The sequence below is a fragment of the Meles meles genome, chromosome 7 (genome assembly GCF_922984935.1).
Source record: "Meles meles chromosome 7, mMelMel3.1 paternal haplotype, whole genome shotgun sequence".
Classification (NCBI taxonomy): Eukaryota; Metazoa; Chordata; class Mammalia; order Carnivora; family Mustelidae; genus Meles; species Meles meles.
Window position 1 is genome coordinate 30,110,688 of NC_060072.1, and position 275,183 is coordinate 30,385,870.

Below are 275,183 nucleotides of genomic sequence, written 5' to 3' on the forward strand. Positions count from 1 at the left end.
GCTACTATGGATTTTCCTGCTGTATGCACCTGGACTTGATCTTCAGTGGTGCGGGAGCACAGAGATGACATTTATTGGTTCTTCATTGAAATATGCAACAGTCTCAAAAGGGCAGGTCCAATGGAAAAGCATATTTATTGAATGGAACCTCAAAAACAGCTCAGCTCTCCACTGAGATATACACCAAAGTTCCCTCCGGCCTTCTTGCCTACATCTAATTAAACTCATTCAAAATTCCATAATTGGTTTTTTTTTCCCAATCTTTTTTGATTATAGGTTGCATAATAGGAAAATATTTAATTAAAATCCTTTATGAATATTCTGTATGCTCAAATATAATTTATTAGCTTTAGAATAAAAGGTGTTATTAAAGTATTGTTTTCTGTCTTTTATTGAAAACATAAGATTTGAGCTCGGATTAAATCAGCTTTGGAAAAAACGGCTAAACTGAAAACGAGTCAGCATTTGCAAGACATTTTCTGTAAGAAAATTCTCTCTGAATCTCAAACTTGCGAGTTACAAGGAAACTTTTAGAAGACAACATATTTGTAAATTGGTGGGTAAGCCTACCTATAGATGAATCAGTACTGTAGTTTTTGGATTTGGGGTGACTATGAAACCTTGGGCTATTCTTTAAGCATAACTCATCAGTTCCACTTTTATAAATTTCCATCCTGTTAAAACACTGACTGTTGTTTTAGCATTCTTAAATAAAAATTTTACTGAACTCCGAGAGAAATCCGATGCATATTTTAGACTTCCATGTTACACAGGTTAAAAAAGAAGTAAGTCTTTATATATGTTAAATATATAGAGTGTAATATTTATAAAACCTCTGCATTCAAATAGAAAATGTTCATTAGTTCAGTAATATTTCTTTTGCAACTCTCACAGAATGATCTAAAAACATGTATTTTCAAGTTTTAACCAGTGTTGTCTAGTGCAAGCTTTAATCGATAATGATCGTTATTCAGAATAACAGAGGCAATGTCCATTGAATATTTACTATGTAGTAGGCAGCATTTGAAGAGCTTTACGCAGTTCATAAATAGAATGTCGAAATTCAAAAATAAGAGCAGTATGCTCCAAATGATACAAATAAGAAACAGAGAAGAATTTACGATTCAAATCCAAGTGAATCTGACTCAATCCAGTGCCTTTCCACAAGCATGCACTATGCTGTCTTCTGTTAATGACAGGGGGCTATAATTTCATTCTTTCTGTCCTTACATTATTTTTTCAAAGAAAAGTTAATCATGTTACTGCCGAAAGATTTGTCAGCTGATTTCCCAGAACCATGAGAAATTTTAAGTCTTACTAGCATATGGGTAGTACAGTCATTTAGTCCATGTAAGTGAGTAGAAAAGCTTGCATGACCCAAATATTGGGTTCTGTGTGATTTGACTACTTTTATATAAATGGAAAAATAAATTACTTCATTATGTAAAGACTGTACCATCACTATCATTATTTATCTTTGAGCTTCTCAAGAGCCAAGGCGTTTCAAAGCAAATATGATGGGCTATATAATTCTTGTATCAAGACTTTGAGATGAAAAAATTTCTCTGAAACCAAACTCTAAAATAAATGTATCGTATTGGGTTTATGGAGAAACATAACCAATAACCAACACTGTCTTCACTATCAGTTTTACAGCAAAAAAGAAAAGTGATATAATCTGCCTGGCTTTGGGGTCATGTCTCTATGAAAGCCAACAAGGCAACAGTAAAGTGTGGTTTGGCAATAGTGATTTTTGCAGAAGTATCACAGTTAATATCTGTAAATATTCTATAGGAATAACATTTTCATTTTAAAAAACAGTGACACTAAATGCATGAGGTCAAAATACCAAGTTAACTCAGTGAAGCCATAAAATAATGTAGTCATCCAGATTTTTCCATGATGTCTATTGTCCAGATTGGCTCAGCATTTCTTTGAGTCATAGAGTATGGCACAAAATTACACAAAGTCTGTGTATTCGATCTTCCCTTTGAGCTCAAAAACCTTCCCAGGTATTTATACGTCTAAACAAACCATTCTTTGGCCGCCCGGCACCATATTCCCTATACATAGCTGAACACGCAGTAAAAAATCATTATGTCTACGTGTCCATTGGTCCTTGCCAGCTCCCAGCTCCTCCCCAGGCCACAATCCCAGAGACCGGCAGCTATAAAGTGCAAGGACAAAGCCACCTGAATTGACCTATTTGTTGAAAGTGCTCCCTCTTCCCACGTACAGCCACAGGGCCCTGAGCGCACCCAGAAACCATCCTCCTGGACAGTTGTGCTAAGAACTGCCTTCGCCTGAGCATTTGCTCTGTGAATGAGGTCACTTGAACAAACACAGCGGAGTTGCTGTGATGAAGAGTGTGGTCATTTTCCTCATTAACACATCACAGAAAACACAGAATTACATATGGTCCCTTCTGAGGAGACATAATTAGACATTTTAAATTCATAGTTATCATTACATATTCAAAGATCAGCAGCAGCAGCCTTAGCCTGGATATACTGAGGCACAAAGGGAAAGCAGAGCATAGAAAATCGCTTACCTAGTTCACATAGGTACTGAGAAGCTTAATGCTTCTAAAGCACTTGGACCGAAGACGGAAAGCATTATCTTCTTACCACGACGCTGTCAACAGATGTCCATATGGTCCCATCTTCCATTAATTGGACTGAGACGTTGTATGCATTTGATGAATATGATAATGGGTGATGTGATTATAAAAGCCCTTCCATAGGGCATTTTGTCCACAAATAAAATTGTCCTTATCCTATAGGAGAGAACGTTTCTCAGCTTAAACAATTTTTGTCATCAGTGGATTACAAACCGTGCCTTAGGCTTGTGGTGTGCAAAAATGTCTTTGAGTCTACTGCCTGTCTTAAGAGGTTTCTTTAAAAAAAAAGGGGGAATGAAGCCTCCATTTGTACCACATGACACTATCTTATCTATTGTCTAGACTGTGTTACCAGTTCAGATCCTTTACTGTTGGGTGAACTGAGTTTAAAGGGAGATAAAACAAAGCTACAGTTACACTATGTAAGCTGATCTGGAAAAAAAAAATTAACAAACAGTTTACCTACCACGACATTGTGCCCAGTACTTGTGTTCATTTTACTTAGTTATAGAAATCGTATATAATTGATACTCAGCATGAATCTGTGAATTTTTGAATCACTTTTTTTTTGAGAACAACAAAGAATCAAAATTTTATGAAGCTTGTTATAGAAGTCCCAGATTATGCGGCGCCTGGGTGACTCAGTTGTTAAGCGTCTGCCTTCAGCTCAGCTCACGATCCCAGGGTCCTGGGATCAAGCCCCATGTTGGGCTCCCTGCTCAGCAGGAAGGCTGCTTCTCCCTCTCTCACCCCCTTGCTTGTGTTCCCTCTCTGTCTCCCTCTTTCTGTCAAATAAATAAAATCTTAAAAAAAAAAAAAAAGGAGGTCCCAGATTATGAAGTAAATAGAAAGGTCAAGTTTTTAGTGCTTTTTTAAAAACAGTAGTAAAAAATTCTTTAACAATCATTAAGGGGATAAAATGTGCAATATCTTATGACTTTTTCCTATTTAATTTTCCTATTAAGTTTTGTACTAAAATCTGAGAAAAATTGCATTGGTTGCAAATCAATTTCCGTATAAGAACTATATCCCATTCAAGCTTTTCGTTGCAACCTACTATTGTCGCTGAAGTATTTCTGTTTGAAACTTCAGCATGTCGCAGCAGTTGACTTCCCCAGCGCCACAGCCATTCTAATAGGAGGTTAAGAGTTGAATTTAGGTGTCCCTTTAAACAGAGCAGATATCGATGCTGTCCCATATATCTCAATGAATAACGGATGTAAAACCTCCTTGACTCCTTTTCTCAGCCACTTTTGAAAAGTGAAAGTCAGCCCCTTCTGAAAAGGTGATCCATTATCTTTGCACTGTAAGCAAAAGACAGATACAGAAACCCTCACAGCTCTCCCTTCACCAGCCATCAAAAGAGAGATGAAAGATCAAGAAGATTGATATTATCTACAGCCTGTTCCATTTTCCTCAAAATGAAAAAGACACAGTAGCTCAAAATGAGAAAAGGGTAAATCCTATTACTTTCCAACAAAGTAGCACACTACAAAAAGAAATGGAAGGGCTTTTTGTTCTGTTGTTTTGTTTTTGGAAAAATATCTGCATAAATCCAGTAAGATTCTTTCAAAGAGTTGGGCAAATTTGAAAAACTCAAGTTAGCACAATAATTAAAAGATACCAGACCTTGGCATATATGTAACTATCTGAGGACAAATACTTAAATTTTTCAGTAACTCTCATAACTTTGCCTACACTTCTTTTTTTTTTTTTTTTAACTTCAATCAGTTAAATATTCAGAAAGGAATCATGGGGTCAGATTGGAAAGGAAAGATTAAAATTGTGAGTGAGGGGCACCTGAGAGGTTCAGTAGGTTAAAGCCTATGCCTTCGGCTCGGGTCATGATCCCAGGGTCCTCATGGGGCTCTCTGCTCAGCGGGGAGCCTGCTTCTCTCTCTCTCTTTGCCTGCCTCTCTGCCTGCTTGAGATCTCTGCCTGTGAAATAAATAAATAAATCTTTTAAAAAATTTTTTTTAAATTTCATTTTAAAAATAAATAAAATTGTGGAGGGAAAAAGATCCTCATTTCTTTCAAAAAACTCTTGACTTGTGTACAGTTCTGTGTGGAATCTTCATACTAGTACTGGTTATCATTTGTCTTTCATTGCTTTTCAAAACATACCTGTAGGATCATTCTTATAAAATGTTTTCATAGCTATGGAATCTCTGTTGTTTTTTTTTAAAGATTTTATTTATTTATTTGAAAGGGAGAATGAGAGAGCAGGAGAGGCGTAGGGTCAGAGGGAGAAGCAGACTTCCCGCTGAGTAGGGAGCCCATTGTGGGACTTGATCCTGGGACTGTAAGATCATGACCTGAGCTGAAGGCAGTTGCTTAACAAACTAAGCCACCCAGGCACCCTCTTCATCTGTCTTATACTTCTCAACTAACTCAGCTTTATTATTTACTGTAGGTGGGTCCATAACTTATGAAATATTTCATCCTTTATGATTTTTTCTTTTTTTTTTTTACCTTTATCTCCTTTATCTCCCAACTTTATTAAAAATCCATCCATCCAACATTGTACTTACACAGACACCCACTGCCTAGCTAACCAACTGATCCCATTGTGTTGCTATAGAAGGGAGGTTTTAGAATTTATTAACGTTCCAAATCATGCAAATGAAGATTGTTTTACTTCTGGAAGGATCAATCAGTGCAGTCCTTATGTGTCATGTTTAATGAAAGCGGAAGCTCCAATTCATTTAAAAATGAATAAACTGAGCTTGGGATCCTAGATTACTTCCTTACCCATCAAAACAGACCACTATGATCTGCGATTCTAAGAAAATAATTCAAAAAATGACTTCAATATTAAGTTTAGTTTTCGACAGAAATCCACCATCCATCATTTTATTTTCAGGTTTTTAATCTTATACAGTGTGTCCCATAGGACTGTCACACCATTTGGATAGCAAGCAAACAGAGCTATTGTTTTGTCAAATTACTCAATTAATATTAGTCCCACAGATAAAGAACCAATGGTGAAAAAGGAGATAAACTTCAGTATCTACTGGTATACTTCTGTTACATTCACCATCAATTATTTCAGTCTTCATTAATTAGTTACATGAGACACAAACATGTGTTCTTCAAGGAGTTGGCCTCATTATAATTACATAAGTATGGCTTCATAGGGGCCTACTCAGCATATTATGTGACTCACATGCAAGATAGTTTGTAACGATTCCACTCTTTATTACAACCTCACTGTATTGCTGAACCTGAATCCCATCAGTCGGGGAATGACAACGGAGTAAAGTTTTCTCAATATAAGACAGATCACGTTGGGGACAAAGAGAAATGAAAGATTCCTGGGAGAAAGTTCAGAATAAAAGAGCATCAAGCGTGATCATTTTTCATCTGATCTAATGGCTTCGTCATAAATTTAGCTGGACGCTGACAAACTTTGAAACCTGACGGCAGGTAATTTTTATTCAGCCTTTAGTGATAAACTAGAGTCATCGCTCTTTTTCACTCTATTAAGTATACCCCAGATGTAGGTAAATGAGTTTTTAACTTGTCCAAGCACCCTTTAAGCTCTCAAATAAACAAACAAACAAATCGTAGGTCTTGCTTCAGTTTTAGAATCATTACACTGTAAGTGTTACCAGTTAATAGAAAAGGCAATTGGTATTTTTTAATGGGGGGGTGCTCTTTAAGAAAATAAGACTTGTCTAGATATTTCGCAAGTCACTCTGTGTAATCTAGAGTCTACTCACAACTTGTATTTAGAGTCCTGCCACAGTCAAAATCACAATGGTCCAGGCTATATCATGAGACTTAATGTCTTCCTGCACCAAAGGGAATGAAACTTTATCTCAGAGGCTGGGCTGTAAATGATATCAGCCTCCCTGACTTGGGATACAGCTCTACTGAATTGTTTTCTCTGTTGAGTATGACACACACCCAAGGATAAAATTGATTGGTAGCTTACAGGAGGGAGTTGTAAATTTCAGGTTGCTTAACCAAACCTCGGAAATTCTCTCTGGAGGTCAAAGCCCCTTTCATAGCCTCGGCTACCAATGATTATTAGCTGGAAGATTAAGATGTTAGTAAGTTGATCCTAGAAGACCAATTAAAATGGTATTTATTTTTCCTTTTTTGTCCATGAAACCAAAAGATAAAAATGGCTCATTTTGGACTCTCTCTCCATAGAAAGATTCATTACATTCTCAATTTATTTTAAATATTTTAAGGTGGTACCCAAAGATACTACTGTGTATACTATATATATCAGACAATCCACATAAAACAATACTCACGTAACCATGTTAAAAACACACTGCATTTTGTCCCCAAAGAGCAAGAGAGAACAACATCCAAACTCTTTAGCTCCCTACATGTTTTGACTTTTATCTTTGCAGGTTTGTGCTTTATTTCATGTTTTATTCCTCCTTACATAAAATCCAGTCCATTGCTATCTCATTCCTGCAACCATATGTAACCCTCTTTCCACCGTTCCCTCGTAGAGACGGAACGGTCACCTTTCTTCTCCTTGAATGGTGGGTTACTCACCTCTTGGAAGTCAGCTTAAGTACCTTCCTAGTTGGGCCCTTCTCCCGATAATTTTTCAGAAGTGGGAACCTTCCTTGTTAGCTTTCATTTCAGCCTCTTGGTCGTGTTTCTCTTAACACGTACCATACCATGTCCCTTTTCCACTTATTGCCCTTCATCTGATCACACGCTCCACGGGAAAGGAATCAAAATGTCCTGTTCTGTACTGTATCATGGGTACCTATCACTGCCCAGGCCCTTGGAAAATTCGTAATAAACATTCCTTCAATGATGCCGGAAAGGAGGTCGTAAGAGGAAAACTACCTTTTTCTTTATGTTGAGATGCCATTTCTTTTTTAACTCGAACGCTGAATGGTAAGTGGCGGCCTCTTTTACAACCATAAACACCGAAGTCATTCTGAAGTAGTTCATTCCATAAAGTTAGTATAAACCGTTTCAGGGACCACCTATCACCAATGAAATGAAGTTTGCGTTCCTGAGACCAACACAGAAGGCCTCCAGAACCAGCCTCTGCAGCCCTGCCCAGTGCTGTGTCCCTCCATCCCCTGCTCCCCTCGTCTTGCGCTGACAACGGCAGGCTGGGCCAAGCCCTCTGCCTGGGACACGGTGGGCACTGCACACCTGTTTGATGAATCAACTCCTGGCAGCTCGCTGCACACACGTGCCTGTTTTGGTGGCATCAGCTGACCTGGGGAACTAGTCAGAGACCAGGTCTAAAAAGATCTCCATATGGCATGTTAGGGATTAAAGTCTTTATAACAATGAGAAGCTGGAGGGGCTCTGTGAAAGGCAGTGACCTCAGGGGAGGACTGCTCAGAGGAGAGTGCCATATGCATCCCTCCCCTGTCAGCTTGACTTCCCATGTCTCTGTGTGATCAGCTCTAAGGGCGACTTAGCCCACCATGAGGGTCAGGAGCAGACTCTGGAAAAGATTTCTAGTTGGCAGTTTCCCCTTCAGTTACATCTTGGACACTTTCAGTTCTGTCTTTTATGGAGCACATAAGTTTTGAGTAACTTCCAAAGCCACCCAAGTAAAAATAAATCAAGAAGGATTGTGTTTTACACTCCACTTCCCTGCCTGTCCTAAGGCAGGAAAAAAGCCAGCTTGGGGGTCTGTATCTTTCCAAGTCGTTTGTCTGTGGAGCACCCCTGAACTCGCAGGGCTTTTCATTAAGTTATATTTTCCAAAGTAAAATAAACATAGGAACAAACAAACAAAAACCTCCCCTTTGGGGTACAAGTAGTTCTGAACTTTATGTCCTTTGTTGAAGTATTGTCTACTGATCGCATGTTTGCTAATGTTCGTGTTGGTAATAGTTACATGTATTTGAATAAGAAACGCCAGGGTAAATTTTATCATCATCAAAGAACTCAGGAAAAAACTTTTTTCTAAGAGTCTTTTGATAATTTCTTGATAATAAATATGCACTAAATTAATCATGGATTGCTTATTTCCTGTGTGGTAAGGAGAGTGACCTAATGTCTGGGCTGTTTTTTCAATAGCTTAGGTATTAAAACTTCTTTGCAACTGAGTGTCAGCTGGGATCAGTTTTGCTCATTTGTCAAAAATACCTCAAGCTAACTTGACAGCGTAAACACAGCATATAAAAAAGAGGAAGGTACATGGTTCTTTAGAGATATCAGGCAGCTATGCAGTGGTGATGCATTACATTTCTTCTTTTTTTTTTTTAATAAATTCCTACAACTTTCATAAAATCTGCATTAAAAATCAGAGCTTTCCAAAACTTCATGAAATAATCTGCAGGTGCGGCCATGTCGATATCCTCCAAGCCAAGGAGAACAAAGTTACCATCCAAACAGTTTCCATTTTGGAATGCTCTAACATCCCGGCATCCAGGCGGACACAGTATGGGTACACCTCAGCTCTGCACACTCAGTGCTCAGAAGCGGACCAGCATGAACGAGAACTAGAGGCAATCAGGAGTTTGCAGGAGCGGCCCAGGCACCATCTGGGCTCTGTAGGAGGACTGGTGGGGGAAAAGGAACATGAAGGCATATGCTATGAAAGTACAGATTGTAAAGAAGGGTGGCACCCTTGTTTTGCAGACAAGTTACTACATTTATGTTGCAAAACAGCCCTCTAAGCTTTGGGAGAAAGGAAACACTGTGGTTTCAGGTTAGCTGCGTTGCAATACTCTCTTAACACCCAGGGTTGGGGATGGGAGAGGGAGCGTGCATCTATTCTAGCCCAGGAGGTATAAATAAGTCTTCACGGGTATAAAATCTCTTAACCGTTGAGTAAAAACTCTTCGGGGAGGTGCCATGTCTAAAATGCCTCCTGCATTCCCCGCGGAAATGCGATGCTGGGCATGGGAGAGGGGCAGAAAGCACTGTGTTTGGGACTCAACATCTGGGTTTAATTACCATCTGTGTTTTCCTAAGAAAGTCAACCTCTCAGCCTAACTTCTCATCTGCAAAAGAGAAAAGGGGTGGTGGGGGGGCACTTAATGCCAACCCAGCCTGGTTGGGTTTTTTTTTTTTAGGGTTTTTTTGTCAGAATTCATAGATGAATGTATGTGAAGATACTGCATAAGCTGGAGAAAGCTGCTGATGTTACACCTGGAGCACGAGAGCTGCAAATACTTATTGATACACTGGTTTCTTGATTGGGATTTATTCATGACTCATCTATGGAAGGATTCCTTTCCATTTACTTCGGAGTTTCATAACCTCAGCACTATTGACTTCTCGAACCAGATGATTCCTCGCCAAGGGGGGAGGAACAAGAATGGGAGGGTTGCCTGTGCCAATTCCCAAAGTTTACAAATGGAACATCCTACTACGTCTACCCATTAGATGCCAGTAGCAAATTGTCTGCCCCACCCCCACCCCCGCCAGGAGTTGGGACAACACAAAATGTCTCCAGTCATGGCCGAATGTCTTCAGGAATAGGGGTGGGAGGGCAAAATTGTCCTGCAGTTGAGAACCACTGATTTAATTGAGAGACAAAAATCCAAAAAAGCCCTGTGAGTCTTGTTTGATCTAACCCCAACCATAAATGATAGCCAGTGGTAGTTATCCGTGATAACTCTATAAAAGGCACTCTGTTAAGCTATTTACCTCTGTTAACTCATTTAATCCTAGAACAATGAGGTGGTTCAAACAATCTTCACTGTACAGATGAAGAAATTGAGGCTTAAAGGGTTTAGGTGATTTGCCCAGGTTCAAAGTTATGCAAAGGACAGCTTTGTGTCTGGATCCTGCTCTGTGGGATTCCAGAGTCTTTGCTCTTAACCATTCCTGCTATGCTTTCTCACAAGAGATAAGATGATCAAAACAGCCTCACTCTCTGCCGAACATTTGACGACACTTGCTGGGGCAAACCTGACTTTAGACTTCGGTAGGATTAAGCATGCAGCCAGCTAAGGGCTATTGCTGCTTGGTAAGTATTATTCACATGAGCCATGGAACTAGGCAAGGCAAGAAAAAATCAGGCACGTCCGAAGGAGGAGAGGCAGCAAGTTCTAACATATTCATGCTTAATCATGTAATTCCATAGAAATGAGTTTTTTGTGAGGAAATTATATTTCTTTGTAAATACTTATAATTTTTACTTTCGTGCCATAGAAAGAGATGAAGCTGTCCAAAAGGAGGCAACCTTGGTAAGGAAAAGCTAACTAAAATAACATCCTTCTTGATATGAGTGCCCAAAGCTTTTCTATGGAATCAATAAGCTCAGGGAAAATTCTATTACTCATTAAGCACCTTTTGCCAGGTGCTTAACAGAAAGTTCACAACCAGGGAATTAATATGTGCAATTCAAACTCTTTCAAAATACAGAAGCTGCCACATTATTATTCCCAACTTCTGGACCCAAACATGTGGGCAAGGTAAGCAACACGTGTCAAGTCACAGAAGTCAAGAGAGGGCAAAAGAAAACTTTAATTACAGAATGATGTACACCTCGGATCATCCCACATGCCCTGTCAATCATTAATGCCGGTGGAAAGAGTAACCCCGGGAGCCGCCGTATTCGGTGTCTCAAGAGATCCAACACCAGCGGAGGATTCCCTCGTAGCTGACCGTGGACAAGATCGCAACTGCTAATTCACGACAAGGAAGCCTGATTTCATTTCCCTCTGACTTCCACCCCAAAACCAACCAGAATTCCCAACTTCTGCCATTTGACACACAAATGTCTTTCCTCAAGTAATCATCTTGACTCTTAATAACGGGGAGAAGCGGGGCACCTGGGTGGCTCAGTGGGTTAAAGCCTCTGCCTTCGGCTCAGGTCATGATCTCAGGGTCCTGGGATCGAGCCCCGCATCGGGCTCTCTGCTCAGCGGGGAGCCTGCTTCCTCCTCTCTCTCTCTGCCTGCCTCTCTACCTACTTGAAATCTCTGTCTGTCAAATAAATAAAATCTTTAAAAAATAAAAATTAAAAAAAATAACGGGAGAAGCATTTCTTTCTACCAGTCATAACACCTGGTGTTCCCACCAGGGGCAGAGGACCTGGCACATAACCCATCAGAGCTTTAGTTTGAGCACAGCCGTGCAGGGCACGGTTACCATCTTTTCCTCAGCTTCCGCACTCAGCCTCCGGTTGTCCAGTGGGTACACACCACGCCGCGTCCCTTGTACCTTGAGAGGGTGTCTGGGGAAGCGCCTGACCCTGTGCCTGCTCCCCAGAAGACGTTCTGAATGTGGTAGTTTTATTGAGCCGTGTGGACCACCAACATGTGATTCAGACCAAGCCTCGGGTGCTAAGTCAGGACTTTTTCCCTCACAAAGAATGGAATCCAATCCCATTTGTTTGGGGGAAACAGAGAAGTTATTATCTTCCCTACATGAAAAAATTCAGCATGAGCAGAACTAAAGTACACTGGGATTCTGGGACCCTCCCAAACCAACCACACAGCCCTTTTAAGTTACAAAGAACCTTCTCCTGTATTGTTTAAAAAAAAAAAAACTTTTTTTTTTTTTGAACCCTAAGAGGTAGGCAAGACAGGTGTTCTCTCCGTTTTCTGGATGCTAATTAAATGATGTCCCCAAGGTCTCTCAGCTAGTAAGTTCCATGGCTGGTTACTAATTGACCCCAGGAATCCTGAGTCCTAAACAGTGCATTTCCCGATATAGCATATAGCAGCAGGCAAGATCCTTATCCTCAAGACACCCAATTAATAGTGAAAAGGGACTAAATGAAACTGATGTCCTTAAAAGCCCTTTCTTGTGAAGAATTATTTTGTGTTTTAATACTACTACTTCATTACCTTAAAAAAAAAAAAGATTTTATTTATTTCAGAGAAAGAGGGAGCCTGGAAGGGGGGGTTGGTGGGGAGGGAGAGAGAGGGAAACGGAGAGGGAGAGAGAGAGGGAGAAGGAATCTTAAACAGACTCCACGCAGGGTCCAACAAGAGGCTAAGATTATGACCTGAGCCGAAACCAAGAGTCGGATGCTTAACTGACTAAGCCACCCAGGCGCCCCTGCTTTATTCTCATAAAAGGAATTCTAGGGGCGCCTGGGTGGCTCAGTGGGTTAAAGCCTCTGCCTTCGGCTCAGGTCATGATCCCAGGGTCCTGGGATTGAGCCCCACATGGAGCTCTCTGCTCAGCGGGGAGCCTGCTTCCTCCTCTCTCTCTGCCTGCCTCTCTGTCTACTTGTGATCTCTGTATGTCAAATGAATAAATAAAATCTAAAAAAATAAAAATAAAAAATAAAAGGAATTCTATAGGACTGTTTTCTGGAACTTCTACTAAGAGTATGTGCAAAGGAAAATTTGACGCTTTGTTTTGTCCCAGCCATAGTATACAGAAAAATGGACTAAGGACCATGTTGTTATGACCAGTATATTACCATCATCACATGCTATCACCAGCAGTAATCACAGGAATCTTAGCTAGGCTCTGTGTGTCTCAAAAGCAAGAACTCCATTTTGCTCACCATCATATCCCTGACACTAAGCATAATTTGGTTGAATTAATGGAAAACAAGTCCGAATGAGTCATAAAATCTGAAGAATGAGTAGAGAAAACAATGGAACTCTGGAGACTTTTAGAAGGGCCATGACCTTAGATATTATTCTCTTTGAAATTATAAAGAAAATGAATGATTTCTTGAAATTCTGATTGGATATAAATGAAGATGACTAATTGATGAAGGATTATGGTGGAGCTGAACGAGGTTTCAATGGAATTAACATGGAAAGGTACTGCTCTGTCACCTGTGCTGTGGATCCCATCCCCCCTCCCCCATCTTTGATGGCTTTCTGCCATCAAATATCCACTCTTCACTTGGAGGTTTACTCAACAAAAAATTATAGTTGTCAGCCCCAGTAATAAAACAATCCCGTGTCCTCCATGTGTCCCCCTATAAATAACTACTGCTGTTCTTCCTCCCTCTCAGAACCCAAAGTCTAAACTCGTGATCTCCCCACTCTTTGTTCCTCATTCATTTTTCATACTGACTCAGTTTTCCCCACCTCTATTCTGCTCCACTCCTCCTGATACCATATACCAATTTCAGATTCTGAAGCATTCTTTTTATTCCTTATCTTACTTGACCTCTCTCTGGCATTTGACATTACAAACTAGTCCTTCCTTAAAACTCTCCCCTCTGAAGGCCACATTCTCTAGATTTTCCCTGTTTACTCTTTCTCACATAGATTAGCTCGCTCCCTACCACCCTGCCTCCTAAATGCTATTATTCCCCCAAGTTCCATTGTCAATAACTTTTTCTATCTACATACTTTTTTTTTCTTAGCAAATCTTATCTATACTTCAGCCTTCAATAACTATCAAGGATTTAATGTCTCCCAAATCTTTGTCTCCACATTCCTGAGCTTTAGATCAATAAATCCAGCAACAATTCCGCTGCCCACAGGCGTTACAATTTCAACATGTCCCAAACCAACTGTACTGGATCAAATCGCACCAACCTTCACCTCACTTAACCCCTGTCCCCATGAAGACCATTATTATCCACTCCATTGCCCAAGTTGGAAAACTTCATCATTCCAGAGAGTTCTGCCAAATCCTCTCTCCACTTTTTTTGTATTTGGCCCATTTTCCCACGCTCACTGACAGCTCTCAAACTCTTTCTTCTAGTTGTTATGAAAAAATTCCTTACTCTGTCTGTGTGTAATCCTACCTGCTCACCTGCCCCTGTTTTCCTATAACCATCACAGATTCATCTCTTAAGTAGCTGCCAGAGTCCATTCCAAAAACCACATCTGATCAAGATATTTCTGTGCCTAAAATGTTGCAGTGGTTCCCCATTGTCTTCAGGATGAAATTGTAACTCCCCACCATGTCTCTGTTACAAGGCCCTTCATTGTCTGCCTCCAGACAACTTCTCCTGCCTCACCTCACAGACACTTACTTTATCTCTGTATATATAACTTTAAGACAAAACAGGCCTTTGACAGGCACCTACTGAATGAGTAAATGAATGAACGAATTCTGGGAAAGCTGTCTTTAGATCTGAAGAAATGTTATAGGGCTTCTTTTTATCTTCAACAAATAATAATTTTTATAGAAAAATTAATTCCATCTCTCCTTTGTTTTAAAGCTTAACACATATCATCCAAAAAGTAAGGTCTTAAATTTGCTACTCTTTTTAGGAACTACATCTTCTAAAGAGAGCATTTAATGAGGTATTTTAGAACACCCTCCCAAATATATGTGGAGTTCCTGAACTTATAGAAGAGCTGTGTTCCAAAAATTCTTTTATAGCTTGGTTCTGTGAAGTTTGGAATGCGTTTTCTCATAGAAACAATGTTTTATATATTTTATTTAATTTAGCCTTAAACTATTTTAAAAATGGTTTAAGTAGTACGTAATAAAATACACATGTCATAAGCTTTTAAAATAATGAAAGAAGGCCTGTAGCAATATATATGGCCCATGGAAAATAATTATATTATAAATCCCATAAATCTACACTATCCCAAAACCAAGTAGAAATTTAACTGAGAATCCTATCAGCTAATGCAGTATAAAACAGAGAAAATAATGAGGGCTTATTCTTCTTTTTTACCTCGTTTTTATTTTTTTAAGCCTCTTTTTTGCTTCTCATTGTCTAATAAAATGGCATATACTAATTCAGCAAGAGAGTTTTTTTGGTACGAAACTCTAAGAAGAAATTTTTGACAAAGAATCTTACATAAAGAATGTTTAATAACCAATAGGCAGAGATGGTTTAATAGAAGAGCAAAGTGACCCATCCTCAGAGCGACCATTGATAAAACTGATGACATTTGATTATGTTCCAAGAAGGCATTTGTATAAGTAATTCAAGTAATATATACCTATCTTTCTGATGCTCTAACTTGATATGGAATCAACACTAGTCATAACCAACACATGTCACTTAGAATACGTACATCATTTAATCTTCACCAAAACTCTATGAGGTCAGTACAATTACTGCCATCTCCATTTTACTGTTAGGAAAACAGGCAAAAAAGTGAATGACTTACAGAGTTCAGATAGCTATGTCCCCTTTTCTCTCTCATGTATTCATGATCTCATTCAGGATTTTAAAGGATGTTGAATAGGACAAATTTTGAATTTGAGCTTTCTGTTGACCTTAAAATGAGTTGGTCTATTCTTTCCCTTCCCAATGTTATCCTACTTTATGTTCCTCCTTGCTCACTGAATTTCTTTATTATGCATCTAACCAACCAAATTCTTTCCCCACATTAGGGTTTTACACTTGGAAAAAACCCTCTCTCAAGAAAATATTTTACCTCTTAATGGTACCTCAAAAGTCCTTATGTGACTGATGCTTTCATATAAATCAGGTCTCAGCTCAAAAGTCACACCAGTCTGTCCTTGGCCACCCAATCTAGAGAAGCCTACTCAGGCACTATCACTAGCTTTTATTTTTAACCATTTATTAGGAGTTCATTTATTCTCTTTTCCCAACCTCTAGAACTGTGCTAACAGAAATAGTTTGTGAATCAAGCCACTTATGCAATTTTAAACTTTCTCATTGCATCACTAAAAAAATGTGAAAAGAAACAAAGCTAACTCTATAAATTGTATTTAACTCACTATATCTAAAATATTACCATATCAATGTGAAAACAATAGAAAATTAATGAGATTTTTTCATCCCTTTTTTCATGTTGAGGATTCAAAATCTGGTGTGTATTTTTCACTGGCATCAAATGAGACACGTTTCAGGTGCTCAGTAGTTTCGCGTGGCTAGCAGCTACCATATTGAACAGCGTAATTTAAAATGTAAACTGTTGCTCACTGGTGTATTTCCAGAACCTAGCACAACAGTGCCTGGCTCTTCATGTATTCAATACATTTTTAGAATAAATGAATATTGAATGCGTGGGCTCTAAGTATTCTGTGTCTTAGATTGAAAGAAGACCCATATCCTATGGGTGCCAAATTTGCATGTGACAAAGATTAACATTTTCTTGTATAATCTTAGGTGAATCAGTCAAATTTACTTAGCACTTGTTTTTGTTTTTTGTTTTTTGACCAAGGAAACAAATATGTGATACTAGATAGCCGGACACGATCTCACAGGTGTCTCCCTGACACTATCTCACAGGTGCCTCTGGTCCTCCAAAAGCCACATCCTGACCTGAGCAACATAAAAATGTTGCCTTATATACTAGAACAAGAGGACTGGGCAGATGTAATTAAGTTTTAAGACTTCAATGAAGCCCTGTCTTGGAGATGGAGAAATTATCCTGAATTATCCAGGTGACCCTAAACATGGTCACAGATCTCCTTATAAGAGGGAAGCAAAGGGAACTCGAGCCATAAAAGAGGAGAAGGTAATGTGACCCTGGAAGCAGAACTCAGAGTAGTGCCGCCACAAACCAGGGAACACCAGTAGCCACCAGAAGGTGGGAGAGGCAAGGAACAGGCTCCCGGGGAGCCTCTTGAGGAAAATACAGCTCTGCTGACACTTTGATTCAACCAGTGAAACTGATTGCAGAAATCTGGCCTTCAGAATCGTACAAGAGTCAATATGTGTGCTTTTAAGTTCATGATAATTTGTTATAGCAGTCATAGGATACAAATACACCCGCCGATCTTTCAAGCGACCTCCATACTAGACAGAACTCTCTGATGGCTTGCCTTGCCAAGATAACCCAATCTCCACTCCTTCTGTATACCTGTCCCTTTGCAGTGTGAATTAGCAGCTGCTGTCCTTAAGAGATTTAGCTGGTTTCTCCACCCTATCTGTGCTTTGACTGATAGAATGCCATGGAAGCAACATTCTGCCAGCTCCTGGTCTAAGCCTCAGGAGGCCTTACAGGCTTTCTCCTTCTTGCCTGGAACTCTTTGCACTTCCGTGTGAATAAGCCTGTTCTAGCCTGCTGGATGCACCCAGGTGTTTCCCAACCTGACAGTGAACCATCTGTTGGACATGTCAGTGAGTCATTTTAGGCCAGCCAACTCCCAGTTCACCTGCCAACAACTGACCGTCGACAAATGAGCAATCTTTATGTAGACCAAAGGAACTTCCTAACTGAGGCTTGCCCCAATTGCCAAACTATAAAACTGGGAGTCTGTTAAACCCTTGTTGTTTAAAACTACTAACTGTTGATTGAGGTAGCTTGTTATCTACCAGTCATGAACAAATATATTCCCAGAAAGCACATTCCTTCTACGTGTGTTCAGGAGTTTGCCAATAAAAGAGCAGTTTGTAGTCTCCCCTGGGGACACCACCACCAACTCCATTTCCTACTGGAACTCTACAGAGCTAAAGTTTTCGTGCAGAAGCAACATGTCATCATATCGAGTATCTCAGTGAATACTTGATTAAGGTCATCTGCTCATCATGCATCACAGTAGAGGTAATACAGCCCTAGAATTTCAAGGTAGGGGTAGCTGACCTAATCATGTATTGTTTCCTGCCAACTAAAATTTTGAGTGACATTTTAAATCCCTTTTGCCCAGGAAAAACAAATTACTTATAAAATATACCTCTGATAACTGTAAGAAGTAACCTGTTGCATAGGTAATTAGTCTGATCAATCTGAATCCTGAAGAATAGCTATCAAAAATCACCATTCTAACATTGGTACATTTGATATGAAATTACATTTTCTGACAATAATTAACCACTCGTTTCAGTTAGTTCTTATTCTTAGTCCTAAATAAGAAGAAAACTATGTCACCAGAATAGAGGAGGATGCTAGTATCCTCTTTTCGAAGGCTGGGAGATATGCACGCAGCTTATTGGGGTGATATGGTGATATTCAGGTGGGCAATTAAGAGACACCAGGACATGACTTGTATACCAATGTTTCCAAATTGAAATCCAGTGAAAAACGGATACTTGACTATCAGCCCAGGCTGCAGACTATCCCAGCGGCTTGCTAAAACACCTATGAAGGCAAAAGAAAGACAAATTGATGGCAACAAAAACTATAACTGACAGCCATCCTACCACCAGAAACAGAAAATTCCATTAACTGCAGGGACAAGGGAGACGAATTGTAAATCATAATCAGCAGGCCACACTAAATAGAGAAAGTTGACAACATAAAGAATATAGGATGAGCTTTCTTTCACTGTTTATCATGCAGATCAAAGACTCCATATCAGTACTTGCCAGAATGCCAGGCAGCGGATGCCATTCAGGACTCAGATAACCTTTGGAAGGAGACATTGTGCTATATACCCCAACTGGCCCTCGTCATTACCTTCCTTTCTTTGGGGAATGAGACTCCCAAAAAACAAAGTGTGTGTGTGTGTGTGTGTGTGTGTGTGTGTGTGTGTGTGTGTGTAGAAAGAAAAGGAGGAGGTGGTGGTTACAATAGATAATACAATGCAGGCTTGAAAATATAGCGCCAACGAGGATAGGACTATGGGCAGAAATGAAGATAAGAACAATCCTGGGGGCGCCTGCTTGGCTTAGTTGGTTGAGCCTCTGACTGGAATTTTTGGTTCAGGTCATGATCTCATGCATTCTGGGATCTGGCTCTGCACTCCGCAGGGAGTCCGCTCAAGATTCTCCCTCTGCCCCAACTCGTGCACATGCTCACTCTCAATCTCTCTCAAACAAATAAATAAATCTTCAAAAAACAAAACAAAACAAAACAAAAAAAATCCTGTTGGTGAAATATGGGGATTCTAGTTTTGCTTTTCCTCCCTGTGTTAAACAAGTCTTCAAACACAAGATACTTTGAGGGGCATAGAATCCATCTCAATCCAGCCAACCTGCAGCACTTAGAATCTAGGACTTGTGAACATTAATTTGCTCCCCAACTGGATATCTAAAAAGACAACTGTACTGACAACCAATAAGTCATAAATCAGATAAGAAACCAGCCAAAGACCCTATCTATTGGCAAACACCTTGTAACAGGGTGAGTAAGCAGAAAACAAACATGAGGGCCTATGACATTGTTTAGCACACAGGAAATTCTTGTTACAATGAAAGAGAAAGAAAACTTCTAGGTGTTTTAAGTTGGATAACGGGAGATAAATTTTTTTAAAAAAATCCTTTGAATTAGGATTAGAATTCAAAAGGGATGATAAAAAGAGAATTGGGATAAGGTAATATTTAAATGGTACTAGAAATGAAAAGGCTGAATTTAAATAGAAGGCTGTAATAAACCTTCATCATTAGCAAAACCAAGACAAAAAAAGATACCAAATTCGTGACCTGAAGGTCAAAACTTAGGAGCCTTTTTCAAAAATAAAAGAAAAATTGTAGAAGATGATAGTGATAAAGTCCATAGAATAGAAATTCAATGAATTGCTAAATCAGTATTATTAAAGAATCCTGAACCAAAAGAGCAAAATCAAAATTGGAAATGTAACAGAAGAAAATTTTAGTGACTGAAATGAAGAACTCAGTCTTCAAATTTAAAGGATTTGTTTTGTATTATAAAAATAATGAAAAAGGAACCATGTCATGTCATGATAAGACATGTAGCAAATTTTTATTACAAAGGTGAATAAATGTCTATAATTGCTCACATAGAAAGAAACAGATTTATAAAAATGGAATAAAATAATTTGGCTTCAGAGTTCTGTGCAACATTGAATATCTTAAGACAACAGAGTGATATTTATAGTTTTGAGGGACAAACATTGTATCAGCCAAGGACTCATTCACATATGGAAGTAACAGAGGAAATACAGAAAATATAGAAACCACATGGCTTAATTTAAAAACCAAAAAAAAAAAAACAACAAACAAACAAAAACAGAGAGTGGGAACTAGCTATTAGCATTAAGGCAAATTAAATATGGATTTATTTAAATAATTATAATTATTGCATAAAAGTAAAAGCAAAATATCAAAAATACTTATTAATAGAAAACAACTTTTCTGACATTTAATAATCTATGTTTTTATTCTTAAAAAAACTAGGCAAGTTACTAATATGTATCCAGAGATATTCATAGTATTATCTTCTATAAAACCAAAATATCTGAATCAACCTGAATATTCATCAGAAAACATGTGGTTAAATAAATTATAATATGTCCATGTATTAAATATGAATGTATTAAATAGTTTAAAAGAAAATGTAGGTCTATCTATTTATTGAAATAGACATGTGTGCATAAAATTATATACATGTATGATTCCGTTTCTTCATTTGAAAATGAGTGTGTGAGAGAAAACAAGAAGCTATCTTAGCATATGTATTCCTAAGTGTTAGCAGTATTTATGTAGAATATGGATGATGATTTGTTTTCTTAGTCATTTTCTGCTTTCTCAGAATTTTATATACTGCACAGCAAAGCTACATAGACAAAATTCTTGAGAGTATCAAGAAAATCTCTCGGAATTTTTTCAAGACTTTGTTTACCACATCATGTATTTTGTAAAATCTACTTTTTCTAAACTACCAGCACTCAGATTAAAACTCTGTTATTTAAGAGACTATACTAAGAAGCAACCCACAACTTAAACAGATAGACACTTGGTAAATAATGAGAGTGAGAACCCACCAAATCAAAACATCAGATGCTTTCCATAATGTCACATAGAGGCAAATTCACTACTGTAATTTGTTATTTAATAAAAGAATAAAAAAAAAACAAGCGTTCAGTTCAAGAAGTTGGAACATACGAATCAGAAAAAATAAATAATAGATTCAAAATTATTTCAAAAATGATAAGAGACTAATTTCTTGTGAATATAATACAAGAAATATACAAACTGACAAAATTAAAAATGCAAAAGAGATACTATAATTGCAGAGAATTTTTGAAACTATATTATAGCATGTATAACTCTGCATTTGTTACTTATAAAATCTTGATAAAGTGAGGGGTGCCTGGGTGGCTCAGTGGGTTGAGCCGCTGCCTTCGGCTCAGGTCATGATCTCAGGGTACTGGGATCGAGTCCCGCATCGGGCCCTCTGCTCAGCAGGGAGCCTGCTTCCCTCTCTCTCTCTCTCTGCCTGCCTCTCTATCTACTTGTGGTCTCTCTCTGTCAAATAAATAAATAAATAAATAAATCTTGATAAAGTGAATTACTTTTGTGAAAAATATGAAGTCCAAGGTTAACCCAAGTTCATGGAGAAATCCTACCTAGAAGCAAAAGAAAGAAAATGTTTGAGAAATTGTTGATTTCCCAAAAACTTTGCTCGTTTTTTTGTTGTTGTTGTTTTTTGTTGTTTGTTTGTTTGTTTTTTAAGAAAAAGCTATCCCCATGTTATATAGGCTGCTTCAAATCACAGAAAAGTCTGGACCCACTTCCTCTTATGGTAGCATAACTGTCATAGTAGAATGTCAGTTTGTGAGCAGTTATTGTGACTCATCAATAAATATGTGTGCCCCCCATAACTCCTCTCTGTTGCATTGTACTCTGCTCTCAAGTGACCCAAAATTGACGTTCATTAAGTTATATAAAACCCAAAGTCATCATTGAGATTTATTATAATCCTTTTTAAAAAATATATGACGTATTTCTTCTACAGCTAGTTTTGGGTGACAGTTTTGTCACTGTATAAATTACTAAAATTCATTGATTTCCAATGGATGAATTTTATGTCTCAACATATAGTCTGCCTAAGAGAATCAAGCTAAATAAATAAACTGCTTTTTTAAGTTTTTAATTTTAATTCCAGTATAGTTAACATACCGTATTATATTAGCTTCTGGTGTGCAATCTAGTGATTCAACAATTCTGTACATTACTCAGTGCTCATCATGATATGTGTCCTCTTATTTCACCCCTCCCCCACCTACCTCCATTCTGGTAACCATCATTTTGTTCTATATAATTAAGAGTCTGTTCCTTGGTTTATCTCTCTTTTTTTCCCACTTTGTCCATTTGTTTTGTTTCTTAAATCCCACACATAAGTGAAATCATACAATATATGTCTTTCTCTGGCTTATTTCACTTAGAACTATACCCTCTAGATCCATCGATATTGTTGCAAATGGCAAGACTTCATTCATTTTTATGGCTGAATAAAATTCCATTGTGTATATATATCACATCTTCTTTATCTATTCATTTATGAATGGATTCTTGGGTTGCTTTCATAATTTGGCTGTTGTAAATAATGCTCAAAAAAATATAAGGGTACCTATATCCATTTGAATTAGTGTTTGTGTATTCTTTGGGTAAATATCCAGTAATGCGGTTCCTGAATTGTAGAGTAGTTCTATTTTTATTTTGTTGAGGAACCTCCATACTGTTTTACACTGTGACTGCCTCAGTTTGCATTCCCACCAACAGTCAACAGGGTACTTTTTTCTCTACAGCCTCATCAGCATTTGGTGTTTCTTGTGTTTTTGATTTTAGCCATTATGACAGGTGTGCGGTAGTATTTCATTGTGGTTTTGATTTGCATTTCCCTGATGATCAGTGGTGTTGAGCATCTTTTCGTGTGTCTGCTGGCCATCTGGATGTCTTCTTTGGGGAAACACCGGTCATGTCTTCTGCCCATTTTTAAAATCAGATTATTTGTGTTTTTGGTGCTGAGCTGTGTGAGTTCTTTACATATTTTGGATACTAACCCTTTATCAGATATGTTGTTTGCAAGTATCTTCTCCCATTCCATAGGTGGCCTTTTACTTTTGTTGATTGTTTCCCTCGCTGTGCAGAGGCTTTTTATTTTGGTAGAGTCCCAATAGTTTATTTTTGCTTTTGTTTCCCTTGCCTCAGGAGACAGGTTTTTTTTTTTTAAAGATTTTATTTATTTATTTGTCAGAGAGAGAGACAGAGAGAGAAAGATCACAAGTAGGCAGAGATGCAGGCAGAGGCAGAGGGAGAAGCAGGCTCCCTGCCAAGCAAGGAGCCCGATATGGGACTCAATCCCAGGATGCTAAGATCATGACCTGAGCAGCCGCTTAACCAATTGAGCCACCGGGGCATCCCAGGAGACAGGTTTTTTGTTTTGTTTTGTTTTAAATAAAAATTTTCACATTTGAGTATGTTGGTCTGCTCAGGCTACCATAACATAATGCCACAGACCAGTGGTTTACACACCAAAAATATATTTTCTCTCAGTTCCGCAGGCTAGAAATCCAGCATCAAGGTGTGACAGGGATTGTTTCCGTGGGACCATTTTTCCCAGTTTACATCCTGGCAGTGTCCCCACATGTCCTTTCCTCTGTGTGCATTTGAAGAGAGCAAGCTCTGTGACTTGTTCTTCTCTTATAAGGCTACTAATCCTATCAGGTTGGGCCCAGCCTCATGACCTCACGTAACCTCCCTCAATACCTGATCTCCAAATCCAGTCACACTCAGTTTTAGGGTTTCAGTGTATGAATTTGGCAGCAGGGAGAGACACAGTTCAGTTCATAACACTGGGTAACTTCCTCAAAACTTCCATTCTGCATAATAGACTTTTCTGCCTTCTCAGTGTTCTTACCAGACTAAGAGATAATAATGATGGACAGTCTCAGTGAACCCTGAAGCAGCTAGGAATCCATAGTACAGGCTTAGCAGAGAGCACGCTCCCCCTAAGTTACTATGAGTAACATATTACTCCCTGTTTGCAGAGAGTGACTCATTACAAGCCCCTCCTGCCATCTCAGCTTTCTCAGTCCCCCAGATCTGATCATGCCAGTTATGGGTAGTTTATATTAACAATGGTTCTGTTAAGGAAAGAAAAGTAAAGAAAAATGTGACTAACTACAGATAAGTTTTCTATATCCAAAAAAAAAAAAAGAAGAAGAAGAGGGGAGCCTGGGTGGCTCAGTGGGTTGAAGCCTCTGCCTTGGGCTCAGGTCATGATCTCAGGGTCCTGGGATCAAGCCCCGCATCAGGCTCTCTGCTCGGCAGGGATGTAATTGGGATTACACACTGCCACTTATGAAGTATTTCATCAAAAATAAATAATAATAATAAAAATAAGTAAAATTGGACTCAAATACAACCAATTTTCTAGATCCATCTACCAATATAAGAAAATGTGGGAAATAAAGGAACAGTTAAATGACATGATGAGGAAACAATCAGTCAAATTCAGATTGTGAAATAGTCTACAAAGCCAATGACGGTTTTTCCTCAAACAAATGACATTTTTAAAAAGGCAGAGGGGAAACAGTTGTTGACTTACAAGTGTGTGGACTTTGTTTGGATCTTGACTAACAAACCCCACTACAAACAGTCACTTTTGGGATGCCTGGGTGACTCAGTCAGTTAAGCATCTGCCTTTGGCTCAGGTCATGATCCCAGGGTCTTGGGATAGAGTTCCACATCTGGCTTCTTGCTCAGTGGGGAGTCTGCTTCTCCCTCTCCCTCTGTCTGCCCCTCCCCCTGCATGTGCTCTCTTTCTTTCTCTCTGACAAATAAATAAATAAAATCTTTTTTTTAAAGTAACTTTATTGTCAATTGTACCTCAATAAAAAATGTTTAATATAAAAAGTTATCTTTGGGGGCACCTGGGTGGCTCAGTTGGTTGAGCATCTGAGTCTTGGTTTTGGCTCAGGTCATGATCTCAGTATTGTGAGATTGAGCCCCACATCAGATTCTATGCTCAGTGGGGAGTCTATTGGAGATTCTCTGTCTCTGTCTCTCTCTACACTTCTCCCCACTGATGCTCTCTCTCTCTCTGTCAAGTAAAAATAAATAAATGTTTTCTAAAAATATTTTTTGAGATGACTAGGAAATTTTAAATATAAATTGATATTAGATATTAAAGAATTGCTATTTTAATTTTGATAAGGTTGATAATAACATTGTTATTGTGTTGAAAACAAAAAAAACCCCTCATATTTTAAAAATATATACTGAAGTATTTGTGTGAAATTATATGATGTTTGGAATTTGTTACAAAATACCATAGCAAAAATAAGTAGAAGGATGAACAGAGGAGTGAGATATAAATAAGATGTAAGGGACAAAATGCTAATGATTGTACAAGACAGACAATGGGTACATAGAGAGTCATTCCAGTCTTCTATCTATTTTTAGGTATGTTTGACATTTTCTATAATAGAGCTCTTTAATGCACATTTATCATGAAATGTGTCTGAGTAAAATAAACCTAAAAATATTAATAATGATTACCAGTAGATGATATCTCTGAATTATGGAATGACTAATGAATTTTGTTTCCTTCCTTACACTTTTTCCAACTTAATTTTCCACAAATATCACAGTTATTTCTATAAGCACAAAAGCAGGCAATTAAAAAAAACAAAATGCTGGGTTCTTGATTAGGGATATTGGCTAAGTCTCTTCTACCCCCTGGCATCCCACTGTCTAGCACTTAACAATATTACATCATGAGAAGTTATATTATTTTTCTTAGACTCAGTAAGCATCCCTGAAGTAGTGGCTCAAAGGAAAACCATCTTTCAAATTCAGATGTTTCTGATATTAGAATTTAACAAAAGTATTACTACCTGTAGCATAGAAACATCCTGCAATGCCTATGTGAATTAATAAGTATCTAGAGTATAAATATCCAGGGACTAAGGAAATAGGATCAGTCGTCCAAGAACTATGAATGTTTTAAATAGAGCAGAGGACAAATAAGCACATTATGAATAGGCTAGTCTTACTATTTAGCTGAGTTAAAATTGAAACTAATATTTATTATGGGATACTTCAGGTAACTCAGAAAACCACCTCCTGAAATTAACAGAATTTTATGAAACTGATCTGTATTTCCATGTCTGCTATTAAGTGTCTGGATTTGTAAAAGGGGCCAAAATATTAGAGTGTAAAGGAATCAAGTATTTACAGCCCAGATCTCTTATAAATAATGATGTTAAGGGAAGGGATTGGGAGGACAGGTGAAATAGGTGAAGGAAATTAAGAGGTACAAACTTCCAGTTATGAAATAAATAAGTCATGGAGATGAAAAGTACAGAATAGGAAATATAATCAGTAAGATTGTAGTAACTTTGTATGGTGACAGATGGTGACTACACTTACAGTGGTGAGCGTTTCATAATGTATATAACTGTTGAATCACTATGGTGATTCATTATATTATATTATATTATATATTATATATATTATAATATTATATTAAATGTCAACCACACTTTTCTTGAACATTTTTTAAAATAAAAAACAGTGGTCAAAGAACCTCCAATTAAATATGCCAAATAATAGATATGATTTACTTCTTTCCAACTCCCTAAACCTCCCTAAATAAAGGGAGTAGAAGGGCATAAATCTATAAGCACAGAGACAGCTGAAGCTGATAGATCAGTGGTTATTGACATAGAACAGTAGGAAGATCCAGCAATATGTACTTCAGGATCCCCGAAGGATTCAGAAATGGAGACACATGATACTTCTAGAAAAAAGGGTGTCAGTAGGGCTGACAAGAAAATTTGTCGAAAGTCTGCATAAGAAGGATATCTTCTCCTCAACTCCAAATATCCACAGAACCACCCCTCATTGACTCCAGGAAATAAAGTTTTAGTTATTCTCTAGAGAGGTTATTTAGAAAAACCCAAGTTTGGGGGCACCTGGGTGTCTCATGGGTTAAAGCCTCTGCTTTCAACTCAGGTCATGATCTCAGGGTCCTGGGATCAAGCCCCGCATCAGGCTCTTTGCTCAGCATGGATCCTGCTTCCCCCCATCTCTCTGCCTGTCTCTGTCCCTGCTTGTGATCTCTGTTGGTCAAATAAATAAAATCTTTTAAAAAGGAAAGAAAGAGAGAAAGAAAGAAAGACAAACCCAAGTTTGGGGGGATGGGGGGACCAGGTTCACCTAAGGACTGGGATACAAGGCATTGAATAAAACTCTAATTACCAAATGTGAGATTAGAATTTGACACCCAGCTAAACTATCATTCAAATAGAAGTGTAGAACAAAGAAATGTAAGGTCTCCCTGAATATGTTGATCTCAGAAAGCAGCTGGAGGAAATGTTTCATCAAAATGAAAGAATCAACAAAGAAAACTGAAGATGTTTGCTCCAGAAATGCAGCAGAGGAGAGAGCTGCCAATGACAGCTATGTGACACGCCTGTTCCAGACTAGAGCACAAGGTCTGTTTTAGGCTTCTTTAGGCTTGAAAAAGGATGTCTTACCTAGAAGGGGGGAAAAGAGAGAAGGAAACTAAAAACTGATCTGAGATGTTCTAATATCTTAGGGAAAATGTATTCTTCTGGCAGAGAAGCTGTAGATAAATTAACAAAGAGGTACACAGAAAACTAAGCAAAAGGAAAAGTAAGATAAGTATTACCTCTAGGGAATACAGTCAGTGACATTGTGATAGCATTGTATGGTGACAGATGGTAGCCACACTTGCGGTGAGCAGAGCTTAGCATATAGAACAGTGTGTTGGTCCTCAGCATGTTTGCCCTCACATTCATTCCTCATCTGTCCCCTCTTCTGCTCTGCTCTGTACTAGCCAACAGGCTATTTTTCCCAGGGTCCTTTGCTGGAGTTGACCAATGAGAAATATTTACCAGAGATGTAGGAAGTAGAGAGAAGGGATTGGACATTTCCCCTTCTCTGCTTTGAGGATCATTTCTTGCAGCAACTGTATCCCCTCCTTGACTCCATCTACCACTAAAAAAACCCATCCTGGTTCCAGCTTCCCTCTAGTAACCCAGGTCACTGGGCTCTTATAATACCTCCTGCTGTCCCTCCAGCAGTTCCTAATCTTCTACATGACAATTTTTATTTTCTTGGTTGGACTCTGACTGATAAAAATCATTGTGTTGATCTGCAGTTCTCCTTGGAGCAAGAGATAGTTGATATTTGGCCTATGAGACCTATGAAGCTGAGGTAATCAGCTTCAGTAATTTTTTGAAGCTTAAGTTTATTAATTTTTCCTAGGGAGATAGTGGCGAGGAGGCAGGGAGTTCATTTGAGGTGTGAAAAAGAATTTTTCATTGAGGTAATCAAAGGGCCTCTGTAAGTACCTCATCAGGAGATAGAACCCAGCCACCCTCTTCTGTTTAGGACAGTGGTCCTCAACCTAGTTGTCCATCAGAATCATCTGGGAAGTGTTAAAAATCACCCCCACCATGGAGATTCTGATTTAAATAGTCTAGGATGAATATATTTCAGAGCAGTAGTTCCCAGACCAGCAGCATCAGTATCACCCGGGAACTAGTTAGAAATGCAAAATGTGGGGCCTCACTCTAGAATTACTGAATCAGAAACATGAAATGGGCCCAGGCCTACCAGATAACCTGAGGTACACTGAACTTTAAGAACTGCTGTTTCAAAACTACCCAGGCAAGTCTAACGTTTGAGAACCACTAGTTTAGGCATAGACAATCAATAAAATCATACGTTTTATTAACTACATATTTATTAAACACCTACTGTGTTTTTTAATTTCCTGCTACTCAACAAAAAGCAGAAGTTGAGATTATTAAAATTTGAATCTATACAGAAAGATGATATAGTAAAAGAAAAAGTCTAAAAGTCACGAATCTTCAGCCATGCAGAACATGAAAAGAAAAATGAATCAAGAAAGTTCCTCTTTCTGAATTAAAAATAGCTGATTAGATAATCAATGTACTTCAACAATAAGGCTGAGATCCACTGCAGGATGCCTGGCCAGGCAGCTCACATTTCTCCAACTTGCCTTCAATTACACCACCTATTACCAGTAATAGAACAAAATCTTTACCGTCAGAAATGACCTTACATATCATGTAATCCAGCATTTTGCAATCAGTAATTCATAGACTCTAGGGCTCACAGAGGTTCTCCGCAGTGTAGCAATTAGGATCATTTCAGATGCAATCACAGCAACTCCAACTCAAGCTAGCATAAATAATCAAATATATTTCGTGCTCATTTAAGGTCAATAAGTAGTAACAGCTTCCGGTGCAGCTTCATCCTGTGGACTCCAAATCCATTTCCCTATGATTTTTTTTTTTTTTATTTATTCTCCTCCTTGCATCAACTTTGACTTCAGACTTAAGATCCCTCATTGTAGCAAAAGGCTACACCCATATCAAGCCTCACATCAGGATCCTGTACCATCCAGAGAAAGTGTCCCTCCAGATAAATTCTGAGGAAAAAAAACAAAGAGGAAAAAAAAATATATATATATATATATAATATAGATATAGATATTGTGTGTGTGTGCGTGCGTGTGTGTGTGTGTGTGTGTGTGTGTGTGTGTATCAGGTCCCATGAACCCGCCTGGTTCATATATGTAAATATATATACACACATATACATACACATATACAGATGCATATGAACCAGGCGGGTTCATGGGACTTGATCCTGGGGGTCAGGAGGATTCACTGCACTTTGATCAATCAGGGCCTATCCCTAGAGCCAGGAATGAAGTTTCTTCTTCCGAGACAAATGGAAAACTAGGATACTGTTGCCATGGAAGAGTGCAATGAGTGCCAAGAAGCCAAAAATGGCAAATGTCTGCTATGCGTGGGAGAAAAGGAGTGTTTTTAAATTGATAAGTGAAATAATTGTCCAGATGTTTTGCCTTAATTAGAAGCATCTTAGAGCCACTAAGAGTTTACTAAATGAACATTCATGGCACTCAATGGGGATCAGATGGATATTCTCATGACTCATCCTGTCGGTTTACTATCCAGATCAATGCTACTAGTTGAATGTTTTACTTGTTCTTCAGCTTAAATTATTTCTATTCTTAATCACTTGTTACGTAATATAACACCATGAAGAACCACTGATTAGAGACAGAAAGACATACATGTTGCATATGTTGCTCATGTTCACCCAGCACCCTCTGAGGATAGCCCCATCATTTCTTCTGGGAAACCATCTGTACCTCTTTCCTACAGTCTAGATACCTCTCTCTCCTAAAGCCGGGCAGGGAGCATGGGACCCAGATCCGGCCAATCCAATTCCCTTTCCTTGGACTTTGAATCCCACCCTGGCCAAGGACAGAAGAGAATGACAGAAGCTGATTCGTCTTTATGATGACACACTGATAAAACTATGAAGTAGCTGTGGTCACAAGATGGAAGAACGTCAAACACTCATGCTCTTTCTCATACCTGATCCTTGAGTCTCCTCTGATGTTTGAGTCACCCGAGGGCCTTCCAGTCAATTCTCTCTGCTTGAGTGTTTGTGAATAGGTTTCTATTTTTCGCATCATATAATCCTGATAAGAAGAATTAAAATGATAATTCTGAAATTTTTCTTCAGGATGGTCAACACTGAATTCATAAATTTCACGTCTGATCAAAAATTTTAGATGCAGGGGCGCCTAGGTGGCTCTGTGGGTTAAGCCACTACCTTTGGCTCGGGTCATGATCCCAGCGTCCTGGGATCGAGTCCCACATTGGGCTTCTTGCTCGGCAGGGAGCCTGCTTCTCCCTCTGCCTCTGCCTGCCTGTACTCGCTTGCTCTCTCTCTCTGACAAATAACTAAATAAAAATTAAAAAAAAAATTTTAGATGCACATCAGCATACCTCTAGTACTTTAAAAACCATTGTTGAAAAAGAAAAATATAGTATCCTATCCAATTTGAGGATCTTCTAAACTCTCAATGTATTGTTTGTGGGTAAGTGCTTGGAAATAGCAGCTTGAATCCTTCTCTTTTATCCCATCATTCAGAAACAAAGACAAAAATTACAAAAATAAACGAGCTCTTTTTTGAAGTGAAATGTAAGAATTCTAAGTATAGATACAAAAGCAATTTTTAGTTAAGATTTGATGCATAATGAGCAGTTGAATTTTACTATAGGTTTCACTATCCATTCACTCCAAAGTAAAACATAATTTTTTCGTTCATTAATAAATTATGCTTTTTCTCATATAACAAGATTCAGGAAAATTAAGCATTTTTTAAAGTGAAACGATATATTTAAATATATAGTGATGAATCCACAATGTGTATAAAAACAATATTAAGAAAAGGAATAGGGATTATTATTATTATTATATGATAATCTTTAAAGACAAACTGATCTGAAAGTTTCACATGCCTTTAAAATCACTTACCATGTATCACATAAATAATATATATATTTTTTAATTTCTAAGGAAGTTCGGTAGATTATATATTTCATTGAAAGGTGCTTGAGTCAAAAAAAAAAAAAGTTGGGAAACACTGATACACCTCTTTACTTGACGGAAACCAGAGAGGTCACATAGATAACCCTGAGAGGTGAGACAGAGGCAAGGTTCCTTAGAGTCTCAATGCCCTTCAGACGTCTTGCTTCCCGCCATCAGAAATCCTCTTCAGTATCATAGATTGGTGAATTCTCATCAGCTTCTAGGTAATCGGTTACTAGAGCCATCCCCAACCCATACATTTCTATGTCATTATATGTATGTCGGCTTATGTGCCTCCAGATGAGTCTTGAATTGCAGGCATTTTGAAGCTAAAATTTAGAGCAGTGACCCAGAACTCACTGCCTGTAAATTGGTTTTGAACATTCTCAATGTTGAATGATATTGCTAAATTAAGGGTTCCTAGATCTGAGTTTACAGAGATTGAATATCTAATATTCCATAGAGGTGGAGTACTGACTCCCCTCCTCTAATTCTCTGCTAAGAGCTTGCTCTCACACCAAGGCAGACACAATGGCCAGATTTAACTTTCCGTGTGTTCCCTTAGTTGTTTCTGTTTCCCCGCCTCGTGGCTGTTGAACAATTCTGCCATCTCCAGCTAACTCTGATGCCACTGATGTGTAAATTTCCGAGAACTTGGGACCCCATGACATTGAAAGACTGTAAGCAAAAAAGAATAATTCAGAGTCCCTAGACAAAATTGTTCCCCTTGTTAAATCAGCTGCCCTGATAAGCAGGGAAGGAATAGCATTAGAAGGCTGAAGAAACTATACAATCAGACCTTTAAGATACTTTGTAAAAGTTTTATGTTAGCTCAAGCTAGAGCCTTATCTGACTCCCATAAACATGGTAAATGTCATGTGGTTAAGAAAATCTCATCGTAGGGGCGCCTGGGTGGCTCAGTGGGTTAAGCCTCTGCCTTCGGCTCAGGTCATGATCTCGGGGTCCTGGGATCAAGCCCCACGTCCGGCTCTCTGCTTGGCAGGGAGCCTGCTTCCTCCTCTCTCTCTCTCTCTCTCTCTCTCTCTCTGCCTACTTGTGATCTCTCTCTGCCAAATAAATAAATAAAATCTTTAAAAAAAAAAAAAAGAAAATCTCATCGTAGACAAAGAGTTTCCATGTTGCTTCAAATAACCCAAGAATCCCAAGATCTTCAGCTACAAAAATTAATCAAGCCAGCAAGCAAATAAAAAGGGGAAGAGTTTTCATCACTGTCGTTTGTGCCAATGTGCTCCACCCATTCGGTTAGAGTTCCTGATGTATGTTGTTTCTGAAATCACAGCCAAAAGGCAAACATTTCTCTTTTTTTAAAATTATTTTTATTAACATCTAATGTATTATTTGCCCCCAGGGATACAGGTCTGTGGATCAGCAGGCTTACACTTCACAACACTCGCCATAGCACATACCCTCCCCAATGTCCATAACCCACCCACCCTATCCCGACCCCGCTACCTGCCAGCAGCCCCCACTTTGTTTTGTGAGACTAAGAGCCTCTTATGGTTTAAGACACACTTCTCTTGAACACTCTGCAGCCTGGCCTAACCTTGAAGCGTGCCTCTCCAAGTCCATGTCCTATCCTGCAATGCAGAGACAAGCCTCTTGTCCCTCTCTACCTGCTTCCCTTCTGATCAATAATGCCTTTCATTTAAATTCCAGAGCACTGCACTGGACAGTTTTTCACCCTTCAACAAGTCCATCTTTGTTCTTTTGTCAGCATGCAGTTCAAAAGAAGCCGCCAACATCCCCCTTTTGTGATTTATCCATGTTTTACCTGACAGTTAGGTCCTTATGGCATCTCACAAAAATCTGCTTAACAGATAATATCCCTGAACTGTGGTATTAATACCAGCATGCCTCTACACGCAGAGTTCGAGTTCAAGGTGCCAATCTCACATCTTCTTTGGCTACAGTGGAAGCATGAAATTCAAAATCTCTATGAAAGTATGCCTTAGAATCAGGCTCACGCTATAGGTTACTGTCTCTCCACTGTGTGTAAATACCATGGAGGAAATAAAATCTCCCAAGATTTTTCTGCTAAATGAGCTCTGTATTTAAGTTCCCTAAGACCACCAAAGAGCCATAACCATTAAAAGAAGTAGGGTTGGGTATGGTCACCATGGTATTTCCCCTCGTAGGGTGTTCATTCTTCAGTATTCCTATCTTGATGACCTAAGCATGGAAGTTAAAATGTTAATTGAACCCGCCTTAATCAGGGGATGTCTTTGCTTACTTTTTTCAACTCAAAACTCAGCTCTCTGATCCTGGAAGTTAGAGTTTTTGTCAGAGAAAGCAATAGGATAGACTCAAATTATTCATAAATATTGTGGAATGTCTGGAAGACTGACTGGAGCATAGGTAAAGCAAACACCATTCTAGAAGTGAAACCAATTTTTGGAAGAGGGAAGCTTTCAGGGAGCAGAAACTCACCAGAACACAGAAACTACAGAAAAGCAAGATAGAATATGCTTCAGACATCTGTGAATAGCAAAGTTAATGTCTGTGTTTCAGCAAACATTTGGAATTCCAGAATACATGCTTGTTTTCAGGCTCTACTATTTGTCCAGTTTTTCTTTCCTCCTCCCCTTTTCTTCCTTCTCTTCTGTAATCCAGGATTAGATAATGTTTTATTGACTTTGATCATTTCAAGTCAGTTCATGCTTCCCTTCCCTTGACTCTATGAGTATCAAAAACGGATTGCTTCTCTGATCACTAAATGGAAACTTTATCTTACAAATGCAGAAACCTTTTGAGTTTACAGTCTTTCACAAAGTCTAAAGTAAATGAGTTGTTTTATTCACCTAAATGCACTCAAAATAGTAATGCCGTTGAAAATCTTAACAAGTATTTTAAAATTATAATATACCTCTGTACAATGGAATGTCATTTTTATCAAAATGTTTCTGGATAATTAATGTATGAATTTGTTATATTGCATACTCTTAATCCACATGATCACCAAATAAATAAAATTATTTACCCAGGCATTTTGGATTTACAAAGAGAAAAACGAGCTATACCTTGGATACAGTTGCTAATAAATTGTCCCGGATACCCTATGTACTCAGTGCATTTTAGCTGATCAGCAGGCTGGTGGATGAAGGTCTATCTCTCTCAGACAGCTGGAGAGGCATAATGGAAAGGCACTGGTCTAGGAGCCAGAAGATCAGATATCAGCTCTGCTGTGGCCCTGGGAAAATCTCTCGGCCCTTATAACTCTCAGTGTTTTCATCTGTAAAATAGGGTAAAAATATCTTCTCGCCTGTCCTGCCGGATTATTAGAAGAGTCAGAGGAGACTGCATGGGAAAGCATTTTGTAAATGTCAGGCATTCGTAACATAATTTGACTTAACTAGTAATTGATATTCTCCTGCTTGAAAACCACTTTTTCAGAAACTAAGGCAATTAGTTGTGGCAGTCACATATATCCCAAAGCTAAATTTGACACAAAACCATCAAGTTCAAAGGCCCAAACTATGTGTCCTATCCTTAGGCCTGAAAATTATTCAATGGTTCCCAAAGCTGGGGTCAGTCAGTTGGTGCCTCAGGATGATAGTAGCAGCCTCCCAGTGACACTCTGCTCTATCTGGGGACCAGTTTTCCCCTGACCTCAATATCACCATGTTTCAGCTGTCATGTGTTAAAAGCTGGTTGATAAGAAAAATGAGGCAGGGGCAAAGACCTGGGGCTCAGATACTCTAGTCAGGTTAAGTCACTGTTGGGAGTTGGGAAACATTTTCAGCTATGGGTCTCATGTTTATTTAAATTGATTTTAGCCTTTAGGTAAACCATTAACCTACTTTAGGAGTGACCAAGTTAGAGTAGCAATGTAGTTTCTCAATTCTGTTATGAACTGGGCCCACTATGTACGTAGCCCACGAATGCATATGTTATCGCTTTGTCACCTCGGCGTTCAATCCGGGTGGAAGTTATTTTGCAGAAGGTCATAGCCTCATCTTATGTTTGTCCCATCTTTGATGGATGACGGGTGCAGCTCTATGAGAATGTGACTAATGGAATGGAACCGGCTTCAACACTAGCATCAGGAAAGCATTCTCATTTTGGGTGGTTAAAATTTGAACTTTCAATCTTCAGATATCAAACATCAAAGAGAGTTTTCTATAAATGAGCTGATACTTTTCCCTGCCACTGCCACTCCACAGCCACATTAGATCTAGAAGCGAAGACATGGGCACGGGAGTTTTGCTGTTTCCATTAACAGGTTGGTTTGCACCTCTAGATAAAGATGTCTGGGGGAGTCCAAATCTCATTTACCATGAGGCTCCTTTTTATTTTTCCACTTGCCTTCTATATTGTATAACACAACACAGGTAAACAGCATAGATTCCCAGGCTGAGAGCAAGCAGTAAACTAGCCCAAGTTTATAAGAAGTCAAGCAATGGAGAAGCAGGAATTGTAATTAAACCCAGGAAGCGGGAATGTAAAAAAATACTATGTTTTAATTAGCTCTACCTCTTTCAGCCTCCTGACAGTTGTCCAGTTATCCTTTACTTCATTACCAAGAAATTGTTCAAGTAAAACAATTAATAGAAATTGGCTTTTTTAACTTTAACTTTTTTTAACTTCCACTGATAATTCTAAAAACTAATTTTATCCATTTATTTCAGGCTCTTCTCCTAAATGTTTTCTTATTCCTCGTTATTCTTTGTAAGTGACCAAATAGCAAAGGTAAGTCAAATCAATAAATCAAGTAGCATAGACAGGAAGAGATGTAGGTCAAAGGGGACAAACTTTCAGTTATAAGAAGAGTAAGTTCTGAGGCTCTACCATACACCATGGTGAGTATAGTTAATAATGCAGTATTATTGAGAGTGGCTGAGAGTAGATCTTAACCATTCTCATCATCCATTTAAAAAAAAAGAGAGTGAACTCTATGAGGTGAGGGATGTGTTAATTATCTTGATGCTGAGAAACATTCCATAACATATACGTCTATCAAATCATCATATTATACACCTTAAGTACATACAATTATATTTGTCTGTTATTCATCAGTAAAATGGGGAGTGGGCGTGGGGGGGCAATACAGCTAACCTCTGAGTATTAAAGTACTGGCCCCATAATCACAACTCCACACAGTTGCTTATAAAATCTACTGAAAATTCATCCTGTATCTACCTTTACTTTAAGTACATGGGGCCTTACAACATTCTAAGTCAGATCCCAGTTGTTGCTTGCCTTCCAGCTAATGACTTTATTTAACATCTCTGATGATGTTGAGAGTTTGTTTCTTTCTTTTTTTTTTTTTTTCAATTCCACAGAATAGGGAAAAGATAGCAGTTACAGTTCTGTTCCAGTACATTGTGCTACTAGTTGGCCTCAATCCTGACCTAGACAGAGAACATCTAAAAGCTGAAAATTAATTTAGAGTCTATTCCAGGTCAGGCCTTGGCATCTTTGCTGAGAAGACCTATTAATGCCAACTTCAACAGAAATAAACACAAGCCCATTAAGAATTGGACTAAGACCATCAGTCATTTAACATAAGACAAATAGCAAAGCCTATCAAGTCACGAACTTACCAACTCAAAGCACAAGTACAAGTAGCAAATCCAAAATGTCACGGTGGGTAATAATCCATTAAAAGGTATAGAGTTTACACATTGCCAACAAAGAAGTCCATATACTATTAAAGTAACAGACTAGAAAACTCTAAAAGTAATGATTTTATGATACGATTTGAACCAAAATGCTTCTAAGTAACATATTGTTATTTAGGACATTTCATTAAAAACTCTCCTTTGTACTTGGCACAATTTAAGATACGCACAAAGATACATTTCTGGGTTATGTGAAAATGTTATTATCCTAAAAACAACGATAAACTAAAAACATTAAAACACAACTAGTAATCTACTAGCTTAATTTTTTAAACGCTTTCAAGTATATTCATAGATGGAGAACTGTATAAGGTTATCAAGTAAGTACAGGATTTTCTTGACAGTAAATCCTAGCAGAATGAAGCTCATTTATACTCATTTTTAAATATCTAAACCACTGATTTAAATTAGCAAACTATATTATAGAATCATGATGCAAGCATGTCCTTCGTGGTTTGTAAATACATATTTTAGACACATCTTTGAATCCACATGAGAACTGGATTAGAACACTACTTTTCTGGGGTCTGTCTACCTTCGGAAGGGGCAGGTCCAGACTAAAAGTCTGTTTATGCAGCTTAAAGATAGGGACACTAGTGTTTTCACTTGGGCGAGTGATGCTTCTGCTGTAGGTGCACTGATATTTCAACATGTGAGTAAATGATAAGGGGAATGAGGCCAGGACTGGGCAGGGACAAAGTTGGGAGAAACTGACCAGCTATAGGACTGGTGCCCAAGGAGGTAGTCTACAGTCAAATGACAAGTCCAAAAGGGCACAGTGATCTTCGTGCTTGGCTGCAGCAGTCATCGGTATCTGGGATCCACAGAGCAAGTAAAATCTGGCAAAATGAAGGTTTTAGGCACTAAGTGATCTGCTGAGACAGATGGGTCTGTCACCATAAAACCTGCATCAGTCAGGGTCCAAGAGGAATGATCCATCATACTCGGGATAATTCAAGAAGGTTTGATGAAGGAACTATTCTAAAATGTAGGACTAAACCAAAGGGTAAATGCAATACCACAATATCCAGCTAGACTGTAACCATCATAGGCCAGGTAGGGTGAGGAGTGGGAGCATTCCGTGGAATCTGGAAGCAGAAGACACCTAGAGAAGGTGTTACCTCCGCAGAAGGAGGTCGACAGCTAGAGGTAACCCCAGAGGGAAGGAACTGGTAACATAACTGCTCCTATCTTATCCAGTCCCTCCCTGGGACTGGAGTCCTCTCCCACCAGGGCTCCCCTTTGACCAAACCCAGCTAGGAGTTGGAAGACAAGGATCAGTGGGTCTACATATGTCAGTATGGGAGTGAGGGAGGGGGAGAGATTCGAAGTGGAAAAGGGTAAAGAGGGGTCTGGCAGGACAAACAGAAGAATGACAGCACACCTGGGAGGGCATTCTATTTCAAACAGCATCCCCCAAAATATCTGAGAGTCTGGGGATGAGGGTCCAGTTTCTGGAGAAAGGAGTCAGCAGAGTGAAACAGGATACTGGAGACTGAGTCAAAAAAAAAAAAAAAAAGAGAGAGAGAGAGAGAGAGAAAGAAAAGAGGAGAAAAAAAAAAAAGGTCAGGGGAGGACTCCACCCCCATAGGCAGTCAGGATGCTAAGCAGAAAACCAAGGCAGAAGTATGCAGGCACAAGTTATGCCAGAGGCGTGGGAGGAAGGAGAAGTCTCCAGGCATGCTGGAGGACTGCCTACAGAACAGAAAACTCTTTCTACATCGAATCCACTGATGTCTTTGGCATCAAGTGTCCATCCTTCCTGGGTCAGAATGGACATAAGGACAAGTCAGGACTGAGTCTGTCTGTGCCTGGGAGAGCACGGGGAAAAAAGGAGGAGACAGTGCCCTTGAAGACTGCATCACAAGGATCCTTGCAGGTCATGGATGGCACTTTCAAACTGGAAAAAGTGAGGGAAGTAAACAAAGGTGTGGGAAAAGCTGCAGCCAGAGAGATGTCCCTACCTTCAGCTGAGGAACAGCGCCTGGTGTAGGGGAGGAAACCAAGGGAAGGAAACCAAGAGGACATGTCCCTCGACCTCGCCCTCCAACCTGGTCACATCTCCTGGAGGATTCCCCGTTGAACAAACCCAGCCAGAAACCAGAGAACCAGGTGGGCATGGACCACGCTGGTCAATTTTGTGGGCCATCAAGCGGGATGGAGAAGGGCAAGCAGAGCGTGTTTAACAGAAGATATCCAGCCCAGACTTACAACATAATGTTGGTGGAAAATGACGAGGGCCTCCCCATGAGATACTTACTGATGACAAAGGAAAAAAAAATCATAATTTCACAGTTAGAGAAATTAGCAGACTCCACCTTGACAAAAGTAATCAAGTTGAATCACTGGTAATGGGGCCAACTGAAAGCACATGCCTCCCGACGGGATTTGCTGTGCAGAACACACATCACGTCCCTGTACGCTCGCCAGAAATGCATACCTGAATCCGATCGTGAGGAATCAGTGGACAAACCCAAGGTGAGGGACAGACCACACCATAATTGGCCTGTCCACGTCAAAAACGTAAATGTCATGAAACAGAAAGAAAGACTGAGGAATTTCCTGGTGAACGTTGGCTGGAGAGGCACGACCACTGTGTGCTGTATGTGATACAGGATCTTCTTCTGCTGTGAGCAGATTATAGGACAAACTGGTGAAACTTGAACTACATATTAAATCAAATAACTATTATATCGATGTTAATGTCCTGGTTTTGATTCTTGGACTGTGGTTCTGGAATAAAAGTCCCTTGTCTTTAGAAAATATACCATGAGGTATTGGGGGGTAAAGATACTCATGCCTGCTTTCAAACAGTTCAGAAAGAAATACATAGAAAGGAAGGGAAAAAATATCATAAAACATTAACATTTGGGGAATGTGGGTGAAGGGTATGTGGGAGTTCTTTTACTATTTTTCGCATTTTTTCTTTAAGTCTGAATTATGTCAAAATAAAAGAAAAAATAAAAATGATGAGAACTCTAACTGGACCTGGGGCTAGAGAGGAGGCCACACGCAAGGAGTATGTGGGAGGTAAACTGAACAAGATGTAAGTGACGAATTATATGGGAGGGGTCCACGGTGACCACGAGATTTATGGTTGTGTTCACTGCATAGTACAGATGTCATGATTTTGATACTTTTAATGTGCCCTAGCCATAGAATCCAAATATCTATTTCATAACTTACTTATTTTGTTGCATCGATGTTGGATTGGCATGGTCAATTAAGTATTAGTAAATCTAAAACAAGATCCTAAATTTCTATCTCATCAATAGTAATAAGAGATTAATGCTTTTCCCAAGAGAAGCAAGCAACTGTAAATTCGCCCAGCACAGAAAGAATGCCCCTGGCAAACCAGTCTTTCTTCTCCAATCTCCCCCGGGGTACAGGAGCCAGAGCTCTTTCAAAATAGCATGTGAACATTTAGAATCCAAATGTAACTCAGACCTATGAGAGAGCAGTTAGCTGGAACCGACGGGGGAAGCAAGCTGTGAGAGAGAACGTTCCAAACTCTTGATCCTCGTGGAAAACATTTTCTTCCAGTTCAGAGTTGAAAAAGAAGGTCACATATCTTATAGGCTTCCATCAATCACTATCGGGCCTCCGTGTAAGCAATTAACACCATTTCTCTGACCCTCCCGTGTGCCCTATTGCAGCAAACAAGATCCAGTTGTTTAAGGCATGGTTCATTCAACAAATGTGTACTTGGCACGACCCTTAACATCAGCCTCATCATCTGTGTCAGATAACCTACCCTCTGCAGGAAACAGCATTAAGCATACTGCATTTCTGCCGTATTTCTTAAGTTGGTATAAGCTTTGTGGGACTAATTGTGAATACGGATTTAAATGTTTAATGAATGTGTTATATCATGTCTGTTTTTCTTACTCACAGACCTAGTAAGATGTTAATTATTACTAGAACATCCATGGATTCTATTGAACAACTAACCACTAGTACCTAGGAAGCTTAGCCGCACCCACAATCAGCGAAGGGACTGAGAAGGGGAAAACACTGAGGTGAAATAGACAATTGGTCACTAACTGATGTTATTTTGAGAAGCTCCAAGAAGGTATCATTACCCATAAATTCTGCTGTTACCATTAAAACATCCCTGCCTTTGAAATAACTACACCTACAAAGGTCTCCATTAAAATACCACTACCTGGGTGCCTGGGTGGCTCAGTGGGTTAAGTGGCTATCTTCGGCTCAAGTCATGACCTCAGAGTCCTGGGATCGAGTCCCCCATCGAGCTCCCTGATCAGCGGGGAGTCTGCTTCTCCCTCTACCCCTCCCCGCTGCTTGTGCTCATGTTCCCTCTCTGTCTTGCAAAAACAGATAAATAAAATCTTTTAAAAAATAAAGTGTTAACTACCCTTAGGTATGTCGATAATAGAGGGCAAATCAGTTTTAATATTTTATGTTTATTTTATTTAATATTTAGTATTTTATTTAATATTTAGTCGATATTAAATACTGTTAAGGGCGAGGGTAACATAGAGTATTTTGGGGTCTGAGGGTATAAGATTTTGAGATAGAGGAAAGAGCCAAGAATAGGGAAGTGCAAAGTCCTAGGAAAAAGGAAATCTGCCTACTTCACAGCTTTCGCTCGGGGCCAGCCCTGGAACTAAGGTCATGAGTGTATGGGTGTGTTTTCTTTAACTTTGTCCAGCAATTTTTTTCCAAGGCCGCAATCTACATCCCCAAACTTAACACAAATACACTGTATCAGAAAAAAAATTGAGAAACAAGAATGTGGAGACTCAAATAGTTACTAAAAAATTCAGAGCACATGCCCACTGACATCATCCTTTGAATATGGAAAATAGCACGAAAATCATTAAGTAACCAAGGATATTTGCTTATCTTCCCTATTGCTTACCTTCCTATGACCTGCCATTTCCAGCATTCCTTCTCTATCAAAAACAAAGGTTTGTGAGGGTTTTTTTAATTACATAAAAAGACATCACTGAAGTCTGTGGTAGTTTGTAAGAATCCCTCCAAGTGTGGGGCTGAACATTTTCAATTAATTTTCAAAGGACATTTTCTTCCATGGAGATATGTTTGGGATTTCAGGACTCAAAGCGTTATACCTTCAGCCTTATTTTCAAACTGAGCATTCTTCTTTAATTTCTCTCATCATAGAGAGTGTGCCTATGACAGCAGTTCCCTGGGACCCGTGTCTGATCACAGCCCGCAGGCCAGCAGGAGGGATCTTCCAAGCCAAAATCCAGAGGTAAACTGTGCATATTCTCATGAACACCACTCTGGGAAAGAGCTCACATTTAATCACTTTCAAGTGCTGCATCTCTTGCACTCTGATAACTTCCATTTTCATTTTCTTCTTTAGTGATCAAAAAAAGAGCAAAGGAAAATTTACTTTTCTCCTCCTACTTTGCCCCAGGAACTCTATTCCTCAACATTTCCTATCTTGACTTTTTCCCAAAAGCAAGTAAACCCTTAAAAATATGCATCTTGCCTGAAACTAGTATAAAGTTATATGCCAATTCTACCTAAATAAAAATGTTTTAACTTTAAAAAATAAAGAAGAAAGATGTAAATTTTATAAAATCCAACAGAGTCCATTTCTGGTCAGGTCCTGTGTATATAAAATGGTGTGATGCTTTCTATCTCATAGGGTCATGGTACCAGTGAAATTATATCATACATGTTGATTATCTTGGACATAGTAGATGCTCAGTAAATGGTAGCTATTGTTTTCTAAGACCTGCATTTTTACACTTGGCAGATCAAAAGCAGGATAGAGCCTGATGATGGTGAAAACATCACTGATAACAGTGAGACTGTGTACACCGCTTTACAACGTACAATATATTTTTACACCCGGGATCCCACAATACCCCCGTGAGGTAGCTGGAATGGTATTGTTTTATTACTTTTCTAATGTTGCGAACAAATTGCCACAGATTTAATGAACTAAACAACACAAATTGATTATCTTACAGTTCTGTGAGACAGAAATCCAACAAGGGTTTCGTCAGGCTAAACAAACGCGTCAGCCAGGCTGTGTTCCTTTCTGGAGGCTCCAGGGGAGACTCAGTTTCCTTGCTTCCTCGGGTCTTTGGTAGATTTTAGTTCCTTGCAGTTGCAGAACTAAGGTCCCCATTTCCTTGCTGGCTGGCTGCGGAGAGCGGTTCCAGCTTCTGTAGGCTGCCCCATTCCTTGGCTCATGCCTCTCCCCTCCTCACAGCCAGCAACATTAGGGTCAGACCTCAGATTTCTTTTTGCCTCATCTGTCATTTTTCTGATTTCAGCCAGGAAAGGTTTTCTGCTTTAAGGGTGTATGTGATTAGATTGGGCCCACTTGAATAACCTTGGAGAATCTCCCCATCTCAAGGTGCACATCTGTAATCACATCTGTGAAGCCCTTTTTGTCATGTAAGTTAACATATAGACAGGTTTCAGGGATTAGGACATGGCCATCTTGGAGAGGGGCGGGGGGTTGATCATTAATTTGCCCTCCACAGTTATCATTACCCACATTTCACAAAGAAGAATGAAGATCAAAGAGTTAGATAAGAGTCTTGCAAGGGCACACAATAAGTAGCAGAGAAGGGATTCAAATCCCAAAATTGTTTTATTCCAAACCCAAGTCAGTGTTCTTCCAATAGACTATCTTGTTTCTGGAAGGCAACTCAGCATTTACCCTCTTGCATTTTTTTCCCCCTTCCCCACCCCCATGTAAACCCACACTTCCATTAATTATATCTTAAGCTGGCATTCTTGGGGAATTAACACACTTTCCAAAGCTTCATGGAGAAGCCAAAGTTCAGAGGCATTCCTACTCATTTTGTAATTTTTTCCAAGGCTTACACCATGTTGAAAGTGTTACTTGCCAGCAATTGGACACTTTCATCTACAACTGTAAAACGTTTCCTGATTGGTTGAGTACTAAAGAAAGTTTATATCATGGTATATGTGGGTTATTTCAATTTTTCTCAAAAGATGTACTTAGAAATTTGATACCAAAATGTTTAATATTCATTTAAGACAGTACCAGTCACCTTGCATTTCCTAGAAAATATCTCTAGCCTTTCTTCTTGTTAGTGAAATTTAGATGCATAACTTAAATTTGTTTTAGGAATACCTGGGTGGCTCAGTAGGTTAAGCTTCCAACTCTTGGTTTTGGCTCAGGTCATGATCTCAAGGTCCTGGGTCAAGCACCTCATCAGGCTCCATGCTCAGTGTGGAGTCTACTTGTCCCTCTACCTCCCCTTTTGCCCCTCTTTCCACTCATGCTCTCCTCTCTCTCTCTCTCTCTCAAATAAATAAATAAATAAAATGTTAAAAAATATATAAATAAATATATTAACTTTAGTGTGATTTCAGTCAACTAGTAAGTATTTATGAAGTCCATTAATAAATATGGAATGTCAGTCAGTAAATAATTCAAGGGAATACATGATTAAGTGGCAAATTGTGGGGCCCAGACTGTACTTTGAGAATGCCTTACTGAAATACAAGGAGATTCTTCTGATTTGAAGAGAAGATGCTCATTAAAGAAAGATGGACAATAAGTTCCGGTTGGTTGTATGCAGAAATCATAAGGGACTCTTAAAGTCTGATCACCATCAAACATAGACAAGGATAATCATAAAATGAAGGTTTTTATTAAAAAAAATCCTGAGCTATAAAAGTCATTAGCTTAATGCATTTTGAAAGAATTATAAATAATTACAAAATAAAATTAGTAAAACTCATTTTTTAAAAGGACCAGACCTAGGAGTAGATGCAGAACAAAGAGACTTTAAGATTTTTGAGACTTTGAGGAGGAAAGTGGGACTAAGGAAAAGTTAGTCTGACAACAGTAACTAGTCTGAGCTGTAAGGTCAAGAAAATAAGGACAGGGAAACAGCCAGATGCTTTCCCCCTATCTAAGTCTGTGATAATGAAGGCAGTGTAATCTTATAGTTGATGAGCTCTGGGAGCAGACAAATAGTTTAAATCCTGGCTTTGCCACATACCAACTGTTTGTCTTTGGGCAAGACACTTGATTATTCTAAGACTCAGTTTTTTCATCTGTAAAATGGGGGCAATAATCCCCCTCACAGACTTGTCGTGTATAAGCAGCACATAGCATCTGGCACATAGAACATACTCGATTTTCTTGTAGCTATCATGATCATCATGACTATTAAGAAGGGTAGCAACGGAAATGGAAAGAGAAGAGACAGAGGTCATTTTGAATGCAATGGGATGAGGACACAGTAAAAGACTCCAGACTTTCTAACTGATCATGGAAGCTGAATTATTTAGGAAGTTGGTGGGGCCTAAAACCTGCCTCAAACTAGACCTTCACTCCAAATGCATCGCCCTCAATCAGTTCTATCCACATAAGGCAAAATATAGTCAGAACCATACTCAGAAGACTTTGGATTTAACAGCATTGTCCAATAGAACTTTCTACAGTGAAAGAAGTAGTCTTTATCTAAAATGTCCAATATGGTAGACACTAGCCACACAAGCCACATGTGGCTCTTGAGCCCTGGAAGTGTGGCTGGTGCAACTGAGAAACTGATGAAGTTTAACTTCATCTTATTAATGTAATTAACAAATCTAACTATAATTCCATTTAAACAACTGCATGTGGCTAGTGGCTACCTCCCTAGGTACTAGCATAGCTGCTATCGTATCCCAGACAGTGTGACGGCACACTGGGTATTGCTGGCTGCTGGCTGTGAATACAGAAGATATATTTGAAGGATCTTCTCAAAAATAGGAGTAGATCACAACAAAAGCTGAGTTCAGCCCTGATCATCTCAGGGCTAGGAAGTTCAGCTCCGCATTTGACAATTCAAAGATAACTGTTGAATATGTTCACATTACCCAACAGTTTATATAAATTTGTGGGATGGGTAGAGAAAAGGAACTGAGTTAGGAGATAAGAAAACATGGGAGACACTGAGGACAAAAGACCATCTTCCAATCAGAAGAAGTTTGGGTACATCTGCTCCTCTCAGATTCTGGATAGAAACAAAGCTAATGGTGAAGCAAAAGGGAAGTAGTTCGATTTCACTTCCTCTTTTTGCCTTCCCTATCTATTCTTCTACTTCACTTCCAAACTTAACCGTTTGACTAATTGCTTCCCTCTCTTACCTCCTTCCACAGTAGTGATAACACAGAAAGAAACAGAGGCATTCTGGGAAGCTTCTTTTGTCTTTCGTAAGTAGAGTAGAAGAAACAGAACTGGACAGATCGAGAAAGTGAACTAAAATTTGCAGTTGAAACAAAGCCTTCAGCTGATCTCTGGGGGAGCACTTCATCTAGAATGGCCCCAGCAGACTTGTCCTGAATTGAGGCAGAGAGGCTGGTCCTTTGAATTCTCCTTGGCCCCAACATCAGTCAATCACTAAATACAGGCTCTCTCTAGGGTGGACTCATAGACTTGGACAAGACAGTTGCCTTTGACAGGGGACAATGCTCAGAGAGAGAGGGATTCCTGGAGAAGATACTGGCTGTTTGTCTCAGCAACCAACACTTCCACCAATGGACAGACAGAAGGAGACCACATGGTGGTGAGGGCCAGGGGTCCATCTGGGCAGTGTGCCACAGTAATCACGGAGGGTCTATCCCTGACTTTACCATCAGCAACTGCACATGAATAATCCACTGAGCTTTCTTAAGCTCTCATCTCTTATCTGGATGCAAGGGAAGTGGAAGAGCTGAGTTCTAACTGATATATTTGGCACTCTGGCTTTTTATTTTAAGATTTATTCTGATTTTCTATTTTATTTACAAATTTGCAGTTTTGAAAGTGATATTTTCAAGGCAGGGCAAAGAGGGAAGATTTATATGGAAATTTTTTCTGATTTTCATAGAAACAGATGGTTCTATCAATATACTGCTTCATTTAAAATAACCTCAAAGTCAGTACTTAGTTTCCATAAACTGAGGATTTCTGACTTCCTTCGCCACTCTGCATCTTCACAAGGTGTCTGAGTTTTACTATGCCACCTAGCTTTGTCACTGCACTGTGGAATCCATCACTTTATTTTGTGATCACGAGTTATATCTATTCACCTTTAAACAATGCATACATACACACACTTATACACAAAGACTGACTTTCACTGATGAATCTAAAAAGGACTTAGGAATAGAGTCTTACCAGTGTCACTGTGATTGGGTGGGACTGCTTTTAAACCATCCCTTGGGAAAAAGCATATACGCCACTCTTAAATGTCTCCAAGGAGCTCTTTAAGGTTGTAATATATCCTTTATTCAGTGATCGGCAGTCCTCACAGTGAGGAAGTTCTTTTTGATATCTAACCCAAATCTCTTCTACTACAATTTCAAACCACTTCCTTTTCCATCCCTACTGAATTAGGAAAGAGGCTGGTAATCATTGTCACCTGCTTCTTATAATTTTCAAATGTTTAACTTTGTTAGAATTTATTTAGACCTAAACATTCTCCCCATATGACATTTTATCCCACTTAGCTAATGTCTGCTTTTTAACTCTTGAGAAAAATCATTTAATCTTTTTAATGTATTTTCTAGCTTTATATAGTCCATAAACTATGGAGACCAAATTTAATGAGTCTTTAAAACACCATGAATGATGAAGTCTTTGTTATTTGGGGGGTTTGGCACTGTTACAATCTAACATGGGTTAGCTTTCACATTGCCTTGCACGATCCCTACATTAAAAATGTATATCAGATTGTTTAACCTCAGGGAAGAAGCAGTTTTCCCACAAGACCTATTTATAAAGTAGGATAGTATCTTCCCTTATATGGGAAGCTAATGTAAACTATTAATGACATGTATCAGGTGCAAAATGTTCTCGGTGCTAACTCTTTCCAAATAATCTTTAACAATAACAAGACTTGTTTGGTCTGTTAGAGTTTGGTTTGGAAAGGCAAACATTTTAAGTCTTACAAGTTCAACAATCAATACTGGGGGAGTAACTGTTTTCCCTGAATGCAGTCTGCATGCCATCATTGGCTACCATGGATTTCTTCACATGGTTCTTTGCATGTGACAGTCTGTGGCATGTAACATCTTTCCTGATATCTACAAAATCAGAAGAAAAAAATGAACGGAGCTGTTTAGCAGATTTTTCTCTTAACATATAAAGTTAAAAAAGAATTATCCACAGGTTCCTGGGTGGCTCAGTCAGTTGGGTGTCTGCCTTCGACTCGGGTTGTGATCTAGATTGAGCCCCGTGTCAGGCTCCCTGCTCAGAGGGCAGTCTGCTTCTCTCCCCCCCACCTCCACCCCCGATCCTCCTCCTGGATTGTGCTCTCTCTCTCTGTGTGTCTCAAATAAATAAATAAAACCTTAAAAAAATAATTATCCATGCAAAGGTGAAACAAATCTCAAATTATATATTTTGAAGAACACATGAAGAAAGTATAAAAAATTATAATTTACTTTCTCCCTGATATGCCAAATCACTGTGAAGACAGTGTTTAAATAGTGATTCCTGTATTTTATATAAAACTATACTGTATACTTCATAGAAAGTGAGGATATCATGTATGCTTGGGTTTTAGGATACAGCTCCCTTTTACAGACCTGTGCTTGGTCACTTTACCACCTGCTTCTAAAAGTTGGCTACCAACAAACACATGTCAACATGAGGGTCTCGTGACAGTGTAATTCAGGTAACCTCTGGTTAGTAGGTTTGATAACTGGCACCCCTGCCTCTAGGATTCTTATCACTTGACCTTCTCCCAGTTCTGACTGATGAGCACTGGGCTGACCCACCTGCTGCTGCTGTTACCAGTTTCCACATGTGCCAACTCTATCTACTGGATGAGAAGGGCAGCTGAATGGTTATGCAAAATCCCTTTGCACAAAAGTATCATCCCCATTTCCAACCAGCTGTACATCGACCCACGAAGAATGCTTTATACTTTGGTGGTAGGTGTTTATATGCATGAATTTATTTAATTCTACAATAAACTTTTGGGGTTTTACTATTGTCACTCTTCTATATCATAGACAATTAATTTCAGAAAACCACACAACCAGTAAGGGGCAGAGACAGAATTTAAATAGGTATTTCTGACTCCAGTGCACAGGTGTCTCCCATAATTCTCTGAATGTCTCCCCACCGCCATGTTTAGGGAGGATAGTTTGGTGGTTCAGAGTCAGGACCGCAGACTTAAACAGTTGGGTTAAAAATCACTTCTCCGTTGATGACCTACTTGGCATCTCTAAACTTCAGTTTGTTTATAAAGTGGATAAAATGATAGTATATAATTCATAGAGTTGGTATAAGTATTAAAGGCACTCGTATGTCTAAAGTGTTTATAATAATTCTTGTCATGTAGTAAATGCCATTAAATTAGCTCTTATTGTTTTATTTTTATCATACGGTAAGAAGATTCTACTGAAAAGCAAATGAGATACAGGGAGGAAGAGGGGTAGTAATATACTAATTCAATAGTCTATTGTACAGTCTCAAAATTGGCAACTAGTCACTCAGTAAGTAGATCCACAGAGAAATGAAGACACTGTGCAAGTGTGTTAGCCTATTGGGTAAGGGAGGTGCAGCAGGTCACAGTGAACAGTCACTATAGAGCAAAGGATGCTAGAAGCCTAAGGAAGGTCGAATCAATAAGAAGAAAGCACACAGATTCTGCTTTAAAATTTTGCTGAAATTCAGCTCTGGTTGTATTTTATAGTATGCTGTCACTGGCAGCTTTATAGCATCATTTTTGGTCCCCCTAATTTAGATATGACAATTGTCTTATGTTGATTCACTGCTTTCCCAGAATGCCCATTTAGTACCAAAACAACAACAAAAACAAAAAAACACCTCTTTAACTCAGGCATGCTTATGGAATTTTGAACATTACTATTCATTTGTATTAACATTAAATATATAGGGGAATAATTATAAAACTCCTTGGAGTTATAAATAGGACCTCTATTAAATCTAGGTCTTAAATATTCGCTAGTTCCTAATTTGAGTCAAGATCTGGTACCTGATAAAGCTCATAGTATGTTTGACAGCATTCCAAGTATCCTTTATTCTTCTTGATTTGATTTTCCACTTCTTTATTTAACATTCTACTTCTTTGTCAGTGCCTCAGAGGACAGTATCCTACCTAAGTAGCAGACTTCACGGCAACTTTCAACTCTGTATTGTGCCTGGTACTAAGATCTTAGAACACTCGAATCATCTTGTCACATTTTTAAAATTAAAGTGTTAGTGGCATGATCAAAGGCCGGGATTTCATTGAGAACTCTACCCAGGATTTACTCTGACTCTGAGTCTGTGTACGTACTAGTCACAAACATATAACAAACTTTATTAGTTAGCCATTCATTGTTATGCAAAAAATTGTATTACGCAGAGGAAAGGTTCATGAAAGTTCCTAAATCATAAGAGTAAAGATGAATCTATGTATAGCTTCAGTCCTCTGTTGCACAGAGAAATTCAGAGTTTCCACTACCAGTCCAAACAGCCAACTACTATGTTAGAACAGTAGGAACCTGAATGCCTACTTCACAACACGAGACCAATGGGAGTAAACCAGATTGTTATAAATGCTTCGTGAATGTTGAATGGTGTCTAATATTCACTCCTTTGTATCCTTCCAATAAAATAAATCCTAATACTGAGTATGCTATAATTGCATGTGTGTTTGTTAGTGTATCAAAGATACAATATTAATTTAATCCAATTTTTTAAGTTTATAGTAAGCCTCACAGTAATTATCTTTGTGCTAGCACTTTGGTAGATACAAAGAAATAAAAGCTAAAATATTTCAAGTGTATGTGGCTGTCACCATTTACAAAGCGTTTTCAGTGAAAAAGTTTCATTTGTCATCCATAAGAATCCTATAGGCTAGTTTGAACAGGATCAATATTATTTTCTTCATTTTAGAGATTAAAAATCAAAACCAACTAACCAAGGGGGGAAAAGTTACAATTATTTGCCTAGAGTCACAACTAATAAGGTACAGAACTGAGACCCAAACTTTGGTCTTCTGTCTCAAAAAAATAACCTGTGTTCTGTTCTTAATTGGCCTATAGCTTCATTGCTGTGGCAAGAGGTTCACAGAAACGTTGCCTTACAACGTCTTGAAATAAGACAGACAGTAAATAGGAACATAGTTGCCTGAATGAAAAGACAGCAGGCATTCATCACATGAGTAAGAAAAATCCTGGTGGCTTCTTTTGGTGGGAAAGGAACACCTTCCTAAGAGTTGGAATTTCATGGGTTCCTGTGCTTCGTGTATCCCTAAAATGTGTAGAGACAGATGAGGAAAACCCTGGATTGCACAGTGTGGCCAACACAGGTGAAATCGCAGCTTTAGGCATCTTGTGGCAAGGAGCTCCCGACCAGGCTGGCATGCCAGGGGAGAGGAAGGAACATATTGGAGAGTAACAGGTAGTAGTGGGAGATAAAGAAGAAGAGATGAAAAGGTTTTAGAAAGCTTTATGTGAGGCAAGAGGTTTGGCCCAGATCCAGCAAATCACACTGAGTTGGAATAAAGGGAAAGATAATCCAGCAGCATGGTGTCAGGTGAATTAGAAGAGTCATCATCAAAGTAAGGTAGGCACAGTGTGGCTTCACATTAGGAATAACACGGAGGCATTGATAAAGAAACCAAAGACTGTTCGGTACATGGTGATGAGTATGTGCTAAATGCAAAAAACAAAGGACAAACCCGGATGGTTCCAGTTACCTGGCTCGATGATGGTGCCATTGACTAAAAAGGAAAGCTGGTTGGTAAAGCTACCTAGGAGTGTATTGACTAAAGGGGAGTATATTGATAATTGATAACGTTTGCAAAATGGATTCCCTTTTACTGAAAGCAAGCAAGTCTTTTTAAGTTGAAGACAGAGGAATGATTGAGCCATGATTAGTTTGAATCTTTTATAAAACATCAGAGTTCCTATTGTATCCTTGCGCGATAACACAGAGGCATATTTTGAACGTTTTAAAATCTGCCATTGGCAATGGTTTCAAGAACATACGGACCGGACCAAGTACCCAGAGGCTCTGGATCAAACTATATTTCCAAGGATTTCTTCTTGCAGAAAAAAGAAGGAAAGAAATTCACGGATATCAAGGACTGATATGCGCAAGCATTATGTATGCGGGCATCTAAATTTTTCTTCCTTTCGACAGCTCTAGGGAGCTCTTACAATCACCATCAATAAGGATGTTAATGCTGTGGAAATGGAACCTGAAAGACGTTGAGTAAAGTCAGAGTGGATGGAAGTGTGGATTCAGACCTCAGTCTTCTGCTTTTTTTTTTTTTTTCCTTTTTTTCTTTGTATTTGGAAGAGTGTCGTTCTTCCTTAAATACGTAATGAAAAAGGGAAAAGGACCGGCTATAAAGTGTCCTTATAAAAGAGAAAACGAGGAAAAGGTATAAGATAGAAAAAGGACACCACTATCTTTAAAGTGCAAAATCATATGTAGAAAATAGGATTAATTTTAAGGTAAAATAATAAAATATAAGCTGGATAAGTTAACACTAGAAGGATATCAAAAAAAAGATGCATTCAGTGACATTATTTTTAATCTATTACCTGTCGACACAGAATCTAAAAATGATCTCATATCCTGTGATAACATTAAGGATACTTCCTGAGGTTAAAAAAAAAAAAGATTAAGTGATAAAATGTTTTCATCTGAAATTCTAATTTTCCCATATTACGTAGAAATTGTGTATGATTTTTTCCATCTCTAAGTGTCAGATGCCACATTTTGCCTCTTTGCCTCAGCAGACGTGTTACTCTCTCCAGCTCATACCTCAGACGAGCGCCATCATCAAATCATACCTCAGGAAGTTCAAGAACAAAAACTCAGGGAACTGCCCACACAAAGGAACACGCTTGACCCATCCAGCACTCCAGAAAACAAAAATGTTTCTTTCTAATGGATGAATCACAAGACAATAGGGACCTTCCCACAAAAGAGCCAGATTCTTTTCTAACTTGCAATTTTAAAGCAATTTCATAAGCACAAAAGATTTCAGTTAATGCTGGGTGTAGGAGAAGAAACACTTCACAATCAAATCCCTCCCTGAAACTTGACTCACTTTCAGGAGACTTCCACGTTGCCATGCATCAGAATCACCTATGAAGCCTTAAGAAAACACTTGAAACTCTCAAGGTACAGCCCGGGCTTCTTGACCTGGGAAAAACAAAAACAAAAACAAAAACTAAACAAAACAAAAAATAAAAAACTCCCCAAGTGATTCTAATGCATGAGCGAGATGGAGAATTCTGATATAAGCAATACATAAGTAGTTCTTGGTGAGCTTCCTCTGAAAGGAGTTAGTCAGGATACGGCCATACAAACTTAAAAAAAAAAAAAAAGTGCCCCCTGATAAGAAGGATTGGACCACTCAGAAGAGTTACCTCGGTTTCCTTGCTCCTCGAAACAGCTGTCGCTGTGCAATGTGCTCACCTCCGGGCTATTCCCCTTCCAGCAGCTGCAGTAAATTCCAAGCATATTTCCACTGCAAACCAACCCAACCTTTGAATCGAAATCCCTCCAAGTCTTTCCTAAAGTTTAACTGTAAATGTTCACTTCGGTTTAACTTTCCATTTGCCTTATATTAGTCAGCTGGTATGGTTTAAACATTTATAGATAGAAAAGTTCAGAGAGGATCCATATTTTATTGCAACCAAACGTTTACTGGATTGCTCATGCTACCTAGTATTTGACAACTATGGACAGTTGAAAATAATTGCTGTCAGGGAATCTTGGCTTTTTTCTTTTAAAAAAAATGACAGTGGAATATATCCAATATTTATCGGGACTCTGCGGTTGCTAGACGCTGGAATATGCACTGGGGATAGAATGAGGGCCTTAATTTGCTCGTATTCTGATCGGAAAGCACTCATTCGACAAATGTTTATTGAATGAGAGCAAAGTTGAACAGGATGAACTCTCCGCCTTCTGGGACACCGCAGTCTCCACGAAGAGGCAGACATAAACAAAAACTTTCCCTACGGTGTATGAGGTGTCAGGATAGAAGTAGTTACAAAGTGCCATGTGATCCCAAAGGAAGAGCAACCTATACGGGGAAAATGAGTAAAGGTCTTTCAGAGAAAGTCACATCTAAACTGGAAGAATGCATGGAATTTTCCAAGCACAGAAGAGAAGGAAGAGGATTCGAAACAGAAGTACATGCGCAAGTCTCAGAAACAATAAAATCATGGCACATTCGGGAAAGAAGGAAAACTTCATAAAACATGAACACAAGACCCACCGCCTTGGCACCTCTCTTGAGAACTTCATCAGACCCATAACTGTCCATCCCGTTGACTGGTCTCTAGGCAATTCACAGGCAATCACCAAACAAAAAGGCAGAGTGAGAGAGAATTTACTCTCTCCGCCTGCCTGTCTTCGAGCTGGAACATCCTGTCTTCTGCCTTCAGACTCTGAACTTCTATCACCAACTCTCATGCTTCTCAGGGCTTGAGACATGAACTGGGACGACGCCATCAGATCTCCTGGTCTCCAGCTTGCTGACTGCTGATCTTGGGACTTGGCCTCCATAACTCTGTAAGGCAATTTCTTATAATAAACATATATGTACATGTATACATGCATGTATATCCTATTGATTCTGTATCTGTATGAGACCCAGAGGAATACAGTAAGCAATCCATAAACAAAATGGATGAATTAAAATGTTCTGTGTAGCTCAAATATGTCAGGGGGATTAGAATATGAAGCTGAAGAGACATCAATAGTAATAACAAGAGGGGTGTCTCGGTGGCTTAGTCCGTTAAGCATCTGCCTTCAGCTCAGGTCATGATCCCAAGGTCCTGGGATGGACCCCAGCTCCACATGCTGCTCCCTACTCAGTGGGGAGTCTGCCTCTCCTTCTCTCATGCCTCTCACCCCACCCCTGCTCATATGCTCACACTTTCTCTCTCAAATAAATAAAATTTTTAAAGTAATAATAATAATAATAATAAGTTAAATATCCTATACCTTAATTATATGCAAAATTCTCTGTCAAATACTTTTTTTTTAAGATTTTATTTATTCGGGGTGCCTGGGTGGCTTAGTGGGATAAAGCCTCTGCCTTCAGCTCAGGTCAAGATCCCAGGGTCCTGGGATTGAGCCCCACCTCAGGCTCTCTGCTCAGTGGGGAGCCTTCTTCCCCCTCTCTCTCTTTGCCTGCTTCTCTGCCTACTTGTGATCTCTATCTGTCAACTAAATAAATAAAATATTTTTAAAAAGATTGTATTTATTTGACAGAGAGCGTGCACAAGCAAGGGGAACGGCAGGCAGAGAGAGAGAGAAGCAGGGTCCCCATGAGCAAGGAGCCGGATGCGGGGTTTGATCCCAGGACTCCGGGATCATGACATGAGCCCAAGGCAGACACCCAACCAACTGAACCACCTAGGCGCCCTGTCAAACACTTAAAGTGAACCCTCTCATGAAAGATGAGTACTTTGATTATCTTCATCCTACAGAGAAAGTCACTGAAGCTCAGGGAGATGAGGTAACTTTCTAAAGTCACATTGTAAATGTTTTGTCTTCATTTCCCAAATAGAAATACCTTTTTCATTATTTCTGTTCTTTCAAGTCAATCAGTTAACCAATTAAGCAACAAGAACATCGTGAGCTTGCTCCCAGGTGCCCTAGGTGATTTCTTCTGAGGAAATGAATCCTCTGATGGTGAGCGCAGGCATCTTCCTGGCTTCGAGAAACACGAGGTCAAACACATTCCAAACACATGATGCCTTTGGACAGCCATTCCATTCTTCAGTTCTGTAACTAGTTATTTGCAATAGAAAAAAGTAATTATAAAAGCAAAATAACTACTAATTACAAGCAACTGTAACTAAGGAAAACTGAGTTCAGTGAAGCATTTTAAACCATGTGTTCCAGTTCAGAAATGTGGAGTCCTGCTCATTAGTAATGTGGGAATTATGTTTTACACCAAAAACTAAAAAAATCTGTCCCTGGTAGACTTAATTAAGAAAAAACAAAAAACAAAACAAAACAAAAAAACAAAACCTTCCCCCCCTCACACAAGCTATCTAGATTAGCAACTTGGCAAACTTGTCCTATAAAAAGCCAGGTAGTAAGTTTTTTAGGCTTTGTGGGTTATATAGTCTCTATCATAACTGTTCAGCCCCCCTGCTGTGGCATGAAAACAGCCATAGACAATAAGTAAATGGACAGATGTGCTGGGATCCCATAAATATGTGTTTCCATAAGTGGCTGGTGGGTGGATTTAGCCTGACAGTTATAGTTGCCCAATCCCTGATCCAGAATCTTAAGTATCATATTCCAAGACTGGAAAACATAAGCAGGGAAAGATAAGCTACTTGCTCTGATGTGAATTACTTTTTGATCAAGTCTAACCTAGCGAATACTAGGACTTGAGAACAAGAATGGGTTGAGAAAGGTCGATGCATGCCATCGTAGTTACGAGATTGGGTACCAATATCTATCATAAATAAACAATTGCCAAAGATTGAGAGGAGTCACCACTTTACAACAGGAATCCACCATTTGGCTTATCATCATCCTTCATCGGCAGGCTCTTAAACATTATTTATTTATTTATTTATTTATTTATTTATTTATTTTTATTTGACAGAGAGAGCACAAGCAGGTGGAGCAGCAGGCAGAGGGAGAGGGAGAAACAGGGTCCTCGCTGAGTGAGGAGCCTGACACGGGGCTTGATCCCAGGACCCTGGGATCACAACCTGAGCCAAAGGCAGTTGCTTAACCAACTGAGCCACCCAGGTGCCCCCTCTTAAACATTATTATTTCCCTCACATAAATTCCATTTTCCTACAGGTATCAGCCTGCCCTGAACAGAGCGGTTATTTCCAGATAATTATGGTGACAAGTAAGCCCAGGCATAGAAAACCATTGGATAAAACTACCTGCTAATTACTTTTTAGGTTATTTCTAATTATTTACCCAACTCTTAGCTGGAACAATCCATTCAATGGGAAATTTTTCCAGCCCCAAATTTCAAGTTTGTTGATTCAAATTAGAGTACCAAATCATAATAAATTGCTTTGGGGAATCTACAGCACAAATCTGACAGATTGTCTTCCCAGAACCAATTTCTGAGAATCAAACCTCCACCCACCTACGTGGTTCCCATTGGTGCTACATAAAAAATCCCACCCCAAGCCCCCATTAGATAGTTTTGTATTAGTTTGCTAGGGCTACTGTGACAAAAATATTACAAAAGGGATGGCTTAAACAACAGAAATGTATTGCCTTACAGTTCTGGGGACTAAATGTTTAAGTTAAAGATATCAGCAGGGTTGGTTCCGTCTGAGGGGGTGAGGGAGAGTCTGCTGTATGCCTCTCTCTTGTGACTGGCTGCTGGCAGTCTTTGGCAGTCTTTGGCTCGTAGATACATCACTCCATCTCTGCTTTCATGTTCCTAGGGTTCTCTCCCTCTGTGCCCATTTTTCTCTGCATCCAAATTTCCTCTCTGTGTGAGAACACTAGTCCTGTTGGATTAGGATCCAACCCAGTGGCCTCATCTTCACTTGATTATCCACAAAGACCTTATTTCCAAATAGTCACATTCACAAGTGCTGGGCATAAGGACTTCAATATCTTTTGTGGAGACACAATTCAAGCCATAACAGGTCCCAACGTCTCTCAAGCTGGGCCAAGAAGAGCCCTTTCTGGGGATTTTTAGGAATAGAATTTAGACAGTCCAGACGGCTGACAGGGTCATATGTAAAACTCAAGAGCTATTGGCAAACATGTTTTCCACCACACGGGAAAATCTCAGCAGCAAGAGATAATAAAACTAACACGCACAAGGGCACCTGGGTGGCTCAGTTAAGCAGCCAACTCTTGATTTCAGCTCAGGTGATGATCTCAGGGTTGAGAGATCGAGCCCCATGTCAGCTCCCCACTGGGCATGGAGCCTGCTTAAGAGTCTCTGTCTCCCTCTGCCCCTCTTCACCCCATTCTCTCTCTTGCATGTATGTTATCTCTCTCTTTCTTTAAAAAAAAAAAAAAAAAAAGTAACTTGCACAAGAAATGAAAAACATGGAGTTGATGGCATTTGAGTCCCTGGTGCCAGCTAGGGACTGTGTCTACAGTTCAACCTCAAACCCGTCTACCTGGATATCCATATACATTCCAGGGATCCAAGTTCTTGTTCTCAAGTTGGAACTGCTGTATTTCATGTGACAACATATTTTAATAGAACTCCAGGCTTGAATGTAAAGTGATTTCATCCTACAATTCAGGTGTATCTGGACAGACCTAGAGAACGTGTAGGGCAGAAATATTAGCGGATTATTTGTTTGGGAAGTGAGAAGTCTTCAGGAAAAGAAATCATCCCAAGAGCAGAGAAAATCAAAGACCAATCAGATAGCAGTGCTCACTAACGCTTTTCCTCCAGGTCAGCCCCATAGAGTCCTGAGTATGGTGAAGGGTAAAAACTGAACAGAAGAGGCATTTTATTAACTGAAATCTCTACAGGTCATTGAGAGTACTGATCAACCTCATTACCGTTATTGGTGGCTTTCACAACGGCAGGACAACATGCCATCAGCTATCCACATTGAACAACAGCAACGTTGAGCAGCCAAAACAGGATAATAAGATTCCAACACCTGTGACTTTATGAGTAGGGGTGACATGATTGCCACTTTTGGTGGGATCATCCCAGTGAGCCCAAGAGAGAGGAAATAGAGTGCCCCATATGGTATTTGGGAAGAATAGTTCCCAGTTGCGTGTAAAAACATTTCCTAGGGATGCCCAGGACTATTTGAAGAAATGTATGAGGACTGGAATTCTACAAAGAAGAAAGGAAAAAAACAAAACAAAACAAAAAAACCAGCAACAGAGGATTCCTGTTTTATGACTGTTATTGTCATCTCACTCTTGTCCCTCATTTGGTTTAACCCAGACAAGAGTCAATGGAAAAAAATGCGTATTTTTCCAAGAAATATTGAAATAACTTTTTCTATATTTTCAACTAATCTAGAGCATTTATGCCCTTACCAGGTCCTTAAATATTTTGATGATAAAGTAAGACCATTTTGGCATCTAATTATAAAGAAGTCACAGTAATATTTGTTAATGTTTCATTTGAATGGTACCATAAGTTTCAAAGATAAGATCTAGACATCAGAAGATCTGCAATGGCAGCTTTTGACCTTTCATTGGTTTTTGATTACAAAAGACTACAAAAGAATGCTTTTAAAAATTATAACCAAAACATGAGTCATAAACCCAATAAATAGTTAGATTATAATAAAGTATTCTTTCAATTTAAAATGTCATTTTAAACCATACAATAAAATGTCATGTAACTAAAACTCATCGTTTTAATTTCCCTTAAAATTGTACTTACGTTAGTAAACAACACATTTTTTTTCATTTTACACATTCATTTTTATACATTTATAAAATCTATAATATCTTATTAACACTTCAGGTTGACCATGAGATCTTGTTAACACATTATACTGGAGTTTTATTGTTATAAGAATTGAAGGAACCTTCAAAAGCTATCTGGTTTAGGACTTAACCTCCAATACAGAGTCATTAAATTTTAACTTCCCAAGTGTATTTGCAGAATACAAGTGGCACCATTTTTTTAAAAAAACACATGTTTTTTGTTGTTTTGATTTATTCAGTAAGAGGAATAATTTCCAGTTTCAACTAAATTTGGAAAAGTCTTGGTTAATCTTAAACAGGCTTCATAGCTGATCTTCAGATCATCTGTTCTTCTGAAATGTAATTTATCCTATTTGCCCAAATTTCTAGCGGCAGAAGTTTTATGTAGGGAATGGGTTAACATTTGGAAGAAAGTAACATTCCTTTTCTGGAAAAACCACCTGGCAGATGCAGGCCAAGGATGTCCCCATAGGGCAGAGCAAACATCTCCCTCCGTTCTTTCTTTCCGAACTGCTGAAAGAGATCGACAAGCAGGTACATGCAGGAACTGCCAATACAGACAGACCTTCTCCCCCCATCCCTGCACAGATGCCTCAGCCTCAGCCCTAACTTTGTTTCAGAGAATTAAATTTAAAATCATATAAATCAGTAAATTGTGTTTATCAACTTAAAACTATGTCATACACTATAGTAGTGTTATTATTATTTTGCGTTATAAATTATTCAGGAAAGAATTTCTGGAACCTGGGGGATTTTTTTAAATAATAGTTAAAGTACACCGAGACAAAAAAAAAAAGAAAAGCTTTACTGTATTTAAATTACAAACTGGATCATTAAAATAATCTTTGAACAACCAAAGGGTTATTCATGGGACACATAAGTGCATTAGAGAAAAACCTATTTGTATTTCTTGCCATAGGAACTTGATGTTTGTTAAGTTAAATACATATTTTCTCAAATGTTTCACTTCTTTCCCTACCTCATAAGCATGACTTCTGTACATGACAACACTTGTCACTTGATTATCAACAACTGCTTACATGAAACCACTGTGTAAAATGTGGTTAGAAACGATCAAGAAAACAGGGGGAAAAAAACAACTTCCTATTTTTCAGTTTTATGGGGAAAAGAGTGTGATTAACAAAATAATGTATTTTAAAGTAACCAGAATATTGTTGAGACAACTAAGTCCATCAGTGGCTGTTTGAGAATGTACTATAATATTTTTTAAATGAGGATCTTCTAAAATCAGGTATTTTGTTATATGAAGAGTTGAACCTATGGCATCGTATGTCGTAACTTAAAATTGCCTTCTAACTTTTGAAGCCCTCTCTCTATCCTGAAGAGTAGGAGGGATATAGATCAACTAGGAGGAACGAGTGGAGACTCATCAATTGGAAGACGCAAACTGAGAAAAGAGATAATTCAGAGAGAAATTTTAAGCATATTATTGAAAAGAAGAAGGCTTCTGGAGGGAAGAGAAGAGAAACAAGGAGGAAGAAAAAAAAGAGGGTAGAGAATAAAATAGAAACAAGGAGGATAAAAAGAAAGAGGGTTGAGAATAAAAGTAAAGAGATTAAGAATAAATCTTTATCAAATATATGTTGTATTAGCTGTTCCCCCCCCCAAAAAAAAAGAAGAAGAAGAAAAGAAAAAGAAACTATTTCGAAGAGAAGGTTGGCTACATCATGAAAAACACAAACTGTAAGCACTCACGATTACAGAACTGAAACTCCTCTGTGACCACAGTAACCTTCTGCTTCACGCCAATACGCCCTGCGAGGCATTTCTGGAACATGGTGAGTCCCCTGTTATCTGATCTGCTCTGTGATCCCATGGCTCACTTCCTGCTCCTTCCATCATTTCATTGCCCTTGTCCACAGGGGACTACACTAGACAGAGTGGTCTCTGAGTACTGGAAATAAAGCTTCGGAAGTAGAAGTTTCCAGGTCTATATGTAGCATAGGGAGAAAATGGGAATTCTGTAGCCATCAGTGCAATGACTAATGTAAGCAGGTGTCAGTGATGGGGGATGAAGCCTCCCTCTCAAAGCGACATTCCACAGAGAACTTACTAATTAAAAAGGAGAAAGTTCATCTTTATTACGGAGAAATCTGGCAGTTGCCATCTCTGTCAAGTAATCAAACTAAGCATCTCTGACAGTGGGGCAACCTGACATTCACCTCTGTACTTTGTCCCTGCCCAAACTATTCTAACCTAAATCCAGTCGTGAGGAAACAATTAAACAAATAGAGAATTTGGGACACTCCGCAAATTCAGGACAAGTGACCTGACTTTTCAAAAAAGATAACAGCATGAGAAACAAAAAGAGGGAAAGCTGTCCTGTGCAAAGAGGAAAGATACAATACTCAAATGTCAGGCATGAGTCCTAGATCAGTTCCTAGATTAAAAAAAAAAAAAAAAAGCTATAAAAATATTGGGGGAGGTTACAGAAGTGTAGATATAGATATTATATTAGATGATGTTATTTCTTAGGTGTGAAAGATTTGTTACATAAGAGAATATCCTTATCATTAAAAAATGCAGGTTCAATACATTTGGAGGCGACAGGATGTCTGCGATTTACTTTCAAAATAGGTCACCAAAATCTGTACGTGTGCATGTCTGTGTGTCTCTGCGCATGCATGCGTGTGTTTAAGACGTAAATCAAATGTGGCATGATAACAATTGGTAGACTAGGTAAAGGGTATACAAGTATTCGTTACACTATTCTAAAATTTTTGGAGGTTTAAAAATGTTCTAAGTAAAATGTTGGACAGCGGGGGGCTATCTGGAAATTGTTGGCCTTGAAATCAGAGAACCTAGAGTCTCAGGCTGGTGTTTTCCCCTTGGGCAAACCATTCTGAGCATGAGAAGGGTAAACTCACTGAGGTACCCGCATAAGAGAGTTGTAAGGATGAATAATGTGCACGAAGGGGTGTTTGTAAACTCTAAAGCACTTCAGGGTCCTTACCCTGGAGTCCAAGGAGAGAAGACAGGGTTCCATGAATTTGGAATTGAGAAAAAATCTACACCTTTGCTTTCAGGAGACTCTAACTGAAATGTAACATTTCCTCCAAGTATACACATAAGCATGAGTGAACATGTCACGTGTCTAATGCGTGGTAAGAGCTCAACAAATGTTAGCTCTGTTATCATTATGGTTAATGTTTTTTAAGTTGCACAAATGCGGGTCATGAGAAGTATGAGTCAGTCACGGAGCTCTTACAATCCTGCATCCGCTTTTTCCTTCCACATCCAAAAAGACACACCTACTCTGAGCCAATACTATGGGACAGATGCTTTATCACTGACTCATGCTTTCCATGGCTCTCATTTGTGCAACTTTAAAAAATACATTTTAACAATAACAGAGCTAATTCAGTGTATCCAAAATGGAACTCCTGGTCTCCCCAACAGGACTGAAAAGAAAAAAAAAAAAAAAAAGAAAAGAAAAAGAAAATCTGTTCACTCAGAGCCTCTCCCAAAATGGTGTTCTTCCTGTCCAGGTGCTCAGGTCAAACATGTTGGAATCATCCTTGACTGGTCTTTCCTCCACGCCACCTCTGCTCCTGCAGAAAATTCTATTGGCTCTCACTTTAAAATACATCTAAAGGTCCAGCCTCTCTGACCGAAGCCACCATCCCCTCCCACCCAGACACTAAAGCAGGGGCTCCCTCAAAGTCTCCTTGCAGCCCCTCTTTCATCTGCTCTCTATCGAGTTCTCCTTTTAAATATGCTATATCATGTCATTCCTCTCCTTAAAATCTTGCAGTGCTTTCCATTTCCCTCTGAGTAAAAACCAAAGTCTTTCCAATAGTCTCAAGAACATATGTGATCAGATGTCCCCTCACTTCTGTGGCCTCAACTCCTACCACTCCTTCCCATCACCCCACCCACCCACACCGTCCTAGACACACTGGCTGGCTTCCTCGCGGTCCCTTCAACATACCAGCTGTGCTCCCAACTTGGGACATTTGCATTGGCTGTTCCCGCTGCCCTGGAATGCTTTTTCCCCAGATATTCATGTGGCTGATTCCATCATCTACATCTCTGCTCAAGTCACTTCCTTACTAAAAGCCTACTCTGACGTTCCTACTTAAAATAGCAACCCACTTCATGTTGCCTAACTGCCCTCACCCTGTTCTACTTTTTGTGTCTATAGTGCTTATCACCTTCTAACAGATGAATAATTTATTTATATGTTGTCTGGCTCTCCCTGCTGGATTATGAGCTCCACTTGAGGCAAAGATTTTTGTTGTTGTTTACTCATATATTTTTTTAAAGTTATATTTTCATTTTTAATTTTTGTTGGGTTTTTGAAATTTTACTGTGATAAATCCACATAACACACGATTCACTATGTTAATCATTTTGAAAGTACAGTTCAGTCATATTAAGTACCTTCCTATTATTACGCAGCCATTGCTAACCTAAAGTAGGAAAAGGTCAAAATGTCTAAAATCCATCCTGTGATACCCTTTGATAGTAGTGAGGAAGAAAACTCTTTTAGAAAGACATGGGGTTATGTCATTCAAATTTACTTCCTCCCAGTCTCTAGGAAACACCCCAAATTCTTTGGCAGAACTGCTCATAGGCTAAGAGTCAGGCTACACCGGGGTTCAGAGCAGAGCTATGAGCAGTAGTGAGGAGGGACCCCTCCATATGCCTGAGAGCAGCTGGGGGAGGGGAGAGGGGGAAGGACCAGAGCTAGTCGGGAATGGGAGTGGCAACCGGAGAAAACATTGGTCACTGGGGAGGCAGTATAAGCCAGGAGAGGTGGGAAGGTTGAGAGGTCCAGGAGCTTACATGGGTGGACTTTTTTTTTTTTTTTTTTTTTTTTAGGATTTTGTGTATTTATTTGAGAGAGAGAGAGAGAGAGAACACAAGCCAGGGTGGGTGGGGGGAGGTGGGCAGAGATGCTACAGAGGGAGAGCAAGAAGCAGTCTTTCCGCTGAACAGGGAGCCTGGCCCGGGGCTCCATCCTAGGACCCCAGGGTCATGACCAGAACCGAAGGCAGATGCTTAACCCACCGAGCCACCCAGGTGCCCCGACACAGGTGGTCTTTTAAGCTAAACCCTGGAAACCTCTATTTATTCCTCCTGCTCTCCAGGGCCATTATTCCAAGGAAAGAGGAAGCACAATTAGATCAACTCAATGGACTCTCTCTATTTTGAATTAAAGTTCCAGCCACGAAATGGGTCCTAGAAGGTCTGTGTGTCCTAACTCACAGATATCTTGTATTCCAACATTTCACACTGGTTGAATCTTTCATCAGACTGTGGGTTAAGTCTCTCCATATGATTAGATCTGAAAAGTTCAAACTGATTTCCGATGGCTGTTGAACAAAGTGATACTGTCTCCTTCATGTCGCAGACCCTTATTTCTCGTCTGGTGCTTCTATTTTTAAAAGCTTCTCTTGTGACACCTAGATGAAAAGCTGTAGGATTTGGGAGGGTAACGGAGTAGGAGATTATGTGGTGAGAAAAATGCTTCTGCTCTCATAGGCTCTTTCAACTGGCCACAGCCCAAACTCACAGGAAGCACACAATGTCTCAGAACCTGAACGCCATGGATCTCAGAAGACTCACCCAGTGTCCTCCTTCTTTCAACTGCTTCAAACCTCTGGAAGAATTGATACCTCTTCTTACCTAGAATGTGGTGGTGTATCTTCTAATTGCTTATTGACATCTCCAGGGGATACTTGTCCCCCGAGTTTCTCCCTTATCTTTGAGGACAGCAGCCTACACCCTGCAATCATGTGGCAAAGTAGGTTTTAGTCTTTAAGCAAATCAGGGAACTTCTCTAAGATTTAACACTGTAATCTGTAAAATGAGGAAATTAGACCAGATCAATGTTTACCATATTATATGCTAAGGAAATGGTGGTTTTGTGTGATGATTAACAGAGATATTTCACAAAGCAAGATTTCACAGCAAATGAAACTAGGTATATATTTGATACTCACAGCACATCAATTTGAACCAGGCTCAGTAGTAGCTCTAGTGTTCAGTAGCTAATTCCCATACTGGATAGAGCAACTCTAGAGCAATCACAGTCCATCGCCTGGAGAGAGCACTTTGCCACCCGGATCAAATCAGCTTTTGTTAACAGGGGAGAAGAGAGGTTGGAATGGATATGAATAGAGGCAACTAGCAATGACTATTACATCAATGCAATTACTAAAATTATTACTGATTATCTTGAATTGTCGAATAAAAGAGAAATTAGGTGGTTTCTGTTTAAGAATGCAGGGAAGTCCACAAACTATTATAAAAGTTTTCTGTACAATTAAACTAAAAAGCGTTTTTGTGTTCTTCAGAAAACTCAGCATCACACATGGACTCATGTCCCCAGACTGTACTCACTTAATAAATGTTTAGTGATAGCCTTATAGTATTTTTTTTTCAGTTCCTTCAGTAGCCTTTCTCTCTGACCCCTGGGTCTTTGCACATGCTATCTGCTCTGAATGGAATAGTCTCTCCTCTAGTCCCACTTTCCCATCCCTAAATCTGGTTGACTCTAAGTCATCTTTCAGGTTTCAGATTAAATGCTATTGCCTCAGGAAACCCTTTTTCTAACTCTCTGTAATTATATCATGTATTTTCATGGCTGCCTGTCATCTACCTATCATTATGCTCATTGTACATTACTATAATTATTTCTTTTATTGTCCATCTCCCTCACTATATTATATGCCCCACAAGGTCTAAGATCATGTCTGCTTTTGCATAGCAGGATCTAGTGACTATCTGTCCCATGTTTAATATACACATTCAAATGGATAAATGGAATACTGTGAAGAAAGGAAATTGAAGACAGGCCTAACATAAGTGAGTAATACTACATTGTGGCTAAGGGTACTACAGAAGCATGAACAAGATGCTAAGGAATACAAAAAAAGGTGAGTTTAGCCTTAAAAAATGTGTTCACCAGGCAGTCAAGGTGGGTAAGAGCATTTCAAGCATAAGGGATAATACTCTGGCAAAACAGAAACAAAGACAAACAAAACAAAAAACTAATAAAATCCTGAATCAAAGCAACTGCAGTGGAATAATGTGATTGGAAATTCAAGATATACTTTGAAAGTAAAATCAACAAGATTTGTTGAGGGATCGGTTATGAAAGTTCAGGAAGCAGGTCTTCAAGAGGACTTCTACAGCTAGGTTCATGATAATACCATTCATTAAGTAGGGATTAAAAGAGAAGTAAATGTTTCAGAAGACTAGAACATTAGCTAAGCTTAGTAGAAGCAGAGATTTAGGTTGGAGAAACTTTCGGGTGTAGGGGTAGGAAACCAGAAGTTTGACATAGAAGACATATTTGAGAGAATCTATGAAAACAAAGATAGTTGAAAACATGGCCACAAATGAAATCGGGCTCAACTTAATAAACATCCACAAGAACATGGCCTGACTATAAAGTAATACAATTGCTTCTTAAAAAAAAACCAGCGTCACTTAAACATCCAAATGAATGATGCTTCTTTCAAATGAGTCACCTCAGGAGGCCCTGAACTCATGCTGGCTCTGCTTCTATTATTGCTAAAAATATATTCAACATTCCTTTTTTGGGCCATCCTTTAAAAAGTGAACAAGATATTCTTTTGAATATCCTCAGTATTGGGAGGCCTTCCATGTTTCAGGATAAATGTGATGGGGGAACAAAACAAAATTCAGGGCCAAGTCTGATGAATAAGGGGAATGAATGATCGTATTGTATAAAATCACTTTGGCTCAAAGAGAAGAGTAGCAAGTAGCAAGAAAGATTCTTACATGACTTATATCTGTATCTTATAGCAATTTTAATTCAACAAATATTTCCTGCCATGTCTCTGGGCCAGGCACTGTGTTCATGCATGCACAATAGCAAAAGGGAAGCTCCTGATGTATTTTGAGCAATAGCACATTTAAATAAGCATAATTTGAATAAGTATGCAGTTCTACAGTTGACTCCTTTGAAAAAACATATTACTTAAAAAAGTATTCTATCTTCCTCTGCCTCCCAAACTCCACATGCATCTCTCTTTGGCAGCATATTCATGTGATGCCATTAGTAACCCTCCATGTCTGTTTGCCTCACAAGGCGATAGGATTATCTTATTCAGCACTAAGCACAGTGCCTAACACAAAGTACTGGTTAACCATTTAACTATTTATTGATTAGGGAGAGAGTGAGTAAGTGAATGCATCATTTTAAGACTTCAAATTTCCATTCGAATGAACTGTCCTCAGAGAGACCCTTCCTAATCAGTCTACCTAAATATCCACACCCACCTTCCCCTGTCAGTCTCTGCCTTTTCCTTCTTTTTTTTTCCCCATAGTGTTTATATATATTTTGAAATTATATATGTACTTACCTGTTTGTATTTTATTGTATGTCTCCCTCAGTAGGACATAACCTTCATGAGAGTAGCAGCCTTGCCTGGGTTTTTCACAGATGCATCCCCCAGTGCCCAGAACAGTGCTGATACAATAGTTTCTTTTCAGATAAATATATGCATGTTTCAGCTACACATTGCTATGTAATAAATTACCCCCAAACTTAGTGGCTTAAAACAACAATCATCTTATTGTGACTTTGTGATTGTATGGCTCAGGAATTAAGGCAGGGCTCAGCTGGAGATTCTTCTGGTAACTAAGGAGACTCAGTGATATTCAGCAGGTGGTTGCATTGGGCTGGGGTATCTAAGACAGCTTTTCTCACACTTCTGACTCCTTGGCAGGGATGACTAGAAGATTGGGCTTATGTTGGGCATGATGACCAGCGTGCCTACACATGACCTCTCCAACATGGTGGTGCCAAGGCAGTTGAGAGGTTCCAAAGTGAGAATTGAAAGAGGTACAGGCAGAAGATGCCAGATTCTTTGTACTTAGTTTCAGAAGTCCCACTTGTCATGTTCTATTCACCAAGCATGTCGCTAAGTCGCACCTGTGTTCAAGAGAAGGAGAATTAGACTCCATCTCTCAAAGACAGGCTTAGCAAGGAAGTTATGGCCATGTTTTCATCTTCTGTATTGCATGAAAGGAAAAAATTAATATGTAAAATTGGGTAGGGATCTAAAACAAAACACTGATTGCTAAATGAACCAGACATAAGTAGCCAAGATGAGAAGAAATTACAACCCAGAATTCTTTTCTCTACCCACAGAAAGTTCAAACTCCTGGAAAATCGTATCTACTAAAACTTGCAGTATATCGACCACTCTGCTGAGCATGTTATGTGCATTCTTATTTAGTCCTCACAAACCACACATCTGAGTGGATATTACTGTAATCACCCCCATTTTACAGATGAATAAGCCGAGACACAGAGACATCAAGTAATTCGTCAAAATTACACAATTAGTGAGTGATAGGAATGGGTAGTTCAACTCCAGAGCCCACATTCTTAACCCTCAAACTATAAGACTCTTGAAGCAGGCATCATAATGTATCGCAAGGTTGATATTTCTCCCTAAGAATGAGCAGGAAGGAATTTTTTTTAAGAGAGTGAAAGGGGCATGAGTTTTAGAATCAGCCATGTCATAACCCTACCTCTTCCTAGTAAAAACTGCAACTCTGGGTGAGTTATTTAACCTTGTTACTCATCTATAAAATAGGACTGGTGATATCTATTTTGTAGGGTACAGTGAAGATGAAAGTGAATATTTTAAAGTACCTAGAATAGAGCCATCACTTAGAAAGACTTTAAAAGTGTTAGTTCCTTTCTCAGCTACATAACGAGTGCCCTACTTATAGGGGAATCAATACCATCATATGTCACAATTTTTTCAGAATTTCTTCTGGTATAATTAAATATTTATACCAAGAGGAAAAAAAAAAGAGAGAGAGAGAGAGATACTCCAGAAATTTAGATCTGTCTCCCTTAGCTGGTGCCGTTTCTGCCCTATCTAGTGTGGACAATAGGATCGATTCTAACAAAAGCAAGGTTACCACTGACAAAGTAGTAGGGAGCTGTCAACACAATTTTTCATTGGCAATAGAAATAGTTTTAGAAAAGGCTGACTTTTTAGTTAAAATTAGAATGAGAATGGCCTATAAAATAATATTGGAAAGAAAAATGTTCTAGGTTTAGTATCCAGTTCCATGTTCTACTAAAGTATCACAGGATGGGGAGGGAATGGTGGTATTAAGGGCATCAACATTTCTAACTTTTGCAATCTTACCACGATGCTTAGCATGAATGTATTTTATTACCAATAGTATATAGCACAGTTTTGTAAGAAAATTTTCTTCTCTACAGCTAAAAGCACAAGATTGGCACCCAGCCATTTATGACTGTTATGTATAATAATTTACGCTACTATTTTAAGGCTTACATTAGCTACTTCCCTGACAAATAACAAAGAATATCGATTGCATTTCCCATGCTCAAATTCCATATTCTCTGAAAAACCTTGAAAAATAAGCTTGAGTGCAAGCATACAGCCCAAGTATATAGAACATAAGTGCACCATTAGAGTAGAGAAGAAGTAGGACAGCTTGCGGTAACCTATGGAAAAAGCTTGTAACTAATAGAAGAAGGAGGAGGGAACAGTAGCTGGAGGTCAAGTGCAGATTAATTTAGCACAGAGCCTGGACTAATACATGGCAAACACAGAAGATGAAAACATTCTTGAACTCTAACAATACTATATGTACAAGCACCTCATTTGAAGACCGGAACTGGGGTTTTGTATCTTGGAGTAGGAAGATATACTCTAAAGCTGTAAAATTTAATTGTAGAAGTAAGAGAAATGGGCAGGGAACAGAGTCTGATTATTCCGATCTTCTTGAAAATTCTGAAGCTATTTTTTACAAATGGGGAGATCAGCAGAAGCCTGGGATCTTGAAGAGAACAGATTTCAGAGATAACCTGAAGAGGATACATGGATGATCGAGGACACTGCTTAGACTCTGAGAAAGCAGTCTCTGAAGGTGAAATTGTGCTGTTGACACCGCGTTAGGTTGGGGGATGGGCAATTAGGAAATGAAGACTTCTATGGCCAGTGACTTACAAAGGCGGCACAGATCTCTGTTAATTATACAATGAGTGCATTTCTAAAAGCCTCCTATCAATTAACCAGTGGAGACAAATTAAAGGGATAATGGTTTACCCTTTGCCCATTAAGTCACTATCACTAAGTGTGGCAGCCAAACAAGAAAATAAAAATCAAAAGAAAGTGGGCTTTTTATCATGGATGGTATTCAAATGCTGCAAAACTCTATGACTCTTTATAGTCATGGAAAATTTTACAAATGATTGCACTAAGAATTTTTGTGATTAGCTCACGTGCTAAATGAGATACTGTGGAAAAGCTACAGGGAGGAAAGCCTGAAAGTCACATGGGTATCCATACCCTGAGTCATCATTGTGGCAAGAATGCAAACTGGCTGATTGCTACACATCCCGGCGGGGTTCTGCTGTTGTTGTTTTCCTTCTTTTGGGGGGCCAGAAGAGTGACACACATTTGTACAAGGGCAAATAATGAATGGCAGGCAGCTCCGGTGTAATAGTAGAGCAGGCGGTTTTGGAAGGGAAGTGTTATGAATGTAAATGTCCGCGGCTCCTTGTGTGTTCTATGATTTGAGACCCACCCAAAGGGGTGCCTGTTCTCTGACCAAAACTGTCTCCTACTTACTGAAGTGTGTACGGTTCACACCATCACTTACCGCTTTAGGTTTAGAGGTGGAAAGGAAGACCCTAGGTCTGTTGGTAAATGAAGCCAGAATGGAGAACCAGGAAGAAGGGGTCTGGGCAGCTCAGAAGGGCTTTGGATGCAAAAGATGATACAGAAAGGTCAGTAGGCAGGAATGGAAAGGCACCCCAAATAGTTCTTCCTAATATTGTCTAAGAGTTTGGTGCAAAGAGAATAAGAGTTTCATATTTTCTTTTCTTTTTTGAGGTAAGTTTATCTTATTATTCTTTTTTTATCCATAATAATAATAATATATTATTATTATTATTATTATTATTATTATTATTATTATTTTACCCATCCCAGGAGTTTGATGATTTTTTGTCTTTTTATCTTACTCACTGAATTGGCCATTTTGGCCTCAATTATTTTCAGTGCCAGAGTTGTGTTTTGTGTATTTATTATGAAGGCTTTGTTTCATTTTGGAAAGTAATTCTGCAGTTTGCCTCCTTTTCAGATCAATTCTTTCGAATCACCATTAATGGAGATTGACTTTGACAACTTTCAGCTTTAGATGCAGTAAATGCTTTAATCTACAGAGATTTATATCAAATCCACAATATATTTTTATCTAAATCTTTGGAGTGGTTCACGTAGAGTGATTATTAGAACCATATGTATATGCTATAGAAACTTTTATAGACGTAGAACTTTCAAATTTGTTTTATTCATATATGTATATGTATGTGAGACAGAAAGAGACAAAGACATACATTTGTACATTTTAAAATTTAATTTAATATCTTACGACAATCTGTCTACATGGCTACTCTTGTCTCGATGAGAACTTATATCTACAGGATTATTGAAAAATCCCCGTGGGCCTGTACAAGTTACTAAAGAAATATGAGGAACCTATAGATTTCATTTTTAGAGAAATTATTCATAGAACATGATTATCTGATAGTTTAACTTTCTAGTAATACAAATATAAATAGGACTTTTCTTAGAATTATAAGGGTCCTTAGAGATCATGGAATTCCAAGTTTCCACTGAGTGCAAAAATCTCTGACATAATCATGCAGATTTTGCTTAAAGAATTCTCATTTCTAGAGATGAGAAACTCACAGTTTTTTTTAAATTTTTATTTTATTTTATTTTATTTATTTTTTTGACAGACAGAGATCACAAGTTGGTGGAGAGGCAGGCAGAGAAGTGGGGTGAAAAGCAGGCTCCCCACCAAGCAGAGAGCCCAATGCGGGGCTCAATCCCAGGACCCTGGGATCATGACCTGAGCCAAAGGAGAGGCTTTAACACACTGAGCCACCCAGGTGCTCCAGAACTCACTGTTTTGTAAGCAGATCCATTCCAAGCCTAACTGGGAATGAGTTTGAATCCTTCTCCGTTATTTTTCTTCCCCTCCAATTTAATTGACTTTGGAATCCTATAGAGTCCAACCCCATAATATTTCCCCTCATCTCCACTCCCCAGGACCACTTCCTTCATTTATGTTCTCATCACTTCCACTTGTGTTCCTGAAATGGTCCAGCTTTCTAGGAGAGTTGTCCCCACTCCTTGCAATGATTAATTCGTAATGCTGTCAGAGTAACTTCTTAGAACACAAATCTGATCCTATCATCCACTGCTTAAAACCAGACTTCTTGGCACCATATTGAAGACTCTGATCCCAGCCAATCTCATTCTTTCCACCCTCATTCTCATATCAACCTTTCAGTTATATTCCACACTCCAGCCATTATGAATAACCTGTAATTTGTAAAGAGCTAGCATTTCCTCATACTTCCCTATCTTTGTATCTGTTATTCCTCTTACCTGGAGAGGCTTCTCCTCTTGCCTCCTACGGCTAAGTTAATTTCTAGAAATCCATGTTGATACAAAAGTTGGATATTCATCCTTCCTGATGGACACTACAGACAAAGGGCTGATATGCAAGCAAGAGCTATAAAGAACTCCTCAAACTCAACTCAAAAAACAGATAATCATGTCAAAAAATGGGCAGAAGACATGAACAGACACTTCTCCAAAGAAGACATACAAATGGCTAACAGACACATGAAAAAATGTTCACCATCATTAGCCATCAGGGAAATTCAAGTCAAAACCATGCTGAGATACTACCTTACACCAGTTAGCATGGCCAAAATTAAGACAGAAAACATCAAGTGTTGGAGAGGATGTGGAGAGAGGGGAAACCTCTTACACTGTTGGTGGGAATGCAAGTTGGTGCAGCCACTTTGGAAAACAGTGTGAAGATTCCTTAAGAAATTAAAAATAGAGCTTCCTTACGACCCTGCAATTGCACTACTGGGTATTTACCCCAAAGACACAGATGTAGTGAAAAGAAGGGCCATCTGTACCCCAATGTTCATAGCAGCAATGGCCACAATCACCAAACTGTAGAAAGAACCAAGATGCCCTTCAACGGGCAAATGGATAAAGAAGATATGGTCCATATAAAAATAATTTTAAAAAGATATGTAGAAAATTTCCCTTACATTGCCCCCTGCTTTCCTTAATCTGTTAAGTATCAATTGAATTTATAAATAGAGTATATATAATATGGGGATTTATTTGTCAGTGTGAAGCATCTATTTAGGCTGCTGTTGGTTTTTTTCAGAATGAGTTCTACCTGCTACATCACAGATACGCAAACCATTCAGCTACTCAAAAGCTGTTATTTTGTTATAGTGCTGAAAGTAATGTAAAGTAAGTGCTTCTCTCTCTGTTTTGACCTGAGTGGATAGGGTTGTAATGAATTCACTGACTTGCTACATGTCTTCTTAAATCCCAACAATAAGGTGCCTGAAATGATGTAACAGATTTTATGGCCTCCAAAACGTTTCCGGTCATTAAATGTCTCCATACCTTACTTCTACCCTGACTGGCTGCATGTAATAACTTAAATAATGAAAGCTTCTAGAATTTACTGATAAAGTAGTACTTCTGTTTATTATTTGGGTTTCTAGATATAAAGCCCAGTTATGAAGATTAATTAGAAAGAAAGTATTTTACTTCACAGTAAAATATTTAAATAAGCTATTCTTTCCTTACAAATTCCAATTATTACTGATTTATTTCTGAGTTAATGAAGTACAGCATTGCTATGTATTTTAGATGTATATCTAACTGTTAGCTCCCAGTGCATTAGCAGTCATCGGTCTATCTTTCAGAATCTTAGAAATCATCATATAGACTATAAATTTATTTTTGAAAGTGCTCTCAGGGTATCTACAGTGCTATTTTTGGATTTAATGTCAGAGGGCAATAGCCTCATTATTTTGCTTAGAAATTTGTGGCTTAGTTTTTGCATCTATACGAAGGATCTCATAGCCTGCATCTATAATAAACGGCTTATCCAGTATGTTAATTTTTTAAATGCTGCTCAGAAAAAGAGGCTGCCTTCTTCTGATAAACCCCAGACTTTAATAACACGTCCTCTGAATTAATTCTGTAAATGCAGTACTAAAGTTCAGCACAGCGGTCTGGGCTTTTTAATTAGCTCGCAGCTGCACGGCCGGGATAACATTTCTTGTTGAGGAGGTTGCTTGGTGTTCATTATTTCGGCCCCTGTTCAGAGTTCAGTGGTCATTTTCAGCTTTCTTAAAGAATTGCTTGTCTTTGTTTTCAGGGAAAGACCATATGTCTTTGCTTAATCATTACCCAGAAACACTTACCAGTGTTCTTGCCATGACTGTACAGCCATTGATTTGGCCTGAGTGTAACAAACGGTGGCGATCTTCTAGGCATGGAAGGATTCAGTAGGATCCAAAAAAATCATCTGAGTTACTTGTTTAACTAGTATATAAGTCACACAAATGAAACCTAAATCTCAACTCCTTTACCGCTTCAAAATTCTTTACTTTTTTAAATGTTCCTTTTTAATGATGAATATGGGTTATAAAATTTAAAAATTCTTTTGAAGCTGTATAAAACTTAACTATATTTTCTACAGTTTCTAGTCAATTGTATTATTTTTGCATGCCCTAGAGAATATGAAGACTTAATAGAAAGTGTAGCAGATTATATAGGACAATGAAGAATATTTAACACCTGTTCATTGAGTGAATGCCATAAGAAACTATGCGATCTAATTTCATCCTCATGGCAACACTAAAAGATTGTCCACAATGTAGTTTGTCACCAATGTAGATTGTCCCCTATGTAGTTTTATGTAGGGGGAAAACGAAAGAATCAGATCAGTTAAGGAACTTGCCCAAGATCACACAACTAGTAAAATTCAGAACTGGGGCTTGAATCCAGGCCTGCCTTACATCGAAACTTGGGCTTTTTCTAAATGTTATGTTACCTCCTCCTCAAAGCCAAGTTTAAGATTAATCTTTCTTATAATAATCTTCCCAGTGAATTTTAATTCCCTCAGCACGAAATTATGCAGTATGTACTATACCATCACATGTTTATATATTTCTTTAGAATTGTTTTCCTTGCTATTTCCGTAACGTGTCAAGGCTACCAGACATCTGTATTCCCTGAGTCCAGGCACCATATCCTCTACTTCCTTTTATGCCCTCACAGAAAGAACTACTTGGAACAATTTATACAACCTTTTACACTGGTTATATCAGGGTGTGATTACACAATTCTTCACTTTAAAAAAAAAAAGATTTTATTTATTTATTTGGGGGGGAGAGGCAAAGGAAGGGGAGAAGCAGGCTCTTCCCTGAGCAAGAAGCCAATGGGGGGTTAGATCCCAGGACCCTAGGATCATGACCTGACTCAAAGGCAGACACTTAATCGACTGAGCCACTCAGGCCCTCTTTCACTGTTTATACTGTACTTATCCTTATTGTTTGAATAAGAAAGAAATATACAGGGGCACCAGGGTGTCTCTCTCAGTTAAGTTTCCCGCTTGATCTTAGGTCAGGTCTTGATCTCAGGGTCATGAGTTCAAGTCCCACATTGGGCTCCATGCTGGGTGTGGAGCCTACTTTGTTTTTATTTAACGTTTTATTTATTTATTTGGTTCATCTTAACCTACTGAGTCACCCTGGGGTCCCTGTGGAGTCTACTTTAAAGAAAGAGAGAAAGGAAGAAAGGAGGAAAGAAAGAAAGATAGATAGATGTAAGTAATTATCTATTATCTATAACTAGTATTTAAAAAATCTAATGGTAAATGTTCAATGTGGGAGATATTAGGCAAAAAAATAATAGGAGTTTACACACTTATATGACACTACATCTGGTTTTCTGTTTGAATTCTTGTAGATTAGAAAGAGTTAAATGGGAGAGGCAGCTTTATTATTTTTCTGTTTATAATAGTAATGGATAAGATTCCAAATATCTGGGAAAAGATGACCAAGGTTCAAAACAGGAGGAATATGAAGCTATTAAATATCTAGCATTTTATCTTTAAAGATATGAAGGGAATATAAAGGATAGTGACAATATGTATCACCAAAAGGGATAGCGAGGTGTATGGAAAATAAGCATTAACATTGTGATGGAAAACAAAGATACACCATATTTAAGAAAATGGGAGAAATAAAAATGTTACAATCTGTAGTTAGACTAGAACTACCCCACAAAATATTATCATGAATACAAGTCATATATGAATGCTATTGTATCAGTAGAATAATGGTGGCTCAAAAAGAATTTAACATGACCAAATCAAAATGATTAAATCCTGATCCCCTTTTGGCAGATTTAGTGTAGACATGATCTTGTAGTCCTATAAACAAGGTACAATTACTTGGGAAAAACAAGTTTGCTCTGATAAACTCTTTGTTCAGTGGTGGCATGAACTCATATAGCTTGCATTGAAACGAGGCATTTGAGAAATATAAAAAAAAAATTAGATGAATAAAATAAGAAATAAAATGAAGTGGACAAACACACTAAACTGTATGTAAATGCTGGGATTATGTATGATAGCAGCAAAATAAAAAAAGGTGTTAGAATTTGGAACTGGGAAACCCAAAATTGCCCAGAAATTGAGAATCTTGACAAGACAAGGGAATTAGCCATTAGGACATTTTTTTCTGAAACAGGTATAATTAAAGTTCAAGATGAGCCGGTGAGGTCAGAAACTAAGCAACAAGCAAGCAGAAGTGAGTATAAATAGATGGAAGAAGTAAGTCTAGTCATTGGGTCAGAAATTAGTAGGCAAGCAGCAGATTAAGAGGACAGAGTTACTGGAGTTCAGGGCAAAGAGTGAGAACATGGAGGACATAAGTTCGCAAAGAGAAAGGCAAGGCAAATAAATGGTCTGCATGTGGTTGGTAGTCTGGAACCAGAAAACTCACAATAACCAGGCAGGTAGAGTAGAAAGAATTTCTACTTCGTCAAGTTGTCTCCAGAAGTTTCTCCATCATTACCATAATTTCATAAATTATTTGATTTTTATTTTTTATTTATTATTATTTTCTCCATCATTACCATAATTTCATAAATATTTAAGTATTTTTAAATATCAAGAGTAGAACTAGGAAGATGCATGTGACCAGATGTGGCTTATTGCCAAGTTTTCATGGTGATAATAATTGAGCAGTTTTATCTCCAAAATTGCAAAGTTGGTGCTCCATCCCTGTCTCTACCCCAAAAGAACTCCTTACCTGTCACCTCAGGCCTATATCTTAAAAACCACCTAAGCTATTTTTCATTTCATTTAACTATGACTTGAAATTGCTTTCTCTCTTTCAACTCCCTCACTTGATTATTCTTTTTCTGATGACATTTGCCCACCTACGCAGTTATGGCCTCAACTCAACTCAATGAGGTATTTTTCTTGAACTAATTTCAACCGTGATCTAATGAATCCCCCATACGTATTCCTTAATAATATCTGAAGAAGATTTTTAAAACTTTTGTGGACCTTTCAACTATACAAAGTTAGCCCACTACCGTTACAAAGTTGAATCTCCATCTGAGTCAATGGTAACTTCCCTCTCCCCATGACTCTGTGCATTTTTATTCCTCCTCTTCTCTCCCTTCTCCAAGCTATGGCTCTTTCAGTGTTGAGGACGGGGAGTAAGGAGGAGAAAGAAAGGACAAAATCTTTTTTCTTGGCTAGACTCCACTGCAAGCCTGTTTGGCAGTTGATGCCTTCAGCATGGCTGGTGTCCAAACACTCGCTCTCTTATAGGTACATGTGGGAGTTTTTGGAAAAGCCCAGCAAGGCTGATGGTAGGAACTGGTACTAGCACATCACTGTCTAGAAGGCAGAATTTTTGGCTTTACACAGGGTTCAATTCCAGTTCCTTGCTTCACTCAGGTCTAGCCACGTCCCCTATCATTAAAACTTCACACTAACGTTGATGACTTATTTCCAGGTTGAGTAGCCCCATGGGCTGATATCTGCTTATTATATACTGGCTATTCTATCTTTGAGGTCTGTATTCCCAGCACTGTAGGTTTCACTGCTGCTGCTGCTGCTTCTGCTTCTGCTTCTTCTTCTTCTTTTTGAGATTCTTTTTTTTTTTTTTGTACTTGTTTTGTACTGTATTTTGACATTGTTGGCTGTATTTCTCCCAGCATTGGTTGGCTATACCCACCCCCTGCCATGCATACACATACACACACATTTGAGGAGTGGGGTTGTCTAACACAGGAAATCTGATCCAGTAGATCTGAGTAGATCTGAGGAAGGACCCTGAGATGTGGATTCTGAAAAAAATGTTTACCAGATGAGTCTGTGTTATGAACTGACTTTGTCACTTCCTAATTCCTCTGTTGGAGCCCTAGCCCCTAATGTGATTGGATTTGGAGAAGGTATTTAGGGAGGTAATGAAGGTTAAATGAGATATTAAGTTTGGGCTCTAATCCCATAGGACTAGAGTCACTGTTTGGAAAGGATGAAAATACCAAAGATCTTTTTCTGCATGCATAGAAGAAAGGTGATATAAAAACACAGCAAGAAGGTGGCTTTCTACAAGGCAGGAAGGGAGGCCTCACCAGAAACCTATCCTTAAAGTACTTTGATCTTGGCCTTCTGGGCTTCAGCATTGTGAGAAGACAAATTTTTGTTGTTTAAGCCAACCAGGCTGTGGTATTTGTTAGGGTAGCACCAGAGAACTAATACAGCGTGGGTATCAATGCCATGTCCATCCCTACTGAGGAGCTCTGTTCCAGACTCTCTTGAATTCTTAACAACTGTAACCGCAATGGGAAACCCCAACTCTGAGTCACCAGAGAACATCATGCAAACCTCAATTGCTGTAAAATCATACTCTACACTTATTTGGGCCTCAGATAACATTTTCTCTATCCTTTGCTTATCCTTTAGTTTCTTTAATCTTCCCAATCCAGTCCTTAACCTTACTCAATTCTGGCTGATCACCATAAGCACTATTATATAAGGAATATTAGGATGCCATTTATATGCCTATGTCATCCTTCCTCTAAACTCCAATTTTTACTTTTCCTTCAGTTTTTTTTAATGCCTCCTTCTACATCAGAGAAAGAGATGTTCTTTTTAATTTCAAGGCAAATACCCTCTATCCACTTTAGATCCTACCTTCATCTGACCTCTGCACCCGCTCCCCAGCATTTTCATCTTATCTCCCATGCCCTCCTTTTCTCTGCCATCAAAAATACGTAAGTCAAAAAACAGAAAATTGGCTTTCAGTAGCTTGGTTTTTGGTGACTGATAAATTGGCTTCTTTCCAACATTTCTATCAGTAAGAGAAAAAAAAAAAATGACACTGAAAGAAGTTCCCTGGAGTCACCGGAATAAAAGAGCAAGGCAGTGGATATAAATTTAGAATTCATCGTTGGAGAGGTGACAGTTCGCTTGTTCATTCATTCATGTCAATCTATTTTTATCTTAAGCACCAACTATGTGCCTGGTTTCTGTTAGTTTGTATAAATGGATAGATGAACTATCACCCTGGTGCTAATGCCTCTTAAATAGACATCGTCTTTGTTTTCCTACCTTAGTAAGCTGAAAGGGCATTTGTCAGGGTCAACTACTGGTTAATGAATAAATGAAGGAGTGACACTGGTCTTGTCTTCAAGGGGCTGAAGTCATGAAAATAGGTGAGCTCTATAGAAGTTAGGATAGAGAAAAATGCTCAAATATAGGAATTTAGTATTGCAACCAGCAAGGGAAAGAGAAGGAAGAACTAATGTAGGACACCACAAAAGAACATTGTAACAGCGGAGAGAAAAAGATGATAAGGTGCTTCAAAGCTACCTAAAGGAACTGTCCAAACTGTGTTTTCACTGGATCCACTCTGACCAGATTTAGTCAGAAACTCAGTATGGCCCCGGGATCTGCACTGTTAAGCTCATACAGGTGATGCTTCTGCACATTCTAAAGTCATGAAAAACAAGAGTGTCCAAGAAGAGGTGGGCAACAATGAAAAACTGTAGAAATAGAAGCACTGAAAAACCTGGAAAATGTAAGATTCTCCCTGAATGTGAAAAAATCCAGCTGATTTTCTTCCTGTTAGCATAAAACGATAGCGAAGTAAGCCCATACCAGAGATGGTGGGGCAGAAACTTGTGAGCATGGATCCTTGATGGCTGTGTTGGGCAGCTGAATCCATCATACCATCTACCTCTCGACTTCTAATGTGAGAATAATAAACCCCTATTCATCAAAGTGAAGTAAGTAAAGTGAAAATGTACAGTTTAATTTGCAGTACATTTATTTAGTAGTAAGGGATAAAGAATGAATGCTTATGAGTACCAATGACAACATTTATTGGACATTGACTATGCATAAGCATTCTGTTAAGAGCTTTGTATAAATATCTCACCAAAACCTCACAACGGCACTGTGATACACCATAACTCACCACTATTAATGGAAAAATAAATGAGCTCCTCGTATGGAGGTAAAGAATATCAAAGGTAGTAAATATATGTTTCATGGCTAATGAAAGGATAGGAATATAATGGATGTGGTGTACTTGTTAATTGCCGGGTACTTTTCTGGACATTTCTCCTGCCCATATTCTTTTGCATTAATTTATATCCTATATGTCTTTTGTGGCACAAGTCAAGTCTAAATCCTCTTTTAGGAAAACCTCCTTAACATTTAAGTATGAGCTTTCCCTCTTTTGATCTTTGGGAACTTAAATTTAGGACCACACTCTATAACCTAGATTATATAATATTTGGGGTAGAAAAAATGCCTTATAACTAGAAGAGTACAGGGTGTTGAATAATTCCTGTCAAATGATGACAACTAACCATTTTGCATTTTTCACCTATAAAAATTTTCCATTATGTGACTTGAAAATGCTCATTTTAGGCTTACCCAAAGTCATACTTCATTTAACTCAGCAAACGTAATTAATTTGTTACTAATAGATAACAGTTCTCTGTGGTTTTCAGCTAAGTAATGTTTCTCTCAACATCTCTCTCTGGTGATCCAGGTTAATGGAAACTGGAGAAATACAACTACTTTTTATGAAGCATTTAATATTTCTTCTTTCCGGCCCCTTTATATGTGTCAATTCTCTTTAGCATTTTGCAATGCTCAGAATACATTCATATATGTATAAACTGGGGAAATTATATGCTTTTAAATACATGCTGCTGTTGGTAAATCTTTATTTTGTCCTACTGCTAGATGCATGTGACAGAATTCTTGGGGATAAAGATCTTAATGTTTCCTTTTACACATAATTACATTAAAGATTTTAGAAAACTGTCTCTATGAATTATACATGATTAATTCATGTTGATTCAATTGACATATATATCAGAAAATAATCAATAGTTTAGATTTGCTCCACTAAATGGAATATACTTTAATAGTTTGTAAAATATACTATTTTGAAAACATGGCCTATCTTCAAATAATGTTAATATCCCAAATAGTGACTTCCCATAGGATTTAAATACCTTTATAAATTTTGCATTGTAACTAAAAAAAAGATATTCAGATATTCGAAGTGTATTAAAAGAACTTTGTAAAAGTATTCAACAAAAATTGCATTATTTTATTGTTGTTATGCACTGATATATCTTTAGTTCAGTTAAATCCATAGGAAAAGTGAGGTCCAAGATTAGAGAATATGGCTATATCTTATACAGAAGCATCTTTGAATTCAATTAGTTCCATTTTAGGAAGTGCTAATTAAGCAATATCTTTTTGATTTTTACATTGAGAACTATGTCACTAAGGTGGTCTCGGTAATAAACCTTTTGGAGATAAAAATGAATTTCCTTATGTAATGTGTACAGTTATTTCTGTATTGTTTTCAGGCTCTTTTGCTATTTGAAGAATGAAAATATAAAAACCAAATTACACAGTACAATCGTCTTGACTATGACAGTGAAAGTATATCAGTGTGTGTGACTCACATTTCATTAAAATGCATATAAATATGTTCTAGGATATATATGTATATAATCTCCATAAATGAAAACTCTATTGAAATCACATCTTAAAATGAAGATGCTGAGTAATTTTTCATGACCACAACACTTTAAAAGCATATATTTTATTATTTGGAATTGCAACAAACCCACAAAATGAACACATTCTAGTTTAATCTATTATCCATTTTGCTAGTGTACTGTACCGATGATTCATATATTACTTTGTCAAATTCTTGATTAAAGTAGGATACATAATTCAATTTTCTATTGCGACTTCCTTGGAGGAAAATTTGGACAAAAGCCAATGATTCTTAAATTTCTCTAAGCCATTTTGAAAAGTTAATCTATTCTTCTGTTACGAAGTCTTGAAATAGTGTCAGGAAGGGCTATTCTACCACACCAACCAATTCCTTAACAGTGATTAAAGAAAGGAAGAACTGTGTCATTTTGCCTAAGTGCTAATTTTGCATGTCGAGGGCACAGCTCAAAAGATAATGTCTAACCTGGCAAGATACATAAATTGATGGAAAAAAACCCTATTTTTAACAGGGTTAACCTGGAGTTTTTTGCTTATGAAACTTTTTATGTATTTTGTTTCTAAGCCTTTATAATATTTCAAAATAAATGCTACCAGAGAGTGAACACACCTAATAAAGTCTTTTGCATCGCCTGTATGCTTTTAAGAAGACGTTACAGGGGCGCCTGAGTGGCTCAGTGGGTTAAAGCCTCTGCCTTCGGCTCGGGTCATGATCCCAGGGTCCTGGGATCGAGCCCCACATCGGGCTCTCTGCTCCGCAGGGAGCCTGCTTCCTCCTCTCTCTCTGCCTGCCTCTCTGCCTAGTTGTGATTTCTGTCAAATAAATAAAATATATATAAAACAACAACAACAACAACAACAAAAAGTGGAAAGCAGAAAAATGGATAGGTTGATTCCTTAAGAGGTAAATTAATTTCAGCATTTCCTGCAGCTGAAGTGAAGAAACAGGTTAAGGTCTTGAATTCTTTAAAAAAAAAAAAAAAAAAGAAGACGTTACAAATATTAAATTTTCCAGTCCTGGAGTTAAGGGAGGAGACTCTTCAGATTTTATCTTTTTGTTTTGATAAAGTGATACTGAAAATTGCACTAATAAGGTCCCTGAAAGAGCGTCGATAGTTAATTCAAATAGAGGCGATTGGAGGAAGATGGGACACGGTGTCTAAGGCAAGATACGAATCTTTACATCCATGTGTGCATGTTTGTGAAGGAAGGAAAAACCATTTTATTTTTTAAGTAGATGTCTCTACAGGTAGTTTCTTTTTTATTAACTTGCGAAATCTCTCTTAGTTTGGAGCAAAGCAGGTTACCTTTTGGCATCTAAATCCCGCACACTACCCCGTGTTTTTTCATTTTTCACCCACACGAAAGAAGGGTGCAGTGTCGAGATGCTACAAAGTGAATTAAAGAGCCAACGGCTGGGTACAGGGAGAAAAAGCAAACCCAAAAGGAAAACATGGGGATTTTAAGCCCGGATCCTAAGGCACGCCAGCGTTAACCCCTTGGGCGCTGCAGCGGGGATCCCCGGTGTCTCGGGCCCGACGGACAGGAACACTGGCGCCCCGCCCCCGTCGGGGTGGGGGGCTCTCCTTCTCAAGTAGGGAGCAAGCTGAGGCACTTTTGTAGTCCGGAGCGTGCGTCACGACCTGGGACAGGCAGCGAGTCCAGTACGCAGTGGAGCAGAGACGCGGCGAGGAGCCGCTCAAATGTCCGCTGGCGCGGGGTCAGCCTGAACCTGTCCTCGCCAGGGGCGCTCGCCCTCGCCGCCCACCCGTTGGCCCGGCTCCCAGGCTCTGGAGGGGCGCAGGCCTGAGGATGGTTCCGGCGGGGCCTAAGGTAAAGAGTGCCCGCGTCCGACTGCGGCAGTCACCGCGGTCCTGCCTCCACACTCGCGGTACCCTCGCGGCCCCGCGCCCAAACAGCAGCTGTTAGTGACGGAGTCACCGCCCCGCGCGCCCAAGCCACCCCCTCCTCCCCCGCCGCCCCTCCCCCGCCCCGATACGTCATGGAAACACGGACGTCAGAGATCCTCAGCCAATCGCAGGCAGCAGCAGGAGGAAAGGAGCGAGCGGGAGGGGGCGGGGGCAGCCGCGAACCAAGGCTCTCGGGGAAGGAAGAGAGGGAGGGGCGCGGGGAGCCGCGAGTCCCCCGCCCCTCACTCCGGACACCCTTTCCCGACCGGGCGGCAAGTTCTAATCGCCGGTCGCGCGCTCGCCAGCCGGGGACGCGCTCGCCGGGTCCTCCCCTTAAACGCCCTCTCCACGGCGCTCGGGTCCTAGTCCCCGTCCCAGCCGTGCTTCCTCCGCGCGCGCGCGCGCTTGCCCGCCCCCAGGCTCCCCGCGGGCTGCGTCACGTGACCGCGCCCAGCCAAGGCGGCAGCAGCGGCGGCGCGAGCTTCGGCGGCGGCGGCGGCGGCGGCGGCAGAGGCAGCGGGAGCAGCTGCGCCGCCAGCGTGGAGCGGGAGGCGTGTGGGTGTGGAAAGAAGGGAGCGCCAGACCGGAACGGGTGAGCGTTCACCTCCCCCTGCCTACCCGGGCAATTTTGCGGGCCACCCGGTGCAAACGGGCCCCCTGCCCAGAAGCTTTGCGCATCTCCCTCGTGCTCGGCCGTCCGCCCTCGGGTGGCCGCGGCCCCGCCCGGAGCAGACCGGGCTGCGGTGCTCACGAAAGGGGCTGCACCCCGCCCGCCGCTGCTGTTGCGGACGGCGGCGTGAGGCTGGCGGAGCTGCCCGTGCTGAGCGCGGCGCGCCCTGTGTGCGGCTCTGCGGAGCCGAGGAGGCGGGTCCTGCGGGGACGCGGGCGGCCACTCGGCGGCTGCCGGGCTCTGGGCGGGGGCCGGGCTGGGCGCCGCCTCCTCCGCCGCCGCCTCCTCGCAGTGCAGCGTGAGTAGGGAGCCCCGGCTGGTGGACGCCGAGCTTCTGGGCTCCGCGGTCGCCTCATCCTCGAGGTGTAGCCGCACCTCCGCGTGGTGCCCAGAGCCCCGCGAGTCGGCTGCGGACGAGCAGAGGAGCGAGCCCCCATTCTCCGTGCTTCCCTCTGCCCCCCACCTCTCCCTCCCACCCCCCGACCCTCCCGCAGCCTCCCCTACCTGCCCCCCCTCGGAAAATGGTTCCTGCTGCCGGGCGAGGTGAGTGGCGGCTGCCGCCCGCCCGCGGCGGTGGTGGCGGGTCAGGTCACCTGCGGGGGAGGCCGGGCGGAACGCCGAGGTCTGGGTGTCGCGGCGGGGGTCCTGACCGCTGGGCGCTCAGCGGACTGCGGCGCAGTCCCGAGAAGTTGGCGCGGGCGTTCGGGGCGCCGCTCGCAGGTTGTCTACTGCCGCGCCCGCCCTGGGAGATCGGAAAGGTGAGCGGGTTCCTCGGCGTGCGCCTCAGCGCCGGGTCCGGCCAGGAGTCCCCGCCCAGAGCCCAAGGGACGGGGCTCCGTGGGGCTTCGTGTCTACACCCGCAGCTCTTCGGCTTCTTCCAGCCGCCTCGGCCGCGCCATAGCCCATCCTGCTGCTGGCCACCCCCGCCCCGGCGTGTGGTGACCTTGAGGGCAGCGGTGCCCGGCACTCTTTCCCCGCGCCGGGGGAGGGTCACCCTCTAATCCCCGACTTCGGCCCTACTGGCCCTTCGCTCGCTGAGGGCGGGGGCCCCTCGTCGGCCCCTCGCTGGGGCTGGTTGATTGATGCGTTGTCACACTGGACGGTGATTTCCACGGGAGTTAGAGAGTCGCCTCGCTTCACTCCCGGTGTCTCCTGCCTGGCCCCCCCAGGATGTTCACGGCTGCTTCCGATTCAGATTTTTGGACTTAGTTGAAAAGGAAAAAATAAAAACAACAACAACAACAACAACAACAAAAAAAACCCGTGCGTCCTCCACTCCCTCTTTGGAAAGGGTCAGTAGAAGGAACCGCATTATACTTGGCGGGGGCGGGGGGTGTGCTCCCTTTATCCCATCCTTCTGGAGAATCTTGTAGCTAAGCTAGTTAGCGACCCCTGGTTCTGCGCCGCGGTCACTAGCTAGGTTGGACTCCGTGCGCATTTCATTCACCAGTTTTCTGCGGGACTCGCCGCGCTGGGAGTGCTCGCATCCTGCGCGGTGCAGAGGTGCTGGGCGCCGAGCGCGGGGGAGGAGGGCAGGGGGTCCTGAGGGAGGTCGGGGGGGGGGGGTCTCTGAATCTGGGGAGGGCTGGACCCTACTCCACACACGTATTTTTACCCTTCCCTGGGGTTAGAGGGCAGCCAGCAGTCACCTTTGGCTGTTATGCATGCTACTTTCTGGGTTTATTAATATCTAATGGCTCGTTGGTTGGTATCGATTGCTGTTCATGATGAATTAGTTATATGGGTGTTTTTTTTCGTATGTGTATAGGTATATGCATGTATCTGGACTGTCTTACAACATGGAAGCCTTTGTTGTGTTTAACCTCCCCCCACCTGAGGACAATCTTATTTTAAAATAAAGCTCTTGCTCAACGTGGGTGTATTTTATAATAAGAAGTACTTTTAAGGATCTACTTTGTATGAGGCTGTCCTCGAGCAGAGGGTGTGTAACCCTTTGGATGGTGGCCCACGTGAGTCAAGAAAGGGCCTTCACCGCCTGCCCTGCTGCCAGCCTTCCCCAGAATCCCTGTCCTCAGCGTGTGGTAGAGGCGGATTGGGGGAATTAGAGGGATTGGAGGAGAATCTGCTTTTTGTACTTGTACGTTTCGTTTGGGCACCCCCCCCCCTTTTTTTTCTTTTTCATCATGATGCGTTCAATTTGAAGTAAATAGAAACGTTTTTCTTAAAAGGAATCTTTATAAAAACTAGTGTGTGAAATGGGCTTATTTAACCATGATTTCAGGGGGGCGTTTTAGTTTCTACCTTGCTTTGGATGAGACAGTTAAATTGCTGTAATTAAGGGTGGAACTCTGTCCTGATTTTGGTTTGGGTGTAACTGCAAAGATCTTTGAAAAGTAACTGTTATTTCCTACCATATAGTCTGCAAAAGTGAGTCACAATCGGGTGAGTTGAGGACAGAGCGCCACCTTTAATTTAAAATTTCGTGATTTTTTTTTATTAAAATGGTGAAAATTCAGAATATGCTCTCTTGATTTTTATGGCAGCGGCTATCATTATGACATCCCCATTTAGACGCATAAGGTGAAATTGTCTGTTTTTCTGTATTAGTGTATTAATTCCTGCAATTATGTAGGAAGTCTTGGTTTTTTAATTGAAGCGTGAGATTTAACGTAGAATTCTGAGATGAGGTGAGAAACAAGTTTTGATTTGCACTTATGTGATCATAGGAGTTATGATAGTCTGGCCCTACTTAGGAAAAGAAATAAGGAAATAGCTGCATTGTAAATAGATATTTAAACCTACCTATTGCCACCAAATCGAGGTACCTACCAGCATGATAGTGGTTTTACAGTTTCTTTTGAGCCTTTGTGCTATTAACAGATTCTGCAGGAAACATGCAAAATATCTGTAAAATTATTAACCTTGAGTAAGGTTATAGTAATTTTGTTTGTTTTTCATCTTCCAACAACCTGCCTTTTGTGGCTTTACTGCGAGTTTTATAATTACTTGTTTTTAAATGATACAAATTTGAGGACTTCCAGCAGGAGTACATGCATTCAAAATTATTAAAGACCATGTTGGGAAAAGTGGTTTCTATATATGGCTCCTCTCAAATGCAGTCTCATACAAAAATAAATGGAGTTTTTAATGCTTAGAAAATAAATGCTGTAGCTGACAAGCTGAATTGGTGAGATTTCCTTCCCTGCCCACTTGCTCCCTTCTGTCCCCCTTTGTCCCAGATAAAAAATTTAAGGTACATTATCTCTTTAGGCACAGGATGCTTTTTGATAATTGTGACTACGGATGTAACATGAAGATACAAAAATTTTAGCTCTCAAGGAATGAATGTGTCCAAGTTACCAATACAGTTTTCATTACTGACCACAAGATATTATTGCCCTTCTATCTGCATTTAAGTTTTAATTGAACACTTATGATTTCTTCATAGATCACTATGAAACATAAGCTATTAAGTTATAGATGTCTTATTAAGTTAAAATTGAATCACAGATTAGCTTGAGATGAAGAGTGGCTTATATTTTTTCAGTCTGTGGAATATGGCCCCACGTTCAGGACATTATTTCAGCAGTTAGGTTGATGTATGCAGAGTAATTACACACAGTTTTGCATAATTTGATAGAAACTGTGATTTGTGGGTTAAGTTTTACTAAATGCCTTTGTCAGATATGTTTAACTTCATTTTGAAAGAAACAGCCTTTTATCTTGGCTGGATGGGAACTGAGTTGTATAGCTAAACAGGTTTTAAGAATGGCCAATTACAGCTATGAGTTTTTTATGTACTAACAACTTCGTACTTTGTTACATATACAAGCAGTTGAAATTGGTTGTTTTCACTTTTTTATTCTTGAATTTTGTAATGAATGAGCAAAACAATAAAGGAGTAAAATCATCAAGAAGCAGAAACTTTTAAAATTTTTGTACCTTGATTAAGACCTTACTTGTCCAGTTGGAAGGAATACTATTTTCTAGAAGGTAAGGTGATTAAATAAAAGGGTACCACGAGTAGCTTATTTTAGAATATAGATCTATAGAATAGAATCTGTGGTAACATTGAAGACAAATGATTCAGTGGTTATGGGAAAAAATTTTTTAAAGATAAAAAACTTCAAAAGATTTATTTTTTAGCTTTTACAAATGTTTTACATAAACATACACATACACTGTTGTTTTGTTAAAAATTTTTATTATGGAAATTGAGAGAATAGTATACTTAGTGACTAGTTTTGACAGTTACCAATTGGTGGTGGCCCATCTAATTTCATTTCTGTCTTTATGCATGAAATATGTCTGTTATAAATGGGGACAATGGTCAGGTAACTGAAATGAATTCATGTGTATTTTATTTGTAATTTACAGAATACACAATAATGCGTAATATGTAGTTGAATCTGAAAGGTAATTTTTATGTCCTTCATTGTTTCTGTAATAGTCTGTTTTACAGCAGGCTCCTAAAGACAGTGTCTCTCAAATTTTGCCTGTGTAGTAGTAATGCTTTTGTTTTATAAAGTTCTTTACAGTATTTTAGAATATATCACATACTGCCTCATCTGAGTCTCACAACAAGTAGACCTGTGAGATGAGTAAAAAGATAGTTGTACTTTCCCCCCATCCACCCCAGGTTAGTAAAAAGGATTTGTCTGGGCCCTAAGGTCACAGAGCTAGCACTTAGATTAGCCAGAACTACACTCTAGGTGGCTTCTTGCTTTTATTCCATTGCTCTTTCCATTATACATGTTTTTATGTGCATTTGTGAAAGTTACATAGGTTTATGAAAAATCGGTTTCTGACCAGAGTAAATTTAATACTCAAATACAAACAGGTTTGTTTATACTGTGTAAATATAATCTATTGCTTATATTTGGCATAATGGAAATAGTTCATACATAATGGAAATAGTTCATTTACTTATTAACAGATGAGTAAAATGAATTTGAATGTGTATGAAACCCTATATTTTTAACATTGCGACTTGGATTATCTTTAAGGAAGGAATTTTGTTTGCAAAGACCTCTTGGTCTTTGAAATGATTAGGGATGTCTTAAATCTTGTGTCAGAAATAAAGTGGCCTGTACTAAAAGTTCCTTCTTTCAATTTCGGCTACAATTTTTTTAATGCACTTGTTTTTCTGCCAAACATATGTATTCCGTAAATCTTTTTGAAATGTTAATTTGTAATGACATTTAGTTTACAAAGTCCCCAAAGGAGATTTTTAGTTCCTGAAATTCAAAAACTTTCTATAACTCTCACCAGGAAGGTAGTGGTTCTCCAGCATCCGTGGGCCAGAGGATCACCTGGGGGAGTGACTGACAGTGCAGACTCCCTGGCATTGCCCCTGCAGTTCTGATTCAGCAGATGGGGGGTGGGGCCCAGCAGGCTGCATTTGGAGAAACATGTTAAATTTATGACCAGGTTAAAATTATATGATGTGGTAGAGATGTAGAGATTTATTTCACTTTGTGCACAGAGTTAGTGCTTTCAAATAGTTTCGACTCTTGCACCCATGCTTGATTTGTGATCGGTGGTTTTTGTGACAATTGTAAACCTGGTAAATTGAAAATACTTTTGTTATCTGTGTTCATTGTCTTCCTGTAGAAGATCTGTCTGTGGTTATTTGTTAAGTTACTTATTAATCTTTGTGAACTCTTAAAGAATGTTCTTCTCTTTTTGTTTTCATGCCCCGGTGTCTGCCACTTCTAAGTGACTTGAACATAGAGACTTATTTTGGTAAAAATAATGAATCCTGTGTCAGTACTTTAGTCTGTGCTTTAGTTTGGCTCTTACATTTTGTTAGAAGGAAAAACTTTAGATGTTCCTTCAGACTAAAAAGACATAAATTGGTGGATAAGTGGTGGTCCTTATCAATTTCAGTTAACAGGCAGCTGTTCCTTCAAAAGCAGCAGGTTAGTGCCTAATGATATTTCAGTAATATTAATGATATAAAACTAATTGATAATTTATTCTTGTGTGCATTAAAACAGAAGTTACTGCTCTTTTACTTGGACGCTATAACAATTTATATAACAATCTACTCTGAGGTCCAGTTGATGTAAACTGGTTTGACTTTTTAAACTTTTTTTATCTAATACTGTATGTCGCGTGTGGATTATTTAAGACCAGTTCTAAAATAGTTGTTTTTGCTTCATTATAACACGGTAGTAAATAGCCTTTATCGCATTTAAGATACATTTTATGATGAAATTAATTTCAAAGTAAATCCATTTAAAGACTGTGTTGAACATTTTTTTGTTGTTGTTTGTTCCAAAAGCTTTGGCTTGTTGGCTGTGCTTTAGGATATATTTAGGAATCATGGGTTATAATTTACAAATGACTATGGAAATCGAAACTAATAAAGATTTCTGGCAGAGAGATCCAGATACACTATGGGTAAACTTTTCACTGTGTTCTTTTGAAACATTTTTTTATTAATTTTTTCCCTAGGATACTGTTAACTATTTTAAACAGTATGCTGTGTTTTTAGTTAACTCTTTGGTGAAAATATTACTTGGTACTTCTAAGTGCAATAACGTCCAACAGTATGGTATCCCAACCTCTGGAATAGCTGCTTTGTATTAATATTATTGTCAGCTGGGCCTCTGGGGGAAAGAATAAAGATAGTTTTGAATGAACCAGTGCTTGCTTACATTGTGAAATCTGAGATTATACTGCCTAACTGTAAGCTGTTATGACTACTGTAAAGACCTGGTAACTTTAGAAGGAAAAGTTGTACTTTCTGAAAAATAGATCTGAAAAAGGATTTGATTGTTTAAAAGATGCTTTTTAAATAACTTGATTATTAACAGTGTGAATTTATTGTTCACTCTACTAACTCAGTGAATTTGCTCCCAGAAGAAAATTAAACAATATTTTACTCTCAGAACGCTCAGATCTGCTGCTTTAATCTATCTTTCATATTTGTGCCTGAACTTTTTTTTGTTGTTTTTAAATAGCTTTCCTGCTGTCCTTTCTTCACTAAAACTTCTAACGGTTCCTCATTTTTCTCTTTATCAACATGCACCTTAGCTCTGAAGGCCTTTTATAAAGTCGTTCAGTATTTTCCAAAGTGTGTTTTAGAACACTGGCTTCAAGAAATATTAATGGGGGGGGGGTTCTTTAGGGGAAGTGGGGCAAAACTAAAATCCAAGATTGCTGGTTTCTGTAGTGTTCCCATTTGGTTCTTCTCCCATCCCTTGATATGTTAATATAGATGGAATCTGTGTAAATGTGTTTAATGCTTTGCTCCTCATTTCACAGAATCCCTTTTCCTGGATTATCCCACCTGACTTTTCTATATTACCTAACAGGATCACCACTTTTCTGTATTACTTAATGGGGTTAGCACTTGGCACACCTCCAGGGGGTGCTATTCACATAGGCCAAACAGTTAATCACCTTTCTTAGAGTTAAGAGCAGTGTTGCAGTAACTTAGTGCTGACTGCTGCCCACTGCGGGACAGTCATGGAGTCTGGCCATCTTCTGTGTCCACGCTGCTTATTCCTTTTGTTGGGACTTCATTATGTTTTTCCTTTCACCTGATGGGACCCTTGATCTTGTTTATCTGTGTTTGCATCCTTCAAAACTCAGCATTAGTCTACCTTTCTCAGTCATCACTCATTCACTTTCTTGTCTGAATTTCTTTGTATGTGTAGTCTGCGTCATACACTTCCATTTATGACAGATCGTTTTTGTCGTCGTCATTAATTTCATTTGGAGATAATATAGAGGAGTTGAGATAAGAACATGGGCTCTCGAGGACACATAGAACTTTATCTTGCAAATGTCCAGTCAGCGTTTTTTGGCCTATTGATTAAGGACTTAGATATTGTGTGGCTTGTGTTGTTAAGGTAAAGCAGATAACGTTGAGGAATTTTTCTTGGTGAATTTCTGAAGCCTTTTTAACCTTTGCAGTTTTAACTGAGGTGGACTCATAGGACGACCTGTTTTACTTTTGGAAGACAGCTCTATTCCATAGAAAGTTGCTAGGACAATAGAATGTAGTATAGGAAATCTTCCATTTCTTAATTTCAATTTAGTAATTAATTTGTCTCTTAGGTTTTATTCTGATTGTACTGAGTCATTATACTCGCTAAAATTCATTATACAAGCTAAAATTTGTATCTGATGATGACCAGTTTCATGTTTCTATTAGTTCTTTGACATCTTTTCTTTCATTGGAATGGAGGTTCTTACGACGTATTTGTTGGATCTGTAGTCCGTTAGCCTGTTGCATGATGTGAAACACCATATGTTTGAAGCATATATTATGGTTTAAAATTTAAACTATGTTATTCTTGTTTTGCTCTTTATTGATAGAAGTACCGTTGGGACTAAGTTCTTAAATGTATGTTTGCTGAGGGTTCTGATTTTTCTGAGAGCGTCCTTTTCTGTGAACCGAGAATGAACTGTTTGCTCGCGATCTGGTGTGGGATCATTGTAGGCATCAGGAAGAAGAGTAGATATGGTCTCTGTTAAAGTTTAAAGCATAGTATAATATGGCTGTTCTTCTAACTGCCTTTCTTAGGTCAAGAAAGGAAAGCCTAGGGGCGCCAGGGTGTCTCAGATGGTTAAGCATCTGCCTTCCTAGAGCAGGTCATGGTCCCAGGGTCCCTGCTGAGCGGGAGCCTGCTTCTTCCTCTCCCTCTACTGCTCCCCTGCTTGTGCTCTTTCACTCTTTGCCTCTCAAATAAATAGATAAAATCTTAAAAAGAAAGAAAGGAAAGCCTGTATTTGACTTTATCAGTTATGTTAAATGCTTATAATACATAAGTGGTAGTTTTAGACATTTGGGCAGTTGATTTATATAGATGGTATGTAAACTGTTATATTACAAAACACTAGAGAAAAGTTGCTCTCTAAAGCTCATTCATTTTCCAGTAACTGTTCTTGAAACCCTTTTAAACTGTGTAGACTTAATTGTTGGGGAGGGATTATTGTAGAAGAAATTCTAAGACTTGCTCCTGCTTTAACCTGGCAGTAGTAATCATACTTAAATTTCTGAGCAAAGGAGGAGCAAAAATGAAATCTGTGAAGGCAGAAATCAGTGAAACCAGGAAAAGCTGAAATGGGTTAGGGTATGCTCTTTTCCTGCGGGGACACGTGTGGATGACATTGGCACATACTCCATGCTGCCCTGCTAATATCTAGGCTTATGCAAGATTTTCGGTTTCTTTGCTGTCATTCTTCTTACTTAAGCCTAAAATTAAGGGAGTGCTGCGGGAAGTACTCTCTGTTTACAAAGCGAATCACAAGCAAGGGTCTTTAAAAAATCCAGCAGCTGATACCATTGTGGAGAACTGTAGAGTTAAGAGGGCAGCAATGCAGGTAAAGGACTGAATACGAGGAGGGTCAATCAGTGACCTGGGAAAGAGATGCCAGCAAAGTGTAGGAAAAGGAGATCCCCTAGCATCAAACTCTGAATGTCTGGTGTCTGAAAAACAAACATCAAGCAAACAACCCTTCCCTGCTTGCAGAGTGGATTCAGGGTAAAATGTCAGTTCACCTGCCTTTGGGTTCAAACTCTGTTATATTTTTAAATGTAATTGGATGCTGGAATCTACCGCATCCACTTTTGCCTCTGGACCTCTTGCTGCCTCCTTTTGCTAGAAACACCCACGTGTCTTAGAGCCTATGTGTCTTTTTTTTTGTTTGTTTTTTTAAGTTTTTATTCATTTATTTAAGAGAGAGAGAGCACAAGAGCAGTAGGGGGAGGAGGAGGGCAGAAGGAGAGGGAGAAGCAACTCCCCACTGAGCAGAGAGCTTGATGTGAGCTGGATCCCAGAACCCTGGGATCATGACCTGAGCCAAGGGCAGACACTCAGTCAACTGAGCCACCCAGGCACCTTGAGCCTATGTGTTTTTTGGTATGTGTGACGGGAGCTGAAATTTCTGATTTGGGTTTTTACTGTATGATGTTATGTTTAGATTTCTCCAGATTTAAATTTGAGTTTTACCTTCACCAGTAAAAAGCCAGGTGACCTTGCATAAATCACTGGGTTTCTTTGTTACCTTCCCCAAAAGTGCAAAATACAAGGTCAAGGAGTTGTATTAATTTTTTTCTTGAAAGTTTCGACTTAAACATTTTTTATGGCTGTTGTAGATCTTTTCTTCCCACCCTGCCCCAAATTTTTAGCCATTTAATTCTTTATTCTTTCAGATTTGCCTTCTAATTTTGTCTTCTAACCCATTTATCAAAATTTGATGTTTCATCTGTGATATGCTATGTTTCATTCATGAAAGTTACCTAGTTTTTCAATAAATGTATTTATCTAAGACTTGCAGTTAAAGAAATGGAGTATAAGTGGCATTTAACTCTACTCCCCAACAAAAGTATACTAAAATTTGAGAACGTGTTGAGTTTACATATTTATGTTAAGATTCCCGGCTGCCTTCCCTCTCTTAGCTTTTAGGCTGCTGGCCAGAGTTGAAGTGTCTTCTCTGAGGATCCTGACCAGCTCCGTGGGCTGGGGGAAACTTAAAGATTCTGGCATTGGCTCTGTGTTTGTGTGAGGAGTTTGTCCAGAAAAAAAAAAAAAAAAAAGCCCCAGTCTGATCAACCTGCAGTGAACTCCATAGTCAGAAAGTCCCATATGTGAGTTCAGAACTCCTCTGTAGTGTATTTGTCCTATTTTTTCTTCTATTAATTAAAAAAAATTGTTATAGCTCTATTAAGGAGTGATTCACATACAGTAAAATGCACATACTTAAAGTGAAAAACTTGTTATATTAAGGTGAAAATATCACCATGGTCAGGTTAATGAGCATAGCCATTCCCCTAAAAATTTTCTTGTGCCTTTTTGTAATCTTCCCTCCCTTCTCCTTTTCTGTCTCCTTCCTTTGCTAAGCAATCACTGGTCTGCTCTCTGTCATTATAGATTAATTTGAACTTTCTAGAATTTTCTTGTGAATCATGCAGTGTGTGCTCTTTTGTGACTGGCTCTCATTTAGCATATTTATTTGAAATTCACCCATGCTGTATATAGTAATAGTTCAATTTTTGTTACCATTGATACAAGGATTTGCCTCTGTGGGTATACCACAGTATGTTTGTCCATTTACCTGTTGATGAGCATTTTGGGTTCCAATACTGTATAGTGTCCATTCAGATCTTTTGTCCACTTTTAGATTGTTTGCCTTTCTATTTGAGTCGCAGTTTCTTTGTATATTCTAGATAAAAGTTCTTTAGGAAACATTACTATTTGTGTTGGGAGTGAATGGTGTTGATAGCCATTGATAACACCTAAAAGTGAAAAAGCAAGCAGGAGCACTATAGTATTACTTGCAGAGGTGTGCTTGGGTACTAAAAGAAATGACACCTATTCCCTATTGCCTCGGAGTGGAAAATGGAGTAGGGGAACTAAAAAATGCTAATACTAAGAAGAAAAAAAAGTCTTGTAAATCTTACTCTGAATGGATGGTATGCACGCATACGTTTGTCAGAACTAAAATGAATACATGCATGGACCAAGTTTATTTGCGTGGACAGCCCAGGTATGCCTGTAAGTCAGTTCTTGTGTCTTGTTTACCATCTTTTGCCACGTAGATGCAGAATTCAGTATTACTTTGGGTAAAAGAATTGAGTTTTTAAAAAAACGTTACTGAGCAATGTGGACTTGACAAGGGGCTTCATCTCTCAGGCAAGTCTTCCTCCCATTTGCAAGGTCAGATTCCCCATTCCTTTATTACATAGAGCAATTTGTCTCTATCTTTGATCTCTTGAGGGATTCCCGGGGATCTTCCATACCACCGCCACTCCTCCACACACAGCCTAAGCAGCTTATAAAAACCTATAAAGACATTTTTCCCCCAGATGGTTACACACAGTGCTCTCCCTATCATAGGAGTCTGGTATGTGATTTTTCCATTTCTTCATCTGGATAAATATATGTTCTTAGTGTTGAGAGTACAATCCCATGAAATGTTGATATGTGAGAGACTCTTTAATAAATCTGTTAAGGAATACACTTTCGTAGGTGTGTCTTAAGGATTAACCATGTTTCAAAATTCTGCTTCATTAATTTCCTATCTTCCCTTTGAGAAACTTGGTATTTGACTGAATTTCTTCCTCTTGCTCTTTTTGGGAAGGAAGTAGAATGTCAAAGGGAGATAGCAGTCATCTCTTAAGAGAGGCTAGAATTCAGAAAGAAAGAAAAAAAAAAACCAAAAACCAATTTTTTTTGCCAGGGTGCCATGAAGAATAGATCCGCTCCAAAACACAGTAATGACTTTGACTTAGAGAAAGGGAATTTAAAATTATTGAATAAAATGAACACCTGTGTAATTGCTTTCTACCCGCCAGGTTTTATTCTACACAATTTATAAAAATTAACCTATTTAAATCCATGGGTTCTATGAGATTTGGGGGCAAGGTATTCACTACTGAAAATGGAAAGGATTATTAATGGTTTTCAAGGGAAATCCTAAAATACAGTGACTTACATAACTTCTACCAATTTAAGATGTAACAACACTGAGGTATAATGTCTGGGGGAATGTAGACTAATGTAAAAATGAAATAAAATCACTCATGATCCTACTTTTGTTTATTTTTGATCCTTTAAAAATTTGTATACCTATTAATATGCTTAAGATAATGTAAGTATAATTGTGTGCATTTAAGAAAACTATCATCTTTCTCATGTCATTTTTTTTCATTCATATCATTTTAATGACTGTGGTACTCCATTCTGTTGTCTAATTTCCTTGTTATTAGATGTTTGGGTTTTGAGATTTTTCTCTTGTGTTAAGTAATTCTCCAATAAATACCCTTATCTTTATCCATGATGATATCCTTTGTAATTATTGGGTTTAAAGGATTTTGGTAGTTTGTTATCTCTTCATTAAAGTTTTTCTTCTAACCGACTTTCTGTGAGGCTGGTTAGGTATTTGGGATTCTCTTTTCTTGCTATGTGTACAGTTTATGTCATTCACCCCTAGGTCTCTGCTTTACTTTTTGAAATTCTCAGAGCACTTTTAAAATTTCATATTTTGTTGTTTACTTTTTTGGACACCTCTCTGTGATGTTCACTTTGAGAGCCAGAACTGTTAATCTTCCTGTTGCTTCCTCCTGGCCAGTGCCTTATACCCGCGAGGGTCATCATGACTCTTGAATGAGCGTCTTGTGTCTAGTCTTGAGCATGAATCCACTGACGTTGGGCTCTAGTAAAATGCTTGCTTTGTTTCTTCTTAGAAACTGTGATATGCTTGTGGTGAGAATTTATCACAAGACACTATTCCTTTGAAGTTCAGTTAAATATGTCAGCTGAATGACCCTATTGAAGATGAGAAATATTTTGTTTTAACTGTACTATATAAATTTAATTCTTTCTGAAACAGTTCCACCATTCCTGCTTATAAAGAGTAGGATAGATTTTGCTAAGTGGAATAGAATACTAAGAAGCCCATAGAGATGGATATTACTTTTATTTCACAAAATGCCAATGATACATCACTTTTCGAAAATGCTTCTTTACAAATTAATGTATCTTTTTTTTAATAGAGAAGAAAACTACAAAAATTTAACCTTAAAGTTTTAAGTGCAAATCTGACAGTGGAGGTTCCGTAGTGTTTAGGAAGGTGTCCTACCTAGCAGGCTCTGGTTAATGACATTGTATCTGAGAGGTTTTTTTTTTTTCATCATCAGACTTCGGAAAATTTAAGATTTTGGATGAATATATTCTTTCAAAAAATATCTATGTGTTCACCGTGCTAGACAGTAACAACTGTGACCTACCAAGACACGCCGTTATGCAGAGCTTTAAGTCAGTCTCAGTCAGTGTCCAGTGTTCCTTCTTGGTTTCTTTTTTTATGCGGTGATTCATCAGGTGTTGTGTGCTTCCAAGGAACCCATGTAAGAGTGTGCACATGTCTGCTTCCTGATCTTTGATCTCTTCCTATAACGAATGAGGATATATTGTTTCCAGTTATTCTTACACAAAGAAGAAAGGCATTTGGAGTCTGCGGTCACATTTTCAAACCTTAGTAGTTTTGTTGCCATTGTGGGCTATTTTTAGAACTCTTGCTAGTGATCTCTGTCCTTGTGTCACTATTGCTTTTGGAGTTTTTTTTTTTTGAGTTGTGCTGAGCTCTGCTTGTAATTCCACATACAGCCAGGCTATCAGTTCTGAATTGTGTCATAATCTTGGACTTCCCCTCACTGGCTCCATTCTTGACGGATATCTGTAGATTCAAATGGAATGTTTCGCCAAGGGAGGCTATATTGGTGAAGGTCTATATCCTGCAAAGAGGGAAACCTTTTTTTGAGATTTTTTTTGGCCCTGTCTCTCCAGTGTATTTTCAGTACCAGGTAGCCCCATAAGGTAGATGCCCCAAGGAGTTGAAAAGGAAGAAATTTTGAGTGGTTTTGGGGGTATAGAGCAATGATAGTTCAGCTGAAATTTGTATGTATACAGAAAGAATTTTGAAGTCATCATTAAAAGATGCTAGATTATGGTGGTGTTGAGAACTTTAAGATGACGAGCTACAGAAGTCTACAGAGGAGGAAGAATAGGACAGTTGATTGTAACTGTTTAACATTTAGTAGCTATATATCTATCTATATGTATTTGAATGTTAAGAGTAGGTGTTATTTTTTTCCTCTTAAATATGACCTTTTAATTGCTTGGAAAAGTTATGTGTGTAAAAGGATAAAAATGTACCAAAATAACTTTATCGTGGCATTCTATAATGTTGAGTGAGTAATGGCAGTCTTGTGGAATGCAAATCACTGGGCTAATTGCTGTCCAGAATGCCTCTGAGAGGGGAAGGAATGAAAGAGGAAGGAGACTAGAAGAATGGCGAGAGGTGTGGAGTCATTTCCCTCCTAGCCTGAAGGCTATTATTTATCTGGCTTCCTGAACCGTGTAAAACAAGTGGAGAACCGGGAAATTGGCTGAGGCTTCCTCTAAGAAGCCAGAAGTCCCTGCATCAAAACTCCCAGTGCCTCACCTGCTTGTAGGTGTTTACTAGGTGTGTTCCCTAGCATTTTACATACATTCCTGTAACATTTTGATAACTGGTTTCCCAGCATACTCAGATGAGCAAATTTGGAGAAACTGGAAAGGTTGTTCAGAGGCAGGTGAGTATCCCAGGAAAGAATTGAAAATTGACGTTTGACAGTGGAAAAGGAGATTTTTAAAATGAAAGAGAATTCACAAAACTTAGGAAAAACTAGTCATGGAAAATTTGATTCAGAAACAACAGCTCTGTGCTGGTCTTCCCATCTAGGCTAGTCATCTTTTAGGACTTCTCATGAAACTCCTTTGTGAAGCCTTCCCAACCTGTCCAGAAAATTAGATGTTTCTCTCCTGGCACCTACTGAATTTACATGTGTCCAGTAAGACTGAGCCCTCTGTGCTGCCCCATCTCTGCTGTCAGAGTGCTTACCTTCATCATACCAGCAGTTCTTACTGTGTTACAGACATGGCCAGCCTGCACATTATTCTGTGACATACTTTGTACATCCCACTCCCCTTGCCTAAATTCCTCACATTACAAAATGCGGCTCTTCTTTTCAGTTCTTTGATGAACCCTTTCCCCAGCTTCCCTAGGCAAGGTCATTTCCATGTCTGCGGGCCATTACTTTGTATTAAGTAAATGTTTCCTTGAATCTGAAACATGGGTTAGGAAATAAATTGATTTAATAACAGTTGTGGGGGAGCAAAATGAAAAATACACAGAAACACTTTTACTTACTGACAAGCATATTATAGGACTATTCCACTTTATTCAATATAGAAAAATTTGAGTCTAAGCCTTTTCTGAGTTACAAGTCAGGTAAATCATTTTAGCCATTGCTTGAGGATAACAACATGGTGGGGTACCTGGGTGGCTCAGTCGGTTAAGCATCGGACTCTTGGTTTTGGCTCAGGTCATGACCTCAGGATGGTGAGATGAAGCCTTTTAGACTCCTCAGTGGGCATGGAGTCTTCTTAAGATTCTCTCTCTCTAAAAAAAATAAAATAAATAACAATATGGTCACATGTTGCTTTTTATAGCCTGTGGTCTAAGATCTTAGCCTCCTTAACATCTTTGCAACTGACTTGTAACTTTGATATTTAGTGAAGTATATAGGTTTTGTTTGCATTTCTCACTGATTAAACTCAAGGCCTTTTTTTTTTTTAATGGTCTTTATGTTTTTAGGTTTTTTTTGTCCTTCATGTAATAGTAACTTGGAGTGCTAATGCATTAAAAAAGAAACACTACCCTTTTCTTTGATAATTGTGTGATTTTTCTGAGAGGTGGCAAATTCTGTTCCTTTTAATTGCTCTGCCTGGTGTGTGACAAGCAGTCTGTGTATAAACCAGCTTTTGCAGCGTTACTTTTTAATTATAGATTTTTGAAAGATCTTTTAAAAAAGCAAAAATTAGGGATTCAAATTCCCATCAACTCAACATGGAAAAAAGGGTGGAGTTAAAATTCTGGGAGGTTGAAAGAATGATTCGTGAAATATATTTGAGCCAGGTAAATATGGCCTTTCTAAAGTATTATTTATTACCTGTATCTCTTTGCAAGTCCATAGATCGAGTTCTTCAAGGGAACGAGGTCTAGGTTATTTCATCCCCAGCACCCAGCACCTGGCACATTGTAGGTCTTAAAAAGAGCGGTACTCTTCAGTGATTACTTGCCAGTTTAATTATGCTTGACTTTTTAAAGTTGTCCAAGAGAATTTTGTGGTATGTTGGAAGCTTTTTATGTAAAATACTTAAAGTTATTTCTTTCTAAGGCTAAGTTTCAGCTTAGGGCAAATATCTCATAACCCGATTCTGCTGCATAATTAAGGGCTTTTGACATAAAAAGTGGGAGCACTCAGTTAACAGTCACAGACTTCAGACCACTGCATTAGTTAAAGAAAATGGACTTGGCTTACTAGCTTTATTTGAGGTCATGAAAATAAAGCATCTCAGGACACCTGAATAGCTCAGTTGGTTAAGCTTTTGCTTTAGGCTAGTGTCCTGATCCCAGGGTCCAGGAGGTGGAGCTTGGCGTGTGGCTCCCTGCTCAGCGGGGAGTCCGCTTGTCCCTCTGCCCCTCCCCCTCTGCTTGTGCTCTATCTCTTGCTTTCTCTCTCTCAAATAAATACATCTTTAAAAAAGAAAAAAGAAAGCGTCTGATTTTCTTTTATAGTTAAGAGGATAGATTGTGTCAGAAGTGTGTTTCGTGTAGCAGTTGGTGTCATTTATTTTGTATAGCAGCCCCGAATAAGCTGAAGACTCCTTTTCCCTGTAGGTAGAGACATGAGTCAGTCTACCTGCCCAAATTGCTGATGGCCGAGAAGGTATGTGGGCCCAACTCCAACTCCCTAGTCCCCTCACTTTCTGCTGTAATACACTGTTGGGCCTTTGACTTGTTAACAGAAGTTTAAAGTGACGTCAAGAGGTACTTTTTTTTTTTTAATTAAAATGTTTTTAGATGAATCTTGAAGTGCTTATCTGTTCACCTAAGGTTTGATGAAAAATGTGTAAGAGGCTGGGCATTTGGTTTATTCTTACTCTGAATATTGACTGCAAAAAGCCAAATTTAAATCTAGTTTGCTTAGGTTGTGGGAAGGTGGTGCCGTGGATTTAGAGTGACAAACAATGAAAAGACTTGATATCATCCTGATCTTAGCAGGAGGTTTTATGCTACCAGCAATGGTGGGAGGAAAGAGGAATTGTTGATGGAATGTGGTATATCTGATGCTATCTAGGGAAGAAAGTTAAGGTCTGTAGTAGAAAAGCATTAACACTCAAGATCCAAGAAAGTGCTGATGTCAAATCAAAACTAATAAGTGATAAATAATGAGTGGTTAAAAAAAAATGTTTACTAATTTTTTGAAACCTGGTTCTGTTGAATTTGTGTCACGAGTTTGAAAAACTCATTTGGGCTTAGGATGTTGACATTCTGAATTGACACTGGAAATTCCATGTTTAAAAAATACCTTTCACGGACACTTGCTGAGTCAATACACGAGTTGCTGTGATAACAATTTTTCAGCCAGTGTCCCTAGGACAAATAGTGCATGAACCATCCACCTTATTAAGGAAAGTTATTTACAAAGTTATTCTTATTGATCTTCAGAAAAATAAAGCTTTGCTGCCATTAAGGATATTTTCTTTTAAGAGTGACCTAGGCTCTAAAGGAAATTTAGAATAAGAGTGCTTGAAATGTTTTTAGCATTGGCAGCCTTATTAGGATGAGATAAGGTCAACAGATCTTGGTAAAAAAATAAATACTTTCAGGCTATATATATTCTGATACATATTTTGATATATCAGTTATTTTATGGGCATACTGAATAGTAAGCAGCATAAAGGGCAGAGTCTGGATTTATTAGATGTTCAGTAAATGCTTACCAGAAAAAAATCCAAATACTCAGAAAGTTCATAACTGGAATTCTTATGCATTTCATGCTTACACAATAAACTATAGAAAGTCAAGTAGTTGGGCGCCTGGGTGGCTCAGTGGGTTGAGCCGCTGCCTTTGGCTCAGGTCATGATCTCAGGGTCCTGGGATCGGGTCCTGGGATCGAGTCCCACGTCGGGCTCTCTGCTCAGCAGGGAGCCTGCGTCCCTCTCTCTCTGCCTGCCTCTCTATCTACTTGTGATCTCTCTCTATCAAATAAATAAATAAAATCTTTAAAAAAAAAAGAAAGTCAAGGAGTCAATATGAATTGAACACACAAAGTGAATTCCGGGTTTGTCATGGGATCAGTACAAAATGCAGTGTAGAGTATCACAACTTCTGTGTTTATACTATTCTACAATGGCATTTAATATTTGGAAAACAGTTGCTTAACTTCTGTGTACATAACACTGTGTACACTACGTGAGGAAGGGTAGGAGATGAAGATGAGGTTCAAAAGAAGTTATCTCCTTAACTGGTTTATGAAAAGCTAGGTAAGGTAGATGTATTTAAGTACAAAGATAGCAGAGTAATAGGTGAGGATTAGAATTATGTTGTGTCAAGCGTAGTTTCAGGTACCGCACTGAGTGCTGGAGTCAATCTTGGTTAAAGTAAGTAGTCCCTGTCCTGTATAAATGGAAGTTTATTGTCTTTCAGTCTTATTTATTGTAAGTAGTGATGCTAAATGAGCAAGATTTAGGATTAAACGCTGTCATGAACTTGAGTAGCCCAGATCTTGACCTCTTGACTTCTGATCTTTGTAGGTCACGTCCCTGTTCCGCAGTTTGTAATAATTGTGCAAAAACTCGTGTCCGTCTTCAGATATTTTATAATCTAAAAGATTTGATAGGCTTTAGCTATTCCTTTTTAGGTCACTCAGTTACCCTCAGTAATGAACAATAACATGAAGTGAGACCTCAGTGGTCAAATGAAAGAAAGTGCTAGAAGTTCATCCTCTGGTACAATAAACAGACAAAAATGACCTTCTCTGAGGCTCTTCTTCTCCTTGGGTTAGATGCTTGCCAAAGATTTCGACCTGATGATGTCTGTAAGAAGGTGGGCGCCTTTGGGGGCTTACTATCAGAGCTTCTCGGTCGGTCAGCAGTATGGTCCTTGTTTTCTTCTCCTTACTTGGAAGAACAGGGTTCTTACAGGTTTTTAGACTTTTTTTTTTTTTAAACACGTCTGACTTAGTATTCTTCATATGATTAACTTGATAGAATGATCTTGCATACACTGTGTGAGTTTTGCCTCCTTGTTTTGACATCTTTCAGTGGTTTCCAGATAGGTGGAGCATTTTTGTTTTTGTTTCAACATTGTAAAAGCAAGTATTATCGTAACTTGTAATACCTAGCAAATGAAATTGCTGGGTAGCATTTATTTCAATCTGTTGAATTTATTCCCCAAATGTTAGTATTTTTCTCTCTTGGCAAATAGAGTATATGGAACAAAACTAAACATTTCTTTTATTCAGGTGCCCCAGTTATATAATTTTTATCATCAGTTCTTTATCGGATCATGTACATTAAGAGGAAGAATGAGCTAAATTTATGCCTTTCCAAGAATATTTGGAATGTATTTTTAAAGGGGGTCTCATTTAGAAACTTGACTGCTTTTTTAAATTGGAGCAGAAATTTTCTCATTAAATATTGAGGTTAAGTTCTAATTAATGAGAGTTTTATATCATTTTAGAAAGGCATTCTGTGTGGTAGTATCTTTATAGGAAAATCATGGTATTAGTATTACGTAGATGAGGAAGGGACTAGGTGATCACATAAGCCACTTTCTTGACCTCATTGCCTAATATGTTCAAAGAGGCTAATTTGTATTTCTAGAAAACATAAATGACCCCATAGGATATAAGGTTAAAGTAATTATGGGTATATGGTAGAGACAAGTTTTTTTTTTTTTTTTTGGGTGTCCAGTTGTTTTCTCTTAGTATGTGGGTGGCCACTGTAGTGGCACCGGCTGTCCATTTAGCTAATGTAAATTTGCTGCGTGGATCTGCGTGCTCACACACATCACACACGGGGAACACGAAACCCTTCCCAGTCATGTAGTGCTTCGTGTTGGGATTGAGCATTTACACACTATGCACCAGTGTAGGCGAAGTAAAGCTCGTGGAAATGGCCTGTACCTGGAGAATGTTCTTGGGCTGGTTCAGTTGTTATGAATGTTATCGGTTAGCTTGTGTTCCTTTATTACATGTAGGTAGTTCTTAATAAAAACTGTAATCAGTGAAGCACTGTTTTTGCTAAAATTTCCTTTTAGGAGATTATTTGGAAGGTTTAATTATGTGCTCTATTACATTGGATAAAAGAGGAAATACAGTTGTGATTTTTATACCTTAACTACAAACTAAAAGTGAATGTGCGCAAAAGCGTATTTGTTATCTAGCATTCAGCAGGAGGATAGGGGACAAGAGAAAGGGCTCAGGTAAAGAGTCCAAAGTCAACCTGGGATGAATTGTAGATATTGGAACTAGCACCATTTTGTACTCAGATATAGACTTCTAACAGCTTAAGCTGGAATAGGCTTCTGGTTTATCTTCTCACAGGAGTTAAGGTATAAAACAGTCCTTCTTATCTAAAAAGGGTGAAAGATTGAGTTGAAAAATGAGTTTTACAGATGCTTAAGGGAATTTCAGAGAATTTTCTTTTAACAGTGTCTGGTGTTTTCAGTTCATACCTGGAGAGAAAAAGCATTAAAATTAAATATTGCTTGAAGTAAAAGGGAATGTATTAGTCTGGTAGGGCTGCTATAACAAAATGCCAGAGGCCGATGACTTCTAAAAAAAAGGAAGGGGGGTTTCATCAAAATTCTGGGTGCTGGAAGTCCAAGATCAAGGTGTTGGCAGGTTTGGTTTTCTCGTGAGGCCTCCTTTCTTAGTTTGTGGATCGTTGACTTGCTGTTTCCTCTTGTGGGTTTTTCTCTCTGCTCACATCCCTGGTGTCTGTTCCTCTGATAAGGACACCAGCCCTGTTGGAATAGGTTCCCACCTTTGTGACCTCATTTAACCTTAATTACCTCTTTAAAAACCCTATCTCCAAAGACTGTCACACTGGGGGTTAGTGATTCAACATAATGAATTTGGAGGAGGCACAATTTCATCCATAACAGGGAACACACAAATAAATTGACAGGTAGTGTTACTTTGTTGAAGAGGACATGGTTGTCAGGCTTAGCATGTGTCAGAATCACCTGGAAAGCTTGTTCAAACACATCGCTGCTCCTCGCCCCACCAGGATTTCTGATTTAATAGGTCTGGAGTGGGTCTGAGAATTTGCATTCTACAAAGAATCTACAAAGAGTCTACAGGCTCTTCGGGATGCTGATGATGCTGGTCTGGGGACCATAGTTTGAGAATTTCTGATGTCTTGTCTTCCGTTTGGATTGAGAGGAATTGCTGAAGAATGCCCCTGAGATAGAAGGAGCAGCCTTGGGGATGGGAATGATGAGAGGGGGCTGCAGTGGGAAATAGAAGACTAGTGAGAATGTTGAAGAAATACTGTTGGTTTTGCTTATCCGCTATTCTATTTACTCTCAGTTCAGTGAATAAAGAGATGGTATTTGATTGGAGGTTGAAAGCAAGTACTTCTGTTGTCTCTTATGGCAGGAAAACTGACTTCAGACTTCGTAAGGAATTCAGTTCCCAGAATATTTATCATCTCTCAAATCTTTGCTGAAATGTCACCCTCTTGATGTGGCATTCCCTACCTGCTAAATTGTATCTACGAATTTGGAAGACTATCCCAAGAGAAGGGGGCAGGCACTATAATGAAAAATCTAAATTGGGTCGAGTGGTGCCTGAGGCTCAGAATTTAGTGTTCATTGTGTTTAAACAGACTTTTGTGTTAAAGTATAGGCAGGGCATAAAACTGGGTTATGCTTCAGAAGTTCATTTTTGTTGGTATAGAACTTGAAACAAATTTTCCCATAGAAATGGGATTATCAACAGTTGATCGACAGAATTCTGAAATGAAAGCTCAGTTGCTAGTACTACTAGCCTGAGATCTGGGAGTCCCCACTACATTATTACAGGGTAGCAGGCAAGAGGGAAAGAGGGAGGGGCACCAAGTTACCTTCTCCCATCCAATTTCAAATGGACCAACAGAAGATAAAGCTTTAGAGAGTGAACAGGAGTTCTATTATCAGGTGCTGCAAAATAACCAACATTTCTTTTAAAAATTGTTCTCCTCTTGGCATTGCGGATTTTTTGCTGGATAACAAGAGCAGTCCTAATTCATATTACAGTCTTGTGTGAATGATCAGTGTTTCCCTCATGCTTAAAGATTCTTGTATTGTAAGAAGTGTATAAGCACATGCATGTTATTGGTGTGTGTGCACATGTTTCATATATATGGATATATATGTGTGTGTGTATATATATATATATGAAATTTTGAGTTCATTCTGATCGCTCCCTTCCAGTCCATACTATGTGGTTCTTCTTTGCCTTCCCCCCATTCCATTTTTTCGTCTCTCTTTCCACAGAGAGAACTGTCCTGTGGTACACATGATACAATTTGAGAACTTCTGTCTTCATACCGCTGTGATAAACACAAGTACTAAGAGAAGTTTAAGGTTTGTTTATACTTCCTTCCCCTGCGTCCGGACTCTAAGGCTGGAAAGTAAAAATAAAACTGTGTCTAAAAGTTACTTGTATTAGGTTCTCCCCCACCCCTTGCAGTGTGGCCATTTTACTCATTTAAACTGCAGTTGGGTGCTCCTTTACTTACGTTTCCAGTTTTATCTCCTCCCCAACTCTTTTTGTTTCAATTTTAAATTTTGAATATGTAGAACATGAGTACGCTTTCAGAAGTCAAAACTACACATAAAAAATGTATATTCGGGGCACTTGTGTGGCTCAGTTGGTAAACCGTCCGCCTTCGGTTCAGGTCATGATCCTGGGGTCTTGGGATCAAGCCCCACATTTGGCTTCCTGCTCAGCAAGAAGTTTGCTTCTCTCTCTCCGGCTGCTCCCCCCACTTCTCATGGGCTCTGTCTCTCTCAAATAAGTAAATAAAATCTTAAAAAAAATGTATACTCAGAATTCTTTTTATCTTTCAGCCGTCCCCCCCCCTTTGTGCAAGTAACTAATTTTCTTGTTTTCTGTTTCTTTTCCCCAAAATAAACAGACTTATGTATGTTTTCTTATTTCTTCTTCCTTAATACAAAACATGGTGTATGGTTTGCACTCTGCTTTTTTCCCCTACTTGATGTATCTTGCAGATCCCTCCATGTTGGATTGCAGAACTCTTCCTCGTTCTTTTTTTTTTTTAATAGCTGCATGATTCTCTGCTGTATGTGCTCTTCTCTATGCAACCACTCCTCCTGTGTTTGAACATTTAGGTAGTTTCCAGCATTTTGAAGTTATAAATAATGCCGCAGTGAATAGATCTGTGCATATGTGTTTTCCCGTTGTTAAGGTATATCTTCAAAGTAAACTCCCGGAAGCAAGATTGCTGAGATGGAGGGTAAATAATAGTATTTTTATTATCTATTATCAGATTCCTTTCCATAGGGATGTGCCGTGCTCAGCTTATTTATTTCTCTTTAACAAACCCATACCAAACGTAATTGCACAGAACAGTCCTTTTATTATAGTCCTAGATTCTAGATGAAAAATTCAGGCAGGGGAGAGCAGGGTAGCTTGGCTTTTCTGCACATGGAGGTTGCACTGGGGGAGTCTGTCATCACTGGGTGATAGGGAGGGACTGTGATTATATGGCAGCACCTTTACTCAGCAGGGACTGAGGTGACTGAGGTTGGGCTCAGTTGAGACTGTCACCCAGCACGTGCACACGTGATCTGTCACAAGTGCCGCTGTAGCTTCTTCACAGAATGGGCAGCCTGGGTTGTCCAAGGGTCTGTCAGGAGAGTGAGTGTTCCCGGAGAGCCACAGGGGCTATGTGCACTTGTATGACTTGGCTTGGCATCCAGGGATGTCGCTTTGGTGGCACTCTTGGCGGGAGCATCCCCAGAGTCTGCCCTGTTCAAGGGTAGGAATGCAGACCCCACTTCTCCAAGGGACTAGTGTCAAAAATTTGCAGTTGTGGGGTGTCTGGGTAGCTCAGTGGGTTGAGCCTCTGCCTTAGGCTCAGGTCATGATCCCAGGTCGTGGGATCAAGCCCCGCATCGGGCTCTCTGTTCAGGGGCGGCCTGCTTCCCTCCCCTCTCTCTGCCTGCCTCTCTGCCAACTTGTGATCTCTCTCTCTCTCTGTCAAATGAATTCTTAAAAAAAAAAAGTTGCAGTTGTGTTTTATAGAACTGCCCCATGACATTCTGCATACACTGCTGGTGAATTCATTGTTTCCCGGGAGCCTGCCTAAATAGCGTTATTTACCAGCTTTTGAATTTTTGTGAATGTGTTTGATAAAAGATGGTATCTCACTAGAGTTTTCATTTGCATTTCTCTTATAGGTGACGTTTCCCTGTTTTTAACTTTTAACGTTTCCCTGTTTTTAACGGGCTCTTTTTATGTTTTTGGGAACTGTCTGTGACTTTTGCTCATTTTTCTATATGAATTTTTTTTTCCCACTTAAAACATTTCTTTTTAATTGGGGAAGTAGCCCTTTGTGACGTTCCAGATACTTTCTCCATGTTTATTATTTATGTCTTGACTTTGCTTAAGTTGTGTTTGCCATGCAGAAGTTTAATGGTGTGGTCGTATTTATCATTCTTTTTTAATGCCTCTGAATTTTAAGTCATAGTCAGGAAACTTCTTACATTCCAATTTTGGAGGGATTCACTTAAGTTTTCTTCTAGTTCTGTTTAGTTTTATGTCTTTGATCCATTTGGAGTTCATATGGTATTAGGGATGGATAGATAAAACTTTACATTTGTCTAACTGTCCAGTTGTCCTGACACTATTTATAAAACATCTCATCTTGGCTTTCTCTCCCTGTCAAGTAATCTGAGTTACTACCATTATTATATACTAATTTCAGTGTGTAATTAGGCCTGTTTCTGGACTTTCTCTTCTAGTCCTTTGGGCTTTTCATGTATCAGTACCTCGCTCTTTTATTCATAGAGGCTTTGTGTGTTTTAATATCTGGTAGAGCTAATCTCCCCATCATAGTTCTTCCTTTACTGTGGTTTCCTGACTATTCTTGTGTGTTTATTTTTCCATATAAACTTTAGCATCAGTTTGTCTAGTTCCAGAAAAGAGCTTGTTGTTTTTATTTGGATCACATTGCATTACACATGGATTTAGGGAAAACAGACATCTTGATAACGTTGAGATGTCCTAATCATGACTAAGGGATATCTCTCCAGTTCAGGTCTACGCTGCTGTCTTTCAGGAGTGTTTTTACAGGATTTTTTTTAAATGTAGATTTTGAACATTTCTTAAGTTTATTTGTAAGTATTTTCATTCTTTTTTGGTTGCTGTTGTAATGGGGTTTTGCATCTTCTATTTGGTTATTAGTTATTTATGTGGAAGGCATTAATTTTAACCCTTATTCATTTATTTCATTGTTAAGTTAGGGTTTTTTTTTAGTTTTTGTTGTTGTTGTTTTTATAAGATTTATTTATTTGAGAGAGAGAAAGCAAGTGGGAGAGAGAGAGAGTGACCACGAGCAGGGGAAGGGTAGGGGTAGTGGGGAGAGGCAGGCTCCCCACTGAGCAGGGAGCCTGAAATGGGGCTCAATTCCAGAACACTGAGATCATGACCTGAGTCTGAGGCAGACACTTAACTGACTGAGCCACCCAGGTGGCCCATTAAATTAGTTTTCATTGATTCTTAGTTCTGGAGTCTAGGGTCTTCCAGATGTATTATCATGTCATGTATAGAGATTGTTCTATTTTTCTTTTCCCATTCTTTGATTATTTTGTCTAATTCATTGGCTGATACCTTCAAAATAATGTTAAATAGTAATGGATGTGGTGGGCATTTGTTTTTGACCATATATTGAATGACTCTAGTATTTCCCCATCAATTTACTGACCTTAGGATTTATATACATCATGATCATGGTAAGTATGCATTTGTTTCTGTTTGCTGTTAGCTTTTCTAATATTGGAGTATTCTTGCATTCCTGGTATAAACATAGTTTTGTCATGGTGTATTTTTTTCTTAATGTGGCATTGGAGTCTGTTTGAAGAAGTCCCTAAATAAAATAACTATAACCAGGGGTGCCTGAGTGGCTTCAGTCAGTTAACCATGTGACTCTTGATTTTGTCTCTGGTCATGATCCTCAGGGCATGAGATAGAGTTGTGCTCTGGTCTCTGTGCTGGGCGAGGAGCCTGCTTAAGATCCTCTCTCTCCCTCTCCTGCCCCTCCAAAAAAGTGAATTTTTGTAAGTGATACTAGTGTCTGGTCTTACTCTGTCTTTATTAGGTTTAGGCATCAGTGTTATACTTGCTTCATAAGAAACTTGGAAGTTTTATTTTCTAGTCTCTGAAACAGTTTATGTAGTCTTGGGATGCTGATTTCCAAAAGTTTAGTGGGATTGTTCTGTGAACCCCTCTGGTGCTGTCTTGTGCAAAGTGTTTTTTTTTTTTCTTCTGCTGTGGTCAGTTTTGGTAAGTTGTGTTTTCTTGAGGAAGTAGCCATTTCATCTAGGTTTTCAGATTTATTTACATAGAAGGCCTCAGTCTTTTTTTTTTTTTGAAATTTTTTCTGCAGAAAGTTGTTTCCTTTGTTGTCATTTTATTTAGTGTATTTGTATATTCTCTCTACGTCATCAGCATGTGTAACACATACATTCTGTTATTTTAACCATGTTCTTACCTTTGTCTTTGTTCCACAGTTAAGGCTGTTGAATGCTCACCATTAGTTCTTTTGCTTATGTTCCTTCTGTTATCTCTTGAATCAAGTTCCATCTTCCAGTAAATTCTTTAGTAAAGGCATGTGTATATACTATTACTGGGTTCTTCTACATTTGAAATTGTTTCTTTCTTTCTTAGACTTAATATTTAAAGGAAACCTTGGCTCTACATTGTTAAATTTCTTGAAAATATTTTTAATTTTTTGTACTTTAATTTGAAGTCTAATTTTATTACTTTTAAAGTAATTTGATATCCGCCCCCCAAGGATTTTTTCACTTTGTCTTTAAACTTAAGTATTTTTACTGCGACATGTCTCAAAGTAGATTGTTTTGGGTCATATTTCTCAGGTATACATCGATTGCTTTCTATATGCTTATTTAGATTTTTTTTTTTAATCTCTGGAAAGATTTTTTGGGTTATAATTTTAACTATTTTTCTCCGTTGTTTTCTTAAATGACTCCAGTTATACACTGTTGGACCTCTTGCACGTATTATGGTTCAGATACTTTTTTTGAATCTTTTTATTCATTCATCTCATTTTCATTCCTTTGTTTTCCTTCCTTCCATGTCTCTTGTTAGATTTTCATTCACATCCATTCTTCCTCGAACATTTTGTAATTTATTGTTCATTTCAAAAAAAATTTTTCTTTTTTTTTTCCTCTTATTCCATCTCTGAGATTGATCAGTTCTCATTGCATTTCTTCCTGGATTTTTGTTTGATTTCTGTTTTGAGTTTTGTGTTTTAGGTTGTAGGTAATATTTGTTTTTAATATCTCCAAATACTTGCTTGAGGGTATTTAACTCAATTTGAAGTACTGCTTTACAGTTTACCATTATTTCATGGATTTTTGGTGTGTGTTGTCGTTGTTTTGTGGAGAGAATGTTTGTCAGCTGAAATGTTGTGATTTGCATTTTCTGTTTCCCTTCTCCGGTAGCTTTGTATGGAATTGGTTTGATTTTTCTTTTTCTCCCTTTCTATTCCTAGGCATTTTGTGGACAGGGTTCTTAGTTTGTGAATGCCTTCTAGTCAAAGAAGGGAAGTTTTGTGTTTTTTTTTTTTTTCCTTTTTGTTTTTGTTTTAATGGATGATGGCAGTAGGGAAGAAATTGGGTGGGAATTTGTATATTTTTTCTCTGGTTTTTGCAGGATCCTTAATTTTCCCTTCTTTTCCTTCATTGCCACATCTCCCATGATGCACCTCCCTTCTCTGTTTCTCTGCCTCATCTTCACAAGCACTGCTTTCCTCAAGCCTGCGTTTCCATTGCTGGTCCCATTCAGTCTCCTCCTAGGTAGCTGATGATACCGGACTTCATTTTTCTCTGGGTGGTTTTTTTTTCTGTGCTTCATCTGTGTCCTCTGGTCCCTTCTCTTTTCCATTGCCTCTCTTAAGCGTCTCCTCTCCTGTGCCGTGTAGCTGTAGTTTGCAAGTCACTGGGAGCTCTGTTGGATTTGGTGTTTATTTCTTTACTTCGTAGGTATTTCAGAGTTTGTGGTATTCTGTCTCCTGGTAATGCTGAAGGTTATGTGTGGTTTTATTTGCACTCTGTGATTTTTGTATTTTGAGAAAGAGAGTGAGATTGGTATTGAGGCTGCTACCATTATCCTGACATAAACATTCTAGAGGAGCTTTTTAAAGTTAAGGTTCTTAGGCCTGGAGACTGATTCTCCTGGTATGGAGTGAGGCCTAGGACTCTGTATTTATATTGAAGTTCTTTAGATTATTTGGTTACACAGCGAGTTTTGGGAACTGCTTGCCTTTGACCATAGTTCAACAAACGTGTTCTATAAAAGGGTCAGATGTGAAATACTTTAAACTTTCAAGAGCATGACCAGTCTTTATGGCATTTTTTTTCCTTTTTTTCTTAAATCCCTTAAACCTATTTTAAAAAAAACAGAGTTCTTAGCCTTGGGCCTTGCAAAAACAGGCTGTAGGCAATTTAGGCTGACTCCAGTTAAAGAACATCTTCAAATGCACTCTTCTGAGCTTGGTTTGAAAGTTCGCATAATGTTTACTTTTTCTCTGAGAGCCTGAAACAAGGAGTTGTTGTTCTTGTTGTTGTTGTTGTTGTTCTAATGGTGTAAGCAGCTTTGGATCTACTTATGAGTGTAAACCAGGACGGGGTGGGAGTGCAAGCCTTCTGGTGGAGGAGCCGAATGCGGTGGGAAGTGTCAGTGTGGGTGGTGCTGGGTGGCTGCTTCGGCAAGGGAGGAACTTGATATATAATCCCCGTAAACACCTGGTTTGACAGAGTACTGTACTTTGATCCATGCCTCGTGTATTCACCACAGCACGTGTGTAAATACATGAATGAGGAGGCTTGAAGAATATGTAAATTGCAGATTTTTTTTCCAGAGTTGTTTGAATTTTAAGAATTTATGCCAAAATTATTTTGACTTTTTGCACTGCTGATATTGAGCTTTTCTGGCAGCATACAGGTTCAGTTGCTTCTTAGGGCAATTCTTGACTTGTGTTAGTAAGACAGACGCAAAATAGCTTCCTATTTCCCGTGACCGGAGGGCATGCTCTGAGCCCTAGAGCTGTTATCATATTGTCTAAATGGATTGAAGAAGGTACACTAAATCTTACTGTATCTTCACCACTTCTGATTCCCTAGCAGTACTTTTAAACAGGCTTTGATGTGTAAGACTCGCGGTAGGAGCAGAGATCATTCTGGAGGGTAAATAATATGAGTGCCAGCATAGAGGTGAGAAGGAGGAGGAGTAAGGCTTAATTAGCAGGCTCATTATTCATTGAGCCATTTCTTCATGTCAGTCACTGACAGGTTCTTTTTCCACTCGCTAGAAGAAAACATGAAATGGAGGTCAAACGGCCACTTTTTTAAACCTGGAGAGTTACATCATTTAATCCTGTGTTCCATGAAGGGATTGATTTCCATTGTAGAATCACTTTGCTTTGAAACATGGGGTTGAAAAAAAAAAAGGCACTCCTGTTAGTCACCTTTATTTTTGGTCACAAGTCACCCTATTTATCTACATTATTCACTGATGAAGTCAGTGTTTAAAAGTCTTACTTTGTGCGGGAAGGTGGGGCAGTTAGTAGGTTAGTAATTTTGCCTGGTGCAATGGCCTTAACTCCTCACTGTTTCAGAGATGTTCTATTTCCACTTACTTCCTCACCTAATGAGAAAAAATGGACAAAACTAGTGAAAAGTTTCATTACCTCTCCCTGTACCAGGATCCACTTTTTGATGCAAAAGTCATCTCAAAACACGTATCAAAGCATAGCTCATTGTAATTAATAATCAGACTCTGCCATGGCCTGCAGGCCCCTGGCTCTGTATCTGGCCCTTCCAACTCTCCCAGCTTATCCGCCACGGGTGTCTGCTTCTGTGCATGAGCCGCATTGGCCTTCCCTCTGTCTCTCTTGGGCATTTCAGCCTGATTCCAACCTCAAGACCTTCCTGTTCCCTCCACCACAGATGTTTGGCCTTCCCTCTCTCTCTCTTGGGCATTTCAGCCTGATTCCAACCTCAAGACCTTCCTGTTCCCTCCACCACAGATGTTCGCCCTCCTCACTCCTCACTGAATTGAAGCTGCTGCTTTGTCATGGCTGAGGACACGCTCAGGTACCGTTTGCTACCCACATTAAAGTAGTGCCCCTTCTTTGCACACTTTCTTTCAGGTCCTGTCATTCTCAGAAGACAGAGGAGACCCAGAATTGCTAGAACTCAAGGTTCATTAGGACAGGAACGTGGCCCTATATGCTACTGAGTTCTGGGTTCCTAAAATACTGCCTGGCACTCAGTAAGCATCATTTGGAGGAATGAATGGAAGTTTTACCAGTCTGTGTCATTTTCATTTCAATTATAATGTTTCATTATTGATAGGAACAGCAGTGTAACCCTCCCACCCTGCTCCACTTCTCTCAGTGTTAGTGAAGGGCTAATTCATCGGGACTTGGAAATGTAGCCGGTGTCAAACCTCTTATCTACGGCATCTCTGATCCATGGGTTGTAGAAGTAAAGTTTTTTATTTATTTATTTATTTGTTTGTTTTTTTTAAAAGATTTTATTTATTTATTTGACAGACAGAGATCACAAGTAGGCAGAGAGGCAGACAGAGAGAGAGGAGGAAACAGGCTCCCTGCAGAGCAGAGAGCCCGATGTGGGGCTCGATCCCAGGACCCTGGGATCATGACCTGAGCCAAAGGCAGAGGCTTTAACCCACTGAGCCACCCAGGTGCCCAGAAGTAAAGTTTTTTAAAGGAGGAACCTTTCAGCGTAAGGATAAGTACATAATAGTATCTCTGTAACTGTAACTAGGAAAGTTGTTTTCTAATCAGTTACCTTTTTAAAATAAATTTTTAATATTCAGTCTTCTGAATTAGGTAATGAAGAGTTGCATTTGCCTGTACTTTTCTTTGATTGCTAGAAAACATGAAGATGGCTCTTGTCTTTTGTTTTTAATAGGATGGTTTGTGTGCTTTCCCGTAAGAGTATCTGTATTTAGATTTCTTTAGAAATGACACCGGGAAGTTTCCTTGACTCATGACCCCGCACAAAGAGGGAGCTCTTGTGGTGCTGAAACAGCCCAGTGTCCCATGAATATATAACCAGGTGTTCTAAAACTGGCTGTTTTTTCAGTATCAAAGACCTCTTCAGGCAAATAATGCTTTTCCTCAGTTGGTTTCTCCAGGAAATGTTGAAGGTCCACTGCTGCGTTCCCTCCTTATTTAATGTAATGGTAACCAGGCAGGGTTAGGTTGAATTTATAGTGAACTAAAACCTTAAGTTTTTTGTTTTGTTTTAAGATTTCTCTGTTCTGTTCCTATATATGGCTTTTCTCCCCCTGAAGAAGTCTCAGCACAGGATCTAACATTTATACACTTCCACCTTGTTTCCCTTTTCTGTCCCACACACAGCATGTGTAGTCTTCCATCTAGTATGAGATCTTGCCTAGTTGTGGCATTTGAAAATTGTGTGTCTTTTATGTTTTCATTTAGGTTTTTGATGGAAAAACAGTGAACAGGATGAACATATAATTTACTTGATAGTTTACTCCTGGTGAAATTATGAATAGCCACATATGATTTTCTGATAGAGAAGAAGAAACGAACACTGGTGCGGTTTGGTACCAGGAGAGATAAGCAAGTACAAAAAGAATTGAAGGAATCACTTCATGTATTTTCAAGGAAGTTTAAGTAGCATTCCTTCCAGTACAGTTTTCCTTTGAATATAGTAGAGGAAGTATGTTTGTTCTGTGGCATTTTCGGTCTTAAAATGAGTACAGTGTAAGTTTCGTTAATATGCTCGGCCCTGCATTCTTCCATTTAAGGTATGGTGAATCAGATACTGCCATTAGTGAGTTAGGAGGAGAATATTTGAAGGGCAAATTAATCTCAGTTGGAAACTATTTCTTAAAATGTTCATTAGTGTGCTAGAAAGATTTGGGGAGGGTATAATCACTGCCTCCCACTTCCCAGCACACAATTGAAATTAAACTCCTGTGGATAAATCACTCAAAATAGCTGGGCTCTGCATAGGAGTATCTCAGAAGCAGGGCCCTGAACCCATGAAAAATACAAGGTGTTTAATATCCTGTGGGGTCTGTATTCAGTATCATTTGGCAGTGATAAAGAAAGCTTCTATCTGCCGGTTCTTGTATTATCTTCCTGGTCTGTTGGGTGTATGAAGTAGTTGTTACTATTCAAAATGATGAAATACTTTTCCGACTAGTGCTGTGATTGGGAGGTTTGGTTTGCTTTGGTTCGGTGGTGGTGGTCGGTAGTTTTTGGTTTTGAGAGCGTTGCTTCTGAGTATTTCTTTGATCCATAATGGATGCTGGTTCTTGCAGAGTTTTCTTCTAAGGAGAGATCGTGATTCAAAACTGTAAAATACAAAGTAAAGCAAAAACACCTCACTTTGGTTTCTGTTCTATAATAATAATAATTAAAAATGACTGCTGTGTAAATCTGGGGATTATAACTGTTTTAAAAATGTGAATTTAGAAGGGTAATTGCCTTAAAAATGTGGGAGCCAGAAAATTTTGTTCTATGTGAATGTGGCAACAGGTATAAAAATGACTAAGCTGCATCTGTTTGCCACTTTTATACTTCTGGTCAAGTAAATGCGGTGTCCTAGAGAAGACTTGGTGTTCCCCAAACTTTGTGTACCACTTTGGTACTCTTTTAATGGAAATCGTATCTCCAAAACAGCCAAGTAGAAACTCTTCTCATTTAAAGATTGAAGTATAATAAATGCTTATTTTTCAGATCTTTTCCAGAACATTGTAATTTTTAAATGAGTGTCCCAAGTCATACGCAGTTATATCTGATGCTGACACACACAGTCTGATAGAGTAGATCACCAGTAATTGTGCCCACCATAAGTTGTGTAGACCGTGTCTGTATTTCTTTTGCTGTGCGTCTGTGCATCTCAGGTGAATTCAGGAACTGTTTATTGTTGAGAGTCAATAGAATACCTTTGGTTTTAGACTTTTTTTTCTGTACTTTCTAGAACCTCCTGAGAGCTCCTGCAGTGGGAGAGGGGAGACTGGGAGGTTCTCCATCCTTGCACTTCTCTCTCTATCCCCAGTACCCACCACAGCTTGGATTTCGTGTTTTACATGCTAGACACCCACAAGCAATGGGTGAGCTGCCTTAGAAGTCAACAGCTATTAATGAACCTCTCCCCACAGTGAAGAAACGTTTTGATGACGATATATCTCTGAGATTGTAAAAATAACTCTTTTAGCCTATATAGATTTAAATGTTCTTAAAGTAACATTTTTCTGAGAGCCTTTTATCATTTGTGAGATGATTATACCTAAAATTGAATCCTGGCTGGGGCGCCTAGGTGGCTCAGTGGGTTGGGGCCTCTGCCTTCGGCTCGGGGGTCGTGGTCCCGGGGTTTTGGGATTGAGCCCCGCGTCGGGCTCTCTGCTTGACAGGGAGCCTGCTTCCCTTCCTCACTCTATGCCTGCCTCTCTGCCTGCTTGTGGTCTCTGTCTGTCAAATAAATAAAATGTTTAAAAAAAATATTAAATCCTGGCTAGTTAGGGTTTCTGAGGTAAAAGTAGTATCGTCCCCCCTGGAGGATAAATAGTATACCTACCACTGGAATCATAATGGAATCTGGGCAGTCTAGAAACGGCTCTTTTTTTCTTACCTGTTTGTGATATTGGTAATCAGTGGTTGGTTCATGTGAAATATTTTGATGATCACGAACTTGGGGTGGCCACTTTCCTGCAGTGTGGGGAAAAAGTACTTCATTGTTTCAGTTATAAATTACCTAACAGTGGTTGGTTTATCAAGTGAGTATTTGCATGCTTTTCCTAGCATGATAGTTAAATAGTACTCTGTTCATTTAGTGAACATTTAAGTGTCTGCCTTGTGCCAGATGACACTCCACTCTATAGGTAAAAGTCGCATGTACTTCTTAGAAGGCTCATTGTTATTATAGCAGTAACACAAATATTCTCAAAGTTCAAAATAACATCTTTAAAAGAGTGAGTTCCTAGTCATGCTACTTTCAGAATAGAAGTATGTCATTCTTCAGAAGAGATGGATTGGATATTTTGACTTTGAAGGAGATAAATTGACGTTTTTAGGTAATAGTATTCCCTGTATACTATTACATACATCTCTTAATTGTGAAAAGTGAGAGTGTAAGCCTAATTGCTGGAAAAAATTGAGGTTTTTCTCTTCTTTGAAGAATTCTCTTCTTGGTAGGTAATCTGGACATTACCTTTCCTTTTTTTTAGCCTGTTTTTAGATTTTTGTAACATAGTATAATTTTTTTATCATGAGCTTCAGTGACTATTGATTATAATGAAAATTCCTGATTTGTTAAACATAAGATCCTTCAGAATTAAAATTCCCAGAGAATCTTAATGATCTATAGTTGTTTGTGCTGCATTTTTGAGTGGGTGAACATCTCAGGAGAAGTCAGGTACCATGCCTCTGTGGATATATATGCACAGATAGGGTAGAGTGGTGAGAAGCAAACCACACTGGCTGCGTGTGAATTCCACCTTTGTTATACAAATTACTTAATCTGCTTCAGTTTACTCAACTGAAAAATGGAAAGTAATAATACCAGTCTCATAGGACCACATAATAAACCAAAACACTGCGGAAGTGTTAGTTATTGTTATTATCTTCATGATAATCATTCAGCTTCATGTAAAATTGATAGCACAATGTTCTCTATATAGTAAACATTCAAAATTGGGTGCTTTTTCTTTTACATTTGGCAGTAAGCCAAAGAGATAATACTTTGAAGTGTTTTTGCTGTCAGATACACTTTCAAAGTATTTGGCTTTAATGCTACCTGTGGCCAAAGGTTCCCTCCCACCCTTGACCATCCATCCTTGTCTTCCTCCAAATCCTTTATGTTTATTTTGCATTTTCTGGCCAGTTCCGAGTGTTTATAATGAGGCATGCAGTTCTGAGCCCTCTATAAGCTTAATGCCCATTTTTTCCCCTCGTTCCTACCAAATTATGAATAACCAAAGGTGAAAAAAGATTCAAATGATGTATGTTCGCTACATTTATGATTAAATGATTGTACAGTTATAGTTTCATATATATCTCCTCCAGAAGAATGTGTTCTGTGGAGAAAGGGATGATTCTGTCTTGTTCTCTGCTGTGTCCTCAACATCTGTCACTCAGATACACCTTGAATGAGGAGGCAGTGTTTGAATGTCTGTTCTTTTCATGCCAATCCCAGCAAGGGCACTAGGCTCTCTGAGGAGTTAATGCAGTGTATAGATAAAGAGTTAGAAAGACCCACCTTTGAGTGCTTGAATAAATGAGAAACTAGGTATAGGCTGTTACCTATTCTGTACTTCCTAGTTATATTTTGAAGGGTGTGGAGACCCAGTGCTAGATATGACACCCACTCTGCCCCTTTTATTACTCATACCATATTCATACTATTGGCATTTCTTGTGTGTGTCATTTAAAAGTTCTCAATCATTTATGCTAAGCGAAATAAGTCAGTCAGAGAAAGATAAATACCATATGATATCACTCATATGTGAAATTTAAGAAACAAACAAATGAGCAAATGGGAAAAAAAGAAGAAAAAGAGGCAAACCAAGAAACAGACTCTTTTTTTTTAAAGATTTTATTTATTTATTTGACAGATCACAAGTAGGCAGAGAAAGAGGAGGAAGCAGGCTCCCTGATGAGCAGAGATCCCAAGGGGCTCAATTCCAGGACCCTGGGATCATGACCTAAACTGAAGGCAGAGGCTTTAACCCACTGAGCCACCCAGGAGCCTCCGAACAGACTCTTTTACCACTAGAGAAGAGACCAGTGGTTACCCGAGGGGAGGCAGTAGGAGGATGGGTGAAATAGGTGATGGGATTAAGGAGCGCACTTGTGATGAGCACCTGGTGTTGTGTGGAAGGGTTAAATCACTATATTATACATCTAAACTAATATACACTGTATATTAATTGGAATTTAAATAAAAACTTAAAAAAGTTCCCAATCATGGCTGATATGTATAAGGCTAGTTCTGCCCTTAATCATGGAGATGGCTTTCCTTAAGCTTTGAATTAAAATTTACCATAATAAAGAACAATTCCAACCAACTTTTAGGGAGAAATTTTGGGTGCTTGTGAAAAACATGTTATGCAGGATGTTAGACTCATTCTTTTTTAATCCTCATGCCATTCTTTTTTAATCCTCATGCCAGCCTTAAGGGGCTGATAGCAACATATCTGATATTTATTTCTAGACATGATCAATAACTCTTATGTATGGAAGAGTCTGCAATTCAGTGTTATAGAGGGAGTAGAAAGGATAAATATGGTAAGATTTGGAAGGAAAAAGTTTAGCTACTGATTGGATATTGGGGAGAGTGAGAATTAGGGGTGCTTTTGAGCTTAAGTGGTTGACACTTTGAAACAGGAAAGAACAGAACAGTGTTTCCTAAAGTATTCTGTGAAACACTGGTTCCAGGAGATATTAATAGGTGCTCCATGGAAAAAAAGAGTAGTTAAAAATAAGTTCAGGAAATGCTACATATAATATTTCCCTCTTGTAAATTCACAAATGTGCAAGGCTATGAAAAGTCTCACTAAAGAAACCTATGTACTGTGTTGACCTTTTCACATCATAGCTATTAACCTACTATAAATTAGCCTTCCCTAAGACACCAGTTCGGAAAAGGCTGGTCTAGAGGAATTTGGTGTTTGGTAATAGGAATGGAGCTTTGAGGTTTGAGCTTGAGGTTAGAACTAAAAATTAAATTACCATCAAGGTTTTGGAGATGAGAGAGAAATGAGACTTGCAAGTATAGTTTCATAGACACACTGAGTGGAAGCAGGAGACAAAACTTGGAAAAGAAAATACTAATAACTATTTGTAACCCTGATCCTTAAGACTGTTACATTCCATGAGGCACAATGGGTATATTCAAATTCGGGTACATACAAATACCATACTTAGAGTCTATATAATCCATAGTAGTCAGATAATGAGGACACAGGCAGTGTTTGTATTACAGATCTACAGTCATAAATGTGAGTGCTGGTGAGATCAGAGTAGCAGACCCTAGACTTTAGATCAGAGTAGCAGACCCTAGACTTTGCTGGGATGGGTGCAGAAGCAGAAAGTGAACAGCAGGGCCAGTCAGAGCAGAAGGAATACCCAGAGATAGAGAGAGAGGAGAGAGAAGGGGGTGGGGTGGGGGGGAGAAAAAACTATAAATTGATAGGCAGCCACAGGTGTTAGATAAGAAAGGAATAAGATCATAATGACTCCATTTATACATAAGAAAAATGAACCCAAGGAATGAGAGAGGTGATTTGCTCAGGATTAAATGTTAACACAGCAAAGTCAGGATTAGAATCTTGTCCCTTCCTTGTTGCCTTTTTGTACTCTAGAGATTTCAGAAAGGAAGAGACTGCTAATGATGGTGTTGAAGTATCTCCTTTCCCGGAATAATGAGGATTGACTGTCCTTCAAAGGGCCCTCCCAGGATGGGGATTGTATTAGCCCATAGTAGTTTTACCATGGCAAAGAGTCTGAGATTTTCAGGCCTTGAAACCTAGTTCATCTAAACTGTAATTATTGATTTTTGGGGTCAGACTCATATTATCAAAGCTCATGAGATTGATATAAAAATCACAATATCAATTTATTTAATTTACAGTAAAGCACAACCAGACCTGCCTTGGCAAGCAGATTCCCAGAGTCCTGGCTAGCACGTTCCCTTCCCTATAGATTTACCACGTGGGAAGCCACCTTATAATTAGAAGGTTGCTTGGTGAGGATATAGGCACCACAAGTAGTATATAGTATGTTTGGAATGTTGAACGGAATCAGGCTTTTCTTAACCTCTCACAGACCAGTTACTTCCTCTGGCAGTTGGCGTCAGTAATAGTATGTTGACTGGAGGGTGTTGGGAGGATTAGGTAGAGTTATACTGTAAATTGCTTAGCTTAGTATCTGGCATGGGTGTTCTGCTCTGATAACTAATGTCAATGTTATAATTCTTCACAGGATACAAATACTATTGGAATTTCATTGTGGCTTAAAATACTCTGTCCTAAGCAGTGCTTAATGAGAAAGGCCACATTTTCTTTTTCTGTTCTAGTGATGTTCTGTGCCTGTGTTTTCCTGGTTGACAGTCCATTTCTGACTGATAACGTGTTTTTTGGTTTTTTCCCCTCCATGAAGTTACATGGACTTGTTCTGTCTAGCTGTGTCAGATCTTGAGTTCTGGGTTCCATTTTGCTCTTTTTAGGATGCTTGATGTGGATGCTCAGCTCGATCAATTCGATCGAGCCATAAGAAACTGCTGATACTCTACTGGTTTTCATCTATAAAAATAGCAGTCTCATATGGCTTAATCTAATCTACTAGTTTTAAAATTTAATTCCTCCCAGATGGTCGAAACAGTTCCTATGATAGGCAAAGTCTGTTGACAATGCATGAAGCCTTTCCTTTCAATGCGAAGGGCTGTACCATTATGTTCCTTTTCTGGTGATGAAGTTCTGAGAAAGTTCTGTTATTTTTTGTGTGCTTGTGTCTTTTGTATAGTGTGCTTTTTTTCCTCTTTACATTTAGGTTCTTTCTTTCTTCTTTTTTTTTTTTTCCTGTTCAGGCCAGCACTGAAGGTATGAGAATGATCATTTGTACTTGATTGATAGTTTTCATAGTGCATTTTAAAATTAAAGTTATTAAGATTATTAAATCAGTGTTTGCTGCTCAATATACATTTTGTTCATGATATATCCTAGATCATAGGTATTAATTTTAAAAAACTGTTCCTAGTTTTGGTTAAGGACATTGTGGGTCAGTATCAGAGTTGGCAAATTCCTTGTTAACTGGAATTTTAATATAATGCTGATTGATCAAAGTTAGAGTGTCTAACAGTTGAAGAGAAATTCTTCAGTATTATATTTTTAAATAACATCCTAAGCATTTAGGAAAGAAAATAATCTGTACGTTACTCTGACAAATTAGCTCATTTTTCTCCTCTTATTTTCTGGTTCATGTCTATTTAGTGTGTGAATTCTGCATGGTTATAATATTTGGATAGATGTGTATTTTTGTGTTTCTCCATGAATATTGTGTCACAGAGAGTTTTCTAGGTTGGTGTTTAATTTTCTTTTTTTTTTTTTTTTAAAGATTTTATTTATTCCTTTGACAGACAGATCACAAGTAGGCAGAAAGGCAGGCAGAGAGAGATGGAGAAGCAGGCTCCCTGCTGAGCAGAGAGCCCTGTGTAGGACTCGATCCCAGGACCCTGGGATCATGATCTGAGCCAAAGGCAGAGGCTTTAATCCACTGAGCCACCCAGGCGCCCGGTGTTTAATTTTCTTAATTGTTACTTTTAAGTCTCTAAGAATCTTCAACAGTTAATCATCTAAGTTTAATTGTAAGAAGAAAACCTTTTCCTCTCTGGGGTGTCCCTCTCCTATTCTTTTAAAAAATAGACTAAATCTAATTTGTAGATCAGCTGTTATAAAATTCTGGATATGTGATAAAGCCCTCTTGCTTTTTAATTCTTAAATACCCTTAGATGTCATTAAATGTAAGGAAATCACCTTGAATATTGAATTAAATGTCTCTGTTCATTTAACAGATGTCTATTGTGTGTCTTCTGTATTGGTGGGCTAACTTAAATATTGAATAATATGTGCTGAATATGACAGTTTATTGGAAACTAATTTAAAATCTCCTACTGCTAATTGTAACAAATAGTTATAGTTTATTGAGTGTTTACTATTAAGTGCCAGGCACTAAGACACAGGGATGATTTTAAAATATTTCATGTATTAATTCATTTAAACCTCTAAAAAATGAGGGTAGATGGTGTTATTCCCATTTTACAAATGAGGAAGCTCAAACACTGGGTAAATTGCCTGAGGTCAATCAGCAAATACAGGAAAGTACTGGAATGAACATCTTAGACGTTGTGGCCCTGCTGAATAGTTTCTGTTCCGTGGTGATCTGGGCATCCACTTGAGTGCTGGCGGAGTCTGTTTCTCTGGAGTGGACATTCCCATTTGCAGGCACCCACATGGGCCTTACTGAAGGACCACTCTTTGCGGTGCATTGCCACACATGCTCCAGTTCGGTTCACTTACCCTGTAGGAGTAGTTTCCACGGCAAGGTGCTGTTGCTGTAGTGTGGTCATCGGGAGACGGAGAAATGAGCAAACCATCCCGCCCTCAGAGCTGACTGTTGAGTCAGAAGGAAAGCCGTGCACACAGGAAATTGTGATAGTACACTGAATGCTGTAGTATCTGAAAAAGACTACAGATGCAGGGAGAAATAGACTAATTCCATGTAATGGGATCCCAGCAGAGAGGGCTTTTTAACTGTTCCTTGAAGGAGAGGTTCATAGAAAGGCAAAAGAAAGAGGCCAGCTTTTCTTAGGGAAAATTCATTAGGGAAAATGACAGTTAGAGACTGCTATTTGAAACTTGTCCAAAGCGAAAAGGAGATAGGGAGTCTGAGAGCAGTACGGCAACAAGTTTGCAGATTTGGTACAGGACATCCATGCTGAAGCTGTCCCCATCCACGCCTCTTCTGTTGAAGACCTGTGCAGAAGGGAGATGCTCATAGACTAGACTCCGCCTGGGATCTTTCAGTGTCTTGAAAGTACTCCTTCCATCTAATCTCCTTCTTTGTTCCTTCATTTTACTTTTTGCAATTGCTACAGAAGTAAATTAAACATGTTTCCCACCGCAGCCCCATTCTGCCTCAATTTAGATGTATGCCAGACAGTGAAGCCTTTCTCGAGGCCACATACCCCTTTAACACTTTATCCTGTGTCTTCACCAAATCTCTTGTGATGCTCTCTCTGTAACACTTCTGTTTATTTGTATACTTGTCTTTATCCCTCATTTAGTCTGTAAACTCCTTGAAGAAAAAGTCTTGGACATAGGGCTTACTGAGACATGTTTGGGACTAACAGGAACTCCACAGAGAAGAACAGGTTTGGGACAGGCAGTGATAAGTTTAATATTGGTGGTTGAGTTTGTGCTGTAAGATACTCTGATAGAGATGTCTGTTAACAGTTGAAAACACAGGCCTAGAGCTTGATCAAGGCCTTAGATGTAGGTCATCATGTGGTATCAGCTGCCAAGAGGGAAGAGAGGCCTGCAGATAGATCCTGGCATGATAACCTCACTTAGGGCATACTAGTGATTTTAAAAAGCCAAGGAAGGGCACCTGGGGGTAGCCCCAGTGGGACCTTTGTTTTGGGGCGGAGGACTGGTGGGACCATAGGACAGCTGACCTAGTGGGGAGCATGGCCCATTACCCTGCACCCGTCGTCAGGAAACTCCCTTGGAAAGTGAGAGAATCTCGTTTTCACACCCATACCGATCCCTCCCCTAACTGCCTGAGGCAGGTGTGGCTCCCAGCTGACCTTCAGTCTCAGAGTCCAGAAGGCCGAGGGCGCCTACATTTCAGTGGAGAGAAAGAAATCAAGGAACGATGACTAGAAGGAATGAAAAGAGAGGAAAGGGAACTGAGGCACAAAAAGAGGTTAATGTATGTTGCCCACAATCACAGCAAGTTGTAGCGAGAGGAGCCCCTATAAGTGAGCCCAGTCCTGGACCAGGGCTCAGAAGAGACCGCTGAGGACACAGCTCTTAAGAGGACAGCTGTCCACAGGCCAGCAGGAGGGCGCTCCCTCCACCAGGAGTCAAATTACTGCCACCTTCATCTTGGACTTCCAAGGCTCCAGAATTGTGAGAAATCAATTTCTGTTGCTTAAGCCACCCAGTCTGTGGTATTTTGTTCTGGCAGCAAGAATGGCCTTTTTCTTCCTTCTTAACTAATCACAGTCTCTGAGAATTTCACACCCAAGTTTGGTCCAGTTCTGGTCTATAGTCATTCCCTGGGTGTGTCATCCAAGCCCCAGTTCTGTTTGGGGTGCTGGGTATCCAGAAGTGCCCACCCAGTTCCCGCTGGGAGGAGTCATCTCCTGGTGAGACAACCGGCAAGTTGATAACCAGGGTGTCACACGGGGTGGGCTAGATGAGCCTTCTGGGTCTGTTGAGTGCCCTGCCCATGGCCTTGTCAGGTAAGAAGGATCACAGGGAGGAGTTCTCTCTCCCAAATTGCTATGGGTTGATCCTCCTGTAGCCTGAAACATCACCCTGCTATCATGGCCCCATCTCCTGGCACTGGCCTTATGGCCAGACTTGAACCAGCAGTAGATGAGGAGATCTGGCCTAATATTTCTGCACAGAAAAGACTAATCATTCAGCCAGCCATTAAAAAAAGGGGTGGGGGGGATGTGGGCTGAGATTTCTGGGAGGCCTAAGAGGACAGAGTAAGCAGCAGAAGGGAGAGAGTGAAGAATACTAACAAATGACACAAAAGTGTATACAAGTGGATGAGGGCTGAGAAGAAGCTGGAGATCAGTCACCACAGGCAGCCAGCTCAGGACTGGTGAGGATGGATTCCGTTTGCTAGGGTTCAAGGTTAAAGGGTGACCAGGAAGCAGTAAGAATGGACCTTATCAAGGGGTGTGGCAAGGGGGTGGGGTGGGGAAGGATCACTTGGTTAGCAGAATCCAGGTGAGGCTTTAGGGGGATGAGAGGGAGGCACCTTTTTTGTGGTAGAGTGTATCTGAATATTGGTTAGGCTAAGTGAAGGAGCCAGTGCACTTATAAGTGGGTGGCCGTGGCTTGCAAAGACGGGGAGATAAGGTGTCAGGAGACCTCTCGTAGCCTGGTAGAGATGAGCTGGAGTAATTAGGAGACTTGGAAGAGAAAGAGGAACTGGCTAGGAAGACAGAGATGTATCAGTGCATCATATGGAACTGAAAAAAAAAATAAGTTTCCAGTGGAACTAAGAACTGTCTTAAAAATTTGAACCAGCGTTGCTCAGCCAGACGGTCTGTCTGTTCAGAGGTAGCTAATTAACGGAATGGGATTTAGTGGGAGGATAAAAGAGCAAGTGAGATTTAAGAGTAAAACCGGAGTCACTGACCATTGGGAACTTAGCTTTTTTAGGGAGGCAAGTATGATCAGAAGGGGTCTTGACTTCCTTTGAGCCTGGAGGTCAGAAAGTGTTCATAGGGTTCTGTGTAAATGAAAAGAAACAGATAAGTTGTACTAGAGAAGAATCTTGAAAATAGGACAGTTCCAAATGATAATGATTTTTTAATATGTGGTTCTACCCTTGAAGAGCAGTCACAGAGTACAAATCAAAGTCTTGGAATGAAGGTCAGGAATTGTGTGAAACCAGCTTGAAGGATCGTCGGGGTGATGGGATGGAGTGCTTGTGGTTCAACACATTCCTTGATCTCCACTATTCTTTGCACTTTGGTGAATTAACTCTAAGATTCTTGCCTAACACCCTCTTAAAATACAGCTTACCTTATTTTTCAACCAGAATCTTTGAATGTGTTGCAAAAGTGGGTATTGATTTACCGCTCTGTTCTTCAGTAACTACAGCTGGAAATTGCAAAAGACCATCAGCTCTCAGACCGTGTAAATAGAGAGAAAGAAGATAAAGAAATGGGAAAGTGTCTCTCCTTATTTCTGCATTCAGTTGTTTAAATATTGGGATAAAAAAATCCTTGAAATTTACAGTTTTTTAATTAAGAAAACAAAGCTCATGTTAAATTTACAGATAAGAGTTCTGCCTCTCTAAATATTGCCAGCTTTATTTTTGTGAGCTCGTTCAGTGACATAATGAGCATCCTGTTTCCTTAAGCATTTAAGTGTAGGTTCTTGTGAACTGACAGGATAGAAGCTCCGAAGGACTGAGTGGGCTGAGAGAGCAGCTGGTGTGACATTCAAGTGTTCATACTGCCTTCTTGCTCCTGAACAGAAGGGGGGAAAAACTGGTTTAATTTAGAAATCTCTTCCTTGACTATAGCTCACATTCTCAAACCAGTGAAACTAGAAAATGATAGAACATTTCGTTCTCATATGTAACTGGAGATATAATATGTTCTTACATTTGGTGGTAAGCTGTACAGGATTATATAAAAGAGCTTTTCAAAGGCTTCCCTTTTACTAGGAAATGGTCACTGTTAGGGTGAGAGTTCTTGAAATGCCTAAATCGAACAGTAGAACAGGAGAAGACAAAGGATAGTTTACTTAGGAGGGCAGTAGGAGAAGGTAGGTATGTAAATTATAGTTCTCTGTTAAATGTCTTAAAATATAATACTTTTAGGTGTTTAAAATCATTTTACATGCTCAAAATGAAACAATATGAATCTATTTCTTTGAATGAAAGAAATTATTTTTAGTGGCTATCAGTATACTTGGTATTAAAAATCAAAGCAATTTCAAGTAACAGCTCACAGAATATTTTTAGAGTATGGTCTGGTTTCAATTATTCATGCAAATTGAGAATAACATAGCGAGGAGCCGTAAGTACTTTGCTTATATAATTTAATTGACAGGGAACTTTGGATGAAGGTGATAGTGATAATCCAACAGTTGGTTCCTCAGCCATAGTTCAGGGCCCGGTGGTCCACACTGGTGCAGCAGTAGCATCAGGATCTCCGTTGCCTGAGAAGCTGTTGGAAATGTAAATTCTTGGGCCCCCACCCCTGATCTACTACCGAATTGAAACTCTGCGGGGGGAGTCCAGCAAATCCCGTTTGAACAAGTCCTTCCCAGGATTCTGAGGCTCGCTGACGTTTGAGAACCACTGATCTGAAGTCTGTGGAATTAGTATGGAAATGATCTTAATAATCCAGTACGTGACCCAGTACTTTCCAGTTTATCCTGGCTGTGTTGCATTCAGGAGGATTGTGGTTTCTGACTGTGGAAGTACAACTTTGCAAAACCAGAACAACCTTGTTCGAGATACGGGTATCATCAGGGTTTGGGATATGACGACTCCAACGGACTTGACCATAAAGCAAAAATGCCTAGAGTGAATGTCAAGATATCTGTGTTTGGGATCATTCACATTAAAATTTTATCACATACTCTGTTTAATTAAGTACTTTGTTGGCATAAACAAATAATCTGTGCTATCAAAAGCAAGAATAATTGTCTTACAGTCCCAGGGAGGGGGATGAATCATCAATTTATAGAATCTCTTGTGCTTTGGGCTGACATATTTCTTTTTAAACTAAAGGCTGTGGGGAATAGGAGTTGTGTTTCAGGCTAGGAAAAGGAAACGAGGTGATTTTATTCACACCTGCACCGAGCCAGACGGCTGTAGTGTGGTTTTACCATTTTAATTGAATTGTGAAATTCTAAAATATGAGAGAGACCAAAAAATAAACCTTGTAAATGCCCATGCAAATAAATTTTAACTATTATCTATCAACTGATCTCACGCTCTCACTAAGAACAGATGAAAGCAATTACGGTCAGGCTGACAGCACCACCCAGCCCCTCCCCATTTGACTCCCTTGACAGTTGTTCAAGAATAGGACAAACAGTGGAAAACGAAAACAGGCAGCCAGAGATGGTGGTGTGGTGAGGACGCAAATGGAGCATCAGAGAAATTAAGGCAGCAGAACGTTTGGCGGGGGGCGGTGGGTGGGGGGGTGGTTACCAGTGGCAAAGGTTGTTGGTAGTTTAGGTGAGGACAGACTATGTCCCTTAGATTTAGAACAAGAGGAGTCCGTAGTCACCTTGAAGAGTAGTTTCAGCGAAGCCCAGGAGAAAAAGCTAGAGTGAAGTAGAAATTGCAAATTTCGGAAAGGATGGTAGATTTCAGAGTTGAGGATCTTCTTATCCACTGACCCTAACTGGGTAAGATTTTTATGTGTTACTTAGAGGTAGTGGCTGACCTGATTTACCATATTGATTTGGTATAACTTTAATTTAGTATGGATAATCCTAACAAACTGTTTCTCAAGTAAATGTATCACTCCGGGCTTTATGAAATATTGAAACTCCGCGTTAATACTTTTCATAGCCTCAAGGGTCTAGAACCTTGGTTAAGAGTCATTGCTATGTAGCAGTCCTTGTATAGCTCATTGGAAAATCTTAAATACCTTTTAACTAATATTGTCTGAAATGATTTAAAGGAAAGGAACGTTTGTATATGTTACATATCAAGGTGGTTTGAAAGTCCTTGAATGCCGTGACTTTCTCTTGACTGACCCTGCATGCCTTGCATATTATTTTAAATGTAGGGTTATCAGGTTTTGTTCTATTTAAATTGACCTTGTTTACTGTTACAAAACCTGTTTTTCAATTGATTTTTAGCTTAAGGATCAAACATAGACATTAAGTACCTACCGTATTCCAGACAGTGCTAGGGGTTAAAATTAAATGCCACAAATTGCCTTGAGTTCACAGTTCATTGGGGAGGACAGAGAGGTAAACCAATCATTGCTGCTGTGCAATAAAAGCTATCCTAGAAGAACAAATTAGTGCCTCCCCTCTTCTCATCTACTTGCTGCCCACCCTGAGAGATTTGCCAAAGTGCTGGTGCTGAATTTATCACTGGCAGCAGCTGTGGCTTGCCCTTCAAAGTGGTGTACTTAGTCTGTGCCTCTGGAAGAGTCTAGTAGATGGTAAGTAATTTACTGAGGGGAGAGAGACTAATTTCAGTCAACTCAGACGCAGCGATGGTATTTATGAATCCTGTGAGACTAATAAATCAGACATTGAAGACAATGTTTATTTTCTGTTTTATCAGTTCTAGAAAACTGAAATCATGTTTGTTGAATTTAATCTAGTTTATCTATCATTCTTTACTCACCTGATATAACTTTTCTAAACAGGCTCTGTAGTCTTTTATGTCCCTTTGTGCAGTGTGTATGCTTTCTTTAAGCCTCTTAAAAAAAGTAAAAAATGGGGCACCTGGGTGGCTCAGTGGGTTAAGCCACTGCCTTCGGCTCAAGTCATGATCTCAGGGTCCTGGGATTAAGTCCCACATCGGGCTCTCTGCTCAGCGGGGAGCCTGCTTCCCTCTCTCTCTCTCTGCCTGCCTCTCTGCCTTGTTGTGATTTCTCTCTGTCAAATAAATAAATAAAATCTTAAAAAAAAAAAAAGTAAAAAATGTGAGCTCAGAGAATATTCAAATTGAGTTATCCCTTGGTTCTTTGGAGCATTTTAATGAAATAACTTGAGCATAACAGAACTTTGTAAAAGAAACATGACCATTCATGATAGCCCTGCCATTAATCTGATACTACAAGGCAGTACTTCAATATTTAGTAGTTTACCATACATTTTTATCATTTCTAATTAAAAATTGTTTGACTTGTTGAAAGACTTTACAGTTATAGGATGTGTATAAGGATAATGGTTTTTTTCTTGTTTTTTTTTTTTTTTTTTTTAGAAAGTGACTATATTTTGAATGATCATAGTACCTCTTGGTAAGATACGGAGATCAAAGATGAATAAGGCATGGCTTTTGTCTTTTAGTAAAATTTAAGCTTAATGGGCCAAAATTTAGGCTAAGTTACATAGCAGTTACGCAGTTCAAGCTTCCAGGGGACATTTAAGGTGGCGAGTTTTAGGTTGTCCTGCCTGAGGACTGAAGGTCACTGCTATTATCTAATGGAGTAGGGTGGGGCAGTGTGGATCCACCTGGATTTCTTAGTTTATGAGATAGTGCTGATAATAAAATGCTAATAGCAGCCACAGTGAGAAACAGCTAGAAAAGCTGGTTATCCCTCTCCTCACAACTACTTGTCTACAAAGGAAGTTGGGTTAATTTTTATGTTAAAAAAAAAAGAATGAAACTAAGAAAATGGAGATTCTTGAGTTTTCTTTTTTGAAAGGCTGCAGTCCAAAGCAGTTTTTTAGCTTTTTGTCAGTTAAATGTGGTCCACTTTGAAGTACAGTGACATCTTTGTACGTGCTGGTAGCCTCTTTACAACATGTACATTATGATTTACCCATGACTTAAATTTGGTCTTTTACTCTAATTTGAGTATTTAATGTTTGCTTTCTTTTTTGATAAGTATCTTTTACTCTTTTTGGAAATAGATTATGTGTATTTGGTTTCATTGGCTATAAAATGAGCAATTAGATTTGGTCAACATCCCTTTCATCTGTTAAGTTCTATGATTTCTTGCCTTTGTAACCATTTTTTAACAGAATGTTAGCTTTTTAAAATTTGTTTATGGTTAGTATTTTATTTTGACACGGAAACTTTTAAATAATTAATTCTCTTATTAAGTGAATGAAAATAATCTTGTCTTTTAGGTTTAGCTTTTTAAAACCCCAGATCCATAATTCGTGATCCTATAAAATCAGTCGTTCATTAAGAACCTTTATAAATATTGATTTTTTTAGTTTTTAAAATTTACTGAGATGTATTAGAGCTAGTAAATGGGAGATTTGACTGAATATTTATTTTAGTATGTCAAATGAAAACCCAAAGACATTCATTGAGATATTTCAGTTTGGATACCTTAAGAAAACTATTTGAATATCTTTGGGAAAGAGTATATGAAATCAAAGGTAACTTCATGTACTGAATTAGTTTATGTATCATTCTTTACTAACATGATAGAAGTATTAGAAAATTGAAGAGTAAGATTTAGGACTACAACTTTTTATGTTTTGAAATTTCATTATGAATTGGGAATGATTTGAAAAAAATTAAGAATACTTGGGAATCTGTAGCTAGTTGATTCAGAGGACATTTTAAGAGAGAAATTGAAGTTTAAATGAAAGGATTCGCTTCTAACAAATACATCACTTTTGGTTTATAACCAGTTTGTTTTAAATTTAGAGTTGAAATTAATTACATGACTTTCTTAAGCTTGTGATCACAATTAGCAGATCTTCAAATTAGATGGTATCTTTCATACATTATGTTCAAGGAAGAATTTTTTTCCCCCCTGGGGTTTGTTGTCTTTGAAGTAATCTTGCCTAAAAGGAGTCTTTATTTTTAAAACCTGAACAGAATCAATGGAGAATGGAGTGCTGAACAGAAGTGAGTTGTATATGTGTATAAAGCGTGCTTACTGCATTATTAGGCCAGTGGAGTCACCTTTTAAAGTAGGAATGGGTTTTTGGGCGCCTGGGTGGCTCAGTGGTTTAAGCTGCTGCCTTCGGCTCAGGTCATGATCTCGGGATCCTGGGATCGAGTCCCGCATCGGGCTCTCTGCTTGGCAGGGAGCCTGCTTCCTTCTCACTCTCTCTGCCTACCTCTCTGCCTACTTGTGATTTCTCTCTGTCAAATAAATAAATAAAATCTTTAAAAAAAAAAAAAAAAAAAAAAAAATAAAGTAGGAATGGGTTTTTAAAGCTTAGAGCTGTCACAAAAAAGGGCATGGGTTATCTTTAAGTATTGAGTGCTCTTCCATATAATTCTTCCAATATCTTGCATGATCAGCTCCAGGGCTAGGGAGTGTCCTCTGACCCAGAGGCCCTTTATTAGTTAGGGTTCTCCAGAGAAACAGACCAATCCAAAATAGACACATACAGGGATTTATTAACGAGGAATTTTCGCAGGCATTTATGGAAGCTGAGGGATTCCACGATGTGCCTTCTGCAAACAAGAGCCCCTGGAAAGCCAGTGGTGTCACTTTCAGTCTGGGGGCAGAAGATTGCTGTCTCAGCTCAGAGGTGGTGGTATGAGTTCCCTCTTCCTGTTTTAGTCCATTCAGGCCCTGTATGCGTTGGGCGATGCCCCAGTCTGCTTCACTTGGTCTACCCGTTCAAATGCTAATCTCATTTAGAAACAGCTTCACAGGTACACACAGAAATAATGTTTAACCAGGTATCTGAGCTCCTTGTGATCCAGTCATGTTGCCTTAAAATTAACTGTTAACAGACCTTTTCAGATTTTGATAACTTGTTAGAGTTCTGGTTTATGTAGCCAAAGACTACCTCTCTGTAGCTTTCTTTCCTTTCATTCTACTTGTGTCCTTCAGTGGGCCACAAAATGCATCGGGTTCCTTTTCTACACTGCGGAATGTCACATGTTTGAAGTTTGCTGTCACAACTCATTCTCCCCTAGACTAGATTTCCTCCCATTTCTTTGATGCACTGGTTTCCTGACTCTTCAACATTCTCTTTATTATTAACTGTGTTATAGTACGTAGACCATGGCTGTTCACTCCTGACCTAGTAGGCCTGTTACGTATAATACAAAAAGAAGTCTTCATTCATCACTCTTTTTGAGACATTCAGTCTTCGTATTCTATCTGTATAGCAGAGCTTCTTTGATATTAGAGTATCATGAGAATCCTCTTTTCCTCTAGGTTTAGAAATCTTACTTCTTTAAACACTCCTCATCTGAAATGTCTGGGCAGTCCTCATCTGAGGAGAGCAGGGTAAATATTCTTAACACTAAAAAAGAGCTAACGTTTTTAAACATTAACTGTGTGCCAGGCTAAGTTCAAATAGTTTTATGTATATTAACACATTTAAAGAGGTGGGTACTGTTTTTGTAAATGCATTTTTATAGATGAGCCATTAATCTTATTGTGTGTGTTTGTCCAGGGTGAAGCAGAATGGTCTGTTACCTATCTTTACCAGTGTTAGGCTCCTGTCACTGCTGCCTAAGAACATACTCTCTTTGGGGGCCCAGTGAAAAGCACTTACATCATGTTAACTAACATCAGTAAGTGCACTTTGTGACAATGCACTTAATTGTCGTTCCTACCTGTCTTTTTGAATCCCGATTCTGTCATCTAACATTCGCTGGCTTACCTGGCTTTAAGCCATCTATAGATTGGGGAAACATAACTTCTGTGTTGATGAATCATCAACAATGGTTTAGAAGTTAGGAATTAGAAACCTAGTAATGCCTTCCAGGTTGTTCCTCTTTGTTATAATACACTTAGTTATAGGAGCATTCATTTTGTTTTTTTTGTTTTTTTTTTTTTTGTTTTTAAAGATTTTATTTATTTATTTGACAGACAGATCACAAGTAGTCAGAGAGGCATGCAGAGAGAGAGGAGGAAGCAGGCTCCCCGCTGAGCAGAGAGCCCGATGTGGGGCTCGATCCCAGGACCCTGGGATCATGACCTGAGCCGAAGGCAGAGGCTTTAACCCACTGAGCCACTCAGGCGCCCCTAGGAGCATTCATTTTGTATCTTTGTCTGCAAAAATCTCATGTTACTATATAATACTTTCTATAATGTTTTCTATATTTCTATATATAATACTATATAATACTTTAAGAGCTCTGAATTTTGTCCAGCTTCGTAGTTCATCCCATACCTTACTTAACTGTTGCCCTGTGTTTCTTGGAGTTTTTCTGATAATCAGTTTTTTGTGGTTATCCTTGTTGAGTCTAGATAACGTCCATACAACCATTTCACCATCCACAGGTAAAGTGTTCTTGTGAAAGAAGGAATTGAACTTGTAATTAACAAAGCTGTCTCTTTATGAGCTTCACCCATTACTAGAACCTCACAGTCATTTTTCGGTTTTCTGTGGAGGGCCCTGCTCATTCCTACTAAAGCTTATGTGTCAGTTGGAATCCATCCTAACTAATCCTTCTTTTTGAAAACTGTTACTGTTTTTGCCTAACTCCAGTCTGAAACTACCTCTTTTCTTTTTTCATAATCCCTCAAAGACTACCAGTAGTGATTTGACCAGAGATGTCATCTAGTGATTGAGGGATAAGTTATATAGACCAAGAGAACTCCGTAGAGCTCCTGTGTGTTTTCTGTAAAATCCCTCTCTTTGGGGTCCTCAGCTTCCACATAACATTTCTCCTTAAACTTTTCAAATGGAAGATCAGAATCTTTCAGACAACACAGAGAAGCAAAAACATCTTACACATTCTGTTATATCTCAGTCCCAAACAGTGTGTCCCCATCTTGATTGTCATTTTGTAGCTAACAAATGAAAAAACTAAACTTTTTTGTTGTCCTAAGCATTTTTGTGAATCCACTAGTTTGGTGAATGGAGGGTTGAAAGTGGATAGGGAGGAAAATAGTGGAGGAGACCATAGACAATCTAAAAATAGACAATAGCCTGATAAATAGAACATGTAGGTAATTGTAAATTCAAATAGTAGACTTTTGGAAAGTGGCTCATTTGCATTTGGTGATTTTGCTTGGATTTCTCTTTCTTTAAACAGTGGGGGAACTGGACATAACTGGTAATCATGTACTTATCAAAGCTATGTGGCTTGCACAGTGGCACAAAACTCAACCCCAGAAGGAAGTTTATTGATAAATTACCAAGAAAATCAAGGGCTAGGACAGACTTGAGCCACTGATTGACCAAGGGGCTCAAGTGATCCAGCACTGACCAGCACATTCCTTGCTTCTCTCCTTTCCTCCCTCTGTCTCGCCTTCCCTTTTGGATCCATTTGCAGAGGCTTTCTACATCTCGGATTTAAATTCAGTAAGAAGAGATAAGTCTCTTCGCCCAGACTCACAGCAGAAGCCTCCTTCCTCCCTTTTGGCCTTTGTTGGGTCATATGCACATTCCTGAACCAGTTACAGTTGTGGCCAGGGGAATGTTTGGATGTGGGAGGGAACCACAAGGGGACTGCTTTGAGAGTCCGGGAAGGGCAGATCCCTAAACAAAAAGTGGGAATTATTGCTGGAAAGTGCGGGAAAGGATGCTGAGTTGGCAGATAACAAATATCCACTACAGTGTCTAGAATTCTGCTTTTATTACATACATTGGTACATTTGGCATTATTTGACTTTTTGACCTAGCACAGTTTCTGTTTGAACCTAATAAATGTGAAGACATAAAGTAGAGGCAGTATAGTGGAAGGAGCATGGCTTTCGAGTCAGAAATAGAAATTCAGATCCCAGCTCTATTATGTGTCCTTATTGTTGAGAAGTTTAAGAGAACCCAGTAAGTAACACCCATTTCTCCTGCTTGCATGCTGTTGAAAGATGATTGGCAGAGAGGAGTAGTTTTAATATTGTCAGAAGCTGACGTGAAGGATTTGGGTTTTGTGTGACAGCAATAAAGCTCTGCAGTTGAATCCAAAACTAATCGGTTCTTTACCCTTCCCCAGGCACTTGGAACAGGAGCAGGTTTTTGTGGGGTTTTTTTTGTTTGTTGTTGTTTTTTTTTAATCTGGGGGTCTGCCCCTACCCTAATAACTCAGACCAGAATGTATGAGTTTTGCAGAAATCTGGCTCCCAAAAGAAGGTAGAAAGGTGAAGAAACTACATATGTCCAGTGGCTCTTGGAAAATCTGTGAGGCAGCTTATTTTACCGCAGTGGTAATTGATGGGATAGGAAGCTACCATTGAGGAAAATTCCTCTTTGTGGAGGAAACCAGAAGACTGATGACACACAGTCTTAATTCTTTTTTCTCTTGAACAATAATAACTTACTTTAGGATTGGTGTGATAACTCAGATGCTGGCAAAGTTTGGATTTGGAAACTCAGGGAGATTGTCAAATAACCACCCTCTCTAGTTTTGGGAATCAGGTTATTATAATAATTGATATGTGAGTAGGAGGCAGCCTACGCTGCTTCTGAGATAAGTAAAATTGGTAATAATTGGGCAAGCAAGAGAGTTTTTTGAAGTGGGAGGAAGCGGGCAATGAAAAACTGTCTTAGAGAATCTATAGCTATCACATCCTTGCACATATAACCCGAGGCAAGCAAATTTTCCTCAACCACCTAGTATGAATTCAGAGTTTTTAACCCATTTTCCTATCCACTGGTTCTCACAGTATGCTCTGTGGACTGATAGCATCTGTATCACGTGGGAATTTGTTAGAAAAGCAAATGATGGAACCCATCCTAATCCTGCTGAATTTGAACTCTGGAGATGAGACCCAGCCATCTATATTTTAATCACCTGTAGATGATTTTGATGCATATTGAAGTATGAGAACCCCATACCATATAACAGTTTAATAGATGAAGATTAATTGCACTCGCCAGTAATCTTTTCTGGTTCCCAATCATTGAACATTTTATTAAATATTGGGGAGTGGGGTATTTGAGGAAGAAGAGAGATTGAATAGGTAAATTAGAGCTTAGGTTTCAGTGCTAAATAGGCATGAGCAATGGGACTGTTTTTTCACCCTATAAGTTTAGGTATAGTGATGTGAAGCCTGTTTTAAAAACTAAATGTAGCAGCAAAATGCACACCTTTGGATAAAGGAGAAATTAGAATGAAAGAGAACCTGGGGGGTAGTGATTATAACTTGTGAAGGAGGGACTCGATCAGAAAGAAAAACGTTACATGAAAAGAGCTTTTCAAAGGGAGAATTTACTCAGTGACTGAAGCTGAAGTGGATGGAATCAAAGACAACTTAGGATTTCAAGCCCAGGTAATCGATTAGGACAATGGTGATTGAGGAAGGTAGTTCTCTGCTTAGGGAATAAGATGAATCCAGTGTTGCTGGGACGCCTGGGTGACTCAGTTGGTTAAGCATCTGCGTTTAGCTCAGGTCATGATACCAGGGTCCTGGGATTTAGCCCCCGCGTTGGGGTCCATGGTTAGTGGAGAGCCTGCTTCTCCCTCTCCTTCTGTCACTTCCCCTGCTTGTGAACATGTGTGTGCGTTCTCTCTCTCTAAAATAAAATCCTTAAAAAGAAAAGATGAAACCAGTGTTGAGCATGTTAACATTGAGATGGCTAAAGGACATAGATGGAGACAAGAGCTGAACATATACATCTTTAGGTGGCTTAGATTACAAGGAGAACTTGAAAGTATTATAGGGAAAATTAAAGTAATGCATCCATTCATTGCTTAAACACTGGTCATCTGCCATGTGCCTTGCATGGTTCTACATTCCCAGAATATACTAGTGGGCAAACCTGACAAATAAATGAACAAGGTAATTTTAGATAATAAAGGCTGACTAAGAAGTAGCATAATGACAAAGAGTGATAAGGGGTAGAGAATTTCTTGGGGTAGGTGGTCAAGGCAAGACCTGAGGTAATGACATACGACAGAAATCATGGAAGATAGTTTTAGAAAGCCAAAAGATGGTGGTGCTGCAGAGTGGCCAAGGAGGACTTCAGGAAAGCATATTGTTTGTTGTGTTTTTTGTCTTTTCAGGGTCTATATTGTATGAAAGGTTCAGAAAGAAGGGTTCATGTGTTAGAAAGAACATGGGTTTGGAGACATCCCAGCTCATCCATTTTTTAGGCATTCGTTAGCTATGCAGAAGCTACTGAAATTCTCTGAGGCTTATTCTTCTCAGTAGAGAGGGAGTAATAACACTTCATGGGATTAAATTGTGATGATTAAATGAGAGAATGAATTTAAAGAAATAGTGCTTGGAATGTAAGTGCTGAGTGATAACTGTTAATAACAGTGATACTGAATGGAACATAAAATTCAGTCATGTGAAATGCGTTTCCATTTAATAATGGTGAGATCTAGTGTCTTGAAATACAATTTTATTTAGGAGTTATACTTCGATATTTTGTCATGCAAAACACATCACAGGCATGAGACTACAGTTAAAAATATTTCTATAATTAAATGTGTACTTTGATTAGCTGCTTGAATGATATTTAGAAAATATGCTTGTATGCATAATGCTATTAAAGAGGGATTGTATTAACTTTTAAATATTTTCTTGCAGATGTGTACATCTCATGATTGATATGAAGAAACAAGTCATGGGCCAAAGGTCAAGATACTTCTCTGGGAAGTGCTGTTGATGCTGCTCTACAAAATCATACAATGAGTGTTTGGTTTAAGAAGGACTTTCATATTTAAAAGATTTTCATCTTGGAAATACATCAAGTGAAAATTAGAGTCTTTTGGGAAACATTTTCCTCCTAATAAATTATTCTTGTAATGGGCGATATGGCAAACAATTCACTTGCATATAGTGGAGTAAAAAACTCTTTGAAGGAAGCTAATCATGACGGAGACTTTGGAATCACGCTCGCGGAGCTGCGGGCTCTCATGGAGCTCAGGTCTACAGATGCATTACGAAAAATACAGGAAAGCTATGGAGATGTCTATGGCATTTGTAGCAGGTTGAAAACATCTCCCAATGAAGGTGAGTTGTGTTATGTTTGTTTTTAGCTCTCTGTATGGAGAGCACTAGGAATTTGGCTCATAAATAAACCTATATATATATATATATATATGTGTGTGTGTGTGTGTGTGTGTGTGTGTATATATATATATAGGTTTATTTATGAGCCAAATACTATAGTGGCTCATAAATAAACATATATATATATATATATATGTGTGTGTGTGTGTGTGTGTGTATATATATATATAGGTTTATTTATGAGCCAAATACTATATATATTTATATATAAATACTATATATATATATATATATATATATATATATATATATATAGTATGAGTATATCATAATTTTAGTGACATTAAGGTGGGTGGGTTAGCTCTCTGATTGGTGCAATTAAAGTAACTTTAGATCAGGAAATAATGTTACAGATGTATATATTTAAGTTGGTGGGAGGAAATATTTTGTACTAGTGTGCTTATTGCTGCTGCTTGTTTACAGTAACAAGATTGCTTTTCCACTGGAGCTATAGAGAATGGAACCAGGCTGGGTAGCCCCCAGGGGATTCAGTGGAAATAAACCCTGCTCACTTAGCCTTCATTTTATAAGGTGGCTTGAAGTAGTTGTCATTGCCAGTAGCTGACCACGTTGTTTTTAACTTAAACTTTAATAAATTAGTTCAGAAGGTCCTAAAGCAAATGGAGTAGATTAGATGCCATTTTTTTAAATTTTTTTTACCTAGCAGACAGTTCCTTTGATTAAAACTAATTTTCAAGTCTTAGAATTATGTTCAATTTCCCTGTGTTCAAAGAAATCTTTGGTTTCATAATTCTCAATTTGTAGTAAGTTTCCTTTTGAGAATCAAGAGAAGTCATTATGACTTCATTGCATTATGGCCTTTGAAATGGCTTGAGATAGGTGACCTTTTTTATACATTCATCATGTTGATAAGAAAATTACAGTTAGGAAGTTTCAGAAAGGCTTTTCCAAATTACAGAGGAGGATACATAATGATGACTGGTGATTGTACTTTAGTAAGGATGGGAAAGTATTAATGTTAAAAGTTAAAGTATTTGGGGCACCTAGGTGGCTCAGTGGGTTAAGCCTCTGCCTTCAGCTCAGGTCATGATCCCAGGGTCCTGGGATCGAGCCCCACATCGGGCTTTCTGCTCAGCGGGGAGCCTGCTTCCCTTCCCCTCTCTCTCTCTGCCTGCCTCTCTGCCTACTTGTGATCTCTCTCTATCAAAAAATAAATAAAATCTTAAAAAAAAAAAGTTAAAGTATTTAGTACATATTCCAAAGCAAGTTCCAGAGAAATTAGACAGATTTTTTTTTTTAAGTTTATTTATTTTTTAAGTAACCCTCTACACCCAGTGTGTGGCTTGTATGTGACCTTACAGCCCTGAGATCAAGAGTAACATGTTCTTTTGACCGAGCCAGCCAGGTGCCCCCAAAAATGTTTTTCTTAACTTTTTTTTTTTTTTAAACATCTTATGCCATACCATAATATATGTGATAAAATTTAAAGTAACGGCTAAAAGTTACTTCCAAAAGTGTTAGAAATTTTTAAATCACATCAAAAATTCTTTAAACTTGTGTGTGTGTATTATTGCTGTTTGAATTCTTAATTGTTTTAATGGTAGGTAAATATTTTTTCTGAGGTGGCATAATCTTGAGGAAGCCAGTATCCATATTCACTCATGTCTGAAAAGGGCTTCCTTGATCACTTGGAGTATGTTCCTTTTCTTGCAAGGCCTGTTAAATCTTTTGTATTTTCTGGATCTTTTCCTTAAGTTAGAACTACTAGAAATGTGGACTTCTTAGTTATTCCATAATATGCTCTACCATTTTAAGGTAGCAGGGATCCCTGTTGGTGTAAATTCTAGGAATCAGGAACAGACCCATGGACTTTAACAAACAGTAATTTGACAAAGTTTGTAGCTTGTTCATTATGCAACCCCCTTTTGAAATATTAGCTCACTTTATATCCATTTTAGAGATTTGTACATTGATATGCTGTACTCAGCTGGTAGACTCATTAATTCAACTATATGTACTTTCTGCATTGTACCTAACACCTAATTGTTGGATGTTTCATGCATACCAAATTGTTAAGAAATGCTACCATTAAAAAGCCCTCAATATAACAACATAGTTTGTTCATAAAAAGTGATACTGAGCTTCAGCTTCAAACCACTTAACTGCACTTCCCTCAACCATGTTTTTGCATTTCTGTGCTACTAGTTAATCAGAATTCTTGTCTTCTAATAACTAAACACCCCTGTATGGTCTGTTCTCATTTTTAATAGATGTGATTCTCATTTGTTTGCACTACAGTTTCTTTTGTGTTGTTATTTTGGGCAGTAATCCTACATTGATTTTGGCTGTTTATTTAAGTTAACTGAAAATTTTGCATTTACTACAGTACTTTCAAAATTTGGGGAGGTGATGGTTATGTACCTTTCTTACTGCATGATGGAAGCTGTGGATGATCTTAGAAATAATTCACTTACCGCTCAAAATTTGATGTGCGTTGTTGCTGCTTTAAGCTATCAGATACATGAAATATTTTCCCCCCTTTTATTCTTGGAAAGTTCTTGCTTATCTTCTTCCTCATATTACAAATTTTTGTTAAAATTTGCAGAAACTTTTGTCTTCACTGGTTAAATATGAATAGTTTGTCATTTTGAAATATTCTTTTAAAGAATGTGAAAAAAACATTTTAAGCATATTTGTGTTTACAGTTGTAGGGTGAAAGAAAAACAGCCACAGGCTTCATAGGAATATTGTTACCAGAGGAGTAGTTTTAGTTTAATTTAGAAATAATTTATTCAGAAAGCTAATAAACATTTTGTCACTGATCTCATCTAGGCAAATGATAATAAATAAATCCTCACCAGGGATAATCAGCTAGGAGTTTGTAGGCCCAAGAAAACGATCCAGACAATAAGTACTCCTATGTTAGTATAACCTGCTTCTAGTCAGGGAAAATGAGATTAAAATGGTTCTTTAAAGAATGGAAATTTTGGGGGCACCTGGGTGACTCCGTGGGTTAAGCCTCTCCTTTGGCTCTGGTCACGATCTCAGGGTCCTGGGATCGAGCCCATGTCGGGCTCCCTGCTTGGCAGGGAGCCTGCTTCCCCCCTCTCTCTACCTACCTGCCTCTCTGCCTACTTGTGATCTATGTCAAATAAATAAATAAAATCTTTAAAAAAAAAAGTAAATTTTGATTAAGTAAAAACTGAAGTTTATCTGTTTCTTTAATACTTTCCTAAATCATTCATTGACATACAGTCTTTAATCAGATCTAGGTTGTTAATCGCCATATGTTTGATATACCCTCTAAAAGAAAAGAATTAGTGTTGACAGTTTTAACTGTAAGATAATTTGTGAGTGTATAATTAAATTACATCCCAATTTCAACCGTGTTAATACAGCGTAAGAATGTGTGCACCTTAGAATTGCTGGGATAGTCTGCTCATGGAGGCTACTACTTTTCTCTGCTGGGCATACACTTTATCGTGAATAAAACAATCCCTGTTATTTTTACAAGGGGGAGAAAAATTTACAGGACAGCTAAACATGTAATGTATTAGTGATGTATGCTTAAGAGAAAAAATGAGTGGAAAAGGAAAATCAGAAATACTGGGGATGTGGCTGGTAGATTGCTCCCCAATCTGGAGGAAGAACAACTGAAGACATTTCTGAAAAACAGCTCAAACAAAAAGAAGGTAACACATAGGTAACACTTTTTGTGTCAGATTGGCTGTTGCTGGCAGTTAAAAATACTAACTCATTTTATCTGCAAAACAACCTTAACCTTTTTTACAACCAAAGCATCCACAACACAAACAGGTTAATGGGCTTACCCAAAGTCTCACAGCTCTTAAGTGCCACAGTAGGGATTCAGACCTTGACATCATAGCTATGGAGAACATGCTTTAACCCCTATATGGTGCTACCTGTTTAAAAAGCTCAGTTCATGCAGCTTGCAAAACAGTTTTGAGAAAAAGGTACCTGTGTTCTGTCTTCTCAAATAGTAATTTTTGTTGGCAGGAATTTCATGGTGAAAAAAATTTTGAGTTATTTAATAAAGCTTCTGTTGATCAGTTAGTCCTTTTAAAATATTGCCTGTTCAGAAAGCTGGTATTTGTGAACTTCCCCATTTGGCCTGCTAATTGACTGCTTGTCTTCCAGCAGAGTACCCCTTTAACTAGATTCGAAGCACACTTTATGTGTACTGATCGATAGAAAGTGTTTTGAGCCAGATGTGATTTTCATATTAAAAATTTAACCATCTTTACTCTTAAAAGAATTGGAAGTACAAATTTTGAGGTTAACTGAAATGGAGACTATTATCTATTGGAGTCCTCAGAATCCAAGAATATACTTTACAATGAAATTACTTACTTACAGTATCCTAACTGCATGCAGTTATCCCTGTGGTTTTTCTTCATTATCTTTATTGTTTTCCTGTAGTGACCTTCCTTATTCCTGTTGTAAATCCTATTTCTTGATCCTTTTATTTCCAAACTAGCTTTTGGGATTTTTTTTCCCGTTTTAATGTGCCTATGTTATTTATAGTATATTTTATATTGGATGGTAGAGTAGACTGGCTAATGATGAGATTTCTAGAATGCAGATATCTACGCTGGTAGCATCTTTGTCATTCAGTACTGCTGCACTAAATAAAGGTTAACAATGAATGCATACCAATTAAAGTTGGGTACAGAGTGATACTCTGTAAGAGGCATGGATGGCTTCATGGCCTTCTAAAGGGTCAGGAAAGTAAATGAGACACCAAGCTTTTTAAGTGGTAGTTGCTAAAATTAGGTGCAAGAGGAAAAAAAGCAAAGGGAATAAGAAAAGGAAACAGTGGTAGAAAGAAACAAAAGAGTTACGTGGTAGGAAGCCGGGTAAAGTCAGCAGTAATTACCCTGGCAGACTAATGTTTCCATAATGTTTCAGATGGCGGTTGATATTTGCCCTCCTGGAAGTAAGGCTGTTAGTAATGGTGTGCTTTGACCAGGTCTTCATGATGTAACTTACTAAAACTAATATTCACACTTGGGAACATATTTAAAAAAACAAAACAAAACAAAACAGACCTTTGCCCAACATGAATCATTGTTGACTTAAAGGCTACCACAAGAATCCTCTGATGCCCTGATGGGTGTGCTTGGTTATACAGGTTGGCACAGCTCTTTCAAGGCACTCAGCAAGGATTTCCATCACCATGGTATGCCAGCCATGTATATTTTAATACTTACGTAGAGTTACCTGCAAGCATTTTATGTTGATAATCCTGCGTGACTTTGTCCTAGAAATTTATCACTGCTCTAATAGAGAATTATACATTTAATTTAATACCTGTTCAGGTCACTAGTTTCCATTGCTTATGAATTTTTTGAGGGTAGTAACACTGACCACTTGTAACTTTGTTGCGTATACTTAAAGTTGTCCTTGATGGAGTCTGAAGTAACATAGCATTAGAGTTTTTTTCAAGTTTGGTTTTCTGAGCGCAGTAGACATTTTTCCTTTTTATTTTATTTTTTTAAAGTGTATTTAATTTAGTAGTCTCCATACTCAACGTAGGGCTCAGACACATGACCTCAAGATCAAGAGTTGTATGCTTTTCCAACTGAGCGCACTCGGCACCCCTGTTTCCTTTTTAAACCATTCTGTTCTGGTTTTCATGATGCTAGATTCTATGGGCTTTCTTCCTCTCTGCCCAGTTATGTATCAGCCTGCTGTGCTTTCCTTTAGATGTTGGTGGGCCTCAGGTTTCGGTTCCTCTCCCCACACTCCTCTTCATCGACACTCCTCTGGTAATACCGTGTACTTCTACGACTGCACACATCATCTGGATGCTGGTGGTTTCCACATCTTTAGTTCCAGTCCGTATTTTTACCCCAGACTTCGGGCCTGAAAACTGGATTCGTTATAGACCTCTTATTTTCTCAACCTTTCCATACTTTCCTTTCTGAAAGCACACTCTCTTTTTCCTGTTTCCATTGAAACCATTATCCATCTTTTAGGTGGCCTGGACTTGGGCGGGAAACTTGTACCCACTCTTGTTTTCTTGGTCAGCAAGACCTAGAAATTCTAACTCCTAACTTCGTCTTAACCCAAGGGTGTCTGTTGTCTGCATCCCCATTCCTCTGTTGACTTCATTTATGATAATTGAGATAACAGTGGACTCGGGGTGTTTTTTCCTATCTCCCTATATGTTACTTGGCACTTACCTGCTTAAAACTAGTAGTGGTTTTGCATTGGCCTTAGAATGAAATTCTGACCTCTTGCTTAGGTTGACAAATCTTTTGGGGGATCTGACCCCTGCTTACTTCTCTTATCTCGTTCCTTCTTTCCAGGTCTTCTCTTCAGTGTTTGAGCATATCAGAATTTCAGTTTTCTTAAATACTATTGTGCCAAGGTGACTCTTGTTTCTGGGTCTTTTACATATTATCTTTTTCTTCTTCTTTTTTTTAAAAAAAAAAGAACAAAGGTACAGAGTAGCCTAGTGGGGTTCTTGCTACTCCATTTATTTGCTTTAATTTTATTTACTATTATTTTTTTAAGTAAGCTCCACACCCAGTGTGGGTCTTGAACTCAGAGATCGAGTCGCATGCTCTACCCACGGAGCCAGCCAGGTGCCCTATGTCTTAATCATTCTTAAGACCTCAAATTAGATACCTTAGAATTTCCTCATCTGTCCCTAACCCTTTAAAATTTGGATTCCAGTTCCCTGTGTATTTTCCCATACTACCTCACCACCCCCATCATAATACTTAATACAAGTTGCCGTGATTAACTAGTTACTTGTCAGCTTGCCCCACAAAACTATCAGTTCTTTGAGGGCGAGCGCAAGAGAAAGGCATGCTGTCTGACTCATTTCCCTTTGTGTGCTTACTTAGTGCCCATCACAGTGCCTGGCCCATGGAAATGAATGCGAACGTTTCACTTTAGACCAGTGATGCCTCAAATGAGGAGCAGTCTCCTTTTTTGAAATTCAGCGTATTAGTTTGTTTCCCAAAAAGAATGCATGTAAACATAAATTTTCACATTCTCGGTCTGCATGTTTCCCTGCAGCCTTTACTTAGAGGAGTTGGGGCGGCTGCTACCACCACTGCGTCTCTCTCTCTCTCACACACACATACACACACACACGCACGTGCACACACGGAGACACATACAGAACTTGTTAAGACTGTGGTATTTGCTGTGTCGTAGCCATGGTTGTCACTAAAGCCCTTCTGCTTCCTCCATTCCGGTACTTTCCCCTTTTCATTTCCTAAACTGAGACATGATTTTATTAGTCACAGAAGTTGTGGTGCTTCGTTTTCTTACAAAACATCAAGTTTTGATAAAGTTTGAATTTTATGTCTTTTTCAAATATATAAACAATACTCTTGAGCCATTATCTACTCATAGGATGAAAATAGTCTCCCCCCGCCCCTGCACCCTTCACTTCCCACAGTGGTGAATCCAGACCCCAAAAGCAGATAATGCTGAGACTGTCAACCTTAAAGAAAATAAATGGTTATGTTAATTAAACAAACATGAGTCTATTTGAGAGTAGCAGGGGAATTGGCATTCAGGACAAGCAAACTATGGCAAGCCATAGCCCAGTCTGAGGAGGCAAAGTGGGGAGACCAGCTGTTAGTAGGAAATTGAGGAGGGTTGTTTTGAATATAACTTCACTGGAGAAGAACAGGAGTTCGAGGTTATGGTGGTTTCTCACTGGCTGCAAGTGGTGGGCAGTTTGCTCTTACTGAAGCATGTGGAAATCTTCCTCCTTCCTGCTGGTCATGTAAGTTGAGATGAGTGCTACGTGCATGAGAACTCTCCCTTCATGGCTTCCTGACTACATTTTAAATTAGATTTTCTTGATTCGTTTTCATGTTTTCCCCTTTTGATTAAGATCTTTCTCAGAAAGCATCACTGATTAAGCATCAGGTTATTCCTTTTGATGGAAATATTTTTGTCTGTTTGTGTCTTTTGGTGCTTGGAGGGACCTTTTCCAGGAGTCACGTCCCATATGAGGGTGAGGGAGTGGGGACTAAGTAGTGAGTGGAAACCATGGAGGCCACATTTGAGTAACAGGGAAGATAAAAGGAGGGGCTCTCATGCATTTCCCATTCATAGATTCATATCTTATCAAGTCTCTAAACATTAGATCATCTGAGAGCCTTGAGCTAGAATTCTGTTTGATACATTATTTTCATGGCCTTCAGAAATAGCAGGAAGGACTGAACTCAGAAAGGAGTTTGAGGGTACCACGCTTGTATTTCTCATTGTCCCCAGTGCTGTTGGAACTCTCCTTTGGTCCTGCTGTCGCCACCAAATCTCCTAGTGCTGACTAGGAAATTCCAGGTTGGCTGGTCAGCATGCTTTTTAAGCCAAGTGGGTTGCTCAATGATCTTATGTAACTGAGTTTTAACTTCCCCAGAAGTGTTAATCCAGGTGCAGCAGGTGGTGTTGGCCACAGCACAGACTCTTCCTTGCTCAGCTAAACGATTATCAAGGACTGTCCTGTTATCAACTTTGGCCAGAGAGTGTAAGTCTCTTTTGGGGGCAGCTATTGTCTTGGTGACTGATTCTGCAGTATCTCCAAGAGTTAAGGAGAAATAGCTGATCATATTCTTATTTACGTGTACTCCTACTGAGGAAGTACAACCCTGCTAAAGGAAGTGAATCCTAAGTCATGAAAGCCTCCTGCTAGGTCCTTTTTCATTTGATAATGTAAATACAGGGGATTTGACCAAAGAAGGTGCCTTATTTGGATTGTCAGAAGTTAGGGGCACAGTCAGATATCTTAAAAGGCCTTGCCTTGATACGCACTATTTGTTGAGACATTTATAGGCCGAAGGAGAGTGATAGCCACCACAGACAAACATAAGTCCAGTTGGGGCACTCGCACTCAGATGGCACTGTTAATAGGTTAGAGATTTTAATTTTAAGTCCAACAGTCTGAAAGGCAAACCCCTCCTTTAGCAATGGCCTTGGAGAAATGGATGAAGGTGTTCTCTTTCCAGGCCAGTGCCAGAGTAAAAGAAAGAGAAGGAAAAAAAAAAAGTTTCCTGTTTAAACTATGAGGTTTTGATTTGGCATCAAGAGAGTAAGCAGTCAGCCTTTATGTCAGCTACTTCTTTTTCTAGTCTGTCTGATTTGGAGGTCTCTAATGTCTAGCAGGACCAGGTGTCAGATGGAACCTTCTTTATCCATGAGGTACATGTTCAGGGTTTAAGTCCCTGAAGTTTGTCTGCCATCTGGGTAGTCAGGAGGACCTGGTATAGTCTCTTCCAAGTACAGTCATGGGCAGTCTTTGTTCTTATTGATTCCAGATCAGAAGTGAGAGAAAATTGGAAATGTTCCTTTGAGAATTGTAGCTAGATTTTGAGGAAATCAGAATTCAGGATCCAGTCCAATTTGCAAGTTTATAACAGAAACTCCAAGACAATTAACAGGATTAGAGAAAAATGTAAACATAATTTTTCTCTCTCTGCAAGTACCCTCATTTTTATAATAAAACTATTTCTTTGCATTAAACTTTGCCTGGTTATGTACATTAGTGCAGCAGGAATAGTGATTAACCATCCAGACTCTTCTTAAAACTATTTTGCTGGAATTTCGTAAGCAAGGTACCAGATTGATTTTTCCTTCAAAGGACTTTATTGGCTGTGTAAAGTCAAACTTCACTCCTTAAAACTTTCTTGTTTTATCTGAATCTATGCACATTTCTCAACTATGATATTCCAGCCAAAGCTTTGGTAACATAACAGATGTTTCTCTGTTCTGATACAAGAAGAACAGATCCTTATTGAATTTATGCAGATAATTGTCATGAAGATAAAAATACTCATTTTCATATTCTGGAGGGATCATGTGGAGAGAAAAAGCAAATGTTTTATTTTATTGATGAAGATGCTTATGACCAAATTGTTGATAGCTTAAGAGAAAGGAAAAGGTTTCCTAAAATCTGAAGAAGCAAAACATTAAAGAACCAGTAATGTTTTAAACAAGTCATAGAAATTAGAGTCACCCTACTCAGTTCATTCAGTCTTGTGTTTTTAATTCTTGTTCTGCTTGAATTCAGTTTGCCACTAGTTCTGGAAATTCTTACACAGTTCAGTTTTATTATCTTAAAGTTATCAGAGAACTGTCCTTTCCTGAATCTCTTTGAAGATTAAGTAGTTTTTCAGGAACACTTGTAAAAGCATCAGAATAAAACAATAACTGTCTGTAAATGACCAAAAGACTTCAAAATGGCCATGGCTAAATGCCCGATGAAAGTTCATTATAATGCAGCCAAGATAAAGATTTGGTTATTTTTGTGACAGACACTTTAAGTAGTAACTAGAATTAGAAGTGTTAACATGATATCAGGACATACAAGATCTTTAGAAATTTCATACTATTTTTGCTTACATTATTAACATTTCCACACAAATATATTCTAAGAAGGTTTCACATCACCTGTTTGACAATACTTCCCATATAATTTAACATACCAGGCAAGTCTAATTAATTTAACATCTCCTTTATAAGGAAAACAAATCCTTTGAAATGTTCCAAGGACCCTCTGTAAAAACCTAAAGTTAGTTCAAGATCAAAGTACTACCTTTAGAATTTGATTTGGGAGAAGTTTGTCAAAAATACCAAAAGGCTTGGACACTTAGGATGACAGGTCACTGTGAAACAATACTTGGGTATTGATTTAACCAAAGTGACAAAGATTTTGCAGGAAAATACAGAAAGTTACATAGTTGTAAAAAGCCTTAGCTTCTTTAGTATTGAAAAGAATCAACTTTTTAAAAAAGTAATCAAAGATCTGATGAGGACAAAACACACAATGTTTCTTTTTCTCGGCAGATTACATTAAAAGTAAAGAAATTTGTTGACAATAGCTTATTAAGGGCAGATCAGTAATGTAAGAAAATATTGTGCTTTTAACAGAGGAAAAGAAAATTCTGATTTTGTACCACTATCCTTTTGATAGTAAAACACTTTTTTTAAAGATTTTATTTCTAAAGATTTTTATTTTTTTAAAAGATTTTAAAGATTTTATTTATTTTAAAGATTTTTTTTTTTTTTTTTTTTTTTTTTTTTTTTAAGATTTAGAGAGAGAGAACAAACAGAGGCGGGAGGGGCGGCTGGCAGAGGGAGAGGGAGAAGCAGACTCCAGTGAGCAGGGGCCTGACTCTCCTGGCTGGATCCTAGGACCCTGGGGTCATGACCTGAGCCTGAGTCAGACACTTAACCCACTGAGCCATCTAGGTTCCCCATACTAAAACTCATTTTTAAATAAATTTATTTTAATCTTAACCAGCTTGACCACACATTAAAATCTCCAAATCTTCCTTTACCAAAACCTACCTTTCCTTTTTACATTTAGATTTTATCCTGTCTTTGCTCGTTTCAAATAACCAGCCTCTTTTCTTTTTTTAAATAACCAGTCTCACTTTGTAACATACTTTCCCTCAATAAAAGTGTATGTCTGGACACGTGGGTGACTAAGTCCCTGAAGCATCTGCCTTGGGCTCGGGTCATGATCCCAGGGTTTTGGGATCGATCGAGTTCCACATCTGGCTCTGCTTCTCCCTCTCTGCCCCTTCCCCCTGCTCACAGTTCTCTCTCTCTCAAATAAATAAAATCTTTAAAAAGAAAAAAAAAGTGCATGTCTATTCCTTTCTACCTTCTTTTACCAAAACCCACATCCGAATTTTTTTGCATGTGGAGATGTTTCCCTTATTATTCCTAGTAGTTTTAAGCACACATATTAATTAGAATTCTTAACCCTTAGCTTAATTAAGAAGTAAACAGTTCTGAACTGGCCTTTCCATTAGCTTTCTGTGAATCGAAAGACTTACAAATACTTTCTTATGATTGCTGGAAACATGCTTTTTCTTAGAATATATTTAAGCATGCCTAAAATGTATATACTCTTAGACTCAAATATCTCTAGTTCCTCTGTCAAATGAAGCAAAAAGCTTGTATGTTCAGTAATATATGTTTCAGTATTTTATCTTATTTGGAAATGATCTGTATATTTAATGAGTTTAACTTAGCTAATCACTTAATTTAGCAAAACTTTAAGGTTTCAGGTTACCAAAAAGATTTGGGATGATTATTTGAAAAGTTCACCTAAAACCTTTTTATCCTACTTACATCTATAGTTTACTCATTCTTAACAGTTATGTTTAGATTACCCACAAAAGCTTCATGAGACATTAGACAGAATCAACCATTTTCCCAAGCTGCTATTCTTGTTGACAGATTTTGTAACAGATATAATATGGATTTATTTGATTAGTAAAACCAGTATAAGTTGTTTGTCTACATTATATTTAATGCTGGTAACTCTGAAGACATGCCTATTTTCATGGAACCAAACTCAAGCTAGCTTTTATTTGCCATAGATGGTCCCAAATCATGGAAACCTGAAAAACATTTGGGTTACTTTCTATTACATTTTTGAGAAAATTTCTCTGAATTCTTAATTCACATCTGAGTCAGTTAAATAGAACTTTTACAAATTAATTTATTAAATTAATTAAATTTAGTAATACTTTGGAGGTAGAAAATGCTGCATGTTTACAACACATGTAGATAGATAAGCTTAAGCATAAAACAGACATAAACAGAGACCTTATGGTCATTTTACTCATTACAGAAGTTGGATCTAAATTTTCTAGTAGGTGGAATAAGTTAAGGTTATCTGCTCAGATGGCTGAAGCGAAGTTTGAAAGGACCCTTCCCCCTTTTGTTTTTCTTCTGATAAGAATTACTTCCTTTAAGTTTGTACTTTAGCATTTACACCTCAGGGACACAAGGAAGAATGGCAGTTACAAGCCTTTAAAGATCAATAAGGGGAGGTTTGGGGGTTGGTAAAAAGAAATGGGCAGACTTTGAGTTTGCCTTTAGAGTTGCAGTTCTAGTTTTACAAAGATTTGTGAGATGAGGATAGTTGCTCCCAATTCCTCAAAGAATTGGGTTGCCACTTAAATGACATCATAGCTTAATCCACCATCCAACTACATTATGCTCAGCACAGAGGAGAGCACCTTAACAAAATTTCCTGTCAGTCACCGACCACAGCCTCCAGTCATGTTTTCTGCCTTTTTGTGTATTCATTAATCTCTGGATTTAATCCAGTTATTAAAATGTTAGAGGATTTTGGGGCGCCTGGGTGGCTCAGTGGATTAAGCCGCTGCCTTAGGCTCAGGTCATGATCTCAGGGTCCTGGGATCGAGCCCCGCATCAGGCTCTCTGCTCCACAGGGAGCCTGCTTCCTCCTCTCTCTCTGCCTGCCTCTCTGCCTGCTTGTGATCTCTCTCTCCGTCAAATAAATAAATAAAATCTTTAAAAAAAAAAATGTTAGAGGATTTTCTCTGAGTTTAAGAAGTTATTTAACTATAGCCCTTCGTTTGGTCTTTAGTGTGGCCCTTGACCAAGAAATGAAAGCTACCTGAGGAGAATTGCCTGTAGCTTGAGGTGGTCTTATTTGAAAAGGTAACTGTTTAATAGTCTCTTCAGAGTGAAAAGGCAATTCAGACAGGATTACTAGAATGAATATTCAAAGGAAAAAAGAGAAAGCTGTATGAGAATTTTGTCAGTCTTACAGCCTTTTGTTTTAGGTAACTCTTGTATCTTCACATTTTTATTAGCCTTTTTACAACAAATCTTTCATTAAAGCTATTTGGAATTTTGAGGTTTGGAGCTTCTGCATGCCAGTAAAAATAGGTATCTGATTCTGTTTAATTTGGTAGTCCTTGCTTTGAAGTTCACTTCTTAAATGATCTTATCTAACTGGAACATTTCTCATAATGGCCATTGTGATTCTACATTGTCTTTAGTAAGGTTTTGCCATTTTTACAGATATTTACAGCGTCTGGAACCATAGTGTTTAGATGTAAAATAGGCAGGTATGCCAGAAAGGTGGCTTGCTTAACTTTCTTGAGTTTAAGGATCCCATTACTCAAAGTAGAAGTACATACAACAAAAGTGTTTCACCAAGAAGGGTAATATCCTAACAAAAGCAGATCTGAGATACAGCCAGAAAGCTAAACCAAAAGAAGGGAACTTGAATCCTAGAGGAGACCCACAGAACCCAATGGAAAAAGACAAATCACAGAAATGAAGAGTGCAGGGGGCTCAAGGAGTGTTTTGTGGGATCCACAAAACAGTTCTGAGGGTCATTAGTTCCTAGGGTTTCAGCTCCTTCGGATCCCACTTCTGACACCAGGTGATAACAACCTTAAATGAAACAAGTGGTAATTTAATTAAACAGTTTAAAGATAAGTGTATTCAGGAATAGCAGTGACCTTGCAAGTCATGGCAGGTAGAGGTGGTGAGCCATAGGCAAGTCTGAGGAGACAAGAGGGGAGGCTAGCTTTTATTAGGTTCTGAGAGGAGATTAATAGAATTGTTTTGAACCTGACTTCATTGGAGAAGAGCAAGAGCTCAGTGTTGTGGCATTTTCTCACTGGCTACAAGTGGCAAGCAGTTTGTTGTTCTTGAGGCATGTGGAAATCTTCCTCCTTCCTGTTTGTCATTTAAGTTGACATGAGTGATACATGTATGAGAACTTTCCCTTCATAACATCCTAGCTCTATTTTATTTTATTTTAAAAAGATTTTATTTATTTATTTATTTATTTATTTATTTATTTATTTGACAGAGAGAGAGAGAGAGAGAGAGACGGAGAGAGAAGGAACACAAGCAGGGGGGGTGGGAGAGGGAGAAGCAGGCTTCCCACCAAGCAGGGAGCCCAACGCAGGGCTTGATCCCAGGACTCTGGGATCATGACCTGAGCCAAAGGCAGCCGCTTAATGACTGAGCCACCCAGGTGCCCCCAGCTGCATTTTAAATCAGGGTTTCTTTATTCATTTTTACAGCTACCTTTGATGGTTTTTAAAAATACATTTTCTGTTTGTGGCGGTAACTGGGCCATGAGGAGATCAGTGCTAAACATGCCCTTTGCCTCACTGTCACTATGCTACCATCAACTGAGCCATTGGTACTAGGCAAAAGATTTGTTGTTATATTTATTCATAAGTTATACTTAATGATTTCATGTCACATGTACACTTTTAAAAATTCAGACCATGTAGTCTCCTTACTAGTTTCATCAGCTTAGCTCTCTCCCTTTGCCCAAGAACTTTGCTTTCTCTCTCCTAACAATGGAAACCTCTTCTTGCACTTAGAGCAGGCTAACACTTAAACCCTGGATTCCATTCCCCTTGCCTTTTCAAAGGCTTTACTCTAGTGTTAGCCTTTGTCTCTTGTGTGGCCTTCTCTATATCATTATTTCCACTGGTAAATTACTTGCCTTAATATCTATCACTCAGCTTTTTAAAAATCTAATGGGTTTTATTTACCCACTTTAAATTCACTTTTACTGCTTTATTTTTTTCTGCTGTATCATATACTCCTGGAAGAAGTTCTGTGACCATAGTTTCCACTCATTTTCTAATTCTTGTTCTCTCTTCAGTTCTTTCTAATCAGACTTTCTTTACAACACTCTACTGTAAGATTTCTTAATCAAGGTTGTCAGCCTCCATCTAATGAAAGCCAGTCGTCCATTCTCTATCTTCATCTTACTCATTTGATAGAATCATCCACTTGATCCTCATCTTTGTTTAAAAAAAAAAAAAATTCTCCTTTTCTAGGCTTCCATAGTATTAGATGAGCTTGTTTTTGAGCCCCTTCCCCTCATCCCCACCTGTTTCTTTGGGTTGCCTTTGGCTTTTCTTCCCTTATCTGACCTTCAAATGTTGGGAGGGTTCCAAGGCTCTAGTCTCAGCCCTTCTTTCCCGTCTGCTTTCTGGGAACTCTCATTGGGCCCATGGCTCCAGAATCCTCCATAAACATTGATGATTCTCTGATTCAGGCCTCTCTTGAGTTCCAGATACGGCTAACTAGCTGTCTCACAGACATCTCCTCTGGTTTACTTAATGGGCATCTCTTGTGTAAATCTTTAGAATGAAAACCATTAACTCTAGCCTCTCTTTTCCACTCAATTCTGTGAGTCCCAGAGCCTGCTCTATCTTGGTAAACGTCTTTAGTATCCATCCATTTAAAGGTATAGACCCTACCCCCTATTCCCCACCCCCCAAATACTGATACTGTTCTTTATTCTTTTTCTTTCATCCACATCCAGTCCTTTAGCAAGTTCTGTCTGATATTTTTGCAGGGTAATTGGTAGATCCAATTAAAAACTCAGATACAGGCCACCATCATCTCTTACTTTGTACAGCAACAGCCTCCCTAATGGTCTTTTCCCTCCACTCTTGAACTCTTCAGTTTATACTTTGTACAGTGATTAAAAGGAGATCAGTTATTACTGCAGTGCTTTAAAACCCATCCATTGTAGAAAGGTTTCTGTTACAGGTAGAATACATACTAGTCTTCTCTGTGTTACTTAGTCTCTTTGTTTCGGTGCTATGTAATATAAGCTTTTTTTTTTTTAATATTTTATTTATTTATTTGACAGAGAGAGAGGTCACAAGTAGGCAGAGCAGGCAGAGAGAGAGGGAGAAACAGGCTCCCCACCGAGCAGAGAGCCCGATGCAGGGCTTGATCCCAGGACCCTGAGATCATGACCCGAGCCGAAGGCAGAGGCCCAAACCACTGAGCCACCCAGGTGCCCCGTAATATAAGCTTCTGAATGTATAACTTGTTCACAGTGATTCTTCCAGATGTAGAGTAGTCCCTTGAAGTAGTAAATATTGCTGGGGAACAGACTATTGTTATAAAACCCTTAACTTCATTATATTTATATTATATAAGTTTATTATTTTATATTTATGGAAATTAATTGCCCCCCCAAGTGTAATTAAAACCTGTAGTGTTCAGTTTGTAACTTGTCATCCCCTTACTTAAGAGCTGTTATTCTAAGTTTATGATTTGATACTTTGTACCTTCTTCTTGGGCCCTTCTAAACAACTTTGTAAGTTACACCAACAAATTTTAATGCCCCTCCCCCAGCTGAAGAAGTTAAGTCCTATGTGCAAAATTTCAGTAGGCGAACTGGAATCTAGGCCTTCTTGTTCCTAAACCAGATAACTTTATTGATGTTAATGCCCTAGGTGTGTACTTGGTGGTGTTACAGAAGAATTACAGTAGCCCTTAACACCAGCTGCTTTTATATTTTCTAAATTTCCTCCAGTTAACGTTTTTAAGCTGTCTTTAGTTCTTTGGCTAAAGACATGTTTTTATCAGCATTAACATAAAATACTGGCCTCTGTTACAACCAATGTAAGTTTTGGCCAGTTATTTTTATAGTTAATAGTGGTGATACTTAAAACTACTAGGTGTTATAAATACGTAATAATATGTAATAATGTAATAATAATAAATATGTAATTAATGATAGGTCCTATTAAGTGTGAGTTAAACTGATAGAACCAATATCTTCAGACGAGTTCTTGGCAAAAAAATATTGGTGATTGACACAGGGAAGGAATGTAGTCTTTTATTTTTGCTAGTAAGATCACTAAAATACAAGACAAACTTACTATTTAATATTTTTATATGAAAGAAAGGACAATTCAAAAAGCAGCAAGCACATAATCTCAGAACATTGCAAGGGTTAGTTCTTTAAAATAAATTTTGTTTTGTGGAAAACGTCACTACATTGATTGTCCTATCCCTCAGTTAAACCACGAACCAGTGAAAACTGCTTGTAGCCAGGTGTTATCTGGGAGCATTGCTCTAGTCGGAAGAAACTGTGTAGCTCCTAAATTATCATTTGCAAGTTGCTTCTCACATACTGTCTTTCCCCTGATCACAATTAGTACAGTCCTTTGATTCCTTTCTTTCTGTTAAACTCTGTCTCAAAGCCTGGAGCTCTGTGGAAGATTTCAGATGATGACTTCTGTCATCAGACAATCTGAAATGCTTTTTGCCCAGAATGGACTGACGTTGTTACAGTTGCTAATAAAAACATCTCTGGAATCTTGTTGATAACGTTAACAAAGTCAATAATTACTTTAAAAAGTTTGTATTCATTTCTTACTGTTTTTTTGTAGCAGCATAATTTCTTTGTTCTCTCTTCCACTCTCTGCCTGCCTCCACATTGAGATCACCAGCGGAAACACTGAAAACCAAGAGCCTTCCAGTAATCTGCTGTTTTCCTGTCTTCCTCCTTTCTTGTTCTCTTAGAATGAGCTCTTTCACGCCCCCCCCCCGAAAAACATTAAGTTAACTAAATTAATTATAAATTTAAATTCATGATGATAAATTGAAAGTGGTATCATTCTGGTACCTTTGCCGCCTTCTTTGATATTTTTAAACAGACGAAGGGAACAAATCATTTGTCACTGCTACCTGTGTTTTCATACCTCCCCACAAAAATGTAATTGTGTGCAAACTTTGCTTTAGCTAATGGGAATATATTTAGGTTTGATAGGATCAGCAGGGTTAAATTAGAGGAGGATCTGCTAGATGGGGTGAAGGAAAGGCAAAATTGATGTTCATCCAGCTCTCTCTTAACCTCTGCCCTTGTAGCTTTCCACTTCTACACTCGGGCGATAAATGCTGTGTGTCCTGTGATGCATCTTTTCCCTTACAGTGACTGTGGGTGCAGTCAGTGGCACTACCTATTTTTTAAGCTGGAACTAAATCCTAAAAATAAAATCCTGAAGAAAAATCGTGCTAAGTTTCTGGTTTTTGTGACTTGCAAATCTTTTATCAGTACCAAGTATATAGTAGATATTTTAGTAGAGAAGGTTTAGAGTTTAAATTAACTTTTTATTGTTCTTTAGTAAGTAAGAGTGAGTTAACCAAGATTCTGTAAGTAAATCAAATAAATACATAATTCCCCATTTTTGGAGCGAAAACATAAGTAAAGGTCAGGGAGATGTTTAATTCCAATATAAAACCCATCCAGCTGTCGTATCAGTTCTGGTCTCTGGCAGTCTACAAGATGGTATAAAGTAATTTGATCAAAAATAAGCAGTTTGGAAAAGTGAAAATTCTTAATCCAATCTTGAGCTGTCTACCTAAAATGTCCTTTTAAAGTACTGTACACATTTTTCAGGGATTTAAATTCTGTACATTTGGTCTAATGCGTAAAAATCCTATCAAAAGGATCTTAGGAATTGTTATCTAAAGTGTGATGAATATGTTTTGAATAAAATAGGCATTTTCATTTGTAAATGTGAAACTTTTCACTGAAATTTGTTTCTTTTCACTAGGTTTAAGTGGAAACCCTGCAGATATAGAGAGAAGAGAAGCAGTGTTTGGAAAGAATTTTATACCTCCTAAAAAGCCAAAAACCTTTCTTCAATTAGTATGGGAAGCATTACAAGATGTCACTTTAATTATACTAGAAATTGCAGCCATAGTATCATTGGGCCTTTCTTTTTATCAACCTCCAGAAGGGGATAATGCACGTAAGTAAATTGGGGAGGGGAAAAAAGAAAAAGACTTTAATGTGTGATGTTGGTAAGTTCAGTTCATTTGCATATTTAAAATGTAATAATAATAGCAGGTCAGAATTTATTGACCATGCTAGACACCATTCTAATAGTGCTTTTAATAGTTCCTCAAATAGTCCATCTCAGATAATTGTACAGTAACACTATGAGATGGTGTCACTTCTAAGTGAAATACAGAGGTTAAAAAACCTGCAAAACTGTGCCGTACCATGTGTTGGCAAGGAGCTAAGCCATATATCAGTGGGGTTTGTGCCACTTCGAACACTATATTGAGATAATTACAGTTTTAGTTTTGTTGTGTGTTTGTTTTTTTTTTTAAATTTTGGGAAGCATTATGAAAACAATATTTTTTTCTCTTACCTAATCCATTATTTTTCAAGTTCTTAAGTTGTGTTATTATATGAATGATTTGGGTAACTGCCTTGACATTCTTTTTTTTTTTTTTTTTTTTTTTTTTTTAAAGATTTTTTATTTACTTATTTGACAGAGAGAGATCACAAGTAGGCAGAGAGGCAGGCAGAGAGAGAGGGAAGCAGGCTTGCTGCTGAGCAGAGAGCCCGATGCGGGACTAGATCCCAGGACCCTGAGATCATGACCTGAGCCGAAGGCAGCGGCTTTAACCACTGAGCCACCCAGGCGCCCCGACATTCTTTTTTTTTAAAATTTTTTTTATTTTTGTTTTTTTTTTAATTTTTTTAATTTGTTTATTTACAGCATAACAGTGTTCATTGTTTTGGCATCACACCCAGTGTTCCATGCAGTACGTGCCCTCCCTATTACCCACCACCTGGTTCCTCAACCTCTCACCCCCCCACCCCTTCAAAACCCTCTGGTTGTTTTTCAGAGTACATAGTCTCTCATGGTTCATCTCCCCTTCCAGTTTCCCTCAACTCCCTCTCCTCTCCATCTCCCCACGTCCTCCATGTTATTTGTTATGCTCCACAAATAAGTGAGACCATATGATACTTGACACTCTCTGCTTGACTTATTTCGCTCAGCATAATTTCTTCCAGTCCCGTCCATGTTGCTACAAAAGTTGGGTATTCATCCTTTCTGATGGAGGCATAATACTCCATTGTGTTACCACCTGACACCAGTTAGAATTGCCTTGACATTCTAAAAATGTTTCTACTGTGAAGTTTCTTGACCAGTAGAAAAATACATCATGCAATGGTAATGGTGTATCTACTTTAACTTATAGCTACAAATGGTTTTGCTTTTCTCCCACTTTTCTATGTTCATTTCTTTTTTAAATTTCTTACTCTTTTTAAAAAGCTTATTTAAAATAGATATTCTTTGACGGTATATTCTGTAACTGCTGAGAAATCTAGTTTGGGTTTTGCTTGCTGTATTTAAAACTATAGAGTGAGGGGTGCCTGGGTGGCTCAGTGGGTTAAAGCCTCTGCCTTTCGCTCGGGTCGTGGTCCCGGGGTCCTGGGATCGAGCCCCGCATCGGGCTCTCTGCTTGGCGGGGAGCCTGCTTCCTCCTCTCTCTCTCTCTCCCTACTTGTGATCTCTATCTGTCAAATAAATAAATAAAATCTTAAAAAAAAAAAACACAAAAACTATAGAGTGAACGCATAGTAGTTTTTATATCAGAAGAGTGATGGACCAGTATTTTTGTTCATAAAACTTTATTCTTATGCCTTTTAAGTTATGAAAAGTTTGATAAATATTTGCTAACTCTAAAAAGTTTGGCTTAGGCAATGATTTAAAGTAATTCCATAAAAGGTGTGCCGGGAGCTCATTTGAGAGTTTTGTTTTTTGGGTATTTTGTTTGTTTGCTTGAGAAAGTTGGTCACAGAATACATCATTTTATCTGAGCCTCGTATGGATGAGCAGTTTTCAGCAGCAGTAGCACTGTTTATATTTTGCACCAGAACATTCTTTGTTGCCCTGCATTGCACCACCTTCCAGTGGAGGCAGCCAGAATGTATCCCCATATTGCCATTTTTCTCACAGGGGGCAAAATTGCCTGTGGCTGAGCATCACTGATCTAAATAAGAAAAGATTTAGGCAATATTCTTGTCAACATTGAGCCAAATTATTTTTGAAACTTGTCTTTATTTTTGTTAAATAATACATATATTGCTATAGAAAGATGAGGGGAAAACGACAATTCATAGGAAATAATATTCACCCCAAATCTCACTTCTTAGAGATTACTGCTATACCATTTTGATACATAGTCTCCCAGATTTTAAAAGTACGTTTGTGTGGGTTACTTATGAAGGTGTATGTATACATGTGTGAATAGACCTGAGGGTCTGTAAATGCGTGTCTTTTGTATGACAAAGAAAGGTCATACCATATTCAGCAACATACAGCTAAGTTCTGTAGTGCTATTTACCCAGGTAGCATTATGAAATATTGGGAATTGGTATTCTACATTTCAGTGAGTTTGGCAGATTATTAATTTTTTTTTTTAACTTTTAACATTTTTTACTCCCAAGATTATAAGAAGACTAAAAAAAAATATTTTTGGTGGGAGTGGTTTTGGTTACCAGGACAAATCGTTTTGGAACTTGGACTGCTTTTATTTGCAGGATACAGTGACAGAGCCCTTTCCCAAATTTGCTTCAGGAAAATACTGGCATTAGATCCACCTGGGAAAACAGTCTAGAGTTGTCAGTGTCGTAAGACACTTCAAAAAAGGGTCACAATCTACTAGAAGGTGGTGAAAAGTTAGTGTTTACATTTTTTTTTTAACATTTATTAGTGTACTCCTTTATCTTTTCATCATGTTATATTTTAACACTAAGTAGTAATGTACTTGCAAGGAAATCCATTAATTGTCATTCTACAGTCCTGGAACTCTAAATTCTCAAAATTTCTTACTAGTGCTGTTTGGTGTGAAAATAAGCACTGTAACCTACTCTGTAAACAAATCCTTAGTCACTAGCATAATACTGATGATTCTCAAACTTTTTGGTCTCAGGGCCCCTTTACACTCGTAGTATTAAGAATTCCAAAGAGCCTTTGGATTATATGAGTTGCATCTGTGGATATCTACTGTATTCTTAATTAAGATCAAGAAATTTTAAAATACATTGCATTTAAAAATTATAACTAGCCTGCTTCCTTCTCTCTGCCTGCCTCTTTGCCTACTTGTGATCTCTGTCAAATAAATAAATAAAATCTTTAAAAAAAAAATTATAACTAAGCGCTTGTTATAGTAGAAAATTATAAATACTGAAATTATTATTAATGAGATTTTTTAATGAAATAATGAAAAGAGTAATAGTAGTGTTCTTCATTTCCTTGTATCTCTTCAGTGTCTGGCATAATTGAAGATAACTGGATTCTCATCTGCTTCTGCACTTAGTGTGTTGTGTTAGCACATATAATGTAGTCTTTGGAAAATTCCACTACACATTCCTGAAATTTAAGGCAGAATACATCTTAGTATTATTATAAACATAGTTCTGACCTTGGGGGTTCCTCCTGGGGATCCTAGATGGCACTTTTGAGAGCTCCTTCTTTATACTGTTAATGTACACACTTGATGCACCATCCAAGAAATAGCTCAAGTGGAGAACTTTAAGAATGGAGTATTTGCCTTGCAGTAGAGAGTGTAGACTGAATTTAGACTGTGCATCTCTCTCAGGTGAATTTACAGGGGACCACTTTGGGAGAGATAGATTTGTGTTACTATATTTGTACTTGGACTTCACTGAAAGCATTATCAAAATACTTTATACATATATATGTGTATATATATAAATATAATTGGTAAACTATAATCCTTTCATGACTTTGATTTTGCAGGTATTTTTTTCATTGCAGCTACTCTAAAAATTTGTGATGATCATCAGTAGGAAAAGAATTTAATTTCTAGAAGTATTTTACTACCATCTGTTTCAAGATCATTCTAACTTTATCTATATAATCTAAAGTAGAACTATATATGAAATGAAATATGGCACCAACTTGTTTCATGTTCTCTTGAAATATTCAGTCTTTTAGTTCTAAATATGCATGCAAGATTTAAAGCTGGGAATGATATAATTGCCTCATAATTCCTTCCCCCCCTATCTCTTTCGCATTGATCTTTAAACTTTTTTGGTTATATACCTTATTGGGAAGAAATCTGAGCATATATCTCCAAATGATGCATTTGTGAATTAAGTTTATTTAGAGCTGTCTATGTAATGTATATATTTATATTGTGTATACTGTATTTTTATAATGTGCATAGTCTTAAACGTATGCAAAAATATAAATTGAAATATTAAAAAGATGAAATGAGGTTTAAAATTTTGATGTTTAATAACTATAAAATACCATTATTGATAGCATAATTGAATATACATGATTATATTTTATAACTTTGGTTTAACCTTGATTTCCCTTGATTTGGGTCTGAGTTCGGTTTATTTTAGAACTTGGCTTTAATGTTCCTGATAGCTGAAAAGAAACTTACAACATTATGTAAATCCAAGTGCAGGAAGTGTATTCACTAATGGTATTTATTTTCACTCCATCCATCAATTACATAAACGTTTCTGTTGACACATTATGACTGGTAAATTCCATCTTCTGCTTTCAGTGTGTTGTTCTTGTACACTATTGTAACATTTTTCATTTTTACATTTTTAACCAATGAGATCAAAGCCTATTGAAATGCTTCATTTGGAAGATGATACTTCACCTGCATTTCAAGTTGGTAAAAGTGGTCAACATGGTATTTCAGCCTTCATCTGTTCTTGAGTCCAGACTTGGTCTACCTAATTCAGAGAGCTAATCTATTTTCTGGGCCAGGGAAAGGGGGAGGAGAAGCTGTCCTACGGCTTGCTTCTGCTGTTCAGAATATTGTAAATCATAAATTCATTTAACTAGTTATTGTGTACAGTGATAATGGTCATTTCTTCAGCTCAGATGTAATTCAAAAAGAAGTTTTAATATTTAGATGGGGAAGCTAGCACTCTTGATGGGTTGTACTGCTATCTTCTTTGGAGAACATGCTTTTGTACCCATTGATGGCTGAATCCTGTTGATGGTCCTTGGGTTTTTGGGTTTGTTTGTTTTTCATTCACATCATCCCTTTTATTTCACCACCACCAGTTGATTTTATTACAATCACTGTGTTCTGTCTCTTCATCTGTCCCACATACCTCTCCTGGATAATCTTTATTCTGCATCTTTATACATCAGATTATATCTTTGTTTCATGCTCACGATTTGGGAACTTGCTTTAATCACTTCTAGTGTCATTTATTTACTCATTCTCTTCTTTGAATAACCTTTTTCCTGCTTTACCTGTCCTAAGAGAATAATTGACTTTCTTCAGACTTTTCAGCTCAATCCTCGGTAAGAAAGAACTTTTTTATATAGGCATATACAGAAGAACATATGCCTTCATGTGAATTTATAAATAACCCAAGTGAACTTTTAAGAAGCAATGCTTACCTTTACTGTGTATATATCCTCTTTATTTATATGCTTACCTTTACTGTGTATATATCCTCTTTATTTTGCTGTGTTTCATTTTTTGAAATGCTGGTCATGAGCCGCTGAATTGATTTTAGACTCACAAATAGATTATAGCCCAGAGTCTAACTGTTTCATTGTTCTTTCTTCAAAATTGTTGACCTTCAATTTTGAGTCTTTGAGGTTCTTTCCTCCCTCATTCTTTTGTAAACTTTTTTGTGCCATAGAGCCTTTGTACTGATTTTAATCTTTCTCTGGAATGCTCTTTCTCTAATCTTTCTCTGGAATGCTCTTCCTGGAACGCCCTAAAGCAACTATATGGCTAGTTCCCTTTTTTATCATTTGGCTCCTAGCCCAAATGTCATTGACACTTCAGAGAGGCCTTCTGTGTTCACACAAACCACAGTTAGCCGTTTCTTCACTTGATAGCACATCACCCTCCTTTATTTTCTTTATGCCATTTACTATATCTGAAATTAATTATTTGTGTTTTATTATCTGAATTCTTCATACACTGTCCACACCTTCCAACCTGAGTATGGGTTTCACGCAGACAGAACTTGTGTGTCTTACTTACTGCTATATCCCCAGCCGCTAAAGTACTGTCTGGCACCTAGAGTAGGTGCCCAAATAGTTGGGTTAATGAGTAGCCCTTGATTACTTTTTCATGTTCTGGAAACCAAGTGTTGCTTTACTCCTGTAAAATTGATACAGTAAATAAGCATGATTCATGGGTAGCACGTAGTATTTAAGTTTTCATGTACATCTTGTCTAATATATGTAATGGTTAGTAGCATTAACGGTTGGTCAAGTGTGAAGGAATTCTTAACCCCTGCTCTGCCTACATTAAAGTGTTCTCTCATTTAATCCTCACAACTCCGGAAGAGGAGGTGGTATTATCCTAATTTGACAGATTAAGGGACAGAGTCTCACAAGTAGGTAACGTGCCTTGAGGCTGTGATTTCATCTTCCCCAGTGTCCTTGCTCTTAACTAGAACCCTAGTCTGCCTCTGTGCCCTGAGGGTAAAAATCTTCTGCAGGGAACTTGATATAGTAAGCATTCTTATCATTATGGAATGCTTTGGGTTCAGTAAGGTATTTAGAGTAAAATTAACAAGGTATGTAAACATCATAATTAACTTATAGAATGTCTATTGTCATCAATTCAGAATCTTTTTTTTTTTTGATAAGCATTTTCTTTCTTTCCATATAGTTTGTGGAGAAGTTTCTGTTGGAGAGGAAGAAGGTGAAGGAGAAACTGGTTGGATTGAAGGCGCTGCAATCCTCTTGTCAGTAGTGTGTGTGGTATTAGTAACAGCTTTCAATGACTGGAGTAAGGAAAAACAGTTTAGAGGTTTGCAGAGTCGAATTGAACAAGAACAGAAGTTCACGGTCATCAGGGGTGGTCAGGTCATTCAGATACCTGTAGCTGACATTACTGTTGGAGATATTGCTCAGGTGAAATATGGTAAGTAAACAACGAGCAGTACCTCTTAGGCTAGAGGTAAAGTTCCTGTAATCCTGTTGGCAGTTTAGTATACCATTGCTTTTTGTTTCAGGCGATCTTCTTCCAGCTGATGGCATACTGATTCAAGGCAATGATCTTAAAATTGATGAAAGCTCATTGACTGGTGAATCTGATCATGTTAAGAAATCTTTAGATAAGGATCCCTTACTTCTATCAGGTATGAACTTCTTTCTTATCTTTGCACTTTTTTCTCTTCCATGATTGTATCCCGTTGTCAGCAAACACAGTTTCTCTAAGAGCCTACAACTGAAGGATTCTGTATTTTATGTTAGCTTCCCCTATAATCCTTAGGGACTTTTTTTTCTAAGTTGGCAGAGATACTAGAGATCTTTGAATCCAGAGCCCTATTTTACAAATGAGGAACCTAAGTTTAAAAAAAAAAAAAAAAAAAAAATCCAAATAAGAGTTTTTGAGTCGGTGTTAGTGTAGTGATAAAAACTGAAATATAAGCCTAATGATTTCTACTTTTCTACTTTTCTGCATTATGTTAATTCTTTCGGCCTGTTGATGTATAAAATTAAAGAATGATTGTTTTTAAAGCAAATGAATGAATTTCCTTTGATGTACTACCAAAGACAGGTTTTTGGGTTTTGTTGGGTTTTTTAATTCTTTTTTAAGAACTGATATAGTCCTTAAAGTTTATCTAATCCGACTCCCTCATTTAACTGCTGAGGAATAAGTCTGAGATCTAAATTATTTATCAAAGATTACATGACTGATCAACGGCAGGCCTAGCAGCGGCACACATCTACTAGGGAGAATGAATTTTCACGTAGGTAAGACGTGCTGAGAACAAAGAGTAGGATTTGTACAGGTTAAGGGCACTGTTTGAAATGGGGACGTGGCCATCTACCTGGGAGGCTCTCCTAACAGTAACTGTGGTAGCTTGACCTGAGGTTAATTGGAAATGAAAGGGAAGGGATGGTGGGAAAATTTGCATGCAGCCTTCTAAAATGTTGAATGAGGGGGAGCCCCACAGTCTCACACTTGACTCCAAAAGCATGCCAGTTCTTTCACATTTGATTTCCAGGTTTTTACTCTTAATTTTCTAATATTCTTTATAGAATTTATAAAATTGCCTCTAAGATCATTGTTTATATATGTTTGTTAGACTGAATTATACTGGAGCTTGGAGTGCACAGAATGTTGCCTGTTTGTCTTCTATTACCATTTTCAGGTGTTAATGAAATGCTAACATTTTACACATCGTAAGGAGATTTCTGCCGATTTAACTATGTAATAATTTGGCAGCTGTAATCGTTCAGTTCTTCTCGGTGAACCTTATATTTTAATTGGTTGAACATGGTTTTACTGAAACCAAAGTCAGACTGGTGACAAGTCATTTAAGTCAAAGCCACAACTTCCGGGCATATACTTCAGTGTAACTATTACCTTTTTAAGATTTGCAAATATGTGCCTAAAACGCTGATTGCAAAACATCCCACCACTAAAAATCAGAGTAATTACATAAACATCATTATTAAAGGGTAGAGGTCCTAGTTATAATATAGACTTTCTTCTTAAGAAAAATCTTGGGATTTGTATACCTTCAAAATTCTGCACTACCAAGAACGTCCTGTTTGGTTTTTACTTTACATGGGTATGCTTGTAATACATTCCAAGCAGACATATCTTAGATACAGAAGTTTGGTATATTTAAGTACAACGTATACTTAATTTATTCCTTGCTGTAGTTTTAAGAAACTGTAATTGTTAACTGGATAACGTCTGTAGGCTTTCCAAGGACAGGGAAGCAATCTAATCAGACCTTAACCCCCACAGACTGTCTGGGCCAGGGTATTTGGCGAACGAGGCGGTATTCTCTTGCCTTTTTGCCGTATATACTGCCTGGACTTCTGTGTACGTCTAACTTATTTACAGAGTGCTTAGCTCTTCAGGTTGATGTCCTTTACCTGAACTTCAGTCCTTTTCTATTTTAATGGAGATTGCTAGTAAGCTTTGTGTAGACTCAGGTCCGGGACACACCAAGTGTACCACAAGAACTCTGCAAATTTTCCATGGCTAAGAAAAGACCGAAATAACTTTGCAGAGTCCCTTATCGTAATGTGGGTGGGAAAGTTTTTCTCCATTTATTTCCCTATTCCAAAAATGTACTAAAAAACATAAAATGCATTTATTTTTAAATGTCTTCTCATGATGCCGTCCCTCACTGCTGTTCTTGGCTTTTTAAATTTAGATTTTTTTTAAAAGCAGTTATTCAGTTAGCAGTGGGGATATGACCAGAACAAAAACTGTTTACTTTGCCTGAGCACATTAACCACCAGCATCTGATTACCTGTGGTAAGGAGGAATAGAATGTAAAAAAGTTGAAATCTGCCAAAAGCCAGAATCGTTAAAAGAAAGAAATTGCCTTTTACATGTAGAAGTTGCTCAATAAATACTGTTTCACTATCCTGAAATTCATTTCTTGTTTGCTTTGCCTGTTTACTGACAGAGAAACTAATAATCAGTGAAATACTCAGAATATAGAATTTTAAAAGCAAGAAAATCAGGGGCACCTGGGTGGTTCAGTCGGTTAAGCATCCATCTCTTGATCTCTTGAATTCAGGCTCTGTGTTGGGTTCCATGCTGCGTGTGGAGCCTACTTAAAACAACAACAACAAAACAAAGAATAAAAGCAAGAAAATCAAAGGCCTAAAATATTCACATTGGATAAGTTGCCCAGTACTTAGTTGACAAATACAATTTTTTAACTACTGGAATAAGTACTTATGCTTTGTGACATTATTTAGCAAATAACCTTTGTGCGTTGACTTAGCAGATAAAATGGTGATGGGGCAACAGAACCTGCCCATGGGGTTGTAAACTAGGAGATCAAATAAATGTGATAACTGTAAAGAAGGCTTTATTGGGAGTTTAGAAAAAAGAGTTGCTTTTGAAGTCCACTTAAAATTCACAACAATATTACACTAGAGAGATGCGGAGCCTTTTAATTAGGAAAGGTGCAGAGGTAGCTGTACAAGTTGGAGAATGGTCAGCAGACTTACCGGCATTGTAGTAGAATATGCCCTTTGTCCCTTGACCAAGCTGGATTGAATCTTTGTCTTGCCACTTAATTGTTGTATAAGCTTGGGCAAATGTTTAGAAAATAAGAAAAAATAATGCCTGCCAACTTTCAAGATGGTCGTAAGGGATAGTCAGAATACAATCAACATCCCCATTTCTGTTCCATAGCTTTCCGTCATGGCATTTTATGTTAGAGTAATGGATGAAAGGTTTGAAGGGTTGGTTGATCTCAAGGTGAAGACTTTGGATTTAATCCATTAGTTAGCATAGAATCAGAGGTCTTTTGAACCATGAGACATTTGTGAAAAAATTCACATTTTAGAGAGATCAAAACTGATGTCAGGACAAATTGGAAAGACAGACTAACTAGGAGGCTATTGCGGTAATGTAGGCTGACTGGGTTGAAAGCTGGTTTCGGAAGAGATTTGGGTTTGGGTGTGGTAAATAGGGCAATTTGTTGCTGTGGAGTCCTTTTGGTTATAAGCACATTTCTTTTTTAAGCAGTGTGTTTGTCAGAAGTGTCAATAATGATCATTGTAATGATTTTACAATTAAAAATAATGTGTATTCCTTGAACGCCCACAGATTCCAGGCAGTGTGCAAAGGCACTTTACATGGGTGCCTTTATTTGAGTCTTGTTTTTATTAAGGGTAGGTACTCTTATCCTCATTTTATGGGTGAGGAGTTCAGATGTGATAAGCTGACCAATCTCTCATGATACATGAGTGGTGGAGTGCACTTTGAATTCAGATGAAATGGATTACAGAGTTAAACCCTTAAGCCCAAGAATTTAGGTTATTTAATGTCTTATTGAAGTTATCTTACTAAGTACTAGAAATGAAAGACAGTAGGACTAAAGTTTGAAACGTGAAGGTAGGAGGGAAAAAACGAACATTTTTTAAAAAGTACATTTTCTGTTGCTGTAGGTACTCATGTAATGGAAGGCTCTGGAAGAATGGTCGTTACTGCTGTAGGTGTTAATTCTCAAACTGGAATTATCTTTACCTTACTTGGAGCTGGAGGTGAAGAGGAAGAAAAGAAAGATGAAAAGAAAAAGGAAAAGAAAAGTAAGAACAGCAATTTTCTTTGAGAACTGGTATTTGGAAATACAGCAACTGGTTATAAGAACTGGCACAGAAAAAATACACTTCTTTTATGAGGTTTTGATATGAAACGTTCTATAAAAAGTTACTCATTGTAGTACTTTCCAGTGGTAGAATTAGTGGAGTCTCTTCCATTTCCCAATTTTTCTTGTAGACGGCACAGTCCACCAAGGGCTTTTAGTGAATGCATCAGTCCCTTTTACCATAGCCAGACAAATTTAGCATTTCCTCAAACACTTTCATTGGCCTTTATTTTTTCTTTAGTCTTAGTGTCTTTCCATTATTTGAGTAGCAAAGTGAATTAAACTCTCACTTTCAATTTGCTTATCTCTTCTGGTTCTTCAGCCATAACTTTCTTTGTCAACCATATCACATTTTGGTCTCCTTGAGCTTTTCATCTATTTCAAGTTTTCTACTGTTCACATTTTCCCCATCTATACTTAAGTCGGTGGTTTCTGGACATAAGACAAAAGACTTCCCGTTGACACTTACTCTGTTTATTACATTTAGCCCAAAGTATTAGATATCAAGATTTTAGAAATTGGATCTCAACCCATTGTATCTGCTGTCCCTGCAAGTGATCTGTTCTCAGCAAAAATTGATAACCATAGTTTAGCCACAAGCATTTTACCAGAAACTGTCATGGGTAGGGAGACAACTCAGAATTACACAGCTGGAGGCATGTTACTTTTCTTAAAAAGCCCTCCCCATCCTTCTCTAAGTATCTGCTGTACCACCCTTTTCTCCCACTCAGGTTTGCGCCTACACAATTCTTTTTCTTTAGGGTGACAGCAGTTTACTGTGGTTTAGCCACTTGGATTTACTTAATTTTACTTAGGATAGTAAGTCCATATTTCTCTCTTACACATAAGTATTTTGAGATCTTCTAAAATAAAAACCTTGCTGAAATCTTGGTTTGCTTTAACTACAACCACGATTTTAATATTTGGATGTTTTTTGGCTTTCATCTTCAGCTGCAAAATTTTTAGTTCAAACAAAAACATACTCGAAAACTGACTGCACATGAAGGTTAGCAAGACCCCCCATTCTAAGTTCTCTTGCCCCAGTCCTTCGATAGCCCTCTGGAGGCCTCTTTAGGTTTCTTAAGGTGGAGTGGAAGGCAGTTTGAAAACCAGTGATAATGATACCACTTACTCAATACTATGTGCAGTATGTCCTTAATCCTTAAACCCTAGGACATAAAGATGAGAAACCTGCTGAGATGCTGGGTTGCTCCAGGTCAGAGATCTAGTAAGTGGCAAATCAGATCTGCTTGTCTGGCTCTTAACCAGACACTGTGCTGTATCCTAATTTATAGGAGTCAAAGGTCAATGGATCCTATTTAAAAAGGAAGGGGAGTTTGCGTCATGACTTGATTCTTGTTGACCCCACTGTGTCTTTTCTAACAAGCACTATTTTTTCTAAGATCTTATATCTCTTTTTTTATTAAACCAGTCAAAAATATTCCCAGGAATGAACATCTAACTCATTGTCATTGTCTATCCTTTTTGATTCTTGGGGTTGTGGTTTTTTGTTTGTTTGTTTGTTTGTTTTCCTTCATGAAGTGGGGCATTTTTTCCATCTGTGGACGTCAGCCCTTCTCTCATTCTTTTGACTGCTTTGGCTATTACCCAAAGGCAGTTGGGGGTAATCTTTCTCCTTTCCTTCCTAGTCTAGAATGTAGCTGTCTGGTTCCTCTGAACTCAGAGCCTGTTGAAAGTAGCTAGATACTATCTCCTCATCTGTCATGAACAGCTGTTCCCCTCTTCACTCTCCTCCACGTTTCCCAGTTTGAAGATGGCTCTTCTAGATAGAGAAGGTGGGAGAAAAATTGGCTGAATGGGCTCTGCCTCCTTTCTCATTTTCAGTATTACACTGCCTGCTCCAAACAATAGATGTATTCCCTCCTTGATTATTTTATTGCTTTAGATGTTCCCCTGCTTGTTTTCTCCAGATTGAAACTAATTTGCTGAATTGTCTTAACTGGTACTCCTACTGGCCCATTCTTTTCATTCATATTCTAATTTTACTTATTTGCCTCTCCTGTCTTCTATATCTGGTTTTTGCTCCCCGTCCCAACATAGCTCTCCGCTTCCCAACATAGTTCTCCTGTGTGCCTGTTGTCTTCAGGACATGTCTCCCTCCCTCCCTACCCCTGCCCTTTTCTCCTTTCTTAGAATTACATGTGTATTTAGTTTGAGATCTTCAGGTACCATATTTGGGTTCATTGCAGCATATAAAAGAGTAAAGTCTTACGGAGAAATCAAAAAGGTATAGACGCCCCAAATTATTTTGGAGTATTTTCCTTAGTGAAGACCTAGGAAGTTATCGACCCAGCAGGTCATTGCAAGCCAAACGCATTCTATCTGTACAAGCACACACCGTTGTGTAACAATTCTGTTATAGAAATGTGAACTACCTCTGCATAATTCAGCGTGGCTGTCTTTATTTCCTTTGGAAAGCTTTAATTCCCATTTTGTTCCTACAGATAAGAAACAAGATGGAGCTATTGAGAATCGCAACAAAGGTAAGTTCACAAGGAAGAGTACAGTTAGCTTGTTTTCATTATATACAAAAGTATATCTACTATATACTGTATTCATCCAAAAGTAGGATACATGTGGCAGGGGAAATCAACAGGTTATGTTAACTTGGGTTAACTTCCCTTCCTGCTAGTACCTTAGTTAGTCATTTTGCCTTGACCATGGCAATAAGATTTTTAACTGTGATTTGTGGTAGTAAGCTAAGAAAAATCCAGATGTAGATAACTTTCAACTTAAGCACTTCAACTTTTTTAACATTGGTTATTATAATATTGCTAGGAAAAATGTGTAAGAAATAAAATATACAACTGAAATGGTTTCTTGCGCTTACTTAGGTCTGTAAACATGTACTTTTTCTATATGGTTTACGCATAATGTTCTACATTATGGTCACATCCGGGAGGGATTTATAGTGTTTGGAAATGAATTTTATGAAACACAACACGAGGGGAGAGAAATGATTTTGGTATTTAGCTCTTACTTTAAGGATCCCACGTTACTTCTTCTCCCTCATCCCTATTACCTGGCACAACATTCTCAAATCTGGTACAGAGATTCACAACCTAGTATCACTACTGTCTTATTTTCTTTGGCTAGACGTAGATACCCATGCACACACAAAGCCAACTATTTAAATCTTTTCTAGTTTCTATAAGAAACTGATAAGTTTCTAAAATCGTTTCAAAATATTAATAGTTTTGTGTGCGTTAAAAAATGTAGTGAGGTTTTATTTGCTCTTCTATGTAGCGAAAGCCCAGGATGGGGCAGCCATGGAAATGCAGCCTTTAAAGAGCGAAGAAGGTGGAGATGGTGATGAAAAAGACAAAAAGAAAGCAAATTTGCCAAAAAAGGAAAAATCTGTCTTACAAGGGAAACTTACAAAGCTGGCTGTTCAGATTGGCAAAGCAGGTATGATATACAGAAGAAAATAAGGTGTTTTGCTTTTAAGATATGCTGACCTTCTGCTTGAAAATGGCCTTTAGACCCACTTAAGTCTGCAAATTGTTGCTCTGTGAGTAGAAGGGGGTTTAAAAATATTTTCAGTTTTATCCACAGGATACCAGGTCTTTGAGTTTTGCAGATCCTCGTGATGTCATTGCAGCTAAGGGGCTCTTACCCCATCATACATGGAAGGAGCTAGCAGTAAGGGGCGAGATTAGAGTTAGACCGCCCATACTCTCATTTCTGAATTTCTCAGGATTTCTGGGAGCAGTAGAGAGAGTGCTAGTAGTTCTGTTGGTTTCAAAGCAGATTACCCAACTATATTTTATTTTATTTTTTCAAAGGAGTGATTCAAGAGAGAGAGAGAGAATCAGGGAGAGAGTATGTGTGAGGGAGGGGAGGGGAGGGGCAGAGGGAGGGAATCCTCAGTCCTCCCTGCGGAACACAGAGCCTGAGGCAGGGCTCATCTCAGGACCCTGAGATCATAACTTGAGCAGATCAAGAGCCGGAGACTTAATCGACTGAGCCACCTAGGTGCCCCCCAACTTCATTTTAATAAAAAGAAATATCACCACACACTTTGCTCACCTTTTTATTGACTGAAGAAAACAAGATACATGTTTTTCTGAAAATTACACTTAAATTGAATGGATTAGCTGAAGTACCATCCTGGTGAGGCCAAAGTTACTAAATTGCTATCCTCACTAGAAATACCTGTTAATACAACCACTTTGAGGTGGAGAAAAGAAGCAGAAGCAGAGCTCTTAGCTAAAAACATAGCATGCCCTCTCGCAATATCATGTATGTGAAAGAACATGTGGGTAAATCAACATCTACTATTAAAATCACTTAGATTGGGGCACCTGGGTGGCTCAGTCAGTCAAGCCTCTGCCTTTGGCTTGGGTCATGATCCCAGGGTCCTGGGATCGAGCACCATATAGGCTCCCCGCTCAGCGGGGAGCCTGTCGGGGAGCCTGCTTCTCCCTCTCCAGCTCCCCTGTGCTTGAGTTCCCTCTCTCGCTGTCTCTCTGTCATAAATAAAATCTTTAAAAAAAATCACTTAGATTACATAATTCTACTTAGGAGTATGTTGGAAAAAGTGAGGTTTTTGCTCCAGTTCTGAATAAGTTTATCCAGTAGCAAATACTTGCTTTTTGTAATGTGTAGCTAAAGGGTAATACTACCTCAGTTTTGGGAAAGGGGTAATTTAAGGTAATTGGAGTATTAGGTGCAGATATGTGGACTGGTCTTATTTTTCACTACTCGTCTGTAAAAGGCTGACTCGTCGACAAAGTAGGTAAATGGTTTGTAGAACGTGAAGAACTGAGGATAGATAACAATTGAGAGAATTTTTTAAATAAAAAATATAAGGTTGAATATTTAATTCCAAGTCTCCCCATCGATCAGATTTCTACCAGCTTCACATTCAGCAGTAAGCAGTTGCCAGCATATGAAGTACCCATTTATTCTAAGCTTTTGGTATTTCTTTGTCATTACCTGTTATTTTGTCTTAGCTGTAGTAGAAGACCAAAGATACAAGTAAGTCTAGGAAAGAATCATAAACACTTTTCTACCAGTTCTCCTGGGGACAGGGCTATACTTGGAAGCAGAAATTAAATCTGACAATGCCAAACGATGAGTTAGTTGCAAAAAAAAAAAAAAAAAAAAAAAAAAAAGAGGTAACAGTTTCTCAGAGACATTAAAGTAAGTTTTTTCAAACCAGTGGTAATTTCTTCCAGTGGCTAATACGTAACTGACAGTGGGCAGTGTCTGGACTACTGAAATAATGACTTTTTTTTCTTTTTCTTTCTTTCTTTCTTTTTTTTTTTTTTTAATATACGGAAAGGTTTGTTGATGTCTGCCATCACGGTTATTATTCTAGTATTATATTTTGTCATTGATACATTCTGGGTTCAGAAGAGACCATGGCTTGCAGAGTGCACACCAATTTACATACAGTATTTTGTAAAGTTCTTCATTATTGGAGTCACGGTTCTGGTGGTTGCGGTTCCAGAGGGTCTCCCCCTGGCCGTCACGATCTCCCTGGCTTATTCTGTCAAGGTAAGCAGAAAACAGTAAAGACGATTTACTAAGTTTAAGGTTTTAGTTGGTGGAGAAAATTGACACCTGGGGTGCCTCTTTTCTTTCTGATTCTGAAAGTAGGAGTCTTCCAGAAATGCATAGTCTCCTTTAGAAATGCTGTGACAGGTCCTGCCCCTGCCCAGAGTTGAGGGTCTCTCACACTTCGGGACGTGTATGTTTTCTCGCAGACAGCCTTGACCCAAATTGAGCACAACCCTGCTAGACAGAGTCTAGCTTAAGTTTCACAGTATGGCACCTTTGTGGCAAGTCACATCACCTCCCTTTTCCCCATCTGTAAAATTAAAGGAAGAATGCATAGCATTGACCTGTAGGAACACAGCATAGAGACGTCTCTTAAGTCCAGCCTTCTCGGGCCTTCTTGTTTCCACTCTTCTGCCCTCTTCACAACAAAGCCAAACTCCTGCAGTAGGCGGACCCCTGTTCCTGGAGTAGGATTCAGCTCTATCATTTCCTTGTGTAAAATGCCAGTGACTTCTCGTCACACTTACCAAAAAAACCCAAGCTTCCTCTGGCCCACAGGGCCCAGCCAGTGTGGCCCTGCGGACCTCTCGGTGCTCCTCTGGTCCAGCCTCCCCAGCCCCCTGACATTTGTCACATAGTCCAGGGCCCACTCGCTCTGCCTGTGAATCACCGGCTCTTCCTCCACTCAGTCTCTTCTGGCGTCAGTTCCCAGTTTCCGAGTAGAATGCTGAAAGCGAGCTTTGATTCCTTTGCTCACTACGGTTTACCTGAAGTTGTAATCTGGTTGAAAATTACTAATTTATTTTAATTAATTTTGTATCTTACATGGAAAAGGTGAATTGGATTTTTCAAAAAGGTTTAGCTTTTGGGGCAGTTTTGATCTTTCAAAATGGCTTTGCGGGTAAAATCATATTTAACAGGCTGAATACCGCTCTTGTCAGTTTTCTGGTGTCAGATCAGCAGTTCTTAAGTAGTATTCCTGATAGTACTCCTGATGGCGCTGAGCCGCATGAAGAGTCACGGTTTCCGCTGGCGCCCTCTGATCCTCCGAATTCCAGTGTCTTATACAGTTAACCTGTCAAGGATAAGAATATTTTTTGCTTACTGTTTCTTTTCTTTTCAGGCATTTAACATTTTCATTTCAAATGGCAGATGTTTCAGTATGATGAAATACAGTGTAATACCTGTTTCTCTTTTTTTTTTTTTGATGTTTTGAAATAATTAGAAGTAATTGGGAGAAACAGTTTTATCATTTTATCAATACTGTCCTTTCATCCTCAGTAGTCATCAATGACATTAATTTTTCAGTGGATCAAAAAGATATAGGCAGAATTAATTTACATTCATAGGAAATGAATAAGAGCATTTTAGCTGCTGTTCTTTAATCTCTTTATTAAAAGTGTTTAGCCCAAATGTTACCACTTAACATTGTTCTTCTTCTTGGAGGTGTGTAGTCTTTCTGGATCCTTTATTAGTACTTTGTGAAATGGAGCACATTTTTTTTTCCACTGTAGAACTTTATTCTTTTAATCTTCAATATTCATGCAAATCACAAGTAATATGAGAGGTACACCTCTTCCCCATATTTATTTCTTCAAAGGAACCAGTTTCTGCAGTATCTTGCGTATCAGTAGTCACAGGCCACGCTTTGTAAACTAGCTCTGTAGTTTCTTAACCCAGTCTACATTTTTGATAATGAATTATCAAGCATTTTAACTTAAATGCCTTTGGGGCTACTGTGAAAACTCTCGGAGTTTTTTAGAGACTATTTTGTTCTTATAAATAAGAGGAAGAGATTATCCTAAGGATGAGAATGCCAGGTGTATCAGCATATGGAAAAGATAAAAATGACCCATTCTGGGTCTATCTCAGTCTATTATCTCAGTCTATCGGAGTAAAAAAAAAAAATTAGACAACTGTATGCCTACCAGCTCTGTATTTTAACTGATAAAAGCTACTCTTTCCTTGGTGATTTGTCTTCCATCTTACAAGGAGAAAATTTAATCCTTAAAGGTCATATGCTTTTACGATGCCATAAGTACCTCTGTAAGTGGAATACAGATTGTCATTGCTCTTACATAAGGTGAAGACACTTCACAGAAGCTTTTGGAGGCGTACAGTCAACATAATTTGCATATGAGTACACGTATCTGTATTCATGTACAAAATTGTGTTGTGCATTGGTTAAAAAAAAATGTAACCCCAGAAAGCTAATTTGCTCTTCAGCTTATTCAAATAGGTCAAATATACTAAAATTCTTCCAGTATTAAATTTATAAATGCTTTATAATGTATATCTGTGTATAGCTGGGAGTTTTAATTCTTAATTTAAAGTACTTTACAATTTTATGTAATCAAGTGATTGGTTTTGTATGTAGCTTAACTAGATTGGGTTTTTGTTGTTGTTTTTTTTTTGTCTCTATAGAAAATGATGAAAGATAATAACTTAGTAAGGCATCTGGATGCTTGTGAAACCATGGGAAATGCTACAGCTATTTGTTCAGATAAAACAGGGACATTGACAATGAACAGAATGACGGTTGTTCAAGCTTACATAAATGAAAAACACTATAAAAAGATCCCTGAACCAGAAGCTATTCCACCAAATATTTTGTCCTATCTTGTAACAGGAATTTCTGTGAATTGTGCTTATACATCAAAAATATTGGTAAGGTTTCTTTAATAATTAATTTGTATATGAAAATTAATTTTTATATAATAATAGATTATGTGTAGCTCTTCAGACCTACCTTAATTATATATAAATTGGAGAACTGAATGTGTTAAGTTTTTAGAAGTTACATAAGTTAGATAATGTATGTAAGTTTCTGTAATACAATTTGTGTCACAAGTAAGACTTGTTGATCAACTTACACCTTGTTTACTTGCATTTTCCTCCTCCTGTATTTTGAATTTCCTGTGTTCAGAAACTCTCAAGCCTTATAATAAGTTCTTAATTTTAAATTCTTACTAAATTTATTTTGGGAAAGACCAGGCTATCTTACTGTAGAAAGTCAACTCTCAATTTTCTAGAGAAAAATTTGAAGCCACATTTCAACCTAAATGAATATGTTCTTATATGCTCTATTGGTTTCTCAGTACATCCTGCCAATGCCATCATCCTTAGACTTTTTGAAATTAACTCAATAAAGTAATTCTAGACTTTGTGCTGCCTTAGAATAAAATATTTTTAACTTTGCAAGTTAAAAGTCTTATTTGCAATATAAAGTATGGAATTGCTTGAGTTGATATGTGTTCTAGTGATTCATTAGTGAAGACCATGAACCGAATTAATACTACAAATTGTCTAGTGAAAATGTGCATGAATTGGATTATTAGACTGAAAAGTTATGAGATCCTGGTTCTAGATCTAGCTTTGCCTTTTACTAGCTGAAAGTCTGAGCTTTACTTTCATCAATTGTTAAGTAAAGATAATCACATCTGGCCTTATTACTGTTACTGTAGTGATAGTTATATATAAGGTGGTATTTGTGAAGATATGATGAAGGAAATAAAGCTTTTATATATGTTTAAGGCAACAGTGCTTTATTTTAATGCATATACTTTTTAAGTTTAAAAACTTGTATAGTAGATTTAATTTTGAACTATATAACATAAATGTTTAATGAAAACAGGAAGAGAAAAGGAAAGGAATTAAAATTTATTAAATCTCACTGTGTGTCAGGAGCCAACTTTAAACTTTACATGCCTTATCTCACTTAATTCTTGGGTCATAAGTGTACCTGTTTTCCAGATGCTGAAGCCAGAGACCACAGAAGTGGGGTAATTTGCCAAAAATTCACGTAGCTAGTAACTGGCAGGGCTGAGATTGGAATCCATGTCCTTCTCGCCCCAGAGATCTTCTACCGTACCTTTTTGTGTCCCTCTTTGAAATGCTGATAGTCTAGAAGTTTCCTATGTAGTTTTGTTTTAGAATGTCACATTCTATTTTACATTATAAGTTAAACTGTCATAGAGAAACAAGATGATACTAGCTTCTAAACCTTTTTCTCTTATAGCCACCAGAGAAAGAGGGTGGATTACCTCGTCATGTTGGTAATAAAACTGAATGTGCCTTGTTGGGACTTCTTTTGGATTTAAAACGAGATTATCAGGATGTTAGAAATGAAATACCAGAAGAAGCACTGTACAAAGTCTACACCTTCAATTCTGTTAGGAAGTCCATGAGTACTGTCCTGAAAAATTCAGATGGAAGTTTTCGAATATTCAGCAAGGGTGCATCTGAGATAATTCTGAAAAAGTAAGAGTAAAATGCTTAGATGAATAAATTGCTCACTGTAGTTGCTTTATGGAATACCTACTATGTTGTTATTGTTGCTGTTTCCTTTTTTGTGAACATCAGGCATTGATAGGACCTCAGAGCTTTTCAGCATATTTTAATGGTATCTAGGTGTTTGCCCATGGTATTCTGCTATTTTTGTACTTCCGTTTCTTTTATTTCATAGTATTTTGCTGGAGGGAAAATGTGCCCATTACATTAAGTCGGATAGACTTAATAAAATAAACCTCGATCTTTGCTTTTAGACGTGTTGATCCCGTTGTTACAGAGGATCATGAAAAATAAAGGCCTCCCGGGAAGAAAAATTCCAAGTCTAGATCTTCAACACCACATTGTAGATAGTGAGCTCGAAAAATGTGATGAATGAATTATAGATAAGTTTTTAGAATAGCAGCATTAACACTAGATCTTCAAAATTCTCCTTTTATATCAGAATGAGGTTTTTTATCTGTGCTGCTGCATTGTGATACTTAAATATCTTCCTGTCATTTTAAATGATCGTCTTTCTCTTTCACTGTCCTTTTACAGACCAGTAGTTTCAATTTTGACATTACACACGTAAAATTTCTGATGTTTATATGATTTTAATAGGTGTTGAAATTAATTTGGTTTCCTTAATTCCAATAGGGAATTTAAAAACATAAGAGCAGCCTTGGAGAATTAGAGCTCATTTGAACTTAGGCATTTAAAGTATTTTTACTTTTAATTTGCTTATATGTAGATTATAATCCAATGTTATCTTAATGAACACTTGACAGATTATATTCTAATAGGTTTAAAGAGACAGGTCTATAAATAAATCACTGAAACGGCAGCACATGACAGATGGTTGCAGAGTCTTAAGATGAGATCATTGTCATATGAAAGATGTGGCACTTCAGCTAGGTTTTGGTATGAGGAACATGAAGGTGAAGGAAGCCACATCAAAGGAAAGGAGGTGGAAATACACAGCCCATATCGGGGAGGTAGCTGGTCGCATAGCTCATCTGGGTAGTAATGGGGCCTTTGTGACACACAGACCACATAGAGCCGCCTTTTTATTGAACACTTGGTTATCTGATGTCAGTGTGAAAGGTTAGAAATCTGTCTCATCCATGCGTTGCTGAATGGCAGATACGTGATACAGGGAAGCTTTTTAACCAGCAGCTCTGAGACAGTAAAATGAAAGGATGCACGTGAAACACCTAGTTTGGGGTCCGATAGCTAGTAGTCCCCCAGTAATACTTAAGTTTTGTTGTAGGGGTTCTTACACGTTCGGTTAAGCAGGAAAAATTAAGTGGGTCAGAGGATACAACTGGAGTGGTTTTTTTCATCAGGTGGTAGAAGGAGCAAATCTGTGATGGAAGATAATTCTTACGTCAGGGTTGGGGGCAAGGAAAGGATGGACTGGAGAGAGATAGTAATTAAAAAAGCTATTACAGGGGCGCCTGGGTGGCTCAGTGGGTTAAAGCCTCTGCCTTCGGCTCAGGTCATGATCTCAGGGTCCTGGGATTGAGCCCCGCATCGGGCTCTCTGCTCCGCAGGGAGCCTGCTTCCTCCTCTCTCTCTGCCTGCCTCTCTGCCTACTTGTGATCTCTCTCTCTGTCAAATAAATAAATAAAATCTTTAAAAAAAAAAAAAAGCTATTACAGTAGCTCTAGCTTGAAGTAAGAGCCAGGAGAAGGCAGTAGCAGGGTGGGAACAGAAAGGAGAGGCAACATTGAGGAGACTGTTAAGAGGTCCAATATGCGGGACTTAGGAGCTGATACTGTGTAGGTGATGGGAAAAGGAAGCGTGCAGGTGAGGTTTTTAGATTTATGTGGAAATGACTGGGGCAGGTGTTGATGCAGAGGAGGCAGCGTTTAGACTTGCACGCAGTAGGTCTAAGGTGCCCCAGCATCCCTGTGCAGCAGTGATGGAGAGCTTTGGAAAACCATCAAAACAGGAGATGTGGATTTGGCCATCACCACCTAGAAGCAGGAGGAGATGGCATCACCAAGGGAGAGGGGCAAAGCAAGGAGTCATAAAAAAATAAACTTTAAATAGGGACGTACATCATGTGACTTCTGTTCACTACATAATTAAAATTTTGTAGTTAGTGTCGCTGAAGATAAAACCATTTTGGCATTATGTCTCTCGTTTCAGTAGAATGCTTACTTTAACAATAAGTTATTATTTTCTTTCATGGCTAAAACAGTGTAGGTGACGAAACAACATCTCAGGTAAGGGGTTGATTGAATTTGATTTTTTTTACTTTAAAAGAAGAATATTTATGAATTTTGTGTTAATGCCCGATTCTGTACCAGGATGGACAGGTGTGTAATTTATTCTCCTCTGCCACCAGAGGTTCTTTGTGAAATTTTAAAAGCATTGCATTTCCAAAAGAAAAAATTTAGAGAATATCTAGAATAACTGATAAAGCGGAGAACTTTAAAATGACAACCATAAAACTAGAACTGTTGTATAAAGGGAAGGGTAAAAAGCCAGTGCGATTTAAGTCTGTGGAAAGGCAGCATACATAATTCTCTAAATTCCCAGTATCAGATCCCATGATTTCTAGCCCTTCCAGTTCACTTAAATGGCATTAACCATCATTTTTGTTAATTATTGATGTTTGGATTCAACATTTCCTTTTAGGTGTTTCAAAATCTTGAGTGCTAATGGTGAGGCAAAAGTGTTCAGACCAAGGGACCGTGATGATATTGTAAAAACAGTGATTGAACCGATGGCATCAGAAGGCTTGAGAACCATATGTCTTGCATTCAGAGATTTCCCAGCAGGAGAACCCGAACCAGAGTGGGATAATGAAAATGATATTGTCACCGGCCTCACGTGCATTGCTGTCGTGGGGATTGAAGACCCTGTGAGACCTGAGGTGGTGAAACGTTCTGTGCTCTGCATGTGCGCAATCTCTTAACCCTAGGGGATCCAAGCACTGACTGGGACCAGCTTTCTAGTAACATTCTTGGTGTTTGTGATTTTATTGTTTTTTCTTGGGTGAATCCAAAACAGGTGAAAAAAACAGCGCTTGTGATGTATTTGCTACTTACTGATGGTTTTTAATTAGACTGCTTCTCTTTGGGATTTTATGTACTGATAGCACCGTAACCTAACACGGTGCCTTGAGCTGGGTAGGTTTTTCGGTTGATACTTATATTAAATAACAGATGTATTACGTTATTTGTTTTCATGGTCTCTAGACCAGCACTGTTCGTAGAACTTTCTTGTGATGATAGAAGTTTTCTTTATGTTCTCTACAGTAGCTTCACCACATGTGACTACTGACTTTTGGAAGCATGGCTAGTTCAACTGAAAAGAATGAGTTTTCTGTATTTTATTTAATTTGAATTTAAACATCCTAGTACCATATTTGACAGCATGCATCTATATGCTTCGCTTGGTTTCTTTAAATTGTTTATTTTAAAGGTTATTGAGCAACTGCTAAATGCGCCAGGCATTGTACTAGGGTCATCTTTGTAGACTTAAAGATTTTTGAAATCCAGTCCCTGGCCTCAAAGAAGTCACTCTTGGGTGGGAATGGACGAACATGTAAATACAATCCAGGATGTTAGTACGTTGTTAGGTTTATCCAGAGCATGTTATATGGGCACAGAACATGAGCCCCCAACTTTGTTTAAAGCAATAACATCTTTTTAATGAATTCTTACTGTGTGCCAGATACCATGCCAACTGCCTTACATGTATTACTTCATTGAATGTTTACCTCTGTGACATTACTCTCATTTAACAGATGAGAAAAAAATCAAGGTGTATAGAGGTTAGCTCTAGACCATAGAACTAAACTATTATGTTTAAATCTGGCTTTGTCTAAAACATGTACTGAAAACACTGCTATGCTCTTTGAACCACTGAAGGGGTCAAGTAAGACTTCTGGGAGGTTAATTACCTGATCTGAGTCTTAACAGATGCGGTGTTAGCTGAACCTCAGGGGACAGTTGTACGCACATTCTGAGCAAAGAAGCAACATGAGTAAAAACACGAAGGCAAAAGCAGCTTTTTTTCAGTGACTCTCAGCTAACTGATTCAACACCCAGTGTATAGTACCAGGTACTTCTTTTAGGAACTGGAAATGCTACAGTAAACAAAATAGTCATGAAATGTATCTTCTAGAGAAGACAACCAAGCAGACAAAATGATAAATTTTTGGACAGTATGCCAAGTGAAAATACATTCTGTAAGGAATAAGACTTGGTCCGCGCCCTCAGTGGCTTTACATTCTGGTGGGCATATGGGGGTAGTTGGGAGGGTGATACCAGATACGACAATTTACAAGAGTGAAAAGGGCTATAAAGGGTATGCTCAGGGTGATGGAATTAGGTACTTAAACCACATTAGGAGATCTCTGAGGATATGACATTTGGACCTGAGATCTGATGGCGGAAAGGGAGCCAGCCGTATTAATAGCTGCAAGAATATTCAGCCAAATGGAGCAAAAAATTCAGAGAGGGGGTTGAGGGTGGGAAAGTATTAACTATTTCAAAACTAGGAAGGAGGCCAGTATGGCCATAAGTGTGGACAAGAAGGGACAGATAAGATTATCTTTGGTCTTACAAAACATATGGGTTCTGAATTTTATTGTGAAACTCAGTGGGAAGTAATTAAAGAAATTCAGGCTGGGAAGTAACACAAGTTGTGTCATTAAAATACTCTTTGGGTACTGTGTAAGAAATAGAAAGAGGAAATAAAGCAGAAAAGGGATTATTGCAGTGATCCCAGGAAGAGATGATCATGGCTTAGCACTACATACAGTGTGGCAGAGAAGACAAAAAGAGAGGGATGATTTCAGAGTAAATGGAGGTAAAACCAATAGGAATGAATCTGTTGGGTTTGGTATACTATCCTTGAATTTTTGAGGTGTCTGAATCATCCTAATATATGTCCTGTAGGCATTTGGACCTAGTTGCCTGAAAGTAGCCTAGGCTGGGGTACTCACCCGAGGGGCTCCCGGAGCTCTCCTGAGGAGAGCTAGCTCCACAAGTAGGTGTCTTACAGAGGAGAGACAGTCTTCCATTACTAGCTGAGGGGTAGATGATACTACTGAAGGAGTAAGAGAATCAAGCTGCCATCTGTTCAGAAATGATGAAATACCCAGGTGGGTAATGTTTGCCAGCCTTTGGTCAAAAGGAAACCAGAGTTTTAAGTATTGATTTATGGCTTAGCTCTTACCTAGGTGTAGTATTAGATCAGGGTGTCTACAGCTTTTGTCCTCTGGAAAGTAGATTGCTGTTCTCATGCTCTTGGCATTGAGGTTGATAAAGAGTTCCATCTTTTTTTTAAACATGAAAGTGGCACTTAATTTTTTTTAGTACTACAACGTGAGATGGGTACTTTGAGACTAATGTGAGACAGTGTAATATAAAACAGCTTTCTCTGAGTGAGTACTGTGGATTGCATTTCTGATACAGAGAATTTTGATTAGATATCTAGAATAAAACCAGCTTTATTGAATTTGCGTAGGTACTTGAACAAAGTAATTGGCTTCTCTTCAATTTCTTATTGTAAAAGTTGAGGTGGTTTGTGGGCTTTATTTGAAGATATTTGGTACGGTTAGTTGGCCATTAAGAAATGTTAGTTTGCCCTTCTTTAATATTATTTGCCGCATGGTTTTAACCCGACACCAGTTTCTCTCTTTTATTCATTGTCCCCCCTATTCCAAGTGATCTCAGGATGCCACCCAATCATTGCGTGCTTAGGTGGACAATTTTACTTTTCATCTCAAGTGAGATATCAGGATATATATTACATTTTTATAGCTAACCAGTGTTTTCAAAATCAAATACTGATTTTTGAAAAATAACAGATGCATGTGGTGTACGAAGACACAATTTTGTCTAGGTAGACCATGAAAGCTGTCCAGAGACATTACATTTAAACTGTAGAAGTCATAAACCATCAGTCTGCAAGGCCAAATTTAGCCTTCAGTCAGATTTTTCTTGGACTGTGTGTGTGTGTGTGTGTGTGTGTGTAAAGCATTATGTATTGAGAGAGCATTCGTAAATGTAGCTTTCTACTTTCTCTTAAAGTTATAGGTTCTATCAACATTGGGCATTTATTCTATCATAGGAAAAAAAAAAGGCTAAAGCCAAGTAGCTTTCTCATTAAGCATTAGTTTTGGGTTCCGTGTTTTTCTCATTTATGTTACCCACATGGCTCTATAGGTGTTTGCATTTGCAGCCTGTGCTCCAGAGGAATTAATACGGATTTCCTGATTAGAGAAGAGCCGGAAGTACTCGCTAGGCAAAGGGAATTGCCAGAAGCAGAGAAACAGAAACAATATATATTTAATTCATCCATCAGGCTGTCTTGTAGAGAAAATTTTTAGATAAATCTAGAAATTATTTTGAGGTTCAATGTGAAACTCTGTTATGCCAAGAACTTCGCAGCTTATAGTGTAACAGTTGAGAAATTATCATTTATTTTTAAGAAAATATATTAGAAAAATAATTCTATCATCAGATACATCAGATATTTTACAGGAGAAACAAATGTAAAGACAGGGATACCAATTAGAAAGCTGTTTTGGTAGTTCAGGCAACAAGCAGGGGAGACAAGGTGCAAGGAGGGTTTGAGGCAGAATCCACAGGACTCATTGTTGGTTAAAGATGTATAGAATAAGAGATTAGAAGAGCTCAGATGATCCTAGGTTTCTGTTAGGTAGGTTTTAAAAAACATGGTCCCCCCCTCTTTGGACTCCCAGATTCCACTGTCCACTTCGCTGGTGAAATTATGAACTCAGCACTCACAATGAGGTGGGAGAAAGATGTAGATTGGAAAATTATTAGCACCAACATGACAGTTAAATGTACAAGAATAAGTAAGGTAATCCTTAAAAGATACGGAGTGGGAGGGGAAAAGTGAGCCACCTTAACCCTAAAGAACCACACCCCAGCATTTTACTCTGGTGTTGTCTGGGCAGTAAAACCAGAAAGCCAACCAAAAAAGAACTGCATAATGGTTGGGGGCGGGGGAGCATTTTAAGAAGCCTTTGGTAAATAAATAATGCAAACAAGTTGAGTAGGATCACAACTGGAAATGAAGCCTGAACTAGGATTGTGGCAATGGAAGAGGATAGAAGAGATCATTGGGAGTAATTCAAGAAATACTGAATATCCTGAGATGAAAGTAGAATTGTCATTGTTTGTAGAACTATGCAGTAATGCATTACTTGGAAATACTAATTTTCTTCCGTAATACAAATTTTTTCTTTGTAAACCAGGTACCGGAGGCAATAAAGAAATGTCAGAGGGCTGGAATTACTGTGCGGATGGTCACTGGTGATAATATTAATACTGCTCGGGCTATTGCTACCAAATGCGGTATTTTACATCCGGGGGAAGATTTTCTATGCCTCGAAGGTAAAGATTTCAACAGAAGAATACGAAATGAAAAAGGAGAGGTAAGGGTTTCTTTAGTTTTTGTGTTGATGTATTTTTCATATATCAGGAATTTCATTCAACAAATAACGTATTGAATGTGCACTGTGGGTTACGTATCACACATGAGGGAAAGCAGCCTGCACCTAAGAAACCAAAACACTAAGTTTTAGGAAGTGAAAGTAATTAGTGATAGAAAAATTTGTCCTAAAGGGAGTGAGCCCTTCTTTTTTACTTCAGTCTAGGCCAATTTCAGAAGTATAATATATATAAGCGAGTATGGGAGGAAGAGTTGGGAAAGGCTGATACAGAGCATATTTTAGGACACCTCAAGTTCTATGCTTTTCATACTATTTTAAGGTATTTTTATTTTCATAGGCAGTGGGAAGATTTTTAAAATTTGATTTTATAATGGTGTATATGTATATATAATAGTGGTTCTCAACCTGGAGTATGCATTAGAGTGACCCAGAGAGCCTTTTAAACACATTGATTGCTAGGCCCCCAACCCAGAGGATTTGATAAGATGATAGGCTTAGGGCCTTGCTAAAAAAATTTGCATTTCTGACAAGTTCCCTCGAGTTGCTGATGGTGCTGGTCTGTTAACCACGCTCTTGAGAACTGCTGATACATATGCCAGATAGCTAATTTGGGAATTATAAAACTAATTTGGGTACATTTTAACTTTCACGAATATTTATAGATTGAGCAAGAGCGGATAGACAAGATTTGGCCAAAGCTTCGAGTACTTGCCAGATCATCTCCTACTGACAAACACACACTGGTTAAAGGTGAGTGGATTTTACGGCTAATTCACCGTTTGTTCATACAGAAATGTGTTCTGTTTCCCAAAGTAATAATAGATACTGGATAGTAGATTGGATCTTGGATATTATCTCTTCCGATAAAATCTAAATACATTTCCTTTTGACACCTTCCATGAACTGTGTTTATCCTCATTAAAACAGGATATTGCTCTTAGTGTAACCTTAGTTTCTGGACTTGGTCCTTGTCAACACCTCAGCAGTTTCCATTTCTCTATATTTGTTTGTTTGTTTTTAACGTAGAGTCTGTAAAACTGCCTGGTCAGGGTACTCTGCAGAATCACCTTGTTAATTAAAGGGGATATTTTTACAGCACAAATATTTACTTTTGTTTCAGGTATAATTGACAGCACTGTGTCGGAACAACGCCAGGTTGTAGCTGTAACTGGTGACGGTACAAATGATGGCCCAGCACTGAAGAAAGCTGATGTTGGATTTGCAATGGTAGGAGCTTAACCTGTTTAACATTCAGATGTAATTTACTGGCTGAGTTGTTTGTTACTAGATTGCAACTAACTTTTTTCATTTATTTGAGAGTGAGCGCATGATTGGGGGAAGGCCAGAGGGAGAGGGAGAAGCTGACTCCCTGCTGAGTGTGGAGCCTGACACAGGGCTGGATCCCAGGACCCTGAGATCGTGACATGAGCCAAAGTCAGGTGCTTAACCCACTGAGCCAACCACGCGCCCCACTGTTGATTTTAAATACTGTCCTTCAAGATTTGAGTGAAAATAATATGTGCCTAAATTAGTTGATAGTAAGTCTGAGTAGTTTGTGACCATATTCATTTGATACAGTGAAATCTGGCTAGAAGGTGACTCTTGAAGAACTATAACGTCATGCATTTACCCTGTACTCTGCAAAATATATAAATACCTGTCGTCTGATCTGAACCTTACAACAATCTTCTTAAGCAGGAGACAGGCTTTGAATAAAAGAGAGAGAAAGTATATGTGTGTGTGAGTTAAAAGAGAATCTTCTGTTCCACTGAAGATGTCTGTTAAGAGTAACTGAACGTCATCATTTCATGTATAATAGCTATAATCCTTTTTTGATTGTAAAAAATCTGCCCCCCCCAAGTCTTCTATTTAGATTCGATTATTTAAAGTGCTAGAAAATTTCAGCATTTCATTTTTATATTCTTATACTCTAGCCATAGTACTGATGAAGTTTTTATTATAAAATTGATATCATGAAATACAGATGCTACATAAATGTTTAGTGATTGAAATTAGGTTGTTTTATATTTCTGCATCGATTTCTTGTAGCTTTTGGTGTTAGAATGACTCTTTGTACCTTCAGTGCCATAGAAAACAAATACTCTATTTAATTTTAACTTAATTTTTTGAAAGTACAGGTCTGTAATCACAATTCCCAAATCTAAAAATCTAAAAACTGAAATTTCTTCCCTAAATTTGCAACAGACTCTTTTGACTCCAAAACATGATTCTGAATGATGTGAGGACTTTTTGTCCCACTTAACATGAACAGTCAAAGCCATTGTATAGATACTAATGTTTTTTTTTTCCATTTTATTTATTTTTTCAGCATAACAGTATTCATTGTTTTTGCACAACACCCAGTGCTCCATGCAAAACGTGCCCTCCCTATTACCCACCACCTGTTCCCCCAACCTCCCACCCCTGACCCTTCAAAACCCTCAGGTTGTTTTTCAGAGTCCATAGTCTCTTATGGTTAGCCTCCCCTTCCAATTTTTTTTTTTTAAATAAACATATAATGTATTTTTATCCCCAGGGGTACAGGGCTGTGAATCGCCAGGTTTACACACTTCACAGCACTCATGATAGCACATACCCTCCCCAATGTCCACAGCCCCCTCCCCCTCTCCCAATCCCACCTCCCCCCAGCAACCCCCAGTTTGTTTTGTGAGATTAAGAGTCATTTATGGTTTGTCTCCCTCCCAATCCCATCTTGTTTCATTTATTCTTCTCCTATCCCCCTAACCCCCCATGTTGCTTCTCCATGTCCTCATATCAGGGAGATCATGTGATAGTTGTCTTTCTCCGATTGACTTATTTCACTAAGCATGATACGCTCTAGTTCCATCCACGTCGTCGCAAATGGCAAGATTTCATTTCTTTTGATGGCTGCATAGTATTCCATTGTGTATATATACCACATCTTCTTTATCCATTCATCTGTTGATGGACATCTAGGTTCTTTCCATAGTTTGGCTATTGTAGATATTGCTGCTATAAACATTCGGGTACACGTGCCCCTTCGGATCACTATGTTTGTATCTTTAGGGTAAATACCCAGTAGTGCAATTGCTGGGTCATAGGGTAGTTCTATTTTCAACATTTTGAGGAACCTCCATGCTGTTTTCCAGAGTGGTTGCACCAGCTTGCATTCCCACCAACAGTGGAGGAGGGTTCCCCTTTCTCCGCATCCTCGCCAGCATCTGTCATTTCCTGACTTGTTAATTTTAGCCATTCTGACTGGTGTGAGGTGATTCTCATTGTGGTTTTGATTTGTATTTCCCTGATGCCAAGTGACGTGGAGCACTTTTTCATGTGTCTGTTGGCCATCTCGATGTCTTCTTTGCAGAAATGTCTGTTCATGTCCTCTGCCCATTTCTTGATTGGATTGTTTGTTCTTTGGGTGTTGAGTTTGCTAAGTTCCTTATAGATTTTGGATACTAGCCCTTTATCTGATATGTCGTTTGCAAATATCTTCTCCCATTCTGTCCGTTGTCTTTTGGTTTTGTTAACTGTTTCCTTTGCTGTGCAAAAGCTTTTGATCTTGATGAAATCCCAATAGTTCAATTTTGCCCTTGCTTCCCTTGCCTTTGCCGATGTTCCTAGGAAGATGTTGCTACGGCTGAGGTCGAAGAGGTTGCTGCCTGCATTCTCCTCAAGGATTTTGATGGATTCCTTTCTCACATTGAGGTCCTTCATCCATTTGGAGTCTATTTTCGTGTGTGGTGTAAGGAAGTGGTCCAATTTCATTTTTCTGCATATGGCCGTCCAATTTTCCCAGCACCATTTATTGAAGAGGCTGTCTTTTTTCCATTGGACATTCTTTCCTGCTTTGTCGAAGATTAGTTGACCATAGAGTTGAGGGTCAATTTCTGGGCTCTCTATTCTGTTCCACTGATCTATGTGTCTGTTTTTGTGCCAGTACCATGCTGTCTTGATGATGACAGCTTTGTAATAGAGCTTGAAGTCCGGAATTGTGATGCCACCAACTTTGGCTTTCTTTTTCAATATTCCTTTGGCTATTCGAGGTCTTTTCTGGTTCCATATAAATTTTAGGATTATTTGTTCCATTTCTTTGAAAAAAATAGATGGTATTTTGATAGGGATTGCATTAAATGTGTAGATTGCTTTAGGTAGCATGGACATTTTCACAATATTTATTCTTCCAATCCAGGAGCATGGAACATTTTTCCATTTCTTTGTGTCTTCCTCAATTTCTTTCATGAGTACTTTATAATTTTCTGTGTATAGATTCTTAGCCTCTTTGGTTAGGTTTATTCCTAGGTATCTTATAGTTTTGGGTACAATTGTAAATGGGATTGACTCCTTAATTTCTCTTTCTTCTGTCTTGTTGTTGGTGTACAGAAATGCAACTGATTTCTGTGCATTGATTTTATATCCTGACACTTTACTGAATTCCTGTACAAGTTCTAGCAGTTTTGGAGTGGAGTCTTTTGGGTTTTCCACATATAGTATCATATCATCTGCGAAGAGTGATAGTTTGACTTCTTCTTTACCAATTTGGATGCCTTTAATTTCTTTTTGTTGTCTGATTGCTGAGGCTAGGACTTCTAGTACTATGTTGAATAGCAGTGGTGATAATGGACATCCCTGCCGTGTTCCTGACCTTAGCAGAAAAGCTTTCAGTTTTTCTCCATTGAGAATGATACTTGCGGTGGGTTTTTCATAGATGGCTTTGATAATATTGAGGTATGTGCCCTTTATCCCTACACTTTGAAGAGTTTTGATCAGGAAGGGATGCTGTACTTTGTCAAATGCTTTTTCAGCATCTATTGAGAGTATCATATGGTTCTTGTTCTTTCTTTGATACTAATGTTTTTTATGAGGTGCTGATCCCCTCTGGGAAAATTTGTGGTGGGATGTAAGTGCGTAATTATCTTTCTAAAATGTGGGAGACTTGAATTCCGAAACATAGTCTGGGCCCACAGGTTTCAGATAGAAGAAAACGTGTGTGTACCAGGGTTTATTTGTATCATTTGTCCCCCTGTTAGTGTGTTGCTAAAATAGGGAGGTAGCAGAACCATCACCAAGGTGGCAGGCTTTCAGCAAGCCTGGGAGGGATGGAAAGAGGAAATTATGTGGGTGAAGTGCTCTCAGCCCCTAGCCGTGAACCCAGAGCTCCCCACCCTGCCCTACTGCAGACTCATTATGGCTGGCAGCACATTTGTCTGAACTTCTGAAGACTTGTTCAAAGTAGCTTAAGGGAGAAGGAATACTGAGGTCCTGTCCCTTTGGCTGTGGGCATGTAGGATCCTTGTTCATTGTAGGAACACAGGATCACTCTCTGCTGCACTGAGCACTTAGCAGGACTCTGACTTTCATCAGGACAGCTGACCAAGAGGGCATTGACTTACAGTGCATTTTAAACAATAAAAAGCTTGCTTCCCAGACCTTCAGTGTTTTAAGGCAGACGCTAAGGGCTTTCAGTGCACACAGGTAAATATAGTATGACAAACAGAAACACAGTACAGTGACTGCTTTGTTTCATTTGGAAGCCCTGAGGTTTTAGGCCCGTGGTACCACCTTTTTTTAAAGTAGTACATCAAAAATCTAAATCTGTTTTAGAAGACAGAAAGAATGACTTGAATGTCAAAGCACTCAGTCAAGCTTGAGTTTACTTTGTGTATTTATTCAGTTGTCCAATTTCATATTTTAAAACTGCAAGACAAAATTATTTGACTTGAGTTTTTAATAGATACCTGCAAGAAATTGCTACTGATTAGTCCCTATTAAATTTCTCTTCCTTTGCAGGCAGAAATAGCATTTTAGAATACTATCTGTATATCCTGTGTCTGTCTGTGTGTGTGTCTGTGTGTATATTTATATACACACTATATATACTTAGAAAAGTGAACGTTGAAATAAAATTTTCAACAAAATAAGATTTGCAGAAGGACCCTAGTATAAGTATATGATTAGGTTGCAAAGAGGTCTGGCTTTATATAGCCACTGGCCATAGATTCCTTTTGATTTGCAAGCCTCTGTGGGTACAATTAAAATAATGACTATATTATGTTATTATATTACATTATTCTTACCAAAATTCAGCAAACCGTAACATAGAGATATCTCTGTCTTCAAAGCCTGAATTCCATGATGGATTTCTATAACCAAATACATCTTAAAATAAACCCATCACCAAATTCTCCGTTCTTTACATCGGAATCACCTAGCACTTGTACATTTTTACCTCCTCTCCCAGACCTTCTGACATGCTTGGGTGTGGCCTCCACCAGGCCTACTACCCAGCTGTCTTGTTCTCCATACCTGAGGATTTCCTTTTCCTCTGTCATATTGGATCTGGTATTTCCTGGACTCAATGTCATTGTCTGTTCTGATTTACTCCCTCGTGGAGTAACTCTGTCTTCTCCAATAGCTTTCTGAGAAGAAAAGTTTATGAGAGTTAAACATTTTCGTAACTTTTATGATTGAAAGTCTCTACCCTCTTTTCACTCTCGAGTCTTAATCTGACTTGGTATAGAAGTCTCGTTTGAAAATCAGTTTTTTACTCAGAATTTTGAATTCATTCCTCCATTATTGTTACATACCATTCTGAATTTTGAACCTCTGTGGGTTTTCTTTTTTTTCCCCTTTCTGGAGATGCATACGTCTTTCCTTAGTTTCCAGTCTTTTGAAACGTAATGATGTTTTGTCATAGAACAACTCTCTACATAATAAGCTCATATTCTTCAGTTTTGTGAAATTTTTTGATCCTAGGCTTACTTCGTCTCTACCATTTCTTCTTTTGGAACATCCACCTCCCCCATCCCCCCAGTTCTTGAACTGCTTGGACTCATTATCTTTTGTTTTTTTTCCAACTTACCGTACCTTTATCATCTTGCTTTATTTTCAGGGACATTTCCTTAGTTTCTGAGTTGTTGTTGTTATTTTTAAGTTTCTATGATCATATATTTAATCTCCAAGAGTTATTTTTGGATCACTAACTTTTTTGCCCTTGTTTTAGTATTCTCTTCATGTTTCATTGATGTGCCTTTTACCTCTGTAAGGATTTGGCTTCTTAAATAAGCTTTCATCTCTGCAAAGTCTGTTTTGGTTTAGTCTTTCCTCAGATGTCAGGTGGTTGATTCTTGGTTGTCTCTGCGTATTTACTGGTGGAAAGCTGGAAAGCCTTGGGGCTGTGTGTGGGATTTATCAACGAGAAGTTTCTCAGTAAAGTGATCTGGCTTGGCTATTTCACTTCCTTAGTGTACCTTGAACTGTAGTATTTTCAGGTCTTTTCTCTTCAGATGATCAAATTTCCCAGAAAAGAATCTTCAGATCTGTTACCTAGAGGGCACTCCTGAATACTGGTGTTCCAGAAAACAAGTAGAGAAAAGGAGGTGGTGGTCTCAACACTCATTTAAGCAGAGTTAGCCTTCACTGCTTTTTTTTCAGTAGCACACCCGTGTACTCAGCAGTGCTTGGCACCTCCTCCCCGCCTCCCCACAGTCTGCACTGTCTTTGTCATACCCTCTCTGATCAATTATCAGGCAGTCTTCTGTCAGGTCAGAGGGCATGGCAAATTGCCACTTGGTTGCATGGACTTGGGAACAGGCCTTGAGGACTTAGCTGCCATTTCTTCTAATTTTATTGTTAACATAAAACACACATACAGAAAAATGCATACGTCATAAATGTACAACTGAACGGATTATCACAAGTGAGCAAACCTGTTCTGTGCAAGGCGAGAAATAGATTATTACCTGAAGCTTCAGTCACACTGTCTTCTAAACATTGCCCTGTCTCTCTGCAAAGATAACTAGTATTCTGAAGATTACTTTTGTCTGTTTCCAAACTGTGAACCTAAGAATCTTACATGTATTTTGAGTCCAGCATCCTTTATTCGTCATTATGCTTATGAAATTCATCTGTGTTGTGTATCACTGTAGTTCACTCATGGTTATTAATCTACAGCTTACTAACCCATCCCATTCTACTCTTGATGGACAGAGTTGTTCTTAGTTTGGACCTTCTGGGTACTTCTTAGTGTCTTTGGTAGACTTTCAACAAGACCTTCAGTTTTCATTCACACCTTTACCCCTCCTTCCAGTGCTGCCTGGTGCTGCCAAGTGCTGAGCCTTATGTAGGAAAGTCTGTTGTGCAAACAAAGTTATCCTCTGCTTTCCCTACTCTTGGCTTAGGATTCAGCTCTCTGGGGTCTGCCAGCCTACTTACTCTTTGGTTATTTCCTCTCTGGCCTCTTAAGATTTCCTTGCAGTATGTCCTTTCCCACTAACTTGGATTTTGTAAGTTTTTATTTTAATATACCTTTCTGTGTTAATTTTAGGGCAGAACTTGGGTGATGCATTCTTTTTTTAAACCCAACTTGAACTTTATTTTCCATACCTTACTCTTTGTTTGATTTTTGTTTAGGTAGAATAGCTTTCTGAGAGATACTGTAGGATAACTAAATTACCTTCTTTTACAGTAAATGTAAGTCATTAGTCATTCAGTGTAATGGCAAATTTTGGTTTATCGTATACTGCTGCTCTTTTGGATACTTAAACATTACATTTCAAACGTTTAGTCTAATTCACAGAATTTTTCTTCTTAGGGTATCGCTGGAACCGACGTAGCTAAAGAAGCTTCTGACATCATTCTCACGGATGACAACTTCACAAGCATTGTTAAAGCGGTCATGTGGGGACGAAATGTCTATGACAGCATCTCCAAGTTTCTTCAGTTCCAGCTCACTGTTAACGTGGTCGCGGTGATAGTTGCTTTTACGGGCGCCTGTATTACTCAAGTAGGTTCACGGTTGTCGCCGTCGTCGTTATTGTTGTTACTTTTCATTAAAACATGTTTGTTCTAAAGCAAAAATGTGTGTATAAGCTACCGTTTTAAAGTACGTAAACATTTGAATAACCTGAAGCTTAACAATGTAGGTTAATTCATATGAAAATGTAATCCTGTTCTGTTCTTTGAGTTTTTAACTTCAAAAGGCTTCCTGAGAATTGCTGAGTCCCTGAATAGTTGTGAATTTCTATTAGGAAACCTATCTTTTCTAGGATTCACCGCTTAAGGCTGTGCAGATGCTGTGGGTAAACCTCATAATGGATACGCTCGCTTCCCTGGCTCTGGCAACTGAACCCCCCACTGAATCTCTCTTGCTTCGGAAGCCTTATGGTAGAAATAAGCCTCTCATCTCACGCACCATGATGAAGAATATTTTGGGTCATGCATTCTATCAACTTGTAGTAGTCTTTACACTCTTATTCGCTGGTAAGAATTCAATGCCTGATAAAGCTTCGGTTGTTTTTGTTCCAAGCTAATACCGTCCCAGATGTTTGAATGTTGCAGATTCTTCAAGAACATAAGTTCTGTTTCTGACCGCCCATGTATCTTTCCTTTCTCCTCTTTGTCAGTGGATGTTGCTTAGGAAAGCACTATGATAGACAGTGGGAGGAAGTAAAAAGAGTCCTGATTTTTGTTTGTCCTGGCTCTGCCACTAACTTAAATATCATAGTTTTGGGGTTTCGGCGTCCACATCTGTAGAACAGTAGAGTTGTACTAGATGACCCCAGGTTTCTTCCAACTTAACCCGTGCTGTTATTCGAGATCAAATAAAGGTCTGGCTAGGTTGTATTATTGCATACTTTTCTTGAAATGTTAAATTGTTTTGTATGATAATTACAAAGTAGTAATTTTTCATTCTTTCAGGAGAAAAGTTTTTTGATATTGATAGCGGAAGAAATGCTCCTTTGCATGCTCCTCCTTCGGAACATTATACTATTGTTTTTAATACCTTTGTGCTGATGCAACTTTTCAACGAAATAAATGCCCGGAAAATTCACGGTGAAAGAAATGTGTTCGAAGGAATCTTTAATAATGCCATCTTCTGCACAATTGTTTTAGGCACTTTTGTGGTACAGGTGGGTAATTGGAAAAGATAGTTTCGAATTTGATGATCCTGTAGGAGATATTAGATAAACAGCTTCTTCCCAGAAATTGTTGGCTGCATGTGTGGGGCTTCTATATATTGCCTTAATGACACCTTAAGAGATTTTAAATACCATACATCAAGTGAAAATATGCTGTATCCTGAAATCCCATGTTGAGCAGAGTATATAAAGCTAATACTATTTTAATTGCACTACTGATTTCCGTGGTTGTGATACTTTACACATAAGCTGATACTGATTGTTTATATCATTATCAAAACTCTTATAATTGTAATTTTAAGGCAAATCTTACTATTTACCAGTTTCTAGCCTAGCTAGAGTGATCAACTAATGGCTTCGAGCAATTGATAGTAATTGTATTAAATAATAGTACTTGAAATGAATATTCTAAGATTCATGTGATTCTGAATGCTGCTTCCTGAGTTGGTACATGCTAGTTTTTGATTTTGTAATACAGCTGACTCTTGAACAACACGGGATGGGAGACCAACTCCCACCCCCTCCCTGCCCCAGCCCACCCCTGCACAGTTGAAAATCTGAATATAATTTTTGAACTCCCCCAAAATCTTAATAGCCTACTCTAGACCAGAAGCCTTACAAATAATAACATAAAATAGTCAACACATATTTTACATGTCATATATATATTCTTATAATAATGTAAGCTAGAGAAAAAAAATGTTACCAAGAAATCATAAGGAGAAAATACATTTACAGTACTGTACTGTGTTTACTGAAAAAAAATTATGTATAAATGAACTTGGGCAATTTAAATAGCGTTGTTCAAGAGTTACCTATACCATCAAAACAAGATTTAAAATTAAACAGTGAACTTGAAGGAATCAGACAGTGATGGAGCTTGTTTTGAAATGAAGACTGAAGAATTGTAAAGTTTATTCAGCCATGGCTTATATACTCTAGGTACCAAAACCCTAGCCTTAGTTGTTTCTGTAATAATTGCTTCCGTTTTAGCTTTCAATTTCCATAAACTTTAGGGACAATGTTGCTTACTTGCAACAAGTATTTTCTGGAAGTATTTTTTTCAGGTTTATAAAAAAGTACTGTTCATGACATGTTAAAATTTTAGCTTTTACTTGCTATAAAACTGGATTTATTTTATCTTCCTAATATATGAGGACTGCAGAAAATTTAACTGCCTCTCTATCAAGCAAATCTGGTAACTTGGTTCCCAGCAAAGATTGATATACCCAGAACAGTTTAATGGGAGGGTATCATTCATCAGTGCCTCATCAATAAGCCAGTACTGCTCAAAAGTATAGTCTGTGGACCAGCTCCTGGTCCGTTTATTAGAAGTCCACAATGAGGTAAGAAGCATGTGTCAGACTATAAATCAGCAGCTTCATTAATCACCCTGTGTTTCGAGGGAGGGTTTTTGTTTCGTTGCTGGAGGTGCGTGTTTGTAAGTCATAGCAGCGGTGATTCTACTATGCAAACATGCATCAATTTGTACTCTAGTGCCTGTTCCTTATCTTCTTATCATGGAGTGGCACTTTGAATAGCACTTTTGTAGCCAGTTTTAGCTGGGTAGGAAAACATGGACCTTGATTTACACATATCTCGTTCTGTTTACTTCTGAAATAGTCTAGCCAGAGTCTTGATTGTAGAGCAGAGGTCCCTGAAGGGCTTCCTATTATAAATTGTATTCAATTTAATTTCTGTCTCTTCCATCTACTAGCTGATTTTTCTTCTTGCCTTTTTTTTTTGACAGATCATAAAGTACATAATAATCCTGAATTCTGTGTAAATATTTTATCTCCTACTTTCTAGCGATTAACACAGAATCAGTGTTTTCAAAATAACGTTTCACGAAACATTGGTTCCTTCAGTTGCTCTTACATCCTCAGATAAGTATAGGAAATACTGCCTATGTTACTACTGTTGTAGTTTATAACAGCCATCTAACATTATAGTTAAAAGTACAAACTTACAAGTCAGTCATGGGGTCAGATCGTTGCCTTTTAGTAACCGTGTGACTCACTGACAAGTTGCAGCTTCTTCATCTGTGAAATGGGGGTAATATGTATACGAGGCCGCATCACAGAATTACTGAAGCATTAAGAGAGACCATGCACACAGGAAGCTCTGAGCTTACTGCCTGGGAGGGAGATACTCAAATGCCGGCTGCTTTTTTTCTTTTTTCTCTTTTTTAAATTAATATCTCAAAGACTTTAGGAAATCCTACGGTTAAGAAACTTGTTGAACTCTGTTTAATGCCACTTCTTCCAAATTTTAGAAGGTAGCACCTGATTCAAGGCTCCCTCAGGACACATTTTGGAAAATGGATCTGTGTACAGTTACACAGTTCTGTAGTATCCTGTTAATCTGAGGGATATATTAAAGAGTATGTGGAAACTGAGTCTCTTGTTCTTAGAAGTAAATGCCCCAAGTAATTAGGGAGTTTTATTCCTTACAGCTCTAAACTAAAAGATTATTATTTCTTACAAAACTGAATCAGTACAGTCATATCAATCATTGATCATTTGCCCAGCATCTTAATACACCTTTCACGTCCTTACTATTAATACCAAAAGATAAAGTTTAAATTTAAAAAAAAAAGAAGAAATGGAAAACTCAAATAAATGTTGAGATTTTGTGCTTGTTTTCTTGGTTTACCAAGGTAAATTATTTAGTTTGATATCTCTATTAAAATCTAAGGAAGACTGCCAAATTAGTTACGATTGACTGGGAATCCATTGGTCACATGTAGAAATAATCCTGACTTAGAAGAACAGTGGAATTGACAAATAGATTTCACTTGAATTTGAAGTCTAGTACAGCTACAAAGATCGGAGTCCGTTCCTTAAAAAGTTTTAGAATGTTAACACCAAATTGATTCTCTTTTACTTCAGTATTAGGCAGCTACTCACTGCCATGTCAAAGAGAAGCCTGTCAGACTCAGAAGAGGGTGAATGTTGGTACTTAATTCTTAATATTCCTATGTATGGTCTTAGGTCTTTGAAAGTAAGGAGAGAAGCATAAGCACTGTATTAAGGATTTAATCTATGCCGGTCATTGGACTTCTCTCTTATTTATAAGGGAGAGCAAATTTCTGAGAGTGTACCACCTAAGTAAGCACCGTATCTCATAGAATTTTGCAAATCACTTGTCCTCTTCTACCATTCCTATTTGTCCAGACATCTAAATGTGAACTAAGAATGAACAGCTGTGTAGGAGGGAAACAAGAAAGATTGACTCTCATGTTCACTTTTCATAATATATGGTCTTTTCCACAAACGCACACTGTCTTTTATGGAAGAGCATAATACAAGGGAATATAGTTACTTGGATCATATTGGAAACAACGTAAAGTTACTTTTCTGATTAGGAGAATTTTTTTTTTAACTGAGCATAATCATGAAATATACATGCATTTTAAATTTTGAGCAGAGATTTCAATTTATTTTCATTTGTCTTATTTCAGCTGTGAATATGACAATACACGTCACCATCAGGATAATCATTATTCAGCTTGAGTTTTAAAGGATACAGATTTGGGTAATTTTTGAAGTGTATGAAATGTCAAGTTTAAAAGATTTAAATAAATTTACTCTTGATTATTCCTCCAGATAATAATTGTGCAGTTTGGTGGAAAACCTTTCAGTTGTTCAGAACTTTCAATAGAACAGTGGCTATGGTCAATATTCCTAGGAATGGGAACGTTACTCTGGGGCCAGGTAAAAAGCTCATCATTTTTTGTTCAAACCTATAAAGTGATTTTTTTTTTCTTTTAAATTTACAGTGTGTATTTTCTTTAATCAATTCTGTTACTTAATTCTAAGTAGTTGCCATTCTGGGTCAAGAAAGAGCATTTAGGGATATGGGTTTTTTTGTTGTTGTTGTTTTTTTAATATAGTATCTGTTCTCATGTTATTGTTATGGTTATGCCTATGTAATAAAACACTTCAAATTTCTTACATAGTTTTTTAATTTATTTTTTAGAACAAGTTTTACAACAGTTATTAAGAGGATGCATTTTTTAACTGCTTAAGATGCTGGTTTCTCTGTCTTTTGCTCTATGACCTATTTTTGCATTTTCAGAAAAAATATTTTTACAAAAATATTACGATGTTATACCTGAGACGTTTCATCATTTTATTACGTAATTTAATCCAAAATATAGCTAAGGAAAAAAAACTCAAGTTTCAGTTCACTTAGAGAATGTTTCCATGAAAAAATAGTGGTATCTGGATAAATGGGCCACAAAATGACATTTTCAGCTCTTTGGATTGATTAGCTTTAACAGTATATGTATAAAATACAATGCATGAAAAATTAGATATAGTTCATGTTTGGTATAGGCAGCTGACACGAAGGCATGTCATTAGTTTAAAGAGATAAGTGGTGTTGGTGTGTGCAGTGTTCATTTTAAGTCCGTTGCCATTTCTATAAAAATAACTGATCATCTACTAACATTTTCATAAACGAAAGTTAACATATGTTATGATGTGTACCTGGTTTGAGCTAATGCACTGTCATTCTGCAAGTCAGTCTAAGCGAATGTCCAGGTTTTACTGAAACTTAACTCAATCTTTATGTGCCTTACCTTTTCTTAATTAAGTTTCTAGGTTCTGAGGTTTCTCTTCTTACTCCTATTGTATGACTCATTAATAGAGATCTTCTTTTAAGTATTGGGATCCATACTCGGGCCACCTTTATTTATTGATTACCATTCTAGTTATTTCATAATGTTCCCTCATAGGCAAAACAGAACCCCACAGCCTCCCAGACCATCTGGCTAATTGCAGGAAGAGGAAATTCAGTACAACCAACATACCCAACAGGGATCAGCTCCTGGCTTTGGTTGACATTGTCTATTGATTTTACGTGTGTCCTGGTAGAAGGAGCACAGATCTTGGTTGTCAGGAGACCTGTTCCACCTCTGTGAAATGAGCTGGTTGGACTAGAAGGTCTTTAAGCAGTTCTGATCCGGACCGTGTGCTTGTTTCCTCCTGATAAGCCTGACTTCCTAAAGGAATGGCCATTAACACTCACAATTTAGTACATATTTATTACTATTTTTTGTCCTCTTCGTGTTTCCTGGGCATCTGTTCCTGTTTGGTGTCATGATCAATCAGTATTAGTCCAGTTTTAAAGAGTTGCATTTTGTAAAAAATAAATAAATAAATAAGTGCATTTCATAAACAGAAAAACTATGTTGAGTTTAACCTTGAAGATTTTGGGGGGGATTTTGGTATGTTTTTTCTTATTGAACTCTTCCAGCACTAATGAAGAATAAACTTGTTTTGCATCCAGTTAAGACCACCTGCCATTTTGGTTTTATTTTAAATAAATATAATTAATGTGAGTTTAAAACTGAATATGTATTTCAGAGCATGTTTGTGCACTTGACTGTCTTGAATGTCTTTCTTAAAATATGAAAGCTGTAATCAGGTTATTTCCACTCAGGAAAACTTCTTACCATTCCAACTTCAATCTTTTCTGTAGTTAAGAAGAGAACATACTTTGTTGTTGTTGTCCTGTGAAAGAAAGCCTAATGGACAGGATCTCACTGCTTCGTGGTGACAGTAGTGGGCCACACTTACGACTTCTTACGCCTTTTGTATTGCAGTTGGTTGGTTTAATGTCATTCGGTTTTGATTTATTTCTAAGTTCTTTCCCCTGTGTTGTAGCTAATTTCAACAATTCCAACTAGCCGTTTAAAATTCCTAAAAGAAGCTGGTCATGGCACACAAAAGGAAGAAATCCCAGAGGAGGAGCTCGCAGAGGATGTGGAAGAGATTGACCACGCTGAAAGGGAGCTGCGGCGCGGGCAGATCTTGTGGTTTAGAGGTCTGAACAGAATCCAAACGCAGGTATGGGCCTGGTAGAGAGGTAGGAGCAGTGACGGGAGCTGGGGGCCGAGGGCTCTGGGACCTGGGGAGGAGGTTTGAATGTGCTCCTTAACTTCCTTTCTAGCCTTCCCAACCCACAAAATGTATTCTTTTGAAAAAAATAATACTGGTGCCTGGAATGAGTGAAAATTTTAACTGATGGTGAAGGAATGTGTCTATATGCCCCCTCAGCTCCTTTTTTCCTAGCTCCCCCCCCCACTCCATCTCAAAATGCTACTCTTGCGTATTTATCTGCTCTGTAAAAAGTGCCTTTTTCTTTACTTTTTATATGTTGATAGATGGAATGGTCCTTTCTCTTGTTCTCTCTCTCTCTTGCTGAGCAAGCTGTCACAATCTCTGATTCCTTGCAGATGGATGTAGTGAATGCTTTCCAGAGTGGAAGTTCCATTCAGGGAGCTCTAAGGCGGCAACCCTCCATCGCCAGCCAGCATCATGATGTAACAAATATTTCTACCCCTACACATGTAGTGTTTTCCTCTTCTACTGCTTCTACTACTGTGGGGTGTGAGTGTGTGTTCCTAAGTGCATGAAATTAACATTTCCTACTTCACACACCTAACGTTTCTCATTTTCTCCTTAATGTTTGAATTCATTGTTCAGGCTTTTCATAAAGCTTTCTTTTCGTAAAGTGGATTGAGACCTCAAAGTGTTGTCGTTGTTGTTGTTTTATTTCTTAGAGGGTTAGATAGGAGGTGGAACAGTTCCAACCAAAGATTAGATAGGAAACCCGTGAGCTTGTCTCTCTGCTAACTCTGATAGTTAATATGGGGAATAAAACTGTAGCTTAGAATTTGTGAAACTACTATAAATTTTTGAGTATATGCCTTTAAACATGTTTGTACTGCATGGTTTCCAAAAGCATGTGATTTGACACTGATCTGTCAGAACCAAGAAATTATATTTTTAAAGCTAAAAATGAATCTAACATTTTTGACTTTTCATCTTGTTTAGTTGGCACCGTGAAGAAGTGATCTCAGGATATGGCCAGTTGTTTGCCTTCTTAGCCTAGATTTTGTGGCCATCCTTTGAATTTATTTATGTACTTACTTACTTGTTTTTGAGACGGGGTCCCTGTGTAAGCTTTAAAATTCTGTGGTTTTTAATGGGTTTTTTTTTCATCTATAGTATCAATTTAATTTAAAATTGCATCCTAGGGACGCCAGGGTGGCTCAGTGGGTAAAATTGCATCCTAGATAAGAAATGTTCTATTAAGTTTTCCAAGGAAGTAGAGAAAGTATACCATTGGTTGATTCTTAAATCCCATTACATGTCATAATATCTGTTAATTGACTAGAATAATACGTTTTCTTTCAGGTTTTCAGTAAATGGCAAATTCCCCAAAAGCCTTCTGACCTCTTGTCATCATTACTGTGCATGGTAGATTCTCAGAATATTGGAGGCACTAACGATACAAAGCCCACCCCGTCATTCAGCCCATCCCTGAAATCCGCTGGAATACTTACGCTTAATCTTATATTTGGGCAGAGCCCCGTCTTTTCCATCTAGTCCTCTGCCAGTTAAGGGAGAAAGCTGGAGAGAGGATAAACTGAAGAAGAAAACAACGCTGTTCTAAGGAGGACAGTCTACTCGGTGCCTGTTTGTTCACTGTTTGCATAAGTAATTTTCATTTGTCATTTTTGACAGTTGTAAAACAGGCAGAACAGGAACTGTCCCATTTTGCAGGTGGGAAGACTGACTTGGAAGTTTAAATGACTGGTCCATGGCAAATAAGCAGAGGCAGCATGATGTAGAGCAAAGAATAATCAAGTACTCCTAAGGACAAAATGACTCTGTTCAGCTGGGCAGGGTGTTCCGTTGACATACGTAGACAGATAGCAATCTTTCTTTTGAAAATTACCCTGTTTCTGCACCTGACCTAAATGAAATGGTGTATGTAAATTGCCTGGCATTATGCCTAGGACAGCTGATGTCAGTTCTATCCCTTCCCTCCCTGTATCTATGGATCTCACATCATTCCTGGCTCTTGAGGGCTTATTACCATTCATCCTTTTCATCTCCTACTATTAATTAATGTTTCTGTAGTTGCGATGTGTAACCATGTACAGAAGGCCTACCGTATGCCAGAGCTGCGCGAGAAGCCCCAGACTTCACAGTCTCGTATAGGAAACAAGCAAGTAGTTGAGGATTTCTACATGGTAATGAAACATGGAATTTTACAATAGAGTCCTTAACCCACTTTGGGAAGTCAGGAAAAAGTACCCAAAGGAAGTAACCCAAGCTGACCTTCAATAGAAGTTTACCAGTTGAGGAAAGCAGGCCTCAGTGACAGGTACTAAAAGTAATAAAATGTCAGGTGTTGGCGAGACTGGAGTGGAAGGCAGGGATAGGGCTTCTCTGTGTATCCTGTAAGAAGGATGCAAAATGAGACTTTGCCCTGAAAGACCCCCTCAGAATTTTATCTTTGAAAAATTTCTAAGTGACAAGTAGAAAGATGAATACCTGAATACCCTTCACCCGGATTTACCACTTAATCGCTTATGATGCCTGCTTTATCTATCTCTATAATATTTATATTTATATTTATATTAGGGAATACATTTTTTCTGTACCTTGAAAGTAAGTGACAAATACCTGACATTTCCATCTCTTTATCCTTCATGTACCTCCTAAAAATAAGTCTCCTGTATAATCATACCATATTATCACATCCAAGAAATTTAACATTGGTATCATTCTGTTGTATACAGTCCCTGTGTGATTTCTCCAGTTGCCCCCAAAATGTCCTCTATTAGAGCGATCTTGATCCTTTTTCTTTGTATGTATGTGTGTATGTTTTGACATTGACTTTTTTTGAAGAAACCAGGCCAGTTGTCTCATCCTGCATGATGGATCTAATTGTTTCCCCATGATTAGCTTCGTCTTAAACTTCCTAGACAGATGTATCTCGTGGGTGCTGTGTATTCATTTTTATTTCAGCAACATCTTGAATAATTGACTCTTCATTTGGAGGTTGTCACATGATGTTAGGTATGCTCTCTTTACGGTATTTCTGTATAATTGTGTTCCAGACTTTACATTAACTGTCAGATCCACCGAAGGCCCCTCCTGACTCAGAATCTGCAGTTTAACAAGATCCCCAGGTGCTCCGCATGCACATTAAAGTGTGACAAGCCCTGGCATGACATTGATACTTGTGCACTAACACAGTTTTAAGTTTGTACATGTATTAACTCACTAATGACTCTCCCGTAACAACCCTGTAAGGTAGGTACCACTGTTACTTCCCATTTTATAGTTGAGGAAATTGGTTTGTCCACGGTTCCTCAGCTAGCAGGTAGCAGAGCTGGAACTCACACCCACATCTTATTAACCTCTGTCTTCCTCGCTTCGCCATGCTGCACTCTTCATAGAGCTAAGTGAGCAAAAAGTAAAGCAGCCTCCAGCAGGCAGGGCTTGGTAAATGCAGGAAGATAGCTTTGAGGAGAGGTATTTTAATCAGTTTTAATCAGAACTGAGCATATGTTGTGTTGCAGATGGTAGAATTCCCTTCTGCTTAAGGCTGAACAATATTTCCTTGTACGTAGGGACACCTGGGTGTGGCTCAGTCGGTTAAGCATCTGCCTTCAGCTCAGGTTGTGATCCCCGGGGTCCTGAGATCGAGTCCCACATCAGGCTTCTTGCTCAGCGGGGAGTCTGCTTCTCCCTCTATGCTGTTCCCCCTACTTGTGCGCTTGCTTGCTCACTCTCTGATAAATAAAAATTTTTTAAAAAATTCCTTGTATGTATATACGCCACATTTTCCTTACCTGTTCATCTGTCAGTTGACACTTAACGTTTCCATATCTTGGCTATTTATAATGCTGCAGGGAATAAAGGAGTGCACTTATCTCTTCAAGATCCTGATTTTATTCCTGTGGATACATTCCCAAAAATGGGAGTCTAAAATAGTGAAACTCCTAGAAATGGAGAGTAGAATGGTGGTTAGGGGTAGAGAGAAATGTGGAAATGGTTATGAAGGATACAGAGTTTCAGTTCATGCAAAGACTCCTAAGTTCTAGAGATGTAATGTATCTCATGGTGACTTTAGGTAACAATACTGTACTAACATACCTGAAATTTGCTAAGAGGGCGGAATCCTAATTATTCTTACCACATACACACAAATGGTGACAATGTGTGGTGATGGATTATGTTAATTAGCTTGACTGTCATGATAATTTCAGTGTGTATATGTATATCAAATCATACAATTAAATTAGATACATACAATTAAAGAAAAGTGGGCCTAAATGTTACCCTTTTAAAAAAATATATTCAAATATCATTTGAAGAAATTTGTTAATTTTTTCATCACCATTGTCTTAGAGATGGTTCTGATGTGATGGTCTTTTTTCCTGGAATACCAGTATTCATGATTTCTCTTAACATTATGGTAAATGATGTCTTCGTTACTAAACAAGATTCATTAGAATCAATGCAGAAGCAAACACTGTGTTTGAATTGATACTGAGTAGATGCTCAATTCTTTGGATTTTGTCCCTTTTTGTTTTGAAAGTCTGTATGACACTAGGTTAATAAGACCTAATGTCAGTGTGTACAGCACTGTTTTTGCGTTAATTACCCATTAATCTCTCTTCCTCTGTACAGCAAACTTTTGTATGGGGGGGCAAGTTGTTGGGCTGTATGTTTAAGGGCAAAAATACCAAAAAACCTTGTGTTTTTGTGAGATTGTTGACAGAACAACAGCAGAGGGTTTGGGTTTTTTGTTTAAAATCTGTTCTTCTCAGTGAACTCTAGCATATAAACTGATTTAAGTTTTAATGTGTTACAGAGAAAAACACTAATGCTTTATAGACACATGGCATATACTCAAATATTTATAGCTGTTTAATGGCATTTTATAGATCTTATTTGGGTTTTGTCTTTTTTTATTTTGTAATGAAGGGAATAGCGGGGTAGATGTGAGTTCATTGTGGCATTCAGCTTATATTTGCTTGGCTTTTTCATAGTTGGTGACACCCTAATTCCTAGCATGACGAATAGTAACCCTCTGTGCCTGACTTTGTTTAACTTACTTGAATTGTTTTCAAGACTTACATTTTTTTTTTATTTTAAAAATCAGCTAAAGCTTGTGTATGATGAAGTTTCTGTTTTGTTTGTTTGTTTTTGTTTTCGTAGGGAAAAAAGTCCTATAAAATGGCTATTAAATTTTTAGCCAGTGACAATGAGATTTTCTCAGTATTACTTTGAATTCTATAACTCTTAATTCTTAGAGTATGTGGTTTTGTTGTTCTGTAGTGTCTTACTAAAATATTCATTTTTTTTACAGTGTATTGCAAGTTCCACTGCATTACATGCAAATATGATTCACTCATACCTAGCTGTTTGTGGATTCAGACTCATAAATGAACCACTTTTAAGTTAAGCGAATAGTATACTGATATCTTTCTGTGTTTTCTGATGTTTACAGATTCGAGTGGTGAATGCATTTCGTAGTTCTTTATATGAAGGGTTAGAAAAACCGGAATCAAGAAGTTCGATTCACAACTTTATGACACATCCTGAGTTTAGGATAGAAGATTCAGAGCCTCATATCCCCCTTATCGATGACACTGATGCTGAAGATGATGCTCCTACAAAACGTAACCCCAGTCCTCCACCCTCTCCCAACAAAAATAACAATGCTGTTGACAGCGGGATTCACCTTACAATAGAAATGAACAAGTCTGCTACCTCTTCATCCCCAGGAAGCCCACTACACAGTTTGGAAACATCGCTCTGATTGTAAGCCGAATGTTAACACACTAGCTGCATTGTAAAGAAACAAATTGAAACTGGGTCTTTTCACATATTGTGATGGACAAGATCGTATTCTTGTCTTTGGACTTCAACAGAAGACACACTTGTACGAATGTAGATTTATTTTTTTAAAAAAAAAAAAGCAAAGCTTTCTGCCAGACTGAGGGTGCTTTTTGGGGGGTGGGAGAAACGAACTGACAGATAAACAGTAACTCAGCGTATGCTGCTGACCTGTGGATCATCAGTAGTACCCAAGAATGGTCCTGACCAGTGTATTAGCAGACCTTTAGTTTATCCCAGTCCTTGATGGGAGAGGGGGAGGAGCACAGCTGGGCGAGCAAGCAAAGAGCCCTGGATCATTGAATTGATACTTTACTTTCTGCTGTTGGCTGTTAATAATTTGGATTATTTATGTTTATAAATGATACAGATCTGTTTACAAGGTTTGTAGATACTTTTTTTGTTCCTGTTCATAGATGGGAAGCTTCCTTATAACTGATGCAGAGAAAAATTAGTCCTTCAAATACTGCTGTATTTTCAGGAAAACAAAAAAAGGGGTGTTTCTATTGAAACTGTACTAAATTTTTGCCTACAATTTACCTTGTTAAATATTGTAGATAAATTGCTAAGACTCATAGCCAAATAGATAACACTAATGCTTTGTTTAAAAAAAAACCAAAAAAAAAAAAAAAAGAAACAAAACAAAAAAAACATAAGCAGTGGTGTTTAATGAAGTTATGGCATCTGTCCTAATTAGTTTCTTAAATACATTTACTACTTAATGGTTTTGAAACAACTGTTTAATTTTTAAAATTTTTGAAAACTTGCTAATAACCTTTGTTCAGAATTTAGTAGACTGTTTAATGTGGGACATCAACTACATGATGAAAGATGCTTGAAATGCTTTTGTTATTTCAGGCAAATCAAATTAAATCAAACTATCAAACTACAAGAGAACCTTAGTCCTTTTTGTTTTTGTCTAAACATGTTAGCTCAGTGATGTCTTGGTGAACTGTGAGTGAACTGTATTGATTTTTCTAATAAATCCTTAGAAACCTTCATACAGCATGAGGGCTGTTGGCATTTTGAAAAAGGTTAACAGGTAGAAGCATACATATTTTCCTTTTGTTTTTGAAACTTGTTTGTAAACATAAATATGCCCTTTTATTAAATAAATACACGGCAGTTTTTAAAAAAGAAAAAAGAAATTTCAGCTTCTTTACTTAATTCTGCATATATGGTGCATCAGTCTGTTCTCTTTAACCACAATTGGAATAAATTTCAAGATGGTAACAGCCCCATGAAATACCACTTTAACTCCCCTGGTGGTAAATCTAATAGAATCACATTAAGGAAATCATTGCAATTTCACTGTTTGACATACTCTTCATAGAATTTGGTTTATCCAAAATAGTCTCATGGTCTAAAAATAATAATGATGATCACCATCATCTTTGATACATCTATTTTAATTTGTAAGTGGCCAAACAACAAATTAGGTAAAATGAGATTATATGAAAAGGTGGAAACGGTCCTAAAATATGTATATTTAGATATAATAATTCACCGTGTGCTTTCGGAATGCCCATCTCTAAGCCAATTGGGTTATTTAAGTCTTTGTTTCTTTCTTTCGTCGAACTTCTCCCCTTTTTTGCCTCTGTCTTTACCTTTTAGGAACCGGCATTGTGTTAGGGCCCAGATTTCACCAGGAATACGGTCCTCAGGCTGACATAAAGTTTACCAGGACTACGACATCTGAGCATGCTGACTGAGCAAAGAATGTTTAGTTGATGGTGCTTGATATTTTCGGTGGGCGGGGGAAAATCTGTTTCTCTCCATCAGTCCTTTGCAGTAATCCTCTGCAAGTCTTAGAAACACATTGACTCTGCCAGCAGTTTGTAATTGTACATTTATTCATCAGGTATCTATAGCAAATCATACTGTAAAAAGAGGTAGCATGATATGCTGGAACGCATACGGGACCAGGAGTCACGACCTGGCTTCTGGTCTCAGTTTTGCCATTAACGTGCTGCATGACCTTGGGAAAATCATTTACCCGAAACAAGGGTGGTGGACTAGACTATCTTGAAGAACCCTTTCAACTCTAGAAATTGACCCTAGCAACTGGAGAAGCCTACAAGGCATAGGGAATAGAGAAAAGGGAAATATTTTCAGTTTTCTTTTTTATTTTGGTGATGCTTAAATATGAATGTAATTTCCAAAAGATTTAGACATGCATGTGCTTTGGAGGATTTGTATTGAGCTTTTACAGTATTCATTTTTCAACTCAAGGCAATGGCTTTTTACACCAACTCTAATCCATAAACGGGTCTTACGACATCTATGAAGTAGTAGCAAGACATGCTTAGTGTGTATTTCTCCCTTTGAGACACTGTAATTTCTACCAGAAATTTCCAGAGCATTATGTAAGTAGAAAAAAATGCAAGCAAGCTGTTAAAGATCTTGGATCCCATTATATAGTATGTATAGCTGAAATCAGCATCTGTAATTCAATCACTTTTTCTCTTTTATCCTCTAACCAAAAAATTGTTTAATTTTGCATCCCAAATGTTTTTAATCTTTGTATATTTTTTAAAAATCCTTTTCTCCTCATCATTGCCTTTTTTGTGGTTGTAAATAGACTTACTTGCACTTTGAAGATGAGTTACTCCTTGTCATCTTACAAATATGTGATATGGTAATTTTCATAACAGATGTCAGTTTTGAACCAAGAAATGGTGACTTGTTTATAAGAAAAAAAAACTGGCTTCATTTCTGTGAAATTGCTCTTTGAAAATTTCTTTTTACACGTGTAAGCCAACTGAGATACCGTGATGGTGTTGATTTCTTTCGATGATGCTTACCATCTATTTTAGCCACTGAGCCTTTTATTATTTGTCTATTTGTAAAGTTTATTTGTCTTAACTCATTTAATAAATATACTGTTTATCTGTTTCTGAATGGGGACTGAACTTTTTGAATATTGAAATTGATCAGAACATCATATTTTGGAATTACTTTTTTCTACTTGAAATTTTAAAAATCAGGTGGACGACAATTCTATAATGTACTTGAAATGTTACGGCTGTATTATAGTGAATCGATGTCCTAATATGCATGATCTTGCCCCTAGACCAAAAGTGGGTATATTGTCCTCACTTTCTTACCCATAGTCTTTGATCTGTACAGCAACCCTAGATCATTTCTGTAGTCTCATGAGCATGTAATGTTTTGGTCTTAGAAAAGATTTGTTTTTCACAATAACTGTTAGAGCTTCTTTTTTTTTTTTTTTTCCTTCATTAAATGATCCAGACCTGTCAATAGCAATTATCTGAACTCTGTGGTAACAAAATTAATCAAATTACCCTTAGTTGGTTTTTATAATAAATTATTAACATAAATTAGCAACTTTGTTGAAATACTGACTGAATTTAAGTGATTATGAATACCATATTTTTACACTTAGTAAAAATTATCAGTAAATTATCAAGTCTGTGTAAGTACCACATATATGACATGAGAGATGTTTTCCATTTTATCAAGTGGAGTTTATATATATGTATTATGTATTAGGATTAAATTTTGAATGAAGCTCCCTTTGTAAAATTGACTGCATAAGAGTTTCTGTAAGACTTTGCTTGTTGCCATTTTTCCTTCCCCATGTGTTTAGAGAACTGTCCTATCACAGCTGCTGCTTTCTTCCAACTTCTACCACCATCCAGACTGTTTCGCAAACCCCATATCAACCTTTATGTTTTCAAAACACGATGTTGCCTCCATATACCAAAAATAAAAAAGATTCTTTTGTTAGCATAACTAATGCCACCTAACTAAAAGTAATCTTTGAAACATTCTTGAAAAATAATCTTTTCTTAAAAAGAACAATCATTTTAATAATACCATAAAAAGTGTTTCATGCAGGAAGGGAAGTTTTGACTGTATTCCTGTATTTCTCTCATCAGTACATGTCAAAAAGGAAATTGTCTTTATCCTTATAATGTAATTTCCTTTTCACCAGACTGATAATTTTGTCCCTCAGCCTCTCAATTGGGTATTTACTTTTGTGTTTTTTGTCTTAACTACTTCAACATTTTCCCTTTTTGTTAGAAAAACACTTCAGCCTACAGATACTACACTAGATGTAGGCATATCTAATCTGTGTTCTCTGAATTCAAAGTATATCATTATTGAGCTGTATAATATTAATAGTTCCAAACTGGAAATTAAAGTAAGAAATGTGCATGTATTCTTATATAGTCTTTGACACAGCTTTCTTAACCACTGTATCAGGAAAACTGTTTCCAGAATCAGTAACCCAAGTCCCAGTGTGGGTTCCCTGCGGGAAGACCCTGAGATTCTCTGAGTTTAAGGCAAGTTGCAAGGACTGCATACTATCCAACATGAAGTGTAAGCACTGATATTTTTCTTAGGCGCTAAGAGGAGTATTGTCACAATAAATCACTATTTACAAATTACTTGATACATGCTAAGCACTTTGTGGAGATAATGTGACTAGCCCCGTGTGCTGCTGCTGCCATTTTCTGTACAGGGAACCAGGCTTAAGGAGTTTAAATAGCTTGCTCTGGGTCACGTGACAAGCTGGGGCTTCACACTGACAGCAGACCTCAAGAGCCCAGGCTGGTAGCTACCGTCTTTTCTGCAGTCTGAGCCCCTCACCGTCCTGAGTCAGGACCCTGTACCTGAACATCTCTGCCTGCTTTTAAGCCGCCTCCATTGTGCTTTTCTGATAGCAAATGCTTCAGAGAGAATCTGAGGAATCTTCGTGAGCTTCCTGGAGGACAGCTCAGCCAGAGGCTGAGGCAGAGGGTCCCCGACTAAACTGTGTAACCCAGGCTTTCCTGAGACCTCCCGCACCTGAAGTGTCTCGGTTAAACTCACGAGAAGGGTGTTTTTACTAGCATACTTTGATTAGAGAATTCTGTGGTTCATTAGTCTTAAAATAGATACATTTATTCTAAGTTCCGTAGATAACCTATTAATTTAACAGGCCGTTACTTTATTTCCTAAATAATTTGGAATGAAAATCAATTTATCACAGGATATAATCTGCCTTTTTCTTGAAATTTGTGAAAGAATAGGACCTACCTAGTTTTGCATTTTTTTTTGAAAAACTATTTTGTCCTTTTTAAATGTGCAGTAAAAATTGCAGCCAGTATTTCACTACCGTTTTAGTACAGTTTTAACATCGATGATGTTTATGGTTTATGAATAGTCAACTGCCTCCCTTATAGTCTTAAAAATGAGACGCTTGCAGACCTGTATAATCTTTAAGGTAAAGTGTACCTTAATGAGTGAAGATAAAGTATATTAAAGCAATCTTTCTATTTAAGACTACTTTTGAGATCATAAATATTTAGTCTAAGTCATACCTTCACGAATAGCTTGAGAAGGAGTGTAAAAAAGTAAGAATGAGACCTTAGGGAGAACTGTGATATCTGAGGTTAGCAACTCAAGTAAAGATGCTTCTAATTTATCTAGTATTTGAAATCTTTTCAACCAATAAGCTTGCTCCTTCGTTTAGCTTCAGACCTCTGAGAAGGGTAAGTGTGTACCAACTAAAATTTTTAATCTTTCACTTTCTCGCTGCTGCAGACTTAGACTGGATAGTAATAGTTCACAACCTCAGAAGTGTGATGGGACGAGGGGGAACAGTAACAGCTGTAGCCACACCAAGTTTCTGGAGTCTGAGACTCCTACACACGCTACCTTAGGGTCCCCATTTCTCCTGCACTCAAAATTACCAAACTGCCAACTGTTTTCATGCCTTTTACTTCCCACCCCTTGTCCTCCATTGATTCATTCAACAAATCTTGATACCTGGCCTGGGGAATTCATACTGTCCTGGACTCAGGAGAACCAAGCACTGTCCTTCTCAGGGAGTGTACTAGTAAGACGGAGACCTTGGTCACCTGGTGGAGGGGACGATGCTATGTTACTTAGTGTGGTCAGGGAAGTTCTCAAATAAGGTGACTTTTCAGCAGAGGCATGATAGAAGTGAAGGAGCCGGCTGCTTGGTTGTCTGGAAGAGCCTTCAGAGAGAGGTTCCTGTAAAGAATGTTTAGCGAGTTTGAGGGACATAAGGAGGCCATTGTAGTTGGGAGAGTAGTGACCAGCACGAGACTAGTAGACAAGCTTAGAGACCTAATGGGAGACTTCGCTTACCTCTGGCTTTTATGCTGAGTGAAACGGGAAGCCAGTGGAGGATTTTGAACAGAGCAGCAACATAATCTGACCTCTGAAAGGATCATGGGCTGCTCTGGAGAGACAGAGAAATCCGAAGTTAGGAAACCAGTTAGGAAGCTAACCTTTTCTGACTCATTTCGTTACAATTTAGTTTCTTCTGCTTTCTCAGTAACCCTTTTCTGAAGAGCCTTTGGACCCCTTGATCTGTTTTAACTTTATACTAGTCCTGCTCTTTGAGATGACACAAGACTGGCATTTTTTATAGTCAACCCTGAAGAACCTACCTACTCTCATTTGCTTCAGGCTATATGCAGTTTCCCACAGGGATCACAATAGCCTCTGTGTTTGCTCTGTGTTACTCAGCAACATGGTCCCAAACAGAAGATGGCCATTTGTCAGCTGTGGGTCTCTAGGATTGTAGTTGGCACTCTAAATTTTCCTTACCTTTAAAAGGTCTTTATACCACCTAACTTCTTTATACTAATCGGTATGATTGCCAGTCTCGTGACTTCCTTCATTATCTTCCAGTCCGTGAGCTACTACCCTCCACTCATTCCATCCTAAGCAAGGCACTCAAGCTGGCCCCTCTCTCCTGTTCTGTCACTGTGGCTTTGCCTCCGGCGTTTCACTACCTTGTTACCCAGATCTGAATCACCACTAACTTCCTATCTGTCCGCAGCTGTCAGAGGGTTCACAGACCCGCTGGTGGCCGAAATCCACACGCATTTCCCGGCTTTCCTCACTGATGTTCAGATCTTTGATTTGTCTCTCGTTCTCTTCAGGGTCATTCTTCATCGCATTTATTCTAACCGTTTGCATTTTTCTCAGAAGCAGGATTCACGAGCTGGTTTGTCTGACTCTGTCAAACACAGCTTTTCCATTCTACCTCTCACAGTCAGTCCTGTGGGGTTTTTTCACATATTTTATAGGGGACACCTGCCTGTCCTAGTGCTTCCCTTGCTGGTTTTGGGTCCCAAAGAACAAGAGATTACATCTATCTGTACTAAACTATTGCCTTAGCCCTTATTTGACTAATAATTTTATCATCTATTTTATTCTCAACCCTTCCCGGCTTAATGTTGCCCAAGACAGTGATTTGCTTTACTTCTGCCCCTTTATGGAAACTGCTATTTCACAACAAAACCAAAAGACATAAATAGGACACTCTGCCAACCACCCTTGGCCCCACTTTGCACTTTATACTACCTCTTAACATACAACAATGTACATTTAATCAGTCATTCAACCAATTAGGGATCACTAATTAAATGTTCTTCACCTGGAGTGCCTGACTGGTGCAGTCGGTAGGGTGACTTGATCTCAGGGTCATGAGTTCAAGCCCCACATTAGGTGTGGAGTCTACTTAAAAAAGTTCTTTACACACAAATACCATCAGGTCTAGATGTCCCATTGAAATGCATACTACCTCTCCTACTTTGCTATACATAGTTTTTCCTTGGTTTCAAGTGCTTTTTTTATAGGTTTTTTGGTGGTTGTTTTGTTTTGTTTTGTTTTTGTCTTGTCTTTTTCACTCTTGCTGTCCTAGTCTATTGCCTCTTTACCTCAGATGCACAGCATGCGCTTCGGTTTCTCAGTGGTTCTCTCTACATCCCTACCTTCCGCCTCCCCCATCGCCGACACATAATCCAAGCCTTCCCCAAATCACCACTTGCCCACATCATCCCTCCCCTCCTCAAAAAACAGATGAGTAAATAAACTCCTGAATGGCTCTTTATTTGCTTCTTAACAACTCTTCGGCCTCATCTAGTTGTCCCCTGCCCCTCTCTCTGCTATGGCCATGTTCTCTGTTCTTCCCTCACCTGGAAATGCCTCCTTAAAGCCCGCCTTCTTCCGGGCCCCTCTTGTCTTTCTCCCTCTTAACAGTGCACGCGCCATGCGGCCTCCCTCAGCACAACTGACGTGCTGGGGGACGTGGTGACACGGCTTATTTTCAGAGGAAAATCGCCTGGCCGGGACCAAGGGCTGAGGCTCAAACAGTGGGTCTCTCTTTAGGTAGGGGCAGTATTATATCCAACAGCATTTGCCTATGAGTTAACAGACCTGGGTTCTGGTCCCAGCTATGCCTTGTACCAGTTTTTAATACTTCGAAACTGCATTTTCCCAACAAGATTGCATTACAGTTCCTGCCCAGCTTTGGGTGTTCAGGTGAACTTGGAAACGTAAAAGCACTTTAACAATTATAAAGGGCAATGCAAAATGGTACTATTCACTCAATAACAACAGAAACAATCCCAGGAAAATCCGTTCTTGCTTCCCCCCCAAAACTGATTTAAATAGACATTTTCCAAGTTGAAAGGACCCTTAAGTCCCAGCTGATTTGTAAATACCCAAGGCTTTATGAAGATTACCCTGGAGAGTCATCTCATTAGCACTAAGTGTTTGCTTCTGTTTCCTTTCTGACCCTGTGTTTTTAGTCAGTAGAAACATTTTCCCTTTTATAGAGAAGCGTCTTGCTTATCTCTTGCACATCTGGGAAGCGGAGACCAGATGAGTGAGCTAGTGAGCCCGGCACTCGGGTTCTTTAAACTACGTGTCATTCAGCTGAACGCACTAGATGCTCCGAAGGTGAGGACTATTACCTAGTTTTTTTGTGTTTATTTATTTATTTATTTATTTGACAGACAGAGATCACAAGTAGGCAGAGAGGCAGGCAGAGAGAGAGGGAGTGGGGGAAAGCAGGCTCCCCGCTGAGCAGTGTGCTGCTCGATTCCAGGACCCTGGGATCATGACCTGAGCCGAAGGCAGAGGCTTTAACCCACTGAACCACGCAGGCACCCCATTACCTAGTTTTAATTGCTTGTTTTGTTCCTGGTCATATCTATATGCCCAGACTGGACCATAGGATAAATGCTCATTTCCCAAACGGCCACACACTGGGGTCACCTGAGAAGCTTTATTTAAAACACACAAACTCCAGACTCTGCCCTGAGGCAGTGTGGGCAAGAACGTGGCCAGCCATAGGGATTTTTTTTTTTTTTTTAACTTCCGAGATGATTCTAATATGCAGCCCAAGTTGGGGAACTACTGTTTAAGCAGAGGGAAGCATTGAGAACTATGATGCTAAAATGCAAGTAGTTAATGAAAAACATAATAATTTTGTAAATTGGCCTAATAAGATGATGGTCAGTACCAGAGTCTGTTTACCTGGACTTCAAAAATCAGGTTGTTTCTAATATTTTGAAAATCAACGTTAAGAAGAGTGTATAGATTATATTCAATTTAGTTTTTTAAACTTGCTTCGATTAAAAACTAACTTGAAATTTGTATTTTTGGAAATGTGCTTATTAATAAGCTAAGAAACCTCTTTATCTCATTATTTGAAAAACAAATTATAACCGATTCTACAATAAGCTAATTGGTTTTGTGAAAGCAAAATGAAAGGATTTCAAATAATAGGTCTTATTGCTTACCTGTTTTGAAATTTCTAGTCTATACTTGTAGATAGTCTCAAAATCAAGCAATATGTCATTTTAAAATGTATTTCTAGCACTTTACGCTTTGTGTTTACATATTTGAAAATAAACAGCCCGTATCACATGACAGGCAAATGTCATTTATGATGAATATTAAATTATAGTATAATATTTAGGAGTATACCTTTTTAAGATTTTAACTAAAATCACCTTATATCTGGAAAAAAATTACTAATTGATTTTTCCTATTTCTAAGAACCATTTCTAAGTTAAATTAGTCAAAAAATGTTGCCTCCAACCATCGTTTAGTTAATGCCTAAAAGATGCCATAACATTACTCACTTGGTGGTCTGTTCCTGTGCTTGAATATTTCCAGCATTAGGTACAATGCATACATTAACATTTATTGAGCCCCTCTTCAGGGTCACTCACTTTCGTGTTTACCTCAGTAAATCACTACACCTCTATTTCCCCTTTGATAAGAAAGAGGTTAAGAAACTCGTCAATGGCCACAAAGCTACTTGGCATCATCTGGGTTTTAAATCTGGAACTGCTTGACAACCAGGCACAAACCATTACATGCGACCGTAAAGCCTCTTCAGCATGGTCCAGGCACTCCAAGGGTCAAGGAATTAGGATCATCTCCAGCCAGTTCTTCATGGAGGCCTTCAGATGCCTCAAGGCAGCTTGCGTGTCCCTCACCTTCCAACCTTTCCCAACCTTCCATGCTCAACCATCTCCAAGTTTCTAGCACTGTTCTTCACAGTAGGGTAACCATAAGGACACCCCAGGTTAGCAGGATGTCTGTGTACGAGCCCGCCACCCCCATGTCGGTGTACAGAGGCCCCCCCTTTCACTCAAAAGTGTTCTAGCTTGAATGATAAAAAATTATATATTTTCAAGTTGTGTCATCATCTTGGTCCTCTCCCACTCATGTTTATGTCTGCCTGTGTCTGCAGCATGGCGGCTGTTATTCAGAAATTGTGTTGTTTGGGATTCTACTGCTCTGACAAGTGGAATATTGAGAAAAGATGCAGAGCCATTTTTTGTCCTCTGTAGAGATCACGAAGGGACTGCAAAGTGTATCCTGCTAACAGGATATCTTTGAAAGTTCAGTTCATGGATCTCCAAGTCTCCTCAAGTTTCTAGCTGAGGAGCCCACCATTGTACATTGTGCCATTCTTCAAACTAAGCTGCCTGGGGAAGCCTGTCTTATTTCCACCCAGGAGGCTGAGAATATCATTTGGGACCTAACTACTGATGCAGGTGGAGATCGCTTAAATATCATAAAAATTCGCATAGCTGATCTGAATGCCTATATAAAGTTCAAAGAAGCTCTATGGCTTTTAAAAAATATAAAACTCACTTACCAGCCACATTATGAATCAGAGACCCCTTTGAGCACAGCATCTAGTAAAGTGACTGATGTATAGGCTGTCAGCTGATGATCCTAAATAAATGAATGAAATCATGTGATTAAAAAAAATATTTCCCTACATGATTTTAATAGCAATTCAAGTGTTTGACAGAAGAGGCTTCTTTATGTAGATTATAGCATATCTTCATGATAGAATAGTCAATCATTAAACATGTTTTTAAAAACAGTCTGAACATCATATACACTTTATATAGCTGCCTTTTTTTTTTCATTCAGCCTAACATTGTAAATGCTTCCATGTCAATGTTTTAGACTCGATTCTGTAAGAAAAATAAGTTGTGTGAGTAGGACATGTTATTTGGTCTCCAGGAACCTTTCTTCATTCTGTAAAACTGGGATCACAGTATATTTACCTGTCCCTCAGGGTTATTGTGAGAGTCAAGTAAGATGAAAAGTCAAAGTCCTGGGTACAGAGCACTGCCTATAAAAAAGAACTTGGTAAAAATTCTGTGGGTTATGATAGTGAGATTAAAGTGGTGTGATTAACAAATTATGCAATATGGGCTGATCCCAGTACAATGAGGAAGACAAAATAGATCAGGTATTGTTAACTGGTAGCCTACCACCCCTTTCCGACCCACCAAGGTGTTTTGTTTGACCAACGGTAATGGCCCACAGGGGGTTTTGTTTTGTTTAATGTTTTCAGTTGATTACCTGCACTGACCATTAGATTTCAATAAAAACACCCAAATTCTTGGCATCAGACATTAGACCTTCAGTCCCATATGATAATAGTTCAGTGCTTTACCCTCTCTAGTTTGCCACAGTCCCCACCAATCCCTATGGTCTCTATACCCCTGTCATCTATTAGTATTGGTGACCATTTATTACTGTTTCTTTTATAGCAAAACTAAGAAGGAAATGAAAGATTTTTATTGATATCAAGTGTGAAATAAGGAAAGCTTGATAATATCAGGGTTCCCCTGCAAGAAAAATTCTCCTCACTCTATAGTCTTTTTCACTGCTGTATATTACCTGCCTTGACCAGAGGCACTGGTGTGGAACCCGTAGCCTCTCAAATTCTAGTGCTATAAAGAAAAAGCATGCTGGACCAGACAATCCTATCTTGTCTTCATTGTACAGATGAGTGAGTTAAGACCCCCAGGAGATTGTGACTTGCCCAAGGTTCTGGCTGAAAACAAAGTTGAGGCTGAATCCAGCTGGAAAGTGTTCTCTCTCTAATATTGGGCTTTTAAAAGTTTTATTATTGTCTTAATTTTTAAATAATGGAAATGAGTGTAAATTCATTTCCTTTAGAGTAAACGAACCCTCAATACCTCTTCCCTCTACAAAACATGTAATTCACAGCTTTCTAAATGCAGATTTTCAGCATATTCTGTTAACTTCAAGCAACTTTTTATCTTCATAAGCTTTAGTTTTGCTACAACGCTTGTAGCGAATTTAAAGAGACCATTTCTCTGAAAAGTATTTGTGTTTGGCACACTGGTTTTCCTTTTTTAAAGAATGGAGAACTTGGACAGAGTTTGTCCCTTGAAGTCCACACAACCTCGAAACATGCATATTGATCCAGAAAAGACTGCAGTGGCTCTTGATTACCTATAGAACTGGAAGACCCAGGAATAACAGTTCCGTATATATATACGAAATTTATTTTAACTATTAATTTCAAGCTTTTCCAAAACATTACTTAATACAAATAACAAATGGCTGAATTAAATCATTTTATTTTTGTGCTCTGTTCTTCTCCTCTCCAGTTTCTGGAAAGGGAGACAGTGCAAAGGAGTTGGAAAGCAGATGACATGTGTAATTCACAGTCGGATCTATACTAAATAAATGAAGTATTTTTAGCCTGCATAAAAATATAAAGGTCTTGTCGGATTTATCATGTGACTGAGTTAATTTGAAGGCAGAACAAAAGAATGATGGCTGGTAGTGTTAGTAAGAAAACAGCACTCCTGCTTTTCCTTTCGGAACATTACCTCTTATCGTTGGATTGGAAAACGTATATGGGAGATTGGAGATTCTATTTGTTATGAAACATTTGCAAATATAAATAGCTTTGGTCTTCATTTTAGATCCCGAGAATAATCCATGCTCATTATCAAATGAGGGAAGCCTGTAGTGACAAGGAAAACTACCCTTAATCCCATCACCCAGGTTTAAAAAGAAAACCCCACGGAGGAAGGCGTGAGGCACAGCGCATCAGTCTCCGTGACCCGCAAGCTTTGGGGAAGGGAGCAGACAATGTGGGTTCACAGGAGGCTCCCCTGAGGAAGAAGGACGAAAAAGTGCAAAGAGCTGTGTGATCCAAGGCCAGGCAATGAAGCGGTAGAGGGAGTCCCTCGGGAGGCCTGTAGAGTCAAACCGCAATGGCCCAAGCCGCTCTTCTGCGCCACCTTCAGAAGTTGGGAGAAGGACATAAACAAAAAAGCCATTTCTCCCTCAGTCGGAGAGAAGGAGATGGCGGTAGGCCTACAGGGAAAGGTTCAAGTGGTCAGAGCCCCAAGGGGCAAGTGTGGAAGACCCAAGCCGAGCAACAGTGGGAGAGCAGGGCAGGGCCGAGCGGGGCTTACAGGGATAAGACGGCTCGTCGCAGGAGTAACTCGAAGTCATGCTTTCAGTCCGGGTCCAGAAACCTCGCTGGGCATCTACCCTATGCAGGGACTCTTCTAGGCAGACTCGGGACCAAGACAAAAAAGACACCATCCCCAGTCTCTGCGATGGACACAGAAACAACGAGAATAATGCAGTAAGTGCAGTAGCCATGCCAGACAGGCGTGTTGGAGGATGGACTCCAGCAAGAATGGGAAATCCGGGATTGAAGAAAGCGGAGTGGAGAAACCGCTGGGAACGCGAGACACGGACAGGGCTCCACCAGAGAGACAGGCGGTGGGACTGTGAGAAGACAGCTTGGGACAAAGGAGCAGCGGAGACAATCTCTCCATGCTCTGCAAGCTCATCAGGTAAGCAGCAGTAGTTCTCAGTTCACTACCCTTTAAGATTAATTGAATTATAGATGTTTAAAAAACAGTAAGACTCTCCCTAGACTAATGGGAAAGGCTTATCTCGATTAACTAGATTCTTCGAGATGTGGGATTGTATTGCTTTTAAATATGTAAAGGCATTCAGATGAGAATAACTGTTGGAATAATAGATTTTTTAAGAAAATGACAGTGAACGCTTCTAAATGCATGCTTTTAATGTGATCCATTCTACTATTTAAATCTTTCCCCTTACAATCTTGATTATACTACGAATTTGCTAACCCCGCCTTCCTTTTGCTACCACCTAAAGCAAAATAAATCGTGGGTCAGAATAATAAATACTTGCTGTACAATTTTGTGGAAAAAAAAAAACTGGGGGAGTTACAAAAGGACGTTCTACTCTTTAGAAAACACACTACCTAGTAAATATTTTCTCATGGTTTGATTTGGTGACAGAAAGGACAAGAAGCCTTAAAGATAAACATCTTCAAAGCTATTCCTTCACTGCCAACAGGACAAATTCATGCTGAGATCTAACGGAAATACAAAACATCAATTCTCTTTCTTATGCCAACATAACTGGTTCCATGAACTTTGAATTATCACTAGACTGAAACTGTTCCATAATTTCTTTTATCCAGGCGTTTTAACTATACAGTACATTTTACTGCATCCTCAGTCTTATGGAATGTGGAGGCAGCATCTGATTTAATATTTTCTATTCGGGCTGTTTACTTTGTAGTCAAACATTCTTCCGAAACATTTTGGTCCCCCGCACACCACCCCCCGCCCCATTTTCCATCTATGGCTGTCAGTGCTTATTTAGAAAGGTTAATTGAGACTTGGAGTCTCCAAGCCTCTGATACAGAAGCGGCTTTTTCTGGCCTTAATAGTTTTCTTTGAATTTGCTGCCAGGTCTGATGCCACATGTAAATATTTGCCTGAATGCGTTAAAAAAAAATTTTTTTTTCCACAATAGTGGGGAAGGGAGGTTACCATAATGCAATTTATGATATGAGAAAATAACTTTCATTTCTACCCCCTTCTTTTTGCTAATTTCTTAGCCGTCAAATCTGCAGATGTCTTCATTACTGCTTTTCATTAAACTTCTAGCCTCCTTTGCAACTGCTGAATCAACCAGGAAGTAACACAGCACATTAACAGGAGCCCACGCTGTTTTAATTAACTCCCCTTGATGTCACGGAGGAGGCTGGGTCAAGTGAGCCCTTCGACCCTTAACTCTTGAAAAGCGAGCATCTTCTTATGAGAGCCGGCTTTGAGCTACAGCGCATGGACTGCTGACACGCTCCTTTTTCACCTCTGCAAAAAGCAAAGCCTGCCTTGGAACGTCGTGGAAATACCCCACCACAGAAGAAAGAGTCTGTGAGCCCAAAAACTTGCTGTGGATCTTGGCTTTTTGCTACAGCCTTCTGCCGGGAAGGAAGAAACCTTGTCTCTTTCCACCACCTCACATCCTCTTTCCATGCAGAGGTCACCCGCCCAGATGAGACAGAGGAAGGGAGCTGATGAGCCAGGCCCTGTGCTCCCTGATCTGGGCCTGCACTGTCTGACAGGCATATAACGTGAGCCACTTAGATCAATTTAAATTTTCTAGTAGACACATCCAAAAAAAAAAAAAAAAAGGTAAAGAGAAACAGAGGAAATTAATTTTAATAATATGTTCTATCCCAACATACCCAAGATATTATTTCAACATGAAATCAATAGCAACTTTATTAACAAGATATTTTACATTTTTTTTTAAACTGAGTCTTCAAAATGTGCTGTTTATTTTATACTTGGAGCCTATCTCGATTCAGACATTAACTCTGCATTGGAGAGAGATGTTCAGTTAACTACGTTTCACCAAACCCACAGCCAAAGACAGATTTATCAGAATAACTAACCAAGTATCAGGGTTCAAACGTTAATTGAAATTAAATAAAAGTATGCCTTCCACTCTTAGCTGCCCTACCCCACATTTCAAGGGCTCGAGAGAGCCCATGTGGCGGGGAGCCACCATACTGACAGCACCAAACTCTGACCTTGCTAAAGCGCGGTCCACAAAATGACAGCGTCAGCGTCAGCACCACCGGAGATTTTATTAGAAATGCAGAATCTCAGACCTCATCCCAGACCTAGCAACTCAGAATCTGCATTTTAACAAGATCCCCAGGTAATCCTTATGCGCAATAGAGTTTGGAAAGCACAGATCTGTTTAACACGACCAAGAAATTTGGTACTTATTGCACCCATTTTACAGATGGATATATACTGCAGCTCAGAGAGGTTATAGAATGTGCCTAAAATCACAGGGCTAATAAGGGCAGGAGCTGAAATTCAAACTCAAACCTTGTCCCTGTTTAAGCCCACGCTCTTTCTAGTAGTTGTCACCCCAAGCACAGGTTACGTACTTGCAGTGGTGTGGAAGTTGATTTTAAATGGTGCCCAGAGGGGCGCCTGGGTGGCTCAGTGGGTTAAAGCCTCTGCCTTTGGCTCAGGTCATGATCCCAGGGTCCTGGGATCGAGCCCTGCATCGGGCTCTCCGCTCAGCGGGGAACCTGTTTCCTCCTCTCTCTCTGCCTGCCTCTCTGCCTACTTGTGATCTCTGTCTGTTAAATAAATAAATAAAATCCTAAAATAAATAATAATAAATAAATGGTGCCCAGAGAGTGTCTTAAAAAAATAATAAATACAGAGATTAAAGATTTGTCCCTTTTCTACTGCCTTTTAATTTTTCTAAATAAGATTAAGGATGAAGTCTCCGGTTGGTGCCTTCATTTGTTCAGTACCCAACCCCGGATGAAGCCAGCCACAACCTCAGAACCTCCAGCAGAGTCTCTAGCTAGAGCCAAGTGGCTTTGTTTCCCTTCATTGTATTTATTCTTACTTTCACCTGTTCTTTATGGCAAATGATGCTGACTCTCCATTTACAGGAGTCATACAAAAAGCAGATGTATTTCAGTAGAAGAAAGTGGTCATAAATGCAGATGGCACGCAGGTATGGCCCCGTGGGGGAGGAGGTGGAAGAAGGACTGAGGTGTGGGAACAGCTCTGGCTGAAGGTGCCTCCCCAGGAGGCGGGGGGTGGGGGCAGCAGCTCAAACCCTAAAGATGACCGGAGACCACCAAGAATTTCGTGCCCTTCTGCATAAAGCACTTTAACAATCGTTATTCCTCTTTATTTCCATGTGTTGTTGATGTGAAATGTATTTGTTTATTGGATTGGTTGCCCAGCATTTCCTACTTCCCAGCACAGAAAACAAAGTGTCTTCTTGTGAGCTTCTCAACTTGACAGCAAGGTTGTGGACTTAAGGCCAGCCACTGGGTGCATTTTGCTCCTGGATGAATGTAGAGCAGGTGCCACGAGGAAGCTGAGGCAGCTTCCGGCTCATCGTGGCCGTGGCCCTGTAGGGGCGGCCAGGAGGCCCTGACCCACCTTGGACCTGGCTCAGGAGCTGAGGCTCCCTTGGTCACTTTCTTTCTACGTGCAGTGGCTCTCTGGGCCTCCTGGGGTGAGCCGTGGGAGATGCGGCATCATTCCCAGACTGCCTCTTCCCTTTATAGCAACCAGAGTTGGTTTCTGTCTTTTGCAAATAAAATCCCTGATTGTTACAATGGGATGATTTGATTATCCACGGAACCCACCAAACTACCAAGTCCCGTGAGAGGAGAGTCTGTGTCCTCTTGTTCAAGTGGCCTGATCCCTGGGGCCATTGTTTCCAGCAAGGTTGGAGCTCAAAAGTTATTGATGAATGATGAGTGTTGAGCAGGTAGGGGATGCCAATAAACAATGTCAAAAGGTCATACAGTGCTTTCTCAAAACAAGCTAAAGGTATTCTAGCTTTAATTCTTATTTAAGACAATCTATCTATGAAAAATTCAACTTCGGAAACAAATGAATAATAATAGCCCTTTACTTCCCCAACTGATTCACCCAGGGTTCCTTCCCTTATTTTCCTAGTGTGAAGTTTTGCTTTCTAACCATAAACCAGTAAAGGAACTTCAACACAAGAGAGCATGAAGGGAAAAGTGTGCGTCGTGAATGTGTAATGATTTCAAAATTAAAGGAAATAAATCATCAAAAAATAACACATTTAGAGCCACTGGCAAGAAGACATGGTTCAGCTACGAAGGTTGCACACATCTGAAATGGAAACGTCAATCACAGAATTTTTAGGAATTGGTATGTAGTTTGCTAAATCACAAAGGCATGCTAAGCCGTTTACCAACATGACTATGCATCACAACAACCGGAGTTACGGACTTCTGTGGCCCTTTGCCAGATGAGGAAACTGAGACACAGCAGAGAAACTAAGCACTTTGCCTAATTTGCCTTAAGTCAAAGACCTAACTAAGAATCATAGTTAAAGGGGGTGCCTGGGTGGCTCAGTGGGTTAAAGCCTATGCCTTCCGCTCAGGTCATGATCCCAGGGTCCTGGGATCCTGGGATGGAGCCCCGCATCAGGCTCTCTGCTCAGCAGGGAGCCTGCTTCCCCCTTCCTCTCTCTCTCTTTGCCTGCCTCTCTGTCTACTTGTAATTTAAAATCTTTAAAAAAAAAAAAAATCACAGTTAAAGAGCCAGGATTTAAACACCATCCTGACTCCAAAGCTTAAGATTTTAAGCACAGGCTAACCCCATTGCCTATAGATTTGTGACATGTATTTTTAATAAAGACTTTGACTTCATTTTTGATGTTTGACAGCTGACAACTTTCAGGTTCGCACCCCTCCCGCCTCTTTTTACCTTGCATCTGGGCAAGTCCTATGTGGAAGTCTGTCCCTTTCCTCTCTTGGTGCAAATGGGGGGAGATCCCCTCACTCCAGCCTCTGACCTCCTAATCACACACACAAAAGCCACTCCCTCCTGGCTTCTCTCCAGCCAGTTTCAGCCCAGCTTGGTGGCTGTCTTGATCCCCCTAGAAAGCCTCAGTGTGTGAGTAACAAGTCTCTTCAAATTCTCATCCAAACAAATCTTGGGGCAGGTGGTGTTGATCCCACCCTTCATGGGACAACCACAATCCTGTATTAAATGTCGGTGCTGACCCCTAGGTTGTGAAGTCAGCAGGCTTCATAAAAGGGTGTTCTAAAAAAAAATTAAATTAAATTAAAAAAGACTATCTATGAAACTCCTCTTTGCATTTACTGCACACACAGAGAAATTCATTTATTTCCTTGTCTAATTTTTGTGAATATTATGTCAAGGGAGGAGTAGTTCTGTCTTCTTTCCTGCTTCAAGCTCATTTCTGTTTCCCCCTAGGAAGTTTTCCAGCTCAACGAAATAGGGATTAGTTATTGATTATTTATTAAGCTGAAGTTTACTAGTGGGCAGGATCATTGGAGTGTGAAAGTTAGCCCACAGGCACTACACTCTTCTGCCTTTTGTCCACTGAAACATTCAGGGCAATGATCCTACAAAGTTTGTGTTGTCTTTCATCCCCTTGATGTGTCCTCACTACCCTCCCTGCTCAGCTTGAATTCCATGGCCAGCCATCACAACCCCTTCCTTGCTTACATCTTCAACTCTATTACCATGTCCTGGTTACATCCACCTCTCTGCCTCCTCACACCTGTCCTTGAAGGGGGTTGGAGAACCATAAAACAGGTGGTGCTGAGCAAAGCACAGGTTGCTGAATGTATGACCACCACCCTCAAATGGTCCCCTGGTGCTTTCCGGAATTCCTACCCTATGTCCCTAATCCATTCACTCTCCCATGCTGTAAGGTACTTATTCTATACTTTTTCCTTTTCCTCAAACCTCTAACATACCCTCCCACACTTTCATTCTTGGCTGATGATCTTGTTTCCTGCTTCACCAGAAACACTGAATCAGTTGCAAGAGAATTTCAACTGACCCTCAATTGGCCCCCAATCCTGTGTTGATGTACCAGCATCGGCACCTACACACTGTGTCTTTCTGCCTGGAATCAGAGGAATGATATGTGCTCCTATGAAAACCCCTGTGCCCCAGACCCCTGTCCCCTTCACCTCCACAAAGACATGATGGCAGCAATTTGCCACTTCTCTCCTAAATCATCAGTCTTTTACTGTTTACTGGCTTATTCCCATGGGCATGTAAATCTTCTCTTGAATTCATTTCCCCTGATGGTTGCCCCAAAATTCTTTTTACTCCTTTTTGCACTAAAAATCCTCAAAGAGATAGCCATGCCATCTCTAAACCCTCTCCTCACGCTCTTTCTTAAAACCACTACACTCAGCTTTATGATTCCATCTAAACTGCTCTTGTTAAGAAAAACCAAAGACCTCCATATTATTTAATCCAATGGTCAGATTCTGGATCCTTCTTTTACCGAACTGAGTGACATCATTTCCTCCATGGCATACTTTTTTCATTTCCTTCCCAGACATAACATACCCTTCCCTTTTACTAGTTACTCCCTCTCTGTGTCTTCTGATGGTTCCTTCTTAATGTGGGAGTACCCCAGGGATTGGTCCTTGATTCTCTTCTCTATCTTTATTCACATTCTTGGCGATGACATTATGACCTGAAATACAAATCTACATGCAATGATATCCAAATGCATATTTCCAGCCCAGACTCCTTTACTGAGCTCCAGATGTGTATACCCAAGGCTTTCCTGACATTTCTACTTAGATGTCTACTAGACATCTGGAAATCAGCATTTCCAAAAATAAGCTTCTGATCTTTCCCCCATCCATAGTCATCTCAATTGACAACTTTATGCTTGCAGTTTTACAGGCTAAACTTTGAAGTCGTCATTGGTTTTCCTCTTTCTCCGACACTCCATCTTCATTCCAGCAGGCAATTTTGTTAGCTCTAGCTTCAGAAGATGTTCAGAATCCAACCACTCTGTATTACCTCCACGGCCACCACCCTGGTCCAGACCACCATCACCTCTGTGTAGCAGATTACTGCAATAGCATCCTAACTGGTTTACTTCCTTCTATCTTTGTCCTCTGAAGTCAATTCTCAGCAGGATAGTCCTGTTAAGGGAGATCGTTTTAAAATACAAGTCAGATACCTTCATCACTTCACGCTCAGCAGCGGCTGCTCATTCAAATTCTCGCCATGTCCTCTGGGTTCTTTATAATCATTCTCATCTCTCCTCCCTTTACCTCACCATCCTCCTGTTCTATGACTCTCCAAACCACTCCTCCATTTGTTATCATGGCCCCTTTGCTGTTCCTTTGAAACACTAGGTATGGTCTCATTGTAACGTCTTCCCATTTGCATTCACTATTACCTCCAGCTGGAAGATTGCTCCCACAGATAGGCTGACTTCCTCACCACCTCTAAGTTCTTGTTCAAATTTTACCTTCTCGTTGAGATACACTGATCACCTGTGACAACTTCTATTTTCCAAATAAGGCCATAACAATACTCTCATCCTGAAACTCCTACAGCGCCATCTTGCTACTCCTCCATTAAGATATGGAGTCTATGTCCCTTCTGCTTTCAACCTGGGTGGACCTTTGTGACTCAGCCAGCAAAGAGAAACTATATGACTTGAGGCTATGTCATAAAAGGTGATACATTTTCCAATAAAAAGAACCGGGGCTCCTTATGGAATGACTGATATTAGGGGATAGGGTAGAGAAAATACAAGAGGTCCTGGAAACATCCATTCCAGAGTGTAAGGAAGTATAAATCAAACAGATACACAAATACACAGAATGCTAAATGCCTCTGACAGAATTAGTGCCTGATAGATGAGTTACCTTGGTCTTTACCTGGTACTTAGTTTTACTGAGAATATTAGATGGCTGCAGTCCTCTCTGTGTTCTACACTGACGGATTCCGGTAAATGGCACCGTAAGCAGAATAAACACAGTTGAATCCCCTATTGCCATTGGTGTCCATTTTAAATAAGAGTTGGGCTCCAACACTATTTCAAGGAAGTCTGGCCCTCTTTGACCTGGGCCAATATGTTGAGTATACTACAACTGTGAGTACGAAAAACTGGTCTCCTGTGGTATGCATCTTGAAGGGGGAATGAGAGGACCTTGTCCAAATCATACCACTGGTCAGCTTGAGGCTTAAAAGGAGAATTTTTATTTGCTAAATTGCTAGAGTGAAATCTATACATTTCTGTAACTCCAAGCCTTTAGTGTCTCCTAAAACAAATATATCATCAGCTTTAACAATCCCACAAGGTAAAAATTCTACATAGTGGAAAATTCTTGCACTTTGGTTGAGTGGTTTTATGAGAAAAATAAGAAACCTTGCTCAGGCTGTCAGAATAATATAAGACAGCTTGTGGGTTTTTTGCCTTGAGTTTGCGTGGGCAGGAAATTTATTCTTCGCTTGGTACATCTTTGAGCTGCACACAGCTGTGTGAGATCCCAGTTCTTTACAAATTGCTAATAAAGAAGATAATGCCAACATTTGTGCTCTCCTCAAAAGTCAACCACTGAAGATTTAAATCAAGATTTCTGGATAGAAAATCTTAATCTTTTGAGTCATGTTGCCATCCTTTTAAATTTGCTTCCTAACACTGAAGTGAACTAAAATTAGAATTTGAGATAAGGCAGAAGCAATGCAACAATTTTCTCATTCATGTAACATGTACTTAGGAGCATCTAATCCGTGTGTATGCATTTAGAAATTTTTTGAAAATGACAAAATGGATTTGATCTCCATATACAAGGATTCTGTTAAGTTCTGCCAAAGAAAAAGGAGGTAATTAATATTTGTTCAGTCCTTACTACATGTCAGCCCCTTTGCTAGGGTTCCAGAACTGTTGTGGTACAAACATTCTTGATCCCATTTTACACATGAGGATACTGATGCTATGTGAGTAGTAAGTCAGCAACCAAGTGGGATTATACCCTCAGACGAATCGATTTCAAGGTCTGCTCTATCACACAACCTCCTATAATCCCAAGTTTCATCCTGATCCGAAATTTTTTTTATTTTACTTTTTAAAAATGTCCTCACAATTATTTTCTTTTCACTTAAAACAAATTTGATTCATTTGAAACCACAGAGAAAATGAACATCTATTTCAGAGTCATTTATTTATTTTTAAGATTTTATTTATTTATTTGACAGACAGAGATCACAAGTAGGCAGAGAGGCAGGCAGAGAGAGAGAGGGAAGCAGGCTCCCCACTGAGCAGAGAGCCCGATGTGGGGCTCGATCCCTCATGACCCGAGCCGAAGGCAGAGGCTTAAACCTACTGAGCCACCCAGGCGCCCCGAGTCATTTATTTTTTAAGTTAATGTGATATTGGCTATGGGTGTGGGAAGTAGGGTCAGAGGAAGCACTGCAAGGAAGGTCTCTGCTCACCTGAAGTCGTTTCTGCGTTGACCCTCCCACCCTTTGCCTCCTCCCTCCCTCCCTCCATTCATCCCGTCAGTTGAGCTCCTATTTCTAGGTGCTGGGGCAGGGCACTGGAATAAAGAGAGGAAAAGAAACTTCAATCCCAAAGAACTTTCAGGTGAATGGGTAAAAAAAAAAACACCTGAAGTAAGCAATTTTTTTAAAGATTTTATTTATTTATTTGACAGAGAGAGAGATCACAAGTAGGCAGAGAGGCAGGCAGAGAGAGGGGGAAGCAGGCTCCCCACTGAGCAGAGAACCTGATGTGGGGCTTGATCCCAGGACCCTGGGATCATGACCTGAGCTGAAGGCAGAGGGTTTAACCCACTGAGCCACCCCCCAGGTGGCCCTGAAGTAAGCAATTTAAATATAATGTCCTGCTGCGGAAGGCAGGATGAGAGGCAGGGGATCTTGGAAGGAGGTATGCTTTTGGAGGAGTCAGAAAAGGGTATTTGAGGTTACCTCTGAAGAAGGGATAGAGATGAACAGAAGACATTCTGCTTCCATAACAAAGAAGTGGGTTTGGACAGACCAACTCCTACAACCATGATGACTCACACATCAGCGATCCACACTGTAACTAACCTGAGGCTAACGGCTTTGCTTACCTTTCACAAGCTCAGCTCACACATCCAGATGCCAGCTGGTAGGACTACCAATTCATATCTCTTCCAGGTTCAAGGCAATCTTTACACTCCACACTTGGGGACTTACTCATTTTTAAATGCAGGCTGGAACATATCCAGGAGCTAAAAAAATCCTGATCCTGGAATATGCCAAGAGTGTCCCAAATTCATGGGGACACCCATGCCACCGAACGTGGTGGTGGTGGTGGGGAATGGGGAGAACGGTAGAGTTGTGTAGTCACTCTCAAAAGTGATGCTTCTCAGCTAAGTTCTGTGGACAGTCTGACTGTAAATACACCGGGGGTACTTTCTGAAGCTGGAGTGTCCTGGTCCTACGTGCCACTGAGGCAAAATCTTTGAGCATGGGACCCAGAAATCTTTCCAGACCCATAGCATTCTGAGCCTTTGGGCCCCATGTTTCCCCAAAACTAGTATAAGAAGACTGCTCATTCAAGAAACTCATTATATATAAAGTGCTGTAGCTATGGCATGGCCCTTCTCTCAGGGAGCTTGTGTCAGACAGAGAGCAGACACCACGGCAGAGGCAGGAGTCTAAGCAATCTGTTGGGGGTGATGCCTATGAACGATTAAGGGGAAAGGAGATGGAGTCACCAGGGCAGGCCTTTCCACCCCAGAGCAGGTCTGAAGTCTCCCAAGTTTGGAGAGAGTATGTCCTGGTCTCAAACACTGTGCCAAACCCCAAAGTGGCTGGCACTGGAGGCCATGGCCTGACTGTGGCCCTGGTGACAGTTCTGTCCTGAAGGGCGTTCTGAGAGGGGCACATCCACAGCTGCCCCAGAATGTGTTCCCAAAATCGAGATTGAGGGTCTGCGTCTAATCAGTGGAATGCCAGGAAGAAGGGATGTGGCAAAGAGTGCGGACTCGGGCATGTCTCTGGAGCCGGGCAGGCCTAGACCGGAATCCTGCAGGCTCTTTGACTTAGTGTGTCACCTCAGGTATGTGACCTAACTCTCCATAACTGTCTCCTCATGGTCAGAGTGGGCTGGTCTATGGAATAGAGCATTTGGGGCTGGCTAATGACAGTACAGATAACATCTCTCTTATTCCCTAATGGTACGCACCCACACAGTCATACACACCCACACTACACCCACACCCACCTACCCACCCACCCACCCACACACACACACACACACACACACCCCACAATTGGCTTCTTCATTTGGACGCAAGTTTTATTTGCTAACAGGGAAGAGAACAGAAAAGGCAAACACTGAACAAGGGCACAAAGCTTCTTGTTGACGGGGTCCAGACTGGATTTGCATCTCCTGTGATTGGCACGAGGTTAAGGGGTTCATGGGCATGGCAAGACGTGGTATTTACAGAAAAAGGCCACACTAGGGTTCCCGACGTATGACTGCTCAGAGCTGGATGGCAGTGCTGAGGCTCATCACCCCGGCCCCATCAGGGTGTTCCAAGGGCTGGGGGAATTGATGTGCTGTGTAAGCTGGGTTGCGGGGCACAGCTGGGAAGCTCTACCATTAGTTCCTGAATCTCCTCAGGAGATTACGGAGCCTCTGGCCACACGGAAAACTGCTAAAGGGCCAAGTTGACACAGAGGGAGAAGAGACTGTCTTTTCATCAAACACAGAGATGTTTGAGCATCCTGAGGACAGAACGTTGGGTAGCATCGGCGGATGGACGGTTGGAAACAGCTGTTGTCATTTCACGGTACGGAGTGATGTCTGTGATGAAGAAAAAGAACAGAAAAGACTGTGTGGTGACTGGGGCCAAAAGACTGAGTAATGAGGAAAAATGAGGGCAATGTTGTGACTCACAAGAAATACAATACGGTCATCCGGATGACCAAAGATATATTTCTCATATGAGAAATATATGTTTGGTCTTTGTCCATGGTTCCTGGCTCACAACAACCAAAATCCTTGGAATTTCCTGAGTGATAAGAGCAGTAGGAGCATCTTTTGTCATAATATTTGGACTTTTGTGCTTAGTTCCTGAAACTGCTTCAGACAGTACAGGTGAAATGGGTGTCTTGTTATCCGTAAGAAGCCCCTTTCCACCACTACTGCGTTTATGTTAATAAGGTGACTTTTGAAAGCATCTGGAGGAGGGGAGAAGGGCTGGAGGTTGAGTTCATTACCAAAAATCAATGATTTAACCAATCCGGCCTGTGTAATGAAGAAAAACCCAAAGGCCAGGGCTCAGAGAGTTTCGGGATTGGCGAGCACGAGGAGACCCAGGAAGCGGCACACTTGGAGAGATCATGGAAGCTCTGTGCTCTCTGCCCAAACTTTGCCCTGTGCCTCTCTTCATCCAGCTGTTGATGTGCCTCTTTTAAAATCCTTTGCAATAAATTGGTAATCTAGCGAGTAAATGGGTTTCCTGAGTTCTTTGAGCTTCTGTAACAAATTAATTAACCCCAAGGAGGGGGCAGTGGGTTTCAGTCAGAAGTCGGCCAGTCAGAAGTACAGGTTAACCACCTGGGCGTGCTGCTGGTGTCTGAAGTGGAGGGTGATCCTGCAGGATGGAGCCCTCTCTTTGTGAGATCTGCTGCTCTCTCTGGGGGTTGGTAGTGTCAGAATTGAGTTCCATGGTAGGACACCCAGCCTGCGTCCAAGAAGTGCTTCTTGGTGATATGGGGAAACCTCCCCTGTAGGAAGTTCGCGATCAGAAACTCTTTAATGAGGTACCCCTTGGGGAACACCCAGAAAAAAACTGAGAGGCACTTAGAGGGAGTTATTGAAAAGAACTTTTAAGTCAAGAAAAACCTGGGTCACAAGAAAACTTCTCAGAGTAGTTGCGAACATTAAACGAGCTAAGTCCTATGGAGTCGGGCACACACACCACAACTCTCTAAGTGGTAACTGGGATTATGGGTATTGGGTCTTCTATTAGTTAGGTGTCTCTGGATGTAAGTAACAGAAGATAACTCGAGCACGCTTAACCCAACAAAACTGTGTGCTTGTGCATGCATGCGCGAGTGTGTGTATGTGGTAGTTATTTAAGAAAATAGAGGTATCGCGTAGGAACTGAGGACAAGAATCTACTTGGCTCTCAGGAGGAACTGGAACCAAGGACTGAGAAACCATTAAACCACACAACGTCCAGAAGTGAATGTCACCACAGACCAACTGTCTCTGCTTCTCAGTCCACTTCCTGTGCAAAAAACCACAACTCCTAAGTCCATATGAAGACTTTCTTAAAGCAGGCTCCTGCAGGATATCTGATTGGTCTAATTTGACTCAGGTGTCTAAACATCCTTCTAGTAAACTTTGGCCTAGACTGTGGGACCCCAGAGCATAAAGAAAGGCCCTTGGTGTCCCTTCTGGGATAGAGGTGAGCAGATGCCCGGTGCATCTCTTGTTCTGGTCTGATGGAGGTCTCACCAGGGTAAGGAGAGTACTCTCATTTTCAGAAAACTTGAGGAAAATGCAATAAAGGGATTCTTTACAAAGACATGTAGACGTCTAGACGTGTAGACGTGTAGGGAATAGTGTCAAATAGACGTGGAGGGAATAGTGTCAAATAGGGTCAAAGAAGTACCCAAACCAGACTCTTTGCACCCCAGACCCAACCAGAAGAAGAGAAGGAGCTCAGAACCAAAGGCTGGAAAGCGCTGTGAAATTCTTGTGTGGGCTGCAAAAGCCCAGGAGGACCCTAGAAGAAGGAAGCCAGGCAAATAAATTCCCTCTTCATGCACTCCTTTCTGTGGATCTTTTACAGGACACCCTACGGGCCAAACCAACAGGTAAGGAGAAGATCCTTGACACTAGTCTCTACAGGCCTTCCTACCAGGGAGGAGAGGAGGAGAAGAAAGGTGGAGGGTGTGTCTGGAGGGCAGAGAGATATATCTGGCACTGATACTTTTCACATTATTCAGTGACAGTAAAGAAAATCACCCTACCTAATTTTTAATGGCTCTCTTTAGAAAGCAAACCAGGGAGCTTATAGTGTCACGCTATCATCGAGGCCAGACAGCTGTAATTTCCACTTCCATCAAAAGAGGCTATTGCCCATTCTATTTACTCCAAACCCCTACTCCTTGACCCCCTCCCCTGGCACCTCACCCCACTTACCCAACCAAGACCAGATCCAAATCCTGCCTACTTTCTAAGGGCTTCCATCTGACACTCTCTCCCCTCTCTGATTTTTGTAAACTTTGCATAGCTTGGCACTGACTCATTCCCTAATTTGTGTTTTAATTTTTGTTCAGGTTCATGTTCATTCATTTCTGGATCCTATGGAGAACTTGCAAAGATCATTGTCCATAGAAGATGCTCAGAAATGTCAGGTGAGTTGTTGAAGGAGGTATGAAGAGTTTGGCAAATCTCATTTTTCCTAGGGCAACGTCCCTTCTTTTAAGATTGTTTACTGGATCCTTTAAGTTTAAAACTTGGAAAATACACAGTTCAACAAGTTAGAACATTTGTGAAAGGGTTTATGTGTACTTCACAAGGGTGGCACAGTTCAGCCGTTACCCTTGGGTTACTCTTGAAGAACTATTATTTACATTTTAACTATTACTGAGAAAGGGTGGATATTAAGTAACACAGAAATGAATCAATCTTCTATTTCTTATAGAGAGATAAGAGATGGAATTAAAATTATTAAAACCTATGTGTACTACATCTTAAGATGGTATTAACTTAAAAAGCAAATCACATGATAAAATTGAAGGTGAATATAAACATAATAATTTTACATCTTTTAACCTTATTCCAATAATTCATTTGGGGTCTGGAAAACTGCCAGATTTTCCAAGTGGGACACTAGAATCAGACAATAGTTCACCCTTTCCAGTCCCATAGTCTCAAGGTCACCCTTGAGATTTCCATTTTTATACTTAGAGACCCTTCCCTGAATGTGTAGTTAAGATTCAAGGCCACACTGTTAAATAGAAGTCCTTAGCCTTTCTTGTCCAACCCGTTGTCTTTCCCTCCTATTGCTTCTGCTTTGAATTCATTAGTGTTGATTCTCTCTACTCTTCTCTGCTCCCACATGCAATCAAACACCACACACTTCTCTCCCACCTGCTTACAAGGTATTGAACTGTCTTGAACCCAGATCTCTTTCCCCAACTTGGGAGAAGTTAATGAGAAACCACAAGAAAGTCAAGGAGGAGTTCAGTGATGCGGGTAATGATACCTGGAAAGTTTTGTGAGAAGGATTAAATAAGATGAGGAGCTCTTCCCCTACTGCCCTCTGGATAGTGCACCAGCAGAGGCTCCGCACAGTCAAGATTTCGCTGCACCCATAACCTACCACCACGGCCAAGGAAGGCATCGCTGCTGAAGGTGTAATGGATGTTAACACTGCTGTCCAAGAGGTGAGGAAGACCACCCTCATCCTTGACCACCTAGCACATGGACATCCCCAGACTGTTGAAGCTTTAGACGAATGCCAAGCCCATCTTTAGTGCTTGCATCCAACTGTGATGAGCCTATGTGTGGCAAGTTGTTGGAGGCCCTTTGTGCTGAACACCAAGTCAACCTAGTTAAGGTTGATGACAAGAAACCAGGGGAGGGTATGTGCTATGGTGAGGGAAAAAAAAATAATAAATTTTAAAGAGAGAGAGAGAGAGAAACCAGGGGAATGGGCAGCCCTCTGTAAAACTGACCGAGAGGGAAAACCCAGTTTTGTGGTGGTTGAAGATTATGACAGAGTCTCAGGCCAAGGGTGTCATTGAGGAATACTTCAATCCAAGAAATGAAGGAATAAAAAATTGGGTTCTTTTCCCTCAGTCACTAGCTAAATAAAAAAATAGGATGATGCATGCAAAGCAGTAGTCCCTAGGGATACGTGGTAAATTCAAAATCAACAGTAGCTCTATAGTTCTACAAATAACGAGAAACATGGCCTCCTTCCCCAAGAGTACTCATCAGTGGAGGCCAGACATAAAACTGGCATGGCAAGCTGTAAGTGCTGGGATCACTTAACACCTCCTCTCTATACTTCTGGGCAGGACTGGCTTGGTTGGTGAATAAGCAAGTTTGGAAAAGAACAACCTTGGACTCTGTGAGCTCATGTTCTTTCGCATCACCAGCGATAACATCTGAAAAACAACAGTAGTCACCTCCTACATATCCCCACAAAAACACTTAACTATTTCTCACTGACAGATTTCATCTCTCTCCCAGGGTTCTAAATTCTTAAACTTTTGGGGTCAAGCTTCTGCTACAGTTCTAAAGTTTGCCTAGGCAGCCCTGTAGAGAGGTAAACAGTGCTTGAATAAATGGAGAGACAGTTGAGCGAGGAAACTCTCCTTCTGGCCTTGGAAACTAGTCTTCCTGGAAAAATACCAGACCACTACAGAAAAACTCAATCCTGAATCCCCAGTTTATAAGACATTTTGTTTCTTCTCCTTGAATTCTCCAGTCCCCTTCAAGTATACCACTGACCTTATCTTCCCTCTCCCCAAGCCCTAAAATCCTGCAGTGAGTTATAATGATAACAGTGTACACCACCAATCACACCATAATAAACTCTTGGCATACATTGTCCCATTTAGTCCTCATATTAACTCGATGACGTAGATACAAATATTATTCCTATTTTATGGGTGGGCTACTGAGGTTCAGGGAAGTTAATATTGTTCATCAGATCACTGGCAAATGGTGAAGCCAGAACTTAAACCGATCTCTGAATCCAAAGCTGATACCTTGAATCTCTGTACTTAACACTTCCTGGTACCTTCCTTCACCCTAACCCTTCATCGTCGTGGGGCCAGTTTGGAGGAGGTCTTTGGCTATACTCATTTAAGTATATGCTTCTGTCTTTTAGTCTACATTCATATTTCAGTTTTTTAAAATTTCTTTTTAGCGTAATAGAATTCATTGTTTATGCACCACACCCAGTGCTCCATGCAATACGTGCTCTCCATAATACCCACCACCAGGCTCACCCAACCTCCCACCACCGCCCCTTCAAAACCCTCAGATTGTTTTTCAGAGTCCACAGTCTCTCCTGGTTCGTCTCCCCCTCCAATTTTCCCCAACTCCCTTCTCCTCTCCATCTCCCCATGTCCTCCGTGTTATTCCTTATGCTCCACAAATAAGCGAAACCATATGATAATTGACTCTCTCTGCTTGACTTATTTCACTTAGCATAATCTCTTCCAGTCCCATCCATGTTGATATAAAAGTTGGCTATTCATCATTTCTGATGGAGGCATAATTCTCCATTGTGTATATGGACCACATCTTCCTTATCCATTCGTCCGTTGAAGGGCATTTTGTTCTTTCCACAGTTTGGCGACTGTGGCCATTGCTGCTATAAACATTGGGGTACAGATGGCCCTTCTTTTCACTACATCTGTATCTTTGGGGTGAATACCCAGTAGTTTAATGCTACGCTGAGCTATGTAATAGACACAAAGAATTCTGCTCTTAGTTTCATTTAAAACTTAGCTTTCTTTCACCAAGTGAGGTGTGGGTCCATTTGGATAGTAAATCCTGGCCTTACTTCCTTCTCCATACAAAATTAGTGGACACATAAGTAAAGCACTGGGCATGGGGCACTAATCCTTTGGTTCTGTTACCTACTAACTCCCTGAAAAGCCCACCAAAATAACCTCTTGGTCAAGCAGAGCCAAGTTCATTGCTTATTGCAATGAGGGAGAGTACCATCTTGATAAAATTTTAGTGTGTTTCAGAAAGCAGACTTCAGGAATGAATATTTATAAGACTTAGGCAGTTGGGTTTAAAGTGGGATTTTCAGCATGGGGGCCTGCTTGTGACTGGGTCAAGTTTGTGATATCATAGTTTCAGACTGGTGAACTCAGCAAGGCTTGGGTTTTGAAGGAACTCTTGATAAGTAAACAACACTTTGATAAGCAATCTGGCTTTCACAGTTGGACAGTCTATTCTTCAGATAAATTAATTCTCAAGATGTTCTTGAAACAAATATTTTGCAACTGTATCTCCTTGGGCAAGAACCTCCCATTATAGAAAGTTATGCTAAGGTAGCCTGTCCTATTTCATGTAGTTACACGCGGCTTTTGCTCAGTTCTTTATGTCTCCTCTCTGTAAATAGAGATGATTATAGCACTTACCTCACTGGGTTATTACGAGGTTTAATGAATTAATGGAGGTAAAGGACTCAGAAGGGTGCCTGGCACCCAGAAGGTGCTATGGATGTATTTATTATCATCTTTACAACCTAGGGCATTTTAATTAGTCTTGCTCTTGCCAGACTGAGGAAGACTTTGAATCTAAATGGATTTTTGAGGATTTTTCTCTAATAAAGTCAGATTTATAGCAATGATAGTCACACAAGAGCTCTGCATTACTTTGATTTTGAAGTCATTCTGAATAAACTAAATTCACAAAATGGACTTATATTGCCCTAGCTTTTATCACCCCTGAATTCCAGATGCATGGTTCCTGTTGGAACTTAGTTTTCCTACTCTTCTTTCCCACTCTAACAGCACTGAAGACAAAATACAGTTGACCCTGGAAGAGTGCAGGTTTGAACTGCACTGTCTACTCTAATGCCGATTTAAAAAAAAAAATGCTCTAAAGTACTGTAAATGTATTTTTCTCTTCCTAATGATTATCTTGTCTCTAGCTTTATTGTAAATATGATGTGTAATACATATAATCTACAAAATATGTGTTCATTGAATGTACTGGTAAGGATTCTGATCAATAGCAGGCTATTAGTAGTCAAATTTGGGGCAGTCAGAAGTTATACGTGGGTTTTCAACTGTGCAGGAATGTCATGCCCCTGACCCTCACGTTGTTCAAGAGTCAACTGTAATCTATGATTTCTTCTCCATCCTCTTACCCAGCCTCCTGTCCAAGGTCTCATTCATTCTGCAAATATTTGTTGAGTACATTTGCATTCCAGGAGCTGTAACAAGTACAGGGAATAAAATGACAGGCAAAACAGACATGGAACCTTCCCTCACGGAGCACAGTCTACTGGCAGAGATGGACATTAATCTGATGTAAGTTGCGCTACGACAAGAGGTACTGGGGAAGGGGTGACATAGCATAGGTATATTGTGAGATCTGCGATTGCTTGTATGCATTCACCTTCAATAGGGACTAAGAACTAAGGCCACCTATGTCAACATGGCTTGATTATTTGTTTCAGGAGTGCTTGTCCAGGGAGCCAAGGTTCGTAAAGACTCTTATTGTTTGCTTTAGGGACTTTCTAAAATCCGATGTATCTGAACTTTAGGTGCTTGAACAATTTCTCAGGACAATAGAGCACGTAAATGGCAAACTGCTCATTCATCAAACACCCGTTTACTTATCTTCGAGAATTTACTTAGCTTAGTGACTCATTTTACCCTAAATTCACCGATCCTAAATTTTTGTTTCAAGAACTTTGCCTGAGCTCAGTCAGATCCCCTTAAAACAAAGTTGAGTCTGGACCTTAAAACTCTACAAATATCAGCTCCTGATTTCTGAGATATTGCTAAGGTTTACTTGATCAGCAACTTATGTTGGTGGTCTTTTGGAGAGTCTATAGTCAATAATTGAAAACTGATAGGTGCCATGGAATGAAAGAAAACACAGGAAAAAGAGTGGATAACAAGGGCTTGATCTAGAATGAGTGGGGAAAGAGAATTCAGGGAAGGCTCTGGACGAAATGATACTGGAACTAAGAATTTAATATTGAGGAAGAAGTAACCGGACAAAGAGTAGAGGAGGAAGAGTATTCCAGGCAAAGGCCTTTATTTGGAAGACAACAGTATTTTTCTAAGATGAAACGAAGGCTATTATGGCTAGAGTGGAGGATAGGAGGACATTAACCCCTGAGATGGGGTTGAAGTCAGACTGTAAGGACCTGCCTGGCATGTTATGTTGAGGATTTGGACTAGAATCCCTAAAAGTAAAGAGAAACCATTGGAAGGCTTAAGGCAGAAAAGTATTAAGTTCCGATCTGAGACCTTAACAAGATCATTCTGGCTGTTGATTGGATAGTGGATTATAGAGGAGCAAACCTTGATGGGACAGATGGTTAAGAGATGCTGTAAGACTCCAGGGAAAAAAAAGCCTAAAGTGGATTTGACACAGGTATTGTAATCCAAATTCATCCTGTTTACGTCACCCAACGTAATGTAATTTAGGCTTTTTTTTTTCCCTTTCTCGCTTATATAGGCTTCGTTCAGGCTTCCACCTGAACCTAAGCTTCTTAACTTAGTCCACACCAACCCAGATCTACAACCCATCTGGCTCTCTGCTCACAGTATCCTGTTTTATCAAATGGGGTAAGTGATAACACGTATGTTGCTCACTTCATTCAATAAGTAGTTTTGAATACCCATTATATGCCCAGTATGTGCTAAGTCCCAGGAATTTACTCATGAGCAAGACAAACATACACTTTGCCCCCCAAACCCATAGGATAAAATAAAATAATGCATATCAAAATTCTTGGAAAACTGTAAAGCTTTAGGGATTATATAGATTTTTAAATTTTCTGTTTATTATGATGTTTTGACATCTTAAAACAAAAACAAAAACACCTCTCTGGCAGGGGAAAGCCTGTCCCTTCTGAGGCCAACCAAAGGACTAGCAAAGACTTTTGCTAGCTAGCAAAAGGACTAGCAAAGGACTCAGCTGGGAGCATGCCTTTGATATACAAGCTAACCAATCCAGAGCCATACCTCCTCTATCTGGCCCCAGGAGACAATATGCTTTTGCCTTAATCATCCCAGGGCCAGATGTTGGGCAACTTGAGATCATCCAAATAGTTTAGAGACTGCTGAAGTTATATATATCTATATATCTCATATATATGATAAATTTTGTTTTCTCTATATATGTCATATTATATATATATATATATAACAAAATTTATCTATATATAAATTTTTTTTCTTGTACCTTTCCTGTGTTTCCTTTTGTGGGTATACTTGACTGACCATTGCATAAAAGAACACAGACCACCACATTGGCACTCTTGACTTCAAGTGACAGAAGCACAAATCAAATGGCATGAACAAAAAGGTTATTTATTAGCTTATGTACCCAAAAAGTCTAAGAGTAGCCTGATCTTAGGGATCTTTGGATTCAGGAGATCAAGCAATGACATCAGGGACCCATATCTTTCTCCATCTCTTATATAGGTACTTGCACATGGCAAACAAATGGCCACTTGCAGTGCAAGAATGATCTTTCAAAAAGGGTCCATCTTTCATAGAACTCCAAGAGGAAAGTTCAGGGTAGAGTTCAGATTGGCCTAGTTTTGGTGATGTGCTTATTCTGGCAACCTGAGGCCAATGTCAACCTTGATGTAATATTCTGGCCAGGCCTGGATCATGTGCCCACTCCTGGAGGAAGGAATTGGGGTGGGGTGGGTCAGTACTCCTGAAACATACACCCTCAACATTATTTCTACTGGTTGATTTGGGAGAACTTTAGATTCCCAGTGGAATGTTTGCTGAGCAGAGAACCACAACAACATATGTCCAGAGCAAAGATGTTCCAAACAAATAGTAGGCTCTGTGATTATGACCCAAATATCTGACATCCCTCTCATGATAGCTTTTATAGCTCTCAACTATAAATACAAGACAGGAAGGAAAAAGAAACATGAAGAGAATAAGAAATGTGGAATAAATTTTAGAGGATGACACAGCATGGGTCAAGCAGATGATTTCAGGATTAGGGACCTGAAGATATTCATCTGGGGGAGGTAGAGTTAAAAACACCAGAGAGAAAGGAAAAATCAATGGAAAAAGTCAAGGAAGATAGAATAAAGAACATAGGACAAGGGTTTTAGTCTTGGGGAGCAACAGCTCATTTTCACCATAGGAAGAAAAGAGGTTCTGATGGGTGTGGATTACCATACTTAAAAATTGTCAAGTGTTGAATCTTGAAAAAAGTTTATTTTCACCTTGGAACATCTCTTGTGTAGGAATTGTCTTAATATTGTTTCACAATATTTTCTTAGGGTTATATGAAATACTGGTGTTTCTTACAATTAATCATCTTGTCGAGTTGATGAAATTTGGCCAGTCGTTTGCCAATAATCTGAGCACCTCCATGTTCTCGGTTTTCTGAGTGAATGAAATAGGGGATGAGATGAGGTAGTTTGCCAGTAGGGATGGGGCTGGAATGTGGGCTTGGTCAGTACACTAGTGGGGAGGGACTGACTCTTAGCTCACCAGTGACTAGCAGCAGGGTGCTGGGTCACGTGGCTTTCTCTCTCTAAGCTTCAGTTCTCTCATCTGCAGAAGAATAGTACCTAACTCCTATGTTTGAGACGAAGACTAACTGAAGTGGATGTGGTGGGGGAGGGGAAGAAAAATAACTTAGCATGTGGGCCTGGGCCATAGAATGTGTGAATAAAGCTTAGTCGTTGCTATTGTGGTTCATATTATTTTTGACTCAGTGAGGTATGAATGTTTGGAAGAGTTGCCATGGCAGGGCTGAGAACCCCTCTGAGAGGTGAGACAAGAGATCCACAGTCTGTCCACTGGCAGACATTCCTCCAGCAGAATTCGACAGAGCAGGTATAAGTGTGGGGACGGCAGGTTGTACTGCCCGATGTTCGGCTGAGCAGGCGCAGCAACATGCCAGTCCTGCTGCTGCTGCCCGGCTTTTGCCTTCCCTGGTCTCTCGCCAGGAACGCCGTCTCCCTGTAGCCACATGGCTCATCTCCTCATTTCACTCAGACTCTTCCTCAGATATCACTTCTCCAGCAATGCCTCCATGGCCAGCCTACCCCAAGTGGCATTCTCCACCCCACCCTGCTTGATATTTTCATGATCACAGGACAGCACCAGGGGAGGAAAAAGAGCTTACTTTTACCCTCCAGGTCTGGTAACAGAAGACAGATTAGTGAGAGGAAAACAAACAGAAGTTTATTAATATGTAGATCTCATACATGGAGGAGAAACTCAGGGAAGAGTAACTCAAAGAGGTGGGTTGGGATTTAGGCTTAAACCCCATCCTCAGCTAACACAAAGGAAGAAAGATGTGGAGGCAGAGGGAGAGGCAAATTAAGGGAAAGTGACCAGGATAAGTATGGTAAACAAGGGTAGGTTTTGTTATGCAGATTATGTTGGTGTTCTCTGCCTGGATGAGAGTCTCTTGTGATTCAGAATCTTGTGGGTTGTTTTTTTTTTTTTTTTTAAGATTTTATTTATTTATTTGACAGAGAGAGCACAGGAAGCAGAGCCGCAGGCAGAGGGAGAGAGAGAAGCAGGCTCTCTGCTGAGCAGGATCGATGCAGGGCCCAATCCCAGGACTTTAGAATCATGACCTGAGCTGAAGGCAGCCACTTAACTGATTGTGCCACCCAGGTTCCCCTGGAATCTTGTAATTTCATCCTTCTTTTCCTGGATCAGAGAGGGAGACACCCTTACAAATGGCGATGTATTTTATAAATGCAAATTTCCCTTACAAGAAGATAGCTTCTATTCTATTTTCAAAGTTTCTTCTGTATCTGCTATTTTTCAAAATGATCTGTTCAAAATAATCCTTATGCCAAAGAGGCATATTTGGGGGTGTATTCTGGTCACCCAAAGTCATATTTTGGGGTGGCTTATCCTAGTATCCTACAGTACCTAACATTATAATTAACACATTTTTACTTGTTTGTATATTTGTTGCCTGCCTTCCTGGCAAGTAAGGAGGCAGTTATTTAATTGTGCTCCTTGTTCTATCTCCAATGTCTGGTACATAACGGACACATGAATAATTGTCGACCAAACAAATGAATAAATGAATGAATGAAACGGGTGATTGGAGTAATTATCAGAAGCTGAGTTTGCAGTGGAAGGTAACGAAGCCAGAAGGCAATTGACGTACACACACTCATTCATTCCAAATTATTGTTTGAACACCTACACTGTGCCTACTCTGATCCAGGTGCCAGAGACAGATCAATGAAGAAAACAGACAAAAGTTGCATTCTCCAGGGTTTCTATTCTGCTGAGGGAGAGCAAAACCAAGCAAGATCAATAATTAATTATGCACTGTGTTAGAAAGGAAAAGTAGAGCAGGGCGAGCGGAATCTAGACTGCAGGGGAAGAGTGAGAGGTTACCCTTTTAAACTGAGCCATCAGGGAGACTTGACTGAGATGGTCCTCTTGTGGCACGGACTGGAAGTCGATGGTGGAGTGCATCTTGAAGCCACGCACTGAAGCATTTTTTAGAGAGAAGGTACAGCTATTGCAGGGGACCAGGGGCAGAAGCACACCCGTATCATATGAGAAATAGCCAGGAAGCAAGATGGGGAGATGGCCTGGAAATGAAGAGGGTACAAACACCGTTCAGGGCACTGGCAGCTATTAAGGACTTGGGACGTGATTCCGAGCAATGGGAAACCAGGCCGAATTTTAGGTCATAGAGTAAGACGGTCAGGATTTTGTTTGAAGCAAGCTACGAGATAATTATCTTCATTTTATAACTAAGAAAACGGAAGTTCAGAGGGCAAGGTTATTTACTCAGAAATCACAGAGCAAGGGGCCATACTGGGATTAGAACCCAAGACAGCCTCCGTTCACGTTCTTGGTCAACACAGGCGCCGGCTCCCCCACAGGGTGCCTATAGCACTTGTCGGGGGCCGCAACCACCAGGAGAGCAGCATTCCCTCTCTGTGTGCCACCTGAGGATCAACAAGAACTACTGCTACAATCTTTCTGTGTGGGTGTGTCCCTCCAGCTGAAAAAGAGCCACTTCTATTGCCTTCCCCTCTACCTGCTGTGTAATATGAAGGAGTAAGAAGAATGGCACCAAAGCACCGCCAGCTCCAGCGCCAAACTCCAGATGTCGGCTCCTGCCACTCACACACTTGGTGAAGGAAACGGCTTCACTCTCAGCCCCCGATATTTTGTGCCGCATTCGCGCCTTGTGATCCCAGGTACAGGCATTCATGACCCAAGGGTAGCCCATCCACTGGCTGGGCTATGATCTACTACCGGAGCCCCATAACATTCTATAACCCATGGGAACTAGAACGCTCTGAGAGATCTGTTTGACAGTCATGAGAACAGGAACAGATGCAGAAGCAGAGGACGCTATTGGGTGGAGAGAGGGAGCAAATAGCTGAGCACAGCAGATACGCCGAGACAGCGCTGTTCCAGGCTGGTGGTGTCTCCATTCCTGAGCTGACTGCTCTCTGAGGTAATGCAACGTACTCTTACAAAAGTGTCCCCGCCTTTCCTGAAGTAACTCAAAAACCAGTCGAGCCAAGATAAAGCAAGTTGGCAGGTCACTCTCGATGTGTTCAAAAGATACCGGCTTCAGGTCCCCATGAAACAGGTGAGTCTCCATCTCCACCTGCTGGTTCTAGCCCTGGGGATGTATGCTCTGTGGGCGCTGGAGAGCCAGACCCCAGACTGGAGTCAAGGCCAATTCCCCTGACTTACATTGGTGGGATTCTGGATGATGCCTCTCTTTTCTTACTTGGAGGTGACATTCTTACCATGAAGAGCATTTCACCAAAACCCTCTTTTTTTTTTTTTTTTCCTACCAGGTATCTTCCTTCTATTTCCAGACAAGGTTAATGGAACTAAGGATCCTAAAATAATCTTAGCCAGTTAGAACCACCATCTAATATTCAATTGGATCCAATGAACACTAAATGAACTAATGTGCTGGATATTGGGACCAACCCCACATAAGGCAGATAAGGTCTCAGGGAGCATTAGTCTCTCCAAAAACAAAAACAAAAATGAAAACAAATACAAATACAAAACACCACACTCGTAGTCTTGTTTTGAGTCCATGGCACAGTTCTGTTGCATACAGAGATTTACCTGAGGAACATAGAAAGGTAATGGTTGCTTCCTTGTGAGCTTGAGAACTTGAAGTTAGTCATTTGCAGACCCAGCACTCTCTTAGAACATCTTGCAGGAAAGGCTGATTCAAAAGCTTTAGCATGTCTGGGGCGCCTGGGTGGCTCAGTAGGTTAAGCCGCTGCCTTCAGCTCAGGTCATGATCTCAGGATCCTGGGATCGAGTCCCACATTGGGCTCTCTGCTCAGCGGAGAGCCTGCTTCCCTTCCTCTCTCTCTGCCTGCCTCTCTTGTGATTTCTCTCTGTCAAATAAATAAATAAAGTCTTTAAAAAAAAAAAAAAAAGCTTTAGCATGTCTCCTTGTCTCACAGACTGAATACTTCCATTAAGTTTGAATGTCCTCCTTGTTCCTTTAAAAGATGGCATTAAGCCAAGTCATTAACTTTCTGATAGCCTGTCCTTTCCCCCAGCTATCTGCTCCAGATCTGTACTTGGTGACTCAAGTTGCATGGATACTTTGCTGGACATTGGGAATGAACAAACATGTAGAGTATTAAATCTGAAAGTATATTGCCTAAACCGTTTTCTATCCAAGAAAAATGGAAAGGGAAAATTGAGTAAAATGATGGTTTTCTGCCCGTTTTTTATAGCTCTGTAATCTTCTCTGGTTTTTTTCTAGTTTTTTTAAAAATTAACACACAATAAAATTTACATTTTCTGTATGTGTGACTCCATAAATTTTAATACGTGTATACATTCATGCAACCATCACCAGGATCAAGATACAGAAGAGTTCCATCAACCCCCAAAAAACTCCCTCTTATTATCCCTTTGCATCACTGTCTCCCTCAACCCCTAATCCCTAAAAGATCACTGATTATTTATCTGTTGTCCATCAAGGATGCTTCTGTCCATTAGAGAATTTCACATAAATGGAGCTATTTAGTAGATAACCTTCTGAGACTGGTGCCTTTCACATGGGTTAATGCCTTTGAGATTTATCCAAGTTGTTGCATGATTCAATAGTAGGCCGCATGGTATTGCTGAGTAGTCTTACATTATTTAGATGTACTACAGTTTTACAGTTGGACATTTGGGTTGTTTCCCATTTGGGGTGATTATGACGAGAGCCGCTAGACAAACAGTTAGGGACAAAGGGATTTGTTTTTGTTTTTGTTTTTTTTTTTGGAAACATATTTATTTCTCCATGGTAAATACCTCAGAGTGGGATTGCTGGATATAGTGGGCGTAAATATGTTTACTTTTATTTGACACTTCCAAATTCTTTTCCAGGCTGATGGTATCATTTTGCATTCCCACCAGCAAAGTAGGAGAGTTTCAGTTGCTTACCACCACTTGGCATTTTATTTTTATTTTAACCACTCTAATAGATGCATAATTATGGTTTTAATTTGCATTTCTTTAATGGCTAATTTTTTAAACATCTTTTCATGGGCTTATTTACCATGCTTATATCCTCTTTGGTAGAGTATTCAAGTTTTTTGTCCATTTTAAAATTGGATTGTTTTCTTATTGTTGATATTTGAGGGTTCTTTATATATTTTGGATAAAAGTTCTTTGTTGGAAACATGATTTGCTAATATTTTCTCCAGATTTGTAACTTGTCTTTTCATCCTCTTAATGTCCTTTGCAGAGCAAAAGCTTTTGATTGTGATAAAGTCCAATTTATCAACTTCTTTCTCTATAGATCATAGTTTTGGTGTTGTGTGTGTGTGTGTGTGTGTGTGTGTGTGTGTGTGTGTGTGTGTTTTACTCTTTAGACTGTTAGCATGGTGGATTGGTGGATCATGTTTACTGATATTCAACCTTGAACCAGTCTTGAACTTGCAGGATAAATTCCACTTGCCATGGTATATTATTGTTTTTACTTATTGTTGAATTTGATTTTGTTGAGGATTTTTGTATCTATTTTCATGAGGAATATTGGTCTCTGGTATTCTTTTCTTGAACTGTCACTTTTTTAATCAAAGTAATGCTGACCTCATAAAATCAATTAGGCAGTATTATTTCCTCTTTTGTTTTCTGGAAGAGATTTTGTGTGATTGGTGCAGTTCTTCTATACATGTTTGGTAGAATTCACAGTGAAACCATCTGCACTTGGAAATTTTCTTTTTGAATGGTTTTTAGCTAGGAATTAAGTTCTAAAATAGTTATAGGAGTATTCAGGTTACCTAGTTCTTCTTGGCTCAGCATTGTTTTTTTTTTCATTGTTCTATGAATTAATCAATTTTTATAAGTTGCTGAATTTATATATGTAAGGTTGCTCATATTATTCCCTTATTATCCTTTAATGTTTGCTGAGTCTGGTGTTACATCTTTCCATACTTGATAATGGTCATGTGTCATTTTTCAGTCTTGTTGGGGTGTGTGTGTGTGTGTGTGTGTATGTATAGAATATATAAAAATACATATATCTATATATATATCTAGTCTTTATAAAGAAAAAGTTTTGTTTTCATTGGCTTTTCTATTGTTTCTCTCTTTTTTTTTAAATTTTTAAAAAGATTTTATCTATTTATTTGACAGAGATCGTAAGCAGGCAGAGAGAGGGGGGGAAACAGGCTCCCTGCTGAGCAGAGAGCCCAATGTGGGGCTCAATCCCAGGACCCTAAGATCATGACCTGAGCCAAAGGCAGAGGCTTAACCCACTGGCCACCCAGCTGCCCCTGTTTCTGTTTTCAATTTTACTGATATATGCTCTTATCTTTATGTTCATCCTTTTGATTGTTTTCGGTTGATTTTCCTTTTCTTTTCTCTAGTTTCATGAATTAGGCATTTAGATGATTGATTGGAAACCTTTCTGTTTTTCTAATATAAATATTTACCACTATAAATTTTCCTGTAAGTCCTGCTTTTGCTGAATCTCATAAATTTCAATACACATACTTAACTTTTCAAAATGTACTTAGAATCAATATTTTACTACTTGATGTGGAATATAAAACATTCTCCACCATATAGATCTCTTTCTTTCCTGATTTATATTGTAGCTGTCTTACATATTACATTTATATACACTAAAACTCCATCAGTATTATAATTTTTGTTTTCAACCTCAAGCATATTTTGAAATATTCAGTAAAAGAATAGTATATATTTTTCAAGATATTTATCATCTGTGTTGCTCTTCTTTCATGATCGATGCTGTAAGTTTTCCTCAAGTAGCATTCCACTCAGTCTGAAGAACTTCCTATAGCTGTTTTTCTAGAACAAGCCTGCCCTCAGGGGAGTCTCTTATTTTTTCTTCATCTGAAAATGTCTTTTTTCCCCCTTAATTACTGAAGAACATTTTCACCGGTTATGGGACTCTGATAGTGACAGTTCTTTTCCTTCAGTACTTTAAAAACGTTCCATTTCCCCCTGCCCCCATGATTTCTGGTGAGAAATCTATTGTCATTCAAATCATGATTTCCTTAGTGGTGTATATCGTTTTTCGATGATATCCTTCAGTATTTTTTCTTTGTCATTAGCTTTCACGATTTTTAAAATCTTTAGCTTCTTGATTCTACCGTGTCTGGGAGTAGATTTCTTGGGGGTTATCTCTTTGCAGGTATGCTGAAGCTCTTGAATCTGTAAGCCTACTATCTCTTGATAAATTTGGGAAGTTTTCAGCTATTATTTCTTCTAATATTTTTCTGAACAAGACTCTTTCCTTCTGAGACTCTGACAATACAAATGTGAGGCTTTTGGGTTTTGTTCTACAGACCCCTCTTCATTTTTTTCCATGAAAAAAGTCTTCATTTTTTTTTCAATCTTTTTGTTGTTGTTGTTCAAACTGGATACTTTCTATTGATCTATCTTCAAGTTCACTTTTTTCTTTGTTAACTTCTTTTGCTGTTGGGCCTATCCAGTGAGTTTTTATTTTTAAATTGTTATATTTTTCAGTGCTGACATTTTCAAATGGTTCTTCTTTATATATTCTATTTCTTGGCGGAGGTATTCTATCATTCCATTTATATAAGAGTTTACTTCCTTACTTGGTAGAGCATTTTCGCAAGAGCTCCACTAGTCTTTGATAATTCCAACATCTATGTCATCTTGGAGTTGGCATCTCTTAACTGTCTCTTCCTGAATGAGTCATGATCTCCTTGGTTCTTTGTATGCTGCATACTTTTGAATTGTATTCTAGATATCTTGATTACTACGTTATGAGATTCTGGACAAATCTTACAAAGAAAACTGATATTTCTGTTTTAGCAGGGAACTGACACAGTTGGGTTTAAGTGGCAAATTCCAACCAGCCACATGTGTTTTATGATTCCAATGTCAGTCCAGTTTATAAAACCTTTGCAGTACTATTCATATCTGTCCCCTGTATGTGCCACCCAGCTTCCAGTCCAGGATCTGGACAATAGTCAATCCTGTTGCTTGGTTCTCAATGTTTCTGTAGTTTAGAGTCAGATCCACACATGTGCAAATCAGAAGTAAGCTAAGAAGTTCACAAACAACTTTAGGGAGTTGCAATCCTGATCTCTTTCCTCTTTGTCAACTCGTTGGTACCTTCTAGATTCCTGGGGCTCTCATCTTTGGTCTGTTGGCCAGAAAGCTGGGATTTTGGTAACTCTACTCTGTTGTTCACTTTCTGCAACTGACCCACATCTAAGGCCAACTGATAAGAGAACATGGAGACAGACAAAGCAACAGTAGTTTGCCTCATCCCCTTGGGATCACGGCTCCTCCAACTGGAAAGGAATGTGCTCCTTTCTCAGAGTTTTTTTTTTTTTTTAAAGATTTTATTTATTTATTTGACAGAAAGAGACCACAAGTAGGCAGAGAGGCAGGCAGAGAGAGAGAGAAGCAGGCTCCCCGCTGAGCAGAGAGCCCGACGTGGGGCTCGATCCCAGGACCTTGGGATCATGACCTGAGCCAAAGGCAGGGGCCTTAACCCACTGAGCCACACAGGCGCCCCCTTTCTCAGAGTTTTTGTTTCCATATGCTCCTGTTACTGCCACTATTGAAGAATTTCTTGGAGACACAAGTGAATGAGAAAAAAAAAATGAAGAAAAATATATATATTAATGGCTTCTGCCATCATCTCTTAGTACTAGGAATTCCCTTTCTGTCTATTTGAGCTAGAATCAGAGGACCTCTCCTGGGGCTCTCTCTGTTTGTGCCTTGGTGCCCACTCTGTGTTTTCAGCAGCCCTGAGTTCATTTCAAGGGATATCAGAAGGTTAAAAGTGATAAACTCACCATTTTGATTGTCTTTCCCAATCTATGTACTACTATTTACTTTCAGAGTCCTCAGATGACCCATGTATTTTGTCCAGACTTCATAGCTGCAGTTAGTAAGAGGGACAGGGTGGAATGAATGTGTTTACTCTGTTGTACCTAGAATTGAAACTCTTCGATATTTCTAAAAACTCCTTCAAGAGGCAAGAGAATAAGGCAAACCTCCTTATTCTGAATTTCCTGCCTAACTGAATGTTTAGACCTATTAATGCTAGGAAGAGGAAAAATGTAAGTGTGGGTGGACGAGGTGGGACTATCATGTAGTCATGTGAAACATTTCAAAGCCAAAAAAAGAAAAGAAAGTCTTTTAAGATTTACTTTTTTACAGGCATATATTTTACCCAGTACCATCTGTGGGGAAGGAAATAAGAAGTGAAAGGCAAGAATTAAAATAAGTTTTGGAATCAGTAAAGGACTAAAGAAAGTTTTACTGGGCAAGTTAGTATGGATTCAGGAAAGAAGGAAATACACTATACTTACTGAGGTTTTTTTGTACCATCTCCAAGCCAGGGCTTGCCAGGAATTTCCCTTTTTCCATTTACCCTGCTCAGAAGCCCACCACAAAGAGCAAGACTTGGGTTTGCCTAAGCCTACGCTTGAGACAGAAATAAAACCCTTTACCTCCTAACAGGGGACAGAGCTGTGAGACTCTGAAAGCTTTTCTTACTGCTTATCATCATCATCATCATCTTCATCTCCTTTCTTCTTCTTCTTTTTCTTCCTCTTCCTCCTCTTCTGTTCTTTTATGGGCTCGTGGATCCACAATATTATTACATTTTCCCACACAAATAGCTAGTTTTGGCTCTCACATCCATGTCCATGGAGTTAGGTCACAATAAAGATCAAACTCTACACAATGTGCCACTGTGTTAGTTGGTTTCCATCTGAACCCAGTAATTCATGTGTGTGTGTGTGTGTGTGTGTGTGTACACTTTGGGAACTTTTCAAACACAGAGTTTAACCAAGGATATCAGATCCTGAGATCCTCCTGACAAGGGAATCATAGGTTTTCCTCCAAACCCTTTCCTCCAAGTGGCTTTATAATAGATTCCCGTCCTGTAACTTGTTCGGTCAGAAACACCATTTCCTCTACTCTTCAAGGACTGAGGTTGAGAAAAGGATTGCTGGGCATGATTTATAAGACAAAATACAGACGATTCATCTCAAATGAGGAGCTAAATTTATTTTGAAAACCTGCTCTGTTTGTCCAGAGATGACTCTCATGGAAAACACCCTGGATCCTCTGCTAACACAAGGGCTGTTATTCCCTGAAGCCTGCCCGTCTTCTCAGGAGCCTGGCGGGAAACAAAATTTATAGTTGGAGGAAGTGAGTTGCTATCAGCTTAAGAGAACAATCTAACCCAGAGCAAATGGACTGCAGACTTTTCTAGGGCTGGCATCACATGTTCTTCACTTTGACTAATGCTGAGCATAGATCTTTCCACATGGTGGGTAATCCATATAATTATTTAATTAAGTGGTATCTTGACCAGATCTGAGAGAGTGGATTCATTCATCAAGATTTAATGAGTTGCCTGCTTTGGGCGTGGCTTTGTTCTAGATCTCTCCACTGGGGAAAAAGAAAGAACAAAAGACTTTACCTGCATTAAAGAGACTGTTTTAGTGGAATAGGTGGGAGGTGACAACTGGCTTAGTCAGCTTGGGCTTCCATAACGAAATACCATAGACAAGGTGGCTTAAACAATAGACGTTTATTTCTCACAGTTTTGGAGGCTAGGAAGTTCAAGATCAAGGTACCAGCTGACGAGGTTTCTAGCAAGGGCTCTCCTTCTGGCTTGCACATGGAGGCTCTTTCACTGTGTCCTTATATGGCAGAGAATGAGCTGACTTTCTGGTGTCTCTTCTTAGAAGGACACTAATCTTACTGGATCAGGGCTTTACCCCAGGAAGGGGTGACCTTGTTCAGACTTTCTGACTTTAAATACAGCTCACTGGGGATTAGGGCTTCAATGGACAAATTTAAGGGGGGAGGGGGATGCAATTCAATCCATAGCACCAACCAAATCAAAATCCAGATCATTGTATTATATAATGGCAGTTAGTGATACAAGGAGAATGAAAAGTGGAAGAGACTAGAGAGTTTGAGGTGGAAAGGTGATAGTAGGCTTCTCTGAAGAGGTGAATTTAAGCAGAGGCTTCAGGGAAGTATGCTGTTCAATGTAGTGAGGGTCCAGACTGAGAGACCCAGTGAGACAGAAGGATGCTTGGTTGCTGCAGGATAGATGTGCAGACAAAATAATAATAATAATAATAATAATAATCCAGGTAGACTTGATCAGGGATGAACAATAGACACTTTGTTGCTTGTAGGTTTCTAGCTAAGTCCCCAGTAGGAACCACCTTTACCCATCTAGTCCCCAGTGTGCCTAGAAGGCGGATAGAGGGAGGAAGTCTAAATATATTTATAATACCAGGTTTTTCTAATAAGAGGTCAAGTCTCAAGGGATTTGGCCAATCTCTGGAGCCCTGAAATAATTCATTCAACAATTTGCAATAATTCGGAAGTTCTTACTATGTACCAGGCACTGTGCACATGCTCATGATCACGTCTTGGCATAGAAACTGGAAAAGTGTCCTTGGGCTAATTTTTCCCGGGAGGTAATTATTACAGTGGTGAAGTCGTGCTAGGTTGACTACTCCTATTCCAGGCTTGGAATATCCTAGGACAGAATGGACTGTTCCTTTTTTCTCTATTGCTGGGTCTTTCTCTTAGAGGACTCTGGGCCTTATTCATTGGTTCTCTTCTTTATTTTATGGTTTCTCTTTGGTTACTTCATCCAGCCTTATAAATACAACCTCTATGCCTATTAATCTGAAATTTATATTTGCATCTTCACATTTATCTTGGACTCTAAATTCATATATACTTAACTGTCTATTTGACCTCTCCATTAGGATGTTTAATAAACACCGCAAATCTAATGTGCCCGACCCTGAACTACTAATCTTCCTCCTCACTCCTGCTCTACCCAGTCTTCTTCATCTGCGCTGATGACAGCGGCACCCTTGTTGGGGCCCCAAACCTCAAAATTGACCTTGACTTCTGTCCTTCCTAGAATCTCATATCTAATCCTTCAACAAATCCTGTTGGCTCAATCTTCAAAATATACCCATATTCTGACAATTATTTACACATCCACTGCCTCCAGGCTGGCCCAAGCCATGGTCGTTGTTCACCTGGATCATTGCAATAGCCTCCTGACTGATCTCCTCCTGACTTTCTCATCCTCAGCAATCTAGTCTCAGAATGGCAGCCAGAGTCTTTGAAAATATAAATTCGCTTATCCCACTCCCTGCTCAAATTCCTGCAATGGTGCTGCATTTCATTGAAAGAAAAAAAATCAAAATCTTAAAATTATCCAATTATCTTTCCCTTAATTAATTCCCTGACCTCCTTTCCCCTTTGCTCTCCTAATCACACTGGTTTCTTTGCTTTCATAGAGGAGGAAAAATAATTTTCCTTCTACCCTTGTAGGTTCTTGTCTGAGACCCCCTGTAACAAGAGACAGATTAACAGGAGAAAAACAAACAGAAGTTTAATAACGTGTATACTTCCTGTGCACTTGAGAGACATCCAGGAAAACTAAGTAACTCCTTCAAATGGTCCAAACTACCACCCTAAATATGATGTCTAGCTAAAGACAAAAGATGTTGGGCAGATGAACTAGGTTTTCAGGCAAAGCCCAGTAAACAAGCATATGGTTGTTATGCAGAGTTAAGTCTGCACCTTCTCCACTGATAAGAGTTTCTAGAGATTTGGCCATCCTTCTTTTTCTGGTGCAGAGAAGGTGACACCCTTACAAATAGGGATTTCCCTAATACTGGGAAAAGTCTCCTACAGAAGGGTGACTTGTTTCAGTTTTCAGGGCTTCTGCAATTTATTTATTGCTGGCAGTCTCTTCTCAGCAGGCCTCGGTTCCACCAGAAGAGGACTTTTGCCTGTTTTGGTCACTTGTATCATCTCAGGCATCCAGACTACTGACTGGTATGTCGTAGGTGCTCAGTAAATCTTGACTTTGTGACTACAAGACTACAATCTATATCTAATGCAATTTTATCTAATTCCATTGCAGGCCTTTAATAGCTGATTTTGAAGGTCTGACTGTTTAACCTGAACTGTGCAGCAGTTCATGAACTTTTCTAACATCGTTTCCAGTTCCTGGAGACTTGCAAGGAGGTCATCAGTATATAAAACACGTCTCATTTTTTTCTTCTTATTGAAATATAATGTACAGATAGAAAAGTACATCTATTACGAGGGCACATCTTATTGCAATTTCACAAAATGAAGCCTCCCGCAGGACCAGTACCCAGAGGAGGACACATGAGCTGCTCCCTCATGATTCCCTTCCTGAATTCTAACACCATAGGTTAGTTTAGCACATTTTATTTTAAACACTCCGTATTGGGATTTCAACAGTTTCAATAATGTTCGGCTAAAACTTATCTATTTTTTCTTTTTGGGGGAGAGAGAGAGCATGTGTGCATGAGCGAGGGTGGGGAGAGTGAGGGGTGGTAGGGAGGGTAAAGGGGAGGAGAGAGAGAATCTTAAGCAGGCCCCATGCTCAGTGCAAAGCCCGATCTCATGACCCTAAGATCATGACCTGAGCCGAAATCAAGAGTGAGATGCTTAACCAAGGGAGACATCGAGGAGTGCCAAGGCTAAAACTAAAATTAATCTGATTTTTCCCCAAACTGCCAAAGAAAATATAAAAATGGAACTTGTTTTATTTTATTTTTTTAAAACATTGTATTTATTTATTTGACAGAGAGAGAGAGAACACAAGTGGGCAGAGCGGCAGGCAGAGGGAAGAGAGGGGCAGACTCCCGCTGAGAGGAAAGCCTGATGCAAGGCTTGATCCCAGGACCCTGGGATCATGACCTGAGCTGAAGGCAGCCACTGAACCCATCGACCCACCCAGGAGCCCCTCAAACTTGTTTTTAAAAAGCATAGCCTGGCATGACAAAGCTTGGGTGGCTCAGGTTCAGGAGCCAAGTCTTGGTTTCAGCTCGGGTCATAATCTCAGGGTCCCAGGATAGAGCCCCACATTGCGCTCGACACTCAGTGTGGAGTCTGCTTGAGGCTGTCTCTCCCACTCCCTCTACTCCTTCTTCCAGCACTCTCTCTGCCCCCTCTCTCAAATAAACAAATCTAAAAAAAACCAAAAAAACAAAAACAAAAAAATCCCAAAACACCCATAAGGAATTATCAGAGGCTCACATTTCAAAATAGACTTCCTGGGAAAAATCGATCAAACATAGATGTTAGATGCATCTCCCTTTACCTCATGTGCATTTTGGAAGGACTGTGAAATATGATATTTGCTAGAAATATATGTCGAGCGCAAGGATATTTCTTTATTGCCTTACTGGCTTGTAATACTGATGCTGTTGTAATGGCAAGATTTTCTCACAGAAAGTAAGGAGGTTGCTGAAGAATCACTCCATTTAAACTTCAGGCTGAAGAACTTGCACACGCATGGGTGAGCTTTCTTTCTCCCTCACAACCCAGCTCTATTCTCAGCACTTCTCTCCCTGCAGAAGTGGATGACTCAGACTCCCTACTGCTTCCCGCCTTTCCCTCAAACCAGCCCTCTGGCCTCGTGGGGAATTCCCCATGACCAATTAATGAGAAGACCGGGGACACTGTCTGGTTTAAGGATGCATCCTCTGCAAGTCAGAGGGAAATCTCCCAGTGGACAGAACTTTCGGTGCTATCTCTGGTTGGCCACTTGATGTGAAAGAAGAGATAACTGAGTTTTCCTGAAATCGGCGGATCCACGGGTTGTAAACTGATGTGTTGGTCAACTTACCAAGGACTTGGTAGTTTTTAAACGTGATTGGAGGACTGTTGCCAAGATCACCTAAAGAGAAATTACATTATGGACTTCTGAGAAGGCCACCAGTCTTTGAAGCTATTTGAGCCCCATGGAAGTGTTCCCCTGGGGGACATCCACAGTGTAGAAGGATAAAATAGGGAGGTCGTCAATATGACCTGTACTTGTTATAAGTGAGCTTCCTTTCTGGCCATCTGTATACTTGCACAAATGGCCCGTGTTCCAAGTGGCCATGGAAACAGAGATAGAGGCAATCAATGTGAATAAAAACACAGACTTCCTCTTACCACAATTATTCTGATTTCTACCGGTGTGAATGTGCAACTTTGTAAGACAGCAGCCCACACTGAGCCCTTCTTTGGTACCATTGCCCAGGACACCAGCCATCCAGGTGGGTTGTTTTGGACAGCTCCGTTACAGAAGGGGTTCTTTGTCCTCATGGAAACAGCTGCATATTCCGCAGAGCGACTTCCCCTTACTGCCGGTGATGCTTCCGCCACCACCACCAGAGATGGTTGATAAATTATCTTATCAATCCATGGCATTGCAGTGACCAGGGGCAGGCTGCCCCAAATGGACTATTTTGACAAGAAGACTATTTTGAGTTAAAAAGCCATTAAAACCCAGCAGATTCAGGAAAAGCTCTTTATAACACCCCACAACTGCCTAAAAAGAATTTAGATAGAGGACCTGCTCCAGGAAGAAAGCTATCACCTTGAAGAACTACATTATAGTATGAGCTAGTTACGGTGGAAAGAGAGGAACTTAGCAAGAGTGTCCCAGCAAACATTTGGTTACTCTTTTTTGTCTCCCTGTGAATTGCATTTCTTCTCTTTGAAGTCCCAGATGCCTGCCCCCTTCTCCTTAATGCAGAATGACATACATATTTCATTTTGCCTGCCTTTGGAATTTCCATGTCTGTGTGCATTCCCTGTACATATGAAATCGAACTTAATTTTCTCCTGTTAATCTCTCTCTTTCGCCAATTTCATTCCCAGTCCAGCTAGAAGGACCTTAAAGGGGATAGGACATTCTTGCTTCCTAACAGTATCACACACACTGTTGCCTCTGTTTGAGTGAGGAACTCCTTTGCAGTGAAACAACTATGACTTTGGGCTCACATGATGGAATTCATTGTTCTTACATCACTTGGAAGCAGCTGGCTTGATGGGGTAGTGGAAGGGCACACTGAGGTCTCAGTTATGGTCCCTGCTGGAAGACAGCATCTTGTGAGGCCGGGATATTGTTCTCTAAGTGATCAGGTCAGTGGTTAATAGAGACTGTTGTTCTCTAAGTGATCAGGTCAGTGGTTAATAGAGACTGTTGAATGCGTTGTCCTGGAAAACCACGAATGACGGAGGAAGTGGCTTCTTTCAGTTACACTTTATAACCTGATTCGAGAATATTTTCGTCCTGTCCCTGAAGCATTGTGGCTAGTGGACGTGTGGTCCTCCTGCCAAACCGAGAGGATTATTTCCACCAGACAACACCAAGAATGCACCTCTGGCCATTTCCGGCTGTTCATGAAGGACAGTGTGCACTGGGTGTGCATATGGGGCAGCGTGATTGATTCTGCTTATCGTGGAGAAATTGGATTGTTGCTGCAGAATGCGGCCAATATTATCCACAGCCCACGGGATTGATTGCACTCCAATAGCAACGGGCAATGGAAAACAGCAGCCAGTCGATAAAGACAGAGCCACGGAGCACCTGGGTCCTGTGGGTGGGAAGGTTGGGCTCACCCCGTAGGATGAGAACATCTTCACTGCCAGGGTGCTAGCTGAGCGTGAAGGGGTCACAGGAGGGAGTGGTGGGAGAAGGACGTCAGGAGCGTCGGTTTACACCCATCTTACTGCAAGTGTTTATCTTTCTCCCTTTCCTTGCTGCTTTACTCATGGGGGGTGTGGACAGTCTAGGTTCCAGGAAGGAGAGTGACTGAACTCTGACGCCCCTCATGACACACTGGTGGATGAGAGGTTGTGTATTTCCTGTGTGGGAGAGCGGAGTTTCTTAGCTAAGGAAAGGACCGGAATGGAAGCTGGGTGACAACAAGGTGGCTTGGGCTGCTGCTTCTCTGCTCTCTTCTCAGCCTTTCCTTGCCACACGCTGTGGCCTGGGAGGCTGACCGCTACTAAACTTGCCATTTCGCTTGCTTTTCCCTGTCTTCGGGCAAGGAGGCACTGGCAGAGGCCGGTGGGCGGGAGGAGAGCAAGGTCAGGGATTTTTCCTCCTCCCTCCTCACTCTTCCTGGCCTCCCACAGTTCAGCACAGGCCCCAAATCCCAGCCAGATGCCCAGCCGCAAGCCTGTCTGACTCAGCTCTGCCTCTTAGCAGGCTGGGAACAGCATTTCCTCACCTGTCCCTGCAGGTCTCCAGGGCTGCAGGCTAATCCCTGGGTGTTTCCCTAGATCTTGTTCCTTCCATTAACCTCGATCATGCCTCTGTAAATAATCCCTGCATGAAGTGCTTTTCCGTTAAAGCCTTTTGGGGGTGCCGTCGGTTCCCTGCTGACACTTTGATGGTGCTGAGAAAGGAGAGGGCAATGCCTTCTGCTGTTGTGAGGTTCGGGGCGGGGGAGGACTGGAGGGTATCCAGCCGGCATATCGCAATGGGATGGAATACAGTGCATTTCACAGGCTGAAACTGGCTGACATTAAAAAACAAACAAACGATCATCTCTACTGTTCAGAGTTCATAGGTTGTTTATTTTTTAAAAGGTTGCATAAGGGAGAAAAGTTTGTGAAGCAAATTGGGAGAGTGCTCAAGACTGAAGGGGTCCCTGGGATGTGGGACCGCAATGCTACAATCGGGACCATCCTGAACAAACTGGGACAGCTTGTTCCCTTCGTCTGTGACTATACTTGGGACCTCCGAGTCCTGCTCAGATGCTCCTGCTGAAGAGACATTCCAGGCAAAAGAACACTATTCTAGAACCATGTGCTGATTCCTTTCCATCTTCTATCAATGGCGGATACATTTATCTCTCATGGCATTCGTTCTCATTAATGGTAGAGGCAGTCTGAGAATCCCTCTTAACACAGTGGTTCAGGCAGCCGGTATCAATGGATCAGAGTCGGAACGCCAAAGAACCTGCTACCTCTAATTTAGAGCTTTGACACTGAACCTAACTGCTGAGCTGGACCAAGTAGAGCCTCCAGAACTCTTTGTGCCCTTATAACCCTGGATCCTGCTGAACTTGGCAGGCAGTGTGGCCTTTTTGGCTCCTTTGCACTTGACCAAGAACCTGACCTTGTCTCTCAGTGACTCTCCATCTAAGGTAAAGCTTCAAAGGCTGACAGTATGGGCTGTAAGAATAGCAGATCAAACCTTTGTAACATTAACAATATGCCTGGATTGGCTCTAGGTGCTTTGTGTGTATTTATGACTTATATTTTAGGGAGGAGGAAACAAAGTGAAGTGAATTAAGTGACTTGCCCTGGGTGCTACAGGTAGTGTGGAGTAGACATGGGACTCAAGTCCAGTCAGTCTGGCTGGGAAATTTCTTAAGCACTGCATTGTAGTACCTCTCGTCTTGGCCACTGGGGATCCCTGGCTCCTGGCTCATATCTTGGCATGTAGCCAGTGCTCATCATTAAATCTGTGCTGGAAGTTACTAAATACAGACAAATCCTAACAGTATGTTTCCTCTTTTCCAGTCTCCTTGTCCATGGACACTGCCCTGGGTCTTCTAAGTAAGGGCAACCTTTGATCCAGCTGACTAAACCAGCAGGACAGAGGACAGAAGAGCAGAGACCCATTCAACGTCATGTGGGTTCAAATCCCAACTCTTTTAGTCTCCTGGTCTATAAAAAGACAGTGACAATGGAATTTACCCCAACAAGTTTGTATACTAAATGAGAGTCAAGAACTTGGCACACAGTGAATATGTAGTGTTAGCTTTGGTTATTTTGATCGTTATTAATAGAAATCAATCCAGGGGCACCTGGGTGGCTCAGCTGGTTAAGCAGCAGACTCTTGAGGTCAGCTCAGGTCTTGATCTCAGGGTGGTGAGTTCAAGCCCAGAGTTGAGCTACACACGGGGCAGGGAGCCTACTTAAAAAAAAAAAAAAAATCAAACCAAATGTAGTAAATGTAAGTGCAAAGAGGAAATTTCTTGTACCAGGAGCAATCTCTTGACACCTGCTAGTTCCATTCCTAGCAGAGGGCTCTCTTCTTGGGGTCTTTGGCCCTCCCCTTCCGCATCTGCTCCTTCTCTGCAGAGGGGGTGGAAGAAAAGAAATACTTGGGCTCCCTCTAGAGGCCAGCGGCGCTCAACTTTGAAACTTTCAATGACCTCCCACGAACCAGAGGATGTTTTCTGATATTCTCTATTTTTTTCCAAGTCCCTCCTTCTGTGCTGGGTGTTTTCTGTTTGTCCTTCTGGATCTACTCTCCCTTCCTTTCTACTCTGCTCTGGGTCCCAAGATGCTTGATCTCTGTGGACTGAATCCGGGGGCTCCCTTGCCCACTGACTTCCAGGTTATTTTAACCAGCGGAAATCACCTGTATTGAGGAAGAAGAGAGAGAGACTAGGGTATTATTATTTCCTCAGATCCCTCCTCACTGAGTTTTCTTAGACTTGACGATTCCCTTCTACCAAAGACTAGAGCTCCCATCAAGCAGACCCTAAGATCTTTGGGTCTTGATGCTGGCCTCTTTATCTCTGCAGAGCAAAGATGGAAACGGCCCCCGGCTGTTGCAAGCCCCAGGACACAGCACCATCTCCTCGTTTCCCTTAATCCTGCCCACACCTTTGTAAATAGTCCCTTTATTAAGGCCTCCTTAGTTGAGGGTGCCATCTGTTTCCAGCCACATTCTACTCATACTGTGTCCAAATTCCTTGCCTTGGCAGTCTCATCTCTGCCTCACTTCCCCTGTACACTGCGTTCCCACAAACCAACCACTTATGGTTTCTGTGATATAATCACGTTGCTTAGTGCCGCAGGATTCTCACATGAATTCCTTCATCGGCACAGACTCCATGCCCACCAACCCCCCTTGCATTTCACTCTCCACCTTGACCCCTCTGCAATCCCAGGTGCTCCCTCTTCTTTAAAGAACATGGTTCAATGGCCTTGTCTTCTATTCAGTTCTTCCTTATCTCCTGTGGTGCATGTTTTGTCCCTCATCTCGCTGGCATCCTGCCATTTCTATCCTATTAGGTAGCAGCGTTGTGTTTTGGTCGGATTGACCTTTTCTCTGGTGTCTGTGGAGGATATTTCCATGGCATTAACTGGGTTAATTCACATAGTTCTAGTCCTACCAGTATCTGGCACTTCCCTGGCCATGGGGATTTCTTTACAGGTGTTCCACTCAGCAGGAAACTGAGGAGTTTTTGTTGTTTTGTTTCAGGAAGTGATGCTCTCCCCATCAGAGAGAACAGGGAGCCTGTGGTTAGATTTGCTACTGGCAGCCATGTTGTAACCAAGAAGAACGCTATACTGACCAAGGAGGTGGTACAGAGGGAGGGCGAGGCCAAGAGAACCACTGAGAAACAGTGCCCAAATCTGTTACGCCAGTTTGAAAGGGGGTTTCAGTGACACAAACTAAAAATATCTGTAGCATTTGTGTTCACAAAAAAGCAGAATTCACAGGGTGCACTTAGAAAGCAACTGAATTCCTTTCTTCTGCTGCTCATTCAAACCCACCCTAAGGGCTACATCTTCAGCTGTCTCCGGAGGACATCCTGGTAGAGCCCAAGGTCGGGGGAGGCTCTATGACTTATCTGTTCTTTCACTGGTGAAAAAAGATCTTCTAGCCACTTCTAATAACAAAATAGTTTTCAGTAATTAAAATACCCATTTCTATGTGATAGCTAAACCTCTGTGATTCATTCGATACAAAGCTTCCCCGCTCGCCAAACTCCAACCCCTAGAAGTTGCAGTGGGTGCCAGGTGATGGGGGAGGAAAATGTTTCTGTTTCCCCCATGCAACATGGGGAATGGTGCATTTTATTCTCCGTTTCCCCTTCCTTCTCATTTTCTAAGAGGTTTCTGGCTCTTGGTTTGAAGCACAGGAGAGAGGAGAGGGAGCAAGGAGGAAGATCTCACCCGTACGGACCCTCCAAAGTAATATAGTGATGGTTCCTGCTCTTCAGATGTTAAAAACTAATTTTTCCTGGGTTTGAACCCAGGCAGAACTATCCTCATGGGCACTTCTGCGGGTTCGCTGAGGACCTCCCCGGCACACTGGGCCGGACTCCCTGTGATGTGAGCAGTGCGTTTTTCTCCTTAGGTCACTTTCGGGTCCTCCCCAGCTCCTGGGATTCTGGTAGTCTGGCCTCTGACTGGGTTTATGGCAACAGTTCAGGCTTTCTTGGGCTGCAGTCCTGCCTACCTGGCCCCCTGCCCTCTCTTCCCCGCATGGGTCACATCTGGTTCTGGAAAGATACTCTCGTATCCTTTCCCCAGTGGGAAGAGTCTGCTCAGGGCAGCCTGGTCTCTGCCCTCAGAGTAGTCAGCCACCCATAACCTTTTGCCTTTTGATTTTACAGACATCGCATCGCATCACTGTGCTCAGCAGCCCCCAAGGGTTACATAACGGGAAGACAGCCTAATCTCCTCTCGGCAAGTTTGAGGGTAGGGAGTGAGATCCCCTACCCTTCCCCCACAGGCATGGGAAGGGGGGCTGGGGAACAGCCACACTGATAGTCTCTCCACAAAAATCCTCTTGTGTCCGAACTCAACCCGGAGACGGATATTTGCCGAAAGTCACACGACTGATTAATTGCATCCTCTTTCCAAGTCCTGCACAGGTGTTCCAGCCCGTCCCATTAGAAGGCGGGGTGCTTACCACCTATTGTCTTGATCCCTCAGCAGAAATGGACAGAGAAAGCATGGGAAGTGTCTCTCTGTAACACCCCTTTGCTTTCCCTTTCCTGGAATGGGTGTGGGCTTGAGGGGTTCTGGGAAGAGTAGGGGTACAGTCTCCTGGAGGGCTGAGAAGGAAGGGGACCCACTCAGCTCAGCCTCTGCCACCTTCGGCTCTTTCCACATCCTTCCATCTGAGAAGCAGGCATATCCAGGTTCGCTCTGTTGGCTGTAGGGTAAACTCTGCTTTGTGGGGGTAAAAAGCTGAGCTGGGGGACAGGAGGGTTAGATCAATTCAGGAGCCTGCTAGCAGGCCTGTTTTGTTGTACACTTCAAATTCTTCACTGTTATATCATCAGGATCATAGCTGACATTTTGACTTCTGTCTGTCTGAAACCTATAGGACTCAGCGGCTTCTCCATTTTGGTGGGAAAGAGAGGTCTTATTTGGGGCTCACTTGGACACCATTACCAGCTAGAGAAAAACAATTTTTTTTTTTTTTTGGCCCACATGAGTCTTTAAAAATTTCCAAATCAGCACACAACTTTTAAAATGAGGGAGATTTTAACTGAAATTCTAGATTTCCTAATAAGCACGATAATTTCAATGATTTGGTAACATTGGGCTGCATTCCTCATGGAAAAAATTCCGGAGATACTATGTAGCGGCTCCCCTTTTAGCCAACACTTATCCATTCTCTTCAATTCCCATTTAGCTAGAGCTGCTAGATTTAGCAAATAAAAATACAAGACGTCTAGTTTAAAGTTGAAATTGAGATAAACATTGATTTAATTGCTAAGTATGTCCCATGTAATCCATGCAATTTAGGACACCTCATCCCGTGTCTAGCAAACCTATAATCGAACCTCCTTCCCTCCATCTTGTTATCTGCTTGGGTTTAAAAGGTAAGTGTTTCCTACACTTGTACTCATTTTTGCTTATCTTTATATGCTTAATGCCTAATATACTGCCTGGCTCCCATTCATGTGCTCAACAATGTTTGTGGAATAAATATAGTCTGGGGACCAAAATTCTGTCCCACAGAGAATGTCACTAAGTCTCAGAAGAGGAATAAAAAATGATAACCTCTTGCTGAACTCATCTTGGATAAAGATTCTGCATTTGTGGTGATTCGAGGGGCAGTGCTGAATTTGAATTCTGGACTGTCGACTTGTAGGCTCAACTCAGTCACTGGCTAGCTGAACAGAGCTGGGCATGTCAATGAGCTTTCCTGGAGCGTGGTTTCCCAACTCTTCCTGGAAGGAATTGATCAATTTGCTCCCCAGGCCTTCTATCAAAGGGAATGTTTCTGATTTCTTCCTTCTTTTGCATATTCATCACAGAAAAAAGATCAGCATGGGCAAAATTTGACATCAGTATTTCTCAGCAGCACAAGGAGAAAAGTCAGTAACTATGTAATTGGTGATAATAAATCAGCAGACATATGAATAGGCTACTTTTTCATGTCCCCAGGCACTATTTCAAGAACTTCTGATCTCATACAGAAAATAGAAGCTTAGAACCTTAGACATATACAGTATACTACCTTTTTTAAAAGAGTTTAAGATGTCATTAACACCCCCCATGATTTAACAACAGCTACTTAGAGGGAAAAATATATAAATTATCACATCTGATGCCAGTTCAAAAAAACTAAAACCGTGATTAATTTTTTAAAAATTTTGAGTGTAGTTGACACACGTTACATTATTCTCAAGTGTGCAACATAGAGATTCAACTTCTCTATACGTTATGCTCTGCTCACCCCAAGGGTAGCTATTATGCTAAAAGAGTGATTTTTTTTTAAAGGTACGTCACATAATGAAGAAACTTTGGTATATTTGGTGGAAAGTTTAGGAGATCACTAATTACTTGAAACCTTATGAACAGCAGGAGGTCAGGCCAGAAGGGTGGATTGACATTTACTGAGCATGTTATATGGTAAGCGCTTTCATTTCAGTCAAGATTTCTCAGCCTCGGCACCAGTGACATTTGGGGCTGGATCACTGCGGAGGCTGTCCTGTACCTGGTAGGATGTTTAGCAGCATCTCTGAGCTCTGTCTACCTGATGTCAGGAGCACCGTATCCCCCCTGTTGTGACAACAGTGTCTCTAACATCACCAATCATCCCAGAATTGGGGTGGGGGAGGGGAGCTGTCCTAGTTAAGAACTACTGATTTAAATTATCCAATTTTGAGCTAAATAGTTCACAACAAAGTAAGGTCTCAGCACTGTGAAGTCTGACCTTCACCTCAGTGACGGTCTCTTCACTGTGCCAAGGTCACGCTGTGGTCTATGCAGACCTGGGTAGGAGCCTCCTCCTCTGCCAGTCTGGTTTCCATTCAGCCCCTTGGCTACCAGGCAGTGCAGTGTGTACCAAGTGTCTCAGTAACTTGACAGTAACACAGTTTCTCTACTTCCTCCTGTATCCTCTCCTTCCAAGAGACTCAGACTGAGTCTGCAGGGCTGCGGAAGCTGAGATGTCACAGTGTTGCTGTCTGTCCTGCCTCCCTTCTCTGATGACAGGTATTTACTCAAACCTTGAAAGGGTGAGGAGACAGAGGGATAAGATTCCAACTCCTATCAAGCCCTTACTATCTGCCAGGCAGCAGACGGTAACACCTGTATTACCTCTGTGTCGCTAAATTCTAAAATGGATGACTCTCGTTTATTTGAAGGAAATGAATGAAAAATTTCAGGCTACTGTCTGAGCTCTTGTATGGTATATGTAGATTTACACCCCCTCGGGAGTTATCCTGGCACACACTGAAACTGGCCCCTATATGCAGAGGGCAGGGAGAGAATGAAGAAAGAGGCAGGTAGGTGATAGGTGGCAATTTTAATAACAGCAAAGGGAACTTACATAAGAGGCTTGTCTGGGGTAGCAAGTAAGGTAAATGGATGCCCTACGTGGTCTCCAAATCTTAAAAGCTTACCCAGTCAGGACTGGGTTTGGTTACCTGTTCCATGCAGGTGTTTTCACCATCACATCACCATCTCAAGGCTCTGTCCTTGAAGCAGCCTTTAGGAACGGGAAAGAGTGGGTGGGATAGGTGAGTAGAACCTACATTCAAGGACATGGAGGGAGTGAGGAGCCTCCAAGTGTCCTGGTCCAGCTCACTGGGCAGTGTACAATGGGATGATTTGATATTTGGGTATATTGCAAAATGTTTACTACAATCAGATTAGTTAACACATCCTTTACAACACATCATTGCTATTTTGTTGTTGTTGTTCTGGTAAGAACCTTAAAGCTCTACTCTCATAGCAACTTTGACGGATTCAATACGGTATTATTAACTATAGCTGCCATGCTGTGCATTAGATCCCTGGACCATATTCATCTTATAACTGAAAGTTGGTAGACTTTAACCAACATCTCCCCCATTTCCCTCACCCCTCAGGCCCTGGCAACCACCATTCAACTCTGTTTCTGAGTTTGATGGGTTTTTTTTTATTTTTTTTTAAAGATTTTATTTATTCATTTGATAGAGATCACAAGTAGGCAGAGAGACAGGCAGAGAGAGAAGGCAAGGCAGGCTCCCTGCCAAGCAGAGAGCCTGATGCAGGGCTGGATCCCAGGATCCTGGGATCATGACCTGAGCCAAAGGCAGAGGCTTTAACCCACTGAGCCATGCAGGCACCCCTTGAGTTTGATGTTTTTACATTCTACATGTGAGAGATCACAGAGAATTTATCTTTCTTTGACTTATGTCACTTAGTGTAAAGCCCTCCAAGTCCATGCATGTTGCTGCTATTGGCAAGATTTCCTTCTTGTTTTCATGCCTGAGTACAATTCCATTATATGTGTCCAATTACATATACCCCATCTTCACCCATTTATCCTTTGATGGACACGTAATTTGTTTCCATGTCTTGGCTATTGTAAATAATGCTGCAAAGAACATGAGAGTGCAGATATCTTGTATCTGTTTTCATTTCCTTTGGTTATATACCCAGAAGTAGGATTGCTGGATCATATGGGATTTCTATTTTTAATGTTTTGAGGAAGCTTGGTACTGTTTCCCAGAGTGGCTGCGCCAGTTACATTGCCACCAACAGCACACGTTTTCTTCACATCCTCACCAGCACATGTTCTCTCTTGGCTTCTCGCTGGTAGCCATTCTTTTTTTTTTTTTTTAAATTTCATTTATTTGACAGACAGAGATCTCAAGTAGTTGGAGAGGCAGGCAGGCAGAGAGAGAGAGGAGGAAGCAGGCTTCCTGCTGAGCAGAGAGCCCGATGTGGGGCTCGATCCCAGGACCCTGGGACCATGACCTGAGCTGAAGGCAGAGGCTTAACCCACTGAGCCACCCAGGCGCCCCCTCGCTGGTAGCCATTCTAACAGGTGTGAGGTGACAGTTCACTGTGGTTCTGATTTGCATTTCCTTGATGCTTAGTGATGTTGTGCACTTTTTTCCTATAATAGTTGCCCTGTCTTCTTTGGAAAAAAAAAAATGCCTACACAGTTCCTCTGTCCATTTTTAAAAATCAGATTTACTTTTTTTTTGCTACTGAAGTATGTGAGTTTTAATCTATTTTGAATATTGACCCTTTATCAAATATATGGCTTGCAAATATTTTCTCCCATTCCATAGTTGCCTTTTCACTTTGTTTCTTTTGCTGTGCAGGAGCATTTTAGTTTGATGTAGTCTCCCTCATTAATTTTTGCTTTTGGTATGAAATTTCCTAGGAGGCAGAGAAGGAAGAGGGCCTGTAGAGAAGCAGGAACCACGACGACAAAAAGATGGCAAGAAAAATTCTATTGTGAGGATATGGCTGACAGGACTTGGAAACTGAATGTTGATTGAAATAAATTACCGATGGTCCTCAAAACAAAACGAAGTGAAAACTAATGCTTTGATGAGTCAAACAGATCTGGAACTTCCTTTCTACATATTCTCCTATGCTCTGGAACAACTGGATCCAGAGGAATTACAGTGCCTGGAAACAGGATACAAACTAGTTTCACTCCCAAGTGCCACGCAAGAATGTGAACAGTAGATGGCACTTTTGTGTTATCCCTAAATTTTCAACCTTTGAAGGGAACTAACCTAAGAAAGACGCCTGTTAACATAAAAACAAACTTTTATGGTGCTCAAGTGGATACATTTGATTTCTAATTTGAGGGGAAAATTAGGAAAAGGAGAGCTAATTAAAAGATCTGTTTGTCTTAGGTAGTACTTTGCCTCTAATGCTATCTTGTAGATTTCCAAATAGTGTGAAATATCGTGGCTTTCTTCCGGATTAATACATTTGCCATTTGGAGTGGTTCCAAGTTACTGTAGCAAGTGGAATTACCTGAATTCAAGCAGGCTTGAAGTGAGGGGGGAAAAACAGCCCTAACTTTGGCCATGTTTCCAAATCTCTGTCTCTGAGCTTTTGCTGTTTGCAAAGATGAGGAATAACAAACAAAACCACAGTCAAATCAAATATGGAAAAGAACCATGGGAGGAGGAGTTTGGACTACTGAGAGAACAGTGAAATGGAAACAAAGATGCTTTTTTTTAAAAAATTTACTGTTAGGCTAGGATACAGAATTTTACATGTTTACAATATGCCTGCAATCATGCAAAAGGCATCATGATGTAACTATGTACTTGGGGCAGGCAATTTCACATCTCTGCCTATCAATTTCACCATAAAGAAACATGGTAATAGGGACGCCTGGGTGGCTCAGTCGGTTAAGCTCAGGTCATGATCCCAGGGTCCTAGGATCAAGTCCTGCATCGGGCTCCTTGCTCAGTGGGGAGTCTGCTTCTCTCTCTGCCACTCTGCCTGTGTTTGCTCTCTCTCTCTCTCTAACAAATAAATAATAAAATAATTTTTTTTAAAGAAACATGGTAATAATATTATTCTTGTGAGGACTAAATGTCAAATTTTCTAAGCTACTTAGAGGAGTAATGAGCATGTACCGAGCACACCAAAGGTAGATGCAAAAAAGTTTTTAAAGCCAACTTTTACGTAATGGGCCAGTAGGTGATAATTTTCCTTCTATTCAGTAAAGAACATGTATTTTTTTGATAACTAGAAAGTTTAAAATCTTTTACTAAAAGACTTAGAGAAAAATCTGTATTTAAAAACTTCTCTTTTCTTTTGAACTAGTTTCTATATCCTTCCTTTTTCTTTTTCTTAATCTGCTGTACCCATGATCAGACATATCCTGGCTATGAGAAATCCAGAGGTCTTGGTCATTCTTCAGAGTTTCCAGAATTATTATTTTTGATTGTAGTCAAATATATGTAACAGGGGCGCCTGGGTGGCTCAGTGGGTTAAAGCCTCTGCCTTTGGCTCAGGTCATGATCTCAGGGTCCTGGGATCGAGCCCCACATCGGGCTCTCTGCTCAGCGGGGAGCCTGCTTCCCTTCCTCTCTCTCTGCCTGCCTCTCTACCTACTTGTGACCTCTGTCAAATAAATAAAATCTCAAATATATATATACATATGTGTGTGTGTGTGAGAGACACCAAATTTACCACTTTATTCTTAAGTGTACAAGTCACTGCCATGACATACATTCACAATGTTTTCCACCATGCCTAGTACCTATCTCCAGAACGTCATCATCTCAAACAGTAACTCTGCACCCATTAAACAATAATTCTCCATTCTCCCTTACCCTCACCAGCTCTGGTAGCCTCCATTCTACTTTCTGTCTCTATGAATCCAACTATTTGAGGTACCTCCTATACATGGGATCATGCAATATATGCACATTTGTGTCTGGCTTATTCACTTAGCACATTGTTTTCAAATTTCACTCGTGTTGTAGTATGTATCAGAATTTTATTCCTTTTTATGACCAGATAACAGTCATTGTTATGTACTTATCACATTTTATTTGTAGATTCACCTGTT

General features: G+C 39.4%; 1 protein-coding gene across 3 annotated transcripts; it reads left to right on the top strand.

The window, feature by feature from the left end:
* The first annotated feature begins 85,331 nt into the window (after positions 1-85,331).
* On the top strand, positions 85,332-213,737 carry ATP2B1 (ATPase plasma membrane Ca2+ transporting 1). Of its 3 annotated transcripts, none has more exons than XM_046013878.1 (22): positions 85,332-85,568; positions 141,021-141,446; positions 160,628-160,825; positions 167,514-167,768; positions 167,860-167,985; positions 171,782-171,922; positions 174,447-174,485; positions 175,249-175,410; positions 177,290-177,504; positions 179,932-180,174; positions 181,526-181,767; positions 184,423-184,660; positions 189,023-189,202; positions 189,883-189,970; positions 190,341-190,447; positions 197,796-197,987; positions 198,250-198,463; positions 198,902-199,113; positions 202,731-202,838; positions 204,795-204,977; positions 205,367-205,518; positions 210,448-210,504. In XM_046013878.1, the coding sequence occupies exons 2-22, from the start codon at positions 141,239-141,241 to the stop codon at positions 210,458-210,460; spliced, it is 3,516 nt and encodes a 1,171-aa protein (XP_045869834.1). In that variant the 5' UTR covers positions 85,332-85,568; positions 141,021-141,238; the 3' UTR covers positions 210,461-210,504. The 3 variants fall into 3 exon arrangements, with proteins under 3 accessions (XP_045869834.1, XP_045869832.1, XP_045869833.1); XM_046013876.1 differs by having other exon boundaries at positions 85,333-85,568; positions 205,367-205,453; positions 210,448-213,737; XM_046013877.1 differs by lacking the exon at positions 205,367-205,518 and having other exon boundaries at positions 85,335-85,568; positions 210,448-213,737.
* The last annotated feature ends 61,446 nt before the right edge of the window (positions 213,738-275,183 follow it).

What these genes read in the sequence shown, in the direction of transcription:
- ATP2B1 (XM_046013876.1), top strand. Translation starts at nt 141,239, where the DNA reads ATGGGCGATATGGCAAACAATTCACTTGCATATAGTGGAGTAAAAAAC. An exon ending in TACGAAATGAAAAAGGAGAG is followed by an intron (nt 189,203 to 189,882) that starts GTAAGGGTTTCT and finishes GAATATTTATAG; the next exon opens with ATTGAGCAAGAGCGGATAGA. An exon ending in TGAACAGAATCCAAACGCAG is followed by an intron (nt 204,978 to 205,366) that starts GTATGGGCCTGG and finishes GATTCCTTGCAG; the next exon opens with ATGGATGTAGTGAATGCTTT.